This window comes from Eumetopias jubatus, unplaced genomic scaffold (assembly GCF_037043125.1).
Source record: "Eumetopias jubatus isolate StellerSeaLion01/CBP00866 unplaced genomic scaffold, mEumJub1_p1.0 scaffold_15, whole genome shotgun sequence".
In the NCBI taxonomy this organism is placed as follows: Eukaryota; Metazoa; Chordata; class Mammalia; order Carnivora; family Otariidae; genus Eumetopias; species Eumetopias jubatus.
Window position 1 is genome coordinate 11,001,579 of NW_028274821.1, and position 288,358 is coordinate 11,289,936.

General features: G+C 42.6%; 2 protein-coding genes and 1 non-coding gene across 4 annotated transcripts; 2 read left to right on the forward strand and 1 right to left on the reverse strand.

The window, feature by feature from the left end:
* Positions 1 to 26,805: 26,805 nt before the first annotated feature.
* On the forward strand, positions 26,806 to 235,155 carry PGM5 (phosphoglucomutase 5). Of its 2 annotated transcripts, XM_028117393.2 has the most exons (11): positions 26,806 to 27,095; positions 45,717 to 45,879; positions 59,354 to 59,500; positions 62,628 to 62,753; positions 71,744 to 71,934; positions 72,507 to 72,661; positions 151,257 to 151,372; positions 178,382 to 178,517; positions 182,603 to 182,786; positions 197,076 to 197,210; positions 233,659 to 235,155. In XM_028117393.2, the coding sequence occupies exons 1-11, from the start codon at positions 26,835 to 26,837 to the stop codon at positions 233,746 to 233,748; spliced, it is 1,704 nt and encodes a 567-aa protein (XP_027973194.2). In that variant the 5' UTR covers positions 26,806 to 26,834; the 3' UTR covers positions 233,749 to 235,155. The 2 variants fall into 2 exon arrangements, with proteins under 2 accessions (XP_027973194.2, XP_027973195.1); XM_028117394.2 differs by lacking the exons at positions 197,076 to 197,210; positions 233,659 to 235,155 and adding an exon at positions 188,344 to 190,183.
* Positions 110,215 to 110,348, forward strand: LOC114219829 (U4 spliceosomal RNA). The gene has a single exon (XR_015766917.1). It is a non-coding gene; the product is annotated as a U4 spliceosomal RNA (small nuclear RNA).
* Positions 235,156 to 241,150: 5,995 nt separating the features above from the next.
* TMEM252 (transmembrane protein 252) lies at positions 241,151 to 245,504 on the reverse strand. Its single transcript, XM_028117390.2, has 2 exons — positions 245,167 to 245,504; positions 241,151 to 241,388 (listed from the first exon to the last, which is right to left on the reverse strand). The coding sequence occupies exons 1-2, from the start codon at positions 245,502 to 245,504 to the stop codon at positions 241,151 to 241,153; spliced, it is 576 nt and encodes a 191-aa protein (XP_027973191.2).
* Between the last annotated feature and the right edge of the window lie 42,854 nt (positions 245,505 to 288,358).

The window sequence follows — 288,358 nt, forward strand, 5'->3', positions numbered from 1 at the left end:
CAGGTGCCCCTAGAGGAGTAAATTCTTATCTTTCATCGGATAGTTCATTTTTGTTTTAAAAGCTTGGTGGGTTTTCATCCTGGCTGAAACTAGAGTCACTGAAGAGTTCTTAAAAATAATCTGGTGGGAATGCCTAGGTGGCTCAGTCGGTTGGGCATCTGCCTTCAGCTCTGCTCATGATCCCAGGGTCCTGAGATCAAGTCCTGTGTGGGGCTGCCTGCTCAGCGGGAAGTCTGCTTCTCCCTCTACCCTTCCCCCTGCTCGTAATCTCGCTCTCCTTTTCTCTCTCTCTCAAATAAACAAATAAAATCTTTTTAAAAAAAGAAATACTCTGGTGCTGGGCTCCAAGTCAAGCAATACTAAATTGTTTGGATTTTTTAGGTGCCACAAATACTGAAAATCATTTTTTACACAGAACTCATCCTGGTTGGTGTCAATCTCCTTAGAAATCAGAGACTCTGTTTTGATAAGGCAGTGGATGAGTAACTCCTGCTTCTATAACGTTTTGCCTTTTCTCCATGCTACAACCTAGAACTGTAGGGACCTCAATTGAATCAAAATTTATTCAAGTGTATGAGAAGATTTTAAGCTATTTTTTGGTGAAAATCTTGACCCTCCTGGAGGTGCTCTTGAAGCTCACTTCCCAAGTGAGAATAAAAACAGTGGTGGGGCGCCTGGGTGGCTCAGTCATTTAAGCATCCGACTCTTGATTTCGGCTCAGGTCATGATCTCAGGGTCCTGAGATCGAGCCCTGCATCTGGCTCTATGCTGGGTGTGGAGCCTGCTTGAGATTCTGCCTGTCCCTCTCTCCCAGCCCCTCTCCTATTCTCTCTCTCCCTCTCTCTAGACAAACAAAAAGCAGTGACCATCACTTACTGAACAGCTACTGTGTAACACTCATTGAGCTGAACACTTTTACATATAATATTTAATATTCTTTTTTTAAACTCCCGTTCATGTCCATTATCAATGTGATAATTCATGTGGAAGCTTATATAAAGTAAGAGAAAGTTTTTTTACCTTGCTAATTTTTTTTAAAGGTTTTACTTATTTATTTGAGAAAGAGAGAATGAGAGACAGAGAGCACAAGAGGGAAAAGGGTCAGAGGGAGAAGCAGACTCCCTGCTGAGCAGGGAGCCCGATGCGGGACTCCATCCCAGGACCCCAGGATCATGACCTGAGCCAAAGGCAGTCGCTTAACCGACTGAGCCACCCAGGCGCCCTTACCTTGTTATTAAATGTGGATATTTCTTTTCTTTTTTTTTTTTAAAGATTTTATTTATTTATTTGAGAGAGAGAGAATGAGAGATAGAGAGCACGAGACGGAAGAGGGAGAAGCAGACTCCCTGCCGAGCAGGGAGCCCGAGGCGGGACTCGATCCCGGGACTCCGGGATCATGGCCTGAGCCAAAGGCATCGCTTAACCAACTGAGCCACCCAGGCTCCCTGGATATTTATTTTCTTAAGACCCATATATATTTTCTACTTTTAACTTATGCAAGATTTTTTATCGAGGTACACTTGATGTAACATTGTATTATTTTCAGGTGTACAGTGTAATGATTCAATATTTGCATATATTGTGAAATGATCACCACAGTATATCCCGTTAACATCCACCACCATATGTAGTTAACATTTTTTTCTTGTGATAATAACTTTTGATTCTTTATTTTTTATTTTCATTTTTTTAAAGATTTTATTTATTTATTTGACAGAGAGAGACACAGCGAGAGAGGGAACGCAAGCAGGGGGAGCGGGAGAGGGAGAAGCAGCCCCCCCCCCCACCCCCGCTGAGCAGGGAGCCGGATGCGGGGCTCGATCCCAGGACCCTGGGACCATGACCTGAGCCGAAGGCAGTTGCTTAACCGACTAAGCCACCCAGATGCCCCAATTCTTTCTTTTTTAAACTTATTTATTGAGAGAGGGTGAGCGAGATGCGCGCAAACCAGTTGGGGGAGGGGCAGATGGAGAGGGAGCGAGAATCTTAAGCCGACTTCACCCTGAGCGGGGAGCCAACGCTGGGCTTGATCTAATGACCCTGAGATCATGACCTGAGCTGAAACAGAGCTGGCCGCTCAAACTGCCGAACCACCCAGGCGCCCCATAACTTTTGATTCTTTTTTTAAAAATTTTTTTAAAAGATTTTTATTTATTTATTTGACAGAGAGAGACACAGCGAGAGAGGGAACACAAGCAGGGGGAGTGGGAGAGGGAGAAGCAGGCTTCCCGCCGAGCAGAGAGCCCGATGTGGGGCTCCATCCCAGGACCCTGGGATCATGACCTGAGCCGAAGGCAGACGCCTAACGACTGAGCCACCCAGGCGCCCCATAACTTTTGATTCTTGACACAAGCGTGCAAGGCTGGTATTTTTATCACCGTGCAGACTTGGGCTTCAAAACCCTATCCAGAAATTCAAAAAAACTTGCTCTTTTTATTATATCATGCAGCCTAAACTCAGGGCAATTCAACACAATTTGGAGTCCAAACTTTCCTGCCAAAATCTAAGTTCTGATGTTTGCATTTCTGAGCATAATGTTCATGGCTTCCTGTTGATTTAACAGCACTTCGAGAAGCATTTTGGGCCCTCTGACAGCAATCAAACCCTCAGTCACCATGCTCCTGAGAGAGACTATCTGACAGATGAACTTTCCAGGCTTCTAGCTTCCCTAAACACAGTCTATGCTGTGATAGCCTCAGAAGGAATATCTCTGATGAAGTTATTTCAGATATAACTCTAGAAAAGCCTTCACAAGAATAAATGTTACTATTATGCCCTCCACTTGTATTGAGAGTAAGCCCCAAATAATATCACCAGGTGCTCCTCCTGTGGCAAGTACTACAAAGGGCTGAGACAGGAGGCTTGAGGAATAGCTTTTAACAATGTCCAGAGGCAAACAAATATATGAACAAAAGCATGAGGAGCACCTGGATGGCTCAATCGGTTAAACATCTGCCTTCAGCTTGGGTCATGATCTCAGGGTCCTGGGATCGAGCCCAGCATCTGGCTCCCTGCTCAGTGGGGAGCCTGCCTCTCCCTCTGCTGCTCCCCCTGCTTGTGCTCTCTCTTCCTCTCTCTCCATATCAAATAAATAAATAAAAACATTCTCATTGTCTTCAAAGGAAATCCAAACGTCTTTAAAAAAAAAGAAAGCATGATTCCTCAGATTGGGCATGAGAATGATTTTCAAAGGAGGGAAGGATGCTCACATGCTCACTTGAGGCAGAATCCTAAGGAGCAGGAATCAGTAGCTGAGACCCCAGTGGTCACTTCAGACTTTGTGCAAAAGGGAAAGGGGCTTAAGGTGGTGATTTTGTGTGGAGGGTTGGAGGGTTGGAGGGTGGGGGAGTAGTCTTGGAACTATGCATAGCAGGCTCACCATTTTCCCTCCCACCGTGTATTTATTTGGGGTGACTTTGGGAACAGGTCACTGGAGTTTATGAGGGTCTAGAGTTCCTCAGATATCCTGGGGTACCATCACTGTGAGATATGGAGTCAGAAGAAGACAGAGTCACTGATCATGACATCAAGACATTTGGTAGAACAAGTGAAAAGGAAGCTGTGTTGATAACATGTATCTGAACCAGGTTTCTATAATGTTTAAGAACATAGAATTGAAGATATTTTCTGTAATGTTGGTAAGTCCCCTGTTGTAGGGCCCATGTCATAAAGTCCGATTTAACTCATAGTCTCTGGCCGACTAGGACAGTTCCTCTCATCAATTTTCAGCTTCTAAAACTTTGTTGACTTCTCTCTTCTGCTGACAGTTCATCTCCAATTTTCTTTGTCCTTATGAGCTTCGGTCATTAGAAACTCCCCTTCATGGTTTTGGGACAAAGTTGACACAAAGAGTTGTGTTTGGTCTTCCGTGTTTTTCCAGAGGACTTAGGAATCTCTCCTGGTCCTGCTGTGAATCTGGATGTTTGTGTACTTCTCTCTCTCTCAATAGAAATGCCAATGTCACGGGCTTGCATGGGCTTGTGTTCTTGACTTCAGGAAGGTTTGGACCAGGCTGGAGTGGCCGAAAGATGACATGTTCTGAGAGGTGAGTGGCCTCAGTGCATCCCAGGTATGCTCACCAGGACCCTGCCACCTCAGAGACCATCACAAGTGCTATGATGGATGAGCATCTGGTCCCCAAGAAGTCAAGGCAGGAGAGGATATAAAGGAGGGTTCAAGGAGTTTCAAAGTTTGCGTTGGCGAAGGTCCCTGCTACAGAGCACCAGACGGCAGGGGTTGAGGGAAGGGAGGAGACAACACGGAGTGGTGTGGGCACACACAGGGAAATCCAGAGGTCGGCCAGCGTCGGAGTCCAACAGGAGAGGGAGGCTGGAGGCTGGAGGGAGAGAAGTAAAAGAGTGTGTTTTAGGAGGGAGAAGTGTCTTGTTTGGCTTGGGGGGGGATGAGCTAATCTTGCATAATGGGATTAAAGTTTTCTTTTGCTTTTCTCTCTGAGACTTCCATCTTTATCTCTAAAAACAGGGATTAGAAAGAATTTGTCATAGATTTATGAGGATTAAATGGAAAATGCAGGAGTAACGCTTAGAACAGTGCCTGGAACATTATAAACATGTAACACGTGGTACTTATTTTTAATATTTTATTGCTACAGATTTGTGAAGGGCTCATTCCAGAATCTTGAAAATATTGCTTGCTTTTAAAATCTTGGTATATTATATTTATCACTTTATGGGGTACAGTTGATAAATAAATAGGATTTCACATATTTTGAAAGATTGGGCTGGAAACAGGCCCAAAGAAGCATTCTTTTTATCTCTCATGTACATGTGGAAATTATGCATTTAAATTAAGTGCTATTACATGAGCCAAATTCCCTCCTCATGCATGTTGGTGGGAGTTTCCCTTTTGGGAGAATTTGGTTGGGGACTTATTATTTACAAGGAAGAGCAAGAACAAGACATTCTCTGATAAGCAATTTGACTGTTTTTTCATTTTGACCTGTAATCTGTGATCCAAGATTGGGGTAACTTTTTTATTTATTAAAAAAGAAACCCTTTTCTGTAGGCTGGAATGATCTTGTTTAAGCAAGGATAAATCATAGATGATAGAGAGACTTTCCTCTTGGAGTAGTCCATCTCTATGCTTTTTAGTGCACACTTCATAAAAAAAAAAAAAAAAAAGAGCCAAAAAATGGGGGTGGGTTGGGGTATAGTCAGGAAACCAAGGAACAAAATTTTTTTCTTTTTAAAGAAGACACCTGTGATGCCAGCTAGTGAGCGTGGCCACATGGGGCGGAAAGGAATTAGTTGCAGTCCTAAACGAGGGATAAATGCATCTGGTGTCAAATTAACTCCAGCAAACAATCTTGCTTAGTCCAGAAATCTCCAACGCAAAAGCATGCTGATTTCAGCGTGAGGAACGGATGTGTGAAGACCACTTCTCAATAAGCCAAGTGTGATGGGTGCATCTTAGGTGGACGTAAAGCAACATCAGTAGGTCTTAAAAACATGATGTTGAATGCAACGATAAGAAAAAAGACTTTATACGATGCTATTATATCATTTAAAGCCACAAGTGTGCACACAAGAGCCCTACCAATTCCTACAGAGATGCATGCATTTAAGGACATATATCTAGCAGAGAGGTTACCTAAGAGGCAGGGGGGAGGAGTGTGGGGGTCAGAGATAAGAGGGGGAAGAATAAAACAAGAGAGGGGCTTTGCACAGACTGATAATGATAACGTGCCGTGAATTAACTATGATTTTAAAAGAGAGGTCTTGTAGTCGTTGGTCTTCGCCTTGTGGCCCTATCATCGGTCTGATGCAAAGGCAAAGAAATTTTAGGCAAACATGCTCTCCTAGTGGTAATGGGTTCTAGGATTCCTCAGAGCGTTTTGGGATGGCTTCCAGAACATAAAACCAACCAAAGGAACATTGGTTTCAGCCAAGTGTCAGAAGCAGGGCACCACCTGCGTCAGAACTACAGGGGGCGCTCCTCACAGAAGCAGGGGATGGCTGCGACCTGCCCACCTGGGCTGGAACCCTGAGCCCCACTCCTGCTGTTTTAGGGGCTGTCTCCCGGGATATTTTTACGACTTATGTTTGGACCTCGTTCTGGTGGAAAAGTTATTTTACGAAGGATGAAAACAAGCAAGCTGGGAAGTACATCATGGCATTTTAACAGTGAGAGAAATAGGAATATACGAGAGTGTGGATGGAATATTTTAAATATTTTATGACTCAGTCCCCCCCCCCCACTCTTAAGATGCTTGCTTCAGCTGCCTCTTGTCTATTGGCCTAGAAGAGTTCTTGGAATGAGTTTGAGCTTTGATCTTATATGGTCCACCTTGCTAGCAGGGATTCTCAAAATTCAGTCCTTGGAGCAAAAGCACCAGCATGGAACTTGTTAGAAATGCAAATTCTCAGGCCCCATGGGAGCCTCTTAGAACCACGAACTCTGGGGGTAGGGCCAGACCATCTGTGGTTTCGCTAGCCCTCCAGGTGGTCCTGAGTCAGTTAAAGCTCTAGACCAACTGATCTAGACCCCTGTGTCTTAACATTGGCCGTACAGACTTTCCTCATTTGTAACCTGCCAGTTTTTTATAAGCCAAGGAGTTTTTAAAAACTCCCAGGCCAAGGCATAGACACTTACATCGGAATCTCTAAAAGGTAGGGCCCAGACATCAGTATTTTTTGTTTCTCCAGATGATTCTAATATGCTGCCAAGTTAGAGAACCGTTGATCCAGACCAGGGCTTCCCAAACTTCACTGTTCACTTAAATCAACAGAGCTCATGTTATAATACAAGTGCTGATTGAGTAATGGGATGGGGCCTGAGCTTCTGCATTTTTTACAAGTCTCCAGGGCATACTGCTCCTTCTGGATCGCCAACCACACTTGGAGAAACAAGGACATGGGGTTAGTAGGAAAGAGCATTAACTGAGGGTTAGTAGATCCGTGTTAGAGGGTGGAGGGGGAGGGACAGTCTTCTCATTGAGAAGGCACTTTGAGACTGGAAAACAAAGCAGTGACTCCATACAAGATATACAGAGTTTTATTCAGGATAACTTACTGACGGGGGGATCAAGCAAGTGACAACCCAGGGCTAAAGTCTGGACCTCAGTCCACAGATTTTATAGAGTGAGGGGACATGCAGAAGGGTGTCGTAGTGAGATCAAAGGGTTCACATGCACCTAATTGACAGTTAACTTTTCATTAGATCTCGTGGTACCATTTGTGTCAGGAAGAAGAAAGACTGTTATTTTTTACAAATTTACAGAGGGCCAAAGCAAAGCTCCCCCCATCCTAGCCTTGGCGGCTATATCTAAGGTACATATATTAATCACCAAGGGGCCCAGAGCAAGTAGCTGCAAGAGAGGACATGACCAAGATGGCGGGCCAAAGATGGAGTTGGTATCGTCAGCACTCCTATACCTGGCTTCCTGGTCATGGTTTACATTTATCCGGTGGCCATCTTGCTTGGACTGCCACCTCAGTTCTCCGGGCCAACGTCTGTCCTCCTTACTTCCCTCATAGGGGTGTTGAGAACACTGAATGAGTAATGCAGAGTTGTTTCCCAAGTATGGGCATGTATCCCATGAATTTAGAGAGTGTGTGGAGATTTAACATTTTTAATAGTTGTGAGTTTATTATGAGTACTTCACTTAAAGCAAGTGATACTGGCCTTCAATATATAGCAGCTATAAAGCTACCTTTTATTTTTTTAAAAGATTTTATTTATTTATTTATTTGAGAGAGAGAGGACAAGTGGGGTGAGGGTCAGCGGGAGAAGCAGACTCCCTGCTGAGCAAGGAGCCTGATGTGGGACTCCATCATGACCTGAGCTGAAGGCAGACCCGTAATGACTGAGCCACCCAGGCGCCCTAAAGCTACCTTTTAAAAGACATGTTACCTGCACTTAGAAAGTGAGGCCATTTAAATAAATAATCGTAGAGGTCATCAACAGACAAAATTAATGAAGGTAGGATGATACGAAAAAAAGTCTTGCTCACTAACAGCTAGGAAAGCTGCCCTAACACAATAATTCATTCGTGCAACAAATCACAACCAGGGAAAGTCAAAAGTTTCTATTCTGACAAATTCTAATGGATTGGCCCCATTTACCAGACATAAGGAAAGGAGCCAGGCTCTTGTGCCTGGGCTGATTTCTTTTTTTTCTTTTAAAAGATTTTATTTATTTATTTGACAGAGAGAGCGAGAGAGCACAAGCAGGGGGAGCAGGAGGAGAGGGAGAAGCAGACTCCCACTTAGCAGGAGCCCGATGTGGGGCTCAATCCCAAGACCCTGGGGATCATGATCTGAACCGAAGGCAGACACTTAACCATCTGAACCACCCAGATACCCCGACCTGGGCTGATTTCTTGAACTAACTAAACGGTCTTTGTGTAGTTATGTTATAAGGATGCCTTGTGGCAGCCCATTAGGACAGAGCTCAACGAATCTGAAAGTCACTGACTCTGACTCAAAATAAGAATTTCTAAGATTCCTAAGTGAGGAGGCAGGAAGGAATCTAGCAAAATTCAACCATACCCTGTGCCTCAGCCTCTGCCCTGAGCCTGTGTGGGGCTTGTCGACTGATCATTTTCTGTTTTATTGACTCAACCTCCTCTGGGCTTCAGCGTCCTCACCCGTGAAATGACATGATCAGGCAGTCTCAGCGTCCTCACCCGTGAAATGACACAATCGGGCACTCACCAGGTTCTCTGTAGACGTAACATTTTGGTATCTATGATTTTAAATTTGAGGAGGGGTGTCTAATGGGGAATACAGAAGGGAAGAGCTGAGGGCTTATTAAAAGTGTAGTTAGACGCTGAATTGTAAGAATAGCATTTCCTAATAGTGTCTTTGTCCAGTCAAGGTTTATGATCCCACCTGATTATAGCACCTGGATGAGGGGGTGTGTTAAAAATAAAAATGGGATTAAAAAATACTTTATTTGAACTTATTCATAATGCTGATTCTTCCCTTCGATCTGAGGGTGTTAAAGCTGTTGAAAATGTGCCCTGAATTGGGTCTATCCAGGCAAAGTGAAGGCAGAGTCTGTGTGAGATGAATTTAACGTAGCCGATAAAAAAAGTGACACAAGCGCCCCCTCTTTCACCAACATCTGTATAGAAATGGACGAAGGAAAATTCTCCCTTTTTAATCGTAGGGCTTGGGGACTTGAAATGCAGCCATACTGGCTTGCACCTCTCCATTCTGGCTTGCTCAAATACAGAGGCACGGAGAGGACTTTCCAGGCAAGCCTCCCTCGCCTGTAACCTGCCATCTGGAGAGAGGTCTAAGATTTATCTTACTTTAACCAAGAAGGAGCCAAAGGGAGGATGGAAATCTGATGGCTTCGTTGCTCCATGTGGAAAAGAAACAGACTGGGTGAATTTGGGTAGGATCCCCAAGGAGAAAGCGTCTTTGTACTATATTTCTTTTTGACCTGGAAACCCTGAAAGCAAGTCAGTTACAAGCTGGAAGAGGCAGTGCCTCAGGTCTGGATTTGTTTGCGTTTCGGGGAGAGCCTTGATTAGAGAGGAAGAAATGCTTTATTTATATACACCAGATGGAATGCAGGGTTCCCTGCTCTGTCTTTGCAGGCACCAAGAGCCTCTTGATGAAAATCAGTTGGCTCAATTAGGAGTCGTTCCTTGTTCAGCAGAACCTGATATTAACATTTCCTCCGCAGGATTTGCTGGCATCTGTGCATTCCCTTCAAGTGATGACAAACTAATTGCGTTGGCTTCCTGTCACCAGCACAGTCGTCCTGCAGAGACGGGGGCGGGGGTTGGGGTGGGGGAGGTCAGTCTTTCTGATGAGCCACGTCCCCAGCTTGCTTTTCTTTGCTGACACGGACTGGCTCCGTTGCACTGAACGGCTCTTTACTGTAGGTGGTGCTGTTGGACCATCTTCCTCGTGTGCACGTGCCATCCGTACCCTCCGTGCATTCAGAGGCTGATTTGATACCAAAAGGCCTATTCCTTTTGTCTACTAAAATAAACTTTCTTCGTATGATACTCTCCTCCTACTGAGACTCCGTGGGGGCAGCTCTGACTCCTAGTTTGCAATCCTGAGATTTCTCTTAGATGTTATAAAAAGTTAAATGAAGCAGTATGGGTGATGTAGAGGTGCCTTCTGGACCTGGCTTTCTGTTCAAACCTGAGAGGGAAGCGGAGGGTTCTGGGGTCGCCCACCCCGCGGCGGGGCAGCTGGTGATATCAATAGACAGCGTAGGCGAAATGGGGGAGGGGGCCACAAACGGCAGAAAGTGAATGATGGTTTTTATATAAAAGAAGTCAAGGGGCGCCTGGGTGGCTCGTTGTTAAGCGTCGGCCTTCGACTCAGGTCATGGTCCCAGGGTCCTGGGATGGAGCCCCGCATCGGGCTCCCTGCTCGGCGGGAAGCCTGCTTCTCCCTCTCCCACTCCCCCTGCTTGTGTTCCCTCTCTGGCTGTGTCTCTCTCTGTCAAATAAATAAATAAAATCTTAAAAAAAAACAAGAAAAGAAAAGAAGTAAAAAAAAAAAGAAAAAAAACAAAACAAAACACGGGAGGGCGGGGAGGCGGGAAGCCCAGAAAGGTGCAAGGAAAGGAGAAAAGAAGATGTGCTTTGATGATGAACCAGAGAGGCCATTATGGGCTGATTCCGCTTTTTAAGCCATACCATAAAAAAAACCTGTATGTATGCATGTATTTTAGGATAGTTGCATGTATGTGTGTATTACTTTTATAATCAGCGAATGGATTTACTTCCTTTTCTCTCATGGGCTCCTTCCCCCAGTCACCAACCCCTGGCAGTCCTCTTTACCTTCTCCCTCTTCCCAGAACCCCTCAGGATAGCTGAGCTTCATTACCCTGGCTCCAGGAGGGTTCTGCCGGGTAAACATTGAATCTCCAAGTAGCTCACCTTTTAGAGAAAGTAAGTCACGTTTTTAAGCTTTGTAGTCTGCAGTGCTTATCTCATATGAATGTAAGACATTAGACTTACTATTTTTTTCCCACAGAGGAGTGATTTCAGTGGGGGAGGTCATTGATACACTTGTTTTTCCGTCAGCGTCATCAGTCACGGTTCTGTGGCCCTAGTAAGGGGGTGACCACTGGGCTGGCCCCTCCTCCATAACATATCCGTACCATTTTTTTATAGAACGAGAAGTCAGGAGCCTTGGTAGGGGCAGTCTGGCAGGAGAGGGCTGGTATACTTGGTTTCCTCCTGTCACACGTTTGGTGAAATGAATTAGACTTTTAAATCAGGAGATTCAGCGAGATGCGTTAGGTCTGTGCGCAAAAGCAGTGGAGGATTTCCAGCTGGCTGGGGGTATGCTATGGAAATGTCTTGCTAAATCAGGGTCTGGTGGATTGTTGCTCTCCTGGCGGGCTCTGTTTCTTGCAAGCAAGCTGTGGGTTGCATACAGAATGGAGCGAGCAGGGAGCATAAGCATTGTCTTGCCTGTAGGAAGACCTGGGGGTTCAGATGTTTTTCATTAGGAACTGGTTGTGAGCTTTTTCGACTTAAAGGAAAGCTGCACTTTTAGTAGGAAAAGCCTCCTGAACCGTGTCTTCTGTTTTCTGGAGACTCTCCTCAGGGAGGCAGGTTTTAGCATAAAGGGTTGTTAAGGGGGGACTTTGTGCAGCGGAAGCCCTATGGGAGGATGGGAAAGACGGAGAAAGAGGTGGTTATGGACTTCAACACTTTAGTTAGAAGCTGTCAGTTTTACAATAACCAGCCAAGACAAAGGCACTCACTTTGGATGAAAACGTTGCCTTCCCTTGCAACTATAGATAGCTCTGTGCTAAGACTCACGCGGCAACGCATCCCTCCCCCCTCAACTGATGACTGCTTTTTCTGGTTGTACAAACAATATCCAAACTATCAGGCAAGTATTTGTCTCAGAAACAACTATTTTATACCATATTGAGCCAATCACCAGCGCTTTCCAAGGTAAGGCCTGACCTCTCTTTTCCCTCCATCCGTAATTTCTGTTGGAATCAGCTTCGCGTCGATTCTGGGGATGGGCTCTGATGTCACCTGAATGAAGCTCTTACACATCCTTTTTAGACAGAAAACACAATTTGGCCTGTTGTTTCTGAGTTCACATATGGGTTTTCTTGCGTGTGGATACCAGGTACTTGGTTGGATGTTGCTGTATTAAAGGCTGGGTGATAGCAAAAGCTTGAGACACGGGGGCTGGGGGGTGGGGAGCTGCGGCAGGACTGCCCAGGACTCAGGATATAGGCTGGCAGGTGTTATCGCAAGTAATCTAGGCAGACTCAGAACCTTCAGGTTCCCGTGTGGGAGAATTAACCGCTCACAGTTCGGCCTGGCAATGCGTGTCCAAAGAAGAGCCAGATGCATATTGGATGAAGGGACCAAATCAACAGTCATCATCGTATTAAAAACAACTCAGATGGGCTAGTCTTCTGGTGGCCGGTCAGGGGCTGAACCTAGTAAAACAAAGTTAGGGAGGTTCAAGGGAAAGCCCCCCAGGGAGGTTTTCTTTGTCACATCCTCTCTGGCCTTTCAGTTTCTTGTCCCCATTGCTCAAGGATGCCCCCTGCTCGTTCGGTCTGCTTCGGTGCCTTACCTTTAGGAAGAGGGGGCTGGCAGGTTTCCTGGTTGCTGGCACATGTTTAGCCTTCCAAGAGTTCTGTTTTTATTTTAATTAGGGATTTCTTGGATAAGAGCAGACCTAAGATCCTAAGTAAAAAATCTGAAATGGTGAAATTTCATATGACATGGAGAGAGAGTTTTGGGCAACTTAGCTTTCCAAGTGAGCCTGACATGTGAATGACTGCTTCTTCAGTGCCTCACATATGCCTTTAATTTAGGAGATTAATTCTTCTTCCACTTTTTCCAGTATTTGGGACAATATAGGTAGTGGTTAGAATTAAATCAGGGTTGTGCTGTTTACTAGCTCTGTGACCTTGGGCAAGTCACTTAATCTCTCCAAACCTCAATTTGTACAATAGAAGTAATAATGATATCTTTTCAAAGAGCCATTTTTTTTTTAGATTTATTTATTTATTTTAGAGAGAGAGAGAGCGAGAGCACACACACGAGTCGGGGAGGGGCAGAGGGAGAAGGAGAGAGAGAGAATCCTCCAGCAGACTCCATGCTGAGTGTGGAGCCGGACAAGGGGCCCGATCCCAGGACCCTGAGACCATGACCTGAGCTGAATTCAAGAGCCACCTGCCTAGCTGACTGAACCATCCAGGTGCCCCTTTTCAAAGAGTCTTTGAAAGAGTTTTTGTGAGCTTCAAAACACACACACACACACACACACACACACACACACACACACACACACAAGCTCCTTGTTCTTATGTACATAGGATATTCTTGAAATATAATAAAAAATCTGGAAACATTTGGTTGCCTCCAGGGAGTTAAGCAGGGGCAGGGATGGAATTTTGGACCATATGAATGCATAATGCAGATAAAATATTAAAATTAAAACATCCTTAAGTAACTTACCAGGAATTTGGTTTACATAAAGAAATGCCACCTTGCTGGTGGCTCGCTTTTACTCAGTGCAGGCCACTGATGAGCGCTTCTTAGAGCTTACTTCACTTAATCCTCACAAATATTATGTGAGGAAGATGCTCTAGAGGGATTCATGGTTAGGGTATCAAATTAAGGTGGTTTGGCAGCTATCTAATGTATACGTAATAACTTTAAAAAGCATTTGTGTTATACAACATTTCAAACATATGGGAACATAGAAGTATCTTTCTCTAATTATTATTATTATTTTTAAAGATTTTATTTATTTATTTGACAGAGAAAGAGAAAGAGAGTTCACAAGCAGAGGAAGAGGGAGAAGCAGGCTCCTGGCTGAGCAGGGAGCCCGATGCGGGGCTCGATCCCAGGACCCTGGGAGCATGACCTGAGCCGAAGGCAGCCGCTTAACCAACTGAGCCACCCAGGTGCCCCTCTTTCTCTAATTATTTAAAATGTTCATAAGGGGTGGCTATGGAACTTTTCATCCAATTTGGGGTACCTTTGAGAGAGAAGGGGCTGCTGGTGAGGATCATGCTGGTATAACAAAGGTAAACTCAACAGCCCCAGATAAACTGGGTTAGAGGGTCAGTTGGAAATCAAGCATTACCATAACTGTCCACTTGTGCCTCTTCCTGGCCCATGTTACCACTGCCCCCCAAGACAGCCATGATCTTGCCGTAAACGTGCACGCTGTTCACAATCTGTGTGCGGACCCCATGGGTGTGTGTTATAAACTGTACAGAGCATTCCTTTGTATGTTCCTAAATGTTATATAAATGGGATTCTGGGTTATCACTTTTTTAAATCAGTAAGGCATTTTTCCTCCTGTTGCTGGAAAATTAGAGGAACTGGACCAGGGAATAGTGATGTATTAGCTAAGGTTCTTTTGGTTGAAAGCAACAGAAATTAATTCTGGCTAGCTTAAACCATGGGAAGATTTAATGAAGAATATTGAGGCATCTTAAGTATCTATCCCATGACTGGAAAATGGGAGGTTCAGGGCAGCTCCTGGGACATGAGCCCCAGGTAGCTATGGGTTTAATCCTTCCCTCACACGTTATCTACATGGTCAAATCAAAGTGACCCTCAGTTTCTCTATGTCTTGATTCCACTCTTCAAATTCCAGAGACAGTGAGAGAATCCAATTGGGCCAGATATCCCTCCCTGGACCAACCCCCTCTATTTTGTCACGAATGCAGGGTTATGTAGTAAGTTCATAACCACAGAGAGCCCATCCCACGGTACTGGGGCTGTTCCCAGCAGAGGGGAAATTGTGAGCTGGACACCTAAAGAGGAGACAACCATGAGTGAGCAGAGAAAATGTGGAAATGAGAAGGAAAGCTCTGTGTTGATTATTTCTTCTGAAAAGGAACAAAGAGTGTTTCCATTTGGGAATTCCTTCCTGGCATTTCTTGGGAAATTTATATGGATTCCCGAATTCTGGATTCTGAGTAAAATCGGTTGAGAAATCAGGAAAAATGGAAGACGTGTTATCATTCTCCTGGGAGAATTAAAGCTTAGTAGTCCATATAGAGACCTTACTGGTTTGAAGAAATCCACTGACTTCAAGTTGAAACCAAGAGCAGGAAACACTGATGCAAGGAGTCAAAGGTCAAGGTTGACATTTCTGGGCTGAGGACAGGAGCCATAGGAGAGAAGTGTCAGTGGGACTTTCTTGTATCTGTTGCTCTAAGTGGGTGTTCAGGGCCTTGCGGATAGTGAGTCAGTCTTGGGGATAAACATTAATAAGTTTATATGCTAGTACTTTTTACATGCATGGTGTTCTAAGAAACACCAGCTTTTGGAAGCAAAATATGGCCTTAAGTCAACTATTCTGACATTTGCGTCTCTGTGGTGCTCTTAACCTTGCCAGGAGATCTGACTATTACATTATTTGAATTCTACTGAAGAGAACAATTGATGCTTTGTGGGGCTAAAATTTTCAATTAAAGAGTGATAACACTTAACTATGTTGGCATTACTTTCCAATTCCTAAATGATTTTTATTTAGCTTTTATTTTATTCATTTCTTCTGAATGTTTTCTATTATCCTGTGCCTGTATTAGGTAGAGACCATTTTTATGTTACTGGGTTTTATAATCTTGTCACAATCTATTGGTTCATAATAATAATAAGCCATGTACTTGTTATAATATCTTTTTTAAAAAAGACCACAGAAGCTTTTCATATACTCCTATTATAGAAGAGTGATTCTATGCTTATTATTTTTTTATTATGTTATGTTAGTCACCGTACAGCACATCATTAGTTTTTGATGTGGTGATCCACGATTCATTGTTTTCGTATAACACCCAGTGCTCCATGCAGTACGTGCCCTCCTTAATACCCATCACCAGGCTAACCCATCCCCCCACCCCCCTCCCCTCTAGAACCCTCAGTTTGTTTCTCAGAGTCCATCGTCTCTCATGGTTCGTCTCCCCCTCCGATTCCCCCCCTTCATGTTTCCCTTCCTTCTCCTAGTGTCCTCCATGCTGTTCCGTATGTTCCACGAATAAGTGAAACCATCTGATAATTGACTTTCTCTGCTTGACTTATTTCACGTAGCATCATCTCCTCCAGTCCCATCCATGTTGATGTAAAAGTTGGGTATTCATCCTTTCTGATGGCTGAGTAATATTCCATTGTATATATGAACCACATCTTCTTTATCCATTCGTCTATTGAAGGGCATCTTGGCCCTTTCCACAGTTTGGCTATTGCGGGCATTGCTGCTATGAACATTGGGGTGCATGTGGCCCTTCTTTTCACTACATCTGTGTCTTTGGGGTAAATACCCAGGAGTGCAATTGCTGGGTCATAGGGTAGCTCTATTTTTAATTTTTTTGAGGCACCTCCACACTGTTTTCCAAAGTGGCGGTACCAACTCGCATTCCCACCAACAGTGTAAGAGGGTTCCCCTTTCTCCACAACCTCGCCAACATTTGTTGTTTCTTGCCTCATCAATTTTTGCCATTCTAACTGGTGTAAGGTGGTATCTCAGTGTGGTTTTGATTTGAATTTCCCTGATGGCTAAAATGATGATGAACATTTTTTCATGTGTCTGTTAGCTATTTGTATGTCTTCTTTGGAGAAGTGTCTGTTCATGTCTTCTGCCCATTTTTTGACTTATTTATTTTTTGGGTGTTGAGTTTGAGAAGTTCTTTATAAATCTTGGATATCAGCCCTTTGTCTGTAGTGTCACTCGCAAAAATCTTCTCCCATTCTGTGGGTTGCCTCTTTGTTTTGTTAACTGTTTCCTTTGCTGGGCAGAAGCTTTTTATCTTGATGAAGTCCCAAAAGTTCATTTTCGCTTTTGTTTCCCTTGCCCTTGGAGACGTGTCTTGAAAGAAATTGCTGCGGCTGATGTCAAAGAGGTTACTGCCCATGTTCTCCTCTAGGATTTTGATGGATTCCTGTCTCACATTGAGGTCTTTCATCCATTTAGAATTTATCTTTGTGTATGGTGTTAGAGAATGGTCGAGTTTCATCCTTCTTTATATAGCTGTCCAATTTTCCCAGCACCATTTATTGAAGAGACTGTCTTTTTTCTATTGCATATTTTTTCCTGCTTTGTTGAAACTTATTTGACCATAGAGTTGAGGGTCCATATCTGGGCTCTCTATTCTGTTCCATTGGTCTATGTGTCTGTTTTTGTGCCAGTACCATGCTGTCTTGGTGATCACAGCTTTGGAGTATAGCTCGAAATCAGGCAACGTGATGCCCCCCACTTTGTTTTTCTTTTGCAACATTTACTTGGCGATTTGGGGTCTTTTCTGATTCCATACAAATTTTAGGATTGTTTGTTCCAGCACTTTGGAAAATGTCATTGGTGTTTTGATGGGGATGGCATTGAAGGTATAGATTGCTCTGGGCTGCATAGACATTTTAACAATGTCTATTCTTCCGGTCCATGAGCATGGAATGTTTTTCCATCTTTTTGTGTCTTCTTCAATTTCTTTCATGAGTGTTCTGTAGTTCCTAGAGTATAGATCCTTTATCTCTTTGGTTAGGTTTATTCCAAGGTATCTTATGGTTGAGATTATTCCCGGCATATTCTCAGACCATAATGCTTTAAAACTGGAACTCAATCACAAGAAAAAATTTGGAAGAAATTCAAACACTTGGAAGCTAAAGACCACTCTGCTTAAGAATGTTTTGTCAACCAAGAAATCAAAGAAGAACTTAAACAATTCATGGAACCAATGAGAATGAAAACACGTCGGTCCAAAACCTATGGGATACTGCAAAGGCGGTCCTAAGGGGGAAATACATAGCCATCCAAGCCTCACTCAAAAAAATAGAAAAATCCCAAACTCACCAACTAACTCTACACCTTAAAGAACTAGAGAAAAAGCAACAAACTATGCCTAAGCCATGCATTAGAAGAGAAATAATTTAGATTAGAGCAGAGATAAATGAATTAGAAACCAGAAATACAGTAGAGCATATCAACGAAACTAGAAGCTGGTTCTTTGGAAAGAATTAATTAGATCAATAAACCACTGGCCAGACTTACCCAAAAGAAAGGAGAAAGGACCCAAATTAATAAAATTATGAATGGAAGGGATGAGATCACGACAACACCAAGGAAATAGAAACAATTATTAGAAATCATTATCAACAACTATATACTGATACATTAAGCAACCTGGAAGAAATGGATGCATTCCTGGAAGCCTATAAACTACCAAGACTGAAACAGGAAGAAATAAACAACCCGAATAGACCAATAACCAGTAACAAGATTGAAGCAGTGATCAAAAACAAGAGTCCAGGGACTGATGGATTCCCTGGGGAATTCTACCAAACATTCAAAGAAGAAATAATACCTATTCTCCTGAAGCTGTTTCAAAAAATAGAAATAGCTTCCAGACTCAGAGAAAGCTTCCAGACTCATTCTATGAAGCCAGCATGACCTCGATCCCCAAACCAGGCAGAGACCCCATCAAAAAGGAGAATTTCAGACCGATATCCCTGATGAATATAAATGCCAAAATTCTCCACAAAATCCTAGCTAATAGCATCCAACAGTACATTGAAAGGATCATCTACCATGACGAAGTGGGATTTATCCCTGGGATGCAAGGGTGGTTCAACATTCGCAAATCAATCAATGTGATAGAACACATTAATAAGAGGAGAGAGAAGAATCATATGGTCCTCTCAATTGATGCAGAAAAAGCATTTGACAAAATACAGCATTCTTTCCTGATTAAAACTCTTCAGAGTATAGGGATAGCATGAATATTCCTCAATTTCATAAAATCCATCTATGAAAGACCCACAGGGAATATGATTCTCAACGGGGAAAAGCAGAGAACATTTCCCTTAAGATCAGGAACATGTCAAGGATGCCCACTCTCACCACTATTGTTCAACACAGTACTAGAAGTCCTAGCAACAGCAATCAGACAACAAAAAGAAATAAAAGGCATTCAAATTGGCAAAGAAGTCAAACTCTTTCTCTTTGCAGATGACCTGATACTTTATGTAGAAAATCCAAAAGACTCCACTCCCAACTCATACAGCAATTCAGTAATGTGGCAGGATACAAAATCAATGCACAGAAATCAGTTGCTTTCTTATACACTAACAATGTAACTGTAGAAAGAGAAATTAGAGAATTGATTCCATTTACAATAGCACCAAAAACCATATGCTTCTATGCTTATTATTATGGCTACTTCTTTTTCTTTTCTTTTTTTTAAAGATTTATTTATTTATTTGAGAGAGAGCACACATGAGCGTGTGTGCACATGAGCTGGGGGAAGGGGCAGAGGGAGAGGGAGAAAGAGAATCCCAAGCAGACTCCCCTCCCCGCAAAGCATGGAGCCAGACAGATGCTCAGTCTCATAACCCTGAGATCATGACCTGAGCTGAAATCAAGAGTTGGTCACTTAACCGACTGAGCCACCCAGGCATCCTGTGGCTATTTATTTTTCAAAAGTATCTAAGTAAAGTGTTACAGAACTTATGGAATAACATGAATTCTGGAGTCCCTGATAATTCTCAGAAATTCCATTTCCTCATTCTTGAATCCCAATAATTAATATCTGTCAAAAATTTGGATGCAGTGTAAGGGAGTAGAATGCTATGTTGGATACCTGGTAGGGTTCGCGGTGAAGGGTTATTGTTTATCTCTGAGCTATTCTCACCAATGATGTCCCCACATAAGTCACACTCACTGGGGCACTAAGATACACGAAGACAACTGCTATTGGGTACAAACCTCCCTGTTGATTTCAGTCCCTGCTGAAATTTGGAAAAATCAGTTGCATGAGAAATGAGAAGTGACCCTTTCCTGGCTTCCAGGGAAATATTAGAAACAAGAGGGAGAGAAATGCTGAACAATGAAGGTGCCCATGGGCTTCTGGTCGAAGTTGATGGTCATGTTTTAATCCAAGAAACCCTGATCATCGGCATCACTTTGGGGTTAAAACATTGTGTCCAGAAAACCCCAGGTTAGAAGGCAGTTGTTGTGGGCTTGAGTTATTTTTCTCTATGTGCTTGAGTTAATTTTCAAATCAATTGTGCCCTCTGTGGATGTGCTCTGAGGGAATGAACAAAAGACTGGAGGCATCCCATGGGGAAAACTGATCTCCATGGGCATGGCATGTAGAATTGTTGGGGACAGTGGTTCCTGACACATGGGTGAGTGAGACCTGTACAGGGCCTGGGCTGGCCCAGAGGGGCTGACAATGACATCTACATCTGCTTGCAGACCCGAAATGGACTGGCCCTGATGACACAGTATTTCTTTTTCATTCATTCATTCATTCATTCATTCATTCACTTATTTATTGAGAAAGAGAGAGTGCGCACCTGCGTGAGCAGGGGAAAGGGCAGAGGGAGAGAGACAATCTCTCTCTGAGTGCAGAGCCGGACTTGGGGCTCGATCCCAGGACCCTGAGATCATGACCTGAGCTGAAATCAAGAGTCCACTGCTCAACTGACTGAGCCACCCAGGGGCCCCAGTATTTTTTTTAACTGAAGTATAATTCACATACAATGTTATATTGGTTTCAGGTATGTGATCTAATATTCCAACAATTCTGTACATTACTCAGTGTACTTTTATTTTTTTAAGACTTTATTTATTTGAGAGAGAGAGTGAGGGAGAGAGAAAGAGAGAGCACAGGCAGGGGGAGGGGGAGAAGCAGGCTCCCCACTAAGCAGGGAGCCCAACTCAGGGCTTGATCCCAGGATCCCAAGATCATGACCTGAGCCGAAGGCAGACATTCAATTGACTGAGCCACCCAGGGGCCCCTACTCAGTGTACTTTACTCCCCTTTATCTATTTCAACCATCCCTCCCCCCACCTCCCCTCTGGTAACCATCAGTTTGTTCTCTGTATTTAAGAGTCTGTTTCTTGTTTGTTTGTCTCTTTTTTCTTTGTTTTGTTTCTTCCACATATGGTTGAAATCATTCGGTATGTCTTTCTTTGACTAACTTATTTCACTTAGCATTTTACCCTCTAGATCCATCCATGTTGTCATAAATGGTGAGATCTCATTCTTCCTATGGCTGAATAATATTCCCTTGTATGTGTGTGGGTGTGTATGTATATATGCATGTATATGTATCACATCTTTTTTATCCGTTGATCCTGGTTCGTGTCCATATCTTGGCTGTTGTAACACAGTATTTCATATTAGTCATGCAAATTGACCCAGACTTCATGGCTAAAAAAAATCCATTCATAAGGGAGGAATCCTGGCTAGTACGACATACTTGATATTTAACTGTGTGATGTAGGTGGATATAAAATAGCTTGCTAAAAAAGGACTTTACATAGGAATGTTAGGTATTTATTCAGAGATTGGCCATATATTGGGGGAGAGGGGATCCCCTCCTAAAACCCAAAACCCAAGAAAGATGCCATGTAGGCTATGGTTGTAAATGACTAATGCAATGCAATGTTAGTGGAACATGGAAAATACATTTCCTTTATAATAAAGACCTAAGTTGTTACTTTTTGAAGCCTTAAAAACAAAATTCAACTATTAAAAAAGTGTAGAGATACTTTTAGAAAATCTCTTGCCTTTTATGAAATAAAGCATTTTGATAAGATGACTTATAAACTTGTCAGCCATCTGTTCCTGTATATCACTGATGCTTCTAGATACCGTGGGGACCCCTGGAGATGGAATATTCGGTTTTGGCCGACCGGTGGCCGATTATTTTTAGGTAAAAGTGAATTGAGATGCAACCTTTTGCTCTCCCCAAACCACAGTTTTTACAAGTTAGTCAATGAACTTTAAATGCTTTTCAGAGTTGGGGCCAGAGCACACCGTAGTCAGGAGACCACACCTGTAAGAGTTTTCCATCAACTTCTCATGTGGGCCTCAGGGGATTTCTAACAGCACTCCTGTATTCCTGGGCTTCCCGTGGCTACCTCCAAAACCAAACTAGGGAGAACTGAAGAGTCCACGTATTAGGCTGATGGCTCTTTTTGCACAGTTGCTTACAAAACACTTAAGGGTCAGTTAAAATAATTTTTTTTTCATCTTTAATAGGAGTTCACTAATTTGCAAGTGATGGCATGCTGGCTATTGTGATGAAAAGGTTAATTAGCCATAATCTATGGCCGCCGTCAAAGACAATCCTGTCTGATACAAAGATTCAGAATCATCATTATTATAGTAATAGGAATTATGTTAGTACTATTTTAATAATTATTTAATGGTGACATTTAATAATAATAACAATACTTACGTTCCAGGCTCCATGCTAAGCAATCTGCAAGTATTAGCTCTCTGAATATGATGATCAACCATGGGAGATAGGTGACGTTATGTTCATTTTCCAGATGCAGAAACTGAGCTTTAGGGAGGGTAAGCATCTTGTCCAAGGCCACACAGGCAGTCATTGATGAAGGTGGGAAACAGAGTTTTGAAGCCTGACACACAAGAACATAGAGATCAGTGTACAAACGTTTGCAAGATACACATGCAATATGTTCCTTTCCATCACTTGAACATTCACTCAGTGGCCTTCTAGTGAGGGAGGTAGAGAAGCAGCAAGTTCTGTTGGAATTGTGATATGTTATTTCATTTGCTGGGGAACAGAAGGCTTAGTGGAAGGCGGTGTGTTTTAGGAGAAATAAGTAGTTGACTTTCCCCATGACCAGAAACTATTGGGGCGGATTAAAAAGTACATCCAAGATGTCCACCCGGGAGATTTTCTACCTGCTTTTCTGCTTCTTGTTCTGTACTTTTGGTATTTCTTCTGCTCTTAGCGTCAGTGAGTCAACGGCCTGTTTTTAGCACTGCCTGTGTGCACAGACGTGGACCCTGCCTGAACAGGGGTGTGTAATTACCATGGGCCAAATATGCGTGCTAGTCTTTCCTGCCAGCAGTGGGTGAAGAATGGTGGCGTGTGTGTGGGGGGCGGGGGGGGAGGTGTATGGAAGAACAGAACATATAAAATAAAATTATCTATAAATATATTTAATTCATTTTAAGTCTCAAAATCGCTCAAGGGTATTTTTTTTTTTAATTGGGCAATTCAACCTGTTCCCCTTGGCACGTTCTGATAAGTTCATACATGGAAGCCTGAGAGAAATTAATCTTTTAATGCCTCACAAGTGAAAAAGGAAATTATAGAATGATGTAGCTGGAAGGGACCCCAGAGATCTAAAGTGTTTCATGGAATATTCATGTCTTTGATGTGTTAATAGGTGTTTTGCAAAAGACCTTACTTTACATGGTCAGGTAAGATGTGGAAATGCTAGGTTAAAGTTAAATAGGTTTTTCTGTGGAACTTCACGGTCTTTAATATGCTAATGTGCTTTGTGAATCTACAACACTTATTTGACCCTCCCCCCAAATTCTTTTTGTGGGAAATGCAGGTCTGGCTGAGGCAGCTAGTGTAGCCTCTCTCAAGATGGCGGCTGACACCTTTTCGAGAGCAAGGAAGTCCCAAGGGGAAAGAAGGATGGATCAGTTGCTCCTGTTACGTACCAGGAATTCTCAGTGAAATGCCTTTCCCTAGAGGCTCAGAGAAGGCTGAGAGGCACCTCGGCAAAAAGGGCTCCCCTTCATTGTAAGCCACACCGCAGAGAAGTGTGAACACAGCACAAAGGGGTGACCGGCCCCTTAAAATCAGGAAAATGTATTTTATCCCCGCCCTAGCCCCCTGGGGACCCTTGAAGGGGGAAAGGGGGCTGTCACCAGGCTATAGTCACAAAGCTAACCTGAGTCTTTGCCTAGACAAACTGGGCATGTGAGTTTAGGCAGAGAAGCACCAGTTTAAAAACTCTCAGAGCTTTTAGTATGAAAATGTGCATTGTAACGCTCCAAGAATGAGGTAGAGTGTGTAGGATTTTTAAGTTGCTTGACCATGTAGCTCTTGCTTTGTGCGGCATGTGGGAGGCAGTCATGTTCTGAGGAAAGCCCTTTGGGAAACACTGATCTAATCCGACCTTCTCATTTTACCAGTGAGCAAGGACAAGGCATTTCTTCTGTGGGGCCCTCTCAGGTTCCTTTCTCCATCACTGTAACACAGTTATTGGAACTAACTTGACCAATTTTGAGGACAGCTTTGAAGAGGTTTCTTTAGTTCATAAACTCTTTTTTGTACGTTTCAAGGGTAAATTTACTCTATATCTTGAATTAACATTGTCAAAAACCACAGATTCATTCAACCAATGTGTATAGAATATCGCCTCTTCCCAAAGACCCTTTCCACACAGTGGTGGTCTACAAAGATGTAAGTTACTCCTTGAGGGAGAGGACATTAATAATAACAATAAGTATGATATGGATGGCGATACTATGAACGTCTAACATTCATCAAATGCCTGTTTGTCAGACACTATATACCAAGTACTTTAATCCTCCCAACAACCAGTGAGGTGAGGATGATAATGATTCTTATTTCGCAGTGAGGATATCAGGTGAGGAGAGGTTAAGGAATTATTCCAAGGTCACATACAGCTGGAGGAGAGAAGCCTGTGAAGCATTCCTTATCAGCGATGCAAAGTGCTGTATGACTTTAGCGAAAAGAACAACACGTTTTGAAAGACTTGATAGGTGCAAGTGTCACTTACGCGGGGGACAATTATGGTGCTCACCCATCTCTCCTCCCTCTGGGGAACAACACCCGCTTACTTTGGCGTAACTCCAAAGACACTGTGGGGTCTGGCTATGTGGTGGGGCACATTGCCTTGAGCTGGACCAGAGTCTTTGGGGATGTGGGGATGAGAACCAAGGGAAGAGGTTTTCCTCTTGGCTGGTAAAACTGTAAAAGCTTGTCTGAGATGTGCGTGCCTTGTCCTTAGCCCTGTGGAAGGGGCTGGGCTTTGGTAGGAGAAACAAGGTTGGAGGTGGAGAGATGGAAGAGTAGATCTTCTGGTCACCTCTGAGGCTTGGAGGCTGAGTCCTTCTCTTCTTTACTGGAGCAGAGGATTTACTACCTTCTCTTCTGGGAATGATACTGCCCTTCCTTGCAAAAGAAAATGTTATTAGACAGTGATTTAAAAACCCCTGTGCCATAGGGATATACACAGATCCTTAGAAGTGATGAGGTTCTGTCTGTTGGTTGCTACAGGGGAATGGGCTCTTGAGGGTCCAAGGAGAGAGTGGAGGTAAAAACAAAAACAAAAATATATTTTTAAAAAACACAATGACAACCCAACTTTGGTGTTTAAGAGGATAGCTAAAAAGTCCCAACAGGATTCTGTTGGTGGCTTCAGTGGTTTCCCCATCACACTTCAATGGTATTAATAAAAACAAGAGTTCGGACTGACTGCACATGCCATCTCACCCACTCCCTCGATCTCCCAGAAAGCCTCCCTTTTCTCATCTGTAAAATGGGAATGATATGAATGCCATTCCTTCTTCTTTTGTTTTGAGTCTCCAAAGAGAAAACAGATGCAAAGCCTTTTGCCAACTGCAAAACAGCATGTAAGTGTGAGCTCCTATTCACACTCATCTTACTGTGATCAAACACTTTCTAACCCTGCAGCAAGTCAAGTTTGGTCCCAGCCAGTGGAGGGTATTTGGGGGGAGGAGAAGAAGCAAGAGATTTCAGGACAGTCACCTTAGTGGGTGCAAAAATGCTTGGAGGGTGAAAGGTGATAGAAACAAAAAAACAAATAACAGTTGTTTCTTTCCTCTTTGGATTTTATCCTTTTGATGCATTCTCTCTTCACTTCTGTTTTCTATGGAATATTTCTTGGTTTTGGGTTTTAGGTGGACTTTATGCAGACAAGGCAGAACATCCCTAGCCCCTGCAGGATAAGGCGCATGGAAGGGACGCAAAAGAGTTCCTGGTACCCTGTCCTTGTTGAATTTGGGTTTATTCATTCATTAAACAGGGCTTTACACTTCTCCTCTTGAAAATGATTGATCCGGGTAGGAGCTCTGCAGTGTGGACAAATACAGTGTGGGGCCAGCCTGTTTCTAAGCATGAGCTGGGCTAGGGAGGGTGAGAGGAGTAAGAAGAATAAAGAAGTACGCGTCTGTGTTGCTGTTGTTGCAACCACCACAACAAACAGGGGAAGAAAAGTTTCCACGCTGCAGATCTCGCTGCCTTGAGAGAGCCCAGGGAAAAGTGTGGATCGTTGGATGGGTCCTGCTGGATTGAAGGGCCTGACAGTCTGTGATTCCCTGCAACAAATGGTAGTGGTGGGGTGTGTACTCACACACACAGACACACATGCAACGCTCAGCCTCCAATTTCAGCACTGGCAGAAGATAACAATTCTCAGTTCGCCTTTCCAGGGTTATTTTTGGCCGGGGCTGTTCGCTGGTGGCAAAAGTTTCAGCCCCCTCCCAACTCCCTCCCTTGTCCTTGTTCAAAAGAGAAACTTGGGCTTGTTAACGGCTCACTTGCAGGGAGACCCGGAGACAAGGCTGCGGTGGGAGGGAAGAGGGAGTGGGGGTCTGGGAGAGGTCCACAAATCCTGCTCAAGCTCTCACCACCCCACCCTCCGGGCTGTTTTCTAGCAGGGGGTGTGCTCCCGGAGAGAAGCGATCGTTGGGAAAGTCTGGGGCCAGGCGCGCGAGCAGGGTCGCCGGGGTCGGGCTAGCCGGCCCTGGGACACCCCGAGAGTGAGTCCAGCTGGGGCCCAGATCCTGCCGGCGCCTCGCGCCATCCGGCTGGAGAGGGATTTGGACGGGAGCAAACTTTCTGGGAAGGTAGAGGCCGAACTCTGCTGGGCGACGCGGAGAGGGAGGACTGTCGGTGCCGCGGGAGGGCGCAGGGCGCAGGGCGCGGGCCGGCTGCGGAGGGGGCCGGGGCCGGGGCGCGAGGCGGAGCCCGGGCGCGCAGCCAAGCCGGTGGGGGGGCGGGGGGGGGTTAGCCCGGCGGGCTGCAGATTCCCTCGGGCTCCCGGGAGCCGCGGCAGGACCGGCCAGGAGGCGCCATGGAGGGGAGCCCCATCCCGGTGCTGACGGTGCCCACCGTGCCCTACGAGGACCAGCGGCCGGCCGGCGGCGGGGGACTGCGGCGGCCCACCGGCCTCTTCGAGGGCCAGCGCAACTACCTGCCCAACTTCATCCAGAGCGTGCTGTCGTCCATCGACCTGCGTGACCGCCAGGGCTGCACCATGGTGGTGGGCAGCGACGGCAGGTACTTCAGCAGGACGGCCACCGAGATCGTGGTGCAGATGGCCGCGGCCAACGGGGTGAGTGACCTGCCCCGGCCGACCCTCGCCTCCCGCCGCGCCGCCGCAGTGCGCGGGCCCCGCCCTGGCCCCTCCAGCCTGCCGCCCCGCGCCCGACCCCCATCCCCACCCCCACCGCCACCCTGGCCCCTGGCTCTCCCAGGTCCTCTCCTCCCGGGTCCCCGAAAGGCCTTCAAGGTTCCGCCTCCAGGGAACCTGCCACATCGCCCTGAGCCCTCCCCGGCTCTCTGCCCACGTCCCGCACCTGCCCGCGTTCCTTTTGGGCCTTCTCTTCCCCAACCCTTTAAAACTATCTATTCTGACCGCATTCACTACCCTCCCTCCCCCCACTTCTTTCCTAAGCTGCCAACATAGTGGTTACCCCCTTCCTTCTTTTTTCTCCTGTGTCCTATCTGCTGTTCTCTTCTTCCCCCCTAAATTTTGGCTCTGCCAGATTTAACAGTAGTGTTGTCTCAAACACACGCGTGCGTACACACACACACACACACACACACACACACACACACACACACTCCAGTGTGGATCCCTGACATGTTTGGCAAGAGTAGACCCTAAAGATTTTTAATATACGTGGTTCGTTAACCCAGTGGAATTACTTCACTATTAATCTGATTGGGGTAGAGCTGGGGTGGAGATCACTTTGATGGCATACAGCCTGGGCTCTCAGTAGTGTGTGTGTGTGTGTGTGTGTGTGTGTGTGTGTGTGTGTGTGTGTGTGTGTGTATTGGGGGAGGTGTTATCTCTCAATGATCTGAAATGAGACTTGCCATGCCTTTCTTAAAGCAATTCCTGACTTCTCTGCAAGAGGCTCTTTGGCGGTTGACAGCATTTTGTACCTCTTCTCCCTTTCAGTTTTCATCCTCAGTTCCTCTCTCTTCTCCCACGACCTCTGCAGACCTTGGGTTTTTCTCCTTCTCCCTCCTTCCTTTCTGTCCTACAACTAGAAACCCCTTCTGGCATCAACCCGTACCCCTGTGTCCTCCTTCCCAAACCCCACAGCCTCTGTGGACTTCTGCAAGAGGGAGACCTCACTTCAGGGGTCTTTGTGAGAAATGTCTAAAAGAGTCATTTCAGCCTTGTTCATACAGTCAGATCCCCACACATAGTACATTTAAGCGGAATGCCTACAGATGTATAAATGAGTGCGAACATTGAAAAAAAGTGAAACTAAACAACTGTCTGGCTTGTGGATTCCCTTTCTCCTTCCTGAGCCCCTCCTTTTAATTTTCTCCCTTCCTTTCTTTCTTTTTGTTTTTCGGTCTTTGGTGTTGTCCACGCTCCATGTTTGTCTACTCTGATTCCCCTCTCTCAGTGTTTTAGGGGTGGGGAAAGTGGATTTTTTTTCCCTAAATAAAAGAACCCAAAAGCAATTGGGAGAAAAGCGCCGAGGGGTGACATGGGTGGTGGAGCTGGGATTTCCAACCCCAGCAGATGATGCAGCTGGTGATACAGGACTTGTATTTCTCTCTGGCTCCTTACTTGGGATTGATAAAAGTTGGCTTGAATCAGGGAGTTGGAGAAAGGTTGACAAATGGTCTTTTACTCTTGTCTGACAAAGCTGTTCCCGTGGGGTGATGGAGAATAAGGAGCCTTGGGAGAGCTGGGGCAGCCCTCATACTCCTTCCTGGGCCAATTTTTCCAGCGAATGAGAGAAACATCCACTTATTTATTGTGGGTGAGGATATTTTTGAAGCTACAGTTGTCGATTTGCAGGGGCAAGGTATTATTATGCTTTCTTATTTCTTGGCACACGTTCCCATGAAGCCTCTTCAACTTGTTACTTCAATGGGTCTTCTCTGGTAACTACATTTTATTAACTTTAAGGGTGGAGTTTATTTTAGGAGATAGTTAGCATGTTAATAAATGGTTAAAATAGAGCCATGCTTAACCTCACGGTTGTTACAAGGACAGAATGACAAGTCCTAATCCACCCAGAATCACCATCTCTTCAATAATCTGAAAGTATTACTTCTAGAATGGGTGGGTATGGGTGAAGGGAATGGTCAACATTTATCAAAGTTTCAGGCAGCAAGTTTTAACCAGTCTTTTCCTCATTTTGTTCATCTTCTTGAGGGCTTTTTGCTCAAGCAAAGTGAACAATCAGAAGGCTGGCTTTAGGAGAAAAGGGGTTTACCGTGAGCAAAATTGGTCTTGAATGATGGCAAATTAATGGGAATGCACTTGTCTCCTGACTTGGCCCGTAGAGTTACACTCAAGAATGAGGACCTTTGATTCTAAAAACTTTGCCCCTCTTGATTTCCCATTGGGTATTCATAAATGGGCTAGAAAAACAGTAGAAAAATAGAATTTATTTTCTTTGAACTAACTTGAATCTGAGTGGGTAGGCTGCCTCTCTGTATCTGAAAAATCTTGGTTTTGATAGAAAAAGTTAATTTTACTAAGCAGTTTAATATAACAAACTATAGTTGCTCTTTGTTTATATAATTGCTAGAGGAGAAGAGAAGTTTGAAATTTCCAAAATGATGAACTGCACTACTTATGTTTTAGTATATCATAAAGTTTGAAATAGATTCCCAGACATATACCCTGTACAATTTGGGATAAAAAATTTTTTATTGTAAAATTATGAAAATTTCAAACTTTCAGAAAAGTGGAGAGAATAGAGAAATGACATCCATATGCCCATACACTAGGCTGTTAACTTTTTCCTATGTTTGTTTCATCTTTTTTGAGGGCTAAAGTATTTTAAAGTATATTTTAAAAATGACATTTTACACATTTTATCCCTAAATTCAGTAGGGATCTCTAAAAACCAAGAATAACTTTCTTGATAGTTACAATATCATTATCATCCCAAACAAAATAAAAAAGGATTTCTTCATTTATTACCCAGTCCACATTCAGATTTCCTCAGTTATTCTGAAATGTCTTTTGTCGCTGTTTCTTCAAACTAGTTTCTTCTAATCAAGGAATACATATTGCACTAGGTTATATCTTAAATCTCCTTTAACCTAGAAAATATCTCCCTCTTTATTTTTATTCTTTGTTAATGAAATTGACTTATTGAAGAGGCTGGGTCGATTGGTTGTCTTGTAGAATGCCCCCCTCTGCTCCCCATTTCTGAAATTTTCTGATTTTTTTTTAATGGTGTCATTTAACTTTTCATTATATTGCCTGTGTGTGTGTGTGGGGGGGGGTGTAACTAGAAATTGGTTCTAAAGGCTTAATTAGATTCAGGCTCAACAAAATTTTTTTTTTTTTTGCAAGACTATTTTGTAGGCGATGGTGTATATTCATGTTGTATCGTGTCAGGAAACAATCTCTGGATGACCAGTTGTTCATGATACTGAGATGATTATAGGGCTGTTGTGGTGATTGCCTCTGTTTTCCAGGCTTTTCCCCCTCGGCACTGGCCAGTAGCCTGTGGGGCGAGGTTTGTACCATATGAATATCTAGTTCCAGTCAAACTTTACTCAGTTGTTTAGCATCCTGGCTTGAGTAGATTATTTCATTAGCAGTTTCAAAATGATTTTTGAATCCTCTAATCCCATCTACATGCTTCAGCTAGCATTTTTCTAAAAATTGGGTATTTTCCTCACTATTGGGCTCTCCCGTAATATAGTTCCTTCTAGAAAAGCAGAATATATGTTTATTTCTTTCCCTTTTTAAAAAAAGATTTTATTTATTTACTTCAGAGAGAGAGAGAGAATGAGAGATAGAAAGCACGAGAGGGAAGAGGGTCAGGGGGAGAAGCAGACTCCCGGCTGAGCAGGGAGCCCGATGCGGGACTCGATCCCAGGACTCCAGGATCATGACCTGAGCCGAAGGCAGTTGCTTAACCAACTGAGCCACCCAGGCGCCCTATTTCTTTCCCTTTTTAAATTACCAATTTTCAGAGTCAGGATTTGGTGAAATAGCCACTTCCCCTGTTGACACATGAATTTGTTTGGCTTTGCTTTTGCTCTTTTGAGTATCACTGTGGACTCCTGAATTTTTATATAATCCATTTGAATGAATTTGTAAATAAGTGAGAAGACATTTTTACCTGTTTTTGTAATTTTTATATGGCTGTGTGAACTTATTTAAAAAGTCCCCAGAAGTATTTTTATTCTCTTTTAAAGATATAGACTGTGTCATAACATATGGGGCAAAAGAAAAATAACTACTAAGTATGAGAGTAACTAGCATCATTTAAATGAATTGCAAAACTTAGTTTGTTACTAATTTAAACTTAGTTTGTAAGTAAGTGATTTTTTATTATTATGTTAATCACCATATCCTATTTCTTTTTCCATTTGCTTCAGATACTCTTCAGGGGTTTAGATCCTCTAGGTATCAATTTATTTTACTCTCTTAAAGATTTCAAGAGCTAAATGTAAATAATGGCTACATTATGAATAAACACCTTTGCCTTTTTCTCGGTGAATCCGTCTGTGACTAAGGGCATCTCTCTCTTTCTCCTCTTTGTTCTAATCTTTTTTTTTTAAGTCCTAAAATATCTTTAATATTGGACAGATGGCAGCACTATGTCTGACTGAAGATGTTTCTGACTTTCTAAAGTCTTCTGTCTCTGGAGATGACACTATATATCATCACTGTCTGATGGAACTTTTAGAACTTTTTGAGATGATGGAAAGGTTCTGTAATCTATCCTGGCCACTAGCCACATGTGATTATCAAACACTCAAAATGTACCAAGTGTGACTGAAGAACTGAATCTTGTATTTTATTTAATTTTAATTCATTAAAATTTAAGTTTAAATCACTGTAAGTGATTAAAAGCTGTCATACTGGATAGCACAGCTCTATAATTCAGCATTTAAAATGTGGAATTTTTTTTTTTTATGGATCCAGACTGTTACATCCAAAAGCAACTATAAGTTAAATAAACGTAGGTCACCAAACACCGTGAATGCATATTTGGCAAACCCAAACCAGATTTCTTCATGTGATAACCACACTCTCTTTTGACTTGAGACAATGAGGTATGGTAGACAAAGCACTGTATCAGCAGCTGGAAGGCTTGCTTCCTTTTCCTAGCTCTGCCATACGGGCTGCTGAGCAAATGCTTCAGACTCTTGAAATACCTAGAAACCACTTGTTTCCTCATCTATAAATTGGTTATGAGAGCATGGCTGCGTTATCCTGGGAATCAAATGAAAGTGTTATGTAACATCCATAGCTTTAAGAAATGTAAGGGAATATTATTATGGTCAACTGAATATATCTCACAAAATAATGATTTGACTGCATGTATTGAATAAAACAACTTATAACTCCGGTCCAAGTTTTAGCCAAGGGAAAATCCATTTGTTGATTTGCCGCACACTATGCTGGCCATATGATGATCAGCAATGGTAATAATCATATTAGCATACAGTTCAGCTTACGGAATCAGTTCAGCTTACAAGAACTTCTCAATGCCTTGTGAAATCTTTTAGGGGTGGAGGTTGAAGTGCAATGGTATGAAGAAGGCTGGGTCAGCATGGGACTTGGGTGTGCCTTCCAAATGGGTGTTTGTACCAGTCGTATTTGATTCCAGTGGGCCATGCAAAGGTGGTTGTTCCAAAGAACGGGAGTGCATTTGCCCTGACATTTACTAGAGCTCTCTGGGGAACAAAGAAAAGGAGCATGGATTTGGAAGGGAGGCAGAGTGGAATATGGTGGTGTGTGGGATGTAGGGAGGGAGGAAGTAGGCAGCAGGAGGGGGAGCCTGTGTTTCAACATATAAGCCTTCTTTACTGGGATGGATCTGGAATTCTGGGATAAGCTGGCATCAGGTCTTGTCTCCAGAAGGGAAAAAGAACTGGGTGGTGACTGGTCTGTATTTCTACTGGTGTTCACTGCAGAATAGGTGAATGGAATGAGTTACTATGGCCCAGACATTAGGAAGGGCGGGCTTGTAATATACAAGAAAGCCCTAAAGAGCTTGTCATAACTTTCTCTCGCTTCCCTTCCCAAATCCCCATCCCTGAATTGTGGAAATGGGAAATCTATTATATGGGCAATAGCCAATTTTAGGGTGCCCTTGGTTCCATCTATCTCCCTGTTCAGTTAGCTCATTCTTGAATCTTTTAGCCTCAAGTCGTCATTCACTTTTTTTATGGGGAAGGAAAAGGAACGGGAGAGGTTTTAAGAACAGCTGGGCCCTCCCAGTTGCTGGGGTGGGTTATTTTAAGCTTTGTTTAATGTGCCCAGAGACCCAGATGACATTTTTAACTAAGCTGAGTTATTAAATCTTGTGATAAAGCATAATGATGTTTATTGAAAAGACAGACACACATCAGCAACATTATGTGTGAAACTTGCCTGAGGAATTTTCTATAAAACATCTGTTCTCTTTGAGCCCTTCGTGAACTCTGGAAGTTTGATGGTTTCTGTACAGACTTGAGGGATAGAAGTTGGAACCTAATTTTGAGAAAACTAAGCATAGGTATTGACTTTCCTCACCTTACCCTTCATGTTTTGGGCCCTGGCCACTCTTCTGTTAGACAAGAGTAATGTAAACAAATACTGGGGTAAGATTTGGACAGGATTATTTGAGAATAATAGGCAGGGGGGGAAAAGATCTGAATTTCCCAGGGATCTTTAAATTGAAGGTAGAAAACTCAGTGTCCTTTGTTAGACTACAGCTTTGACAGTTAATTGCAAACATTCAAGATTTGGCCAATATGCCTCTAATGTTTATACTTGTGGAGCCAAAGGAAAAAGTTTAGGCCCTTTCATCCGACTTGACTCTCACTAGTTGTGAATAAGAGGATATCTAGAATATACACAAGACATGTTAAAATCCACATTTTCTGAATCTTTCATCTCCTACATTTTTAGTGATGGTCAAATTTTGGAGTGATGCTTGTATTTGTACGAAGAGAAAATTTTCAGGAAATTCAAAGAAATCCTTCTTCTTGGCATCAAATCACAGAAATTGTTCTTTCCCTTTCCAAGTTTCTGGTTATAGGTGTTTTGTAATGTAATATTTAATTATTGCCTTTCTTTTGTTTTCCTCCAATAAGAGTCCTCTTTTGTAGCTAGGGGTATCTAGTTTTATATTTAAGGCTTTCTAATGGAAAGAGAAAAGAAGTTGAAATCAGAAGACCAGAGTTTATAAGAAATGGTTAATATCTACACCATATGAAAAGCTTTTCCAAATCAGTAAAGAATTCAAAAAATTCAAAAGAAATATTGTCAACTACAACAATGAACATATGAAAAGGAGATCGTCCTCATTAATAACTGGAAAAATATAAACAAAAACAATCCATCAATTTGAAAAAAACCGAAAGTACTCAGAGCTGGTATGAATGTCTGAAAATTGTCATGCGAATGGAAGTTAAATCGATAGAACTTTTTGTCCAGGCATTTTAGCTGTGTGTATCAAAATGAATCGAGTACTTGTCTAATAATCCACCAGTCCCTTAATCTGAGAATCTATCCTGTAAATTTTCTAATACAAACGTGGAAATGTCTACATACAAGAATACTTGCCACAGCATTTTGCAAAAGAAAACCTTGGAAACAGGGGCGCCTGGGTGGCTCAGTCCGTTATGCGTCTGCCTTCAGCTCAGGTCATAATCCCAGGGTCCAGGGATCGAGCCCCACATCCGGCTTCCTGCTCGGTGGGGAGCCTCTTCTCCCTTTCCCTCAGCTGCTCCCCCTGCTTGTGCTCTTCTCTCTCTCTCTCTCTCTCTGGCAAATAAATAAATAAGTAAATAAATAAAACCTATTTAAAAAAAAAAAGAAAACCTTGGAAACAGTTTATATGTTCAATAGTAGCAAACAGGTACCTAATGCATGACATGAGCATAACACTGAGGCATTAAAACCCGTAAACAAAGGAGGCGGATCTATACAGTACCTGAAAAAGATATGAATGATAGTTTGTTCAGTAAAACAAAGCAGTTGTAGATTAAGAAGAATATAGTTCCAACTTCTATCCCTCATCTCTATAGAAACTATCAAACTTCCAGAGTTCACAGAGGGCTCAAAGAGAAGAGATGTTTTATAGAAAATTCTTCAGGCAAGTTTCACACATAATGTTGCTGATGTGTGACTGTCTTTTCAATAAACACCATTATGCTTTATCCCAAGACTTAATAAAGCAGCTCAGTTAAAAATGTCACCTGGGTCTCTGGCCACATTAAACAAATCTATAATGTAGGCATAGAAAATAGGGTTGGAAGAACATAACTCTAGTTAACAGTTAACAGTGAATACATCTGTGGTGTGTGTATGGTAGGGGGTATGGGTATGTGGTTGTGTATGGTGGGGAAGGAGAATCCTTTCTCTTTCTACTTCATATACTTCTCTTTATTAAATGCTCATACATGGTGTGTGCATTGCTCTCATGATTAAACACACCAGGAAAAAATAATAAAGAAAAAAGGAGAAGGTCTGGATTTGAATCCCAGTACTACCGTTTGCAACTTGTATGAGTGCAGAGAAGTCAAGTGGCTTTCCAGGGTTGGTCTCCTCATTTATACAAATAGGGAAAGTAAAACCACTTGCCCCCACATCTTCCATGTTTGTTGGGAGGATTATAATCAATTGTTTTATTTATTCTCATAAGACAACTATTACCAAGCTCTTTTCCTCTGATTAGAATAAGAGGACCTGGGCATATGTGCTTTGTAGTCTCAGTAACTTTACTGACCAGAAGGTGCCTGTTGATGTGGTGATCCCAGTTGCTTTGGTAAGGCTTCCTCTTGACGTTTGGCTTTCTTCCATGCTGTGGGCTAAGGCTTGGGTGGTGACTGCTGAAGTCGCCATCCCATCCTCGCTCCTAGTGTGTGTGCATGTCTGTATGCACACACACACACACACACACACACACACACACACACACACACACACTCTCGCTCATGCACACACACCCTGCCACAGTACTTGAGGTGGCAACAGCTGCTCTGGCATAGACTTTAACTCCAAGGACTTTTTTTTGCGGGGTCTGTGCATTATTTCCTGGTATGAATGAGCTGAGTCAATGCCATGCTTTTCCACCTTAAACCTTTCTGAGGCTCCGGTTGCATTCAAGTAGACCCCCCCTCCCCTACTGAAGCCAGATCTTAATCTGCTCATTTCATGAGGATTTTCAAGCCTAATGGACTGGGCCATGTGAGAGATTACTGAGAGGAACAGAGCAAGCAGAGGCTAAGAGACTCCACGCTAATCTGCTGAGTTGTCTGAAAATGCTCAGCTGCCGACGCTAGAGATGCATTAAAGTATTTTGTCAGGATGTTTGTCAGGGTGTCTGTTCCCGCAGCCTTGCCGAATGTTTGGTTCAGAGGCATAATCTTTTTTTGGACAGGATCTCCCAAATGTAAAGTGACAGATGCTAATGTGGAATATAATACAGAAAACCCAGCCCTGCTGTCATAAATAACGGTAAATTGTTTAATCTTGCTGAGTTGTAAATCTATTATTGCCAGAGGTCTTTAGTTCACTGGAACATAGTATGAGGAGTGGGGGCACTTAGCAAATGGGCAGTAATTGTTTCCCAACCAGACAGAAACGGGTCTGATGGAATTTATTTTAAAAGCCACATAAATGCATTTTAATTGATTGTGACAACTACTCAGGAAAAAACACATGGCTATAGACATTGAGTTTTTTTTGGGGGGGCAATATGTAGGCAACGCACACACATATATATTCTATCTATAAAGATGGCAAAGATACTGAGTTTTTTGTTATATATATAGCTTTGTTTTATATATATTTCCTGTCTACCTATGAAGGTGCCAGGTGGAAAGTGTTTTTAAACATTTAGAGGGTTTATCAAGTAGCATATGTATGTATGCATGTGCACAGGATACCCCCCCCCGCCCCCAAATACATATCTTCTTCCCTGGATGTCTTCAACAGGAGAGTAGGCCAGATGTCAGGAATGTTGGAAGACTACATAGAACCAAAGGAGGTGGCTAAGTGTTCCTAAATGACCTATGTTTCTAGGATAATAAATAGAATTGGGCTAGAGTTGGATGGGCCAATAGTAAGACATATAAGTAGAAGAAATCATACTGTTCTAGGCGAGAATGTGTCTTGTAAGAGCAGCTCTCTGCAGTGAGCCCAACAACATGGGTAAGGTAGCAGGTTATAGCATATCCTAGCGGATAGTGCAAGTCAGAGGCACAGATATGAAAATGAAATGATCCAGGTCAAGGTGAGGGTACAGACCTGGTCCTGTCGCTCCTTACCATGGACTTCAGCAGTTTCTCAGTGAGCAGCCTTGGTGGTTAAAGAAGAAAGAAGACATTGCATTTATGTAGGCATGTTACAACTAATTTGCTATTTCATTGTTGCCAAGCTATATTCAGTTTAATTTATTTCATAGCCTGTGTTTAGTACTCAAACATTTTTTAGTTTCACAAGTAAAAACTTCAGGTAAAAGAACACTTTTTAAAAAATTTTATTTTAAAGAGAGAGAGAGAAAGAGAGCATGCATGCATGCAGATGGGGGAGGGAGAGGCAAAAGGGAAGGGAGAGAGAGACTCTCAAGGAGACTGCGCTGAGCTCAGAGCCAGACATGGGGCTCGATCTCAGGACCCTGAGATCACGACCTGAGCCGAAACCAAGAGTCTGATGCTCAACCGACTGTGCCCCCCCAGGTGCCCCAAAAAGCACTTTTATATTGGTCAGTAAATGAGGCTACATTTAAATATTGGAAGACTTTACATGTGCTAAAATCATATTGTGGGAGAGTATTTAGTGACACAGAAACATAGACACCAGGGACGGGCTGGATATATTAAGTGAAAGATGTAGATGACACAAATAATCCCTCTTGTAAAAATACGGAAATATGTAAATGAAAGAGAGAGAGAAACAGAGATACCAAGACACAAAGGGTACACACATAATGTGAACAGTGTTCATTTTTAGATATAGAGATGACTCTTATTTTCTTCTTGCTTATGTGTGCTTCCTAGATGTCCAAAAAAGGAACATGTATGTATGTTTACATATATATTTGTAATCAGAAAACCACTGTAGGTTAGCAAAACAACAACAGATTCATTCAATGACTATGAATTAAGGAATTCATACATAAGAATTAAGAAATGGCTCGAGGAAGAGGAAGGAAGGCAATGGAAGCTCCTGGAGTCTTTATTTGGTGCAAGACACTGAACTGGAGCTTGCTTACGTTACCTCTTCTCACCTCCCATCTTTTAGAATAACAAACCCAAGACACAGGGGGATCTTGCCTGAAGTCACTTAGCCAGTAGGAGGCAAGGGCAGTTTTTATATCCTTGCCCGTTGGACATGAAAATCCCGGTTTATCTCAGGGCACTCAACTCTGCCTTCTTGACCCAGGTAGGTCCAGTCCTCTGCAGGTCTTCAGTTGGGTTAAGCACCTCATAAAATAACAACAAACAGATCCTTTCTTATTTCAGTGAGCCAAGTCCTATACATCAAGGCAAAGATTTCAGTATTTTCCAAGTGCTGAATTACCTAATTACTAGGAGGGACATAAGTTCTAATGTCACCACCCCCATTTTGCACCCAAGGAAAGCTCAGTTGCCTGATCCTCAATGAGATCTCCAGAATTGGTGAGTTGGTGGAGGAATAGAACCTGAGCCAAACTTCTGGGTGCCCATGACTTTTCTGCACCTGTTCAGGTGTTAGGGACCGAATGTCCTAACAATCTGTCTTGGTTTGATTCTGGTAGACTCTCCTCTCTCCTTCCAGCCCCGAAGTGTGTGTGTAAAGACTTCCAGGGGGACAGGAAGCTGAGGATGGGCTCAGTGGCTCCCATCTGGTCTCCATGTAACAAAGCATATAACTGCATCATTATCCATGTGCAAATGGAGAAGTCCCTTGATGTTTGGATAACCACATCCATGTCTTGAGTTTGTTATTTCTCAAAATTCCACTTAGCCATCTCGGGCTTACTCATGTGCAGCCCTGCACAAAGGCTGACACGCCCCTCTGACAGCTGGGACCAAAGCCCTGCCATCATGGCGGCTTGGCTTTGGGCTTGCTTTGTGGGTTTTGGTTTTTGTTTAACTATGAAGACAGGAAACAGGCATCTTTGTGTATATGGCTTTCTGTACACTTTGGAGATGGCCGTGGTTGTGGCTGTGTGGTCCGCACAACACTCTGGGACCCATCAAGGAAGCTTCTGTTTATGGCTCTCTTCGCTCTCTGATTCACTTTGGGAATGACAGGGATATGACACAGTGAGTGGAGGATATTGGGGAATGTCATGCTTACTTTTCCTTGTCTCTCTTTGGGACTCTTTTTAAAAAAATGACTATGTAAAGCTCAAAGGAAATCATAGGAGGGAAGTCATAGTGAAGGGAGTTCACACATGAAAACAATCCTGCGTTCATTAGTGTTACGTTCCTGGGAGAAACTCATTTGGAGTAAAAAATCTGCCTCTACTCTGAGACCCTAGCCTGGGGGTTTCAGCTGCCCATCACTGCTCTCTAGCACTTTGAGCTAATTAGAAACTGAACTCATTGCTAAATCTAATTTAGAAGAATAGTTTGTTAGTGTTCTGAAAGAGGGAGATATGAGAAAGAAAATTATTATTTTTTTAAAAATTTATTTATTTAGAGAGAGAAATTGGGGGGAGGGGCAGAGAGAACGAGAGAACCTCAAACTGAGCGCAGAGCCGGAGGCAGGGGCTCGATCCCACGACCCTGAGATCATGACCTGAGCTGAAATCAAGAGTCAGATGCCTAACTGACTGAGCCACCCAGGTGCCCTGAGAAAGAAAATCATCTTAAAAATTAGCTGTATAGGGTGCCCAGTGTAAAGAAATGGCCGGGCTGGGAGAAAGCTTTCTGAGATAAAATATTCTCTTTTCAGGACACTGGTCCGTGGCATGTGGAGGGCACACTGATTCCCATTCGGGGGTGGAGCAGTAATGATGCAGTCCAGGCGAGGTTGAAGCATCCGTGGGAGGTACCGACATCAGTTTAGGAGACTAGACAGAGAAAGATGATTAAGTAAGGGCACCCTGGGCAATGTGGCTAATTGCACGCTGGGCCCTGCTATATCTTCTCTTGCCCAAGCCTTTGGAAGTCCTGCCTGGGTAGGAACAAGCTCAAGCTGGGTCTGTCTGTGTATCTGTGTGTGTGGGAAAGCATGTGCCTCAGGTAGGTCTGCGGGCACCTGTGTGATAGTGTTCACGTGGCTTCCTGTGGATCCTGGGAGCCATACGTGTGTACCGCCCAGTGTGTGTGTACGTGACAGGGCATTAGGGGCCCCCTCGCGCCTCTTTGCGAGTGGGAACGGAAGGACATGTTGCCCAGGAGCGGGTGCAGCCCACTCTGGTTCCCTTTCCTCCAGCCAAAGCCAGACCGAATGGGGATGGGAGTGGCGATTCCCCCAATGCCCGCTAGGGGAGGGTCGGGGAGGGAGCCGCAGGACGCCTTGATGTGGACCGCCCCCCTACTCCCCATTGTGGTCTGGGTTTCACTCAGGAATAGAAGTCAGACGCTCCCTGCTCCAATGCCCTAAACAAACGCAAGGCTAATTATGTAAGTAGACCATTTTCTTCTTGCAAGGTATCGTCTGCTGCGTTGGCGGAGGTAGTATTTCTAGGACTTCTTTTGGAAAGTGAAATGGTAGCTTAAGGGATAACCTGCTGTCTAAAAGTGAATTTTAGTGGGTGGCTCAGTCAGTTAAGCGTTTGACTCTTGATTTCAGCTCAGGTCATGATCTCAGGGTCGTGAGATCAAACCCTGCACCAGGATCTGTGGCGGAGTGGGGAGTCTGCTTGAGACTCCCTCTCCCTCTGCCCCTCCCCACACTTGCCCACATGCTCTCTCCCTCTCCCTCTCCCTCAAAATAAATAAATAAATAAATAAAATGAATTTTAACTGTTTGAGGAGGGTAGGGCGCCAGGGTGGTTCAGTCAGTTAAGCCTCTGCCTTCAGCTCAGGTCATGATACCAGCGTCCGGGGATCGAGTCCCGCATCAGGCTCTCTGCTCAGTGGGGAGTCTGCTTCTCCCTCTGCCTCTGCCCCTCCCCATGCTTGTGCTCTCTCTCTCTCTCCCTCAAATAAATACATAAAATCTTTTTAAAAAAGTAAGTGTTTGCGGAGGATGATGGTAATGTCGTGCTTAATTTCACAAAGGGTTTTTCTTTATGGGATCTCATCTTAAGATTCTCAGCTTTGCAGATGAAGACAAGAAGCCTTAGAAAAGTGAAGTGATTTGTCCTCCTCTGGGGTGGAGGCAAGATTCACATCTAGATCTTTTAACTTTGAAATTGATTGCTCTTTCTTTAAACAACAGGGCTTCCAAAGGTTATATTTCTTTTATCAGTTGCTAGCAGGCCAGAAGTCTGAAATCCAGCAGGGTCTTATACTTCCTCTGGGGGCTCTAAGGGTAAACCATTCCATGCCTCTTCTAGCTTCTGCTGTGGTGGCTGCCATATTCCTTGGCATTCCCTGGCTTGTGGCCGCTTTACTCTGATCTCTGCCTGTCTTCACAGTGCTTCTTCTTCTGGGTGTATCTTCTTTTCTGTGTGTCCACTTCAGTAAGAACAAAGCTCTTCCCCTTCCACGATGGAAGTGGTCCCAGTGTAGTCAACCTGCAACCGGGTGGTTAGCTGATCACCCCGGGAATGGTGCCATATTAGGGACTCAGTTTTGGTTTCTGTCGGGTGCCCACTGGTGGCTGTAGCCAGGCTGGCGAGAGGAAATCCATGTTGCTGAGTCCGTGTATAACCTCCCTCCTTGCCACCATGATCACTTTTTCCCTGAACCATTGGTCAATGACAGGAGTGGCTACAGGGGAAGGAGGCTGATCAGTATTCACAGACTAGGTCATTCTACCGCTTGATTCTTAAAATCATTCTCTGCTCAAGTCCCCTTTTAGGGAGGATTTGCGGGGGATACAAGTATCTTCATGGTTTTTCATGTCTAACTTTAGAAGAAGCTCTATCACTTGCTCTTGCAGCTCCTCCAGCCCTTATTATTGCCTGAGATGTCCCACAATTAAATTTATGTACAGTGTTCAGCATTACCTCTTTTTAAAGATTTTATTTATTTATTTGACAGAGAGAGACACAGTGAGAGAGGGAACACAGCAAGAGACAGAGTGGGAGAGGGAGAAGCAGGCTTCCCGCTGAGCAGGGAGCCTGATGCGGGGCTCGATCCCAGGACCCTGGGATCATGACCTGAGCCGAAGGCAGATGCTCAATGACTGAGCCACCCAGGTGCCCCTCACATTAACCTTCTTAAACAGAATATATATTACCTTTTCAAACAAGAAATAACTGAAATTTGGTTAAGATAAAAAGTTGGTCTATAATCTCAACTACTTGATAAATAAATTGTATATATTTATTTCTGTATTTTTTCCAAGTCCTAGCCCCAAAGTGAATATAACTTTACATTGTGTGTGTGTGTGTGTGTGTGTGTGTGTGTGTGTGTGTTTAAGTAGGCTCCAGTGGAGCCTAACATGGAGCTTGAACTCACAACCTTGAGATCAAGAGCTGAACTGAAATCAAGAGTCAGCTGCTTAACTGACTGAGCCACCCAGGCGCCCACACCTTCCCCCTTTAACGGTTGTTTCTTTACAAGCAATTCTTAAAAATGGGAGAGACAGAAAAATATGAACAAAGGTTACAAGTAGTTTTTAGATTCATGAACCTACAGACTTACTCCTTGAGGGCAGTGACTAAACCATATTTATTGCTGTATCTGTAGGGTCTTCGACGTTGCCTGTTTCATGGTAATCCTCAATAAGATGAGTTGAATGACTAAATAAATTTTAACAAGAGCATGTGGAACATGATTTATTACGGCTCTGGATAACAATATGAGTATAATTATTGCCCAATGTCTTTCCCATCTTGACAAATGACACCATCATCCCTTAAATTATTAAAGGTAGAAATCTGGGAGTAGATTCTTTTCCTCACTGCCCTTGTATTAGTTGTTCATTGCTGTGCAAGAAATTATGACAAAACTTATGTCCTAACATGGCAACGAATATTTATTTTACTCACAGGAGATAGTTTGTTCTGACTTGGGGACTCTCAGGAAGTCACAGTCACATGTTGGTGGGGGCTTTGTCATATGAACGTTTGGTGCAACTGGAGGATCCATTGCAACATGGCCCACTCACACAGCTGGCAAGTTGCTGCTGGCTGTTCGTAGGAGACCTCAGTTCCTCTCCCTTTGGGTGGCTGCTACGCAGGGCTCCTTGCGTGTCTTCATGACAGAGTGGCTGGTCTCCCTCAGAGTCAACAACCCAAGACAGCAAAGTAGAAGCTACAGTGTCATTTATGGCCTCACCTTGGAAGTCATGCACTCTCAGTTCTACAGTGTTCTACCAATCACCAGTTCTGCCTTATTCACTGTGGGACTTATTCAGAGGGGACTGCATGAAGGCACAAATACCAGAAGGCAAGGATCATTGGGGGCCATCTTGAAGGCTTGCTACCAGAGTTCCTCTCTTTTATATTTCATTCTAACTATGTATTCTTTTCATTCTCCTTCCAAAAAAGAGTTTCAAATAGAATCCCTTCTTTTTATTTCTTCTGCCTCTAGCCTAGTCCAAGACACTGTCCACACTCGGCTCCACTGTGATATTCTTCCATCTGATCTTCCTCTTTTGGCTCTTGTCACTCTAATGCATTTCTCACATAGCAGCCATTCATTCATTTTTTCGGTGAATTCATTCAACTTATTTATTGTGATCTTACTACAGACTAGATTTGTTCTAGGTTCTCAAAATATAACAATGGATAAAACAAAGCCCTTAGAGCTTCTGTATAGCTGGGAAATAAGTAAATGAATAATATGGAAAATATTAGGCGGCAATATGTGTAATAAGGAAGATTAAAACAGGGTAAAGGAAAGAGAGGAAAATAGAAAAATTAGGGATGTGTGGGTGCTATGTTATATTGGTCAGCCAATGGTGCTATCTCTGAGTAGTTGACATTGGGACAGAAACCCAAAGGATAGGAGAAGGAGGCATATGCATATCTGGGTAAGAGTGTCCAAAGCAGAGGAAAGAGCAAATGCAAAGGCCCTGATCATGCTTGATGTGTTTGAGGAACAGTAAACCTACCAATGTGGCTGGAGCAGAGGAGAGAGGGAAGTAGAGGATGTCAGGTAATGGGGGTTAGGTCATGCAGGGCCTTAAAGAATATGATGATGACTTTGGCTTTACTTTGGGTTTGTCATTGACATATTTTGCTGACACGATATGACTTGCTTTCTGAAAAGATCATTTGGACTGCTCATTTCTGTGATCTTTTAAAATGTAAATATCACATCACTTCCACTGCTTAAAGCTCTTCAATGAATTCCCATTGCACTTAGGATAAAAATCCAAGCTCCCTTAGCTATTATTTTATTAACATGTTTATTTTTATTATTAAAATTGACACCCCATTATTCTCTTTCACAGAACCCTGCCGATTTCCTTACCAATACATATCAAACTAGTAAATATTATTATTAGGCTTATCTGTTTATAAACTGTCTCCTCCACTTGAAAATGTGTACTCTGGGGATGTTGTGGGTCTTTCCATACTAAATCATCCCAGGACTGTTTTGTTCTTGGAGCTCTTGTGTTTGCTCTTTGTACATTTTTTCCTGTATTTTCCTCATTTTCATATTTGGCCAGTGACCTACTTCTAGCAATGCTGTAGTTGGTGCCAGAGCAATTTTGGTGTTGAGCTGGATGCTAGCGCTTACCTTGGCTTGTGGGCTACAGCAGTACTTCTCACATTTTAATGGACAAATGAAGTAGCTGGAAGTGGGGAGGGGATCTTGTTAAGGTACTTATTGATTCTTCCTCAGTGGGTCTTGAGTGGACCTTGAGGTTCTGCATTTCTACCAAGCTCATAGGTGATGGCCGTGCTGCTGATTGTTAACAAGGGGATTTGATCACCAAGCTTGGCTGAACGTGGAAATCACCTGTAGAGCTTGAGTATTGGTAATTTTAAGGCTTCATTCAGATTCTGAATTGTCGTAACATTTGAGAACCACTGGATTGGATGACGTTGGTCTCTATTTTAAGACAAAGCATACTGAGTAATACTCGGCAGGGCTATGTGGCTTTCTTTTTTAAAGTCAATTTTGTAGCTCTAGGAAGACTCTGACCACACCCATGGATGACCTCCAGATCTCTGCCTAGCATGACTGGGGAGTTTTTTCTGGTGTCTCCAGCACATGTTGTCAGTGGCAGAAATAAGTCTTGCCTTCGTAAGAGTGGTCGTTCCGAGGGCAGTTAAATACACCCGCTGTATGACGAGTCTATAGTAAGCCAGGTCCCTCCTGTATGAGCTTGTCTTGAGGAAGAGAGAGGAAGGGGGTGAAGCAGAGAAGCACTCCATTTCTTTTTTCTTCTAATTTCTAGCATGTTCACGTGTAGAGTTTCTAAGCCAGTAACAAACTAAGAACGTCTTGTGTAGTTCAAGCTAACCTCTTGGTCATCAAAAGCGGATGTTTCAAACTACTAAATATCAATGAGGCAGATCCAGTTTGCAGCCTCATAATTGACTGCTAGATGTGGGTGCCCCAAAGGTGTTATAAAGACAATGCCAGAGCTCTCCTTCACCCCTTAACCTGAAGCCCACTCAGTTCCTTTTGTCAAGTGATTTACTGTCTATTAACAGAGCCTGGGGCACTTCCCAATGAAATGCCTCTGATCCCCTATAACTGGATTGATTTTTTTCTTTGGCTGATCTAGATTGGACGACTGATTATTGGACAGAATGGCATCTTGTCGACACCTGCTGTTTCCTGCATCATCAGGAAGATCAAGGCAGCTGGTGGAATCATCCTAACAGCCAGCCATTGCCCTGGAGGGCCAGGGGGAGAGTTTGGAGTGAAGTTCAATGTTGCCAATGGAGGTATGTGGCTTAGTATATGCCTTAATCATCCTGATTTCTGTCCTCTTATGTCGTTGTAGTTTTATTTGTTAAAAAAGATTTATTTATGGGGCGCCTGGGTTGCTCAGTCGTTAAGCGTCTGCCTTCGGCTCAGGTCATGATCCCAGAGTCCTGGGATCGAGCCCCGCATCGGGCTCCCTGCGCAGCGGGAAGCCTGCTTCTCCCTCTCCCACTCCCCCTGCTTGTGTTCCCTCTCTCGCTGTCTCTCTCTCTCTCTCTCTCTCTGTCAAAATAAATAAATAAATACATAAATCTTTTTAAAAAAAAGATTTATTTATTTCAGAGAGAGGGAGAGCATGTGTGAGAGTGGGGGGGGTGCAGAGGGAGGAGAGGGAGAGAGAGAATCTCAAGCAGACTCACACTGAGCATGGAGCCTGATGTGGCCCTCGATCTCACAACCCGAGATCAAGACCTGAGCCAAAACCGAGAGTCAGATGCTTAACTGACTGTGCCATCCCATGTGCCCCAGCCATCGTAGTCTTACAATGACCCTCTGATGGTAGACAAGCAAGGTGGAGGGGAAATGGCTCAGAAAGTTCCAGTGAGGGGCTGTATTAGGTTTCCCTAGAGGCACAGAAGAGTAGGCTATATAGAGATTTATTATAAGGAATTGGCTGGGTTCTGGTTCAAGATGGTGACGTAGGAATATCCAGAACTCACCTCCTCTCATGGACACACTGAATCTACAGATATATAGACCAGTTTCCTCTGAAAAAACCCTAAAAACTAGCAGAGCAGCCCCTTTACACAGGGCAAATGAAAGGGAAACTATGTTAAAGTGGGTAGGAGAGGCTGCGACACACCTCACCATAAACCTCACTGCTGGCGAAATAATCCACCACCTGGAAAGAATGCAGAATGCTGAGCTTCTCTCCGAGGAAGGAGGGGTTTTTACTCTACATTGGGTACTCCAGCTTTTAAGACTGACACCTGAGGAGGGGGGCGGAGCAAGATGGCGGAGGAGTAGGAGACCTGGATTTCGTCTGGTCTCAGGAATTCAGCTGGATAGGGATCAAACCATTCTGAACACCTACGAACTCAACGGGAGATCGAAGAGGAGAGTAGCAACAACTCTCTGAACAGAAAAGCGAGCACTTACTGGAAGGTAGGACGTGCGGAGAAGTGAATCCGAGGCGATATTCGGGAGGATAGACGGCGGGGGAGGGGCCTCCGTCGGCCGCTTCTGGCAAGTGCTAGAGCCGCGGAGCACAAAATCGGACCTTTTAGAAGTCGGCTCCGCGGAGGGACGTCGCTGCAGTGGCTAAGCGGGGGGTGGAACCCTCGCGGGACAGTGTGGTCTCAGGACCCTCGGGGTCACAGAAAGACCGGGGGTGCCTGAGTGCGGCAGAGCTCCCAGGGATCGGAGCGGGGAAGCCGGCTGCAGAGACGGAGCCGAGGCGCGGGCTCTCAGCTCGGGGTGGCCATAAACTGTGATCCGCGGCCAGTCGGGCCACTGCGCCTCCAGCAGGGACCCAACAAGCGGCAGAGCCGGGGAGACTCCCCTTCCTCCCCCGGGAGGAGCGGCGCGGGAGCGCACCGCAGGGATCTGCTGGGTTTGGAGACTCCACACGGGGTCGGGAGCCAGAGATAGCAACGCTCGGTCACAGGCCGGGTGAGCACGGAGTGCGGCCGGAGACCGGGGACACGGGAGGGACTGCTTTTCTCTGGGGGCGCACTGAGGAGCAGGGCCCTGAGTTCTTGGCTCCTCGGGGCGGAGATTGGGAGGCTGCCATTTTCACTCTCGCCCTCCAAGTCTGTGCGGAAAGCTTGCAGGGAACAAAAGCTCCCCAGAGCAAACCCGAGCAGCTTGCTTAGCCCTGACCAACAACGGCGCGGCAATTCCGCCTCCGGCAAAGACATTTGGGAACCACGGCAACAGGCCCCTCCCCCAGAAGATCAGCAAGAACGGCCAGCCAAGACCAAGTTTACCGATCAATGAGAACGGCAGAACTCCAGCGCTAGGGGAATAGTGCACATAGAATCCATGGCTTTTTTCCCCATGATTCTTTAGTCTTTCAAAGTTCATTTTTTTAACTCTTTTTTTTTTGAATTTTTCTGTTTCCCTTTTTCAACCAACATCTTATCAATCCCTTTCTTAAAAAACATTTTTATTTTTCATTTCTAGAGTCATAATTTCTATCCCTTTATAGTAATTACCCTTATTTTTGGCATATATATATATAAGTTCTCTCTTTAAAATTTTGAGATGCAGTTTCTTCTAACAGATCAAAATATACCCTAAATCTCTACTGTATGGCTTTGTTCTAGTCTCCTGCCTGATCACATACTCTCTTTTCTTTTTAAATCTTTCTTTTTTCAAACAACTTCTTATCAATTCCTTTTATAAAATTTTTTATAATTTTCATCTTTACAGTCATATTCCATCCCTTCATTGTATTAACCCTTATTTTTGAACATATATAAGTTTTTCTCTCTTTAAAATTTTGGGAGGCACTATCTTCTAACAGACCAAAATATGCCCAAAATCTAGTGTGTGGCGCTGATCTATGCACCAGCCTGATCATATTTGATCATATTCTGTTTTTTTTTCTTTTGTTCTCTTTTGGTTTTTATCTTCTTTTTTCTTTTTCTTCTTTCCTCCCCTTTTCCCCCAGTTTCAGGTCTTTTCTGATTTGTTTAGAGTATATTTTCTGGGGACATTTTTACCCTGTTAGCATTTTGTTCTCTCATTCATCTCTTCTCCTCTGGACAAAATGACAAGATGGAAAAAATCACCTCAACAGAAAGAACAAGAGACAGTACCAACTGCCAGGGACCTACTCAATATGGACGTTAGTACGATGTCGGACCTAGAGTTCAAAATGGTGATTTTAAAGATACTAGCTGGGCTTGAAAAAAGCATGGAAGTTGTTAGACCCTTTCTGGAGAGATAAAAGAGCTAAAATCTAACCAAGTCGAAATCAAAAAGGCTATTAATGAGGTGCAATCAAAAATGGGGGCACTAACTGCTAGGATAAATGAGGCAGAAGAGAGAATAAGTGATATAGAAGACCAAATGATGGAAAATAAAGCCGCTGAGAAAAAGAGAGAGAAACAACTACTGGATCATGAGGGCAGAATTCGAGAGATGAGCAATACCACAAAACGAAACAACATTAGAATAATTGGGATCCCAGAAGAAGAAGAGAGAGAGGGGCAGAAGGTATATTGGAGCAAATTATAGCAGAGAACTTCCCTAATTTGGAGAAGGAAACAGGCATCAAAATCCAGGAGGCACAGAGAACCCCTCTCAAAATCAATAAAAATAGGTCAACACCCAGACATCTAATAGTAAAACTTATGAGTCTCAGAGACAAAGAGAAAATCCTGAAAGCAGCTCGGGAGAAGAGATATGTAACCTACAATGGTAGAAACATTAGATTGGCAAAGACTTATCCACAGAGACCTGGCAGGCCAGAAAGGACTGGCATGATATATTCAGAGCACTAAAGGAGAAAAATCTGCAGCCAAGAATACTATATCCAGCTAGGCTGTCATTGAAAATAGAAGGAGAGATAAAAAGCTTCCAGGACAAACAAAAACTAAAGGAATTTGCAAACACGAAATCAGCCCTCCAAGAAATATTGAAAGGGGTCCTCTAAGCAAAGAGAGAGCCTAAAAGCAACATAGACCAGAAAGGAACACAGACAATATACAGTAACAGGCACCTTACAGGCAATACAATGGCACTAAATTCTATCTTTCAATAGTTACCCTGAATGTAAATGGGCTAAATGCCCCAATCAAAAGACACAGGCCATCAGATTGGATTAAAAAAGAAGACCCATTGATATGCTGCCTGGAAGAGACTCATTTTAGACCCAAAGACACCCCCAGATTGAAAGTGAAGGAGTGGAAAACCAGTTACCATGCTAATGGACACCAAAAGAAAGCTGGGGTGGCAATCCTTAGACAAATTAGATTTTAATCCAAAGACTATAATAAGAGATGAGGAAGGACGCTATGTTCTACTTAAAGGGTCTACCAAACAAGAAGATCTAACAATTGTAAATATGTATGCCCCTAACATGGGAGCAGCCAATTATATAAGCCAATTAATAACAAAATCAAGAAACACATTGACAGCAATACAATAATAGTGGGGGACTTTAACACTCCCCCTCACTGAAATGGACAGATCATCTAAGGAAAAGATCAACATGGAAATACTTTAAATGACACACTGGACCAAATGGACTTTACAGATATATTCAGAACGTTCCATCCCAAAGCAACAGAATACACATTCTTCTCTAGTACCCATGGAACATTCTCCAGAATAGATCACATCCTAGGTCACAAATCAGGTCTCAACCAGTACCAAAAGATTGGGATCATTCCCTGCATATTTTCAGACCACAGTGCTTTGAGACTAGAACTCAATCACAAGAGGAAAGTCAGAAAGAACTCAAATACATGGAGGCTAAAGAGCATCCTACTAAAGAATGAATGGGTCAACCAGGAAATTAAAGAAGAATTAAAAAAATTCATGGAAACCAATGAAAATGAAAACACAGCTGTTCAAAATCTTTGGCATACAGCAAAGGCAGTCCTAAGAGGAAAGTAATATAGCAATACAAGCCTTTCTCAAGAAACAAGAAAGGTCTCAAATACACAACCTAACCCTACACCTAAAGGAGCTGGAGAAAGAAGAGCAAATAAAGCCTAAACCCAGCAGGAGAAGAGAAATAATAAAGATCGGAGCAGAAATCAATGAAATAGAAACCAAAAGAACAGTAGAACAGATCAATGAAACTAGGAGCTGGTTCTTTGAAAGAATTAACAAGATTGATAACCCCCTGGCCAGACTTATCAAAAAGGAAAGAGAAAGGACCCAAATAAACAAAATCATGAATGAAAAGAGGAGAGATCACAACCAACACCAAAGAAATACAAACAATTATAAGAACATATTATAAGCAACTCTATGCCAGCAAATTAGATAACCTGGGAGTAATGGATGCATTCCTAGAGATGTATGAACTTCCAAAACTGAAAAGGGAAGAAATAGAAAACCTGAACAGACCTATAGCCACTAAGGAAATTGAAGCAGTCATCAAAAATCTCCCAACAAACAAAAGCCCATGGCCAGATGGCTTCCCAGGGGAATTCTACCAAACATTTAAAGAATTAATACCTATTTTCCTGAAATTGTTCCAAAAAATAGAAATGGAAGGAAAACTTCCAAGCTCGTTTTATGAGGCTACCATTACCTTGATCCCAAAACCAAAGACCCCATCAAAAAAGAGAATTACAGACCAATATCCTTGATGAACATGGATGCAAAAATTCTCACCAAAATACTAGCCAAGTGGAGCCAACAGTACATTAAAAGGATTATTCACCACGACCAAGTGGGATTTATCCCTGGGCTGCAAGGTTGGTTCAACATCTACAAATCAATCAACGTGATACAATACATTAACAAAAGAAAGAACAAGAGTCATATGATCCTCTCAATAGATGCAGAAAAAGCATTTGACAAAGTACAGCATCCTTTCTTGATCAAAACTCTTCAGAGTATAGGGATAGAGGGTACATACCTCAATATTGTAAAAGCCATCTCTGAAAAACCCACAGCGAATATCATTTTCAATGAGGAAAAACTGAGAGCTTTCCCCCTAAGGTCAGGAACGTGGCAGGGATGTCCACTATCACCACTGCTACTCAACATAGTATTAGACGTCCCAGCCACAGCAATCAGACAACAAAAAGAAATCAAAAGAATCCAAATCGGCAAAGAGGAAGTCAAACTCTCACTGTTTTCAGATGATATGATACTTTATGTGCAAAACCCAAAAGACTCCACCCCAAAACTGCTAGAACTCATACAGGAATTCAGTAAAGTGGCAGGATATAAAATCAGTGCACAGAAATAAGTGGCATTCCTATACACCAACAACAAGACAGAAGAAAGAGAAATTAAGAAGTCGATTCCATTTACAATTTCACCCAAAACCATAAGATACCTAGGAATAAATCTAACCAAAGAGGCAAAGGATCTGTACTCAGAAAACTATAAAATACTCATGAAAGAAATTGAGGAAGACACAAAGAAATGGAAAAAAGTTCCATGCTCATAGATTGGAAGAACAAACATTGTGAAGGTGTCAGTGCTACCTAGAGCAATCTACACATTCTATGCAATCCCCATCAAAATACCATCCACTTTTTTCAAAGAAATGGAACAAATAATCCTAAAATTTGTATGGAACCAGAAAAGACCCCGAATAGCCAGGGGAACGTTGAAAAGAAAAGCAAAGCTGGTGGCATCGCAATTCCGGACTTCCAGCTCTATTACAAAGCTGTCATCATCAAGACAGTATGGTACTGGCACAAAAACAGACACATAGATCAATGGAACAGAATCGAGAGCCCAGAAATGGACCCTCAACTCTATGGTCAACTCATTTTGACAAAGCAGGAAAGAATGTCCAATGGACAAAAGACAGTCTCTTCAACAAATGGTGTTGGAAAAATTGGACAGCCACATACAGAAGAATGAAACTGGACCATTTCCTTACACCATACACAAAAATAGACTCAAAATGTTTGAAAGATCTAAATGTGAGACAGGAGTCCCTCAACATGCTAAAGGAGAACACAGGCAGCAACCTCTTCGACCTCATCAGCTGCAGCAACTTCTTCCTAGAAACATCGCCAAAGCTAAGGGAAGCAAGGGCAAAAATGAACTATTGGGACCTCATCAGGATAAAAAGCTTTTGCACAGCAAAAGAAACAGTCCACAAAACCAAAAGACAATCGACAGAATGGGAGAAGATATTTGCAAATGACATATCAGATAAAGGGCTAGTATCCAAAATCTATAAAGAACTTACCAAACTCAACACCCAAAGAACAAATGATCCAATCAAGAAGTGGGCAGAAGACACGAACAGACATTTTCCCAAAGAAGACATCCAAATGGCCAACAGACACATGAAAAGGTGCTCAACATCGCTCGGCATCAGGGAAATCCAAATTAAAACCTCAATGAGATATCACCTCACACCTGTCAGAATGGCTAAAATGAACAAGTCAGGAAACGACAGATGTTGGCGGGGATGCGGAGAAAGGGGAACCCTCCTATACTGTTGGTGGGAATGCAAGCTGGTGCAACCCCTCTGGAAAATAGTATGGAGGTTCCTCAAAAAGTTGAAAATAGAGCTACCCTACGATCCAGCAATTGCACTCCTGGGTATTTACCCCAAAGATACAAATGTAGGGATCCAAAGGGGTACGTGCACCCCGATGTTTATAGCAGCAATGTCCACAATAGCCAAACTGTGGAAAGAGCGAAGATGTTCATCAACAGATAAAAGAAGATTTGGTATATATATACAGTGGAATATTATGCAGCCATCAAAAGGAATGAGATCTTGCCACTTGTGACGAAGTGTATGGAACTGGAGGGTGTTATGCTGAGCGAAATAAGTCAATCAGAGAAAGACATGTATCATATGACCTCATATGATATGAGGAATTCTTAATCTCAGGAAACAGAATGAGGGTTGCTGGAGCGGTGTGGGGTGGGAGGGATGGGGTGGCTGGGTAATAGACATTGGGGAGGGTATGTGCTATGGCGAGTGCTGTGAATTGTGCAAGACTGTTGAATCACAGATCTGTACCTCTGAAACAAATAATACAATGTATGTTAAAAAAAAAAAAAGGAAGAAGATAGCAGGAGGGGAAGAATGAAGGGGGGGAATCGGAGGGGGAGATGAACCATGAGAGATGATGGACTCTGAAAAACAAACTGAGGGTTCTAGAGGGGAGGGGGGTGGGAGGATGGGTTAGCCTGGTGATGGGTATTAAAGAGGGCACGTTCTGCATGGAGCCCTGGCTGTCATACACAAAGAATGAATCGTGGAACACTGCATCAAAAACTAATGATGTAATGTATGGTGATTAACGTAACAATAAAATATTTTAAAAAGACTGACACCTGAGAGATGAGCCCCCAAAATATCTGGCTTTGAAGACCAGCAGGCTATTGCCCTTGACCCTAAGGTCTGTAGCGAACTGAGGGATAGCTCTTTAAGGGCCTGCACGCAGCCTCACCTGCCCCAGGGCCCAGAGAGGAAGTTGGCTCACTTCCTGTGATTATGGAGGCTTAAAAGGCCCGAGACCTGTAGACCCAGGAGAGCTGATGGCGGAGTTCTGGCCTGAGTTCAAAGGCCTGAGATACAGCAGATCTGATGGTGTAAGTTCCAGTCCGCGTCCAGGTTCAAAGGCAGGAGAGGACTGTGTCTCAGCTGGAAGCCAGGCAGAGAGAGTGAATTCTCCCTCACTCAGCCTCTTATTCTGTCCAGGCTTTCAGTGGCTTGGATGAGGGTACTACACTGGGGACGGCACTCTCCTTTCCTCAGTCTACTGATTCACATACTAATCTCATCCAGAAACAGCCCTATATACACACAGGAATAAGGTTTAACCAAATATCTGGGCATCCAGATAGGCCCAGTCAGGTTGACATATAAAATCAACCATCATAACCCTTGAGGTGACATGACAAGGAAGTGGCCTAATGGGATCTTGAATCCCCTTGGTCTCTTGGTCCTCTGCCCTCCTTAGCACAGTGAAATGGTTGTATAATGGATGCTTATCTGATATGGAAGTACTCTGGGTTTTAAAGTTGGAATGGACCCTCTAAGTCATTTAGATCATTCCTGTCATTTTATAGATGAAGAAATCCCCACGAGGCTGTTATTTGCTCAAGTTCACATGGCTGCTCAAGGCCAGAAAAATGATTTTTTAGCGTAACTTGTAGACGTCTCTCTTTCCTACATTGTTGACCTTCTCTCGCTGAAATGCTTAGAATTATTTCACTATTTCTTATATTAATGTATATACATATATATACACACACACATATTAATGTATATACATTTTTCCATTTTGCACTTTTCTCCCCTAAAGGATTTTAAAGTAAATTACAGCATGAAGATGTTTTACACCTAAATATTTCTGAATACATCTCTTAAAAAGAAAGACATTCCAACATAAATACATTATCACACCTAAGAAAATATGTAACAAAATAACACCAATTCTCTAATACCATCTAAAACCTAATCTATATTCAAGTTTTTCCAGTTGTGTCCAAAATGTTATTTAGAGCTGTTTTACTCAAACCGGGATGCATCCAAGAACTATGCATTGCATTTCGTTGTTAAGTCTCTTAATCTTAGTCTAGGACACTGAGTCTGCATTTATACAAAAGTAGGAGCTGAATTTTAACCAACAACAGTAACCTTTATGAATTATTTTTGGCCTAGGCCAGAATATTCATTATTTCCCTCCTTGCAGCCATTTTGGACATTATCCAAACAAATGAACTTCACTCACATCAAGTGTTTTAAAAAAAAACACCTTATGACGTGTCCTATTCTTCGAGAAGTTTTGCTTCATTAGAAAGCATACCTAGGACCCACATCTAGTCTTGCAGCAACTACTGAGGATTTCAGGAAAAAAAAGAGGCAATATTCAGTTATTCTCTATGCTGTTAACACAGGAAATTGAATGGGCTCAGAAAATGGCAATTCATAGAGAAATGTGTTATAAAAGTTGCCAAGCTGAATGGATTTCAAGTAAGTATTTGGAATTTGTATACGATTTCATATCTTACAAGAACATCTCAGTCTTCTCTATGATATCCTATGAGACATAAAGGGAGAAGATATTATTTAAATACCCATTTTGTAGAATAAATTACAGGAGGAAATGAGACCTATTCAGCCATAGAGGAAGGGGATTGAATTTATCATTTGGCCTTTAACTGCATTGAAAATCCCTCTCTTAACGCTTAATTCTTCTTATTTGCATCGTCTTGGCGTCATTACTGAAGCTAACATTCCTAATGGCAAAGAAAGATTCAGTTGGTTTCTTCCTACTCAAAGTAGAATCAATTTTACCATAATTTCTTTTTCCCGAAGAGGCATTCATCTCTTTTCATTGTGTTCATATAGATACTTTTTTTTTTTAATTAATTAAGAAGCTAAGTGTCTTGGGGCACCAGGGTGGTTCAGTCGGTTGGATATCCAACTCTTGATTTTGGCTCAGCTCATGATCTTGGGATCCTGGCATCGAGCCTGGCATTGAGCCCCTTGCTGGGCTCTGTGCTCAAAGGGGAGTCTTTCTCTCTCTCTCTCTCTCTCTCTCTCCCTCTCCCTCTGCTCCCCCCCCCACTTGCACACGCTCTCTCTTTCTCTCTCAGATAAATGAATAAATCTTTAAAAAAAAAAAGAAAGCTAAGTGTCCACAGAATTAGTAGGCACAGCCAGGGAAATAGAATACATCCGGAACTATGTTGCTTTTAAAGTGCATTTAGAGGACAGGACCATTCTGAGCATGTTTTTAAGTAGAGAGGAAGATGCTAGAGGGGAAATGGAATTCATAATAAAAATACTGGATTTTTTAGAATCTTACAGTGTGCTGGGCACCATACTCAGAACTTTACATACATTATCCTATTTAATCCTCATAACAACCTGATGAAGTCACTGAGGAATAAAATGTTTTAAAAAGCTTGACCAGTGTCACAGAATTAGTAAGGTGTGGCGCTCAATTAGAGCCTAGATTCTGGGAAGAGGGCAGAACTTCTGAAAGAGAAGGCAAGGATGGGGAAGAAAACAACTCTGAGGGGTAAAGAATGAAAGTTAGGGGTGATAGTTGCTATACCTGTTCAAAAAGAAAGTAAGAAGAAAATTGCCTGCTCAGATAATGGGACAAGGAGAGAAAGGACTTGGGATGTATTTTGTAAAAGGTACTCTGGGAAATGTGTTGATGATTCATACATGAGAAGTCAAAAAGCTAAATAGCCTCATTCTTAGGGGGAGTCAATTGGTATAATTTTTGACTACCTCCAGCAATATGTGGGAGTCTGGAAATTGCAGCAGTGGGGGCAGATGATGGTGATGTCTCAGGGTTGGGGAATGACTGTGTAGGTGTGGCATAGCCTCAAGGCGGCTTATACTTGTTACGGGTGTCTGAGCTGACATCGGACTATTAGGATTTGAAATCCAGCCTCTATCTATTACCAGTGATAGGATCTTGGTTAAGGATCTCCATCTCTGGGCGCCTGGGTGGCTCAGTTGGTTAAGCGACTGCCTTTGGCTCAGGTCATGATCCTGGAGTCCCGGGATCAAGTCCCGCATCGGGCTCCCTGCTCAGCAGGGAGTCTGCTTCTCCCTCTGACCCTCTCCCCTCTCATGCTCTCTCTCTATCTCTTTCTCTTTCTCTTTCTCAAATAAATAAATAAAGTCTTAAAAAAAAAAGGATCTCCATCTCTTCAAATTTCAGTTTCCCCATTTGGAAAATGAGGGTAATAATAACTCCTACCTCATCTGCTTTTAGTGAGTGCTGAATTCCATGTAAAGTGTGAAAGGTGGTATATGTAAGTTTCAATAAATGTAGGTTCATGTTATTATGCTAACGAAGGTATGGCTCATATGGTGGACCTTAGGGTCCTGAGAATAGAGACCAGTGAAACTAGAATGGACGGATAGACTGGGATTAATCAAGTGATGATTAATAAGTATCAATATAGGAGAGGGCAGGTTCAGCAGACGTATGGAGTAGGGTAGCTGGCTGATAAGGAATTTGTGGGTTGAGGACACTCAAATTTGGTATTTTTGAAAGGATTTCAAGAGACAATAATACTTAAGATATGACTCTACCAGCCACTGACTAAAATGAAGAGGAAAACTCATTAGAGCGGAAGATGTCAAGGAACTTGGGAGTGGTGGATGGATGCAGAAGTTGTTGATGAACTGTGAGGTTAACAACCGAGTGGTTGAGTGGCATCATAGGAAACAAACTTGCTAGAAGTTGTTTTACTTTTGGAAACCGGTGTACTTTGTCATTAAATCAGGCTTTTTAAAAGTGAGGGACACAGCCAAAGAACACAGTGTGGCACCTAACGGAGCAGGGAGATATTCATGCATTCTCTAGTCGGACAAGCATAAAAAACGCAAAGACTGAACAAGACTATTTACTGTTTTACATTTTGCAGAAGGATAAAAAATGGTGAGGAGTGGAGGAGGAAGGCCATGTTTTTGTTTTTGTTTCTCTGCAGTCTTTTCCTAAAGGACAAGGAAATATGGGTAAAATCTACTAGGCTTCTTTCTGATGCACTAGAATGGGGGTATTTATTTTTAAAACAACTTTCTTCAGATATAATAGATAGACAAAAAAAATCTGCACACAGTTAATGTGTACAATTTGTGTGTTTAGGTGCTGTTCCTTTTTATACATTCAACGAGCATTTCTTGGGAGACAAAAACAGTGCTATGCTTTAAGGCAGCACTGTCTAATAGAAATACATTGTGAGTCAGAGATGATTTTAAACTTTCTGGTAGCCACATCAAAAAGTAAAAAACAAAAGGTGAAATGAACGATGCATTTTTAAACGTAGTATACTGAAAATATTATTTTGGCATGCTGCTGTAAAAGTTAAATGCAATCTATTAGATTTTTTCTATGAACTGTTCAAAATTTGATATGTATTTTACAATCACAGCACGTATCAATTTCACTAGCCATATTTCAGGTGCTCAATAGCTGCATATCATTAGTGGCTACTCTGTTGAACAGTGTAGCTTGAAGGATTGGGATAGAAAATAAATTATTTCTTGATTTCTTTTCAGTTGAAAGTTACAGTAGAGTTGGCGAGTATAATTCATACAAAACCTATCTATTGATATTTCAGATCTTTCAGTGTACTCATTTGATTCCCAGACTTGTTGCAAGAAATCTTAAGTGACTTGCAGTAAGATACAAAAATTAAAAAGAAAATTGGAAGGTGGACCAACTGTTGATTTCGTGTTCATTTAAAGTCTTTCACAGCCTAATTGTCCTCTCGACCTTGTGAGGAAACACATCAGATATTTTTGGCTAACCCTCATTTTAAAATCTTGGAAGTCACTAGAGAGCGTGAGTTAGGGAAAACGGTTAACCCTGGCAAGCTCCTGCCTCAACAAGGGAGCAGACTTGGGAGTAGAAGTCGTATTTTCTTTCTCTAGGTGCACTTGGGAGGCTGCAGTTTAAATCTGGAATCCCTCACTTCTGTCAAGTGCATATCCTGTTGGTGTCTCATATCCTGAAAAAAGCTGATTACATAACCGGGTCTCCCTGGCAGGTGTGAAACTATTTTTAGGGAAGCTGTATCATTGCTCAGAAGTGGATTCAGACAAACAAACATATGGGTTATTAGCCTACATAGAACAGGTGAGGCTGACCAAATTTCCTCCATCATGGATGAATACAACACAAAGAATATGGAGGCTAATTGAATGGTGAACTGTTGTCCATTGTTTGGAGAACAAATGAATCTTTCTTTTGCTTGGTGGTGAAGGAGATAACCTTCCTCTGATTGAAGTTGCAGACACTTTTTTAAAAAAACATATTTTTGGTGGTGTGCTGTTTCCAAATGTAGGTCCTGCACCAGATGTGGTCTCAGACAAAATCTATCAGATCAGCAAAACAATCGAGGAATATGCCATATGCCCTGATCTTCGAATTGACCTATCTCGGCTTGGAAGACAAGAATTTGACCTGGAGAACAAATTCAAGCCATTTAGAGGTAATAGATTATATTTTGAAGAACTGAGAATAACTCCATGGGTGGAGGTGACTCTGCTTTCTGGGATGGGGGGTGGGCACACACTAAAGTGATTGGTTTATCTCTTTGGGGAGTGACTTGATAAGCAGATGTAATATGCTCTCACAGGGAAGTGAGAGCAGCCAAGATACTCAGAACTGGCAGCTTTCAAAAATGACTTCTCAACTCTAGATCACTTTCAACATAGGAAAAACATCATAGCTGACTCCCTTATGGCATTCCAAGAATAGGACGTGAATCGCCAAAACATGTCTTCACTTTTCTAATCAATTACAGTGAAGATGCTGGAATATTTTATGTAGTTAAGGAGGGAACCAACAAGGTAATGGGGTTATTAAAAATTCCCATGGAAGGTAGGCATTTTTTTTTTTCCAAGTCAGGACCATGCTGTTCAACTTGATTCAATGTGCAAAGGATCCCCCATTCCATACCAAGCACTAGGTGAGGAGATTTTATGAAGGAACTCAGTAAGTACCAAATGGATTGAGGCAAAGCACAGAATGAAATTGCCCCAAATATCCCATACTAGAGAGTGACTGAAACTTCTGAAGTACTCAGATTATAACTTTTAATTTTACAGATTAATATTGAACAATATAACATCACTAATATCATGTATATGCATATTATGCCCCCCCCCTTTTATCCTATTGCTTTTTCCTAGAACGTATACAATTAGCCGTAAACCAACTTGTTACTCCTTTAGTGCCCTATATGCTGAAATACAGTCTGTGTTAAGATGTTATCCTTATTTGACAATTAAATTAATTTAGCTAAAAAGATTAAATACCAGGCTTGCAGCCACATGGCATTTGAGGGACAGGCAAGAAAGAGCTTGAAATGGACTGTTGAGGGGTCACACTGTTAAGCCAACACTACTACCTTTTTCGTGAAGGATTCTGAGTCAGTTGCTTGCTTAGCTAAGCAGCAGAAATTAACCGGAAGCCATGTGATACTGGAAACAATGGTGCCTCCTTTTATTAATCTAGCTGGGAGCATGCAAACACATGCACACACAGTGATTTGACAACTGTAAACAGGGGATATATTATATGAAACAAATGGATTTAAATATGCTTGTTTACATATGTTTGGAAAAACTGGACAGTATGATGACTGGGAAAAATGAGGCATTACCATCAGGAAGACGTTATGAATGATTTATTTACTATTGGTATCTTCACAATTTTTATACCTGTCTAAGAGACCCATATCTTTGGTGAGCTCAGATTCAGGCTGTTTCTGCAGCCATATTGCTAATTTGATGAGTTTTCTAAAATGCTGTGGATAACAGGAGGTGGGTAGAAGAATTCCCTGGCTCCCAAGAAGAACTTGGAGATAATCATTTGGGATAATTTATGTGCTGTGTTCTTGCTGTTTTAAATGTTGAGCAAGGCTTGAGTTAATTGGAAATACATCATTCCTTGGCATTTCACCTTAAGGGGTCTAGAGCATGAACTATTTGATGTGAACTTTCAGTTTTCACTGAATTCTACTTGCTTCCTTGTTTTTTTTACATTTCTGTCTACTATGTGTTATCTGCTATGAATCCCAAGTATATTTAGGCAAGTGGTTCAAGAATTAAAGAACCAGAATGAAATTGCCAGAAATATTACCTTATATTGTGGAGTAAGACTTCTAATGTATTCTTTTACTTCATAGATTAATTTTTTTATTGTGGTATAATATACATAACAAAGTTTACTATTTTAGCCATTTTTAGGTATACATTTCATACAGATTAATTCTTAATTTATTGTATAAATTAATACCCCTCTCAGGCCAAAAGATTAAAAATGATTTGTGTTCATCAAAAAATTATTACATTATGTTTGAATGGGCATATATACTACATTGCTTTAAGTGCAAGGAAAAATATTTTTAGATGGGTGTTTGACCAGATGAAGGGATATTTTCATATAACATATTAAAGTTCCATTCATTAGATATTATACCTGGAATTTACTGGTAATTATTAAAGGTGGATTGGTAATATCTTTAGTGCAGGTGTAAGTGTTTTGGAGTTCCAAAGTAGTACAATATTTGAAAAATTTGAAAAACAACACACATATGTTTCAAAATTTAATTATGAACTTAAAAGCAGGGCTTATGGACAACTTTTAGTGCCTAAAGAGGCAAGTATTTACTATTCTAGGAAAACACGTTCTTAGTATTAATTATATGCTGATGGCCAAGTTTGGAAAATGTAATGAATATTTGGCATTGTGTGTATCTGTCAAATAAATGGAAAAGACTAGTTTGGGATTCCCGGTCGCTGGGTGGTACCAGACATTGAAGAATACTTGTGTTTAATGAGGATTTCTAAATATCTGGCATTCACCCTGAAATGGGTACTGGATTGGGCACACAAGAGACTCATACAAACTCAGGAATATATCTTTCATCACCAATTCTAACCCTGGATTTAGTGGGCACAATGGCATTTAGAAAATAAGGGTCACTGCTGAAGTCACTCCTTGATTTGTTTGAAGCCTTCTGAGTCATTCTTGGCCGAGCCCCACAAGAGAGGCACCTGGGTGTGCCAAGAGACCCCCTAGCATGGAGGTGTGTGCCTTCTTTGGAAGGGAGGTGGTAGAAGGAAGGTGGGATAAAAGCGCACAGTTTTATCTTCACTACTTTATTTTGTGGTTGATTCTTCATTTGCAGAGAGGAATGTATAGCTTGTATTATGTCTACCCATTTGTGACTGGGAAAGTTGGTAGGATCTTGAATGTGTCTTAATTTGTGACTTAGCGTACAAGTGGACACTTGGCTTCCTCCATGATGGGTAGGGTTATGATGGAATTGTGATCAGAACTTCATGCCGTGAGGGTGGTGATTTCTTTTTTACACTTCTAAGTGTATTATGTCTACCCATTTGTGACTGGGAAAGTTGGTAGGATCTTGAATGTGTCTTAATTTGTGACTTAGCGTACAAGTGGACACTTGGCTTCCTCCATGATGGGTAGGGTTATGATGGAATTGTGATCAGAACTTCATGCCGTGAGGGTGGTGATTTCTTTTTTACACTTCTAAGTATGCTTTATGGGTATGGTCAATGATGTTTCCATTTGCTTTCCATCCTTAGTGGAGATAGTGGACCCAGTAGATATCTATCTCAACCTCCTTCGGACCATCTTTGACTTCAATGCCATCAAGAGTTTGCTGACAGGGCCTGGCCAACTGAAGATCCGAGTTGATGCGATGCACGGAGGTAAGTTCGTGGTCTTCTCCCAGTTGGTGGACTAGATGTTATGGATGTTAAGGAGACCTCTACCTGTGTTGGGTTTCTGAGATTATTAGGAAGATTGGATTCATAGATATTCATACAATGTGTTTATGTTCAGATATTTGGAACGTTCTGGAAAACTTCAGGGTTTTAATTTCTCTCTTTTTTTTTCTTAGATTAAAAAAATATATCATTTTTTAATTGAAGTGTAGTTGACACGTAATGTTACAGTAGTTTCAGGTGTACAACATAGTGATTTGACAGTTCTGTATGTTATGCTCTGCTCACCACACATGTAGTCTGTCGCCATGCAATGCTATTACAATACCATGGACTATATTCCTTAAGCTGTACCTTTTGTCCCCATGACTTATTCCTTCCATAACTGGAAGCCTGGACCTCCCACTCCCCTTCCTGCATTTTGTGCACCCCCCCATTCCCCTCCCCTGGCACTTTCTCTCTTTTGAAGCAAATGAAGGTAGTGGTGAACAGATGAGTTGGAGACTATGCCTATTCAAGCGTGGAATGGATAGTTAACTGTAGTCATTTAAAAAAAATCTATTTTTGAAAAGATTTTATTTATTTATTTCAGAGAGAGAGTGCATGAGTGGAGGGGAGGGACAAAGGGAGAGAACTCCTCGCTGAGCAGGGAGCCCGACGCGGAGCTCGATCCCAGGACCCTGAGATAATGTGAGCCAAAGACAGACGCTTAACCGACTGAGCCATCAGTGCCCCCCCCACCAAAAAATGCATTTTGATCACTGTACACACATATAGCTTAAACAATCAAGTAGTTCAAAGTTTATTATGAAAAAAATCTAGGCCCAATTCCCCCCAATTTCCTACAGAGGCAACTTTTTTTTTTAACATTTTAAACTTTTTTCTTTAAAGTATTTATCTCTCTATTACTAAATACTATGAATATACTTCTCCTTGTTGAGTTTCAGTTTGGGCATCACTGACTTTATACGATGGAAGATGAGCTGGTAGCTCTCTTTTACCCTCTCCATTCACTCAATCCAAGCACACTTCCCTCAACCAATTATATCATAAGTTTGGTGAGATCAGTATCCAGTGTCTACATTATCAGAACCACTGCTGAGCCATGTAAAATATTATATTTTCTCACAGCACAACTTTTTTATGAATAGTGCCCTATTCCATGTTTCATGAATGTCGTATTTTTAAAATAAGTCAGGTTTACTGAGGTATAATTTATATGCAGTAAAACTGACATCTTTTAGGCATACACTTTGAGGAGGTTTGACAAACCTATATAGTCATGTAATGACTGTGACAATCAAGATATAGAATATTTCCCTCACTTCAGCAAGTTCCCTTGTGGCCCCTTTTTAGTTGTACCCCTCGTCCTAATCGCTAGCTCCTGGTAATCACTCATCTGGTTTTGCCTAGATAATTTTGTTTTTTCCAGAAAGCCATCTAAATGGAGCATAAAATATGTAAAGCCCTTTTCTTCAGGCTTCTTTCACTCACATAAAATTCTAGAGATAGAGTCATGGTGTTGAATGTATCAGTGGTGATTTCTCGTTACTACCGAGTAGTATTCCATTGTAGGGATGTACTATAGTTTGTTTATCTAGTCATCAGTTGATATAATTATGGTTATTTCCAGGTTTTGGTTACTACAAACAAAGTTGCTATAAACATTTGTGAATAAGTCTTTATGGGCTACATGATTTCATTTGTCTTAGATAAATACCTAGGCCTGGGATTGCTGAGTCATAGGACAAGTACATATTTCACTTTATATGAAACTGCCAAGCTTTTGTCCAAAGTGGCTGTACAATTTGCATTGCCAGCAGTGTATGAAGACTTCAGTTTTTCCATGTCCTCATCAACACTTGGTATTGTCAGTCTTTTCAATTTTAGCCATTCTACCATATCTTGTTGGTTGCTATTAAAATATTACTGAGGAGAAGGGAGGAAGATGGTGGAGAAGTAGGGGACCCTAGTTTCGTCTGGTCCCTGGAATTCAGCTAGATAGCTGTCAAATCATTCTGAACACCTATTTTCCCCATTGAGAATGATATTCACTGTGGGGTTTTCACAATATTGAGCTATATTCCCCCCATCCCTACACTGTGAGAGTTTCAATCAAGAAACGATGCTGTACTTTGTCAAATGCTTTTTCTGCATCTATTGAGAGGATCGTATGGTTCTTGTCCTTTCTTTTATTAATGTATCACATTGATTGATTTGCGGATGTTGAACCAGCCTTGCAGCCCAGGGATAAATCCCACTCGGTCGTGGTGAATAATCCTTTTAATGTACTTGGCTCCGCTTGGCTAGTATTTTGGTGAGAATTTTTGCATCCATGTTCATCAGGGATATTGGTCTGTATTCTCCTTTTCGATGGGGTCTTTGTCTGGTTTTGGGATCAAGGTAATGCTGGTCTCATAAAATGAGTTTGGAAGTTTTCTTTCCATTTTGATTTTTTGGAACAGTTTCAGAAGAATAGGTATTAATTCTTCTTTACATGTTTGGTAGAATTCCCCTGGAAAGCCCTCTGGCCCTGGGCTCTTGTTTGTTGGGAGATTTTTGATTATTGCTTCAATTTCCTTGCCGGTTATGGGTCTGTTCAGGTTTTTTATTTCTTCCTGGTTCAGTTTTGGTAGTTTATACTTCTCCAGGAATGCATCCATTTCTTCGAGATTGTCTAATTTGCTGGCATATAGTTGCTCATAATACGTTCTTATAATTGTTTGTATTTCTTTGGTGTTTGCTGTGATCTCTCCTCTTTCATCATTTTATTTATTTGGGTCCTTTATCTTTTCTTTTTGATAAGTCTGGCCAGGGGTTTATCAATCTAGTTAATTCTTTCAAAGAACTAGCTCCTACTTGCTGGTAGGGGCTGACGGAGGCTCCCTCCCGCCGTGGTCTATCTTCCCGTTCTGTTCTACTGTTCTTTTGGTTTCTATTTCATTGGTTTCATTGATTTCTGCTCTGATCTTTATTATTTCTCTTCTCCTGCTGGATTTAGGCTTTATTTGCTGTTCTTTCTCCAGCTCCTTTAGGTGTAGAGTTAGGTTGTGCGTTTGAGACCCTTCTTGTTTCTTGAGAAAGGCTTGTATTGCTATATACTTTCCTCTTAGAACCGCTTTTGCTGCATCCCAAAGGTTTTGAACAGTTGTGTTTTCATTTTCATTGGTTTCCATGAATTTTTTTAATTCTTCTTTAATTTCCTGGTTGACCCATTCATTCTTTAGTAGGATGCTCTTTAACCTCCATGTATTTGAGTTCTTTCCGACTTTCCTCTTGTGATTGAGTTCTAGTTTCAAAGCACTGTGGTCTGAAAATATGCAGGGAATGATCCCAATCTTTTGGTACCAGTTGAGACCTGATTTGTGACCTAGGATGTGATCTATTCTGGAGAATGTTCCATGGGTACTAGAGAGGAATGTGTATTCTGTTGCTTTGGGATGGAATGTTCTGAATATATCTGTGAAGTCCATTTGGTCCAGTGTGTCATTTAAAGTATTTCCGTGTTGATCTTTTCCTTAGATGATCTGTCCATTTCAGTGAGGGGGGGGGTGTTAAAGTCCCCCACTATTATTGTACTGTTGTCGATGTGTTTCTTTGATTTTGTTATTAATTGGCTTATATAATTGGCTGCTCCCATGTTAGGAGCATAGATATTTACAATTGTTAGATCTTCTTGTTGGATAGACCCTTTAAGTAGGATATAGTGTCCTTCTTCATCTCTCATTATAGTCTTTGGTTTAAAATCTAATTTGTCTGGGGTGCCTGGCTGGTTCAGTCATTAAGTATCTGCCTTCGGCTCAGGTCATGATCCCAGGGTCCTGAGATCGAGCCCCGCACTGGGCTCCCTGCTCCGCGGGAGGCCTGCTTCTCCCTCTCCCTCCCCATGCTTCTGTTCCCTCTCTCGCTGTCTCTCTGTCAAATAAATAAAAATTAAAAAAAAAATCTTTAAAATCTAATTTGTCTGATACAAGGATTGCCACCCCAGCTTTCTTTTGGTGTCCATTAGCATGGTAAATCGTTTTCCACCCCCTCACTTTGAATCTGGGTGTGTCTTTGGGTCTAAAATGAGTCTCTTCCAGGCAGCATATCAATGGGTCTTTTCTTTTTTTTATCCGCTCTGATACCCTGTGTCTTTTGATTGGGGCATTTAGCCCATTTACATTCAGGGTAACTATTGAAAGATAGGAATTTAGTGCCATTGTATTGCCTGTAAGGTGACTGTTACTATATATTGTCTCTGTTCATTTCTGGTCTATGTTGCTTATAGGCTCTCTCTTTGCTTAGAGGACCCCTTTCATATTTCTAGTAGGGCTGGCTTCATGTTTGCAAATTCTTTTTGCAAAAAGCCCTGGAAGCTTTTTATCTCTCCTTCTATTTTCATTGATAGCCTAGGTGGATATAGTATTCTTGGCTGCATATTTTTCTCGTTTAGTGCTGTCAATATATCATGCCAGTCCTTTCTGGCCTGCCAGGTCTCTGTGGATAGGTCTGTTGCCAATCCAGTGTTTCTGCCATTGTAGGTTACCGACCTCTTGTCCCGAGCTGCTTTCAGGATTTTCTCTTTGTCTCTGAGACTCGTAAGTTTTACTATTAGATGTTGGGGTGTTGACCTATTTTTATTGATTTTGAGAGGGGCTCTCTGTGCCTCCTGGATTTTGATGCCTGTATCCTTCCCCAGATTAGGGAAGTTCTCTGCTATAATTTGTTCAAATATACCTTCTGCCTCTCTCTCTCTTTCTTCTTCTCCTGGGATCCCAATTATTCTAATGTTGTTTCGTCTTATTGTATCGCTTATCTCTTGAATTCTGCCCTCGTGATCCAGTAGTTGTTTATCTCTCTTTTTCTCAGCTGCTTTATTTTCCATCATTTGGTCTTCTATATCACTTATTCTCTCTTCTGCCTCATTTATCCTAGCAGTTAGAGCCTCCATTTTTGATTGCACCTCATTAATAGCCTTTTTGATTTCGACTTGGATAGATTTTAGTTCTTTTATTTCTCCAGAAAGGGATTCTCTAGTATCTTCCATGTTTTTTTCAAGCCCAGCTAATATCTTTGTAATCGTCATTCTGAACTCTGGTTCTGACATTTTACTAATGTCCGTATTAAGTCCCTGGCAGTCAGTACTGCCTCTTGTTCTTTTTTTTGAGGTGAGTTTTTCCATTTTGTCATTTTGTCCAGAGGAGAATAGATGAATAAGAGAACAAAATGCTAAAAGTGTAACAATGACCCCAGAAAAATATACACTAAACGAATCAGAAGAGACGTGAGAATGGGGGGAAAAGAAAGGGAAGGAAGAAAAAAAAAGAATATGATCAGGCTGGTGAATAGATCAGAGCCACACACTAGATTTTGGGCATATTTTGGTCTGTTAGAAGAAACTGCCTCCCAAAATTTTAAAGAAAGAAAAACATATATGTACTAAAATAAGGGTAAATACGATGAAGGGATGGAATATGACTGTGAAGATGAAAATTATAAAAGATTTTATAAAAGGAATTTATAAGATAAGTTGGTTGAAAAAAGAAAGAAGAAAAACAAGTGAGAGAATGTGATCAGGGAGGAGACTAGAACAGAACCTTACACTAGCGATTTAAGGTATATTTTGGTCTGTTAGAAGAAACTGTATCCCAAAATTTTAAAGACAGAAAAACATATATATACAAGAAATAAGGTTAACTACAATGAAGGGATAGAACATGACTCTAAAAATGAAAATTAAAAAAGATTTTTAAAAAAAGGGATTGATAAGATATTGCTTGAAAAAGGAAAGAAGACAAATTAAAAAAAATAGAAAAAGAAAACATAAAGAAAATTTAAAAAATTAACTTTGAAAGACTAAAAAATCATGGGAAAAAAATCCATGAATTCTGTGTGCAGTATTCCCCTAGCGCTAGAGTTCTGCCGTTCTCCTTGATTGGTAAACTTGGTCTTGGCTGGCTCTTCTTGCTGATCTTCTGGGGGAGGGGCCTGTTGCCGTGGTTCCTAAATGTCTTTGCTGGAGGCGGAATTGCCCCGCCCCTGCTGGGGGCCGGGCTAAGTAATCTCCGGTTGCTTTGGAGGCCAGAGTGAAATGGTGGCCTTCCAATCTCTGCCCCGGAGGAGTCGAGAACTCGGGGCCCCACTTCTTAGTGAGTCCCCAGAGAAAAGCAGTCAATCACTCCCGTCTCCCCGGTCTCCGGCTGCACTCCTTGCTCATCCGGCCTGTGACTGAGCATTTCTATCTCTGGCAACCGACCCCCTATGGAATCTCCAAACCTGGTAGATCCCTGCAGTGCGCTCCTGTGCCGCTCCTCCCAGGGGAGGAAGGAGAGTCTCCCCGGCTCTGCCACTTGTTGGGTCCCTGCTGGAGGAGCAGTGGCCCGACTGTGCTGCAGATCACAGTTTATGGGAACCCCAAGCTGAGAGCCCACTCCTTGGCTCCGTCTCTGCCGCTGGCTTCCCCGCTCCGATACCTGGGAGCTCTGCCGCACTCAGGCACCCCTGGTCTTTCTGTGACCCCGAGGGTCCTGAGACCACCCTGTCCCGCGAGAGTTCCACCCCCCCGCTTAGCTACTGGAACGATATCCCTCAGCGGAGCAGGCTTCTGAAAGTTCCAGTTTTGTGCTCCGCTGCTCTATCACTTGCCGGTAGGGGCTGATGGAGGCTCCCTCCCCCCGCATTCTATCTTCCCAGATATCGCCTCGGATTCACTTCTCTGCATGTCCTACCTTCCAGAAAATGGTCGCTTTTCTATTCAGAGAGTTGCTGCTATTCTTTTCTTCGCTCTCCTATTGAGTTTTTCAGAATGTTCAGAATGGTGTTCAGAATGGTTTGATAACTAGCTGAATTCCTGGGACCAGACGAAACAGGTCTACTCCTCTGCCATCTTGCTCCTCCTCTCCTATCATCTGTATTTTAAGCCAATTCTATATTTAATTGTAAGATTTTTTTTTTTTTTTTTTATGGGGGCACCTGGATGGCTCAGTCGGTTAAGCATCTGCCTTGGGCTCAGGTCATAGTCCCAGGGTCCTGGGATCAATCCCCATATCAGGCTCCCTGCTGTGCAGGGAGCCTGCTTCTCCCTCTCCGTCTGCCCCTCCCCTGGCTCATTCTCTTTCTCTCTTGCTCTCACTCTCAAATAAATAAATAAAATCTTTAAAAAGAATTTGTTCTTTTTTTTTTTAAAGATTTTATTTATTTATTCATGAGAGACAGAAAGAGAGAGAGAGAGGCAGAGGGAGAAGCAGGCTCCCAAGGAGCAGGGAACCCGATGCAGGACTCGATCCCAGGACCCTGGGATCATGACCTGAGCCGAAGGCAGACGCTTAACCATCTGAGCCACCCAGGCGCCCAAGAAAATTGTTTTTTATGGACCTTTACATTTGAAAATATTTAATATCCTATAATTATGCTAACTGCATTATGTAATGAAAAAGTACACTTACAAAAAAATATCGCTGACATATATTTTAAAAGTTTTCTTTTCTCTGTATAGTTTCTGTTTCCTCTAGGTTGCTCTTTACTCTTTTTGTTTTGATCTCATGTTAATTGCATTTTTCAAAAGTTTGGTGATCCTTGGCTCTCTGGCGCATTTAAGAATGAGGCACTAAAAATTTTGTTGGGAGATCTGAGCCCCTGTGTGGAGCTCATCCTCCATGGGCTTTACTCTGAGATCATCTGGTTGGGCTTTTTCTTCTTTCTTATTGGGCTGATCATATTCCCCAGAAAAGGATTTTTCAGGTTCTTGCCCTAGCATCATCTGGCCTAGAGGGAAGACAGTTTCTCTTTCTAAATATTTTGATCAGTATATCTGGTTTTGAGCCTCATTGCCTAGCTTATACTATATGTCTGTCTCTGAATTGATTACTCTGGCTGAGGGTTGGAGGATATTGATTGGGCAGACCTAGGTCACCTTCTCAGTCTTGGGTGAAGTGGGATTTAGCCATAAGAACTAAGATGGGGAAGGGATTTAGTCTCCAAAGGAATCCCAAAATATTGCAACTAGAGGAAGGGGAAATAAGTGCTGGACAGGCAAAATCAAAAGATATTCAGTGTTTGAGGGTTGTGTTGTACTAGTGGAAATTAAATGGAAAACAATGCTTTACCTATATTTCAGCCAACCAGATTACATGCTGGTCCCCAAATCTGCTGTATGTTCTAACTCAGGCTCCATTCCCTTGTTCATAATGTCCTTTCCATTTGGATGGCATCCCCACTCCCCATCTCTATCAAATTTATATTCTCTCTTCACATCCCTCCAGAAATGCTACCTCTTTTGTGAAACTTTACCTGTGGTTGTTTCTTCTCATAAGCCATTGGATCTAATTATTTCATAAATATCCATTGCATAGCACCAGTCTTACCACTGCAATCACCTGTAGATTTGACTCATCCCACTAATGGATTAAGAACCCAGTAATGTAGAAACAGTGTGATTTGCATCCCTTGAATATGATGTTTCTATTCTTAACTTAGGAATTCCATGTTAGGCACTCCGTAAATGTGTTGAACTGGAAAATACCTTTTCTTAGCAATTATTTTGTAAAATATGCTTAGTTTTATATGCTTCCGTGGTTTACAGTGTCCAATTATATACTTGGCAGAGTTAAAATGATTGCAGAGACAAAGAACATTCCTAGAGCCTTTAGTGCTTTTGCCTATATTTAGCCAATTTTTTTAAATACATAAAAGGCAACACACCATGGATCATTATTAAGTAGTTGATTTCTTTCTGGCAACATATTAGAAAAGTTTTGGAGAAAAATTTTATGTAACTGGTTATTGGATACACCTATATGCCCAGCACAGCAATTGGCACATGGTAGGTACTCAGTGAATTTTAATTGAAATAAGTATTACTCTGTGTTGTGTCTTGACAAAGCTTGTAGAATTTTTATCCTCTGCTATTAAATGGTCTTTCTTGTTCTAACCAGAACAGAAGCACTCTCGGGGGTTTCTGCAAAGATTTCATATTGCCACTTATCTCTTTTTAGTCATGGGACCCTATGTGAGAAAAGTCTTGTGTGATGAGCTGGGAGCTCCAGCCAATTCTGCAATAAACTGTGTTCCCTTGGAAGATTTTGGAGGGCAGCATCCTGACCCAAACCTGACATATGCAACAACCCTTCTGGAAGCTATGAAAGGAGGAGAATATGGATTCGGAGCTGCATTTGATGCTGATGGGGTAAGTAGGAAATTTCCCTGCCTGCTGACCCTTTTACCAGCTAATAAGCCAAGCATCGGAATCCAGAGAATTCACGGGGCTGGCTGATACGTATGGGGCATTTGAACCCTAACTGGTTCTGCCTCTGCTCTTCTTTTTAATGGCTCTTCTGTATTGCAATTAAATAGCTTTTACTTTTCTTAGTTCCAGGGTATCATTATGTTATAAAAAGGTTATTTCTTTTAAAAAAATTCATGCAATAAATCTTTATTTATGGTTGGTTTTGTTAAAACTGCCATCTTGAGGAACAAGGTATTTCAGCAATAATTCTTGTATAAGTATATGGAGGGTACTGAAGCTTGAGATAGTCATCCACATTTCAACAGGTGGGACACATTCCTAACTGTGTCAAGGTCCTGGGCCCTACGATACTCAGGAATTTAGAAGAAGGTTTCTCATGCCCCCTTTGGCTTCATTCAAACTGTTTTAGGTTGTTTATAGGATGGTGGTAGAGTAGCTTGTGATGATTATGGGAATGGCGTGCTAGCAGCAGATGCCTCTGTCTGATCATTTTCACCCATTCCTTCTGACAGGACCGTTATATGATTCTAGGCCGAAATGGCTTCTTTGTGAGCCCTTCTGACTCACTGGCCATCATTGCTGCCAACCTCTCTTGCATTCCATATTTCCGTCAGATGGGGGTTCGAGGGTTTGGGAGGAGTATGCCCACCAGCACGGCCCTGGACAGGTAAGCAAGGATGTCACCGTGAAGAACTTCATGGTAGGTTTCTGATGTCAGTGTCCCCTTCATCATTAGCTGTCGCTCATTCTCCCCTGCCTCACTGGGAATTGTGGGAAGTATGGGAACTTAGAGACCTTTATAGTGCACTTGGTAGAGGCATGAAGAATCAGGTGGCCTGAACTTGATCCTTAGTTCTGCTGCTTCTTAGCTGTGGGAACTTGAGAGACATGTGATCTCTGTGCCTCATTTTTTTGCCAGTCTTTTTTATTTTAGCAATTCTAGTGAGTACAAAATATTATTTCCTTTTTTTAAAAATTGAAGTATAAATAACATATAGTTTTATATTAGTTTCAGGTGTACAATATGATTCAACAATTCTATACTTTATTCAGTGCTCATCATGATGAGTGTACTCATGATACCCTTCATCTGTTTCACCCATCCCACCCCCCACTACCTCCCCTCTGGGAACCGTCAGTGTGTTCTCTGTTCTTAAGAGTCTGGCGTTTTGTTTGTGTCTTATTTTTGTTTCTTAAATTCCATATACAAGTGAAATCATATGGTATTTGTTTTTCTTTGATGGACTTATTTCCCTTAGCATTATATCATATTACATTTAATAATTGAGTAATATTCCATTTCTATGTATACCGTTTCTTCTTTGTCCATCATGTATGGGTGGACACTTGGGTTGCTTTCATATCTTGGCTATTATAAATAATGCTGCAATACACATAGGGGTGCGCCTATCTTTTCAAATTAGTGTTTTCATTGTCTTTGAGTAAACACACAATAGTGGAATCACTGGATCATATAGTAATTGTATTTTTAAGTTTTTGAGGGCCTTTTATACTCTTTCCACAGTGGCTGTATCAATTTCCATCCCCATCAACAGTGCATGAGGGTTCCTTTTTCTCCGCATCCTTGCCAACATTTGTTATTTCTTGTCTTCTTTATTCTAGCCATTCTGAGGTATGAAATGATATCTCATGTGGTTTTGATTTGCATTTCCCTGATGATGAGTGATGTTGAGCATTTTTTCATGTGTATGTGTATTGCTGCTATCTGGGTGTTTTCTTTGGAAAAATGTCTATTCAGATCCTCTGCCCACTTTTAATTGGATAATTTGTGTTTTTATGATTGAGTTGAATAAGTTTTTTTTATATATTTTGAATATTAACCCCTTATTGGATATGTCATTTGTAAATATCTGCTCCCGTTCAGTAGGTTGTCTTTTTGTTTTATCAATGGTGTCCTTCACTGTGCAAGAGTTTTTTTTTGCTTTGTTTCTCTTTCCTGAGGAGACATATCTAGGAAGATGTTTCTGTGGCTGACAGCCAAGAAATTACTGCCTGTGTTTTCTTCTAGGAGTTTTATGGTTTCAGGTCTCACATTTAGGTTTTTAATTAATTTTGAGTTTATTTTTGTGCATGGCGTGAGAAAGTGGTCCAATTCCATTCTTTTGAATGTAACTGTCCAGTTTTCCCAACACCATTTATTGAAGAGACTGTCTTTTCCCCATTGTATATTCTTGCCTGCTTTGTCATAGGTTAATTGAGTATATAAGCATGGATTTATTTCTGAGCTCTTTATTGTTCTGTTCCATTGATCTATATGTCTATTTTTTTGCCAGTACCGTTTCCTTACTGATTTTGATTTTCTAACTCTGTGCTGGGCACTGCTGTAAGCACATTCTGTAAACTCGGTAGTCATCATAACTACACTGTGAGCTCATTTTACAGATGAAGGAACTGAGGTACAGGGATGTTAAATAACTTGGTCAAGATCAGGGCCTAGCAAGGGTGGAACTGGGATTCTAACCAAGCCACTCCAGCTCCAGAGTGCATGGTCTTTTTTTTTTTTTTTTGAGCGGGGGTCGGGGGGCAGCAGAGAGAAAGAGGGAGAGCAGGGGTTGGGGCAGAGGGAGAGGGAGAGAGAGAATCTTAAGCAGGCTCCACACTCAGTGCAGAGCCCAACGTGGGGCTCGATCTCACAACCCTGAGATCATGACCTGAGCTGAAATCAAGAGTCAGACGCTTAACCGACTGAGCCACCCAGGCGCCCCCGGAGTGCATGGTCTTAATGACTCTGCAGTACTACTTCACATGGGGTGGTGGGACTGTAAGATCCATAGGAACCCAGAGAGGGGACAGGGGCCTCCGAGGAAGCTGCAGGGCTTACTCTGAGTTTCAGGTGCTGATGTGACACCCTTGGCTGCCCAGGCTTCCAGGTGACAGCTCCCCAGGTGAGGCCTATGTTAGTCATGCCCTCTAACCTCAAGTCCTCCTCCGTGCTTCACGTTGCCCTCGGTCCCATCCTCAGAAGCGAGGAGATGAGGCTGCACAAGGATGAGGAGAGGGACCCACAGCACAGTCACCACCCCAGGAAGTGGAGCCTCAGTGGGAAGAATGAGAAGGCAGGACAAGGGATCCATTCCTCTTCTCCCCTGCCAATGGGATAGTGGGCTGACCACTGGCCAGGCCTCCTCCTGAGGGTGGGGCGCAAATGAGACTCCTTAAGCTGTGGAGCAGGGCATGGGCTCCAGGGCTGTTCTGCTCCAGGCCTCAGTAGAGACGACAAATGAGAAGCAAGACGCTGTCCAGGCAGGAGCCAGAGAAAATGGGGCAGATGTGCCAGGCAGCCAGAATAAAGGGCATGCACTTGTCTGCTGCGTGCCAACTCCCCCCACCCCCGCCACCCCGAGAACCTCTGTTCTCACCCAACAACTCAGGACTCCTAACGGGCTCTTCTGGGCTCCCGAGGCCTGCTCCCCAACCCTTGGCTTCTCTAACTCAGGGTGTTTCTCCTCCAGCCATGTGGGTTCCCCTCCCCACCTCACATAGATTTAATTGGTTTTGATTTTTTTCTTTTAAATGGGAACTTCATCTTTCTCCTAAAGGTTCTCAGAGACTAAGGCTGAAACTGGAGTTGCATTTCAAGCCTCTTACCACTTTTAACAAATAGAGCCCATTCTTTGGCATGCTTACACTCAAATTCACTTGGTATCGATTTGACATTCAGCTGCTTTTGCTGACCTGACTCTCCCTGTAGTGCGAGTAGCATTTGGGTGTTGACCCTTGCTGAGTTGAAGGGACGATGTGGACATGCTCTGATCATTGTGTGGTTCCATATTCTCCAGAGATACCAGTCCCACATTGCTTATATCCTGGGGATCTTTGTATACTTTGACTCTGAGAGCAGTCAGGGTCAAGACCCTGGGGTGTCAGCAGCTTGTTGAGAAGCAGATCTTTTAGAAGAGGGAAATTAAAAGCAAGATCTGATGGGGTGGGGTGGAGAGGCATCTCTTGAACCTCACTCTGAGTCTCCTTGAGTCTTTGGTATCTATTCCAAAGATAGATGGTTTGTAAACCACAAACTATACATACAAACCATGGTAGTTTGTGGTTCCATTTTGATGAGGATGAGGGAAAAAGCCCTATGCATGGTCCTCAAGCCAAAAAGATACTGCGGTCCTTAAAACACAAGTCCCAGATGCACATTTATATCCTGTAAGTCTCCTGCCAAGTAAGCCTTGTGTGCTTTGAAATTTTCGTTTTTCTTTTGGCTTAGGTTTGCATCGTTGTCATAACCGGTGATGTTGAGCTCCTTTTCATAAGCTTATTGTCCATTTGTGTAACTTTTTTGTTATGTATCAGTTCATATACATTTGCTCAATTAAAAAATTAGGTTTTTTTTGTTACTGATTTATAGAAGTTCTTTATATATTCTGGCTAATGTCTTTTGTCAGCTCTATGTATTGCAAGTATTTTCTCCCTGCCTGTTGCTTGCCTTTTCATATTGTTAGTGGTGCCTTTTGATGAGCAGAAGTTTTACATTTTGATGAAGTTTCACTTATTAATATTTTCTTGTATAGTTAGTATATACTTTTTGTCCTCTACAAGAAGTCTCTGCTTGCCCAAAGGTCAGAAAGATGTTTTCCCTATGTTTTCTTCTAGGATTGTTGTAGTTTTAATCTTCACATTTCAGTCTATGATGATTTTGAATTAATTTTTGTGTGTGGTGAAAGGCGGGGGTCAAGGTTTACTTCTCCCCTATATCCAGTAATTCCAACCTTGTTCGTTGAAAAGAATTTTCTTTCCTCTTGGTGCCTTTGTTGACCATATACACCCTCTGTTTGGGTCTATTTCAGGATTCTCTATTTTCTCTCATTGATCTTTTTGCCTGTATACCAATATTATACCAATATTATAGTGTCTTGATTATTAAACCTTTAAGGTAACATTGAAATCAAGTGAATCCCCCAAGTGTTTTTTTTTCTTCTTGGCCAAATTAAGAAAATGATACATCCTAGCTTTTTTTGTATTTCTATATACATTTCAGAATCAACTTGTCAATGTCTACCAGTTGTGACAGTTTTGATTGGGATTGGGTAGAATCTATAGAATAATTTGGGGAGAATTGCATTTTAATAATATTGAGATTTCTAGTTGACAAATATGGTTTATCTCTTCCTTTTAGTTTTCTTTAGTTTCTCTTACATATTTTCTAGTTTAATTTCTCTTATGTATGTTTTGTGGTTTACTGTAGAGGTCTCACACAATTTTTGTTAAATTTATTTCTGATTATTTTCTATGTTTCCAATGCTATTATAAGTGGAATAGTTTTATAAATTTAATTTTCCAGTTGTTTGCTGCTAGCAATTAGAAATACAACTGATTTTTGTATCTTGACCTTGGAATCTTCCACCAGGAAGAATCTTTTGGATGCTCCCCACTTTACTTCTCTCCCTCAGGAGATACTGTGATATCAAGCTCATGCTACAATCCACACTCAGTGCCTAGTGGCACCAAAGAGTAGGGTATATTATTCCACATTTTTTTCCATTTGCTTTTGCTTATATCCTTCCAATAAAAAGGAAGAAAAAAAAAGGATTCAGTAAAACTGTGGAGAAAAAGGCAAAAATGGAGCCATCTGTAGACATTGAGGACTCAGGGTCATACAGGATCCTGATTGCTACGTAGGTTACTTAATATTTATGGGAGCATATTTAATAATACCACCTTTCACTTATTACAGAATTTTATAATTTAGAAAGAACTTGTGTACATTTGATTTCACTTGATCTTTGCATGAATTTAGTGGGTAATTGGGAAGGCATGCCTCTCACCATCTTCAAGATGTTGAACCATGTATCAGAGAGGCTAAGTGACTTGTACAAGGTTACACAGCTAATCAGAAAGTGACCCAGGATTTGAAACTGGGTCTTTAGTGTACAATTCCATCTGCCCAGTAACTACCACTGGATCAAGATGGCCCCTGAGAAACTAGGTGAGAATATTGCCCAACTCTTCTGGGGATAGCCAGCAACCTTCCAAACCCTGGCCAGGAGAGGCAGGTTTCACTCTGACAACAAAAACCATTTGTCCTCTTTTCTCCCGGACATTTCCCGGCAGTTCTTGATTTCACTTTGTCCTCTCCCTCCCAGTAAAACTCTGTTTCAGTAGGAAACCAGAGGCCTTGCTTAGAAATTTCACAAAGGGCCTGTTCTGATATGTAAGTGACCATTTAAAAGGATTATTCATGCTTGCTGGTTGGGATCCAGAATCCTGTGGGGCTCTGACGTGGTGATTTGTTTTGGGTATTTGATCTTTTGGGTAGCTCCCAGGTGGATTCTCATGATGGACACTTTATGAGCTTCTTTCTTCTTAGATAAAAAAAAATACAGCTTCAAAATCTTATCTTGACCCTGGTTTACCTTATAGGTTTTTTTGTTTTTTTTTTTTAAATGAATAAAATCATTGGAATGTGCCTGAAAGTGCCAGGACCCAGAAGAATGACAACTGAGTAGCTGAGACACATTAAATGGTGCACTTGCCTAAACTCTTGGGATTCCAGAATCAGGGGGGGCCTGCACCCTTGAAACTGATGAATTATTCAGGCAAAATGTCATTGTTCATAGATAATCGTTGTTCCCTGAGGGAAGACTTTCAGGGTCTTTAATTTCTACTCTTACAGTGTTACTGAAACAAGGACTCCATTTACCCCAGAATAATGCAGTTTCAGTCTTGAAAATGGCATTCTTTTGGAGTTTTCTCCCTCTGAATGTGTCTGATTTGTAGTTGCAGATGAGTCTGTGAGGCTGAAATCATTTTGGTTCAAATGATTTGAGAAGTAAAGCACATTAAAAGTATATTTGTGGCCCGAGGTCTGTCTCCACTCCATGCAGAAGCATTAAATAATCCTCTGTGTCATCATCCTTCAATAATATTTATGAAGAGCCCATCTGTGCTTGGGAGTGTGCCGAGTGCTGTGCAAAACAAGGCAAACACATGAAGACTTGAGCCCTTCTCATTAGAGTTATTTACAGCCTCACACACCACTAGCAGCATCCTTGAGTACACTGCAATGGATCCAGATCTAGAAAGTATGTTTTGACTGGAAGGGAGGCCATGGAAGGCCCACAACCATAAATGTGGCGGTGAAGGGAATTAATCCTTTTCTACCTTTTCTTGGCTATTTGTGCCACCCCTTTTGTTCACCATGTACTCACTCAAGAATAGTTACTAAGGGTCTTTTGTGTCCTAGACATGGTCCCTTGCCTTGGGGGAACTCAGAGTCTGATGGAGAAGACGAACAATAAGAAGTAAAGAGAAAACATAGATACGAATTTTACCATGTGCTCATAGGAAATGAAGCCTGCTCCTTAGATGGGTTAGCCAGGCAAGGACAGCTAGAGGAGGTTGTGGGTAGGACCAAATATCAGAAATATGCAGCCGGACCTGGCTATGATGCTGGGATTAGAAATAGCCCCCGATACGTGTGAAAATGCTTATTTTTCAGAATATAGTCCACAGCCATTTGTTGCCAATCCCCAGTCTGAAATATGTACTGTAGCTTTATCTTGAATATATTCAGCTGGTTGTTGGAATCCAGACAATGTTAATCCTATAAGTATGCAAGTATCTCCTGATCTACAATGACCTTGGTTTTTACTGCGTCCTTGGATCTGTGTTTTTTTGTCTCTAAGATCAGTCATGATGGACCAGAGTAATGGGAGAGATAGTGATCTGAGCTAATATCTAATTACTTAGTCTCCCATACATTGTTTCTGCTACAGAATGATAGGAATTATTATGCTTCAGTAGATAAATAGGTTCAAGTATATCCTGTATGAAAATTTTACCACTGAGCTCTATATCCAGATTGCTGTCAATAGACAGCTCTGTGTGGGCAACTCAAATTTAATATGTATAAATAGCAACTTTTCCTATTTTCCCTGAAAATTGCTCTATCTGGGTGAACCACCTGTCACCCAAATTATAAACCTTGGAATAATCCTAGACTTCCACTTCTTCCTTATTCCCAAGGTACCATTAATCACTGAGTTTTGTCAGAAAAGCTACTTAAATGTTCCCTGAACCATTCTTTCTTCCCCATGCCTACTTTTACTTTCCTAGTTCAGATTCTCATAGTCTTTTGCTTGAACTATTGCAATAGTCTATTAACCGGTCTCCCTGCCTCCAGACCTCCTCTTTTTCATTCACATTGTGAACCACCCCAAGCAAAAATCCATACTTCTCCCTCCCTTGCTTAAAATCTGTTGGTAGCATCAAATACCTGGACATGAGATATCCATTCCTGGATCTCCAATGAGATCTCATGTCCAGATTCTAAAGCATGCATAATTTTCTGCTTAGGAAAATCTCACTCCTGCCTACACTTTTTACCCTGCCCTGTAGATGTGTTGTGCTGCTTACAGTTCCCCAAGTTCAATGGCCTTTCACACTGCTGGGCCTTTGCACAAGCTGCTGTCTTTCCTTGAAATGTGTTCCCCGTACCCCACCCCATCCCATGTTGTCCTTCCTTATTTTTCAAGGCTAGAGTCAAGCATCGCCTTCTTACTAAGTCCTCTTTTGGTGTTGTGTTCTCTCCACCCCAAAGCACCATGTGGAACTGATTATTCATAGATCACTTTATCACAAATGTCACAGGCATTGAAAACACATACTTGTCTGTTTCCTCATGTCCAGCGAGCCCCATGAAGGGCAAAGTTTTTAACCAGTGCTTGGCACAGAATAGTTCTCATCTCAATAAGCACTTCTTAAATGAATGAGATTTTTTTTCCCTTTTGCATACCTTTCATTTGGAAGAAAAATTAACTAGAACTGCACAGATCTAATCACAGAATTCTCAAAGTTAAGTACTGTGAACTACCAACACACTTTCTTTTGACTTTTGTACAAAGTAGACTTGTCGATAACCATCACCTGGTGGCACGGGAAGGTATATCTGAATGATAAGAAGAAAATAAATGATGTATAATTACATGGTCTTCTTTGACTATAATAAAACTGTGTCTGATTTATGGTTTTCATTTACATTTAGGTAACTTTGTAGTGAGTCAGATTTGTAGTAATGATACAGGGGTATTGATTACAGCTTCATCAAGGTAAGACAAAAGGAAGCAACCCCATAGCAGTTATTTCCTGCTCAATAATTACAAACTCACCACAGCCTGAACTTAAGCTCAGGATTATTTATTCCTTGCTCTAGTGAGTAGGATGAGGAATGGATATTTTTCCTAGGACATTTAGAGAATGCCTCGTATTACTTTCCTGTATGGTTTTTGTGTTCACTTACAGGAAAGGAGGCAAACAAAGATTGAAGCCCATTACTTGGTGTTTCTAAGAGTTGATGTCTGATAAACACATGATAACATGTGTACATTTAGTAGAGGGCATTTATGAATTAATTGGCTAAAGGGAAAGGAACAAATTGTTAACATTTTAAGACTAGAACCTGCAAGAGCTTTGGAGCTGTTGGATAAACCATCTTTTGTTCAGTTTTTCAGAGCCATCTTTGGTTTTTGCTATTAGAGTTGGTCAGAAAAACAATTTTGTATAAGCATTAAGTAATCTGAGTTCCAAAATATGTAGTCATCATCACTTTCCAACGTGAACTGAAAGACAAGCCATTTTTAGAAGTCAGCTCTCTTTTGCCTACTACATTTGCAAGGACTCTTTGCCATTCTTTGGCTTCATCTCTAGAAAGGTATGGTCATTGCCAAGGGTGTCTAGCATCTTATCCTCAGCGCTTCCACTTCTTGGCCCTCTTTGGCCTTTGGCAGGTCACTTTGACCATTGGTGGACCCAGCTAGTACTGAAAGAAGCCCCTCAACACTGCCCTGGGTAATTGGGAACTAAAGACCATTTTAAGGAGGGATTTCTTTCTTTCTTTCTTTTTATTTTTTTAAGATTTTATTTATTTATTAGAGAGAGTGCGAGAGAGCATGAGCAGTAGGAAGGGGCAGAGGGAGAGGGAGAAGCAGTCTCGCTGCTGAGTGTGGAGTCAGACATGGGGCTCAGTTCCAGAATCCTGAGATCATGACATGTGAGCCAAAATCAGGAGTCACATGCTTAACTGACTGAGCCACCCAGGTGCCCCTTGTCCCATTCATTTCTACAAAGAAGCATGAAGTAACTACCTTAATTATGGTGGTAGTTACACATACATCATTATACAAGTATGTATATATGTCAAGACTCTTGGAACTGTGTAATTGATGAATTTTATTTTATGTAAATTTTACTGTGATAAAATTGATAAAAAGAATCAAATCCTATTTATTTAAAAACAAAACAAAGCACCTCTCTTGGGTCTTCCTTTATGTTTGGGGTCAGAAATCAACTCTAGTTCTTAGCATCAAGGCTGGAATTTAATAGACTGGCCAGGTTCAGGTGACTCAGGTGGCCTTTGGAATCTCTGCACTGCTTTTCTCTCTGTGGTGAGCCAGAATATCGATAGACTACCTGAAATTCTTTTCTTCTTTGGAAAAGGCTCAACTTACATTTAGAGTCGGAGGTTCTAATATTTCAAGGTCATTAGTCAAATTTATTGGCATAAAAGATATAAGGAAGATAGGATAACCCAGCTTAATTCTGAGCCATCTGCATTGCCAAGCTGCCAGAGAAATTTGGCACTTAACGATGATTTTAAATGAAGGGGAATAATGATAAATCATCCTAGGCTTGAAGATTCTTTTGGAGGAAAAAGGCGTGTATTTTTTTTTTTGTATGTGCTTTATATTTTGAAATGGATTTTGTAACTCTAACCAAAAAAAATAAAAAGTTTTAAAATGGATTTTAACCCCCAATCTCAAAGGTTAGTGTTAAGGTGGGCCTGTTGGAATACTACTTAAATGGATTGCTAAATATCATCAATCTTACTTTACTCATCAGGCTAACGGAACAATAGTATCTAAGAAAGATGCACCGGGTGAATCAAGAAGCTGCCCAAAAGTTTTGTCAGCTCAGCAAAGAGTAAGAGGATAAATGCATTTTTATTTACAATGCAATCTATTATAGTACCTTGTTCAATTTTTACCAAATCCTCGGAAGTATTTGTCAGGTGCTATTATTGACATTTTATTTATAAGAGAGAGATCATTTTGAAAGGTTAAGCAATTTGCCCAAGGTCACCCATCAAGAAAGAAGCAGTGAAGATGGGTATCAGACTAATTCCAAATCTAATAATTTCTTTACTGATCCTTATTGTTGAGAGCAGGAAGGCGTTCTGATTGTATCTTAAGTGTAAATCATTTGTGCGGGTTGGGGTGTGTGTGTATGGGAACGTATGTTGCCCAAAAAGTGGTAGATGACATCAGACAAGCATAATTCATTTCAACCCCAAGATGTCTTGTAAATTTCAACCTTGAACATCACTACTGTTCAGTAAAGCTCCGAAAGAAGCAATCCCTGGCTTTAACTTAAGACTTCTAGGAAAATGTTGACTGGAGTTCAAGGTAAGGTTTGAATTTTATACCCTTGCCTCGGGATCGGCTTGAAGCAGTAAGATCAGCAGTGGCCACATGAGAAAACACTGATCAGGTTTCAACGGCTTTTCTCTGTTACATTTTCTATAAAGTGGGTTTAGCAGATAGAATTCCTTCTCTCTCAGAGTTTTTCATCTCAGACAGACAACACTGATGACCAGAAACATAAAATATACCGACTAGGTATAATCGGTTCTTTTGGTAAATAATGTGTTAGGAGTTGGGTATAAGATGTCCGTGCATAGGGAAAAAAAAGACAAGAAATCTGGTCAGCCCCTGTCTGTGTGCCCTATACAGGGGAGAGTGGAATCCACATTTGAGTATCCATTCATCTTGCCCCTGCTCAGGTTTCTGCCTGGGGTTTAAATTGTCATTTGGAATTCTAAATTCTTTTAGAGTCCTCGATTGCATCAGTGGTTTATATTCTAGCATGCAGGAAAACTCTTTGATGAGTTGGTGCTTGTATTTAAGAATGCAAGGTCTCTATCTAGGACTCACAGAGAGACTCTATCAGGATCTTTGTGCTGCAAATGAGAGAAAACCAGCCAAAGCTGGGCCTAAGTAATAAAGGGAATGTGTTGGCCCACAGAACTAAAGTAGAGGTGGCCGCAGGTGAACCTCGCCCCAGCAGCTCAAATGATAACGTCCACTTGACCTGGATATTGCTGTCAGCTCTGCCTGAGAAGGCATCACTCTCATCCTCAGGCTCCCTGCCTCTGGCTCTCCAAGCTTTCACTTTGGGGGAGCAAATATCTGCAGGATTTCAGACTTCTCGCTCTTATACAATCTTGTCTATGAGGATGAACGGTTTCTTCTTTCCTTTCCTCTCCTCTCCTCTCCTTTTCCTTTCCTTTCCTCTCCTTTTCCTTTCCTCTCCTTTCCTCTCCTTTTCCTTTCCTTTCCTTTCCTTTCCTTTCCTTTCCTTTCCTTTCCTTTCCTTTCCTTTCCTTTCCTTTCCTTTCCTTTCCTTTCCTTTCCTTTTTCCTTTCCTTTTTCCTTTCCTTTCCTTTCCTTTCCCTTTCCCTTTCCCTTTCCTTTCATCTATGAGACAAAGCTTTTCTAGAAAGAAACAACTGAAAACATCTCCTTGAGTCTTGATTTTGTTTGGGGTCTGTACCATCTTTGACCCATTGACTCACCAGGGCCATGGGGGGGTTAGGATAGGCTGAAAATCTCAAGCCCCTTCCCCCTCATTAGGTGGAGCTGGGAGGACTGTCATTCTTTCCCAAACCAAATGACCAAGAATGGATGCAGTTGTTCTCCAAAGCAAGATCTTTTTTTCTCCTTCCAGAAGGGAGTAGTAACTGCAGCAATTTGGGACCCAGTGGGTGCAGAAGGATGGAAGCTAGGTGAGGGCATTGGGGTGCAGTTCTGGAAGGAGAACTCAGGACCTGGCTAAGAACTCAAGGTGCCCTTCTTGTTACCTCTCATACCCCTGCCAGCCCTCTGCTGCTTACCAATAACTGACAGTGCCATTGGAATTAGAATGGCGGTGCTTGCCTATGATCCTTGTATAATATGGTCATGGATTCATCTTCCTTCTTTCCAATCCTCTCCTCTCTACTCCTTCCTTCTTTCTTTCCTCCCTTCCTTCTTTCCTCCCTCCCGCCCTCCCTCCCTCCCTTCCTTCCTTCCTTCCTTCCCCGTCTTCCTCTTTCCCTTCCTCCCTCCCTCCCTTCCTCCATCTCTCTTGACCTCTCCCTCTTTCCTTCTTTTCTTCCTCTATCCCCTCCCTCTCTCTCTCTTTTTTTTAAAGATTTTATTTATTTATTTGACAGAAAGAGACACAGTGAGAGAGGGAACACAAGCAGGGGGAGTGGGAGAGGGAGAAGCAGGCTTCCCACGGAGCAGGGAGCCCGATGCGGGGCTCGATCCCAGGACCCTGGGATCATGACCTGAGCCGAAGGCAGACGCTTAACGACTGAGCCAACCAGGCACCCCTCCCCTCCCTCTCTCTTTACCTACCTTCCACTTTGCCATTTTTCAGACAACATTTTTTATTACCTGCTGCATGCCAAGCACACTGCTGGGTTCTGGATATAATGGATGGAGTTCATCTTCTCTTCTGCCTCCTTTATTTTTTCTATCAAACTTCATAGTCAACAAACTTTATGTTCTCTGTGTCAAGTATTCTGTTAGATTTAGAGAAATTCATGACTTCAATCTGATGTTAATGATAGATTTGGAGAGTGTTTCAAATCATTGACGATGACATATCCTACAGATTGTCTTCCACAGATTCTACTACCTATATTTAGGAGTAGGAAAGAGAGAGAACATAAGTTAAGGAGTGCAAACATGGATGCCTGCCAGCATACGCAAATGAGCTCATGCACAAAATGAAACATGGTACTTTCTTCATTGGCCTCTACGTTCAGACTTATCCAAGTTTGAATTCTGACTCCTCTACTCTGGATGTGACTTTGGGCTGATTCCCTGATCAGGGTCTCCTCTGTTAAATGGGAGTATAATAGCACCTCTCTCATTAAGGATTAAATGAGGTAATATATGGATAGTGCTTAGAACAGTGCCAGTCTACAGTAAGAGGTCAATGAATGTTAGCTATTATTAACACAATAATGGAGTTTTATAGGTAACAAACTCAAGAATGAACAGTGGATTCTAATGACTAGTCTCCAGTTCTTCTACTAAGGAAGTAGGACTTGATCAGTGGCTACACTTCGATCCCATATCCCCCATGTCGATAATAGTGATTAGGTGGTGTTCCTTTTTGTGGGTACCTCACACTTTTAGAAAACTGCTGTATGAACCTCAAATATCTGTATTTGGTAGGTTTTCAGATTATTTTGTAAGTAATGATTGTTAATTTTCTTAAAGATTTTTATTTTAAGTAATCTCTGCACCCAATGTGGGGCTTGAACTTACAACCCCAATTATCAAGAGTCGCATGCTCCACCAACTGAGCCAGCCAGGTGCCCCAAATGATTGTTAATTTTCTTTAGCTCTTTTTATGTGTATATGGAAACTTTCAGGTAGGTATCCGGTATTAAACCCATTGCTTTTTGATCTTCTGCATTTTGTTAGCATCCTTTATTTCCTCTTTGATTTCTTCATTGACCCATTGGCTATTTAGTGCATGTATTTGTATTTTTTCCTTATGATTGATTTCTAGTTTCATATCATTATGGTCAGAAAAGATGAAGTCATATCTCTGTGATTTCACTTTTCTTAAATTTATTGAGACTTGTTTTGTGGCCTATCATGTGATCTATCCTGGAGAATTTTCCATGTGCCCTTGAAAAAAATGTGTGTTCTATTGTTTTTGGATGGAACGTTCTGTATACATCTGTTAAATCCATCTGGTCTAATGTGTCATTCAAAGACACTGTTTTGTTAATGATTTTCTGCATAGATAATCTATCTGTTGATGTAAATGGGGTGTTAAGGTCTCCTACTATTATTGTCTTACTCTCAATTTCTCCCTTTATGTCTGTTGATATTTGCTTTATGTATTTAGGTGGTCCAACGTTGAGTACATAGATAGTTATTATTGTTATATACTCTTGTTGGATTGACCCTTTTATGATTATGTAGTGTCCTTCTTTGTCTCTTCTGACGGTCTTTGTTTTAAAGTCAGTATTGTCTGACATAAATATTACAAACTTGGCTTTTTTTTTTCCCGCTTCTGTTGGCATGGAATATGCTTTTTTCATCCTTTCACTTTCAGTTTGTGTGTGTCTTCAGGTTTGAAGTGAGCCTCCTGTAGACGCTTATTAACATCCTCTAAAGTTGTTACAAATTGGAAGATCTTTGTTCACTCTGTCAAGTGCTTCTCTGGAACACATATTGAACCCTGGAAGCCTTATTTCTTTAGAAAAATAGTCTTTCTGAGAAAACATAGGGTTTCTTTCTCTTCTTTTAAAATACACTTGTGTCTGTCTGTATCCTGGCCAAAACCATTAAACCTCCATACAAAGCTCAAGCTTTTTTTCTCTACCACTAATTCTGATGGTAGGATTTTGATTCTGTATACACATCCTATTAAAGCATATAATGTGATTTGTGTGCATTTTGTAAGGGCTTGCCCATTTCCTAATCTGTTCAGTAGTTTAACCAAAAGCTAAAAAGGTAAAATAAAAGAAACACCATGACCAAATGAATTGCCCTGTGATATGCCCATGCCTGGGGATGAGAGGACAGAGGAGAGATTCACAAAAATGGCTTTCTTTTTTGTTAATGTGACACCAGCTATTTCCTTTTTAAACAGCATTCAATCTCAATTTATTGTTGTCATTGTCATTTCCTGCTTTTATAGTGACTTTTTAAAAAGTCATAAGCTCCTCTATAACCCTTTTAGCTACAAAGCCAGTAACTGATTCCTCTGGCATACCAGGGAGAGACTTGGGACGTGGAAGGGCAAACCCCAAATGGAATTTGTTTACATGAATCTTACCAAAGCAGGTAGGTGCCAGGGGAAATTTGAGAATGAGAGCTGATTTGGACAAGGCCATTGGATTTGTAGAGGAAACTTCCATCGGAGGACCGCTTTCAGAGACAGAGGCTGTGTTGTGGCTCTGGGTCAGCATGACATTGAGCCTGGGTGGGGCTCACTAGAGAGAGAGAGAGCTCATGGAGGTGCTGTAGGGAAAAAAAAATCAACAACACACAGCAGAAAAAGAGTTGTAAGTGTGTGAGCATCTGGTACATCTGACTTTACCGCTGATTCTCGTCACTCCTCAAAGCCTGGCTTGTCCTGTCTAGAAAGGAAATGGTGAGGGCTGGTATAGAGGCTCTTCCCCACAGAGCTTCCAGGGGCCCACATTCCTTCTGGCTCATTGCTCTGCCTCCCTTTGGGATAGCCCTTGCCCTCATGTTTTAGGACAGTAGAAGTTCCAGCCACCATGTTTGCATGTTAGGCAGCTACTGGAGTAAGGATAAAGAAGAAGGGTGAAGGGAAAGGCAGATACATATACCATATATCTTTCAAAGAGGTTCACAGAAGCAGACAATTAACACTTTTGCTTATATCCTACTGGCCAGAACTTAAATTATATGCCTACCTGGGAGGGAAGCTGGGAAATGGAGTCTTCATTCTGAAGGACCAAGGTGTGCAGCTCAAAATCAAGGGTTTTCTTATCAAAAAAGAGGACGAGAATGGTTATAGAGTGACAACTAGCCGTTCTCTGCCATAGGTTTAGATGATATTTTTTTATTATTTTTTAAAAGATCATTTATGTATTTATTTGAGAGGGAGCACGAGAGCACGAGCTGGGGAGAGGGGCAGAGGGAGAGGGAGAGGAAGAGGCACACTCCTTGTTGAGCAGGGAACCTGTTGCCGGGGTTGATCCCGGGACCCTGGGATCATGACCTGAGCCAAAGGCAGACATTTAACTGATTGAGCCACACAGGTGCCCCATTTAGATGATGTTTTAAACATTCTGTGTAGAATATGGTAGTCTGTGCAGATATAAAATACTGTTTTCTCTAATATTTGACTTGTTAAAATCTTTTTTTGTTATTTCTCTGGACTAAAGAGAATGACATAAACTATGACAATGATGATATTAATGAGGAGGAGGAGAAGAGGATTATCCACCATAGAAAAGTTGTAAGATCTAGCAATTCAGAACCTAGTGAGAAAAGTATTATTTCCCTCATTTTATAAATAAGCAGATGTTGCTCATAGTTGGAGAAACCCACTGACATAACACCAGTCCTTACCTATGGAGTTATGATCTGGCCACAAAAATTTTGAAGGAAGCAAGGTGACTTCTAGTTGCAAGTAACAGAAAACTGAACTCCAAATGACCTAATAGTAGGGGAAAAATGTATCTCATACTTCTTGACATCATTTCAAGAGAGTCTAATTCACTGCCTCAGCAGGGAGCCAGGTTCTGTCATCCTCAGGGTGTGGTCTTTTTTTTTTTTTTTAAGATTTTATTTATTTATTTGACAGGAGAAAGAGAGAGAGAGAGACAGAGACAGAGGGAACGAGCAGGGGGTAGGAACAGAGGGAGAGGGAGAAGCAGACTCCTCCCTGAGTGGGAAGCCCAACGTAGGGCTCAATCCCAAAACCCTGAGATCATGACCTGAGCCAAAGGCAGACGCTTAACTGACTGAGCCACCCAGGCACCCCGAGTGTGGTCTTTATCCTGGTGAGATTTCCTTGTGGAAAGACTACAGCAATTCTATCTATTTGCCTCACATATGATATGGTCCGATGGAAAAAGAGGGACTGCTTTTTTTTTTATTATGTTAATCACTATACATTACATCATTAGTTTTTGATGTAGTGTTCCATGATTCATTGTTTGCATATAACACCCAGTGCTCCATGCAGAACGTGCCCTCTTTAATACCCATCACCCAGGCTAACCCTCCCCTCTAGAACCCTCAGTTTGTTTTTCAGAGTCCATAGTCTCTCATGGTTCGGAGGGACTGCTTTTTATTTATGTGTCTTTTTAAAGTAAGAAAAATGTTTTCCATTTCACCTTCATTGACGATGAATAATAAAGTTACGGTTCTGTTAATGAGGAAATCAGTATGAATGACTTCAGGTAAGTCACTGTCAGTACCTGCTAGTTCATTTATATCATTTGCTCACCATTAAAGAACATTCTAGAATTATGGGTGTTTCCCTGAAGATACCATTGTCTTTGATGTCAGTGAGTTTTCTCACTTACTCATCAGTAAGCATTTATGGAATACCTTCTCTGGGTCAGATAGTGTTATAAGTGAATATAATTTATACTTACCCTAAAAGAAAAATTTATGATTTAGTGAGAAGGACCAATATCCTGAGCAACACTTAACAATACAGTGTGAGGGGCGCCTGGGTGGCTCAGTTGGTTAAGTGACTGCCTTCCGCTCGGGTCATGATCCTGGAGTCCCGGGATCGAGTCCCACATTGGGCTCCCTGCTCAGTGGGGAGTCTGCTTCTCCCTCTGACCCTCTTCCCTCTCGTGCTCTCTGTCTCTCATTCTCTCTCTCTCAAATAAATAAATAAAATCTTTAAAAAAAAATACAGTGTGAGGGATGCAGTTATAGGGGCCATGAGGGTGCTGAGAGGAAAGCATTTACATTGGTCTGGATTGAGATCAGGACTTGTGGCTGTAATAGTATTTTTATTCTCTTAGGTTATAAGTGTTGTTCAGGGGAAACCCTTGAATGAGCTCCTTGAGAACAGCGGCACATTTTATTCTTTACGTCTGTTTTTCTAAGCTGAATATAATGGTTTGACCGCAGTGGTTCACTGTGGTAAGCAGGGATGAGTCAAGTCAGGAAAAGAGAAAATACTCTAGAGAAACTGTCCATTGTGTGCAAGAAAGTGCTCCAGGGTGGTGGAAAAAAGCATGAGTTTTGGATTCATAGAGACCTGAGTTCAAGTGTGAGATCCGCCATTAGTTAGCTGTGCAAATGTAGGGAAGTTATCTAACCTCTCTGTGCTTGTTTTCTCATCTCTTAAATGAAAATTAGAGTACTTAACCTCATCAGGTTGTCATGCAACTGAGATGGGAAAACACGTCAAGCGATCAGCGGAGAATAAGCATTCAATGAATATTAGCTATTTTATTACTTATAACATAGTTTACCTAATTTTTCCCTTCCTCCTCTAAATCTTCAATTTTTTAAAAAAGATTTTATTTATGAGAGAGAGAGGAGGGGGGAGGAGCGGGGGAGAGGGACAAGCAGGCTCCCTGCTGAGCATGGAGCCCATTGTAGGGCTTGATCCCGGGACCCTGAGATCATGACCTGAGCCGAATGAAATCAAGAGTCAGACACTTAATGGACTGAGCCACCCAGGCACCCCTAAGTTTTCAATTTTATGAAGTTGTTTGTTGAAGAAAGTGCTTTCTCTAAGTCAGAACGTCTCTGGCAACTAGAAATGAACCTCACACAGACTATGCTTCATGGCGTCTTGGTTGAGAATCTTAGAGTTCACAGACATTTATAGTCTGATTCTGACAAATATCACATGCTAGTATTTCCTACATTCTGTTTACTCTGTGTTCTCTACTTCCTAAAATAGGAAAGGGTGCACTGTGGAAGCAGTGCCAGATTTTCTTTACAAGTGGCTGGCTGGGTTTTCCTTAATTGATGAGTCACCCCTTGTTGATGGGACCCATTTCCATGGGAATTTCTAGATCTTCTCAGGGCTCACATTCTGGGGTCTCCCCTCAACAAGTGATGTGAGGTATTTTTAAGCCAGGAATGTCGGCTGGTCATGATGGCCACATGTCAGGGATTATATTTCCTCTAACTGGCTTTAGGGACCATTTTCTTAATGGTTTCTTCCTTTTATAAAATGATGTACCATGCATGTTCCATTTATGAGAAGAACATAGTATTCCAGAGCACGTTAAGTTATTTAGGGATAACTGACCTAACAAACGGAACAGTGAGGCTAGGGAGAAATCCAGTTGCATGGAGGCCCCTGGTCTTATGTGTGGCTTGAAGAGATTGAGGATGCTGATATGTTCTTTGGGGAGAGATTTGACAGGAAACATCTGCTTTAATCTGCTCCAACATCAACACGATCAATGTGGTAGGAAGCCTGTTGTTACTGTGTGGGCTCCATTTCTCCAGCCAGAGCTGGGCCTGAGATCAGGGCTGTTTGGACAGGCAGGACAATATGGTCCCATTTGTCAAAACATGGACATAACAGGCAGCATTATTTGAGAGTATCCTGGGGCCATTTCTCTTTTTAGAAGGAATTATTTTCCTTCCAAACCTGGCTCTCTCTTCATTTCTCTCTATCTCTTTTCCTTCATGTTTTCTCTCTCTTGGCACATTTCCATTCTGGATTTCAATTGTGAGTGGTCATTTATCAACCTTAACGCTGCCACCACTTCCACTCCCATGAGTGAGAATGGCTTCCTGTGGAGGATGATCCTCCCCGAGGGTATCAAAATACCTGGGAAACAAGTGTGCAAAGATGCAGACTCTCACCCACTCACGCTCACAAAACCTTAGAGGCCATCACCTACCCTCTAAGGCCTATCTTCCTCCTCTCCCCACCTTCAGAATCACTACCTAGAATTAATTAAAGATGCTGTTACATTAGCATTATAGAATTGGTTTGTAGGGAAACCTGCCTCATTTTTCTTTTCTTTTAAGATTTATTTTATCTGTCTGAGAAAGAGAGAGAGTGTGCATGTGCAGGTGTGCAGAGGGGCAGAGAGAGAGGGAGGGAAATCGCAAGCAGACAAGCAGAAAAGCTGAGCACAGAGCCTGACATGGGGCTCAGTCCACGACCCTGAGATCATGACCTGAGCCACAATCAAGAGTCAGATGCTTAACTGACTAAGCCACCCAGGGGCTCCTCATTTTTCATTATTTGAAAGAGTAAAGTTGGTGTCTGACACTTAAAATTTGCCTCTGGAGAATTCAAGGAATTCAAAGTATACTTACTATATCAGTGCATCTCTGATACTAACCATTCAAAAAATGATTATGCTGCTAATAAAATGTGAAGTGTAGATTCATAGTACTGAGCCCACGTTTTCTCCATGATCATTTTTTAAATTCTACTGCCAGTAAAGTCCTAGGCATCGTGAACGACTGATAAAGGGACATAGGTGTGGATATTCTCAGCAACAACAACAAAACCACAGTCACATTCAGATAAAATCAAGGTCCTTTTATTTATTTATTTTTAAAGATTTTATTTATTTGCGAGAGAGAGAACGAGAGCCAGAGAGCATGAGAGGGAGGAGGGTCAAAGGAAGAAGCAGACTCCCTGCTGAGCAGGGAGCCCGATGTGGGACTCGATCCCGGGACTCCAGGATCATGACCCGAGCCGAAGGCAGTCGCTTAACCAACTGAGCCACCCAGGCACCCCAGGGTCCTTTTATACCCCTTCTGGTATTGCTCAGCCAAAAAATATTGAAAAGGCCATGTATTATATCACTGGAGCCCACTCACACCACCAGTTGAGATAAATCCAGAAGCTTCCAAGTCCTTTTTTGTTGATTCTGGCAGCAGGCCCAAATGAAGGTCAATGAAAAGATCTCTGACTGGTTACTTTCTCCTCTCTCTCGCCTATTTTCTACCTAGTGACCCAAATGTATGTGTATTCCAGATGTTGGCCCCATCCCATGTGGACAGACTCATTTCTTTTCTCTTTTCAGTATCTTCCCTGGTTAGGCTGGTGTCTGCACTGCTCTGTGCCGGGTACTATGTGCAGCATGGAGGGGAGGTCCGCAAGGAAATAAGACACATTCTCTGCCTTAAAGAATCTCAGAGCCTGAGAGGAGGTACAGATGACTAAACTAAAAATTATGGAAATAATAGGTACAAGGCACATTGATGACACAGAGAAGTGAGGAATCGTTTTGCTTAACATTGGAGGATACTGGGGAGAGAAGACTTCAGTGGAGAGGAAGTGTCTGGAGAGTATTTTAAGGCTGAATAGAAGATTTGGAGAGCAGGAGTTTGTCTGGTGGACAGGAAGGAGAATTGGAAGGACATGCCAGACAGTGGACAACAATCAGTAAAAGGGTGTGAGGCATAAATGATCAAGACACATGAGGAGACTGATAAGCGTGGTTTCTGGAGCGTCTGTTGCAGGACTTAGGGAGGTATACAGAAATAAACCAGTGGTAAGGAATGATGCTGGAAATGTAGCCAAAGGCCTGGATAAGGAAAGGCCACCATCTTATGTGCTGGGACCTCGTCCTGTAATGGAGACACAGTTCTCTGGACCTTCTTATGTTCCCTGTGAAGTCTGTCTGGGTTCCTGTCCATGTATTTGCTTTTATTTGGTGGTCATTCAAGACCTAGCACTGTCTAGTATCCAGTTACTCTTCACATGCAAAACCTGGGCCGTGGATGGAAAACCATGGGCCAAATCAAAGGTCTTCAGACCTAGTGACCCAGGCTGAGCTCTGGGAAATGTGGTATGTGCTGACAGCCCTCAGGGAGAGGAACTGAGGTGCTTGTTCCAAGAGGTAGTGCTAAGTGAGACCCCAAATCCAAAGGCTGGCAAGTGGTTATCCAACTGGGTAAAGGCCTTCAGGGGAATTCAGGTAAGAGCTTTAAGATTGGAACTGGGCTCACTTGACCACTGTTGGGGGCATTCAGAGCATGGCCTACAACCTGGAGGAATCCTCTGGGCCATAGGAACGTGGGCCACTGAAGCCATGGCCTTGACCACAGGCAGAGAGGTCACTGTTCGGCTCAGGAGCTGACTTGACTTATACACGACTCACATTCATTTCTCCAGAAAATTTTCTTCATTTCCACCCAGTTGGAATTTATTGCTCCCTCCTTGGTGGTGTAGAGCATTCTATTTATGCTTTTAAGTAATTTTAACCTGCCTTGTTTCATAGTATTTCTGTATATTTCTGCCTCAACTCTTGATTATAAATTTGTTAAGGCAGGGAATATGCTTTTTTCAACTTTCTCTTTATTGTACTTTAAGTAGTATTTTAGGCAGAGAATACATAAATACATAGATGCATTTTTGTTGGATTAAACTTAATTGAATTAATCCTATCCTCTTTCAGAATAGAAATTGTGTTTTCTGGGACCTAGAAACTATTGCAGAAGAAGTCAGTATTGTTGCTAAGATTTTAAAATGACTGGCTGCCTTAGTCCATTCAGGCTGCTATAACAAAATACCACGCACTGGGTGGCTTATGAACAACAGAGATTTATTTCTCACAGTACTGGGGGTTTGGAAGTCTGAGATCAGGGTGCTGGCATGGTCAGGTGAGGGCCCTTTCCCAGAGTGTGGACTTTTCACTGTGTCCTCGCATGGTGAAAGGGGCCAAGGAGCTCACTGGGGTCTCTTTTATGAGAGCACTCATTCCATTCATGAAGGCTCCACCCTCATGACTGTTGCGTCTCCCAAAGGCCCCACTTCCTAATACCATCACTTTGGGCATTGAGGTTTCAGCATATGAACTTGAAGTAGACACAAACATTCAGATCATAGTAGTGGCCAGTGCAGATGTGGGCTGGTGTGCATTGAATGTTGTCTACATCCAAAGTGATTGGAGCTGCTATCAGATCTGAAATAAATTGTCCATGCTTATGGGGAGATGCAGGATCTGAGAATTCCTTCCACAAATACTCTGCCTATCTGATTACTGGTTAGCCAGTGATGCCCTGCCATCACACACGCAAAAAACTGAAATAAGAAGAGAAAATTAAATATCAGGTGAAATGCTTTGAGTCCCAAGGAGTTAGGGATAACTCTACTGGGACTCCTACATGAGTGCCTGATGAGAAATGGTGTGTAAATACCCCAGCTCTCTTGCCCCTCCGTAAGATCCTGAGGCATGTGTTTTCACAGGCTCCCAGTATCCATGGAGGATGAAGTTTCAGTCACCTACAGTGGTAACTGGCTTGAGAACTAGGCCTTTCGTGGCTTTCTCCCCTTCCTTGTCCTACCTCCCTTCTCCCCTACCTGGGCTCCTTCATCTCCCTACGTCTCCCCACAGACCCAACTATGTGCACTTGACTCCTTGTTTCAGGATTCAAGTCTGCTTCTGGGGAACCCAAACTAAGACATCAGGTACATTCTCTTTCTTCTCATTTGGTGTGGATACATTTGAAGGCCCCAACGATTTCCCCTTAACATGCAGATCCAATTATTTGGTAATAAGAAAATTAAGGCACGCAGAGAATCTTTACATGTGTGTCCAAAAATGTGTCCAGCTTTAGGGCGTTATCTTGGGGTCCTCTAAGCAGGAAATCTGAAAGGAGGTGTTTCTAAAAGCTTTCACGATTGTGTGTGATTTCGTTATTTTATGAAATCTGCCATGCCACCCTGTTGGGGCAAGACACTTGATAAGGCTAAGTAAACATCTGCCATGAAGGGAATTTTATCTCAAAAATGCCATTTCCTCCTCAGCTCTGAATGTTGACAGATTTCTTCTGTCCTCGTGGGGTTTAGCAGGTTGGCTGGAAAGCCAGGATCAAATACCAGTGCGAGGTGTGAAGTCCAGGCAAGCTCAGATCCAATGAGGACACCATTCTCTTGCAAAGTTCTTCATTCTGATAAGACAACCACCCCCTTGATGGATACAGGTCTGCTGGGTGTCCTTATACTGTAGGCAACAAAGCTGGATGAAGGAGGTACAATTTTATTAAATTAGGGTTAGGAGAAAGTCCTATGAAATATGCTTTTCCTGGCCCAAATAATGTGAGAAGTAGTGACAGAATTCTGTTTGGAGGTCCCTTGATTGAAAGTGGGTAGTGCTTTTAGCCTTCAGAGGAATCACAAGCTTTCAGATGAGTTGTGCTGAGAAGCACAAGTCCCCAGGGAACTCTTCTTTCTCCCCCAGACCCCTGCCAAACCCAAGGGACCTTAGGAAAGCAATAATGAGAGTCCGAGAACAAGGGAGCCCTGGGGTGTGGGGGGTGGGAGGTGGGGGGTGAAATATTCATGCTGGGTCTCCACTTGGATTAAGTACCCTGGGTGATCCATTTCATGGCACACTGATCCTCTCATTTCCATCATTCATGACAATATCCAAACTAGATGATCAATATCTTTGACCACAAAGTTACATTAGGAAGAGAAATTAATGCTGCAAAAGAGTACCCGTGATACCTAACCAGGCAGGAAGAGGCCAGAAAGCCTATAAATGCTGCTCAATTCTGGGTCAGCACCTACCTTCAAAACCTATTTACCTCACCCTCTTCACTTGAGGCCTTATTCTGTTTCCTGGCTATCAGGAAAGACTTTTCTCCTGGGGGGCTGCCCACGTCTTCCTTGACTTGGTGGCAGGCACCAGACCTTGGAGGAAGCCAAGAAAAGCCTCCTAGCTCTACCTCCGTTGGACCATGTCTCTTGCCTGTAGCTGGCTTCTTGGGTTATTTTAATTTCATGTCTGTGTCATGGAAACCCCTAGCTGGAACTGTTCCCTGCCTGGCGCACACGTCTGATACGATCAGGGAGCAGGCAACTTAATTCTCCTGCCTTCGATCTCTCCTTTTTGCTCTGTTTCTGTCCTGACAAGAGCCAGAGCTGTTCTTGGGGTCCCTGAGGGCCTTTCTGTCCACTTTGTCCTTCTCTCCCTCACATCCCTCTGTTACAGTTTTCTTACACACCCCTGCTTGTAGGATCCCATGTTTTGTCTGCTGGGTTTGACCAAAGGCACCTGAAGCTTGTTTGAACTACAGAGGTCGGACCTGCCTGCCCAGCCCAAGTGCCCCATTTCACTGGGCAAAAGAACTGGAATGCTTTTTTATTTATCTCTGTGAACCCAGAGGAAGGAGTCCCCTGAGGATTTGCCCTGGGGTGGCGGGGGAGGTCTCTGTCGCCCCCCACTCTGCTTGGGCTCAGGCAACGGCATTCTGCGCTCTGTACCCGCCTCTGCCTCTGTGCTCAGCTTCACCGACAAGTGCTGGTATTTTTAGCTTGCAGACCTTCTAGTTCACATCCTGCAGCATTGAGGGTGTGAGAGTGTGAGAGAGGAGCTCTTTGGAAATTAGACCCTGTCACTGATAGCTTGTCCTAGACCGAAAGGAAGACTGGAGAAAGGATGCTTTGTATTCAGCAAAGAAGAAAACTCGGCCCCCTGGTCATGGCTGCAAGCTTCTCTGTTCTCACCTTGCCTCCGATGACTCACTGCTCGTAGGTCACCTGCTCTGTGAGGGGCGGCACCTTCTGTGGCACCTCACGCATCCCGACTGAACCCCAGGAGTAGGTTTGAGCCTGGGGCTGTGGTGGGAGGGGCAGGTCCTCCCCTGTCCCCCCAATACCCTCCCACTGGCACCCCCCTGCACCCTTCCTCTGGCCCCAGAGCCTCTGCGCTGGGGTGTCAGCATGGAAGAGAGGAAGGAGGTGGTGGAAGACAAAGTTCAGAGGGGAAACCAATACTGTGTTGAGGAACCAGGCTTCTGGGAGCTTTAGGGTCGACTGAAAAAAGAGAATACCATGGTAAGGATCAGGTGGCCTGTTTCTCGGTGGTTGTAACCTCTGCTTTTAATACTTTACCAGGTGCCTCCACCCCCAGTGTATGTGTAGAAATAAACTTATGCTTCGGGATTTTGACAGAAAAGTCAAATTTAAAAAGTCTTATGAAATCAATTTGATTTAATATAACATAATCGATCTCAATTCCATAGCTTATTATTTTTGAATTAAGAGGGAGATATAGATACTGTGGTGTGTGCGTTTAGTTGTCTGAGAGAGAAGAAGATGAACAGAAGGTAGGTAATATGTTTTGAGTTTTGTTTTGCGTTTTGTGGGTTTTTTTTTTTAAGTTTTAAAGCTCTGCGGCTGTTGGTAATTTTCAGTAAAAATAGGGAGTACCCATCACTGGACATCGTATAGGCTAAACAGCTGAACACAAATAGGCTTGCTTAATGATTAGCTCCAAGACCTGGTTTTGCTCCTTTTTCTCCCTTTCCACCACCAGCCAGGTGTCTAGAGGGAGAAGGGGATCCTGGTCAGGAAGAGCTGGTGGTGAGTACAGATGCTCCTGGGGAGACCTGGGCGGTTTGAAGCTGAGGCGGAAGAGGCTGTACTTGAGGGGGTGAGCCTAGGGCTGGGGAGCATCCCCCTAGCTCTTCTGCACATCATCCTCTCGCACACTTAGCTTTGCTTAGAAGCATTTCATGGGAACTGGTCTCTGTCACTTCTCTAAATTACCATTTAAGTGTTCCCAGTCCAGGAAGGTCGTCACCCGCATGCGTACCCTCAGAGCCAAGACAGAACATTTTTGTAGTAGAAAGGAGAGAATTTTCAGTGTCACTTCTAGGGCAGGCTTTATGTCTCTTTGGAGATGGCCCTTTCCCCTCGTGTGAGAATTCTGGGAGCACCTGTCATTGTTGAGAAATCCTGTTCATTCTGCTGAGCACTAGCTCTGCTGGAAGATGGTGGCAGTTAGGCCCCGATGCTCCATCCTGAATGACGTGGCCACCTTTGAGCTGCAGTCCCTCTCAAAGACAGTTGCCAAATGCGTGGAAAGTGTCTTGACCCCAGAGTTCAGAGCTGTCAGTGCTAGCAGGCCAAATCAAGTTACCACCAAGCTCTTTATGCAAATGCGCCCCGGGAGGAATCCCAGCTATTTAATAGGAACTGGCTGTCCCCGAGGTGCTGGGGGCAGGCACAGCCCAGCCCTGACGCAGGGACGCCAAGCACTTGGGAACTGTGTGGCTCTCAGCAGCAAACTTCGGAAGTGTGTGCTGTTCCAAATGCAAAGCCAGAGCTACTTTGTTGTTTGGGCTTTTGTGGTTGGGCAAATAGAAATAGGTCACCTTGGAAGAAGAGTCCTCCACTTGTGATCTTGGGCACAAAGGAGGGAAACGGACCCCTTTGAACTCCTGCAGCAGGCCACGAGTTTCATATTATCTCTGAGGAATAAAAAGGGGGGCCCCACTGCCCTTGAGCTGAGTCACTCACAATGCGGGCAAGTTGGTTACATGGTAGTTATTATGAAGTATTTCAGGAATATTATTTAGATCAAATGGAGGGCAAGGGAGGCACTTTGTAAGTTGTCGCGCACTATACACATTATTGCTGGGATGAATTTTTTTTAAATGGGTAACGTGAAGCCATAAAGTTGATCCAGAGCCTGACTATTGCCTGTGATTAATTTAGTATTGCCTTGTTTATTCACCTCTGGCCGGATGTAGCGACTTAAAGCCCAGAGAGAGTACCTTGCACACCTGTGACCTTCAGGCATTCACCAGTAGGCGGGACATAGAGAGTCTGGTCTTGGTGCCTGAAGAGTCCCAGACTTTGGACCTGACTCTGTGATGCATTCATTGGGTGCCTTAATCTTTCTGCACTGCCTCATCTGGAAAACGAGAACTGTACCACATGGATTCCCTCGTGTGGTGGTTGTGAACACGAAAATAAAAATGCACGGATGGTTTTGAATGTTTTGTGAAACAGTACAGTGTTATAAAAGTGTAAGGTGTTATGATGATCCTAAAAGTTCTGAAAGAAGTAATATGAACTTGGGATCCACGCTTTGGCCATCGGTAGCTTCTTCTCTGGAAGACAAGGCTACGGAAAGGTAGATGAACGTGAGGCGATGTGTGTGCGTGCGCATGCTCAGGTGGGCGTGCCAGTGTCCGTGTTGGGGTGCATAGTGTGACAAACATGATGTTAGGTGGGTTATGTTCATTTTCTTTTGCATTTAGATCCCCTCTGCCCTCCTACCCTTGCTCTGCCCTGTGTCTCAGAGAGCATTGCCCCTCAGGTCCCTGTCTACTGCCGGCTCCCTTTCTTACCCCAGAGGTGTGGAGCTCGTTCCAGTCCGATGGCACCAGCATCTGAGCTTCTCTTGTCCCTGAAGCCCTGGAGGTTCTGGCCATTTCCTGATGCTTCAGTTCTCTGGGTGGTCTCACCTCCCCTGTTTGGCTGCTTACTCTTCCGTCTCCTGGGGAACTGATTCTCTATATTAAGCTCCTTCTGTTTGAAATACCTGGAGTGGATCCTGCTTTTTTTTTTTTTTAAGATTTTATTTATTTATTTGAGAGAGAGAGTGAATGAGAGATAGAGAGCACGAGAGGGAAGAGGGTCAGAGGGAGAAGCAGACTCCCTGCTGAGCAGGGAGCCCGATGTGGGACTCGATACCTGGACTCCAGGATCATGACCTGAGCCGAAGGCAATCGCTTAACCAGCTGAGCCACTCAGGCGCCCTGGATCCTGCTTTTTTCCACGGGACTCTGGCTGATACAAGATGTTTACTTCATACATAGATATTAGATGAAGACATGGCTACCAGCAATTTGTAGAGAAGAAAGATGATAGAGAATTTATACGAATGTTGAGCAAATTTATAGGTCTATAAATTTGGTTACTTTATTTTAAAACAGAGTTAACTATATTTTGAATGTACCCTGAATCTGCTTGAGCACTTTTAAAATAAGCGGTTCAGGGGCGCCTGGGTGGCTTAGTCATTAAGCGTCTGCCTTCGGCTCAGGTCATGATCCCAGGGTCCTGGGATCAAGCCCCGCATCGGGCTCCCTGCTCAGTGGGAAGCCTGCTTTTCCCTCTCCCACTCCCCCTGCTTGTGTGGTCTCTCTCACTGTCTTTCTGTCAAATGGATAAAAAAAAAATCTTAAAAAAAATAAAAGATTTACAAAAAAAATAAACAGTTCGAGGGGCGCCTGGGTAGCTCAGCTGGTTAAGCGTCTGACTCTGAATTTTGGCTCAGGTCATGATCTCAGATTTGTGAGATCGAGCCTGGTGTTGAGCTCCGTGTGCAATAGGGGGCCTGCTTCTCTCCCTCTCCCTCTGCTCCTCCCCTTGTTCATGCACGCGCGGTTTCTCTCTCTCTCTCTCTCAGATAAATAAATAAAGCTTTTTAAAAAAAATAAGCAGTTTAGCTAAGTTTGGGGTCTAATATTCTGGAGTAAATTTTTTTAAAGTTTGCTTAACAAAAGTTTTTTCTCCCTAAAACCCTTTTTTAAAACTTAGAGTAACCAACCAGATGTTTTATAGTGTCTGAGTTTGCCAGGTCCTGGCATATAAAATGGGATAAGATTATTATCATCATGCAGTAAACATGAATGAAAAAAACTCAAGCTTGCTTTTACAGAAAGCATATGGAGAGAAGCTGGAATCTAAATCTGGGCTCATTAATATTACATTTACATATGATTAATTCTGAGTTCTCCTATGTGTGTTATCTTATTTGAGTCATTGTTTGTCTTGATAAAATTAAGGGTAGGGTATTATTTTCTAAATTCTCCATCATGGAAAGTCAAGGGTGATTTTAAATGACTGCATTGTATTAGGTAAATAAAGGGTTTTCCAGTTCCAAAAGGCAGTTGTAATCGCATGTTAAGAATTCTTTGGATCTTAGGAAGTTAGTCAAAGGATTGGAGATGTCAGAGTTCCACATTTGCCTTTTTGTCCCTCAGATCTTAACATTTCAGTTACATCTGTGGAAAGACTTCAGAACCTCTGTATTGAGGTTCAGAATGAGTGAGAGTCAAGTGATGAGTTTTAGCTTAGTATACACTATCTTAAGAATGGAAATGAACAACAAAAGTCTGTTGATTAAATGAGCAAACACCAACCTTTTAAATGCTAGTGTGTAAACAAAATTGTTCTTAGCCTTGTATGAAACATTGCACTCTGAGTATAATTTTTTTTGGTGTTTAAAGCAGGTTGTCTAGCATCTGCATCTGCTAAGTACTCAACGGATATGTGTTGAATGAATGAATCATAAATAGAATTAAGACTGGGATGCCTTTGTGCTAAATCACTGAAGAAAATAAAGGCAATAAAACTGAGACCCTAGAGCAGTAGACAGAATTAGCAATGAAGTATAAAGTAGAGAAAGTACAGAGCAAGATTACAGAAGAAAGTCCCCCATTGGTGTCCATTTATAAGCATAAATGAATTAAAATATCTCAGTAAAAGCAAAGGCTCTCAGCATGGAGTTTAAATGGTTAAAAGTAAAAAGTCAGGCAAAGACATATAAAAATTAGGAGCAAAAATAAAAAAGCGAAAATCAAGGTAGGAAAATGTTAAAAAAAGCCACGGAGATAATTTTAATTGATGCTTATAACTCATGAATATTTATGTATCCCATTACAGCATCAAAATATATAAAGAAATGATTCAGTTTTTTTAAAGAAACTCTATAGTAGTGAAGGAACTTGCTGCAATTCTCCTGACTTTTGACAGAGCAAGTAAGAGGAAAAATTCCCAACAGTAAGATAATGATTTGATGATTTGATGAGATTTTAATACAATAATGATTTGATGATTTGATGAGATACGTAATAACATTAACTGACGCCAAAATGTTTGCGTAGGGGGGTTTTAGGCATCATAATCTTTTCGGAGGTAGTCTGGAAGAATTGTCTTGAAACTGCATTTACATAGCAGGGACTCAGTTTATGTTCATGTTTAGTTAAGTTTTGGGGAGAGACTGAAGCAGATTATGGAGTGAGGCTACCGCCCCCCACCTCCTTCCTCTTGGTGGCACTACTGATCCTCAAGATTCTCTCCACGCTTTGGTGCTCCCTCTTTCCCATTTAGGAAAGGAAAAAGAAAAAGGTAAACATGTAGATGAGATAATTAAAGGAAATAAAATAAATTGGCACACTCACAGGAAAATAAGTAGTAGAATAAAAGCGTTCTACAAAGGCAAAAGAGCACACAGTAATCTGAATTTAAAAGGGTGAAAATCCTAGGCTGGCAGAGCTTTTCTGAAGGGAGAAAGCTGGAAGGGGCAGGCCTGAGGAGCTCAGCACAGTCCCAGTTTGTAGCGGGCATAGTCAGGAAGATGAGAGCAGTTTCAGGCAGGCCATTTTTCTCTGTCTCTCCTCTCTGGGAGCTGAGGTCCTTAAAGACCCCTGAGCATTCCCTGAAAAGTAAGAGAGAGCCTGCAATACCACAGCGCAGTTTGAGTGGGAAGTGCGCAGGTGCACATACATCCTTCCTCCTTCCCCTTCTTCTCTCCATGCGTGGGAGGAACAGGGACTGGCTAGGGACCCAGGACAGCCATAGGGACGCAGAATGAGCCTAGATGGGGAAGCCTTGGCTGAATTTCGGGGGGCTGAGTTTTCCTTTCGAACCCATGCAGATGTCATGTCTCTTGACAAAATCAGAAGCGGACACAGTCTGTGGCCCTTTGTCTTCTAACTTCATTCAGAGCTCTTCTCACTCGTGTCCTCCCATGCTCACCCTGCAAGCACTCCTGACTTCATGATGAGCAGGGATGGGGAAGTGTCTGGAAATTTTTCCTATGCAGAGCTGTTGACGAGCCCTGAGGGTTGAGGCTAGAAAAGACTCAGCATTGCATTTCCCACAAAGTGTTTCTCAGAACACTGTTCATGAGAAATAGTAATGGTGTTCCGAAACAAGGCAGAGGGGTTCCATAGACAAAATCAGTTTGAAGAGGGATGAAATAAAGATAGTTTTCCCTTCAAACTTTTCACAGTCTTGAACTGGTTGCTGTGATTCTCTAATTGAGGGCTATAGAATGCAGTCTTTCCCAAAGTTGTTTGAACAAAGAACCCCCAACCCAGGTGTACCTATTAACATCTCTTAGAACACTAGGGTTCCTTGGGAACCAAATCTTAATCTAAGCCATCAAACAGAAAAGCAATGGGTTTATTCTGTATTTAATTTAGAGGGTGCATACCGGTGGAAATTTGAGAGAGAGGAAATTGGATTTAATATAAGAGAATCTTTAACTGTTAATGCTTCTCTGCAAAGGGATTACATGGGCATCCTTGAAAAGGAAGCTCAGAAACCCAGAGAAGCCAGTCTGCTCCCTTGTCGTAGATTTTACAGAAGGGATTTTATATTAGGAGGGAGGTTGAACCTATTTGATTTTAAAGGTCCATTCCAAATCTGATACTATTTCAAGTTACAATCCCTGCTCAGACCTGTCTTCTGATGTCCAAAATTGACTTTCTTCCTCCTTATCTGAAATTAATATAATCATGTGATGAAACACATTTCTAGCAAGGCAAATTTTATATAAGTTCCTAGCTATTCATTTGTTGTTCAATAAAAAAGGGAAGTTTCTTATTCCAAAGAAATAATTAACTTGAGAATTATAATGGATCTTTCCTGAGGATTTTTCTGTGTGCTCTTTCTAATGTAGGTAACCTCAGCCTTGTTTTCTGTCCTTTGGCAGGCAAAAGGACAAGTTTAGTAACAAGTGGGAATTATCAAAACTTCTATAGCAGTGGGAAAAAAGATAACAAGAGAAAGGCAAAAGAGGCATCCCCCTTGATGACATGGTAGAAACACCCAAGTAGCAGAATTGTTTTCAAAAGATGGCCAGCAAGGCTCATGGCCAAAGTGTCCCATGTGGTTGGTGATGAGGTAACAGTCCAATCCACCATGAAAGGGGGAGAGAGGTGAAGTTTAGAGTAATGGAGATTTCATAGTATTATTGCTGGTAATGGGGAGTGGTGGGGGCTTTCGGTTGTTTACCTATGTTGGTGGAAGTAGACATGTCATTTTGCAAATATACATTGCTATTGTATTTCTTAATATGTATAGTGGAAAGAAAAAAATCAAGAGAGAACTCTCAGATAATGTTGGGGTGGGATCAAATACTGTCCTAAGCATGGTCCTATTTTGGAGTTATGATACCTATATTTTAGCAATACCCTTCATCCAGAATATCTCAGTGCTGGACATTCAGGTTAAATGTTTATCTGCTTGGCATGTGGGAAGAAAACCATCTTGAAGTAATTGTGTTTAAAGGTCAAACAGTATGGTAACACCTTACCGATTTTTATTGATTAATAAATTAAAACAAAGTTTTAACTTTCATTGTCAGTAAACCAAGGACACAAAAAGTGACAAGGGATGTCTAAAATGGCTTTCTATAATGGGAATCAAAATGAATTTGCATTGCAAACAGACTAGGATTCACATTTTCTTGATTTTCTGTTTTAGGTAAACGCACACACAATAACACTTGGTTTGCAGCAAAGGTTATTTTTGTTTGCTGTGTAAAACCCTTCTATCCTATTTGAGCTATATTTTTAAAATTAAGATTTACTAGTGAAAGCATTTAAAAATATTTAAAGAAGCATTCTAGGGATTAAAAACTAGGAAAATTTCATCTGCACTAGCCCACAGCTGTTTTCATTCTCCAGAAGCAGAGTAGTACAATGAAAAGAAGGAATTTGAGATTAGGTGTGTTTCTTGGGTTTACATTTTCTACTCTGACCTTGGACAAGTCACTTATTCTCCCGAATCTTCATTCTTCATGCATAAAAAGAAAATGTGCCTTCATTGTCATATTATCATACTTATTTCCCAGGATTTTTGTAAGTATCCCGTAAGAAAATATGTGAAAGAAACTTGTAGCCTTCAGATTCCTTACATATACATACAATTATTTTTAGCTCCTTTCTGATCTTTGTTCATGTATATATGGTTCCAATCACAGTACCTCATTCAGATTTGTGTTCTACTTTTTCCATCTAACATTATGGTTGTGCTATAATTTACTAGCTTTCCCCCTATTGATGGACATTTAAATGGTTTACAGTTGTTCCCTATTACAATAATACACTGAAAAACGTCTTTGTACATTTAGGCGCTTTTTTTTTTTTTTGGACGAATTTCCCTGGGATGAGTTCCAGAGGAAAGATTATGCAGTCAAAGTGAATGAACATTTTTTATCTATCCTGTTTTTGAGCTTTCCCCCTCATCCAAAAACCCCTCCCTTTGGTAACTTTCCTAGAATGTCACAGAGTGCTTAAATGCCTTCTTACAGGCGTCCAGCAGGATTCAGAGTCTGCATTTGGTGGCCATATTTCCATCTTCACGCTCTATCAAAAACACTTGACTATGAAGCCTCCCCTAGACTTCAGGGTCCTCTGGGGAAGGACTGTCCCAATCACCTTTGCACCCTTGTGTGGCCTGTCCTGTCCTAAGATCGCAGTGAGTGTCTTTTTAGTGCAAATAAACTGAACGGAGGGCTAGTACAAGATAGGCTCCTTATAATCACCTGACTCACCAAAGCCTTCATTCATCAAAGAGTTATTAAAAATGCCAGACACTGGTCCTAGAAACTGGAGACAAAGAGGCAGATGCAGCATAGGTGGTCTCATTGCCCTAAGAGCTGGGTCCCCAGTGGGAGTGGAAGACTTTGGTCTTCAATCTGGAGTTAAGGGGTGAAGTTGGCTTGACGCATGTAATGTGATTTCAGGGAGGGCCCTCGCTCTGGTCAAATATTTTAATCATCTGTACTCTAATATCTGTCATTCTATAACCAAGATCATGTAACAGAGGCTGGGATGACAGAAGGGGCCTCCGCTGTGTTGTTGGATAAGCATATCCTGTGTCAAAGAACTCCAGATTGTTTTGTAAGAGCCAGGATGTGAAAACAGAGTTCCTTGACACAGCAGGGGTAGGGAGGGCTTCCAAATCCCCTCTGGAGCAGAAAATCCCTGTTTGATCCTCTTGAGCATCACGAGGCCACCTGCTGTGGCCATGGATGCTGGGGGCCTCAGGCCAATTCAGGGAAGATCAGAGTTTGGGGGTTTTGACTCGTGTATGAATCAATCCATGTCTAAACATTGTGTGTACCCTCCTTGCCTCTTGCTGCACAACTTTGATAAGGGGAGCAGAAATGGAGCAAATAGTTCTGAAAAGTATTCCTTGGCCTCAAACTCTGGGTTGTTTTGCAATCAATTCCTTGGGAGTCTATGTAATTTATTGAAGGCTGACAGAAAGCCAACCTTGGGTCTACTATGAAGCCTCTCGTCGTGTTGGCTAAGCTTGAAGTCTGAGGGCAGAGATTGTCAAGAGAGTGTCAAAGAGGGCAGCTCTGATCCAAAATTCTAAATACCGTTGTTTTCTGTGGAAACCCTCAGAGAACTCTGACAAGTTTTTCAGACCCTGGATTGCCTTATGGTGCCTTATTGAGCAATGACTTGGAGTTTGCTCTATGAGTTAGAACGCTACAGCTTTCCTTTTACAGTGCTTTGTTGAAGAGCTCCCCAAATTTGGCTAAAAAAATTATACATCTTTTTGTGTGCATTGTGGTGCACTTATCTGTATAGTTGAATAAAAATAAATGTACTTGAACCTACCAAGAGATGAAACCCAATTTGTTAACATTTATTAATTGTTCTTATTTAATCATAAAAATATTATCTGCCCAAGATGACCACTTAACCAGTGATCATATTGGGGACTAAGGAGTTTTTCTGTGTTTGAGACAGTGTCAATGATCAGCAAGTTTTAAATGTCAGCCGGGGGATGGATCTAGCTCAGTTGTGCTGCATGGGTTATTGGTCGTAAATTCACATGTGCACGTATAGCTAGAGTTTTGGTAAGTGTTGGATTTATTTTTGGCCACCCATAGCTGGTTTCATTATCCCAAATTTATATTGAGCAAATTCTTTAGAACTTCTCCATTTCAGCTCCTATTTAGAAAGTGCCTGTGTATAGTTTTTACTTTACCTCTGTTGACTGGCTTTTAGGCAGGCATGCTAATTCCCATTTCCCCTGAGCCAAGATCATGTCTTCTGTTTCAACTGCAAGCTAATAACCTGTCAGGAGTATGGAAATATATATCTGGAGTTTGTGATTCTGCACAGAATCAGGATTTCCAAGAGCAGCCTGTGAGAGGAAACTCTGCTCCATGCTTCTCATTTTTAAATGTTGGCTCCTAATGTGCATTCAAATTAACTGCAGGAGACCCCATTTCCTCTGGAAGTTGCTAGCTCTGTCTTTCACGTTCTGCAATCTCATAGGCACATACACCCAATGAAATGTATGGAATGTGTATGAGTATTTGTGTTTTGGAGAGTGCTCCCCATAAAATCATGACCACATTACCGGGGAGGTGACATCCATGGTGTAGTGCTGGGTTCAGATGCCTGTTCTGTTACATACGGGTTGGGTGATCTTGGGCAAATCTAACCTTTCCATCTTTTGCTTTCCTCATCTGCAAAATGAAGATGAAATTGTTTTGGTTTCAGTTCTTCCAGTGGTCCAAGGTATATGGATGGAGTATTTCAGTGTCTGCTCAGTAGTTGTACTATTATAAGGACAGTACCAGCCTTGGAGAAGGTTTTTATGTGAAGTTAATACTCTAAAGCATTTAGAACAGTTCCTTGCACGTAGTAAGCTTCCAATAAGTATTGTTTACCATTATTACCTTAAGGATCTCAAGAAAATATTCTCTGCCTCTGATAAGAGACAGACCTCTATTTAAACTAAATTCATGCCCATTGTGTGAATTTTGTTTTTTCGTCATTTCTAAGCAGTTAAGACAAGCACATATTGAAAACAGCCAACCAACCAGCTAATCAACCAACCAACCAGAATATCAACTCAGAGTCTAAAGTGGTAGAGTGACACTTAACTGTACTTCCCACTAACACAAAATTTATAAAAAACATATCAGAGAGTTAATCCAAACTTCCAGTTGATACCTCCCTTCAAGCAGTATCTGTTGCTCTTATATCCCACAAAAGACAAAACTCACTGCCTGACAATGGTCTTTGTCAGTCTTTTTAAAGTTAAAAGAAACAGATGTATTTTGGAATGAATAGCATACTAGGTGGTGAAAAGTGTCCTCCATGTACAATTTTTCATTGGTTCCTATGAGTTACAGTGTCTTAGATTAAAGAGCATGCATTCTGGTTGTCCCTACATCTGGAGAAGAACAGGCCACAGTTTTTCTTCAGGCCTCTATCCCAGGGTTTAATAGCCGTCATTGTTTAAAATCTTAGAGATAATCTACACTGTTGCAATTTGAGACAATTTCTTTTTATCCTGTTTTCCACACCCATCCTTTGAACGAGAGCCAGGTATGGGACGTGAACCTCACAGTCCTGTTACACAAAGAAGAATACCAGTGATCTAGACTACCACTCAATGTTTTTGTTGCTGGGAGGAGGAACAGTATCTGGGTTGGTTATTGTTAGTTTTATTCTCTTAACAACTTTGGGCTTTCTTTGAAAGGCAAAACCCAATTGAAAAACTTCTGTTGTTATCTTTTTTTTTTTTTTTTAATTAGAGAGAGAGGGAATTAGGGCAGAGGGAGAAGGAGAGAGTGAGAATCTCAAGTAAGCTCCATGCCATTGCAGAGCCTAATGTGGGGCTCGATCTCATGATCCTGAGATCATGACCAAAGTCAAGAGTCAGATGCCTAACTGACTGAGCCACCCAGCTGCCCTAACTTTCTCATTATAAGGGAAATCTCAGATTTGCTTTCCCATACCTAGAAGTGTATGTACTTGGGTTCTCATATCTTGTTACTTTTATGATCAGAAATTAAGATAGCCAGAAAGTTTGAAAACTTTTAGGCAATTGTTCTTTTTTAATCAGACGATTACTTTCTCATTTAATTGTTTATTTGAATTTAAGTTGTCTTTTGAACTTAGAATAATCATCTTTGCACAGAGGCAGTATCACAGCCAATGAGGTTTATCTGAGGCGTGATTATTGCTAATTGAAATTAGAATAAACAACCATAATTTGCATGTATGCATCAAAAATTTAAGCTTTCTCAATATATAGTTTTTAGCAATAAATTTTACACCACGGCTCTTTTTTCCCTCCAGTTTTATAGAGATATAATTGACATGCAACATTGTGTAAGCTTCAGGTACAAATGTGATGATTTGATATCCAAATATTTTAAGAAGTGATGACCACAATAAGGTTAACACATCTGTCACCTCACATACTTACCACTTTTTGTGTGTTTGGTGAGAACTTTTAAGATCTGTTCACTTGGCAACTTTCAACTATAGAGCTACTCTATGACCCAGCAATTGCACTACTGGGTATTTACCCCAAAGATACAGATGTAGTGAAAAGAAGGGCCATATGCACCCCAATGTTCATAGCCACAATGTCCGCAATAGCCCAACTGTGGAAAGAGCCGAGTTGCCCTTCAGCAGATGAATGGATAAAGAAGATGTGGTCCATATATACAATGGAATATTACTCAGCCATCAGAAAGGATGAAGACCCAACTTTTGCATCCACATGGATGGGACTGGAGGAGATTATGCTACGTGAAATAAGTCAAGCAGAGAAAGTCAGTTACCATATGGTTTCACTTATTTGTGGAACATCAGGAACAGCATGGAGGACATGAGGAGAAGGAAGGGAAACATGAAGGGGGGGGAAATCAGAGGGGGAGATGAACCATGAGAGACTCTGGACTCCAGAAAACAAACAGGGTTTTAGAGGGGAGGGGGTTGGGGGATGGGCTAGCTCAGTGATGGGTATTAAGGAGGGCACGTACTGCATGGAGCACTGGGTGTTACATGAAAACCATGAATCGTGGATCACTACATCAAAAACTAATGATGTATGGTGACTAACATAACATAATAAAAAAATCAAATATACAATATAATATCACTAACCATAGTCACCATGCTGTACATTCCATCCTCAGAACGTATAACCGGGATGTTTGTACCCTTTGACCACCTTCCCCCATTCCCTCCCTCTCACGCCTCCCACCCCTGGCAATCACCAATCTATCTCTGTTTCTATGAGTTCAGTTTTTTTAGATCCACATATAAGTGAGATCATACAATATTTATCTTTCTCTGACTTACTTCATTCAGCATAACACCCTCAAATTTCATCCATCTTGTTGCAACTGGCAGGGTTTCCTACTTTTTTATGATTGACTAATATTTGTGTGTGTGTGTGTTTACTTGATCCATTCATCTGTCGTTAGACTCTTATATTGTTCCCAGGTCTTGGCTACTGTAAATGGTGCTGTGGTGAACATAGGAGTGCAGATATCTCAAGATAGTGATTTCATTTCTTTCCGATTAATACCCGGAAGTGGAATTGCTGGATCACATGGTATTTCTATTTTTAATTTTTTGAGGAAACCCCATGCTGTTTTCCATAGTAGTTGTACCAGTTTATATTCCTACCAACAGAGTATGAGCGTTCCCTTTTCTCCACATCCTTACCAACACCTTTTATCTCTGGTCTTTTTGATAACAGCAATTATACCAGATGTGAGATAATATCTCATTGTAGTTTTGATTTGCATTTTCCTGATGATTAGTGGTGTTTATCAAGCAGCTTTTCATGTACCTGTTGGCATTTGTATATCATCTTCGGAAAAATGTCTATTCAGGACCTTTACCCATTTTTTAATGGGGCTGTTTGTTCTTCTCCTATTGAGTTTTATGAGTTCCTTATGTATTTTGGATATTAACACATTATCAGATACATAGTTTGCAAGCATTTTCCTTTGGTTCCCTTTCCATTTTAATTGTGGGTTGTTTTTTTTTGTTGTTTTTTTGCTGTGCAGAAGTGGGTTAATTTGCTATATTCCCATTTGTTTATTTTTGCTTGTGGTTGCTTGTGCTCTTGGTGCCATCGCCCCCCCCCCCAAAAAAAATCATTGCCAAGACCAATATAAAGGGACATTTTCCTTGTGTTTTCTTCTAGGAGTTTTATGGTTTCGAGTCCTCCATTTCAAGTGAATTTTTGTGTTTTAGGATAGGTGTCCAGTTTCATTTTTTTTGCATGTAAATATCTAGTTTTCCCAACACTATTTATTGAAGGGATTGTCTTTTCCCCATTGAGTATTTTTAACTCCCTCGTTGACCATATATTAGTTGACCGTATACACATGGGTTTATTTCTGGGCTCTTCTGTTCCTTTAGTGTATGTGTCTATTTTTATGCCAGTTCCATACTGTTTTGTTTACTATAGCTTTGTAATATAGTTTGAAATCAGGAAATATGATGTGTCTATCTTTGTGGGGGTTTTTTCCCCCTCAAGACTATTTGGCTCTTCAGGGTATTTTGTGGTTCTATAAGAGTTTTATGATTGTGTTTTCTATTCCTTTGAAAAATTCTATTGGAATTTTGACAGAGATTTCATTGAATCAACAGATGGCTTTGGATTGTATGAATATTTTAACAATATTATTCCTTCAGATCATGATCATGGAGTATCTTTCTGTTTATTTGTGTCTTCTCCAATTTTTTTCATCGGTGTTTAACAGTTTTCAGTATACTTAGAGTTTTTACTTGCTTGGTTAAATTTGGTTCTAAGAATTTTATTCTTTTTGATGCTGTTATAAATGGAATTGTTTTTGTTATTTTTGTTAATGTATAGAAACACAACTGATTTTTGTATGTTAATCTTGTAGTTTTACTGAATTCATTGATTAGTTCTAATAGTTTTTTGGATTAATAGTTTTTTTTTTTTTGAGTCTTCAGGGTTTCCTATATATAAGATCATGTTATCTGTAGAGACAATTTTACTTCTTCCTTTTTTATTTGGATGCCTTCTATTTCTTTTTCTTGCCTCATTGCTCTGGCTGGGACTTCCAATACTCTGTTGAAGAGGAGTGCTGAGAGTAGGCACCCTTGTCTTGTTGCCGATCTTAGAGCAGAAGCTTTCAACTGTTCACTGTTGAGTGTGATGGTAGCTGTGGGCTTTTCATATATGATCTTTATTATCTTGAGCTATATTTCTTCTATACCCAATTTGTTAAGAGTTTTTATCATGAAAGAATGTTGAATTTTGCCAAATTCTTTCTCTGCGTTTTTGAGATGGTCATATTATTTTCTTATTTTTTGTTGTGTTATTAGTGTGATGGATCATATTGATTGATTTGCATATATTGAACTTCTTTGCATCCCAAGGATGAATCCCACTTGATCAAGGAGGGGTGTATGATCCTTTCAATATGCTGTTGAATTTGGGTTGCTAACATTTAGTTGAGTATTTTTGTATCTGTATTAATTGGGGGTATTGGTCTGAGGTTTTATTTCTTGTAGTGTCCTTATGCAGCTTTGGCATCAGGACATTGCTTGCCTCATATAATGAATTTGGAATTGTTTCCTTCTCTTTAGTTTTTTTGGAAGAGTTTGAGAAGGATTGGTATTAATTCTTCTTTAAATATTTGGTGGAATTCACCAGTGGGATCATCTGATCCTGGGCTTTCTTTGTTGTGAGGGTTTTGATTACTGAGTCAATCTCCTTACTTGTTGGTCTGTTCACATTTTTTATATCTCCTTGATTTAGTCTCAGTAGGTTGTATGTTCCTAGGAGTTTTTCCATTTCTTCTAAGTTGTCCAATTTGCTGGCATAAAGTTGTTCACAGTAGTCTCTTACGATCCTTTGTATTTCTGTGGTAGCAGTTGTAATGTCTCTTTCTTCATTTCTGATTTTATTGATTTGAGTCCCCTCTCTTGCTTTCTTGGTGAGTCTAGCTAAAGCCTTGTCAGTTTGTTTATCTTTTCAAAGAACTCTTTTTTAAAATTTTATTTTATTATGTTATGTTAGTCACCATAGAATACGTCATTAGTTTTTGATGTAGTGATCCACGATTCACTGTTTTCTTATAACACCCAGTGCTCCATGCAATATGTACCCTCCTTAATACACATCAGTGGGCTAACCCATCCCCCCACCCCCCTCCCCTCTAAAACCCTCAGTTTGTTTCTCAGAGTCCATCATCTCTCACGGTTCATCTCTCCCTCCGATTTCTGCCCCTTCAGTTTTCCCTTCCTTCTCCTAATGTCCTCCCTGCTATTCCTTATGTTCCACAAATAAGTGAAACCAGATGATCATTGACATTCTCTGCTTGACTTATTTCACTTAGCGTCATCTCCTCCAGTCCCATCCATGTTGATGTAAAAGTTGGATATTCATCCTTTCTGATGGCTGAGTAATACTCCATTGTATATATGGACCACATCTTCTTTATCCATTCATCTGTTGAAGGGCATCTTGGCTCTTTCCACAGTTTGGCTATTGCGGACATTGCCGCTATGAACATTGGGGTGCATATGGCCCTTCTTTTCACTACATCTGTGTCTTTCGGGTAAATACCCAGTAGTGCAATTGCTGGGTCATAGGGTAGCTCTATTTTTAATTTTCTGCAGCACCTCCACACTGTTTTCCAAAGTGGCTGTACCAACTTGTATTCCCACCAACAGTGTAAGAGGGTTCCCCTTTCTCCACAACCTCTCCAACATTTGTTGTTTCTTGCCCTGTTAATTTTTGCCATTCTAACTGGTGTAAGGTGGTATCTCATTGTGGTTTTGATTTGAATTTCCCTGATGGCTAATGATGTTGAACATTTTTTCATGTGTCTGTTAGCCATTTGTATTTCTTCTTTGGAGAAGTGTCTGTTCATGTTTTCTGCCCATTTTTGACTTGATTATTTGTTTTTTGGGTGTTGAGTTTGAGATGTTCTTTATAGATCTTGGATACTAGCCCTTTATCTGTAGTGTCATTTGCAAATATCTTCTCCCATTCTGTGGGTTGCCTCTTTGTTTTGTTGACTGATTTCCTTTGCTGTGCAGAAGCTTTTTATCTTGATGAAGACCGAAAGTTCATTTTTGCTTTTGTTTCACTTGCCTTTGGAACTGTATCTTGAAAGAAGTTGCTATGGCCGATGTCAAAGAGGTTACTGCCTATGTTCTCCTCTAGGATTTTGATGGAATCCTGTCTCACATTGAGGTCTTTCATCCACTTTGAGTTTATCTTTGTGTATGGTGTTAGAGAATGGTCGAGTTTCATTCTTCTGCATGTGGCTGTCCAATTTCCCAGCACCATTTATTGAAGAGACTGTCTTTTTTCCATTGCATAATTTTTCCTGCTTTGTCGAAACTTATTTGACCACAGAGTTGAGGGTCCATATCTGGGTTCTCTATTCTGTTCCATTGATCTATACGTCTGTTTTTGTGCCAGTACCAGGCTATCTTGGTGATCACTGCTTTGTAATATAGCTTGACATCAGGCAACATGATGCCCCCAGCTTTGTTTTTCTTTTTCAACATTTCCTTGGTGATTCGGGGTCTTTTCTGATTCCATACAAATTTTAGGATTGTTTGTTCCAGCACTTTGAAAAATGTCATTGGAATTTTGATTGGGATGGCATTGAAGGTATAGACATTCTCTGGGTAGCATAGACATTTTAACAATGTTTATTCTTCCGATCCATGAGCATGGAATGTTTTTCCATCTTTTTGTGTCTTCAATTTCTTTCATGAATGTTCTGTAGTTTGGAGAGTATAGATCCTTTACCTCTTTGGTTAGGTTTATTCTGAGGTATCTTATGGTTTTTGGTGCTATTGTAAATGGAATTGTTTCTCTAATTTCTCTTTCTACAGTTGCATTGTTAGTGTATAAGAAAGCAACTAATTTCTGTGCATTGATTTTGTATCCTGCCACATTACTGAATTGCTGTATAAGTTCTAGTAATTTGGGGGTGGAGTCTTTTGGGTTTTTCACATAAAGTGTCAGGTCATCTGTGAAAAGAGAGAGTTTGACTTCTTCTTTGCCAATTTGTATACTTTTATTTCTTTTTGTTGTCTGATTGCTGTTGCTAGGTCTTCTAGTACTATGTTGAACAATAATGGCGAGATTGGGCATCCTTGACGTGTTCCTGATCTTAAGGGAAAGGCTCTCAGCTTTCTCCCATTGAGGACGATATTCACTGTGGGTTTTTCATAGATGGATTTTATGAACTTGAGCAATGTTCCCTCTATCCCTATACTCTGAAGCGTTTTAATCAGGAAAGGATGCTATATTTTGTGAGATGCTTTTTCTGCATCAATTGAGAGGACCATACGGTTCTCCTCTCTCCTCTTATTAATGTGTTCTATCACATTGATTGATTTGCAAATGTTGAACCACCCTTGCATCCCAGGGATAAATCCCACTTGGTCGTGGTGGATGATCCTGTTAATGTATTGTTGGATCCTATTAGCTAGGATTTTGTTGAGGATTTTGGAATCCATATTCATCAGGGATATTGGTCTGAAATTCTCCTTTTTGATGGGGTCTCTGCCTGGTTTGGGGACTAAGGTAATGCTGGCCTCATCAAATGAGTCTGGAAGCTTTCCTTCTGTTTCTGCTTTTTTTTTTTTTTTTTTTTTTTTTGAAACAGTTTCAGGAGAATAGGTATTATTTCTTCTTTGAATGTTTGGTAGAATTGCCCAGGGAATCCATCAGGACCTGGACTCTTGTTTTTTGGGAGGGTTTTGATCATTGCTTCAATCTCGTTACTGGTTATTGGCCTATTCAGGTTGTCAGTTTCTTCCCGTTTCAGTCTTGGGAGTTTATAGGTTTCCAGGAAGGTATCCATTTCATCCAGGTTACTCAGCTTATTGGCATAGAGTTATTGGCCTATTCAGGCTGTCCATTTCTTCCTGTTTCAGTCTTGGCAGCTTATAGGTTTCCAGGAAGGCCTCCATTTCATCCAGATTGCTCAGTTTATTGGCATATAATTGTTGATGATAATTTCTAATAATTGTTTCTATCTCCTTGGTGTTAGTCATGATTGCTCCCCTTTCATTCATAATTTTATTAATTTGGGTCCTTTCTCTTTTCTTTTGGGTAAGTCTGGCCAGTGGTTTGTCGATCTTATTAATTCTTTCAAAGAACCAGCTTCTAGTTTCGTTGATCTGATCTACTGTGCTTCTGGTTTCTAATTCATTGATCTCTGCTCTAATCTTAATTATTTCTCTTCTAATGCATGGCTTAGGCATCGTTTTTGCTTTTTCTCTAGTTCTTTAAGGTTTAGAGTTAGTTGGTGAGTTTGGGATTTTTCTATTTTTTTGACTGAGGCTTGGATGGCTATGTATTTCCCCCTTAGGACCGCCTTTGCAGTATCCCATAGGTTTTGGACCAATGTGTTTTCATTCTCATTGGTTTCCATGAATTGTTTAAGTTCTTTGATTTCCTGGTTGACCCAAACATTCTTGAGCAGAGTGGTCTTTAGCTTCCAAGTGTTTGAATTTCTTCCAAATTTTTTCTTGTGATTGAGTTCCAGTTTTAAAGCATTATGGTCTGAGAATATGCAGGGAATAATCTCAATCTTTTGGTATCGTTTGAGACCTGATTTGTGACCCAGTATGTGATCTATTCTGGAGAATGTTCTATGTGCGCTCAAGAAGAATGAGTATTCTCTTGTTTTAGGGTGGAATATTCTGTATATATCTATGAGGTCCATCTGGTTCAGTGTGTCATTCAAAGCTCTTGTTTCTTTGTCGATTTTCTGCTTAGATGTTCTGTCTATTGCTGAGAGTGGAGTATTGAGGTCTCCTACAATTAATGTACTGTTATCAATATGACTATTTTGGTTAACAGTTGGCTTATGTAGATGGCTGCTCCCATTTTGGGGACATAGATATTTACAACTGTTAGATCTTCTTGTTGGATAGACCCTTTAAGAATGATATAGTGTCCTTCTGTGTCTCTAACTACAGTCTTTAGTTTAAATCTAATTTGTCTGATATAAGAATTGCTACCCCAGCTTTCTTTTGAGGTCCGTTGGCATGGAAGATGGATCTCCATCCCTTCAGTTTCAGTCTGGATGTATCTTTAGGTTCAAAACGAGTCTCTTGTAGACAGCGTATAGATGGGTCCTGTCTTTTTATCCAATCTGAAACCCTGTGCCGGTTTATAGGAGCATTTAGGCCATTCACGTTGAGAGTGATTATTGAAAGACATGAATTAATTGTCATCATGTTGCCTGTGAAGACCTTGTTTTTATAGATTGTCCGTGTAAATTTCTGTTGTATATCCCTCTTGGGGTCTTTCTCCTTTTATAAGACCCCCCCTTAATATTTCTTGCAGGGCCGGCTTAGTGGTCACATATTCTTTCAGATTCTGCGGGTCTTGGAAACTCTGCATCTCTCCATCCATTCTCAGTGACAGCCTTGCCAGATAAAGTATTCTTGGCTGCATGTTCTTCTCGTTTAGTATCCTGAATATGTCTTGCCAGGCCTTTCTGGCTTGCCAGGTCTCTATGGATAGGTCTGATGTTATTCTGACGTTCCTCCCTCTGTCCGTAAGGAATCTCTTCCCCCTAACTGCCCTTAAGATGGTTTCCTTGAGGGGCGCCTCAGTGGCTCAGTTGTTGGGCATCTGCCTTGGGCTCAGGTCTTGATCCCGGGGTCCTGGGGTCAAGCCCCACATTGGGCTCTCTGCTCCGCAGGAAGCCTGCTTCTCCTCTCCCACTCTCCCTGCTTGTGTTCCCTCTCTCGCTGTGTCTCTCTCTGTCAAATAAATAAATAAATAATCTTAAAAAAATACTTATAAAAAAAAAGATGGTTTCCTTGGTTCCAAGATTTGTGAGTTTTACTATTACATGCCAGGGTGTTGACCTGTTTTCCTTGATCTTGGGAGGGGTCCTCTTTGCCTCTAGGACACAATTGTTTGTTTCATTCCCCAGATTAGGAAAGTTCTCAGCTTCGATTTGCTCAAATATATCTTCTAATCCTCTCTCTCTCTCCACCCCCTCAGGGATTCCAATAATTCTGACATTGGAACGTTTCATGGTGTCACTTATTTCTCTGATTCTATTTTCATGGATTCTGAGTTGTTTTTCCCTGGCCTCCTCTTTTCCCTTTTTTCTCTATTAAATGGTCTTCAAGGTCACGAATTCATCTTCTGTCTTGCTTACCCTAGCTGTTAGATTATCTAGATTAGATTGGATCTCATTGATAGCATTTTTAAGCTCTGCCAATTCTGCTTTCACTTCCACCCTTAGAGACTTTATGTTGCCATTAGTCGATTTCTGCATTCTAGCTATTGTCTTCACAATTGCTAGCCTGAATTCCACCTCCAACATCTTGGTTATACCTGAATACATTTGTAAATCTGTGGCATAAGTCATAGTCTCTGAGTCTTTCCTATTTTGGGGGTTCCTCCTCCTTGTCATTTGTTGAGGGGTTGTTGAGGGAATGTATAGAGTCCAAGTTATTGACTACAACCCAAGCAAGATGCACCTGTTTTCTAGGGACCTCAGGGTTGCTGGCCTCTTGTTCTCTCAGCCTGTCTTCTGGGGGTGGGGCCTCCCGGTCAGGGCACATCTCTGCCCTTTGTGCTTCTGAAACCGCCAGCCACCCCCAGTTCGCACGTGCAACCCTGCCGCTCAGGGTATCTGTCTGCGGGGCTGCCCTAAAGTCCTTTCCCCGCCACTACCGGTCTGCGAGTCTGTGCCCCGTCCCCAGCGTGGGAGGCTGTCACTCACTGGCAGTGTAGGATCCCTACAGCTGGCCTCCCTCCACCTTCCATTTATCCTCTGATATCTGCCCGCGGAATCACGGCTCCCTGCTTCGTACCTCAGAACCAACTACCTGCGATATTCTGTCTGTAGAGATCCAGATCTATCTTCTTATATCTCAGGCTGATTTTGTGGGTGTTCAGAATGGTCTGGTAGATCTCCAGCTCAATTCCGGGGACCAGTTGGAATACGGTCCCCTACTCCTCCACCATCTTTTCCCTCCAAAGAACCAACTCTTAATTTTGTTCATCTTTTCTATTGTTTTCCTATTCTCTATTTTGGTTATTTCTTCTTTAATCTTTATTATTGCCCTCCTTCTGCTAACTTTGGGCTTCATTTGCTCTTCTTTTTCTAGTTCCTTGAGCATAATGTTAAGTTGCTTATTTGAGATCTTTCTTCTTTCTTAGTGTGTGCATTTATAATATAAACTTTCCTCTTAGAAATGCTCTTTTTGCCTCCCATAAGTTTTGTGATGCTTTGTTTCTATTTTTGTTTGTCTCAAGACAGTTTTAAATTTTTCTTTTGATTTATTCTGTGATCTAGTGGTTGTTCGAAAGCATGTTGCTAAATTTTCATGTATTTAAGAATGTTCCAGCTTTCCTTCTTTTACTCATTTATAATTCCATATCACAGTGAAAACTATACTTGATATAATTTCTATCTTCTTAAATTTCTTTGGACTTGTATTGTGGACTAACATGATCTGTCCTGGAAAATGTCCTGTGTTTGCTCTAGAAGACCATATATTCTACTGCTGTTGGGTTGAATGTTCTATATATATCTGTTAGGTCCATTTGGTCTATAGTGTTGTTCAAATCTGCTGTTTTCATATTGATCCTCACCTTGGCTCTTTTAAAAACAATTTTATGAGTATCATACTTGCGTGTTCTAGAATGTATTAGAGCCTGAATAAATTTTGTCCTTATGTGATCAAGTGTCAGAGCAGTGTGACTTCAAAGAAACAATGAAAAGCAAATGAAAAGTGGTTCTATATTTTGCTTGCAGTTCTCAGAACATATTAAAAGGGATCAATATATAGATCCTAGCCATCTTCTCTAAGATTCTTATTACCCTACTACTTTCTCATTGCTGGAGCCCACCTGGAGCTTCTCTTCTCCACTTTCTCTCTTCCACTACTCCCCAGTGCTCCCCACTCTTTTTTCACCTGTTGGTGTCCTACCTCTTTCTTCTTATTCTCCTGATTCTGTGTCACAGGAATGCAGCGATTAAGTTGGCAAGAGAGAAAAAATCTCTTAAGAGGGTGGGCAAAGAGGAGACACTAAGCAGGCAGGGACAATATTATCTTTGCTGGGGAGCAAAGGCCTCAAGTGTTCATAGTGAGTCCAGGAATACTCAATAATAAATTTTGTCTGTGTCTCAAAAGCATTTTTTAAAAAGAACACAAGGATTTAAGGCATCTGTTAATGTTCTTGCTTTACTTAGCTTAGGGTAAGCTTTCCAAAAGAGGCAACCCGTCCATAGTTCTCAAGCCCATGGCATTGGAATGTGAGCTTGGAGAAACTTCAGGTAATACACTTACAATATTCTTCTACAATTATAACAGATATGGGGGGATGGGATGTACAAGGAAGAGTCAAAGTCTATTCTACTTCATAAGGAGGGTAGATTTTCTAGGACGTTGCTGTGGTTTTCCAGAATTTCCCTCTAGGAATAGATAAAGGAGGCAGCTGGTTAGAAAGGAAGTGCTAGGGAGAATGAAAATTGGGTTTGAACCACACTTTATGTAAGATGGAGAGAATATCATTTTCCACATCAAAAAGTGGTGGGGTGGTGATGGCTGCTGGCCATCACTGGAAAGCCAAAGCCTCCCCATCCAGTGTACCTCTGGGAACTCCCATTGCTCATATGTGAGCTGTTGGCAGCCCAGGAACCTCTCTTGCACGCATTGTGCCTCAGGTTATTGGCATTATTGCATGGGTTATTTTATTATTCTTGAGGGGGTCTTTTTGTTGTGATGCTTTTGCTTTTAAAAATCCCTTTCTATATAACCACTATTAACAGTGTTCTGTGGCCTTTCAAACATTACATACACACAGTTTTAATTTGTGTTTTTAAACAAACAAAAAATGAGGTCATACTTGCACTTTGATTTGAAAATGTTTTCTTTTTTCACTTTATAGTTGTCATGAATATACATGTCAGAATATTTAAGTATACTGTATTCTTTTTAACAACTGTTTATCTCATTGGATGATGATAGACTCTTGTGCTCAGTCATTCCCCTATTGTTGGATATATAGGTTACTTCCAACTTTTCACTCTCCACATGATGGTGCAATGAATATCCTGTGAAGTGAGGGAAGTGGAGCAGATGATAATCTCTGAGTTCCATTGGACCATGAACCTTACATTTTACAAATTGATATTGCCTAGTTTCGGAGGATTATTTAGGGCTGTTCCAAACCAATATAAAAATCTGCTTTTCTAAAATTGCCAGCAACAAACTAATTTAAGTTCTCCTGATTGAACTTTGATTAATAAACAAATCCATTAACTCCCCACGGAAGATTCTTTTGAGACATTTAAGCTGTAAATTTTTCTTTTAGGGCTTTTTGAAAGCTGAGAGATACTACTGAACAAACTTCCATTTTGGCTAGATTTTATTTGTCCAGTTCAAATCAGTTTGATGGCAAATCACATCAGATTTTGATGAGTTTATGTGTGCCCTTAAACATTGCCCAGTACTTGGATAGGGCACATTTGACTTGTTGGCCAATGAGCAGATTTGGTTTAATCAAGTTCCAAGTTAGATACAGCACTCATGTGATAGTGATCTTTTATCTAAAGTCTATGTTTTCCTCACTGAACCTTGGAAAAATCAAATACATAAATAAAATGGAGAGGTTGGGAGAGATGTTGGTTTGGTTTCTTTCAACCTTCTGCTTACTGAAGGCTCAGAGCCAAAAGATGGGGAAACATAGAGTAATCGGGATTTTAAGGTTTACTTGCTTAGTTGAATGAGTCTATAGATGTCTGGAACCATCCTCTGTAAAATACAGTATTTACCTGCTCTTACAAGTCCCTTGAGGAAACAATCCTGGTTCAACACAGTAAATATAAAGTGTAAATCTGAAATCTGTTCAAACAAATACAGGTATGTTTTAGAATATGCATCAGCAGATTACTTTTAGGCCTACTATACAAAAGATGATATAAATAATCTGTGTGCTACTTAGCCAAGGTACAAAACCTGGCGTTAGACTTTTGATCCCTCTGTGACGTTGGATCCTAATCAGGGTGAGTACGCATCACAAATAAGTTATTGCTACTTATATGCCAAAGAGTGGTAGTAATTTGATTTTTATAAATGAACTTGAGCCCTAATGGATTAGTCCAAGAATGGACAACCAGCTCAATGTGGCCTATTCACAGACTGGTCATTATCCTTTGAAATAGAGCAAAAAGCTCTTCCCAAACAGGGAATATCAACATTATCAGATTCTTTTTAATAATCTTGAATTTAGTCTTTTGATATGTAAGAATCCTGCTTGAGCAGGAGCAGAAGCTTGTAGGTCCTGAGGTAGAAGGAATCTGGGGGGGGGGGTCATTATGGTCATGAGTGGAGAGAAGTTACAGGAAAGCAAGAGTAATGAGAAAACAGAACCTACAAGGTAAAGTTTAAATGTGCATATCAAATGAAAAATGAGGAAGCCAGTGAGAAGGAGAGGTGACAAGACACATGACAAACCATATACTCTCCTTGGATTCTGAACAACATAGGTTTCTGAAGCCAGGTTGTTCATTGTTTCCCTAGATTTCTTTTAGGCGTTGGCCTCATGGTTGAAATTTTTGTGTTCTCATTCTCAAGTGTATTCTTACTAACTACTTCATCCTGCAAAATCCTACCTTATTATTTGAGATAACTTGAGTTGAGACTTTGTTCCTTGCAACCAGAAAAGCTAAGTTAAAAACTTTCTTTATTAACTGTGAAGAAACCAAGGTTTAAAGTCATAGTCTAGTAACTTAAGGGGCTGGAATTCAGATCTGTACTTATGTGGTTCCAAGGCCCAAACTTTTTAACTCTGTGCCATGCATGATATATTTCCAGACACATTCAGGTGTTTAACTTTGATAGCAATATGCTCTCACCAGTTAAGTAAATCAGTTTGGAACTAAGTGTAAATTAAATGAAATTCATCTGTATTAATGAGTTTCTTCACTAAAGTTAAAATATGGTGTATTATTGATAATAATTAAGAACAGGTTTATATATGAAAATGTTTATAGCATACATTTCACTTCATTAGTCGTTGTCTAATTACTCATCAGGTCACATTACTTTGAAATTAAAGTCAAATGAGACATGTCATATACTCTTCAGTGACTTGCAAATTAAAACTTCTTGGCAACAGAAATTCATCATACTTTTTTGAGATTTTTCTCTTTTACTAATTTCCTCCCCTTGTTTCATTTACTCTTGTTCTAGGAATAATTGTTTGGAGCATAGTGGAGACTGCCCCCCAATAAAGGATATTGTATGTGGGGAAAAGGAAGCTTAACAAGTTCCATGAAATGATATGCCTTAAAAAGGAGGGGTTTTTAGTAATACCTCAGGAAGCCCAGTTCACGGGCAAGTGTATAAGTTGGTGAATATTTCTTTCCAAAAGTTGTCATATTTTACACATGTTGCTATACCACAAGGTTTCCAAACAATGAATAGTTTTGTGACATGTAAGGGATCTCTAGGTATCTCAAGGATAGAGACCAAATTTTTCAAGGGATATGTAAATGAACCCACATCTACACATACATACATATACTATATACGCACAACCAAATTCTAGAAGGGCTACCAGTTTTTCTCTAGACCCAAAAGTAGGAAACTGATGCCCTGCAGTTTTATTTTTTAATTATTTTGCTGACATTTAGAAATTGGGAAATTTTATATAAAAAATGTTAATGTTTTATTGAAAAATTGCCATCTGGCTCTACTGGGCCCACATTCTCCTCTACGAATAATTGTTTGGAGCATAGTGGAGGCTGCCCCCAACAAACTTGGACTCTCCAGCTCACTTTTGTCCCCATCATTCCCTGGTGTCATAGGTCCAACTGACTGCTTAACATACATATTATGTATGTGACCAGTGGAGGCATTTGAATTTGCAGGCTCTGATTAAGAACCCAGAGTTCTTAAACATTGGCCATTATCAGAGTTGATCTAGGGTAGAACCTGAGCAGCTGCAGGTAGTCTTCAGCTGCTTGACTTTATTCTAAGAAATGCCTCTAACTGCAGATGTGCATCTAACATTTCCTGTGGTGCTTCCCCCAAATCTACATTTTGTCTCCCACTTCTCAGCTCCCCAACTGGGAGTAGATCCAGTAGGTCTGGTGTGGAGCCAGGGAATCTGAATGTTTAAAAAACTTCCCCCGTGCTTCCAGTTTTGAATAAGATGGAGTAAGCTCACCCCATCCACCCTGCCTTCTGCTGAATGCAGCTATAAAACCTGGGCAGACACACAGAACAGCTATTTGAGGACTTTGAAAATCAAATAATAGCAGATTGGGGAAGAAGACCAGGACTTAAAGTACCATCAAAGTAGTGATGAGTTTCCCTTTTATGTGTGTCTACTACCCTCCAGCTTGACCTCAGTGCAGTCTGAAACCCAGAAGTCAACAGCAGCATGGATAGAACACCAGGAAAAGTTCTCTAGTTCAGAGAGAGAGTGTGAGGAAATTTCCCATTTTTCTTTTTTTTTTCCCCTTTCTTTTCTCCATCTGTTGTCCTGTAGTTCTCAAGCAGTCCTGGGGTAGCAGTGGCAGTAGGAGTAAGATGGCTAGCAGGAACCCCAAACTTGAAGTAGTTCTGAGAGAGTCGGGAAAAACATCATTGCTTCTCCCCACCCCCCTGTCTTCCCACCACTTGGTTCTCCCTCCTCATAGAAACAGGGGCAGGCATGGGAAGTATGACAGAATAGAGTAAATAAAGCCCCAACTACTTGTTAGAGTACCAGAAAGAACCCCAGGGAAGCTGGAAAGTATCAAAAGAGAGGATAGATTCAGGGGAAATTATTAAAGTTATTTAGGAAGTACTAGGCTCATTCTTTAGCTGCGCATGTGCACATCTGACCCTAAATTGTATACATAGACTTTGAGAACTCAACTGTACTGCAAAGTCTTTGAAAACCAAAATTATGTTGGGTTAATTTACTAAAAAGACATAACAATCCTAAATGTATATGCTCTGAATAACAGAACTTCAAAGTACATGGGACAACAATAAATAGAACAGGAAGGAGAAATAGAGAAATCTAGAATTATAGTTGGAGAGGAGACATCAATAATCTCTCAGAAGTTTATAGAATAGACAAAGACAGATTAGACAGAAAATCAGCAAGGGTATGGAAATACTGACCAACATTATCTATCAACTGGATCTAATTGACATTTATAGAACACTCTAATCATCAGCAGAATATGTATTCTTTTCAAGTGCATGGAACATTTACCAAGGTAAATCAAATCCTGGTCATTAAAACAAACAAAAATAACAAAATGTAAAAGAGTCAAAACCATTCAAAAGTATGTTCCCAGACTATAAAGGGATTAGACAAAAATTGATTACAGAAGAATAACAGAAAAATCTCTAAACACTTGGAAATGAAACAATATGCTTCTAAGTAATCTGTGGGTCAAAAAGAAACTATTGAGGAAAATGGGAAAATATTTTGAACTAAATGAGAATGAAAATACAACTCATAAAAAATTGTGGGATGCAGATAAAGTAGTACTGAGGGGGGGAAATTGTAGCAACAAATGCTTACATTTAAAAAGAAGACAGTTTTTAAATCGTAATCTATGCTTCCACCTTAAGAAACTAGAAAAAAGACAGCAAAATAAATACAAAGCAAGGAGGAAAAAAAAAAGATCACAGCAGAAATCAGTGATATTGAAAACAGTAAAACAATAAGAAAAATCAATAAACCAAGAGCTAGTCATTTGAAAAGATGAATAAAATTGATAATCCAGCAAGACTGACAAAGAGAAAAAGAGAATACACAAATTATAAATATCAGGAAGGAAAATATCACTACCGAGCTTTTAGACATTAAAGGGTTGTTAAGGGAGCACTACAAACTACTCTTCATGAATAAATTCAACAACTTAAATGAAATGACTGATTCCTCAAAAAACACAAATTATCAACACGCACCCAAAATTAAACAGATAATTTGAACATTTTATGGCTGCTAAAGAAATTGAATCTATAGTTTAAAACCTCCCCCAAAATAAACTTCTAAGTGCAGACAGATACACTGGTGAATTTTCCAAATATTAAAATAAATTCATTATCTTTTCCAGAAAACAGAAAAGGGTGAATACTTCCAAACTTATTTTACAAGGCCAGCATTATTCTGACACTAAAACCGGACAAATATGGTGTGAGAAGAGAAAAATATAGATCAATATCCTTCACAAACATATATGTAAAAATCCTTAACAAAATATTAACATAATAAATCCAGCAATATATAAAAAGAAAAATCTGGGTTTATCCTGAGAATGTGAGGCTGGTTTAATATTCACAAATCAATCAAGGCAATCCACTATATTAGCAGTTTAAAGAAGAGAAACCACACACTCATATCAATTGAGACAGAAGATCATTTGACAGAAAGTCAACATCTATTTAAACTAGTTCTTCAATCTAACAAAGGGCATCTACAAAAAACATACAGCTAAAATTATTTTTAATAGTGAAACACTGAGTGCTTTCCCCTTATGATCAGAAACAAGAGAAGTTTGTCTACTCTCACCATTACTATTCAACATTATACTGGGAGTAACAGCCAATATGATAAGGCATGAAAAGGAATTAAAAGGCATATGGAGTTGGAAGGAAGAAATAAGGCCATTTTTATTCACAGATGATATGATTGTCTACATAGAAAATCCTGAGAAATCCCCCCCCAAAATTCCTAAAGCTAATAAAGGAAAATCAGAGGATACAAAGTGAACATTCAAAAGCCAATTGTATTTCTTTTTTTTAAGATATTTTTTAAATTTTATTTTATTATGTTATATTAGTTACCATACAGTATATCACCAGTTTTCAATGCAGTGATCCATGATTCATTGTTTTCGTACAACACCCGGTACTCCATGCAGTATGTGTCCTCCTTAATACCCATCACCAGGCTAACCCATCCCCCCACCCCCTCCCCTCTAAAACCCTCAGTTTGTTTCTCAGAGTCCATAGTCTTTATTTATTTATTTGAAAGAAAGAGAGAGAGAGAGAGAGAGCATGCTCACCATCCAGGGGTCGGGGCAGAGGGAAAGGGAGAAGCAGACTCCCAGCTGAGCAGGGAGCCCAATAAAAGACTTGATCCCAGGACCCTGAGATCATGACCTGAGCCAAAGGCAGACACTTAACCAACTTACCCACCCAGGCGCCCCACCAATTGTATTTCTATATGCCATCAATGTTTAGTTGAAAACTGAAATGAGAGAAAGCAATACTATTTACAGTTGCTCAAAAAAGTGAAAAACTTGGCTATAAACTTAACAAAACATATAGAATCTATATTCTGAAAACTACAAAACATTGTTAAAAAAATAAAATACCCAAATGAAAGGATATACCATGTCCATGGATTGGAAGACTTAATGTAGCAAAATCATTATCTTCTGATTATGATTGATCCATAGATTTAATGCAATTCCAATAAATATTTCCATAAAACTTTGGTAGATATAGACATATCAACTCTAAAATTTATATGGAAAGGCAAAGGAACTAGAACAAGTAAAACAATTTTGAAAAAGAAGATAAAGCTGGAGGAATCACATTTTTTGATTAGAAGAAAGCAATAGGCATTGGCAAAGGGATAGACATATAGATCAATGAAACAGATAGAAAGTCCAGAAAGAGACCTGAATAAATATGGCCAGTTGATTTTTGACCAAAGTGCTAAAGTAATTCATGGGAGAAACAATAATATTTTCAACATATTGGAAGAGTTGGAACTGTTGAAACAATTAGAATGGGATCCAAAGGAGATTTATGGATGTCAGATAAGCACGTGAAAAGATATTCAACATCATTAGCTTTTAGGAGATGCAAACTGAAACCAGAATGAGATATGACTACATAACAATTAGAATGGCTAAAATAAAAAAAATACTGCTAATACCAAGTGATGACAAAGATGTACATCATTTGGAACATCTCATATACTGCCGGGGGGGGGATGCAAAATGAGACATACTGCCACTCTGGAAAACAGTTTGTCAGTTGCTTATTAAATAGATTATTAGCATGTGATTCTGTAATCCCACTCCTATATATTTACCCTAGAGAAAAAAACCTGGACACAGATATTTGTAGCAGTTCTATTCATAATATTGCCCAAACAGGAAGCACCCCAAAGTCCTTCAACAGGTGAAAGAATAAACAAACTGATATATCTGTGCAATGAAATACTACTTGACAATAAAATGGAAAACACACAACAACTTGGATGAATCTCAAGTGATTATTCTGAGTGAAGGGTATCTCACTCAAAATGTCATACACTGTGTGATTCCATTTATACAGTACTCAAAAAGACAAAACTCTAGGGATGAAACCAGAGCAGTGGTTACCAGGGGCTGGGAGTGGGGGACCAGTGTGTCTGTGTGAGAGAGTTTCTGGAGGGTGATGGAAAAGTTTTGTCTCCTGATTGTGAAGCTAGTTTACATGAATTTATACATATATGAAAATTCATAGAACAGAACACACCCAAAAGTCCCATTTTATTGTAGGTTTAAAAAAATTTAAAATATATTTTTAAAGTTTCACCCTTTATGTTAAGGTGCTGTCTGGGCTGTATACTACTCTGGAGCAACTACGCAATGGTGGGCCTCTTAAGCAACAGAGTTCTGGAACTCTCCTCCAAAAAGTTCAAACTTATTTTAAAGAAGCACAATAACTAGTAAGTAACCTGCAGCAGGAGACAGGCAATGGTTTCAAAGCAAGAACAGTAGAGAGTCTGAAATTTTGCACTGCTGCCAAGTCAAACAGAAAACACAAATATTTGTATAGCTTTGTAACAAAAGAGCCATATGTGTTTTGGCAGAAAGACCTCTTAATGGCACTTGGGGCTTTAAAATAACTGAGCCTTGCTCCTATTATGTGGAAATTGTAGACAGATGTACCGCATGTCAGGGACCATAGTGCTGCCCTGGGGAGAGGACATTAAAGATAAAACCCAGACTGACAAGGAGGGGGATCTGTCTACTTGTGCAGATGTGGTGAGCCCAATAACTTCTTGGCACTGGATCTTGAGATCGCGTGCACTATAGAAGTGTCGTTTGGATAACTTGGCAGTTGTGTGTTCATGACTATTTCTGTTTTCAGCTGCACAGATAGTATCTTAAGCCTTTTAGTTTGGGGGTGAGGTGTTTGGGGATCAAAAGCAAAATACTTGGCTTTTTGGAATGAGTGTAGTGGTGGGTATTGATGGAGACTGGGTTTCCAGGAACGTACCCCCACCCATCCCACTGCAAGGTCACACACAAACTCTCTGTTTCCAAAAAGGAGATATTTGACCCCAACTTCCCTTTCTATCAAATTGAATCAGATGTTTACACATTTATGGTTTGGGGTTAAGGAAGCAGAGGTCGAGTAGGGTTCTTGGCATCTAAGTAAAAAGACCCATTTTAGGTTACTGAAAAAGAATGCACTGGAAGGATAAGGGGTAATTCTCAGAATCAAAGGGAAAGCTAGTCTCAAAAATAACAGGAACCTGGGTGGCAGGAATTATATATGGACAATCTCCTCAGACCATTGCCCTCTGGATCAGGGAAGAAACTCCATCCATTGTCCCCATTTTCACTTTAGTCAAGATTCAGCTTGTGCTCAGTCTGTGTTCAATCACATGCTTGCTCTTTGGCCCAGGAAGAGGGGATCACCTTGAGTGACATGCAGTGGAGAAGGGGGCAGTTCTACAAAAGCAAAGTTCTATTTCTTAGAGAAGGGGCTGGCTATTGGACAGGCAGAAACAACAGTTTCCAGATCACCCCTGGAGAATGTGTGGCTAGGTATGGGTGTGGTGCAGGGAGGGGTGGGAAAGGCATTGGGTGTGGTGGCAGAGCCTAGGGACTGACCCAGGACCAGAGGTCCCAGAGGGCTTTGCCATCAGCTGGCATGAGACCCCAGGGCAAGTCAGTTACTCTACCAAGAACTCTGCTTTGTTGATTTAAAGAATGAAGAGGTTGGACTAGCTGTTCCCGAAGATCCCCTTTTGCTACAAATCGTAAGAGAAGTATACTTTGGGATTGTATTTTTTTTAGTTGGGTATAAGATAGTGTTCAATTCAACAGGTTTTTTTTTTTTTTGAGCGTTTATAGCAGTGGTTCTCAAATGTGCGTAGGAATCTTATGGGGTCTGGGCGGGTGGAGATGTCCTTGTTAAAATGCAGATGCCACGGCTCCATCCCCAGAGATTTGGATTCAGTTATGCTAAATGGAGCCAAGAATCTGCATTTCAAAGTGGCCTGGTAATCCTGATGCAAGTGGTCAAGGCTACAGACTTGCTTAGATAAGTTGGTTCTCAGAAAGGGAATTTTCTTAGTGGAAGCTGCAGGTACTTAAAAATGTGTCAAGTCAGGCAATTGGTATGCTTCTAAAAGCCCCCGCTTCAGCCCCGTAGACAGTGTGGAGATGCTGAGGAGACGATGGACTCCAGGGAGGCCAGGGGCTCGCTTGCCCGTGTACTGAGACACAACAGCCCAGGGCTCGTGCATTTTCTCCTCACCCCTGCTCACTCTTTCTGCCTCAAATACGGTCATGTGACAAAGCTGTGGGATAGAGAGACTATGAAGGTACCGTGCGTACCTTCATGGCTTACCTTATTGTGTGAGCTGTATGAGGATCTTAAACAGAACATTCTCGGATGAGGACATGTGCTTGGTATCAGCAGGCTGCGATTCCTAAATTTCTGGTTTTAAGAAGTTGAACCTTTGGGCTACACTTTCACGTTAAATACATCTCATTTGGGGAGTTACGTTGAAGGAAGTGTAGTCCCTTGTTTTCTGGAGTGTTATTTGTACTGGACTTTCTGTCTGGGGGTCTTCGAGTGCTTTTTTTAAAAAAAAATTATTATTTTTAAAATTTAAATTTAATTAGCATATAGTTATTACTAGTTTCAGAGGTAGAGTTTAGTGATTCATCAGTTGCATATAACACCCAGCGCTCATTCCATCACGTGCCCCCCTTAATGCCCATCCCCCAGTTACATTTCCCCACCTACCTCCCCTCCAGCAACATTCAATTTGTTTCCTAGAGTTAAGAGTCTCTTATGGTTTGTCTCCCTCTCTGATTGCTTTTTTTTTTTAAGATTTTATTTATTTATTTATTTGACAGAGAGAGAGAGACAGCGAGAGGGAACACAAGCAGGGGGAGTGGGAGAGGGAGAAGCAGGCTTCCCGCGGAGCAGGGAGCCCGATGCGGGGCTCGATCCCAGGACCCTGGGATCATGACCTGAGCCGAAGGTAGACACTGAACGACTGAGCCACCCAGGCGCCCTCATTTAAATGCTTTTTTAAAATACTTGGTTTCGGGGCGCCTGGGTGGCTAAGTTGGTTAAGCGACTGCCTTCGGCTCAGGTCATGATCCTGGAGTCCCTGGATTGAGTCCCACATCGGGCTCCCTGCTCAGCAGGGTCTGCTTCGCCCTCTGACCCTACCCCTTCTCATGTGCTCTCTCTCTCTCATTCTCTCTCTCTCAAATAAATAAAAAAAAAAATTAAAGTACTTGGTTTCAGTCAAGGTGGAGTTTGTAAATGGTGAAGGATATGTGCTTATATGAGCCTGAATCTTTCTCTACTAGCTTGTACAATGTGCCATTAAAACCTAGAGTGGACACTCACACATTCCTTGGCATTCTGAGGCTGGGTAGAAGAATTTGGTCATTTGAACCAGTATGCACTCCGAAAAGATTCAGAATCCTGACCCAATGATAGTGAATTATAGCAAGGGCAAGCACAGTTTAAATAGTGACATAACTTATACTTGGATATATCTAAGAAACCTACTTGTGTATTAAATGAAAATAGTAAATAGTAACTTAAAAACCAACCATTCTAAGAAGACATTACCATAGTGTTTACCTGTGGACATCAGATGATTTATGATGTACAAAGCACTTTCCCATATGTTCTAACCTGATACACCCTCTGGTCTTTGCTGGTTCCAGGCTTAGGACAGAGATTGGATGGGGAAAACTTGACATATGGCTTCTAACAACGTGGCTAAGGCCTTTGATAGATAGGAGATAGGAACTCATTGTAGCTGACTGGTCCTCTGTCCTATTTCTGTGTTATGTTTCAAATGAAATTGTCCTTTCTTTTCAGATGCTTAATTGGTTGTGTATATGTAGAGTGTGTGTGTGTGTGTGTGTGTGTGTGTGTGTGTGTGTGTGTGTGTTTAGTGGGGAGACAAAGACCAGGCTAGGAGGGGGCAAATGCATGAAGGATAAATTCTACATGCTTTTATTCTTGCTTTACTTTTCTCTTTCTCCGATACTTGGGGGGTGGGGCTCTGCATATTCTTTTGGCTTCAAGACGTATTGATATTTGAGAGAGGAACAAAAGTGTTTATTCTTCAGAGTTAAAAAAAAAAACAAAAACCCTCAGCAAGTATGCATTCTGTTCCACTTGGTCTTGTACGTCTTTTGCCAGTGAGTGAGCTTTATATTTCTCCCCCTGGTGAAACATCCCCACATCTCCTGATCGACATTCCTCCTCTCATGTGCTTCATAAATTAGCAGGGAGGGTGCCATGGTAATACTTGACCATATAAGGGGAAGAGAGGCCCCGCCGCGATGTGGTTTTGCCCGCATGTCAGAACAGTATATACACTCGAGGCCTTTTAAGGGAACGTGGTGCGTGCAGGGAAAACATCCCCAGGCAGCCCATCCATTTTCTTCGCTACTGCAGTCTTGGTGCCTGCAGGCTGTGTGTCACTTGGAAGCATAAATCACAGGGGTTTGCTGGCGCTGAGCTTGAGGGAGGAAGCCTCAGAGGACCATGCTTGCTGCCCTGAGCTGTTGGCATCTTAGTTTTCACTAAAAGCCCGTCTTACAACTTGACCTTCTGACTTGTAGTGAGAACCTCGCCACAAACGCACCTTGGCGTTCACTTGCCCCGCCCCCTCCCGGTTATAAATAGTTATGATGGCTGCAGTGAGGTGACCACGGTCTCCTGAAGATTCCAGATGCATCTCATCTGGCTACAGTGTTCGACTTGGTACCGTGGGCGGTCTCGAGTCCGGAGAGAGCTGGCTTTAAACCACAGGGCTCTCTCTTCCTAGCTCTGAGATCTTGGACAAGTTACATAACCTCTCTGAACCCCCAAAGTCTTCCTCCACAAATGGGGAACATAAATGGAATTAAATTCACTTTAAAGTGGTTAGCACAGTACTTGGCACATAGTAAATGCTTACTAAATGTATAGTTTTGCTCTTTACAGCAAGTATTTCCATGATTCCCGCTGCTCTGATCCTGTACTCTTTATGAACAGATTTTCTTTATAGTCCACACGCATCCAGAAGTACTCTTAGAGGCCCCGAGGAATGTCTTGGCACAATTCATCGTATAGAAAGTGGATTCTGGAATCAGGCAGGTCAGGGCCTGAATCCCTGCCCGACCACTTACCAGTTTACAGCATTTTGGATGAACTGCTTCATTTCGTGGTACCCTGGTTTTGCAGTCCGTAGTCTGGTGATAGTAGTTGTTTAAAACGAGTCATTTGGGTTGCCAGGGGTGGAAATGAATCATGTCCGAGCAAAGACAAACAAAGGGTTTATTGCAAACCTGTAGAGATTCCATGGAAATAACCTGTGGTTCTGAGGGCACCTCAGTGCCCCCGCCAAGTGACATAGTGACTCTTGTGCTCTCTCAGGTCTGGTGCAGCACAGTCTCCCCGGTGGACACCCCCGTCTTGCCTTCAGACCACCCCTGTAGTGGGGCCTCTGGGCTGGAGCACTTTCCCTGGATGGGCAATAAGGACTCGAGCCTCGGGAGGATTATAATAAAGCTGACTTGGGGGTGGGTGGCCGGGAGGTGTCAATGCATCAGTGTGGGGATGCACCCAGCATGGTACCTGGTACTAGGTTGATACCCACCGAATGTAAATTATGCTCCTTCTCTTCTCCCTTCCTCCAGGGTAAATACCCACTCCTAGAGCTAGAGCACCAAAAAGTGGGGAGAGGAAAGAGCACTGCGGTCAGCTCTGGGTTGACATCCAAAGGGAAAGAGACAGCTAAGTTGGGGAAGAGGGAAAAGGAGGGGCTTCGAAGGGCAAAGGGGCTTCTACCTATAGGTACAGAAGATTGTGTCCTCTGGCAACCGCTAATCCTACATCACTCCCTTCTTTGAGTTCCACCTTCTTGAGCTTTATTTCCTGGTAAACACAACAAAAGTCCTGCGTGACAGGTCAAAATGAGTGTGTGCCCTTTGAATGCCTGCCCTTCTGTTCTGGCCAGTCCAGCCTCGGCCTTGTAGCCAAATCATCCAGGCCAAGGGGACCTGGGGGAGACCCTTAGGGACGCCTGTGTGTGACCTTCCTCGAGGCCCCCGCACCTTCAGGCAGAGCCCTGGTCCCACCTACCGGTTTCTACCCAGCACCCAGGGAGCCCCATGGTGATTGCATTAACAAACCTGCGTTAGTTGGGACTTCCCTCTTTTCCTTGGTAAGGTCGGGGGTTCTCGAAGTGTTTTTCTGTTCATAAGCATAGCCCAATGCCAAGTTGAGCTATGAGTCCCCTCTGCCAGGGCTCCCAAGATCATAGCCCTTGCAGCTCACACGCAGCAACTTTCCAGGAGACAATCTGGCCAGTCCGCATGGTTTGCGAGGAGTGGAGTGGTGGCAGGTATTATTACTATTCCAATTTCTAAGATGTGGAAACCCTAGATAAGAAAGAATAAGTGCTGGCCTATGAGGGTCACAGAATTAAAAACGTTAAGAGCTGCGCTTTGAACCCAGGCTTGGCAGAATTCAAAGCCAGTGTGATACTTACAGAGTAAGTAAGAGTCTCCTACAAATAAGAATCACTACTTGCTAGGAGTATAGACACCTGGGCCTTAAGCAAGATCTCTACTTCAAGATACCCTAGCAGGGTGGCCTGGAAATTTGTACCTTTAATAAGTACTCCAGGTGACTGTTAGTATTAAGAAAATGTAGGAAGAACTAGCCTCTTTGGAGAAGCTGAGAACTTCAGCACGAGCAGCCCAGAAAACGTGGAGGGAAACTTGTCCAAGCTTGGGTGCTAGGTTGGGCTTTAAGGACAGTGTCTGGGCACCCTATAGGTGTCGTCTTCCTGCACGTTTATAAACATTCGCATCACACGGAGTCCTTTTGCTACTTCCGTGTGGATTGAAAATGCATATCTGGTTTCATGAGGATAAACCTCCCCCCGCCCACCACAACTGTCCTATTTCATCCAGCTAGACAATCTGTTACAAGTGAATAATCATTTCTTTTTCTGACCCTTGGAACGTTGCCTTGAGATTTTTCAGAGAAACTCAGTTGGCAGCCTCGTGCTAGGTGAGTGTGTTGGGCATATGTGTATCCAGATCTGGTTCTCCAGATGGGCATAATTAACTGCACTGGGTATTGGCAGAGGTAACATGAGCTAGCTGAGAGAATTTGGGTTGGAATGTCCGGAAATAATTTGTAGGACCTTCTGACAATGAGTATGGAACAGGCAGAATGTTGTGGGGGTAGAGTGGAAGACAAGATGAAGCATTGTTCCTGAAACCTTGTTGTTGAGGAAACGAACCATGGGTCTGACGCGTTATAGCACCCTCCCTTCCCCCCAGCACACACACGTGCCCACGTGCCCCGGGGTCATGTCATCCCTCCTTCGCGTTCTCAACCCCGAGCCCCAGGCCTTCAGTCTTTGTGGACTTAAAGTTACAGATCTGAAAACAATTATTAGCTCCCAAATCAAGAAAACTGCCACATCAACATGAGTAACTGCCTAGTTTAATGTGTATGAAATGCAACATATTGTCACCCTGTCATCAAATTCAGTATCCAAGAAACCATTCCAATGCTTGAAAATCATTTGTAGAGTGTATCTTCTCATTTTGAAAGGATTCCTGAGTGTGCATGATCAATGAGAAATGATTGTCAATAGTTAATTAAAGGAGTGACTTGTTGCCTCATCATTCCAAAAACAAAATTAGAAAAATCCTTTCAAGATTCTTTTGGAGCAAAAAGTAGATTTCTATATGAGATGTGGATGTATTTTAATATGTTTGGTATGATATGGGGTGAGGCCTCATACACGCATGTACGCTCCCAGAGTTCCCAACCACCAAATGCTATTGGGCAGGCCATATGGTTGGAGAAAAAGAAAATATGCCATTCAAAGCTGTGTCTTCAACTATTCCAAGACTGTGAAAGGCTTTTAGGTCTACTCTCAGTCACATGATCATTGAGAAGGATCTGATCTACCCCTCTCCCCCACCCGCGCTACACCAGGAATGTGGGTAAGGGACTTAACAGCAGTTGCTTCTAGGATGCCTAAATTCAGGTGAGGTTGATGGACATGCTGCATACAGTTGCACAGGATGTACACTGTGTAAGGATACCACAATCCAAGGGAGCAGTGTTCATATTGAGGATACCTACATTTGAATATAAATTATGACAGTGTTTCAGCAGATGGCATGAAAGTGCTCTTTTCTAAGAAAAGCAGGGTGCTACCACACTTGTGACAGCTGGAAATGATTGGATTTTAAAGAGGGTGTGCTTTTAAGCAAAAAGGCCTTTCTTGGGCTATAGCTCCGGGCTGGCACAGAAGGTGGTGCTCCTACTGCTCCATTCATCTTTGTCATCCCTTCACTGTAGGCTGGGGGATCTTGACCTAAAGAGAATTACTCCTTTCATACAAGATTGTACCCGTGCAATGGTTTCAGTGCCTAGAAGCCATCCTGTCTTCTCCTGACACTACCCTTCCTCTGTGATGAAGTTTTTTCTAAGCCCCCAGTGGCCTTCATACAGAATGGATCCACACACATAAACAATAAATATTCCCTCGACTTGAACTCTGAGAATGGAGACAAGGCAGTTGAGTGCCTTTCTTATTTCCCTGGGGAGTCTCTGCTTTTCCAGTTAATTTCAGGAACTGTGTGTTCTCGCCAACCTATTTTGGTCTCCATTCCCCAGAGACGACTAGGAAGAGGCTCTCTGAGGGAGAGTTCATCTCAGCTATGGCCGGCACTGTATGGGTCACCCTGAACGCAAGCAGCTGCTTTTTTTTCCTCCTGCCTCTTCCCCCACTGGTTCCCTGGGGACTGAACCCCAGGACCAGACAGCTCAGGGGAAGAGCACATGACTCGCTCAGATACCACGGAGCCCTGCTGTCAACCACACCCACTAGTCATGCCCCGCCTGCCCCTCTCTGCTGAGCTCAGAGCTTCTTGCAATCCAGGACCTAGAGGAGGAGTGTCTCTGCTTCCCTGGATGCATTTCCAAGTTCTCGTCTCTCAGGGCTCTTTGGGAAAGGCATCTTGCTGCGAATCCTTGATGTGACTTAAGACTATTTGACATGTTCCTTCTCCCTTGCTCTTCCAGAGTATTCAATGGGAGTAAGTTCCTTTGAAGGCCACCCTTGTGACAGTCTTGTAAGGAATATATTTCTTGGTTCATCTCAGTGTTTTCCAGCAGATGCTAAATGAAACGTCAGCCCCATGCAGTGCTCCTTGTAAATAGGAGAAATGGGTATCCTACTCTCTCTTTGAAGTTTTACAGTGTAATAAGCCTTTAGTTCTGAGAAACCCCACAAAAGGAAAGAGAGGCCAGTTCTACCGTAATCTCCTACCTGTTCACAATAAACTTAGAGTACTGGACTTGGTAAACTAACAGACGCTTGATTAGAAGCAATCAGTCTCTTTTCACCCAGGCCTTTGTATGCCATTCCCTTTGGAAATTCATCTGTCGTAACTTAATCTTATCCTGAGCTTTCAGTGGTCTCATGCACTTGCTTCCATTGGTATTTGAAAGACTTGGTTTTGGAATGTAAATTACATTTTATATCCATCTAAGAGGAGTCTGTGTGCTGGCCTCATGACTCTTCTGAAGGTCATGGCTCCTGCTAGATAGCCTTGTCCACCCAGCTCTGTCTCTGAGTCTCTGGACTCCAGGAATGAATCTGAGGGTGGGGTAATGCTAGCTCTATGTTACTCGACCTGGGGTACTGTGCTGTTCTTTATGTTTCCTTTCTCTGCTGCCCACACCTGTATGAATAGTTCCTGCATTCAGCACTCCTCAAATGACTCAGCGTAAGTGGGTCAACAATTCCTGTTGGGACTCCTCCTGATACAAAGAGTATCAGCACCTAAGTGAATTATGTGTGCAAGGATGGGAGTGGTGCTTCCAGGAGGTGCTAGCAGAACACTAAGTGGGTACGGCGGGAGAATGAGCGGGGAGCCAGAAGCAGCAGCAGTCAAGCTTACAACGCTAGTAGATCTTGCACTGCTTTGGGTGTTTGGGGCTGCCCAAACATCACCCCCCTTTAGTCCTCTCTGAGTAAGGAGTTTGACTGTTATCCCATTTCACAGGTGCAAGAGCTGGGCTTGTTGAGTTTCAGGAAGTTAGCCATGGTCACAGGGCCAAGAAGGGTGGAGCTGGATGGGGACTCAGGCAGTCATAATTCAGAGCCCACCCTCTCATCCCTGCAAGGGTGTTTGGACCCGATCCCACAGGCAGTGCATGCCTGCCTGCCTCTACTGTCCACTCAGCTTTACCTTGTGCCTTGAAATTCATTTCCTGCAAAAGGACATCAACTTTTTCAATAGTTTCTTTCTTCACAACCCTGTCTCATTAAACCAACAAAGTCTTTAAAGACAAGGTAATGTTAGAGCAGAAGTCACATGGCATAGACTTTCCTTACCCTTATTGGCAAAATTAAACTCACTGCTGAGTAAAGGACGGATATCCTGGAAAGATAAGAGCATTCTTGAATACGGGGTACTTGTTAGGTGGGTGACTGCCTATGTTTCCCTTAATGAATGCTTATTTTCCCAAAGCCCATTTAGAAAGAGCTGCCTGATGACTTGTTCTGGCTTCCCAGGAAACAGCAACCTGGCTCATCTATTAGGCCACAGGTCAGAGTTCCCCATGAGATAAAACACCAGAGGAATGACTTGTGTGGTCTGTTGTATTCCAAAACCAGCATGGGCAGCTGCCGCTCACATTCCCAGAGGGAACCCCACCAAATCTAAAGGTCTTTGTGTCTCTGGCAGGCATCTCCTCCCAGAATTTTCAGTGCTTTGGTCTAGAAGGTTCTTTTCCTTCTGTCAAAGAACCAAGAATTAACTCCCTAAAGTAAGCTAAAAATGACAGTCTCTCTTAAGAACCATATGCAGAACTGGAATTCTCTGTAATGTTGATGGATGGGTTAGCAAGAGGAAAGGGAGGGGGGAAATGCTTATACTACACTGAGTATAAGCACCATCTCTTAATTAAAAAGGAAGAAAGGAAGGAAGGGAGGAAGGGAGGGAGGGAGGGAGGGAGGAAGGGAGGAAAGAAGGGAGGGGGGAAGGAGAGAAGGTCAGCTGACTTTGAGTTCTATCCATGCAAGTGGAAAGCCCTGGCTGAGAATCTTGGGAAATGCCCAGGCCAATTAATTATGGCAGGCTACAGCTAGTGTACATGGACTTGCTCTCTGCCTTCAGAGGCATAGCTATGGGACAAGGAAGATCTTCCTAGTTCCTCTGTGCTCTGGTTGCACTGGCAGGTTCTGGATGGTTCTCTGAACCCGATGGTATAGGGGCTCTTCACTTAGTTATTTATTCCCATTAATTCTTCAGAGTTGCAAATGTCTGAAACCTATTATTAGAAGTAGGAATGATATCCCACTAGGTTTTCAATTTGAACTAGTGAGGGAGAAATAGTAATTGGAATACTAGGGATCTAAGATAGTATTCCAAGACAGAAATACACACTTAATTTCTTCCTTGTGTGTGGTTTTTGTTGTTGTTTGTTTGTTTTTACAATCTATGCATTGAGGCCCTTGAATCACAGCCGTTTATTTGCCAGTGTATAAACAAACCACAGTTTGTCACGTCCCCTACTGATGGACCATTAAGTTGCTTCTGGCTTAGCTCTTTCTCTCTCTCATCAACAGTGCTGTAATAGACATCCTTGGACCATGTCTCCTTGTGCACACTTATACCAGTTTCTCTAAAATAGATACCAAGAGGTGGGCTTGCTGGGTCATAGAGTATGATTAATTCCACTAAGATTTCTCAAGTTACCTTGTAAAGTGAGTGTACTAATTTACAATTTTGCCACCAGTGTTTGGGTTTCCATTTTCCTATGACATTCCCACCAACACTTGGTATTATTAGATTTTTTCTTTTTTCTTTTTTTACACGATGAGTATGACTATGTCTGTGTTTAAATTTTAATTTCCCTCCTTTACTTTGTATTTTCATGTTGGCCAATTAATCTTCCTTTCTTGTGAATTGCTTAGGTCAGTTGAGTTTTTCCTATTGGTTTACAGGGCTTCTTTATTTAGGTTGGCTACTAATCCTTCAGTTTTATGTCTTGCAAATATCTTGTCACAGTCTATGGCGTATCTCCTTTTTTTGGTGTTTTTGACTAATAGAAATTTTTACAAATTTTAATGCAATTAAATTTATCAATCTTTTCCTTATATTTAGACCCAACGTGTGGAATATTCTGCTCATTCTTCTTTTCCTTCCCCTTCTCATATTACCTGTGGGTATAGATTGCCAAAACTCTTCTGCCAAATTTAGGCTGAAAAGATATAAATTAATCATTTTAGGGTCAAACTTAGGCTCATAGAACACTGAGGACAAACACCGAGGTCCCTGTGGCACGCTGAAACTGAATCCAGCGTAAAACACCAGAGCAAGGAATAGATGTATGCTTTGGGAAAACTGCTAATGCCTTCCTATTTCAATGTTTATCTCTGCTCATGGCATTATCCACAGAATGGCGATGCAGCATTATACAGATACTAGTTTACCCTGGGCTTTGTTCTCCCTTTGGAATGAGTACCCATTTACAGTCAGTGTGTATTTATTTCATGTCCAAAGCCCAAATGTCCCTTCTCTCCTATTTTACGACATAGGATCAGTAAGATTTGTATAATACGCTCCAGGAAAAGATGTTAATTGAATCCAGAAGAGAAAAGAAAGAAAAGGTTTTAAGAAAGAGAAGAAGTTTTGTTTGCTGAGATACATTATCTCCTGGCCTTGAACTGTCATATCATTTCTTATTACTGTTTGTCTACCGGAGTGAGTTGATTCTCAGTCTTCCAAGTGTATTATATAGGCATTTTTTAAAAGGCTTCAGTAAGGTGTCTACATAACCAAAAATTGAAAGGAAAACAAAAAGACAAGAAGACCATTCACTTTTTGCTGTTGGGGGAGCGATCTTATGGGAATCTGAAGGACCGCTGACAATTGTCTCTTTATCCCTCAGCTTAGCTGGAACTCTTGGGGCTTAAAATTCACCAGCCCTAGCCTTTCAACAATTTTTCTTCTTTGAAAATAATTAGAACCAGAAAGAGTTTACATCAAAGTGCTTAAGCATCAAGATTGTAAACAGACACTTGTTAATTCCCAGACATAGGGTTCCAGATAATTTCCTAGCTTAAGAGAGTAAACCTGTGATTGTTTCAGTTTTACATATTTTTCTCTTAGATCTTTGGTCAATTTCCCAAAGCCAAAATGTTTTTCTTTTAAATGATGTCAAGATCCTCAGAAATATGCCTGCCTTATGTTTCCTAACAAAATTTAAAATCTAATAAAAAAGGATCCTATTTTTCTGCCATAACACTTACCTAAAATGAAAGTGCAGAAGCTTCTAGATAAAGCAGCAAAGACCCAACCTTTGTTTGTTCTACAGTTGGCCAAAATCTAGAAATTTGAGGGGAACGTGAGACATGCAGTTATCTTTTGTTTTTTCCTGTAAATATTCTTTAAATGAAATGTCCATTTCCCTTTGAATTAAGTGAAAAATCCAATACAAAGGACGGTGGTCAAGTGGTAACTCTGTAGGGCATTTTAGAGTTGTTAGAGCCCTTTCTTTTTGTTATATACTATCTTACTTGATCTTTACAACCTCCCTGATAGGACAGGCAAAGAAGGTATTATTTAATATGTAAGTTTTGGGGTCTAGACCAAGCTGAGGTATTACAGGGATCAGGAAAAGCAGCTCTTTGCTCAAGTTTACATATATGGATGAAAAACTTTTGTGATCATCTTATTATGACAGCCTCCCATTTTATATTTATTTTACTTGAAAGTGTGAGTTGCTCCATCCAAAAGATGAGTTTAAAAGTAGACTTGAATGCCTGTGCCTTTAAGCCCTCCTTCCACAGGGGCCTTTAACCAATAGCTCTAAGTGAGAGTTTGAAAGACCAGCAAGCTTGTCACAGATCAGGACAACTCTAAGGCAAGGCTTACCATCTAGGGTCCCAAGAAAGGGTCTGGCTGAAGCTATTCTCTGCACAGTTGTGCCTGAGAGCACACTATTGCTTGGCTTCCTCCCCTTCTCTGTCCTGCTTCCCCAACCCTTACCCATCTCTCCTTGATAAATCTCTAGTAGAGGAATCTTTGTCTCAGGGCCTGCCTCTAGGGAACCCCATCTAAGACACCTAGATTACTAGTACTCATTCCCTAGATCTCAGGTCAAATGTCACTTCTTAGGAATTCCTAACTATCTGAAGTTCTCCTCGCACTCCAACTGCTGAGAGTCTTTCCTTCCCAGAACGTTCCAATAACAATTTTATATGTGTTGGTTAGTCTTGGACCATTAGCCACATATGGCAGGGGCCACGTGTGTTTGACTTACCATTATATCCCCAATGCTTGGCATCATAGCTCAAGAACAATCATTAAAGGTTTACTAAATGAAAAAAAAAAAAGAGTCGACTTTAAGATGGCTATTAGAAAACAAGGCCTAGCTGAATTCTGCCTAATTCATATTTGTGAGTTGAGTAGGCTGCCTTAGAAATGCTTTTAAAGTGCAAACTCACACAAGCCTTTTACCTGAGAGCAACTCCAGCCAGCAGTGCCAGACATCAAAGAAGGGGTCTGGGAGTGAACTCATCGATGCGAAAATACTGAAGGGCTAATTCGAGGGCAGGTTTGTGAAATGTTTGCTAGACATTAACCAGCATATCCAGAATGCTATTAAACTCCATCTTCAGTAGTTTATTTCTTGGGATTATGTAAACATAGCCAATTCAAACGTGTACTTAGTCATAAATACTCCCGGTTTTTTTTTTTTTAAATAAATGTTTGTTGAAGTATAAGGTATATAAAGAAAAGGACAACTCTTAAGTCGCTCAAGGACTTTTCACAAAGGCACATTGCTGTGTAACTAACATCTAGATCAAGTAACAAAACAGCACTCCAGAAGCTCCCTTGTTCTCCATTCCAATTACTACTTCTTCCTTCCCTCCCTCCCCAGAGGCAACCGCTGCCCTGACTTCTGTCACCAATGATTATCACAAATGTTACCACAGTCAAGTTAATTAACACATTCATCACAGCACATAGTTACTTATTTTTTTATGAGAATGCTACTCTTGGCAAATTTCAAGAATACATTATGTATTACTAACTACAGTCACTGTGCTGTACATTAGATCCTCAGAATTTACTCATCTTGACTAGAAGTTTGTGCCCTTTGACCAATGTCCCATTTCCCCCAACCCCCTAGGCTCTGACAACCACCCATCTATTCTCTGTTTCTATGAGTTTGACTTTTTTTGGACTCTGTGTAGAAGGGATACCATAGAGTATTTTTTGTTCTCTGCCTGGCTTATTTCACTTAGCAGATGCCCTCCAGGTTCACCCATGTTGTCACAAACGGCAGGATTTCCTTCTTTTTTATGACTGAATAATATTCATTGTATATATATACCACATCTTCTTTATCCATTCATCTGTTGACGGACATCTAGGCTGTTTCCATATCTTGACTACTGTAAATAATTATGTAATGAACATGGACATGGACATATCTTTTTGAGATCCTGTTTTCATTTCCTTTGGGTATATACACCCAGAAGTCAGATTGCTGGATCATATGGTAGCTATTTTTTAATTTTTTTGAGCAACTTCCATCCTATTTTCAATAGTGGCTGTGCCAATTTATATTCCCATCAATAGTGCACAAGGGTTCCCTTCTTTTTTTTTTTTTTAAAGATTTTATTTATTTATTTGAGAGAGAGAGAGAATGAGAGATAGAAAGCACGAGAGGGAAGAGGGTCAAAGGGAGAAGCAGACTCCCTGCTGAGCAGGAAGCCGGATGTGGGACTCGATCCCGGGACTCCAGGATCATGACCCGAGCCGAAGGCAGTCGCTTAACCAACTGAGCCACCCAGGCGCCCCACAAGGGTTCACTTCTGTCCACATCCTTGCCAGCTCTTATCTATTGTCTTTTTAATAATAGCCATTCTAACAGGTGTGAGGTGATATCTCATTGTGGCTTTCATTTGCATTTCCCTGATGATTAGTAATATTGAACACCTTTTCATATATCTGTTGGCCATTTGTATGCGTTCTTCAGAAAAATGTCTCTTCAGATCCTTCACCCATTTTTTTTTTTTTTATTGGATTGTTTGTTTTCTTGTTATGGAGTTGTAAGAGTTCCTTACATATTTTGGATATTAACCCCTTACTGGATATAAGGTTTGCAAATATTTTCTCCTGTTTCGTGGGTTGTCTTTTCATTTTGTTGGTAGTTTTCTTTGCTATGTAGTAACTTTTTGGTTTATGTTGTCCCACTTGTTTATTTTTGCTTTTGTTGCCTGTGCTTTTAGCATCCTACCCAAAAAATAATTGCCTAGACCAATGTCAGTGATTAGTTTTCTACTTTGAATTATATGTAAATTGAATCATACAGTTTATATTCCTCTGTGCTGACTTCTTTAACTCAATGTTATATTTATGTGATGCATTCATGTCTTTCTGTGTAGTGGTAGCTTGTTCATTTTTTCTCTTCTATGCTACTCCTTTATGTAAATATGTCACGTAAATAAATATGCATAGTCAGTACTGATTTGCATTCCTTTAGCAATACATGAATTCCCTATTTTCACCAGCACTTGTCAATACCACTCTTTTCAGCTAGTCTTGTGGGTGTGTAGTCTTATCTCATTGTGGTTTTAATTTGCAGTAACATAATCTTTACTGATATTGAGCATCTTTTCATATGCTAATTAGTCAATCGAATATCCTCTTTTATAAAGTGCCTGTTTAACACTTTTGCCCAAGACTTTTTAAAAAGGTTATCTGCCTTATCTGCCTTTTTTACTGATGTGTATGAGGTTTTTTGTTTTTTTTTAAGATTTCATTTATTTATTTGACAGAGAGAGAGAGCACAAGCAGGGGGAGTGGCAGGCAGAGGGAGAGGGAGAAGCAGGCTTCCCACCGAGCAGGGAGCCCCATGCTGGGATCATGACCTGAGCCGAAGGCAGACACTTAACCAACTGAGCCACCCAGGCGCCCTATATAAGAGTTTTAAGATATAAACTGCATGTAAGTCTTTTGTTGGATATATGTGATGCAAATATTTACTCTATGCTATTGGGGGCGTTTAAAAATGGGGCTAAGAGTTCGGTGTGTAGAAAACAGAGTCATGAGCCCTGCTTGGCTTTCAAGAAAGTGGACGTTTGAAGATAAATCAAAAGAAGAGGAACCTGGATCTTGTTCTCTTTAAGTCTACTGCAGCTTTGTTGAAGTAGGATTCCAAGAGCAGCTGGGTATGCTTCATGTGCTTGATATAACCAATCATTTTTTATTTGGCTCACATGCTAAAAGAGAGTCATTAACCATTGATATTCCAGTAGAGTATATCACACATAATGTTGTAGTACTTTATAATTAGGTTAATAGATATTTGAATAGCGACTGTGACCGTGCATTGTGCTGGAAGCGCAAAGATGGATATGTCAGACCCCCTTAATTTGGTGAGCTTTTAGGGTATGGTTAGGATGCTTTTGTATCTGTTATCTTGTTTGATCACATGAGGGTAGGGTGATGGCCAGACTGGTAAAACAGAAAAATGTATTCTCTTGCTCTTCACACCTTTGATTTTTAGTTAGTCATTGCCCTAAATCTGTGCGATCTCTATTTCCAAGAAATGCCTTTGTCTCATCCTGATAATCCCACTAATCAACATCTTGTGAAATTCTCTTTCTCAAAATGACGAATTTGAATAAAACACATGGTGGGGCGCCTGGGTGGCTCAGTTGGTAAGCGTCTGACTCTTGATTTTGGCTCAGGTCATGATCTTAGGGTTGTGAGACTGAGCCTCGTGTGGAGCTCAACGCTTAGCACAGAGTCTGCTTGGGATTCTCTCTCTCCCTCTCTCCCTGTCCCTCTCCCCGTTCACACTCTCTCAAATAAGTGAATAAATAATCTTTTAAAGTCAATAAGTAAATAAAACATGCAGAGATGACTTAGTTATATTTTTAGGAAACTACAAGAGAAAAAGACCACAAAATTAGAGATACTTTGCCCCCTGCTATCCAATAACACCCCTTAAATAATAGATATTAGTCAACTGAAATGATACAGAATTTATTAAGGGCAAATCTGACAACGTGCTATATTATCCTAAACATTGAAGAGCTATAAATGTATATAAGATGTAGTTCCTGCCTCAAAGAATTTCTAATGCTGGTGGTGACAGTAGTGTGTATCTGTGTGTGGAAGAAAAGTGTTAAGGATGTGACAACATCAGCAATGACAACGTAAACATAAAGACCTATACCAAGTGAGAGGAAATGTAGCAGGAAGGCTTACTTTGGATTGATTGTAATGATAAGGAAGGGTTATATTGACTAAGATAATGGAGCTGCTTCTATAAGACAATATTCTCAGTCATCAAAAGTTAAAAACAGGTGTTTCTGATTGGTGGTTGATTCTGCTCCAAATGGTAATTTAGAGACGTGGATCCTTCCATACTGTGGGTCTGCCATCTTCAATGTATAGCTCCTGGGTTTGCTCGGCTTGTCCACTGTAAGCTGGCAGAAGGAGAAAGAATATGGAGGATGGGAAAGTTTAATAGCCAGATCTGCAAAGGGTGTATGTCATTTCCACTCAAGTTCCATTGGCTGGAACTCCACCCTGTGGCCACAGCTAACTGGGAGGGAGGTTGGGAAGTATAGTCCAGCTGTGTGTCCAGGAGAAGAGATGGGTTTGTTGGTCACCTAGCAGCCTTTGCCACAGTCTTCACAGTGGCAGGGCATTTAAGATAGGTCTTGAAGCAACATGAAGGATATTGACAGAGATTGGAAAGGATTAATCCAGGTAAAATGGAAAGCATGAAGAAGGACTAAGGAGTAGCCAACAATAGCAAAAATGAAAGAGCAAATTTGAAAAATAAGAGATTGTCCAGTTATTAGGAGTTTGTAGTGACTTTCATGAGAGAAACTGTTGGAAAGATAAGTTGAGGCTGTTTCCAACCCAGAGCCACATTTTTAGAAGTTTAAAAATCACACTGAGCAGTTTGCATCCACCATGGTTCTTTTTGTTTGTTTGTTTGTTTAAAGGTTTACTTATTTGAGACAGAGAGAGAGCACGAGGAGGGAGGGGGCAGAGAGAAAGGGAGAGAGAATCTTAAGCAGACTCCATGCTGGGTGTGGAGCCCGACACAGGGCTCAATCTCAGGACCCTGAGATCACGACCTGAGCTGGAACCAAGAGTCAAAGACTTACCTGACTGCACCACCGAGGTGCCCCTGTTTTTATTTTTTTTAATTACCAGAACTCAACTCCCGCTTGCAGGAAAATTGTGGTCGAGACTGATTTTCTTTCTTTTTCTTCATACTCTGGTCTTTCCTAGGAAGTGAGTTCTTATGTTTGTCTCCAACACATGGTGGCAGCAGTCAAGAAGGGTGATGACCCTCAGCATGAGCAGCTTCATTTTAAGTTTTCAGAAAATCTCCAGGGGTCTCCTGCCAAAAACCAGCCTAGAGCATGATATCTGCTGAATGCAGTGTTGGGGATGGATCCCAGGTTCAGTAGAGGGAGGGCGGGAGGGGAATTCCTTTCTGACTCTAGGGCACAATCAGCTCATGCTCAGGATCCCAGAATTTAATTACCCACATTGTTATCCTAGCTTGTGTAGCTACAACCGTGGCTTAGTTATAGAAGTATCCGGTCCTTTAAAATCCAGCCTCAGCCCTCAGCCTGGTGACCTCCTGACAGTGATTAATTGGGAAGGGTGGGAGCAAGGGAAATCCTTTCTCCTCCCTTCAGATCTGCCAACTTGGCTTTGAACCTACAAGAACGCTTTAGCTAGAAAATATATGTCCCCAGACTTTCTACCCTTTTTCTCACCCTTACATCTACTCCATGTTGCACATTCTATTTGGTAATCATATGCTTTCATATTTGCTACATTAATTTTGACCTAGGCTTTCTATGTGCTGACTCTGGGAAGCTTTTGTGTGAATTATTCCTCCTTCCTTCAGCTTCTGACTATGACATTAATGGCTATGAAAATTTACCTTTGATCTACAATTCGGGGAGGATTTACTTCATTGTTCCTACCAGGCTAGAAGTATGATTGTATATCTTTCTTAGCCCATTAAAACAACAACAACAACAGAACCTTTGATGTAATACCCGAACATCTAAAAAGTGCTTCGTTTCAAAGCAAACTCGAAAGAGATTTAGCACACAATTTTTCAAGATCCTGAACACATCCAGTTATATTTAGATATTATGGAAGGGAAGGTGTTCACTTTCCTGTAGCAAGAGTTTCTAGATATTTTTTTTCTTTAGCTGGCCACAAAACAAACCTAAAGAAATCATTATTACATTGTGTCTTTTGTCCTCTGTGCACCTTTCTTCCTCTTCTTCACCAAGATACCCTCACTGGTTCCTTTCTCTGGCTACCTCCTGCACTTACAGCCTTTGAAAAACTAAATCTTGCTGGTGGCAGACATTTGATGTTTTTGCTTTTTGGTTGCTTGCATGTGGGAAAGCTGAAACTCTTTAGGTCAATGGTACAGTAGCAGATCATTCCCCAACATAATCTGAGTTCTACATATCTCTTAGAACATGTGGGAAGACAACATAATATGGTGGAATGGAACATGAGCAGAAATTAAGCAGACTTGGGTCCAAATTCTAGCTTTGCCTCTCACCTCTGTGAAACCTTAAACAAATCACTTGACCTCTCTGATCCCCTGAGCCTGAATTGTGACAGCACCAATTAGTTTTAGCTGTTCTTGAAGTTTATCTATGTGGAACAATACAGTGTATATTTTCTTGTTCCCAGTTTCTTTTACTTAACATAATGTTTGTGAGATTCATCCAAGTTGTTGCATGTAGCAAGTTTGTTCCATGAAATTTATGGTAGTGCATTATATATCACAAATCATCTGTCCATCCTACTCAATGGACATTTGGTTTGTTCGGTTCTTACGAACTGTGATTCTGTGATCATTTTTGTAAAATCTTGTGTATATATTCTGTTGAGTAATGTCACACACTGGGTTCCCCAGGTAGTAGCCCTGAGAGAGATTTGCTTGCAAGAAGTTTATTCCTTTCTGCCGTCAAGACCAAAGTTGTCTTTAAGATCAGTACCTATGGGGGAGCGCGGAAGGGGACTAGGACCCCAAGAGAGAAGCTGGACTGCAGTGCAGTCTTGGCAAAGGCCTCAGTCAACTTATGGGGAGCTCTAGAGCTGAAATGGTCCCACAGAGTTGTGCCAAACAGGTGCAAGGAGGCTAGACCTTTATACCTATATCCCCATTTACCAGCCATTGGATGTGGATTGACCCAGGAAAGGAAGCATGATTTTGAGAGTGACATCTCTCTTTGGCAGAGAGTGGAGGCCATGTCTGTGAGCTGTTAGCCATCAACATTTCTAGGAGCTGGTAGAATGAGTTTTCCAATCCTAAAAGTCCTTGTGTGTGTGTGTGGGGGGGGCAGTGAAGCAGAGCTGTACACCACAGTGTCCACTACATGTCATTAGTAATTTCTGGGAGTTGAATTGCTGGGTCATAGGATATGTGTATATTCATCTTTAGTAGATATTGTCAAACAATATTCCAATGTGCTTAGACCCAAACTCCCTCTTAATTTAGATTCTGAGATCCCCAAGTGGGATCTTACCGTGAAGATAAAGGAACATTTATAGAAGGGAAACACAAATGTGAGAATATCCTCTACATTAATTCAATATTTTCTATATTATGGGGAAAGCAAAACTGAGAACCACTGGAATAGATTATTTATCATTTTCTACCTTATGGCTTTTAACATCCTGAAAAATGTCAACACTGTCCAGAATGTTCTGAAATCTAGTTATAGAATTAATAAATTCTAAAGACTTACTTCTGTGCTGAGAAAAGAAAGGAGAAGAGATATATGAATTGACTGTTGCCTTGAATTTCATTTTTCAGAGTGGCCAAATCAATGAAGGTCCCTGTATATGAGACCCCAGCGGGATGGAGATTCTTCTCCAATCTGATGGACTCGGGACGGTGCTCTCTGTGTGGAGAAGAGAGCTTTGGCACTGGTAGGTTTTGCTGGGGTGACATCACTGGAGAGGGCGGCTGTGGCTGCAGCCCTGTGTGACCCCAGTTTGGAGACCTGTGACCCCACTGTGAACCAAAGGCTATGTATGGGGAGAGATAATTAGAGGAAAAAAAATCAGAGAAACCTGATGGGATATGTGCAATGATACACTCATATCTTCTGGCCATGTTTTTCTCTCTTTTTTTTTTTAAATCAATTTTGGGATCATATGGTAATTCTATTTTTAATTTTCCGATGAACCTCCACACTGTTGTCCAAAGTGGCTGCACCAGTTTGCATTCCCAGTAGCAGTGCGTTGAGGGTTCCCCCTTTCTCCACATCCTCGCCAACACCTGTTGTTTCTTGTGTTCTTGATTTTAGCCATTCTGACAGGTGTAAGGTGACATCTCATTGTGGTTTTAATTTGCCTTTCCCTGATGATAGTGATGTGAGTATCCTTTCATGTGTCTGTTGGCCATCTGTATGTCTTCTTTGGGAAAATGTCTATTCAGGTCCTCTGCCCATTTTTAAATCAGATTGTTTAGGGTTTTTTGGTCTTGAGTTGCCTAAGTTCTTTACATGTTTTGGATATTAACCCCTTATCAGATACATTATTTGCAAATATCTTCTCCCATTCAGTAGGCTGCCTTTCTCGTTTTGTTGATGGTTGCCTTTCCTGTGCAAAAGCTTTTTATTTTGATGTAGTCTCAATAGCTTATTTTTGCTTTTGTTTCCCTTGCATTAGGAGACATATCTAGAAAAATGTTGCTGTGACCGGTGTCAGAGAAATTACTGCCTGTTTTCTCTTCTAGGATTTTTATGGTTTCAGGTCTCACACTTAGGTCTTTAACCCATTTGGAGTTTACTTTTGTATATGGTGGGTATTTACCCTAAGAAGATGAAAACACTAATTTGAAAAGATATATATGTGCACCTCTATGTTCATTGCAGCATTATTTACAATAGCCAAGATATGGAAGCAACCTAAGTGTCCATTGACAGATGAATGGATGAGGAAGATGCGTGTGTGTGTGTGTGTGTGTGTGTGTGTGTGTGTGTGATGGAATATTAGCCATAAAAAGGATGAGATTGTTCCATTTGCAACAGCATGGATAGACTGAGAGAGCATTATGCCAAGTGAAATGTCAGTCTGAGAAACATAAATACTATATGATTTCATTCATATGTGGAATGTAAAACACAATCGTTTCTTGGCCTTTTGGCTAAGATCAAGTGTGGAATCTAAAAAACAAAACAAATGAATAAAAAAACAAAAAGCAAAATCACCCAGTGTCTATCCATAGATGAATGGGTAAAGAAAATGTGGAATATATATATATATACACACACAGTGGAATATTACTAAGCCATAAAAAGAATGAGATCTTGCCATCTTGCAACATGGATGGACCCAGAGTACTGTATAATTTCACTCAGATGTGGAATTTAAGAATCAAAACAAATGAATAAAGAAAAAAAGAGACAAAAAAACTAGACTCTTAAATACAAAGAAAAAACTGGTGGTTGCCAGAGGGGAAGGGGATGTAGAGGGATGGGCAAAGTAAGTGAAGGGGAGTGGAGGATTCAGGCTTCCAGTTATAGAATGAATAAGTCATGGAAATGAAAGGCACAGCGTAGGAAATATAGTCAGTAGTATTGTGATGGTGTTGTATGGTGATAGATTCTGTCTACCCTTGTGGTGAGCATAGCATAACGTATAGAGAAGTTGAATCACTATGTGTATACCTGAAACTAATGTAGCATTGTGTGTCAACTGTACTCAAATAAAAAATATTTTAAAATTTCCATTTCTTTACAAAATTTTCTATTATGGCAATTCAAAAAATTGTATGAGAGTAGAGAGAATATCATTGAATTCCCACCTGCTTATCGCCTAGTTTCAATCATCGTCAACTCATGGTCAATCTTGCTTTATCTCTACCTTCATCTACGAGGTGAGCTCTCCTCTCCGGTTAGTGTGAAACAATCCCTAGTGTGAATCTTTAAGTATAAAGGCTGTTGAGAAAAAATATGTAATGCCACAGTACTACTATCACATCTAAGATGTTAAAAATTCATTTCTTTTTTTTCAGTATTTTGAAGATGTTACTTCATTGTCTTCTGGCTTGCATACTTTCCAAGAAGGGTGCTTCAGTTCTTGTCTCTGTTGCTCTATGTTTAAACTCTTCCCAACCCCTACCTCTGGCTGCCCTCAATATTTTCTTTTTATGTTTTGTTTTCAATAGTTTAACTATAATATATCTAGGTATTTTTTTTAACCTTGCTTGGGGTTTGAGGGATTCTTGGATCTATTGCTTATTGTCTTTCATTAATTTTAGAAAATTCTCCGTCATGGGGCACCTGGGTGGCTCAGTTGGTTAAGCGACTGCCTTCGGCTCAGGTCATGATCCTGGAGTCCCGGGATCGAGTCCCGCATCGGGCTCCCCGCTCGGCGGGGAGTCTGCTTCTCCCTCTGACCCTCTTCCCTCTCATGCTCTCTATCTCTCATTCTCTCTCTCTCTCAAATAAATAAATAAAATCTTTAAAAAAAAAATTCTCCGTCATTATCTTTTTAAATATTTCTCCTTCCCAATTCTTTCTCTCTTCTTCTGAGATTCTGATTACACATGTGTTAGATGATTTGTGACCATATGTTGTCTCAGAGCTCTTTACACATACTGTTTGGTTTTGCTTTTTTTTTTTTTCTTTTGTGTTTCAGTTTAGGTAGTTTCTATTGTCATTATCTTTTAGTCATTGATTCTTTCCTTAGCTGTGTCCAGTCTTCTGATGAGCCTAGTGAAGGAATTCTTCATCCCTGATATTGTTTTTTATTTCCAGCATTTCTCTCTGACTCTATAATTTTCATCTTGGTGAGAAAATTCCCCATCTGTTTAATATGTTGCTTACCTTTTCCATTAGATCATTTTACATATCAAACATAGTTATTCCAAACTCCCTGTTTGTTATTTCTAATATCTGATTTCTCTCTGAACCCGGTGTCTCTTTATCGAGAAATAAAGCAATGGTTTAGTCTTTCTTGCTTTTTGTGTATCTCATAATTTATCACTGAATACTGGACAGAATGTATATAAGAACAATAGAGACTCAGGTAAACAATATTTGTTTTTTATTTTTTTTCAAGTAAAAAATATTTATACACAGAAATGGGCATACCTCTTCTTTTTTCAGGCCATTACTATGCAAGGTTAAATTAATCTAATCAGGAGTTGAGCTGGGTTTGGATTTTATTGTTTCTATTTTAATTTTTAGTGTTGCATAGGGTTCAAATTCTTCCAGAAGTGGGATATTTTTACTGTGTGCCAAAAGGAAAGATGGGGTGCTGGAGGACATTTTTCAGTGTTTCTGTTTCATTTGCAGCTTTCAACAGTGCCCGCATGTCTGTGATACAAGATAGACCTCTGTTGTCAGGTGCTTGACCCTTCTCTAGTGGCAGCAGATCTCTGCTTAGTATTGGAGTAAGATGCTGGGTCCAAAAAGTTTCCCTACCCTTCCTCCCAAGAGGGTTTTCAGTTCAATCCCTATTCCAGTAACAGTGGATTTTTGCATGGGTTCTTGGGATGAGAAAGTTTGCAACTCATATATCCAAAAGTTTAAGCCTTTTGTTTCCTATTAAAAAAAGGTTTGGAGACCTGGAAGGGCTTCAGGCTTATGTCTCAGCCGCATGCCAACATTATTAGGTCTGCTTCTCTGTCTCCCGTCTTTTTTGTGAGCACCCAGTGAAGGTTTGTGGGAAATAACTTGGAAATGTGTCCCTTGTATCTGGGACTCCTAGCAATTTTAAACCAACATGATAGGCTCTTCTTGGCCTTTAAGCATTTTTGAAACTCTTAAGTGACTTCTTATTTTTCACTTTTATAGAAGCATTCTCTTTTTTCTGTGATCTGCCAAAGGAGAGATGGTTTTGTGTCCTGTTTCTTCTTGAAGGGGCTTGTCACCTTTTGGGAGTCGCTTACTTTATTGCCTTATGACCTCATATTTCTAATGAGTTCAAGAAAAGTTATGATTTTGTAGGTTCCTGGCCTTTTCTTATTAGTGGGGCAGGAGTGACATTCTCTTATAGATATCCACATCCTAAACGGAATGCAGAAGTGGAGCTCCAAAAGTAATTTCTTAATAATTTCTCCTATTCTCACCCTTCCTTAATAGTTTTTTTTTCCGATTGGGATACAACAGATCTTACTTTATAACTGGTTGATACCCCTTTGTTTTTTTGTTAATTTTTTTTCTTTTTTATTATTATGTTAATCACCATACATTACATCGTTAGTTTTTGATGTAGTGTTCCATGATTCATTGTTTGTGCATAACACCCAGTGCTCCACGCAGAATGTGCCCTCCTTAATACCCATCACCAGGCTAACCCATCCCCCCACCCCCCTCCCCTCTAGAACCCTCACTTTGTTTTTCAGAGTCCATCGTTTCTCATGGTTCGTCTCCCCCTCCGACTTACTCCCCTTCATTCTTCCCCTCCTGCTATCTTCTTCTTCTTTTTTTTTTTAACATATATTGCATTATTTGGTTCAGAGGTACAGATCTGTGATTCATCAGTCTTGCACAATTCACAGCGCTCACCATAGCACATACCCTCCCCAATGTCTATCACCCAGCCACCCCATCCCTGCCACCCCCCACCACTCCAGCAACCCTCAGTTTGATTCCTGAGATTAAGAATTCCTCATATCAGTGAGGTCATATGATACATGTCTTTCTCTGATGGACTTATTTCGCTCAGCATAACACCCTCCAGTTCCATCCACATCGTTGCAAATGGCAATATCTCATTCCTTTTGATGGCTGCATAATATTCCATTGTGTATATATACCACATCTCCTTTATCCATTCATCTGTCGATGGACATCTTGGCTCTTTCCACAGTTTGGCTGTTGTGGACATTGCTGCTATAAACATTGGGGTGCACGTACCCCTTCGGATCCCTACATTTGTATCTTTGGGGTGAATACCCAGTAGTGCAATTGCTGGATTGTAGGGTAGCTCTATTTTCAACTGTTTGAGGAACCCCCCACACTGTTTTCCAGAGTGGTTGCACCAGCTTGCATTCCCACCAACAGTGTAGGAGGGTTCCCCTTTCTCCACATCCCCGCCAGCATCTGTCGTTTCCTAACTTGTTAATTTTAGCTATTCTGACTGGTGTGAGGTGGTATCTCATTGAGGTTTTGATTTGGATTTCCCTGATGCCAAGCGATGTTGAGCACCTTTTCATGTGCCTGTTGGCCATTTGAATGTCTTCTTTGGAAAAATGTCTGTTCATGTCTTCTGCCCATTTCTTGATTGGATTATTTGTTCTTTGGGTTTTGAGTTTGATAAATTCTTTTATAGATTTTGGATACTAGCCCTTTATCTGATATGTCATTAGCAAATATTTTCTCCCATTCTGTCGGTTGTCTTTTGGTTTTGTGGACTGTTTCTTTTGCTGTGCAAAAGCTTTTTATCTTGATGAAATCCCAATAGTTCATTTTTGCCCTTGCTTCCCTTGCCTTTGGCGATGTTTCTAGGAAGAAGTTGCTGCGGCTGAGGTCGAAGAGATTGCTACCTGTGTTCTCCTTTAGGATTTTGATGGATGCCTGTCTCACGTTTACGTCTTTCAACCTTTTGGAGTCTATTTTTGTGTGTGGTGTAAGGAAATGGTCCAGTTTCATTCTTCTGCAGGTGGCTGTCCAATTTTCCCAATACCATTTGTTGAAGAGACTGTCTTTTTTCCATTGGACATTCTTTCCTGCTTTGTCAAAGATGAGTTGACCATAGAGTTGAGGGTCCATTTCTGGGCTCTTGATTCTGTTCCATTGATCTACGTGTCTGTTTTTGTGCCAGTACCATACTGCCTTGATGATGACAGCTTTGTAATAGAGCTGGAAGTCCGGAATTGTGATGCCGCCAGCTTTGCTTTTCTTTTTCAATATTCCTCTGGCTATTCCGGGTCTCTTCTGGTTCCATACAAATTTTAGGATTATTTGTTCCATTTCTTTGAAAAAAGTGGATGATATTTTGATGGGGATTGCATTGAATGTGTAGATTGCTCTAGGTAGCATTGACATCTTCACAATGTTTGCTCTTCCAATCCATGAGCAGGGAACGTTTTTCCATTTCTTTGTGTCTTCTTCTATTTCTTTCATGAGTATTTTATAGTTTTCTGAGTACAGATCCTTTGCCTCTTTGGTTAAATTTATTCCTAGGTATCTTACGGTTTTGGGTGCAATTGTAAATGGGATCGACTCCTTGATTTGTCTCTCTTCTGTCTTGTTGTTGGTGTATAGGAATGCCACTGATTTCTGTGCGTTGATTTTATATCCTGCTACTTTACTGAATTCCTGTATGAGTTCTAGCAGTTTTGGGGTGGAGTCTTTTGGGTTTTCCACATAGAGTATCATATCATCTGCAAAGAGTGAGAGTTTGACTTCCTCTTTGCCGATTTGGATGCCTTTGATTTCTTTTTGTTGTCTGATTGCTGTGGCTAGGACTTCTAATACTGTGTTGAATAGCAGTGGTGATAGTGGACATCTCTGCCGCATTCCTGACCTTAGGGGAAAAGCTCTCAGCTTTTCCCTATTGAGAATGATATTCGCTGCAGGTTTTTCATAGATGGCTTTTTTGATATTGAAGTATGTACCCTCTATCCCTATACTCTGAAGAGTTTTGATCAAGGAAGGATGCTGTACTTTGTCAAATGCTTTTTCTGCATCTATTGAGAGGATCGGATGATTTTTGTTCTTTCTTTTGTTAATGTGTTGCATCACGTTGATTCATTTGCAGATGTTGAACCAACCTTGCAGCCCAGGAATAAATCCCACTTGGTCATGGTGAATAATCCTTTTAATGTACTGTTGGATCCTATTGGCTAGTATTTTGGTGAGAATTTTTGCATCCATGTTCATCAAGGATATTGGTCTGTTGTTCTCCTTTCTGATGGGGTCTTTGTCTGGTTTTGGGATCAAGGTAATGGTGGCCTCATAAAACGAGTTTGGAAGTTTTCCTTCCATTTCTAGTTTTTGGAACAGTTTCAGGAGAATAGGTATTAATTCTTCTTTAAATGTTTGGTAGAATTCCCCTGGGAAGCCATCTGGCCCTGGGCTTTTGTTTGTTGGGAGATTTTTGATGACTGCTTCAATTTCCTTAGTGGTTATGGGTCTGTTCAGGTTTTCTATTTCTTCCTGGTTCAAATTCGGTAGTTGATACATCTCTAGGAATGCACCCATTTCTTCCAGGTTATCTAATTTGCTGGCATAGAGTTGCTCATAATATGTTCTTATAATTGTTTGTATTTCTTTGGTGTTGGTTGTGATCTCTCCTCTTTCATTCATGATTTTGTGGATTTGGGTCATTTCTCTTTTTTTTTTTTTTTGATCAGTCTGGCCAGGGGTTTATCAGTCTTGTTAATTCTTTCAAAGAACCAGTTCCTGGTTTCGTTGATCTGTTCTAATGTTCTTTTAGTTTCTATTTCATTGATTTCTGCTCTGATCTTTATTATTTCTCTTCTCCTGCTGGGTTTAGGCTTTATTTGCTGTTTTTTCTCTAGCTCCTTTAGGTGTAGGGTTAGGTTGTGTATTTGAGACCTTTCTTGTTTCCTCAGGAAGGCTTGTATTGCTATATACTTTCCTCTCAGGACTGCCTTTGCTGTATCCCAAAGATTTTGAACAGTTGTGTTTTCATTTTCATTGGTTTCCATAAATTTTTTTAATTCTTCTTTAATTTCCTGGTTGACCCATTCGTTCTTTAGTAGGATGCTCTTTAGCCTCCATGTATTTGAGTTCTTTCCGAGTTTCCTCTTGTGACTGAGTTCTAGTTTCAAAGCACTGTGGTCTGAAAATATGCAGGGAATGATCCCAATCTTTTGGTACCGGTTGAGACCTGATTTGTGACCTAGGATGTGATCAATTCTGGAGAATGTTCCATGGGCACTAGAGAAGAATGTGTATTCCGTTGCTTTGGGATGGAATGTTCTGAATATGTCTGTGTAGTCCATCTGGTCTAGTGTGTCATTTAAAGTCTTTATTTCCTTGTTGATCTTTTGCTTAGATGATCTGTCCATTTCAGTCAGGGGGGTATTAAAGTCCCCCACTATTATTGTATTGTTGTCAATGTTTTTCTTTGCTTTTGTTATTAATTGCCTTATATAATTGGCTGCCCCCATGTTAGGGGCATAGATATTTACAATTGTTAGATCTTCTTGTTGGATAGACCCTTTAAGTAGGATATAGTGTCCTTCTTCATCTCTTGTTACAGTCTTTGTTTTCAAATCTAATTTGTCTGATATAAGAATTGCCACCCCAGCTTTCTTTTGGTGTCCATTAGCATGGTAAATCGTTTTCCACCCCCTCCCTTTCAATCTGGGGGTGTCTTTGGGTCTAAAATGAGTCTCTTGCAGACAGCATATCGATGGGTCTTGTTTTTTAATCCAATCTGATAGCCTGTGTCTTTTGATTGGGGCATTTAGCCCATTTACATTCAGGGTAACTATTGAAAGATATGAATTTAGTGCCATTGTTTTGCTTGTAAGGTGACTGTGACTGTTTATTGTCTGTGTTCCTTTCTGATCTGTGCTGCTTTTAGGCTCTCTGTTTGCTTAGAGGACCCCTTTCAATATTTCTTGGAGGGCTCGTTTTGTGTTTGCAAATTCCTTTAGTTTTTGTTTGTCCTGGAAGCTTTTTATCTCTCCTTCTATTTTCAATGACAGCCTAGGTGGATATAGTATTCTTGGCTGCATATTTTTCTCCTTTAGTGCTCTGAAGATATCATGCCAGTCCTTTCTGGCCTGCCAGGTCTCTGTGGATAGGTCTTTGCCAATCTAATGTTTCTACCATTGTAGGTTACATATCTCTTCTCCCGAGCTGCTTTCAGGATTTTCTCTTTGTCTCATGAGATTCGTAAGTTTTACTGTTAGATGTCAGGGTGTTGACCTATTTTTATTGATTTTGAGAGGGGTTCTCTGTGCCTCCTGGATTTTGATGCCTGTTTCCTTCCCCACATTAGGGAAGTTCTCTGCTATAATTTGTTCCAATATACCTTCTGCCCCTCTCTCTCTTTCTTCTTCTTCTGGGATCCCAATTATTCTAATGTTGTTTCGTCTTATCGTATCGCTTATCTCTCGAATTCTGCCCTCGTGATCCCGTAGTTGTTTCTCTCTCTTTTTCTCAGCCTCTTTATTTTCCATCATTTGGTCTTCTATATCGCTGATTCTCTCTTCTGCCTCATTTATCCTAGCAGTTAGTGCCCCCATTTTTGATTGCACCTCATTAATAGCCTTTTTGATTTCGACTTGGTTAGATTTTAGTTCTTTTATTTCTCCAGGAAGGGTGTCTCTAATAACTTCCACGCTTCTTTCAAGCCCAACTAGTATCTTTAAAGTCATGATTCTGAACTCTAGGTCCGACATCGTACTAAGGTCCATATTGAGTAGGTCCCTGGCAGACGGTACTACCTCTTGTTCTTTTTGCTGAGGTGATATTTTTCGTCTTGTCATTTTGTCCAGAGGAGAAGAGATGAATGAGAGAACAAAATGCTAACAGGTTAACAATGTCCCCAGCAAATGTACTCTATACAAATCAGAAAAGACCTGAAACCAGGGGAAAAGAAAGGGAAAGAAAGAGAAAAAAAGAAAAAAGAAAAAGAAAAAGATAAAAACAAACAAAAACAGAACAAAACAAAACAAAAAGAATATGATCAAATATGATCAGACTAGTGTATAGATCAGCGCCACACACTAGATTTTGGGCGTATTTTGGTCTGTTAGAAGAAAGCGCCTCCTAAAATTTTAAAGGAAGAAAGACTTATATATGTACAAAATAAGGGTTGATACACTAAAGGGATGGAAGATGAGTGTAAAGATGAAAATTGTAAAAGATTTTATAAAAGGAATTGATAAGAAGTTGTTTGAGAAAAGAAAGAAGATTAAAAAACAAAGAAGAAAAGGAAAAAAGAAAAGGAAGAGAATGTGATCAGGCAGGAGACTAGAACAAAGCCAAACACTAGTGATTTGGGTATATTTTGATCTTTTAGAAGAAACTGTATCTCAAAATTTTAAAGAGAGAACAACTTATATATATGCCAAAAATAAGGGTAACTACTATGAAGGGATAAAATATGACTCTAAAAAATGAAAAATAAAAAAAAATTTTTTTTAAAGGGATTGATAAAATGTTGGTTGAAAAAGGGAAAAAGAAAAAATCAAAGAAAAAAACAGTTAAAAAAATCAACTTTGAAAAACTAATGAATCATGGTAAAAAAGTCATGAATTCTATGTGCAGTATTCCCCTAGCGCTGGAGTTCTCCCGTTCTCCTTGATGGGTAAACTTGGTCTTGGCTTGCTGGCTGTTCGTGTTCATCTTCTGGGGGAGGGGCCTGTTGCCGTGGTTTACAAATGTCTTTGCCGGAAGCGGAATTGCCCTGCCCTTGTCGGTCCCGGCTAATCAAGCTGCTCGGGTTTGCTCTCCGATGCTTTTGTTCCCTCCAAGCTCTCGGTACAGCTTTGGAGGACCAGGGTGAAAATGGTGGCCTCCCAATCTCTGCCCGGAGGAGCTGAGAACTTGGGGCCCTGCTCCTCAGTGCACCCCCAGAGAAAAGAAGTCACTCCGTCTCCCTGGTCTCAGGCAGCACTCCGTGCTCATCTGGCCTGTGATCGAGCGTTTCTATCTCTGGCACCTGACCCCGTGTGTAGTCTCCAAACCCAGCAGATCCCTGCGGTGCGCTCCTGCGCCGCTCCTCCCGGGGGAGGAAGGGGAGTCTCCCCGGCTCTGCTGCTTGTTGGGTCCCTGCTGGAGGAGCCGTGTCCCGACTGGGCCGCAGATCACAGTTTATGGCAACCCCGAGCTGAGAGCCCGCGCCTCGGCTCCGTCTCTGCAGCCGGCTTCCCCGCTCCGATCCCTGGGAGCTCTGCCGCACTCAGGCACCCCCGGTCGTTCTGTGACCCCGAGGGTCCTGAGACCACACTGTCCCGCGAGGTTTCCACCTCCCGCTTAGCCACTGGAGCGATGTCCCTCAGCAGAGCCGACTTCTAAAAGGTCCGATTTTGTGCTCCGCGGCTCTAGCACTTGCCAGAAGCGGCCCACGGAGGCCCCTCCCCCGCCGTCTATCCTCCCGAATATCGCCTCGGATTCACTTCTCCGCAGGTCCTACCTTCCAGAAAGTGCTCGCTTTTCTGTTCAGAGTTGCTGCTATTCTTTTCTTCGATCTCCTGTTGAGTTCGTAGGTGTTCAGAATGGTTTGATCCCTATTCAGCTGAATTCCTGAGACCAGAGGAAACCCAGGTCTCCTACTCCTCGGCCATCTTGCTCCGCCCCCTCTGGTTGATACCTCTTAAGTATCTTTTAATCTGCATATCTCCCTTTCACATGTTCTCTTTCTAATTTATTAATTGAAGAAACTGGTTCAAAGCTTTTAACAGCTTTGATTTTAATGTTGATATCCTTATTTTTCTAATTTCTTTGGTGCTTATATAGAGTTCTTTTCTCTCTTTTGCAACCACCTTAGGACATTCTAGTATTAATTATATTTTCTTTTCTGAAAACTCTATAATCTCTTGTGATTTTTAAAAGGTATACAGTCATATAATCTGTGACTAAAAGACTTTGTATGTTTCCTTTTCTATTATTTTTACCCTTTATGTCATATTCTTACTGCATTAGGTACAGTCTTCAGAATTATATTAAATAATAATTGTGATAATTCATGATTTTAATGGAAATGGATTTAACATTTTACCATCTGTTTTGGTGATTGCTTTTTAAATTTTTTTAAAAGATTTTATTTATTTATTTTGGGGGGAGGGGCAAAGGAAAAGGGAGAGAGAGAATCTCAAGCAGACTCTGTGCTGAGTGCAGAGCCCTATGACCCTGAGATCATGACCCGAGCGGAAATCAAGAGTCAGATTATCAACTGACTGAGCCACCCAGGCACCCCGGTGATTGCTTCTTAATGTTGGTAAAATCTCTATCAGGTCTATGTAGATATTTTTTTCCTATTTTCATTTTACTTAGAACCTTGTAGAAACAGCTGCTGGATTTATCAGGTGTCCTTTCAGAATCTAGTGATATATGAATACTTTTTTCTCTTTTATTATGAATGTAATGAAATACCATGATGGATTGGCTGATACCAAACCATCCTTGAATTCCTGAGAATAAGTCCTATTTGGTCATGGTTAAACAGATTGCAGTAAAACCACTTGACCTGATTATAATGACAGCATTTCAGGATATGCTGGGATTCCTGAAGAAATTTTATTCTGGGGAATTTTCTCCTCTTATCTACGCTAGTGGCATTACTGTTAATGGTCTGGGAGTGATGGTGTACGTTTTTGTTTCCTTGGGAAAGGAGAGACCATATCAAGCTCTCTCAAGTGCTACTGTTTAGACTCAAAATGTGTGGCTGGTAGTTGTGCTTAGGTCAGTCCAAGCTGTGATGCCTTCTCTAACAACACAAATCTAGTAACTGGAATCGATACTGGCAAGCCCAGGTTATCCCTCCCTTTGTCTTGTCAGCATTTATTGAGCACTTACAACAAATCATATATTGACAAGCTTTAACTTTGCAGGATAAAATATTACATGCATAAACCATATTATACCCTTAGTAACAAATATTTGCTTACTTCAATTTAATAAACATTTATTCTGTACTTACACAGTACAAGGCACTGTATTGCATGGTATTTAGAATACAAAAGGCTTATGACCATACCCTTAAGAAACTCAAGATCTTTGAGTACATCATTAGAAAGATGCACAGATTAAAAATAGATGACTGTTCTGCAATGCAGAAACCTTAAATTTCTATAAGAGAGGAAGAGAAAAAATGCTGTGGGAGATGAGAAAATGCTTTGGGACTGGAGGTTCAAAGCAGATTTCAGGAGAGGGATGGAAGCTGGGCTGGTTGTTAAAGAATGGGAAGGATTTGTATACATAGAGATGAAAGGACCAGGCCTTGCCAGATGGAGGGAGCAATGCCAAGAAAGAAATAGAGGCTGGAGAGCAGGGGACATGTGTTGCAAGTAGCCCGTTGTTCAGTTTGTCTAAAGCAGTGTTTTCCAAATATGAATCAAGACTCATTTGGTCAGGAAATTAATAAAATGTCATGACAGCTTTTGTAAAAAAAAAAAAAAAATGAATAGACTAGAAACCTCTTAGAATGCATTGCATTTAGTAAAGGTAAATATTAGTCTGAGAAATATGTCTATATAAATACACACATAAATATCTTTGTGTATACTAGGTCTCATTGTAAATTGTGCTTATTGTGGGTCATGGCCAAAAATGTCTGAAAAAGACTGGCTGTCGCAGAAGTCAGCACACTTTTTCTGTAAAGGGTTGGATAGTAAATACTTTGGGTTTTGCAGACCAAGAGGATACGTATTGTCTCTCTCACATTCAGCTCTGCCACTGTTGCACAAATGCAGCCATGGATAATACATCGGTGAATGAGAATGGCTGTTTCAGTAAAAACTTATTTACAAAAATAGACCGAAGTCCGAATTTGGCATGTGGGCCGAAGTTCACTAACCTCTGACATCTAGGGTAGGGCAGAGGAGGGGTTATCAAGAAGCGGTGCCAGAAATACAAGTGAGGAGGGGACAATTCCATGGGCCTGGCTTAGACACGGGTACGTGATTCAACGGGAACTAGGGAACCATGGTCTGCACTGGAGGGAGGTCTGCTAACAGACACCTTTCAGCAAACCTTGCTCTCAGTGATGCTGATTGCAATTTGTAGGCTGGCCTAGGAGGGAACTTTAAAAGTCTCTCACCATTATACTTGTTTATCATGTTCCTTTTAAGGAGCGCAAGGACCCTTTGTCAGGTTCGGGTGACATTTGCCTCAGGAGCCTGATTTGACAGAAGAAGCTCCTGAGCCCGAGAAGGAGTTGAGTGACTCACCCAGAGCCCCAGGGCTTGGAAAAGGCCCCCACTTGAATGACTTTACAGTTAAACTAAAAGCCTGGTCTCCTGCCCTACACTGTGTGCTGTTTTCCACCATGCTGACCAGTCTTTCTGATGAAAGCGATGACTAATTGCATCTTGCAGGCACCCAACAGTAAGGGCCTGTTAAAAGGCCTGAGGAGTGGGACCACTCTGCCTTATAAGGGGAAAGTAGTTTCATTCTGCTCTTACAGGTTTTATTAATGCCAGTTTCTGAGTAGCCCTGAGCTGGGATGTCAGAATTGCCCGGGAAACTTGCTAAAAATACATATATTCTATCCTACTCTTACTTGGAGTCTCTAGAAGGGTGGAGCCTGAGGATCTGCATTTTAAATAAGTGTCCTTATATGATTTTTTGGAAAAGATTTTATTTATTTACTTGACAGAGAGAGACACAGCGAGAGAGGGAACACAAGCAGGGGGAGTGGGAGAGGGAGAAGCAGGCTTCCCGCCGAGCAGGGAGCCCGATGCGGGGCTCGATCCCAGGACCCTGGGATCATGACCTGAGCTGAAGGCAGATGCCTAATGACTGAGCCACCCAGGCACCCCCTTGTATGATTTTTTAAAAAAGATTTATTTATTTATTAGAGAGAAGTATGTGTGTGTGCAAGCAAGTGTGGGAAGGGGCAGAGGGAGAGGGAGAGAGAAGCTTCAGGAGATGCCTCACTGAGCTTGGAGCCCAGTGTGGGGCTTAGTCTCATGACCCTGAGATGGTGACCCAAGCCGAAACCAAGAATCAGACGCTCAACCGCCTGTGCCACCCAGGGCCCCCCTTATGTGATTTTGATGTGCAGTCAGGAGTAAGAAATATTGCTCTAGTGAAAACCAGTATTTTTTTTTTCATCCAGTTTGGTAGAAAGAGTATCCTTGAGGTGCCATGGGGTATGGTCCAGGAAGTCTAGAGGCCCAAAAATGTGAGGCTGATGAGTACCTGCCAAGAAGGACTCTTACCTGCCAGTTACAACAAGCCTCGTGGCCTCTCTGACCCTCAGTTCCAGTCTGTAAAAGTCAGCTGATCATAGGAACCCCCTATCTACCTTGAGATACAGTTTTCAGAAGCAAGTGATCTAAGGGAGGAGAAAGTGGACAGACGGAAAGGTTTTAGATCTACAGCTGGGGAGGTGCTCTGAAAACGTACCCAAGCTTTCTCGAGCGGAGGCCTTTTCCTTTGTCCCTGGGGCATGGAGCTGTGTACCAACTAGGAATGCATCGTTTGGTGCCAAGAAAGCTTGAAAATATGGATCTGACTCAGGCTCAAGAATGTCAAGCTTTTTTTTCCAAGACGAGCAAGATAGATCGTGAGTGGAGGTTTCCCTTGCCAGCTCCTTGAACTCCTAGAACATTCCAAGGTAACAAGCCGGTGATAGGATCAGAGTTCAGGCTTCTCTCCTATGGAAAGGTCCAGGTCCTGGACAATAGGAAACCTGTATTTCTGGCTCTGTCAGAGAGCCAAAGTCCCTTAAGCCAGATCACCTTTTGTGCTGGGACCAGGTATTCACCCACCTGCTGGGAAGAGCCTTGGAAAACTCCTTTACAGAGAGAAAGAAGAACGTTTTATAAATTCTCAGATGTAAAGAGAAGAAAACTGTTCGTCTAAGTGGCATTCTGGCTACTTTTCTAAAGTTCCAAATTTGAAGGAATCTGGACTTGTTCCCATACACAAAAGGGGATACATGAAACAACCAAACCTAAGATCTATAAAACCAAAAATTTTGAAGTTTTGTTTTGTTTTTTGTTTTGGCATCGGTTGATGTTCTTCTGGTTTCCATCATTGACAGCAGTTTTCTAAGAAGTCATACCATTTTGGGAATGTATGAATTGTCACAGCCTAAAGCTTCTTCCTTTACAAGTGACACTGAAGAATTGTTGTGTTTGGGAAAGCCTGCATGAGCTCTAAACTTGAACATCACTTTGAGTATTACTATTACGTTGATCACATATTCTTAAAAAGCTAATGTCAATAGCCATACAAATGTGTTGAATAAAATCAAGCAATATGACAATGTGTATTGTTTCCAAGAAAGTGCTCTCTGTTGAGTTTTTCACAATAATAATAATAATAATCACTTTGAGTGAGACTTAGTATGTGCCACGGCATTGCTAAACCTTCTGTATGCTTCCCTCTCTCTCTGAAGATTTGGAATTGAATCCAGGTCTCCTGGCATCAACATGACTTGTCCATCATTGTCACACCAACTTTTTCCACTGTGAACTTTGGAGTACAGCCTGGTGCTCTTGAAGTAGGCTATTTTTACATCTTCCCAGTTTCTAGCACAAAAGGGAGAAACCTAGCCCATGTTTGCATTCCGTGTCACAAGTAATTTCAAATTTTTGAGATTGGTTAGATCCCTCTTGATCTAGGATCTACTCTAGATCCTTGCTGTGCAGAAATCCTAAATGTCCTGAGAACAGGGGCCATGACTCTTTTGTTCAGCTCTGTTTCTTTGGTATATGGCAGGTCTTGAGTGTTTGCAGGAGTGATGGGAGGATAGAAAGCGATGGTGGAATGGACGGAAGTTAAGGTAGAAAGAGGAAAGAACGGAAGGAAGGCTCGAACGATGGGTGGAAAGTGGACAGATAGAAGGAAAGAAATAAGGAAGAAACAAAGAATTTCCATTTTGGTATTTCTTCTTTGCCTTATTAATGTAGTTATATTTTTGGCAGTTTTGAGTGGATGTATTTCTGGAGATCTGGGCACTTCTGTCCCAAGATTTGGGAGGGTTTAGAAAGACAAAACCATACAAATATAGAGCAGCTGGTAGGGAGAGGGGAGGGATATTATGAATTATAGTAAAATCAGAGTTATAGAAAATTTAAGACTAAGATTTTGATATTTTCAGTCATCATGTAATTATCAGCACAAATTAATAGCTAACAAAGTGCTTCTGGGAAGACTCCTTATCAACACCTGTGTTAAAGAATAGATTTTAAATGTTAAGTACTGTTAACTATTTGCAATTTATCTTATTTACCTGTTTATTTCTTGTGTGTGTGGTTGCTGACAATTACCTGTAAAGAGCCACATGTTCAGTGGCGGGTCAGGTTCTAGCTTCAGTGATCTTTTGTTACGTACTAAGTTCTTACAGCCATCCACACAGACATTCTCTGCCGTATAGTCTTATGGTTAATATTATTGACTTATTCTCTAGTTGCTTTATGAAAGGACATTTTATTTCCCCTAATAGTTATATAATTTATAACATTTTCAAGGCCATGCTTTCTCCTTTGTTTATGCTTCACACATGACCTAGGTACATCCTAACTCAAGACTGGGTTCATAGTATTGCTGTTGATCAAATCTTGCATAGATTTAACCGTCCCTTATTTATACAGTGATTTTACTTAATAGTTTACATTTTTAAAAAGGTAAAATAAAGGAACACTTTAGTCCATTCCCTATTTAGATGATCACAAACTCTACATTTGGCTGTTTCCACGTCAGTTCAGTCTCTAGGGCAGAGAAAGGGGCCCGTGGACATGTGAATTTCAGATTATTGAGGTTCTACCATGTTTCCTTCTCCTGTTCAGGGCCAATTTGTGTAAATCTGTCTGGGTAGCAGATGTGACGTGAGAAGGCTGTGGTGACAGGACCATCAGTGCTGGGAGAGCGGTTTCTCTGCTGGGCTAGTTGGGACAGACCGTGCACACATGTGCAATTCAATCTAAGCTAGGCCAGAGTGCCGAGGCGCCATGATTGACATCCCCAACGGCCTCCTCGTAAAGACTGAAAACCAAAACTCCCTCTGGACCCTGCACAAACTCTCTACTCCTGTGCTGGGACACAGAGCTCCACCTGGAGAGGGAAGAATGTCTCCATCACATAAAATCCTGTTCTTGGGGTCTCCCCGGTTCCAGTCACATTGACCCTTCAATTCATCCCCCAGGCTGTTGAAAAGTGGCGAGGGAGGGTGAATGTGGCGCCTGCGTGTGGAGCAGAAACAAAGGAGTGGGCTTCAGAGGCTGTGTCCACACTTACCAGGGCACTCTGGGACCGAGAATCCTGGGAAATCGCGGTCCGTAGCTAAGGGTTTCTCTGTCCACAGTGTCTACTAAGGGACTTCTAACAAGGGGGCCCATCCCTTGGTGTTTAAGATGCAGTTCCTAAAATGGTGCTTGGAGGCTTCCCCACCTGCTCTCTACTCGTTGCTAGATGACCCCATGAGAACAAAGTGTGATGACTATGGAGTGACAGGTCCTCAGCCTTGTAGTGCAGACCATAAACCCACCGGAATGACTTCCAGTTCAGCTTATGACCTGTCAAGGGGCAGTTCTCAGGGAGTCGTGTTGTTTTCATCAGTGCTGGTGACAAAGAAACAGGACGGGACATATGAGTTAGGAGGTCCTACTGTCCCTTATCTTCCTATGCTGGTGTGCTCACAAGAGAGAGTTGTGTCAGCTGGCTGGCCACCGTATTTTTAATGCTCTCACCTCCTCCAGGGTGGATGGCTTGACTGCCTTGGGGCACGTGTTAATGAAATCATGCTAATACGTCTGATGTATTGAGTACCTCCTCAGTGATAGATACCATGCTTAGGGCCTCCTATACATTATTTCACAGACACTTCTCAACAATGAAGTGAATTAGGGACCATAAGAGCCCCTCATTTTCCAGATAAGGGGAAAATCATTGAGGCTTAGGGAAGAAGGTCAAGCCAGTGGTCTAGGTAACACTGGCAGAGTCAGGATTCAAACCCAGTCTCACTGGCTCCCCAGTACCCTACTGCCCCCGGTTCAGGGCAGGAAGAGGGATCATTTCCTCCCCTGTGGTTATGCTTTTAGATGGGGATGGAGTGTATGCCAGGGGACTTGGGAGAATGGGTGTCATATGAACAACACCAGACCGGGAGTTGACAGATCTGGCTCCAATCTTGACTCCCCCTCTATGTGGTTGGACCACCTTACGTAGATTGCTTCACTTCTCTGGGCCTCAGTTTCCTCATTTATAAGATGAATATTCAGTGGGATGATCTGTAACATTTTTTTCAATGTAACATTCCAGGTGGCTTCTCGCTATCTAGCTACTTTTAGTGAGGAGTGAATCCAGTGAATTAGATCAAGCTACATACTAAAGTTTCACTCAGTCATTGATTTATTCACTCAACGAATATTTACTGCACACCTTCTATGAGCCAGGGCCCGGAGAGAGTGATGAGTAATTTCAGACACAGTCCTTTCCCTCATGGAGCTTATTGGGTGTTGCCATGGTCAGGATATTAGCTAAATGCCCTGCAGGATATTTGTGTCAAACACTGTCATCATGGTCATCGTCATCATCATCATAATCATTATCATCATAAAATTCATTGCCACGTAGTGTTATTCATTGGGATTCATGTTGACCACAGCCCCAGATGAGCTACTTTGGTCAGTTACTGCCTTCCTACCTTTCTTATACACAGGACATTTATATCCTGACCTGCTTATATACAGAATAAATTTGTTCTCCAGTTGATGAAAATTTTAGGGCATTTGTTTTTGAAAAAGCATTTATATTTAAGCATGGAAAAGTGGCGATTTTTCCATGAGCCTTGCTTTTTGGCAAGATTTAAAAAGCTGAACATAAGCGATTTGAGACATGAAAAAACAAAACTCCAAAACCAACCTGTCACAATTCTATAGCATGTTTTCAAATCTCAGAATCACCTGCAATGGGTGTCTCCCAATTTTCCTCTAACTCTGCTATTATAAAAAAGACAAATCCTTGTCTTGAGTGGATGAAAAGAGGACGGGGAGAATTTCCCCACCAACTAGGGGAAACTGCATTTGTAAATGGAAGGATGAATTGATCTGAGAAAAGAAGAAAAGGGAAATCAGCAACTTTTCCTGACCATCTTGTGTGCAAAGGAAGAAGCGCGCATTTGTGACCCACATCTTCAGGAGGGTTGCCTTGGCTCCAGTCACCTGGGGCATTTTCTCTGTCATCCTGCAGCCCCCGAGGACCACTGTGGTTCCTGGGCTTGCTGGTAGTAACGAAGTCCGTCTGTGTCAGAGCCAAACTGCCCAGGTTTGAATCTTGTTTTCACCACTTCGTTGCTGTGTGACCTCATACAAATGGTCTAACCACAGTCTCTTCTTTGTAAAAAGGAGCTATGCTGTTGTGTAAATTGGATAATGGAATACAATGGATGTGTGAGATACTGAGTCTAGTGTCTGGTGCCTTGCTATCATGCCTCTAAGAATGGAATTTATCTCACTTTGTAATCCTCCTCCAAGAGCAAGTGCATATACCTCCTGTCACTTCTGGTTCCGGGAGCGGTGATGCTACCGTATGTGCTGAACATGCACGAATCCTAAAAATCACCAGGGACTGATTGGAGTGAGTGGCCCTTCTTTTTAGATGACCACCCATCCTGGCATGCCGGGGACTGAGAGGTTTTCTGGGGGGTGGGACATTTGCTGCTATAATTGGGAAGGTCACAGGAAAACTGGGACGAGTTGGTTACCCCAAAGTTGGCAAAACCCTCGCAAGTTTTCCAGACAAAAAGGACAGGGAGGAGGCGCCTGGGTGGCTCAGTCATTAAGCGTCTGCCTTCGGCTCAGGTCATGGTCCCAGGGTCCTGGGATCGAGTCCCGCATCGGGCTCCCTGCTCCGTGGGAAGCCTGCTTCTCCCTCTCCCGCTCCCCCTGCTTGTGTTCCCTCTCTCGCTGTGTCTCTCTCTGTCAAATAAATAAATAAAATCTTAAAAAAAAGGCGGGGGGGGGGAGCAGGGAGAGACCATAATCCTGATGCTGGTTCCAGCAAGAGCCACCCACCCGAGCAGGACCTGTGGCATCCACCGAACTAGAGACCAGAGGCCACTTTCATTTAGCACCAAATTTGGACAAAAAGAGGAAGAGGCCTAAGTTGCTACCCCTAAGCAATCGGCCCCTAACATGGACCTATTTTGATTATTCTTCTCCAAAAGCAGTGGTCCTTAACCCGAGCTGCCCATGAGAATCACTTGAGGAACTTCAAAAAAAAAAAAAAATTACTGATGCCCGGGCCCCATTGCCAAAAAATGATCATTTTAGTGGTCAGGAATGAGGCCTGTGCATTGGTATTTGGTATTTTTAATAAGTTCTTTAGGCAATTCTATGCGCAGCCTGGATTGAGAATCATAACCCCTGTTCCAGCTTGGGGCCTGCAAAAGGTGCGCAATAATGTCTAGTTTCCTAATTGACAAGTTCAGATGTTCCTGATCTGAGTCTCAGCTGAGATGACTTGATCTGTTAGGAACTTGTGTCATGTTTTATTGAGTTGATTTGCCCATGCTGGGATTTCCATTCGAAGAAAATCCCTTTGAGACTGAGTACGCTCTTTATTTCCCCCTTTCATGAGGCCACTGTACTTCCTGGTGTACTTCCTAGCTGAAAGTCATATGGTTTTAAAACTTGAGAAAAATCAAAGTTGAATTTGGGTGGAGGGGAAGTTAGGGATATTTCTGATGAGAAAAAAAATTGACCCTCTTTTTTGTACCTATTTTTGCTGGAGTCCTGGTGGGAAAGAGCTGAGTGCCCTCTTTCTGGTATCCGGGTGGGAATGGCAGCTTCTCTAGGCTTTAGGCTGGGCTGGCCTGGATGGAGGAAGACAAGGTGAAGGGTACTTTTGGGCTTTGAGAATATGGCTAAAAGCTCCTGGCAAGGTCCCCAACCAGGTGGCCGGGATACCAGCGGAAGCAAGCTTCAAAAATTGTACTGGTATTATTCAATGCTAAAAAGAAATGAGCTCTCAAGCCATGAAAATTCATGGAGGAACCTTAAATGCATATTACTAAGTGAAAGAAGCCAGACTGCAAAGATTCCATACTGTGTGAGTCCAACTATATGGTGATCTGGAAAAGGCATAACTATGAAGATGGCAAAAATATTAGTAGTTTGCCATGTTTGTCCAAATCATTGACTGTACACAAGAGTGAACCCTAGCATAAACTATGAACTTTGGGTGATAATCATGTTTCAGTGTAGGTTCAACAGTTATAACGAATGTCCCACTCTGCTGGGGACTGTTGATAGTGGGGGAAGTTGTATTTGTGTGAGGACAGGGAGTATAGGGGACTCCCCGTACTTTTCATTCCATTTTGCTGTGAAGCTAAAGGTAGGCTACACGATGAGCTTCCCTAGCCGCCCCCAAGGCCGATGTTGACAGCTCAGCTGCACACTTCCTTCCCCATCCTCAACTTCTGTGAGTTACTAAAACCTTACAGGACATTCCTGATTCTAATCTCAAGATTTGTGAGACCCATGGCGGGGGTTGGGGGAGCATATTCTGTCTCTATGCTTTAAAAAGCTGTTACTCAGAGGAAGAAATGAGAAATGGGATGATTGATAGGTTCAAAGTTTATCACCTGTTCATAAGTGGTAGCGATCCCTGTAATATCCCTAGCTCTTTGGTAAATGGAAATGAATGGCTTCAAATGTGAATTTCTACCCACCACCGAAAATGTCTTATAATGAAAAAAAAAACACATGTTTCTTCTGGAAATAGGGCAGAAGAAGAAGAAAACACCTGTGATTCTACCGTTTCAGAGTTAACTATTGTTAGTGGTTAGGTGGTCCTCCTGTTGTTTACCTGTGCACACATATATAGACATATCTACATATCTTTTGCTATAAAAGTATACTGAATATACTTCCTTGGTAAACTGATTTGTTCCATTTATGAAAACATCTAAACAAGCTTTTGGATGGATTTTCCACAATTATCCTGATGTTTAACGATTAGCATCTATTTTTCCAATTTTCCTCTCTTCTCTTAGCTATTTTAGTAAATGTTGTTATGGCTAAAGGTTAAAAAAAAAATAGAATAGCTGGGTCCAAAGCTGGGTGATACTTTAAGACTATTGATTATTTTTGCCAAATTATGCTATCAAACTGCACACATTTATACTAATACTTACTGGTACTGGTATTCTTCTTCCCCTAACTGACCTTTGCTAATTTGGTAGTCTCCAAATATTATCCCATTTTACAGATTTGACCACAGTGAGACTGAACATTTGTTCCAATGTTTTTAACTGTTAATATGTTTCTCTTGAAAAATTGCTCATTTGTGCCCTTCCGCACAGTTTTCTGTCAGGGTGTTTCTTTCTCATTGACTCAAAATATTTATAAATATGAAGTGTATTAGCCATGTAATATATAATGTGAACAGCTTTCCCCTCTGTTTTTACTGTTTATGGTGGGGTTTCAGAAAACCATTTTATACCTTTGTGTTTTCTGCATTTCTTGTTTAATTTACCTATCACTGATATGGCATTATAGTTCATTTGCTTTAAAGAATTATTAAAAAGAAGGTTGTATCCCCCAAACCCTCTCCAAAGCATACTATGAGCATCCAGGGAAACGTGTGTAAATGCAGCATCATCAGTGTCTCTGTCCCCACCTCAGAAAGCTGTAAAGAGCGCAATTTTACTAGATCATTATGGGCCCTTATGAATTTTGGCAGATGTTTAACTTGTAGGCAAGTATATCCAAAGCCAACTCACAATCTACTGTGAAGTTGGTGACAAAGGGGCGAGATGTGTTTTTTTTAAGTCCTGCTAAAAGAACTATGTCTCTTCTACCACTAAATTATGACATCTTATTTCACAGAGTTAATAGCATCTAATGGTTCTGTCTCCAGGTAATGTAATCCAGCTGGAAATGCAAAGGTATGCGAAGCCCATGTTTTAAAACAAAAGAGTATTTTTCTCTAGCCAGTAAATAAAAGTGATTTTTCAGCTATAAAAGGACATTATCCCATCGGGCAGGGTTTCCTAGACTTGTTTTTTTGGCATTTAGCCATGGAGCCAGCCCAGCATCTTCCAAACTTCTTCCATTTTTGTAGCAGTGTGAAGAGTTCTCTGGATAAGATGAGCGTCACCCCCTGGTGTGATGATTAATGCCTGGGGTCCATTCAACCTAGAGGCAGCGGCAACCAGATGTCTAAAAGTGTCATCAGCAGATCATCAGCATAGAGGAAGACCAAAAACTGATTGTTTTTGCTTTTAAATATCTTCAGTGCTCTCTCAAGGATGTATGTTTCCTTTTTGAGGAAAAGCTTGTAACATTTAACACCATAAATGTAACAAGAGCAAATGGCTCATAGCTTCATTGAAAAGTTGTCAAAAATGTTTAACTTAACTAAAGTATTATTCATCCCATTTCCAAGGTTTAAATAGCTTGGTGATATCGGGTCTCCCTTTTTGATTTTCTATGTATGTTTCGTAGCCCTGAAACTGAAGAGTGTTCTTGTCCATTCTCATTGCTCTATTGCAAGAAGCGATGGTCCAGCCCCTGGTCCCAGTCCCCATTCTTACGATAGGGTTATTGCTAGTGTCAGAGGATAACATTATATGAATAACTGAGAACAATCTGCCTTAAAGTGTGTCTTAAGGAATTAGCACCATGTTGGTGCATTGTGTGAATTACCAATGATAAGATGAACAGCAACAACAGTCACTTGTGACATCCCAGTCAGTGCTCTAAATACCTAGGCATGTGTAATCACTTCACCCTGACAGTAACTCTGTGGGGTGGGAGTCATCATTGTCCCTATGCTGTAGATGAGAACAGCCAGTCACACAAAGAGCCAGCACTTGAACATGAGCAAACTGACTCAAGAGCCTGTCCTCTGGACTTGATTAAATTGGTAGGACAACTCCACAAGATTGGTGACAGTATCCTCATTTTACAGATGAGAAGTCGAGGCCCAGAAAGGTTAATAACTTTGCAACAACTTCTCACACACATGGGAATTAGCAAGAGTTTGGTTTCAAACCCTCATTCCAAAGCCTTCCCATGCTTTTCCCATTACACCATGTTCCTTACGCTGCTACATGTGCCTTGTATTCAGGGCTCTATTCATTTTGGAGAGAGCTTAGAGTTGGCCAATAGACAGGTGCTTAAGTGGGCCTCTGCACTTCCTTCTGGTTCTTTTTTGCTCAGAAACCTACCTGTTCAGCTGGCATTCATCATTCGTGTGAATGCCACGATATGAACTGCTTCTCCTTCTATGGCGTAGCTGTAGGATTAGGCTTCCCAGTTTCCCAGGTTATTCCTGCATCGGGGACCTTGTGGTTGCTGTCCCTTGGCTTGGAAAGCTTTGTCCCCACATCTCAGCGTGGCCGACTCCTTCTCATGTATCAGCTCAGATGTCATCATCTGAAGACCTGTATTCATTTCCTGAGGCTGCCATAACAAATTACCATAAACTGAGTGGCTTAAAACAACAGAAATTTATTCTCTCATAGCCCTGGAGGCCAGAAGTCCAAAATCAAGGTGTTGGCAGGGTCATCCTTCCTCTGAAGGCTCTAGGGGAGAACATTTCCTTGCCTCTTTCAACTTCAGGTGGCTCCGTATGTTCCCTCGCTGGAGGCAGCATAATTCCAATCTCTGTCTCTGTCTTTTTTTTTTTTTATAAATTTTTTTATTATGTTATGTTAGTCACCATACAGCACATCATTAGTTTCTGATGTGTTCCATGATTCATTGTTTGCGTATATCACCCAGTGCTCCATGCAATATGTACCCTCCTTAATACCCATCACTGGGCTCACCCATCCCCCCACCCCCCTCCCCCCAAAACCCTCAGTTTGATTCCCAGAGTCATAGTCTCTCATGGTTCGTCTCTCCCTCCGACTCCCCCCCTTCATGTTTCCCTTCCTTCTCCTAATGTCCTCCATGCTGTTCCTGATGTTCCACAGATAAGTGAAACCACATGGTAATTGTCTTTCTCTGTTTGACTTACTTCACTTAGCATCATCTCCTCCAGTCCCATCCATGTCGATGCACATGGTGAGTATTCATCCTTTCTGATGGCTGAGTAATATTCCATTGTACATATGGACCACATCTTCTTCAGCCATTCATCTGTCGAAGGGCATCTCGGCTCTTTCCACAGTTTGGCTATTGTGGACATTGCTGCTATGAACATTGGGGTGCATGTGGCCCTTCTTTTCACTACATCTGTATCTTCGGGGTAAATACCCAGTAGTGCAATTGCTGGGTCATAGGGTAGCTATATTTTTAACTTTTTGAGGAACCTCGACACTGTTTTCCAAAGCGGCTGCACCAACTTGCATTCCCACCAACAGTGTAAGAGGGTTCCCCTTTCTCCACAACCTCTCCAACATTTGTTGTTTCTTGCCTTGTCAATTTTTGCCATTCTAACTGGTGTAAGGTGGTATCTCAGTGTGGTTTTGATTTGAATTCCCCTGATGGCTAATGATGTTGAACATTTTTTCATGTGTCTATTAGCCATATGTATGTCTTCTTTGGAGAAGTGTCTGTTCATGTCTTCTGCCCATTTTTTGACTTGATTATTTGTTTTTTGGGTGTTGAGTTTGAGAAGTTCCTTACATAACCTGCTCCTTTGTATTTCTCCTCTCTGTGTCTTCTCTTCTCCTTCGGAAAACACTTGTCTTTGGATTTAAGGTCCACCTAGATAACCCAGGATAATCTCATCTCAAGGTCCTTAATTCTATCTGCAAGACTGTTTCCCCAAATAGGGTCACATTCACAGGATCTGGGTGAGCATATCTTTTGGGAAAGCCACCACTAACCCTCCTGTAGATAAACTACACTACACTCTAGGTAATAGAGTTTTTGCTGCTGTCATACTCCGTGACTTTTTTGCATAGCCCTTGTCCTTATTTAATGCTTCTTGTTCTCTCATCTACTTTTCCGTTGCCTGTCTCTACCTACTTGAATTCAAGCTTTATGAATAAAGAGCTGTCTTGTTCCCTGCTGTATCCCTAGCACCTAGACCAGTGCTTGGTCTATTGTATGGATCACCAAATTACTGAATGAATGAATGAATGAATGAATGATGGTGTTGGGCAAATGTGATGTCAACTTGGCTCTTTGGTACTTTCCAGAACTTCCAGGATTGTATTTTATTTTTTTTGATGGTATTTTATGTTATTTGAATTTCAGTTGGATATTTTTTGGAAATGCAAGTATATGATGGGACATGTATTTAATCACGATGGATAAATATATCCAACCATTTCAACATTCAATTGCTAACTGGTCTTCATAGTTCATTTAGCTTTTACTTTTCCCCCAGGAACAATTCCTCAGCAGCATACTTCTTTCTTCCTTAGGCTCCGATCACCTCCGGGAAAAAGATGGCCTCTGGGCTGTCTTGGTCTGGCTTTCCATATTGGCTGCCCGGAAGCAGAGTGTGGAGGAAATCGTCCGAGATCACTGGGCCAAATTTGGCCGCCACTATTATTGCAGGTGAGAAGGGTAGGGACCCTGGGGAACTGCTCTTAAAGAAAAGTGGTGGGCTAGAACCTTAAGAAGGAGGCAAGTTTCAGGACGGTCTGAGGAACACAGGGGCTGGAGCCCCTGATAGGTGTTTGGGGGTCCTGTCAAGGACATCCAGACTGGAAGGCATAAATTTCCCCTCCCCTAGTGACATTCCTCTGTGATCTTTTCATCCATGCCTATGAGGTGGGCAGCCATTCCAAGGGGGACTCTGAACTGCGGAACCTTGAAAGTCCTTTGGTGCCCATGACAGTTTTATCGTCCAATCGGGGGCTCTCCTTGTTAGTTCTCCACCCATAATTATCAAGGGAGGGAGGCAGAGGCAAAGCTGTGACAGGTCGGACTGCTTTCGTAATCCTCTCCTTCCCTCTGTCTTACTTGCCCGCTAACGGTCCAACAATGTCTAAGGTACCCTCTGAAGGGGCCATAGGGTTCAGGAGCCCCACCTTTTGCTAAAGTGTTGTCCCTGTGAAAGGAGATACAGAAGAGGGAACTGTTACCCTGGGAGGGAGGGAGGGCAAAGGTCTGGCTAAGAGCTCAGGGTTGGGGGGGGCGGGTCTATATTACTTTCCTGTTTTTGAAATAAGTGAGGGGGCAGAGTCTTCTGGCTGCCTGGTTGCCTGCTAGATATGTGTACCTAGGTATGATAGGTTTGTGTTCCTGGTACCAAGCCATGGTCTTGGGGGAGCAGTGATAGGCAAGGATGTTAACTGTGGAGAACCTGGGGATGGGGCAAGGGAATCCTTGGGTATCCTCAGAGACTCTCTCTGTTTGGAAAACAGAAATTGTGGCTCCTTTGCTTTGTTTATGAATAGTTAACTACTTTGAGTGTTTAGTTATGTTTTAAGAGTTTAAGGAACAGAAAGAAAGCCTTAGACTTCCCTTATAAGGTGATTGTTTCTTCTCTTAAGAAATCATTTACTTAGATAAATATCAGAGAATAAGAAAGCCCGTGATAGGATTCATTACTGTCAAAAAGATTGCAGTGCTCTGGGAAATGTTGACAGTGCCCTAATAGTCTTTTCTCCAGTTTAGTCAAGAAGGCAGAGGTTGTTAATTGCCTGAAAACCCCACCTCAAGTGATTTCCTTGTGGTTTTTTTTTCTTTTTAAAAGATTTTATTTATTTATTTGACAGACAGAGAGAGACAGCGAGAGAGGGAACATAAGCAGGGGGAGTGGGAGAGGGAGAAGCAAGCTCCCCACTGAGCAGGGAGCCGGATGCAGGGCTTGATCCTAGGACCCTGGGATCATGACCTGAGCTGAAGGCAGATGCTTAACAGACTGAGCCACCCAGGCGCCCCTCAAATGATTCCTTGTATCATAAAATATTCTCAAGGCAAGTGGGCATTTGTTTTACTTACTAGTATTTATTTTTTTTAAAGATTTTATTTATTTATTTGACAGAGAGAGAGAGCACAAGTAGGGGGAGCAGCAGAGGAAGAGGGAGAAGCAGGCTCCCGGCTCAGCAGGGAGCCCGATACGGGGCTGGATCCCAGGACCCTGGGATCATGACCTGAGCCGAAGGCAGACGCTTAACGACTGAGCCACCCAGGCGCCCCTCCTTACTAGTATTTCTAACTAGTGCCAAAATACCCTGATTCTTGTGGGCCTTTTTGGCATACCAGGGAAATAACTGGCACAACAAAACTTTTGTTCACGAAGCTGTTCCAAAAAAGTCCAACCTGATAAAATATGATTGCCAACCTCTGGCTTAGTGAGATCACTTTGAGTTAGGGATGTGTTCCTCATAATTTGTGCAGTGATTATCTAGCTTTCTGCCAGTGTTTTGAAGATGTGATGTTATGATAAATGTATTTATAATATAGTTCATTTTTTTTGTGTGGCCAAGAGCTTACATGATAATTACTTTTTTCATAACAAATACCATATTAGAGAATATAATGCAATGGAGATGTAAATTCTTTAGAACATTGACTTATGTTTCAGATTTCTGTCCAAAGAGATCCCAGAGATAAAGAAAAAGGGACGAGGGTATAAGTAGAATGAAGGGTAAACACTTTTTTTTTTTTTCAGCCTCCAGCAGATGTAGGTTGAGAGATCCTTGTGGAATAAAATGACTTCTAGGCTGTTCTTTTTGGTGGGGAGGAGATAATCACACAGTTTTTTTGTTTTTTTGTTTTTTGTTTTTTTTTGAATTATTTCTGAGCCTGAAGTTGTGTCTGGGAACCCAGATGATTTTCCTTGTGTGAGTGGACCCTAGAAGGTACTCTCCATTGCAAGATTTCCTCCCTTGAAAGTGTGTTGTGGTGGTCAGAGGGGGTAGTTTGTGGTAGCGAAGGGGGGGCCGTTGCAGAGTCTGCTTGTGTATGAAGATGAGCATTTGGGCAGGCTGGTCTGACCACCTCAGCCATAGACCGAATGTGAACTGTCCCCTTAGTGGATTTTCTCAACCTCTGAATCTCTTTCAGTGCCCCTCTGTCCCCTAATAAACCCTCTATCCCATCCTCCTGCCCCTCTCTGCTTGGTTGGGTCTTGATCTTCCCCCAGAATACTATCTTTAAAGAGAATTTAGGCTCAGAACACATGCACTGCTGAGAATGTTCTGAGAGAGTTCCCAGTTGTTTTGTTTCTGAAGCTGGGGAGGGCACATCCATGTAGGAGGGAGAGATTACAAGACAGAGATACAGGGACAAGGGGACCCACTGCTAGAAATGGCATCGTTCCATGTTTTCCATTTTGGCTAATACCCTGATGTTTACTCAAAGTCTTAAAAGATCTTGGGTGAAGAAAAAGTAACAGTGATTCAAGTCTTCCTTCTTTCAGCTGGCTGGGAGCTCACATCTGGTCCCCGTGTCACACAGAGCACAGTGTGAGATCCCACCGGAGCCATTTGGGCACAGCTGCCCCTCGAGGGCTTCCTTCTTAAACAGACCCCCCTGGGTGTGCCATTCAGTTTTGGTCAAGACTACCTGACACTGGGAAAGACTCTACAGTTTCCTTATGGTAGTGACTAAGAATAAACTCAATTAATAGTTTTAAGCAATGGTGTCTGGCATTGGGCCGACTACTTGATATGCATTATGGTATTTAAACCCTGCCACAACAAATGAGATGGGTGTTATTTTTAGTCTTTTTTTTCCTAATCACCTCCCAGCCCCATTGTTACATTTGATGTTCTTGGCTAGGAGGACTTTTTTTTAATGGAACAATTGTGGTATTTCTTCCAAGTTTCCAAGAGAGTTTTATGGTACGTTGAGGTCCCTTCCTCCTCCTCTCTTCACCTCCCTTGATTCCTCTCTCTCCTTCCTTCCTCCCTCCCTTCCCTTCCTCCCATCTTTCATCCCACTGCTTGGTAAACACTTACTAGAAGCAGCAGAGAACAAAACAGATAAGGTCTCTGCCCTCCTGGAGCTTGTGGTTCGTGTGGGCAAAAGCAGATAAGAAATAAGGAAACAAATACACCAAGTCGATGCAGATCGGGATGACGACTACAAGAAAATATCAACAGTGATGTGAGAGAGGGAGAGATAGAGGGAAGTATCTTGAATGGATGGTCGGAGAAGGTCACTTTCTGGAGGTGACACTAAGTTGGAAAAGTGACGGAGGCGAATGTGTCAGGTATTCGAATGGTCGGGGGAAGAATATATCAGGTTGAGGGAACAGACGGCAATGGCAAAGGCCCAAAGGCAGGACAGGGCAAAGTGTCTCTGGGGACTGGAAAGGAAGCCCCTGTGGCTGGAGCACAGGGAACAAGGGCGAGAGTGGGACAAAGTCAAGGGGGTAGATGGGGCCGGATCCCACAGAGCCTTATGGCCTGTGGCTAGAGTCTTGTTCTCAACGTGATGGGCACTTGGGGAGGGATTTAAAAGAAAGGACATGACTTGATGTGATTTTTACAACATCACTTGGGCTCCTGTATAGGGCCTGGGTTATATGGGCCAGGTAGAAGAGCGTGGGGACCAGTTGGGGTGCTTTTCTGTGCCATTCTTCCAGGAAAACAAAACCAGTGATTAGGTGACCTTGAGACGTCCACCCCATTGCTGGCTCTCTGATTAGGTTTGTCTTCACCCTGTGTCCTGCCTTCCCTCGCCAGGTTTGACTATGAGGGGCTAGAGCCCAAGACAACATATTACATCATGAGGGACCTGGAGGCCCTGGTCACGGACAAGTCCTTCATCGGCCAGCAGTTCGCCGTGGGAAACCATGTCTACAGTGTGGCAAAAACAGACTGCTTTGAATATGTGGACCCCGTGGATGGCACGGTGACCAAGAAACAGGTACTTGCTAGGAAATCACCAGAAGGGGCAAAGCCAGGGGCCAAAGTGTCCGACGGCTGGAGAGTTCTGTAGGGCTGCTCTACGCTGAGCGCTTCATTAGACATACGAGAGCCTGCAGCCAGGAGAGAAGAAAGCCCTTGGTGAAGGTTACTTACCTAGTTAATTCACGGCAGAGGGTGCATTTGAACATAGCGCCCTGTCTGTCCAGTATTCTTTCTGCTTGTAACTGACAGGCTAATAACGGCACATAGATAGACACCCAATATTTCCTTCTGAAATGTCTGCAGCCTGAGGGCTCATTGCGGATTCAGAAAAGGTTTCCAGGGCAAGATATTGCTTTTCCTTGGCACCCCTGTCAAGTGCAGGTGTGTTTCCCCTTTTATGACCGTATGTCATTGAGAATGATAGGAGCGTACCCAGATGGGTTTGTAGGGGAAGAAACAGTGGGAAAACTTGTCCCACCAAACCCAAAAGGAAGATTTATGGTGGAGAATGATTACAAAATGTCAGTGACAAAATCAACAACTTCTGTCATGGTCTCATCTGTGCGAATTGTGTAAGAAAAGTCGAAAGCTATTACAAATATTTTTTCTTCTCAATTTTGTGTGTTTATTGGCTGTGGCAAAAACTAACCACTCTAGGAGCACATTTCAACATTTACAGTTCAAATAAGACACTGAGTAATGTTAAGAAAAGTTCTATTCTAAAATCCCCAGATTCTCATCTTCTGGTACACTCTTCAAGAACAGACAACAAAATACATCAGAAGCTGTAGGATTCGGGGGACTAGATGTAATGGTAGTTACTGATCTTTTTATTTTGACTAATATTTCACACATAGTCTTTCTTTGGGGTCCCCGACTTGTAGATGTTCTAAAGCCTGGAGCCCTCCTATTACTTCCTTGGTATTCTCCCTCTGGTCTGCTGAGTTTCATGGTGGTCTTTCATCTCAGTCAGAATGTCATTAGTCTTTCATTCTAGAAGGCCTTCCATGGATGGACAAATTGATGACTGCTTTACTTCGGGAAGGTGTAGGGTAGTGGAGATAAGCGTGGTTAAGAAGTGTGAAGAGCCAGGGGGCGTCTGGGTGGCTCAGTTGGTTAAGCATCTGCCTTTGGCTCAGGTCATGGTCCCAGGGTCCTGGGATTGAGCCCCACATCGGGCTCCTTGCTCAGCAGGGAGTCTGCTTCTCCCTCTGCCTGCCGTCCCCCCTGCTTGTGCTCTCTCTCTCTCTCTCTCTCTCTCTCAAATAATAAATAAATAATGTTTTTTAAAAAAGTTAGAAAAAAAAGAAGTTTGAAGATTCAGAAGCACATCCTCTCCCTGCCCCACTTACCAGTTATTTGACTTCAGGAAAGATGCCTCATTTCCTTGAGCCACAGTTCCTTCCTCATTTGTAGCATGTCTATCTCACAGAGCTGTGTTAGAAAGGCAATGAAATAAAAGACACAAAAGCTCCCAGCGATCCTTCATACACGGAGTACACACTACGTTTTTTGTAGTTGTGTTTTGTTTCCCACGAGGATGCTTTTTTGTAGATGAGATTGAATCCTTTCCAAAATAACACTAGTGAATTTCGGAGATGTGAAGTCAGGAGCTCAGCACGTGGCATCTCAGAGCCTCTATGCCTCAGATGAATCTTTTTCAACTCTGTACCATATTCCTACTTCCATTTTGTAAAGGAACATCAGAACAAACATTTCGTAAATCCAAGGCTCATAAAATCTGTGCTTTCTAAATTATTCTTGGGAGGTTTTTTTCCCCGGTGAGGAAGGCTTGAAAACCATTCCTTGAGAAGATTATCTAGTCAGTGCTGGGTTCTGGACTCTATCTGCTCCTGAGAAGCTTGTCTGTTGAGCTAATTTGTTTTGTTGTTAAATCCACTCATACTCTACCTTGTTTCTTCCCCAATGCACTCACCATTCATATCCTTTTTTCTTGGCTCTTTTAACAGTTCACATCAGGCTAACTCCACAGCTAGATCTCAAGTTCAGACATCTATTTATTCCATGTCCCCTCCCCTGCAACCCTCAATATTGGTTTCCATTTTTACCCTGGAACTTACTATTTTTTCTTTCCATACTCTTTCATATTAGCTCAAATGTGGCCATAAATAGTAAATGCTATCAGGAGCTGCTCTCGGGAGTTTCTTTAGCAACAAAGGAAGATTGTTGTTCATTTTCCCAGATTCTAAGACCCAAGTGACAGTTTATTAGCTGGTGGTCCTGAGCCACCCTGGAGCTTCCCCGCTGCTCTGGGTTTGGCTCACTGAGGGTTTGGGGAGGCAGTTAACACTCAACGGCATCCTCATCGTCAGTGAGTCATGTATGGTTCTTGCAGTTGGTCCTGTTGGCACAGAGGGAGAGTTCCCGCATTGTGGGGCTGTTGATAAACTTCCACCACCGAAGCCCACATCTCAGTGCCCCCTGAGAAGTCAGAAGTCATCAGTACTTGGTTCCAGGGATGGTTGAGTCTGGGCACACTTCATGTGACATTGTTGTAAAGCAAGCACCATCTATCTACTCCTAAAAGACATATTTGAATTTAAATGAACATGTATTATTTTTAAATAGCCATAAAGCACTTTGGCGCATTCATTCAATAGATATTTCAGGAGAGCCTACTAAATGCACAGTAATTGGTTTTTGTCATGGGGCATTGTGGGATTTTTTGTTTGTTTGTTTTAGAGAGGGAGAAGGGGGCCCGAGGGGCAGAGGGGGAGAGAGAATCTTAAGCCCAGCACTGAGCCCAACGTGGGGCTCAATCTCATGACCCTGAAATCATGACCTGAGCTGAAATCATGAGTTGGACATCTGACTGAGCCACCCAGGCGCCCCTGGAGCAGTTTTTTTTAAATATAAATGTATAACAGCTTTATTGAGATATCATTCTCACACCATCCAGTTTACCCATGTCAGGTGTACAATTCAGTGGTTTGTAGTATATTTATACAGTTGTACCATCATTACCACAGTCAGTTGAAGAACATTTTTGTCACCCCCAAAAGCAACTTGTACTTGTGAGCTATAATCTCCATTTCCAACCCTGGCAATCCCTGACCTACCTTCTGTCTCTCTGGATTTGCCTATTCTGGATATTTCACATAAATGGAACCACACACTATGTTGTCTTTTGTGACTGGCTTCTTTCACTAAGCAGAGTGTTTCTAGGGTTCACATATCCGTATTTCATTCTTTCTTATTGGCAAATAATGTCCCATTGTGTGGATAGACCACACTTTGTTTGCCCATTCTTCAGCTGATGGACATTTTTTTTTAAGATGTATTTATTTATCTTAGAGAAAGAGAGTCCACGAGTGGGGGGGTAGAGAGAGAGGGAGAGGGAGAGAAGCAGGCTCCCCACTGAGCATGGAACCCTACACGGGGCTCCATCCCAGGACCCTGAGATCATGACCTGAGCCGAAGCCAAGAGTTGGCCACTTAACCGGCTGAGCCACCCAGGTGCCCCGAGCTGTTTCCACTCTTTGACTATTATGAATAGTGCTGCTGTGACTATTCACATAAAGCTTTTGTGCAAACATAGAGTTTCTGTTATTGTGGCTGTGTAGCTAGGAGTGGAATTGCTAGGTCAAATGGTGACTCTAGGTCTAACCTTCCAAGAAACAGCCGTATGGTCTTCAAAAGCAATTGTACTGCTTTCCATCCCCCCAGCAGTAAATGAGGGCTCCAGTTTCTGCACACTTTTGCCAACCTTTGTTATTATCTGTCTTTTTGGTTAGAGAATACTGCAATTTAAAATAATATACTAAATTATGTATTATTTTAAAATTAAGTTGGAAGAGACTTGACCTATAAGGACAAACAAAGTATGCCTTGCCTAGCAAAACCCAAAGGAAACATTATAATGCAGCATCTCTGTTCGCTGTGGGAAGCGGATTGCTGTGGCTTCTCCAGTGTTGTATTATGTCGGAGTCAAGCAGACATAGATTTGAAGGCTGGCTTTGTCACTGCCTTGATCGGTGACTTTGGGCATATTACTTAATTCCTCTTTTCTCAACTTGTTGGGGCGGGCAGGTGGCATTTGGGTAATAATTATCATATAGGGTTATAGAGAAGGTGGGTTATAGAGAAAGTCCTCTAAAGCCCCAGGCACAGTGGCTGGTATCCGTTTGATGTTCAAGAAATATCAGTTGCTTCCGCCTTGCCAGAGTCCTCAACTTGACTGTGTCTCAGTTTGAGGAAAGGGTGTGAGTGGCGTTCAAGTGTACAGCCTTGAGATCAGCAAGTCTTGGGTTTGAATCAGCTCTGCCATCTCCTTGCTGGGTGATCTTAGGAAGTTACTCAACGTCCCTGTGCCTTTCCTTATCTGTGAAAATAGAAATAATCTTTGTGGCTACGGCATATAGCCCTTGGGAGAATCTGATAATACATATGAAGTCCTGATACATAATAACCACTAATAAATGGTTAACTAAAAGAAGTTATGTTAAAAGAGCATCGTTGGGAAAGAAGGATTTTGATATTTAATGAGCCACATATGATGAGAAAAGCAGGGAACACAACACTGAACAGAATACAACTTTGCAGGGTGTCATGTGAAGACATGGGGAGGCCTCCTCAGTTTCTGAGTCATCTATGAATTGATTCAAAGTCACATTTCTCTGCCTTCCCTAAGTCTGCTCCTCCCTCATCTCCTCCATCCCACTTGGTCCAGAAAGAAAAAGGTTTTTTAAGGCAGCTCAGTCTCCTTTTTGTCCTTGATTTGGGGTTAGAGTCAGGGAAGGGACTGTGGGGAAAAAAGTGGTTTCACATATATCTCTAGAAATAAAGAAATGCTCCTCCATCCAAAATGAAATTAAAATCCTGTTCTAGTGGTAAGTCCTGCCCCCTATCTACTTCACTGCTGTGGAAATGTTCAGCAAAGTCTGTTCTGCCTGTGAGACCCTGTGGGGGTCATTTAAGGAGCAAGAAGGAAACCCCTGAAGGATTAAACCCCTGACTTGAATTCCCAGGGACCCCACTGGCTTCCCGTGGCCTCTCCAGGTCTCATGGAATTTACCATGGCTGCCTCCAAGTGGCTGATGTTTCTATGATGTTGAGTGCCAAGAGGAAAGCTGATGTGTGTCCTCCATTGAGCGGGACTTACGAGGAACTCTGATTTAGAAATAGCAATTTAATGAGGTATGGTTCAACATCTGCAGTTCATCCTTTCTTGTCCCGTAAGGGTATGTCACTGTTTATTTTCAGGTAAAATCTAGTCACATGAATGAATGATGATGGCTTCTTCAAATAGGAGTGGGAAAAATAAACCAGTAGCTCCTACGAGAGCAGGGAGCAGTTTGACCCAGTTGCCAACAAATTCAAGAGATTCCCACCTTATGCCTCGTAAAGAGATGGGAAAGATGAGGGACAGGTGGGTGGCTCCTTAAGGCTTGGCAGGTGGCCCACTCTTTCCTCAAGGATGAGTTCCTTGTACAAACATCAAGATTTCCCATAGTGCCAGGCACTCTCTCTCTTCCTTAACCATCAACAACCCGAGGAATATCATCAGCACCAGATTACCTCTTATCATTATCCTCCCCATCTCCTCCTTGTAGCTGAAATCTCCCGGAGTCCCCACTCAGTGCTTCATGGTTATGAGACTCTTCCAGCTCTTGACAGAAGGAATCCTCCAATCCTGGTGGTGTGAAAAATGGACAATATGACAGATGGTGCCAGCATCAAGTGATGGCATATGGCTACTAGGGTGGGCATCGATCCGGAACCATGACCTGTATTTTGAGAATTACCTTTGAAGAGAGAAACCCTGATACCAGGAGCAAAATTTAAGGAACTGAGTCTCTCCTCATGACTTGTCCCATGCCTGTATTGCTGCTTAACAAGATAAAAAATCATGAACTTCCACCAGTGCTGAAGTCATTTGCCAGTAACAGTTCAGCTGATATTAAAAAACCTGATGTAAATAAAAGCATACCAGTTAGCTGATGTGGAAAACCAAATCCAAATGGATTATGTCAGGCTAACTCTCAGCTTATTAATACCTCTTCAAATTATGCAGCCTGTGTGGAAACATTTTGATGTTGTCCTCAACCTGGAAAAAAGAACCATTTGAAATTAGTTCAGAGAAAAAGCACGCTTTGAAGACTGATTGCAAAGTCAATTCGCTTTTAGAGTTGTTATTTTAATATGCAAGAAGGTGTCTGCGTTTTTTAAGTTCAATATTTAGAAACAATGAAGCAAGTAAATTGGCAATCTTGAAATCACATTTTAGCCTGGCCTTTGGTGCTTTAATATATACCGCAGTGCTACTACCCTTGGTACGCAGAGAGAGAGAAATTTATCATGACCTCGTTTCTGGGGGCATCATATGAAGACAACTGATTGGTGTTAGCTGGAGAATCTAGGGGCCAAGGACTGAGTTCTCTATTTAGAGTTAGCTGGTCAACCTTCAGCTTTCTTCACATTCTAACCAATGAACCAAGGGAGAGACTGTTGTGAACACCTTATCTCTGTACTATGCCACTTGCTGGAGTGTGGCTTGTGCATCTCAAAGTGGAATTAAAAAAATCATCTCAGTCATGCTGATTATCCCACCTATGGAGTTTAGTTGACTCTGAAAGTTAGTACCTACAAATAGTCCTCCTCTGTTGAGCGACAGAAATGTTTAGGTAGTGAGGTGTTGTCATTACATGTATACTGTGATAAAATCTGGGTGAAGAAATCCTTTCTGTGTTGCAAGTTGTGATGTTGAAAAAAAATATCCTCGTGATAAATATATATTCCTTTAGTATTGTATTTAGTACAATACAGTGAATATAGTGGAAGTGTGATTCATTCATGCCTTCATCCGTTCACTGAATATTAACCAAACACCTACTATACGCCAGTCAGCTTGCTGGGCACTGAGGATACACCGGCATACAGAACAGTCTCGCAGGGAAGACAAACTGACGTTAAACTTGTAATCACTATAGGGTTTATTGAACAGTATTACAGAGAAAGAACTTATCTGGGAGGGCATAGCGGGGGGAGCTCGCCTCAAGTAGGGCTCCGAGGAGGTGATAATTAAGCTGTGCCCTGAAGAATGAGTGGGAACTGGCCCAGGGTAAACCATCTTGTCAGACTAAAGGCTTTCTTCAATCTAATGTAGCTAAACCATTGTTTGGCTTTCCAGATAAAGAACTGGGATTTCCTATAGGCAATAGTGTTCTCACTGGGATGTTACAATACTTAGAATTCTCTACTTCGGTGTTCATTCTACAGCATTGCAGTTGTGCTAAGTAAATACAACTGGGCCTTTTGGTAGGACACCTTGAAAACCATGTATTAGGGGCACCTGGGCGGCTCAGTCAGTTAAGCATCCGACTCTTAATTTCGGTTCAGGTCACGATCTCAGGGTCCTGGGATCGAGCCCCGTGTCAGGCTCTGCACTCAGTGGGGAGTCTGTGTGGATTCTCTTTCTCTCTTAAATAAATAAATACATCTTTTTAAAAAAGAAAACCGTGTATTAAAATTTTTTTTAACAATAGTTACTTTTCCTGTGATTTTTGTCTATTTCTCTTCCAGAGACCAAACACATATTCATTGCTTCTTAAGGACATATTGGCTGATTAGGAAATAAGGAGAGGGAGACAGTGTTTCTGATTAGTTAGGAAGTTCTTACTCCTTTGCTTCTGGTTCATTGGAGTTTTGTTATGATGAAGCACCTTCCCCTGCCATAAGTTGATTGCTTTGGGACTATCTTCCAAAATGCTGGTAGTTGAATCCCGCTAAAATGTGTGATAAGAATCTGAGCATTCTGGAATAAATGACATCATAGTTACTTCCTACCAAACTACTAATTCTGTGCGTAGTCAGGAGGTGACCGTCACCAGGAAACGTAAATATTAAAGGAAAAATCCATGGACTATCACAGGAACTGAGGGAGGAAGCTACCCCTTTTGTCTGGGTGAAGTATGTCTGATTCCAAAATATCCCAGAACTGGGCCTGGTGTTGAGTGAACAGGGATCAGCAGCCATTTTGGCCAAAGACAAAGGGAAATGGAACCTGTGCGACCTAGCTCCATTGTTCCAAATTTGATAGTTGGAATCTGGATAATTTTTAAGTCTTCTCTCTCCACGCAGTACTCACATCACCTAATGTGGTTTTTGCTGGGCGGGTGTTTTAAAAGAGCACTTAGGAAGTCATTGGGCCTTGATTTCCCCCAAATAATTATTTGCAATTATTGGTCTCCAAGAGAGCTGGGTTGGTGGTGAACAAGACTAGATGAGAATTTGCTCCCCGCAAGGAGGGCACTTGGGAATGGCTGTGCAGTCAGTGCACTGCACAAAGGCTCCTGGCCTCATGGGGGAGGAGCAGCTGAAGTCCAGGCCAGCCCAGAGGAAAGATACTTTTCTCTAATTTGTTTTCCTGTTTGTCATCTCTATGAGGGCACAGTATGGACTAGCTGCTGCCCTGCTCAACCCCTTTTGAACTCATGCTTGCAGCTAACTCTATGACTTCAACAAAGAAAAATGGGTAATTCTAGTTCATTTTTTTCATGGAGAGAGTGCTCTGTCCAGTCCAAATCTTCTGCTTTAGAGGCTGCATGCTTTCTTCTACAAAATATGGTTCAGATGTTACACAGCAGTATTTTCACCTTGAAACTTTCCAGATAAATCTTTGGGATCTCCCAAGGGAGATAACATGTGAGTTAAGTTTAAGAGTCTCTCTCTTCCATGCCTGTCTTGTCTCCAGGTTCACGTGCCTGGTGTGGCCAACTGACTGTATATGTGACATTGTACTAGCTTTCAGGGCCATGTGCTGTGTTCCCCTGGAACTCATCCTACGTCCGTATTTGACTGGGTCGGATGCTGCCAAATAACTGTTGGTAATGTACAGTTCCTCCTTCCCCGCCTGGCTGCAACATGTCCTATGGTCTCCAAACAAACATCTGGCAGCTCTGTGTGTATTTAGCAACTTGCAGATTTCCCTGCATTGATTTAAAAACACAAGCGTTTAAAAAAAAAAAAAAAACAAACCCAACACTTATTTATCCAACATTTATCAGATACCTGCTCTACGTAAGGCTCTGTGCTTGTTTGGGGGACCATAGAAAACATATGAGATATTGTTCAAATATGTCACGAGAAGCAATGTGTGACTCTCAGCAGTGTCATATGGTTCAACCTAAAAGTATAAGCCTGGGGTCAGAAGACCTAAAGTTCTGGCTCCTCTCTTGACCAGTTTTTAACTTCCCCTTTCTTTCCAGTGAAGGGAGGAAGTAGCCTGGATGACTCTGAGGTCCTTCCTTCAGGACCCTAATGTCTAAATAGATCAACTTAGAACGGACATTTTATGGTCCAAGAAGCCAGTTCAGTGGGAGGGATGGAGAAGATAAATGGTAACAGATCCATGAGTTTAGTAGTGATTTCAGAGAACATGGCATAGTCCTTAAAATAAAATTAATCTTAATTCTGCCTAATTTAAAAATAAATGTGCCATAAACCATCACCATTCAAGCTTTATTTGGCAATCTTCTGCAAAATCTGGAAGGCTGGATGACTAAGAGCATAGTACCATTTTCATTAAAAGCTTAACATAAGAATGGTATTTATAGACTGATTTATAATTTTCAAAGCACTCTTCACATATATTCTCTGATCTGATGCTCACAACAACCCAGGGAGCCAGGCTGTATTGTTTTTCATCCCTTTTTAGGAAACTAAGGCTTACAGAGCTTAAAGTGACTTGCTCAAGACCACCAGCTGATAAGCTGAGACAGAATTCCACCCTTTTATCATTTCCAAACTGACTCTCCACGGGCAGCAAATCAGAGAGGGGCAAATGTGGGGAGAAAAGCAAAAGCTCTAGTGATACATGGAAGCACATCGGAGGATTTGGGGGTGGAGAAACCTGCAAGAAAGCATGGCCCTTTAACAGTGCTGGGACAAGGCTAGGGTGGGCAAAACCCGCCTCTTGTCGCTGAGGCATACAACTGCAGGCGCTCAATGGGAAGAAAATGCTAGGCTGGCACTGACAGTGCCCCTTTGATACCCCGCTCCATAATTAACATGATCTTAGCATGGAAGACAGCATCTCTTCCCCTTCTTTGAGCTTGTGGCTGTTATGTTATCCTGGACGTTCTGGCCTCTGTTGTTGCTATAACTACAGAGGTGGCATGGATTCCTTCACTGTTGCTTTAGGAATCCCCGAAGAGATTGTGCTAAAAGTTCTTAGTGTCAGCTGGCTCAAAGGAGATTCTTGTAATGGTTCTGCTGTTGGCAAGGCATTAGGAGGAGGCTTTCAGGACACAGCCGCAAGGTGTTTTATTAGCACTTCCTCACCATGTTGCGGTCCTCCTGAGATTCCAATCCAATGGGAGTATACGGGTGAAACCTGAGATCTTAAAGGGATCTTCCTTAAGACTGACGTGTACTATAGTCAGGCACTTGATCCGTGAGGCAGGTGACCCAGACAAAAGTGGCTACTACTGGGCTGTCCTCATCTGGCTACACTGTAGGATCACCTGGAGAGCTTTGGCAATCCCGGTGCCCAAGTCATAACCTATTCAAATTAAATTACACTGTCTGGGGTAAGAGCCAGATAGCAATATTTTTGAAAGAACCCAGCCGATTCCAGTGTGCAGCAAATTTTGCAACCCGTGGGCTTATGATTTGTCTAACATCACACAAGTGGGGACAGGAACCTATCATGGTTCAGCTCCATTGTTTTTAGCCGAAACGGACGCTTGCCTTAAAAATGGAGGATGAGTAGATACAGCATCACTCACGACTACCCTTCAAGGTAAATATGTTTACCCCAGTTCACTGATGGAGAACCTAAGTGTTTTCATTTGTCCTGTGAGCCCTCCTTAAACGTGGAAAGAGGCACTCCTGTGGTGCTCACTCCAGGTGTCAAACATGCAGTGACATTCACTGAAGTGTTTGCAAAGGGCCTACTGTGTGCCAGCTGTGGGAATAAATGGTGAACAAGGGACATAAGGCTTTGCCCTACCAGAGCTTATAAGCCTTATGAAGGACACAAAGACCCATTTCAGCAATTCCAACACTTTAGGGTTAAGGCTGAGATGGGAACTTGTTTTATTCATCTTTAGCTGGGCCTTGTTTCTTTAGGAGGATTTGTGACAGCAAAAACATGCATAATGAAGTTGTTAGGATATAAATAAGAAACAGAAATCAAAACTGGGGAAAAACATAAATAAGAGTAGAGAGTCAAGAACAGAAGAAAAATTCATAGTTATGCAAGTCATAAGGATCCGCTTGGGCTGAACCTCAAATTTGGCATTAAGTGTTCTGGCAGCCATATTGAAAAGGGAACTATGGTTAGTTATTATTGTTAGAGAGACAAAAAAATACCAGTTCCTCAGGGAAGGAGAGGCTTTCTAACACTTGGCTCTTAAGGAAATGTCTCATGTGGAATTTTATACAGTCTCCAAGAATATTCCTAGAGTGACTGCAAAAGTGGGTTTTATAAGGCAGTACCCTGTAGACCCTGCAAGGAAAGGGAGGACATGAAACAAAAATGCGATTTAATAAACCCATTTTTGTCATGAGTAGTCAGTCAGAAGTAAGTTGATTCAGGTCACATATACGTCCATATAAATCTATGGCTAGAATACCTGGGGAAGTGCATGGATTCGACACCCTTCATAATTTTTCTTTCTTGGGATTTTGATAAGGCACATAGATAAAATATTTTTCTGGGGTAGAGCTGAAGACTAAGTATTCCATGTTGTGGATAATGTAAGGGTTTATACCAGGGGATAGCAAACATTTTCTGTAAAAGATAGTAAATATTTTAGCTGCTGTGGGCCAGATAGTGTCTGTCATATAGATTCAACTCTGCAGTTATAACACAAAAGCAGCCCTAGAGAATACATAAGGCAACAGGGCTGGCTGTGTTCCCATGAAACCTGATTTATACAAATAGCTGGCAGGTCAAATTTGGCTGACAAACTATATTGCCAACCCCTGGGTTAATCTGAATATTTAAAAAAGCAAAATGTATGATTGGTATGCTTTTGTTGGAATTACAGAACGTTTAGAAACTTGGCAAGTCTTGCTCCGTGGTGACTCTGGCCTTGTAACTTAATTGAAAGTAGGTGATGATGCATGCTGGAGCAAAAATGGCTCGTGTTCAGGGTGCACATTCATTAAGTTCATTGAAAGAACATGCAGACACCAAAGCAAGCCAGTACATCTTTGCACACCATAGTGACACTCAATGGACAGGGAACTAGGGTTAATGCAGCACAGAACTGGGCTGGGTCTAGAACTTTTGTCCTGTCATGTGGAGGAGAACTGTGGTATTTCTCACTTGGAGGTCTCACAAAGCAACAGGGGTTCTCTGGTAAGATGTCCTGGCTGGTTCCTTAGAAAAGAGAGAGGTTGGACCATCAGCAGTATCTCATGCATGCCTTTATCATCTTTTCAAGCGCAAAATTTACTCCAGGCTACCAGATGTAGATTCTAACCAGCTTTCTAGAAGTACAGCCAAAAATATGGTGACCCACAAGGGGAAAAAAAAATAACATAATTTCACTGTAAAAAAGCTTAGTTGTGAGTTGATAATACATGTTGACGGTTTGTTATGGCCTGAGTTCCTGAATGCCTCCCACTGGCTGCATACGAATCTGGGGCTATTAATTATTGGTTAATCACATTCATGGTGTAATGGAAGCTATAGGAAAGGGTTGAGTTTGGGTGGTCATTGGAAGGGGTGGCCTCAAGTGCTTTGGAATCTACAAGAATAGGTGGCTTAGGGCTTCGGCCTTAAATATTGCTTTAACCAACTTTTGCATAACCCATAGTCGTGAGTGACCAATTACCTACTCATATGTCCCATATATGGTGACTAGGGGAATGCAACTTATAAAGAAATAACCAGCTTTAGAAGAGTTTGTAAAAACATGACCGTGGATGCAGTTATGAAACCTTTGGAGCCTCGTTGTCTGAACATAATTTGGTCTAGGATACTTACTGGGTAGTAGGGAATTGGGGCATACACTCCCTTCGGAATGTCCTAAGTATTCACTCCTCCAGCAGCAGAAGGTTCTTATTAGGAAAACGGTTGCTGCTCCTTGTAATATGGTTGCAGTGACTAGTCCAGGCTTAGGGAGAGCAAGGACTGTGTCTTTCTCTTCATATCCTCAGGGCTTAGCCCAGGACTTGATCCCCAGGGGCTATTCTAAAATATTTGCCCAGCGAATGAATCCTGGTTAGTATCATCATATTTGCAAAACTAGTATCAGAGAGAGATGAGTTTTGTTACACAAATCGTGGCCGACATTGAATCGCTCCAAAAGAGACTAAGGCTGTTGTTTTGGGGTTGGAACAAAATATGCCTACAAAACTTAAAAAGCAGAAAACCATTCAGATGGAATATAGTGGCCCCCACCCCACCCCAGCAGATATGGGGGTGAGGTAAGGGATTGGCAGTCAGATTTATATGGCAGGTATATTTTTAATCATGGCTTATTCTTAACAACCATGATTTAAGGCCAGACGAGTTCTAAGGGCAAATTTCTTAGGGAAAATGTCTGATGTCAAAGTTGCCTGGGACTTCTCCTTTTTCAGAAATAATAAGTGACCAGACTAATTATTTTGTTTCCTCTACTTCTTTCCTCTGGCCCTTGCCAATATGCTTATTTATACCAAGGGCTTTATCAGTTGTCTTAAGAAAACAAATTTCCTTCAACAAGCGTTACAATATAATCTTACGGTCCTATTTTTCAAATATCCCTGCCACTAATGAAAACAGATGCACAGAGAACGGAGGCCTTCTGAGCCAAAAACCCATTAATACTTGTGCAGCTCTGCCCCCCACCACCCTGGCGGCCAGGCGGGAGAGTAAGAAGGAAGGACAGAGCTAAGGGGATGGGGTTGTACGCAGGAAGCCCAGAGCCCAGCTGAGGCTCCAGACCTGAGCATGTCATTGTAGGCTTTGGTTGCTACAAGGGAATGTGGGCACAAGGAAAGAATCAAGAGAGATGAACTTAAAGCAGAGCCTAGTATCACGTGGGGGTAAGCTTAACACAGGCAGTTTGCTTTACTGTAATAGAGAAATTGCCTACTCCCACGGCATCCGGCAGGTTTCTAAGGGACAAACTTTGGACCCAGGGACATTTATTAAGTATCATCCCCTCCTTGTCCCTCCACCTCTCTCTGGCTCCCACATCTCCTGACCAAAGGAACTTGAGCATCTGTTCATAGTTTTGCCCTGAAGTCTCCCCCAACATTAACCACACGTGGGTATTAATTGTTACTACCTGTGTATCCCTTTATTCACTGATCCATTCTGATCCATTCTGGGTGTTCTTGGTCTCAGGGCCTGAGGATCATTTTCTCAGATGCATCACGGCTCATCTTCCGGCTCAGTTCCTCCAGCGGTGTGCGGGCCACCGTCAGACTGTATGCTGAGAGCTACGAGAGGGACCCCAGTGGTCATGACCAGGAGCCCCAGGTACCCTCAGCACTGTGTGTCTCATCGTTCCTGGAAAATTTAGGGAGCCCTTGTGGGCCTTTAGTGGGGGTGATTTTACTTTCTGGAATCACAGTTCCATATTGATAGATGCAGCTGAAGGACGAGTTTACGGTAACTGCAGACAAAATTTCACTCACTCATGACAGTGTTTGGAACAGAAAATTTGGGCTCTAGCCTCTATGATGAGTTTAGACCAGCATTTCCCAAGTGAATTGCCTTTCTTGATTGTTCTACAGTTTGTTGAATTGGGGCGACCTCAAGAAAAAGCACCTTGTATAGATAGAGAAATGTTTAGTTAGAGTCAAGCTGGTCCAACTCCTCAGAGCCTTGACTCTGCGCATGTAAATAATGAATCTCCAGGTGTTTGGCAAACTCTGGGTTGGACCGTGACCTTGAGGTGCAAGTGTAGATGCTACGCAGGCCCCCCTGTCTGAGATTGCTGCAGAGCCCAGTCTCTCTTAAGAAGAGGGGCGAGGGCTGGTCTGCATTTAAAGTTAAGGGAGGCTAAGCTAGATCAGCCAAGGCCGGGCCACCCTGTGTTTGGCAAAGCCCCTTCATGTTGTCAACAATAGGGCTAATTAAGAACTCAGAAAAAATTACAAATAGCTTAACCGTAGGCATCCTCACTCTTACATTCATTAAAGCTGCAGGCAACATTAATTAATAGCAGAAAGGACCCACCATAATGTCGGATACTTTCAGCTACACTGCGGGCTGTCCCTTGCCCACCTTGGTCTTTACTTCATCCTGGGTTTTGAAGCAGAGTTCTTGATGAGGTGATTCCTTGAGATGAACTAGTGGCTCCATCTGCAGAGCTGCCTTTGTGGAGAAGTAGAGAAGCAAAGAAAAACTTACTGCCTCTCATTTTAGAGTTACTCCAAATTTCCAGTGATAATTTGCCAAAGTTATGCCCTAGAATGAGACCCAGAAAGGGTTTTCTTTCTTTCTTAGTGGTTTAGTGTTTTTCTTAAAATGGTATCTTTCTTTGGAGAGTCTCAAAGAACTTGATAAATATGGTGCCATGGATCCTTATAGCTGATGATGGAACCAGAAGATCTGTTTGGGGTCACATCATCTCAGATGGGGAAGTAGAGGTCTGGGAGGCTGGGAGCTAAGAACATGAAGCTAATATAAGGTCCTTGGCCCTTTCCGGTCAGGATCACAGGCTTTCCATGCAAGGATGGGCCACGCCCTGCCAACATAATTTGTCAGTGAGTACATTTCACCCAAGATAGTACCAAATCATGCAAGAATTGGAGGCTTACCCTCTCTTTCCATATGAAACCTTTCTACTTTTCATGTTGGGATAGGAGATTAAAGCAAGGTCCTAAAACTCCAGAGCTACATACAGGGTGAGGAATGATATTCCTGGCTTTACCAACTCTGACTCACTCTGACTCGAGGCTATTTTTTCTCAACATTCTTTTCCCTATTTGCACAGGGTAAGTAGTTATGATAAGTAGTAATGATACTTGCTTATTTGTATTTACCTTCCACACTGACTGCAGGAGTGTGACATCTGGGCCTTTAGACATGTGTGAAAACAATCCTGTGCACAAGCGAGTCTCTCTCTGAAGTGTTCCATAACAGCCAAGTGGTGCCACTTTTTTTTTTTCAGAGCTTCCTTTGAAGCTGAAAACCTCCATAGGCCTGCTGCTAGAAGGTTGTGTGTGAAGTATTGCTTCAGTCTGTGGGTACAGAAAACATAAGTAATGCTTGTTTCAGTGGCCAGTACTGTTTATCTTCCATCCTGTTGGTTCAAAGAGTTTGCCATTTTGAATGGTTGAGGAATCCTTTTGTTGATCATGTTCTTCTGATCAATAATCTGCCTTCCCTTTTTAACTATGAGCGAGGGTCTTGCCCAACCTGGCTAGGTGGGCCTCACTGTGTTTAGCTCAGGATCCAGCTCAAAATTTTACATTAAGCTAGAATTCCTTATTAAAATCCCTTATATCATTGACTCACCAACTGAAGCCCTATTGCATAATACATGTAAGTCAAGGTATAATTTAGAATAAGGTTTGAAAAGACATCTACACCCCTAAGGAAGAGGAAGAAGACTCTCAGTAGACTCACCTGTCTCAACACTGCTGAATCTCACCTAGGCACTTAAGTTTGACTGTTCGGGGCCTCCCTACAGCATTGCCTCCCAGGACCCCAGCTTCTGCCTTTGAAGAGCTCTGGAAGGAAAAGCCTTTGGTCAACTGTTAAGCCTTTGATCTCTATCAAAGATACAACATGCTACTGGGAGGTTATTACTGATCTGTGGCCTGATGGGGAAAGACCAGCTGTGTTGCTTCCTCAACTGCAGAGACCTCTTCCTCCTTTCTAGCTTGTTCCAATTTGCAGCCCAGAAAACAGAACAAATACCCATCCCCCGCCCAGACACCCAGTAAAGTACCTCTTGAATGTGTAGAGAATCCACTGATAAACTTGTCTAATTCAACCGGTATTCGTGTTTTACCTGCCTTAACTCAATACCCACCTACATTCCAGTCAATAGCATAAGGACTAGAGAGTTCTCTTCAACTGGCTTCTCAGCATCTGGCTATTGTACTTTGCATGAAGAGTTTCTTGTCCATACATCTTTTTTAAAGTTTTTATTTAAGTTCCAGTTAACATGCAGTGTTATATTAGTTTCAATACACTGTATACAATATAGTGATTTAACAAATCCATGCATCACCTGGGGCTCATCACAAGTGCCCTCCTTCATCCCCATCACCTATTTCCCCCATCCCCCCACCCACCTGCCCTCTGGTAACCACCAGTTTGTTCTTTATAGTTAAGAGTCTGTTTCTTGATTTGCTCCTTTCTTTCCTTTTTTTTTGTCCCTTTGCTGCTTTGTTTTGCTTCTTAAATTCTACATATAAATGAAATCATGTAGTATTTGTCTCTCTTTGACTGACTTATTTCATTTAGCATGATACTCTCTAGCTCCATATATGTCATTGCAAATGGCAAGATTTCATTCTTTTTTATGGCTGAGTAATATTCCTCTGTGTCTCTGTGTGTGTGTGTGTGTGTGTGTGTGTGTGTGTGTGTGTGTGTGTATACCACAACTTCTTTATCCATTTATCAATCAGTGGACACTTTGGTCCAGACATTTTAAACACATGGGAACAGAACATGTTTTAAATATTAATACTGTGGTTGCCTCATAAAAGTGTTTGTAACCATCCTGGGGATGCAGCTAGGAAAATCTGTGGTATAGTCTCTGTGCGGAAAAGTCCCTGCTCCTGCCTATAGATTTATTTGGGTCCATTTTTACAACAGTTATTATGGTATTTGTTTTAAATGATGTAAAATAATTTAATTACATCAAAAAATATTTTTAAAGAATTCTGTCCATCTACCTCTAGGAATGGGTGGTGAGGGGAGGAAGAAGATGAGGGGCTCTGGAGAGAGGAGAAGGTGCTTGCCTTGCCCTTGCTCTGTGTTCTTGGTTAATCAGGAAGGAAAGCCTTCAAGACCCGTTTTTGGAAGATCACATAGTTTTGAAAATACAAGATTACTTTAAATTTACTGGCACTCAGTAGACCTTCAACAAGCCCTCAAACCAGCTGGTAATAATTTTGGAAAAAGGGATGAGCCAAAAGGATTTAAGTTCACAGGTGACCAGAAACAGTCCCATTGTTTTTTCACTTTGTTTCCCACCAAGCTTATTAGCAGGACTGCTCAATTAACTTTTTATTTACCTTCTCTCCTTTTCCCTTTGAACCTGAGGGTGGAGTAGCTCCTGAACAATAAAAGATCCAAAAGGAAAAGGAAGAAGTTGTGTTAAGGGCTGGATAATCACATCCTGATAATGAGCTTGTGGCTAATCAACAGTTGGCTTTGCTACTTTAATTGCAGAGTAAAACCGCACCCTCTCCCACCCCAAGTTTTGGAAGGAGACCAGTTTTCCCCGACCCTCCTTACAGTTGAGGGAATTTATGTATTTCTGATAGTCTGTATATAGACTACTTTAAGGACCAATTATCTAAGCACCAGGAGTCATATAGGGAATTCATCTGTCCAACCAAGAGCTGGCGGCCATTTTGCTCTACGTGTTCTTATTATGACTTTATAATCTAGAAATATTAAGTACAGAGCCATTTTGTGTTACATTGGGAGAATATAATTTTTCACCTAAACCAGGATACATCTGAGAGTGAAAGGGGGCACTAATAACAATTATGTTGAGACTGCCCCCCAATAAAGCAGAACTTGGGTTACTCTAGTTACATACCTTCATGCTACCCTAAATCTGACCATCTCTTCAGAGATGGGCTTCTGAGGGCACTAGCAGCATAAGCCTAGCAGTTACAGAGGGAACGTGCCAGGAACGAGGAGTTGGATCCGTGGTTCCAACCCAGGCTACACACCAGGACCATTTGGGGGCTTTGGTAAAGGTATCTGGGCCTGGGTCTCGCTCCCAGAGATTCTACCTTAATTGTTCTAGGGTGGGGACTGCATTTTTGAACAGTTTCCCAGATGGTTCAAATTAGGTGAGTGCTCCCAAACTTTAGCGTTTATTTAAATCACCTGGGGATCTTGCTAAAAATGCAGATTCTGACTCGGTCTGATGAAGGCCAGAGAGTCTGCATTTCTCACAAACTCCCAGGCAATATTGTGTTGCTGGTCCAGCAGCCACACTTTAAATAGCAAAGAGTTAGATGAACTGCTAAGCCTTAAAGACAAGTCATTGAATTCTTTAACTTTGTAAGCAATGCAGCACCTGTTTTTGGTGCCCTTATGTGCATGGGCCACCATCCTCTGGATTTCTCTCTCCGGTATCCCACCCAACTTGACTTAGGCAAAAGTGACCTCCTGTCAGCCTCCCCCTGTTCCTCCTCCCTCCAGAAGACCCCTGCTTCTTTCAGCGTCTTCAACTCAGGAAGTGGCAGGTTCAGCCAAAAACCTAGGAATCCTCCTTGACTCTTTTTTTTTACCTTTATATCATATCCCATCTCCAACAGCAGACCCTACCAACGTGACCCTCAAAGCACAACCAGAGTCTGGCCCCACCTTGCCACCTCTACCATTTCTATCCAGGGCCAACCTAGTATTCTGGCCTCTAGATTATTGCATTGGTCTTCTACCTGGTCTCCCTCCTTCCACCCTTGCCCACTCTCCACCCATACCTTAGTCTTAGCACAGCAACCAGAATGATTTAAAAAAAAAAAAAAAGTTAGATCCCCTCATTGCGCCGCTAAAATCCTTTAGTGGCACCCCATCTCACTCACAGAAGAGCCAGAACCCTTACCGTGGTATCAGGCCCCCTCCTGGAAATGGTCCCCTTCTCCCTCTGACTGCATCTCCTATGTCTTGTCCTATTTCTGCGCTCCAGCTGTTGTTCTGTGCATGTGCCAAGAATACTCTGCCTCAGGACACTTACAACGGCTGTCTCCCCTGCCTGGAATGCCTTTCCCGCCAATAACTTCACGGCTAGCCCTCCCCCTTCTCAATGAGGCCTCGCCTGGCCACCCTACGTAAAATCACTGACACTCAAGTACCGCTGATCTTTGTCGCCCTGCTTTACTTTTCCTCCATAGCACTTACCCCCATCTCACATACATATTTACTTGTTTTATTGTGTCTCTCCCAGGGGAATGTAAACACCAGGCGGCTAGGACTTTGTCAGTATTCTTCACTGTATCCCCAGTGCATACAATACTACCTGGCAGATGGTACATGCCCAACAGAATTTTGCCAAACCAATGAAATATTCGGTGCTGATTACTTTGGAATATCTCAGACTGATGATATCACATGAGAGACTGAAATATTCTGTACTCAGTATGAACCTTGGTGCTGTCCTCGGTTTTCTCCTATGCTTGAAAGTTTGAATAAAATCAGTTGTCATTTTTAAGGTTCCCTACAATGTGCCAGGCACCATTCTCGATACTTTAGGTCCATCCATTATTGTATTAATCGTTCCAGCGGGGCCCCCCCAGAGTGGAATTATCATCCTGCTTTGGCGGGTGAGTAAACTGATGCAGGGAGCCATTAATACTCAGGGAGCAGGTAATTTCTGGATTGGAGAGTCAAACTAGGTCTTAATAAAACCTGCTAATCCTTGAGGTCCAAGGGAGGGAGAATTTCCTCTTACCTGTGCATGAACCCAAGGCTGCGCCTGGAGCCTTAGTTCAGTGTTTTCTTATTGAGATACATATATATTTTATTTTTTTCCCACACCAACCAATTCCCTCATTCTTAGACACCACTGGGTACCCAACAATTAAATTCACTTCTGACACTAACTACCTGGAGTTAGCCCAGGCCCCACAGATTAAGGGCTCAATCCCACAAGACTGCCCCCACTTAAGATACCAGTGGAAAATGGCGTGCCCAGTTTCCCCACATTTCTGCCCATTAGAATACAAATTCAGGGGTTCCTGTGATCTTCTCCTCAGGTTTGGTAATTTGCTAGAATGACTCACAGAACCCGGGAAAGCACTTTATTTACTATTGGTGGCTTATTATAAAAGACACAACTTAAGAATGGCCAAACGGAAGAGAATCATAGAGCAAAGTATGGAGGGAAGGGTGCTCCGAGCTCCCATGGCTTCTCCTGGCAGGCCACCCTTCCAGCACCTGGAGGTCTTCACCAACTCAGAAGCTCTCTGAACCCTGTTAAGGAGTTTTCTATAGAGGTTTCATTACATAGATATGATTGATTAAATCACTGGGCACTGGTGATGGAACTCAACCTCCAGCCCTTCTCCCTTCCTGGGAGGCGGGGATTTCCAGCCCTCTAGTCCCCTGGTTGGTTCCTCAGGCTACAGCCCTCATTTTGAAGCCATCTTGGGGTCCACAAGAGTCATCCCCTCAGCATAAACTCAGGTGTGTTTGAAAGGGGCAAATTAACAAATCCACTCCTATCACTTAGGAAGCTCAAAGGATTTGGGGAGCTCTGTGCCTGGAACCAGAGAGAAAGACAAAATATATGTTGTTGTTGTTGTTGTTGTTTTTAGACCACACTTATGGATGTGGATACATGTGAGTGCTTTGAAAACAACCAGGTTTCTCTCCCTTAATTTGAATTGACAATGAATAGGTTTTAAAAAATTACTTAAAAAATAATGTTCTACATACATGTTAGGACTTATACTCAACAGGGGTCTAAAGTGAGTGGTTAAAAACTAGGAGAATAAAATTAGAAACTGAAATAATATGCGTGATGCTGAAGAGCTAGAAACAATGGAGTTCAGAAATGACATATAAATGGATACTCAGGTATTCAATTTCATGACGAGATGAAAATGTATACATGTGTGTATATGTATATGCATGGATGCTTATGTATGTACGTGTGTGTGTATGTTTGTAAATGTATGTACATATATACACACATGTTTAGATGCACACACATGATTTTGGATTCATCATATATATCAAAAACATGTTATTTAAAAAGAAAATCTGCACAGAGATTTATTCGTAGCCGTACATGAAGAAAAAGATGAAATATTTCATTTTCTGTTTCGCCTCAGAGTTTAGTCTGTGCTTGCTGTAATTTGAAAATACGGAGGAGGGTGCAGTGATGTAGAGAGAGTTTAGAAAAGAAACACGTGGTTAAAGGGTTGGGATATACACTCTCTGGCCAAGTTAAAGAGCTGGCTTATTTTGCTTGTAAGAGAGGCATGACCTGGAGGTCCTCAGGAATTTAAAGAATAATATGATGCAGAGAAAGATGACCAGCTGTTCTCCATAACTAAGGAATATGTAATTTGGTGAAATAAACTCAAGCTGAACTGGAAGGGATTCAGACTGACTGTTAGAACAATTTCTCAACTGTGAGGGCACCTGCCCAGTGAAGATGGCTGGTCTGTGCTTTTCTACAAGTCTCTAGGACCGCAGAGATTCAAATAATTTTTAAATATAGGCAGGCGTGGAAAGGATCGCACAAGGCAATGTCTCAACATTTTCTAGAACCTTAAAATTGGGGTTTTGTGATAATTATTTAAAAAAAAGGAAAGAAGAAAAAAGTTCTGGTCAGGTGGGTTAGATTTCCCTCTAGTGGCATAGAAAGGAATTTAGTACAGCTGTGTGTTGACAAATCAGCGTCCCTTGGAACTGAATGAAACTTGAGAAAGAAGCCAAGATGTATGGGTTTTCTTTATTTCTACTCACTTAGGTGAATAGCCTCCTAAAATGTGTGGGCGAAACAGTCCTTCTTTTTCTCCCTTAGACATTGCAATCTGGACTCATGCTCTGCTATTACTATGGGTTGTTTTCCTTGGAACTGAGAACTGGGGGTGATCATCTGCTGGTGTGTGAAAAACTCCCTTGGACTGGGAGTTTGGCAGGTGTTTCGCAGGGGCTAGTGTCTGTCACGGTACAGGGATGATTAGGGCTTTGATGACAATGGGCCTTTCCCTGCCTCTGCTGGGATCAGAACTCCCTTCACGGTCCTGAGTGGGTGTTCTAGCATGTGTGGGAAAGTGTGTGCCCTGATGAAAGCTGACTGCTGCTGTAAACCACTCATGTTGAGCCCACAGACAGAGTCTAGCTCAAATCCCCCTTTTTGGGAGGAAGCACAAAAGAGACCCTTATTCCAAATCTTTGAAGGCTATCTGACATTGTCAATTTATCCCAAGAACCTGGTGGCCTTAAGAAGCAGAAGAACTGAAAGTCGTGCCTTAATCCTGGCTTTGAGTCAATTTTAAATGAAGGTTTAGAGATCCAAAGCTCTGGAAAAAAAAATATTTCCCCCTCCCTATTTCCCTATACATAATTCCCCATACATAATTCAAAAATAGAACAATAATATCTCCCCATACGTGATTCAAAAATAAAATTAACTTTGAAAGTAAATGTAAGGAAATTAACAAAATTTGGGTTTTTTTTTTTTTTTTTTTTTTTTTTGGCCTTATGATGCTGTTTATTTTGGTGTCTCTGCTTTGCTGTGTCCAAAGCACATGCCTAACCAACTACTGGTTAACCTGGCACTGTTTATGTCCACAAATCACAGAGTCTTGCAGGATCTTGTTTACTCAGCCTGAAAAGGGAGCATGAATGAATTTGCCTTGGTCACACAAGTACACAGGGTCACTGGCCATAACTCCTCTCACCAGATGAATGGGTTTGACAACTGTGGCTAGCACAATCTGGCTTTCCCAGCATCCTCTTTGTTCCAGCCTAGATACATAGCACAACCAAGTTTCTGTGCCCTTCAGCAAAAAGCTACCCAAAGTTCATCGGCTGGTGGTGATTCAGGCTTTCTTTGAAGAGGTGCCCTTCTTTGGTGGATAGTAAATCATTTGCTTTGCTCATAAATAAAAGTGTATCTTGGTAAATGAATACTGGTGGTGGTGAAGGTGGAGATTGCCCGTAACCTTCAGGAGAAGGCTCTGGACTAGACCATGCACTCAAGCAGCATCAGGAGGAGGCATTGCCTGGGCTCACCGCCGTGGTCACGCATTTTTCTTGGGGAACATATGATGGATGATGTGGGTGGTTGAGGGGAGGAGTGTGCCTGTTTTAGCTCTCCTGTCTGCTCTTAGATGATTTTAAGTTGACATCCTAATCCCCAAAAGAGAAAGCCCTTTGAAGATGCACGTGAGGGAGTTCCCCCTTCCTTTGTTTTTGCCTCCCAGGAAAGGTAGGCCATATGACCAACTCCAGAAGGGCAGCATTTCCATACCAGAATGCTTAGGTCTTAAGCATGAGAGAAAACAATGAAGGGTTTTATGAAATTCTTGCTTTATGGGTTTTTGTTTGTTTGTTTTTGCTTTGGGTTTTATTTCTAAGCATTTTGGTTCATAGAAATCATCATGTGAGGTACTGTTTGTAGGTTGGGGCCTGTGTATTCTAGACTTAATGATAGGGGTGTGGGAGGTAATGAGGCTATGAGAGTGTTTTAGTATACGGGTTTTATTATTATTCAGGTATGGTGAGGCCAACAGATCAGATGACAATTGCCATTGAAAGGATAGCTCGTTAGTCACCCTTCTCAAGAGGAGCGGCACAGCACTCCATGCAGGGCCACAGGGGGAAACACCGTGGTCAGTTATGAGGCAGAAGGAGTAGGGGGAAATGTGGGCTAAGAGCTTTCATTGTGGTTTCCATAGAAAGGAAGAGACCAGGCAGTGTAAGGAGGCTTAGGATTGGCTAGTTTGAAGATTTTCAGCAGGCTCTGGGGAAGGTGGGTGTCCCTGGTTGTCTGATACCTGGCCCATGGGTGATGAGGGCTGGTAGAGAGTGGCCCAGAATGTGAGAGCCCTGTCGGGAGATGATTGGAGATAGGACTTTGGATCACTTGGTCTGCATATGAAAGGTGTGTAACGAGGGCACCCATTTGCTATCTCTAGCAATTAGCTAACCCTGGAAGGGGCAGTCCCTTGCAGTATCAGCAAGGCCCCAAGATGTCAAAGCATCACAGTAAAAGACTTGCATAATATGGAGAGGAAAAGAGAAAAACACACTTTTTCAAGTGGATAAAATTGCTTGGGGGTACCAAGATTTTGGCCCAATGGCCCATTGTTCAAAGGTTGGGCTTTGGAATCATGCATCCTTGGTCTTGAGCCCTACATGTGCCATTTTCCAGTATTGTGATCTTGGGTAACTTAACTTCTGTAAGTTTCAGTTACTTTTCAGTGATAGGGGGATCAAAATACTTTTTATTTTATAGGATTGTTGTGATTATTAAATGAGATCATTCATACAAAGTGTTTTGGACAATGCCTGGCACATACAAAATGCTTATTAGTAAATGTTAGTTACTATTATCATTGTTCTTGCCATTATTTTTATTACTAGCAGTGTTGACTAGTTTTCTGATCACGTGAGGATCAAAGAGTCTCAGACTAATTAGTAACCTGTTTTATAATGGAATTAACTTGTCCTGTCTTTTCCCATTAAATTCTCTGAAGGCCACCTGGATCTGTGGGAGATGATGTCTTAAGAGAAATGGCAGCTTCTAAAGATCTTGGTCTTACAGGAGGGTGCCCGGGCCCTTGTGATGTGGTGTGTTAGATATGCTGTACTGTCTAGAAAGGTTCAAAAATGAAGTTGAGATTCTCTACCTGTCTTTCTGTTCCCCCCTCTCACTCCTCCCATCCTTTAGAATCCCTACACTGACGGGGCTTATGGAACAAATTTGCTGCCCTCCTGGCTTGAAGCAAGAAGTACTGAGTTGGGGTTGTTCAATAATCCTATTTTATCCAAGATGGTGTACAATTGGTTGGTTATTCCCAGCTCATTTGCCAGAGAGAAATGATTTTTTTTATTATGTTCAATTAGCCAACATATAGTATAGAGAGAAATGATTTAAAGAGAAGAGCAGGTGTGAGGCAAACGTGTAGGCTCATTGGAGAGAAGATTCTGGAATCTCTGTTGCTGGTTATGAGGTGCTTGCCGGCTTCAAAGTATTCAATGCAAAAAACGAGTCCCATGGAAGAGGTATAAACAAGCTTTTCCTATAAAGGGCCAGATAGTAAATACTTTGAAATTTTGCTGGCTGTATTAGTTTGCTAGGGCTGACATTACAAAGTATCACAGACTGGGTGGCTGAAGCGGTAGAAATTGACTGTCTCCCAGGTCTGGAGGCTAGAAGTCCAAGAGCAAGGCATTAACAGGGCTGATTCCTTCTAAGGGCTTCGAGGGAAAGATCTGTGCTTGACCTTTCTTGGTTTGTGGATGGCCTTCTTCTCTCTCTGTCTCTTCACATCATCTTCCCTCTATGTATGTGTGTGTCCAGATTTTTCCTTCTTAGAAGGACACCAGTCATATTGGATTAGGACCCACCCCAATGACCTCATTTTAACCTGATTGTCTCTGTAGAGACCCTATCTCCAAAGAAGGTCACTTTCTCAGGGATTGGGGGTCAGAACTCCAACATAGGAATTTCGGGAGGGGGACCCAACTCAACCCATCACATTAGTCCTATGGTCTGTGTTGTGACTTCTCAACTGCCATCGAAGCAGAAAAGCAGCCATAGACACTGCATAAATCATTTAGTAAATTTATTTATAGATATCGAATTTTAATGGCATATAAATTTCATGTGTCACAAAATATTCTGATTTTTTTTCAACCATTTAAAAATGTAAAAACCATTCTTGCCCATAGGCTGTATAAAATCCAGGTGGTGAGCTGGACAAGGACTATAGTATGCTGAACCTGGTCTTATAGATTTTTAAACATGATGCATGATTTCTGATTTCTTTCACCGAAGCGTACATCAAAGTGAGTTTGGCCAAACAATACATTTCATAAAAGGTAAAATGACATTTGTAGTCCTGTGTGTGTGTGTTTATATATGGATAAAAATTATCAAGTTTTCAGAAAAAGTATCAAATATCTCTGGAAATCCCCAAACTTGACGTTCAGAGATTGAACTCCCTGGCTTTTGGTTGCAATGAAACATGAGAGGAAAGTGTCTTAGAGCAAGTTTGTATTCATGAAATTCAATTCCTTTTGTAGGTTTTTTATTTATATTTTTCGAAGAAAGTTTCTTCTTCCTATTTAAAGCAGTTGCTTGCAGATAATTTTCAGATGAGCAGCACTATATTTTGGAAGAAAAAGGAAAAATATTAAGGAAGAATTTGTGGCTAAGTGGGATGAAAAAAGAAAAGCATGAGGGAGAGCTCTGGAGAATACTTGGAATGTCTGAGAAGCATTTCTGCAGGTGCGGGAAGCTACCGGAACCTTGACATTGTACTGTGGAGCTGAATGGGGCTTCCAGGAGTTGGTAGGAGGCGCTCTTGCACTTCAGATGCTTTATCCTTGATCCTCAAACCCATTCACTAAAGAAGCCCCGAGTCCCCCGTAGGAAGCAACAAGTCTATTGTTACTTTTTGTCCTTTGTTTGCTGGTAGTTACATCCTCAGAAATTACATTTAGGACGTCCAGTGTGGTGTACGACAAACCCTAAGATGCTTGGATGATTTACTAAGGTTTTCCAGCTGCACATTTTATTTTTTTAAATAAAAATTTTATTTTATTTATTTGAGTGAGCGAGAGCGAGCGAGAGCGAGAGAGAGTTGGGGGAAAGGCAGAGGGAGAGAGAGAGAGAGAAGCAGGCTCCCTGCTTAGCAGGGAGCCTGATGCGGGGCTTGATCCCAGGACCCCGGGATCACGACCTGAGCCGAAGGCATATGCTTAACTGACTGAGCTACCCAGGCGCCCCTCCCCCCGAGCTGTGCATTTTTTTATACTTTGTTTAGCCATGTGGGCATTTTGATATTGGTGAATCAAGCCCCTGACCTAGACTTACAGTCACATGATATGTTTCATTCCGATATTGCTCAGAATTTGCAATCATCATCCTTTTAATGAATAAGGTTTGATAAAAAGCTTAAAAGCAGCTGTAATTTAGAATGTTTCTATCAGCATTTTAAACTCTTGCTACCCGAAGGACCGGCAGCATCAGCATCACCATTACCTGGTTGCTTCTTAAAATGCAGACTCTCTGCACCTCTCCCACCCTTGCCAGACCTGCTGAATCTGATTCTGCATTTTACCAAGCTTCCCAGGTAATCCATGTGCACAGTCAAGTTTTAGAAGTCCTGCTATGATGACCTTCATGATCCTTACTTCCACCTCTGCTAGAGCAGAAAAATCCCTCGAATGCCAAACCACTAGGAAGCAGGGTGACTGGCCCCTGCTCTTCCCTCCTCCTTCTAGAAAGTTACAAAAAGTATAGAATCTAACTCAGACAAATATCCCAAGCCCTTTGAAGACCTGTTTCTGCTTCTCAGATAATTGACAAAAGGCGAAACAAGAAAATCAGTTTCACGTTGCATCTCCATAGAAACCCTGCCTTGGTATCAACTCCGCAGTGTTAGACTGTGGTTTCTTTGCACGGTTATACCAGGGAAACTGAGCGATTCAAAATAACCCAGGGATGAAGTAAGTAAAGTTCTAATTTGATTTTACTGAGATAGGGAGACATGCTAAAAAGTGTGGGTAGACAGTCTAGCACTATTTCAATTACTAGGTAAAGGTCAGTAATGTACTTAAAATAGTGGAGGGTTATATGGCAGCTAAGTCTTACAGGCAAAGTCCAAAAGAACATGTTCTTGTGTCAAAAGTGGAAGAAATGCTCAGTCACTGCACTCATAACATGTATATGAACTGTCCATAAATTCCACTGATAAGTCTTTATATCACGAAGAAGAATCTCTCTTCAAGTAGAGGGTCATTTCTCTCTTTTTAGTGCCTGGTGTGAATGACTTTTCTGCTGTCCTGCCTCCATCCTGCAACTCAGGCAGCCCCATAGAAATGTTCTTTCCACTTTGCTCCTGCCGTTCACGCTTCGTGTAACAGTCCTTGCTAACTAGCAGCTTCGGAAACTGATACACCCTTAAGGGATGTGTTCCAAGCACAGTGACGTCTGTTCCTTCTGCTTTCAGCATTATGTTGTCCAACTGCAACCTGATTGCGTTCCCTCCGGCTGGAGAGATGGGGCTGTGGTGCAAACACCGGGGAAGGCGAGGTTTCCTGGGGCTGGGCCTGTCTCCCTGATGCAGAGAGCTGTTACTTCTGACGGGAGTGACTTGGGGTGCCTTTCGTTCAAAGAGCTAGGATGCTTCTGCTGTTCTTAATCCTTTTTTTTTTTAATCTGATCTTCCATCAGGAAAGATAATATGAATTTCATTTTATGGGCAAGGAAGTAGAAGCCCAAAGGGAATATTGTCTGTCTTCCAAAGGTCAACCTGTTGGGACTGGGTGCTGGTCCACCCACCTTGCTCTTCTAGCAAGCCAGGCTTCCTGCTTCAAGAATAATAATAATAGTGTTCATTACATGTATCCCATGTATCCTGTACACCGGCTAGGTAGAAAGCTACACATTTTGTGTCTGTGATGTCTTATTCTCATCCCAATCCAATGTGATAGGTACTCATCCATCCACGTCTTACAAACGAGAGAACTGTATCCCTGACAATTTGAATAACCTATTTCTAAGTACTGTGGCTGGTATTTGAACCTAGACTCTGACCCCAAAGACCATGGTCTTTTTTTTTCTTTCTTCTTTTTTTTTAATTTTTTATTGTTATGTTAATCACCATACAGTACATCATTAGTTTTTGATGTAGTGTTCCATGATTCATTGTTTGTGCGTAACACCCAGTGCTCTACGCAGAACGTGCCCTCTTTAATGCCCATCCCCAGGCCAACCCATCCCCCCACCCCCCTCCCCTCTAGAACCCTCAGTTTGTTTTTCAGAGTCCATCGCCCAAAGACCATGGTCTTAACTGTCCAGAACTTTGGGGCTGCACACCCACCTGTGTAAAAGAAAGCAGAGGAACCAGGGTGCCCATCCCTGGTCTGGCACACCGTCGATGTGCGCCACCCCACCCCCACCCCCAGCGCATCCTCTGAGAGTTCTCAGGTGCAGTCCTTGAGTCTCACAGTTCTGGAGTAGCGGGAAGTCTAGTCTCTCTTTCAGACGCCCTACCCCGTATATGTCCTCAAGTCCTTTCCAAAGGGCTAGTCCTCTCTTAGAAGGCTGTACCTGTACCTTCTAGAAGCTAGGGAACACCACAACGCTGACTGAAACCAGTTCTATCCAGTGGGCTGTGCCATGGCAGCTGGGGGAAATGCAGAGACTTTCACTTTTCCCAGGAGAAGCCATATCACCACCCCAGGTTGGGCCCTTGGGGGGCATGGGTGGGCCTGGAGGTAGGGGTGGGGCTGGGCTTCCACCATCTAGCTTCCTGGGCCTCAGCAGCGCCTCAGCAGGGAGAGGACAAGAACCCATCCTCTGCGGGCTCCCTCAGCCAGGAGTTCTTCCTGCCCAGGTGGGCCTGGGGTCTCAGTGGCTCTGTTCTGTGGCTTCCTTCACGTGGCTGCCCTGCCAGGCTCTGGTATAGCCCCCAGGGGGCTGGCTTGAGAGGAGACCATTCCTGGATTCTAGTCCTGCATCTTCATCCTGGTCAGCGCAGTCCATGCTGAGAATTTGAATAACCTAGTCTTGGGGGGTGGTGTGAGGGAGGGGATCTCCGTCCCTTCGGTCCCCAGAAGTCTCCTGGACTTCTTGCACAAATCTGCCAACCTTCCCTCGCCATCTTCAAGCTCCTCACCATGAGAACCTCTATTTCAGAAAAAAAGAAAATTGTAATTAGGATGTCCTAGATTCCTGGATATGTGACTGTGCAGGTAAGATGTATACTCATTAATATCAAAATAATTTCACTGCTTCTGCTCCGTGATTGATTGTTCCGTGGTAGCAGATTCAGATGCCGCCAAGACAAGCGGCACATCTTCGATTCGGGCTAGTTTTAAGGCAACAGAGCACAGTAGGAACTCTGTGGGGACACTGCTCTCTCCAGGTATTGCCTTATTAATATAGGAGTCCAGGGTGGCCAGATTTTCTGGATTTTTAGAAATCTGGGTTTTCACATGAAATTTGATTTTTTTTTAAAGATTTTATTTATTTATTAGACGCAGAGAGAGCACAAGCAGGGGGGTGGGGTGGGAAGAGCAGGCAGAGGGAGAGGGAGAAGCGGGCCCCCTGCAAGGAGCCGGACGCAAGGCGCAATCCCAGGACCCCAGGATCACAACTTGAGCTAAAAGCAGATGCTTAACCTACTGAGCCACCCAGGTGCCCCCAAATTTGATTTATTTTACTTTATTTTATTTAAAGTCAATTAATTGGCATATGGTGTATTATTAGTTTCAGAAGTAGAGTTCAGTGATTCATCAGTCTTACGTAACACACAGTGCTCATTACATCACGTGCTGTCTTTAATGCCCATCACCCACTTACCGCATCCCCCCGTCTCCTCCCCTCCAGCAACCCTCAGTTTGTTCCCTATGGTTAAGAGTCTCATGGTTTGTCCCTCTGATTTCGTCTTGTTTTATTTTTCGCTCCCTCTCTTTATGCTCCTCTGTTTTGTTTCTTAAATTCCACATATGATGATTGTCTTTCTCTGATTGACTTACTTTGCTTAGCATAATACCCTCCAGTTCCATCCATGTCAGTCCAAATGGCAAGATTTCATTCTTTTTGTTGGCTGAGTAATATTCCATTGTATGTATGTATGTGTGTGTGTATGTGGATATGTATATATCACATCTTCTTTATCCATTTATCTGTTGATGGACATCTTGGCTCTTTCCAGTTTGGCTATTGTGGACATTGCTCCTATAAACATTGGGGTGCAGGTGCCCTTTTGGATCACTACATTTGTATCTTTGGGGTAAATACCTAGTAATGCAATTGCTGGGTCATACGGTAGCTCTATTTTCAACTGTTTGAGGAACCTCCACACTGTTTTCCAGAGTGGCTGCACCAGCTTGCATTCCCACCAACAGTGAGGAGGGTTCCCCTTTCTCCGCATCCCCGCCACCATTTGCCGTTTCCTGACTTGTTCATTTTAGCCATTCTGACTGGTTTCACTCATATGTGGAATATAAGGAATAGTGCAGAGGACCATAGGGGAAGGGGGAGAAAACTGAATGGGAAGAAATCAGAGAGGGAGACAAACCATGAGAGACTCTGGACTCCAGGAAACAAACAGAAGGTTACAGAAGGGAGAGGGGGAAGGGGTATTATTCTTGAAGTAGGGGGGGAAGGGGTAACTAGGTGATGGGTATTAAGGCGGGCATGCGATGTGATGAGCACTGGGTGTTATATGCAACTAATGAATTGTTGAACACTACATCAAAAACTAATGATGTACTATATGTTGACTAATTGAACATAATAAAAAAAATTATAAAATACTGCTAGTACCGCCCCCAAAAAAGATAAAAAGCTTCTTCACAACAAAGGAAACAGTCAACAAAACTAAAAGGCAACCTACAGAATGGGAGAAGATATTTGCAAATGACATATCAGATAAAGGGCTGGTATCCAAGATCTATAAAGAACTTCTCAAACTCAACACCCAGAGAACAAATAATCCAGTCAAGAAATGGGCAGAAGACATGAACAAACGTTTCTCCAAAGAAGACATAACAAACGGCCAACAGACACATGAAAAAATGCTCCACATCACTTGGCATCAGGGAAATACAAATCAAAACCATACTGAGATACCACCTCACATCAAAATTTGATTTTTAAATACTGGCAGGAAAATGAATACAAAAAAAGCAAAGCCCTGTGTGAAGGACTCCTAGTAATTGTTGGCTAGGTGATTCAATCCAGCGCTCCCTCTGGGGGGGAAAAAAAAAGAGGCTGAAAGAAATACATACAAGCATTTTGGGAAAAGCATCAGTGACCAATGACATAATAAGTTGGTAAGTCAAATAGGGAAAAGGTTGGAGCTTAGGGAAATGAGCCAGAGCATTTTCTATGCTAAGGTATTTGCCTGTCAAGGAGAGGTGCTAGGAGAAGCTGCTATTGGCTAATTACATAAGGTGTGGGTGACAGGCCTCAGGTCCACGTGGAAACCTGGTCTATTACCATCTGTCCCTGCCACACAAAGGACTAATGGGGGGGGCAGCTAAGAGGCACACTCGTGTGGCAGATTGATGTGGCTGAAGGAAAAATGGTTAGAGTTAAGAACTCACCCAAGGCAGAGATCCTGGCACGCTGACCCCTGTTCTCCATTGTAAACTCAAAGGGAATCATCCCAAAAGTATCTAGTACAGACTGCAGTCCAGAGCGCTCTAAATCCACAACTCTGAACAACAAGCTCCCTCTGAAGATGGAGGAAGCTATTCTAAGTCTCAAGTTATTTCTGTAAGCAATTTTTCAAACAAAATGGCCAGACCACTATGAAAGATGACAAGGCACTTGAAGAGACAAAGCGATGTGCACCAGAATCAATAGAAAATACAGAATAGAGGGTAAGCCACATGAAGGATGCAGTGAGGTGTAACAGAGTTTAACTGGAGTCTCAAAAGGAGAGGAGGGACTGGCATATTGGTGAAACTGGAAGATATTATAGCTGAAGATTTCCAGAACCAAAAGAAATCAACCCACTGGTTCTAGAAGCCCAAGCAGGATAAATAAATGTAAATCCACATCTAGACACATCAGACTAAAACTGCAGAAAATCAAAGACAGCCAAAAAATAAATAAAAGTCAAAGGTACCGTTGTCTGACAACTAATTTTTCAACAGCAATATTGAAAATCAGAAGACGAAAAGAACTGACAGTCGAGAAATGATCTTTCTAAACTGAGAGCAAAATAAAGACACTTAGGCAACAAAAACTGAGCAAAGAGGCTGCTCTCAGACCCACACAAAAAACAAGTTCTCAAGGACATCCTTCAGTTGGGAGGAATGAAAAGCAAACAAAGGCTGAAAAGAAGGGTCGATTTGTATAAACACTGGCTGTATAAAACATGAATAAAAATGCCTTCCAGTGCTGAAAATATTTAGCATGTTCTAGTACTGAGAAGTGGAATACACAGCCACAAATAGCCGTAAGCATCACGAGAGGAATCCTGGTTCAGGTGTGCTAAGATGCTTACGGAGCTGGGAGGAAAGTAAAGGCATAGATCATTATTTGACCTTAAAAAGTCAGGGATTCGTCTTGCAATTTCTAGGTAACCATCACAAAAAATATACAAGAAGAGGGTTTAGCTTCCAACCTAAGAAAGGAAAACACAGAGAACACAACTTAAAAAAAAAAAAAAAAGGCCAAGAGAAGAAAGAAAAACAGGTGGGTCAAAAAGCATGTAAGATGGGTAAGATTAAACACAAATATATTCATGCTTCCTTTAAATGCAGGTGAAATAAATGCCCTAGGGAAAAGACAGAGTCTAGATTTTTTAAAAAGACAAAAGCGCATTACAAGAGACACATCTTAAAAAAAAAAAATAGAAAATTTGAAAGTTCAAAGATACATGCAAATAAACAGCTCTTTCTGCCCACGGGTTCTGTCCCCATGCTTTAATAAAAGGTATATACACATAATAACCAAAAATCTAGCTTTGTTTCAGATAAAGGTTGAAAGTATTGCTAAAGATTAAGAGGAACTCTTTATAATGATCAAAGGTTTAATGCCCCCAGTTAGACCTAACAATCTTAAAACTGCAAAGCAAAAAATTGACAAAACCCTAAGAAAAAATAGAGAAATCTTCAATCACCCTGGAATATTTTAACACCCCTCTTAGCAATTACTGGAACAAGTAGATACAAAAATTAAACTATAGAATATTTGGACAACAGTATTAACATGCCTGACTCAATGGGCATATGTAGATAGTACACCAAAAAGCACCAACATATAAATTCTTTGCATGCCACAGGAACGCATCTAAAAATTAACTATATGCTGGGGAATGAAGTAATCCAGAGTACTACCACAAAGGCAATTAAGAAGAGAAAGTAGTAACAGAATGGATAGGGAAAAGCATTTGGCAACATGCATTTTTATATCATCTATTCACGATAAAAGTTTTGCCGCTAGGAATCCAGAGAGAGTCCTTTAACTGCAGAACAATCTTGGAGGTATGCTACGCGTGCTGAATTTGACGAATTCATTTAGAGTTCAGATAGGCTGGGCCTCCAGAACTACAAGCATCAACTCTACATATAATTTGTGTGTGTAACTTTTATGTGCTTCCTGGTGATGGCTATGTTCCATAGTTCTTAAAAAGGCAATTTTCTTTTTTTTTTTTTTTAAGTATTTTATTTATTTGGGGAAGAGAGCACACAAGCCGGTGGGGGCTGGTGCCGGGGGGGGGGGCGGCGGGGAGAGGGGAGAAGCAGGAAACCCACTGAGCAGGGATCCTGATGCGGGGCTCGATCCCAGAACCCTGGGATCATGACCTGAGCCAAAGGCAAAGTTGCTTAACCAACTGAGCCACCCAGGTGCCCCAAAAAGGCAGTTTTCAAATAGTGCACCTGGAACAGAGAAACTTTTAAGGCATGAAGACAAATTGTGTTTAAACTTTTTTGAAAGTGAGAAGGTCAGGGGCACCTGGGCGGCTCAGTCATTAAGCGCCTGCCTTCGGCTCAGGTCATGATCCCAGGGTCCTGGGATCAAGCCCCGCATCAGGCTCCCTGCTCCGCGGGAAGCCTGCTTCTCCCTCTCCCACTCCCCCTGCTTGTGTTTCCTCTCTCGCCGTGTCTCTCTCTGTCAAATAAATAAATAAAATCTTAAAAAAAAAAAAAAGTGAGAAGCTCAGTCTAGGGTACTGAGATACCCCACACCTTTGCAATTAAAATCAAGGCACTGACTGGGTTTGGAGCTTAGCTCTGCCCCTTGTCTGCTGTGTGACTTTGAGCAAGTTATGTAACATCCCTGAGCCTCCGTTTCCTCATCTGTAAAAGGGGGATCATACCACTTACCTCATAGGCCTTTAAGAAGATTAACTCAAAACATGAATTAGAGTAGTGGTCCACACATAGTGGGTACTCAGGCTCAGCTATTAAAGATTGTTCGGGGCACCTGGGTGGCTCGGTTATTAAGCATCTGACTCGATCTCAGCGCAGGTCTTGATCTCAGGGTCAAGTTCAGGCCCCATGTGGGGCTCCAGGCGGGGTAGGGAGACTACTTAAAAAAAATTGCTAAAGAAGAATCAAAACTTTAGAACCCAAGGCACAAACTATGGATGAAGGCAAAAGGAAGCATTTCTTCTTCCCAAGATTTTGGCAAAGCCAGTGAATCAATTCTCCGTCTGGCTGTGGAGCCAACTCTGTTGCCTTTGACCTAAACCCAGCCGGGAAACATAACATTTTCTGGCTTCCAAGATTGCTGAGGCAAGAGCAGGCCTGAATTTGATGTTCGTAATTGGAAGCTGTGTATTTAGCAAGCAAAGCCTCGTGGCCGCCTTCGGTGACAGAGCCCTGAATGCAGGGCTGGGGATGCTGCCGAGGGCCATGTTGTATCTCATTTCATGTTTATGACAACCGTGTGAATCAGGAATTATTATTAGCCTCCCAACTTCAAGATGAGGCACAGAGAGATGAAGAACCTTGTCTAGTAAGGTGTCAGAGCTGGAATTAAACGCAAGCCTGACTGATTCATGCATTCAACACACCAACTATGTGCTCTCCCATTTCACTTACGCCTGAGCTGCCTTTCCCCACCTAATGAATAGTCAAGCAATGGATCAGCCCAAAGCACTATTGAGACTGCTTGCCTTTTACTCTGGCCGGCTGTTATTGCTTAACAAATCACCTCCAAACTTAGCAGCACACTACAACCATCTCCGCATGCACATGGTCCCTATGGGTCAGGAATTTGGACGTGATGGAGCGGGGTGGCTTACCCCTGCTCCATGATGTCTGGGGTCTTCCATGGGAAGACTGGAAGGTTTGAGAGGGACTCAAATGGCTGGGACCTGGAATCTTCTGGAGGCCTCTTCACTTTTTGGCCATGGGAGAGTCAGACTTCTTACACATAGCATTGCTCAGGGCAATATGGGGAAGCTGCAGAACCTTCTGTGACCCAGGCTCAGAAGTCACATACCAGCACGTCTGCAACTCTATTGGTTGAGCAGGCCTGCCAGGTTTCAAGGGAAGAGGGACAAGAGGGAAATTCTTCCCACCTCTTAATGGGAAGAATTTCACAGGATTTGAAGCCATGTTTTAAAATTGCTACCTCGGAATCTTATCCTTCTAACTGGCTTCAGAATATCAGATATAATAAAAAAGCTGGCCCCACACCGAAAAGCAAAAGATGGCTCAGCAGCATAGAGTTTCCAAGGCATATTCTTTTTTTTCCTACCTTCTGATTTGGAAATTGTTTTAGTTTTTTTGTTTGTTTTTTTAAGATTTTATTTATTTGACAGACAATAGCGAGAGAAGGAACACAAGCAGGGGGAGTGGGAGAGGGAGAAGCAGGCTTCCCGCGGAGCAGGGAGCCCGATGTGGGGCTCGATCCCAGGACCCTGGGGATCATGACCTGAGCCAAAGGCAGATGCTTAAAGACTGAGCCACCCAGGCACCCCTGGAAATTGTTTTTGAAATGCTTTCATTTTAGGGAATAGTGTTTTTATTCCCACCAGAATGGGCTGGATAATGTCATGGTAACCAACAATTCCAAAATCTCAGTGTCTTAAAACCACCAGTGAAAACTAAGGTTTATTTCTTACTCACATTATATATTCACCACACCTTGGGTGGTGCTCTCCTCCATGTTGCTTGTCGTCTAGGGTCCGGGCATCTGGAACTTTGCTGGTTATTGTAATCAGAAGAGCTTTGACTGAAAACGACCACATCTCCTCCACTAGTTTTTTATTATTATTATGTTAATCACCATACATCACATCATTAGTTTTTGATGTAGTGTTCCATGATTCACTGTTTGCGTATAATACCCACTACTCCATGCAGAACGTGCCCTATTTAATACCCATCACCAGGCTAACCCATCCTCCCATGCCCCTCCCCTCTAGAACCCTCTGTTTGCTTCTCAGAGTCCATAGTCTCTCATGGTTCGTCTCCCCCTCCGATTTACCCCCCCCTTCATTCTTCCCCTCCTGCTATCTTCTTCTTGTTTTTCTCTTTAAATTTTTTATTGTTGTGTTAATCACCATACATCACATCATTAGTTTTTGATGTAGTGTTCCATGATTCACTGTTTGCGTATAATACCCACTGCTCCATGCAGAACGTGCCCTCTTTAATACCCATCACCAGGCTAACCCATCCTCCCACCCCCCTCCCCTCTAGAACCCTCCGTTTGTTTTCCAGAGTCCATCATCTCTCATGGTTCGTCTCCCCCTCCGATTTCCCCCCCTTCATTCTTCCCCTCCTGCTATCTTCTTTTTTTTCTTCTTCACATATATTGCATTATTTGTTTCAGAGGTACAGATCTGTGATTCAACAGTCTTGCACAATTCACAGCGCTCACCATAGCACATACCCTCCCCCATGTCTATCACCCAGCCACCCCATCCCTCCCACCCCCCACCACTCCAGCAACCCTCAGTTTGTTTCCTGAGATAAAGAATTCCTTCTATCAGTGAGGTCATATGATACATGTCTTTCTCTGATGGACTTATTTCGCTCAGCATAACACCCTCCAGTTCCATCCACGTCATTGCAAATGGCAAGATCTCATTCCTTTTGATGGCTGCATAATATTCCATTGTGTATATATACCACTTCTTCTTTATCCATTCATCTGTCGATGGACATCTTGGCTCTTTCCACCGTTTGGCTATTGTGGTCATTGCTGCTATAAACATTGGGGTGCACGTACCCCTTCGGATCCCTACATTTGTATCTTTGGGGTAAATACCCAGCAGTGCAATTGCTGGATCGGATGGTAGCTCTATTTTCAACTGTTTGAGGAACCTCCATACCGTTTTCCAGAGTGGCTGCACCAGCCTGCATTCCCACCGACAGCGTAGGAGGGTTCCCCTTTCTCCGCATCCCCACCAGCATCTGTCGTTTCCTGACTTGTTCATTTTAGCCATTCTGACTGGTGTGAGGTGATATCTCACTGAGGTTCTGATTTGGATTTCCCTGATGCCGAGTGATGTTGAGCACTTTTTCATGTGTCTGTTGGCCATTTGGATGTCTTCTTTGGAAAAATGTCTGTTCATGTCTTCTGCCCATTTCTTGATTGGATCATTTGTTCTTTGAGTGTTGAGTTTAAGAAGTTCTTTATAGATTTTGGATACTAGCCCTTTATCTGATATATCATTTGCAAATATCTTCTCCCTTCCTGTCGGTTGTCTTTTGGTTTTGTGGACTGTTTCTTTTGCTGTGCAAAAGCTTTTTATCTTGATGAGGTCCCAATAGTTCATTTCTGCCCTTGCTTCCCTTGCCTTTGGCGATGTTTCTAGGAAGAAGTTGCTGTGGCTGAGGTCGAAGAGGTTGCTGCCTGTGTTCTCCTTTAGGATTTGGATGGACTCCTGTCTCACGTTTAGGTCTTTCAAACATTTTGAGTCTATTTTTTGCGTGTGGTGTAAGGAAATGGTCCAGTTTCATTCTTCTGCATGTGGCTGTCCAATTTTCCCAACACCATTTGTTGAAGAGACTGTCTTTTTTCCATTGGACATTCTTTCTTGCTTTGTCAAAGATGAGTTGACCATAGAGTTGAGGGTCTATTTCTGGGCTCTCGATTCTGTTCCATTGATCTATGTGTCTGTTTTTGTGCCACTACCATACTGTCTTGATGATGACAGCTTTGTAATAGAGCTGGAAGTCCAGAATTGCGATGCCGCCAGCTTTACTTTTCTTTTTCAACGTTCCTCTGGCTATTCGGGGTCTTTTCTGGTTCCATACACATTTTAGGATTATTTGTTCCATTTCTTTGAAAAAAATGGATGGTATTTTGATGGGGATTGCATTGAATGTGTAGATTGCTCTAGTAGCATTGACATCTTCACAATATTTGTTCTTCTGATCCAGGAGCATGGAATGTTTTTCCATTTCTTTGTGTCTTCCTCAATTTCTTTCATGAGGATTTTATAGTTTTCTGAGTACATCTCCTCCACCTTTAACCCAGTGGCTGGAAATTGTTAAAAGAAGGCCGTAGAAGGACCTGGAAATTCAACCTGTGTCAGGGAGGAGAGGAACGCCAGGTACCAGTGTGTGCTCTAATGGGTACCAAAGTGACTGACTAATGCCATTAAAGAAATGGAGCTTACAGTTGTTATTGTGAACAGTTTTTCTGAGCCTAGATCTATGAGGGCTTTGGAACCAAATATCTGTTAACTAATCTTTTTGAAGCATACAAATGTGAACTAGTTTGGGGGTGCCTGGGTGGCTCAGCCGGTTAAGTGTCTGCCTTTGGCTCAGGTCATGATCCCGGGGTCCTGGGATCGGGCCCCATGTTGGGTTCCCTGCTCGGTGGGGAGCTTCTCCCTCTCCCTCTGCCTGCCGCTCCCCCTGCTCATTCTCTATCTCTCTCTGTCAAATAAATAAATAAAATCTTTAAAAAAAAAAATGTGAGCTAGTTTGGATGAATGTGAACCAGTATGTGAATGTGTTCAGATTCTCTTACACAAACCAAATGTAAAAGTCCAGTGAACACCACACATCTGGGGAGATGTGGGGAGGTCGGGGGGGGGGGGCTCCCAGATGGCTGGGGTTTCATGATCCTGAAGTGCCCCTTGAGGAAAAACCCATGACTGCCTGTATCTAGGAATCACTGGTCTTTAGGGATACCCCCCATTGTCTTGGTATAGGTTCCATATGGGGCCCTGGGTTGTGTAGCCATAAAGCCCAGATGCCCTTCCAGGGTGAAGAGGGTATAAGATATGGCTTGAGCACATCTTGAAGCCCCGTTGGGACCTTTCTGGTAATATACCCATAGATCTCTTCTCCGTGTGAAGACACACTCAGGAGCAAAAGGCATGCTCAGAAGCAGCACTGTGGATGTGTGTCACCCTCACACCCACACACCTCCCACCCATCACATGACTTAGAGCACCCAGCTTCCTGTGACAGGGCATGCACGCCATGGTGAACCCTGGAGTCAGAAATTCAAATGGCAGGCAAATAACTCACCAGTGTGCATAGGACAGCCAGGCATAAAACAGAGGGAATTGTTGGTTAGAACTGGCGTGCCATCTAAAGGTGTTCAGTTCATATTAAAATATATGTATATATTTACACACACACACACACACACACATTTTGGGCTAGCAAAAATAAGAGATGGCAGAGGAGATTGGGTGGCCATGGACTGCCACCTTGTATACCCCAGCATAGCCTTGTGAGTGGCATGGCCGGTGCTCCGGGGTTAGCTCCATTCAGTTCCTGGTTTGGAGGTTGACAGCAATACTTACCCACTCCTGCCCCCACTGTGTGCCATGCCTGTTCTGAGTGTTTCCTGTTCATTAGCTCATTTCATCTTCACAGCTGCCCTATGGGTCAGGGTCCCCTTTTTTGTGCACACAGCACGAAGGCTCATGGAGGGTAGGTGCCTTACAAGCTCGCACAGCACGCAAGGAGTAGGGCCCGGCACTGGGCTTCAGAGCCCGTACTTGTAATCACTCTTCTGGACCGCTCCTTCTAGAATAAGTAGCGTGACCCTTTTTAAGTGTGGTCTTCAGACCTGGGTATGCATCAGAATCACTTTGGGAGCTTGTCAGGGCTCTACACTCCCTGACTGGTCCCCAGATGCACCAAGAGGGCATCACCATGATGGGAGCCCAGAGTAGCATCCATGATGCTTCTCCCCTTGTCCTTAGGTAACAGTCTTCTGACCAACCTTTGGGGAATTTCTTTTGAAGCTTTTAACCCATTTCTCAGGCGCAAGGCTTCCTGGCATCCAAATGCAGAAAGCCAGGCTGAACCTCATTATTGTTCCAGCCCTAGGAACCGTGTTTTTAAGAAGTAACTTATGACCTGGACTATGGCTTTTGGAAGTGGTTGGAACAGAGGGACAAAGAAGAGGTAAATGCTTTCAAGGAGAGTCCTTTGAGCAACACCAACTGGACAGTGGTCCTTTGTTTTGTTTTGTTTTTAGCCCCTGCTTTCCATCATGCGGTTGTATTTCTGCTAACAATTCCGGAGTGGCGGTGGCGGGGTGGGCAACCGTACTTTCCCTCTGAATTGGCAAGTGTGTTCCACATCAAGGAAACCCTTGAAGTCTGTTGTGAAGGTGCTGAACGAAGAGAAACGTGGAAGACACAGTATGGGTGTCTGAGGAGGGTGGGCAGAAATTGTAGCGATCTGAACCAACTAATCGTTTCCCAGCCTGTCACAATGTCTTTGATGGCAGAAAGGAGGCTCGAAAGGGAGAGGAGAGAAAAGAGAGGGAGAGAAAGAGTGGCCAGGGGGCAGTTCTCTGAAACGTAAGCTGTCACATCTTGCATGTCGGTCTGTGTTTGCAGCACAGGATGAAGGCGGGGTGCTGAGACTCTGCCTGATGCCTGTCATCGGTGCCAGTGGTTTGGCTCTGCCCCTCCCACCATCTCTGCAGATACCTCTGAGTCTGGAGCCAAATGGAGCTCACATTTGAACAGATAGGAAAATCAGCTTCGTGACTCTTCTGTTGTATTTTGGATTTGCAGTCTAGGGGCTGCATTTCACCTCTTACCGCAGTCGCAAGAGTGGGGAGGGTGGTGGGGAAGGGGGCCAGGTCTGCCTGGTCAGTGTGGTTTCTAGTAGACTTGTCACTGCCAATCCAAAGGGCTTGTGTAGTTTCCACTTTGATTGAACTTCTTTGGGAGTGTTTCGTCAGCTGATGTCTTGGGATGACTCTCTGCCCCTCAGAGGAGAGCTTTTGTGGACGCCAGGCTTCTGATAGTGACAAGATCGATGGTTCCTTCAGTGTTGGGCTCAAAATTCAGACTTACGTGGTCATTTTTCACAGTGTCCATTTTGGCTAATTTTAGTTCTATTGTAGACCAAGACAGGTAGACGTGTTGCATGAAAAAGGAATTAAAGTCAGGGCCATGGTTGTATGGATTGTAATAAAGAGCAGAATGTTGCAGTGTTTAGCATTTCCACTTAATTTTTATTTATTTTTTTTAAATTTATTTTTATTTGTTTAAATTCAATTTAACATATAGTGTATCATTTGTTTCTGGGGTAGAGGTCCGTGATTCATCAGTTGCATACAACACCCGGGGCTCATCACTTCAATGCCCTCCTTAATGCCCATCACCCTTAATTTTTATCCGGAAAAACATTTCATTTTGTTTTCAGTAATAATTCCTGTTCTAGATGTTTCCCAAATGGGTTTAAAATAGCCAGTCATTCTTCTTATCTAAAATCGGGGTTATTGTAGCCAGGGTGGCATCTAGCCTCTAGGGCACCCTTGTGCAAACTGTAAAAAGTGTCCAGGATGATGAGGCTGGTGGATGGCATCTTAGTGGGAAGACAAAGGCGCCCCTTCCTCCGGGAAGATGCCGCCCCTCGCCATCTTCTGAGATGGGCTTGGGATGGGTTTCCACCCCCACTTACCCCTATGGGCAGGAGCCCTTCTAAAGTGGGCTTGGGGATCACAGATCCCTGTCCTCGACTCTCTCTGTCACACTGTGTGAGTGTTCAGGATTTAAAAGGCACTATCATCAGAAGCTGTCTCCAGTGCTCAGATATATTGGAAACAAAGTCAGAGGATGACTCCAAGTTTATAATCCTAACAGGTACTAATTACTCCACAACTCCTGGGATACAAGAAATGTCACACTGCTCTGGTGTACAGATCAGACGGTCTCTAACTTGGTCACCCCAGCCTGAGTTGTCAGGAAGCTCCGTAGTGGCCATCTGGGGCTTCGTCCCTTTTCCGCAACATCAAAGACCGTGCAGAAGGGACAGAGGCCTGGAGAGGGTGCTTGCCACCCTGGGGAGAATGCGGGTTTCCTCTGCTGCTCTGTGACACCACGTCTGTGTGTTGTCCCCGCCATCTGTGTGGGGCATTGCTCTGAGCAGGGGCATGGGCTCTTTAACCCCGTGGTCCTTGCCACTGCCCACAGGCCCCCCTCCCTCCTCGGCATTGCTGATCCAAGGGGGCTCAGGTGCCCACCATTTCCCAAACACCGAGTCTTTTTCCTTTCCTGTATTCCTGGGTTTGACAACTTTCCTTTGCTCTCAGCTCTGGATGATGAAGCCTTCACCCCAGCCCTTGATCCACGTTAATACTTAGTGTTAATTCGAATGCCCCAAGAACCTAGTAACCCTTCCCAAGTGGAGAGGGGTTCCTGGCCTAAGAGACACAAACCTGGCCTCTCCCTTGGGTTGAGGAACAGGTAGGTGGGGGAATTGATGGACAGTTTCATCTCTTCCTGCTGGATCTTCCTGATGAAGGGGGTACAAACACAGGGTAGTTTCTCGGTAATCACCCACCGCCTTAAACACTGGGCAACTCACCTGATTACCTAATTTCCCAAACCCGCCATTTCCTTTAGCAACTCTTATGGGCAAGACACATATTGTAGGGGAAACCGACATACGTAAGAAAACTCTGCCTTCTAGCCACTTAGAGTTTAGTGGGAAGTGTGCAGAGGAATGGGGGGGGGCGGGGAACAACTCTACAAATTCCTCTAAGTGAAGATAAAAAGCAATCAGCAGAGAAGCAAGGGAACGTCGGGAGAATGGAGGGAGCCTAGCTGGGTGGGGTGGGGTTGTCGGAAGATCTCAGGAAGGAGGCCTCGAGGGCTGGGTGAGATTGCAACCAGGTTCTAAACTGACAGAACGACCATGTGGAAGTGGAGACGAGAGGCGGGTGGGCTGCCTCAGGCTGGGAGGGGGCGTGTCACAGTTTCAGGGGTGCAGCGGCGTGAGACAAGGGGGCAGGCAGCAGACTGAGGAGGGCTCGTGGCAAGGAAGGGCAGCGTCATTTCCTGTGGCTGCTGTCACCGTCCCCCTCCCCCCAGATTGGGGGGCTTCAAACAATAGAAATGGATCTCTCCTGGCTCAGGGGGTACCATTCTGAAATCGTGGGGTCTGCAGGCTGGCAATCCCTCTGGAGGCTCTGGGAGAGAACGCTTCTTGCTTCTTCCACCTTCCGGCAGCTGCTGACGCTGTCGGACGTGTGGCTGCGTCACTCGCACCTCTGGCTCCATGTCCACCAGCTCCTCTGTGCGTGTGTGTGTGCGATCTCCCTCTGACTCTCTCTCATGAGGGCAGCCATGATTGCATTTAGGGCCCAGCTGGATAATCCCGGAAAATCTCATCTCGAGGTGTTTGACTTTATCACATCTGCAAAGAACCTTCCCCCCTCCCCCAAAGAAGATCACATTTACAGACTCTAGGGACTTGGACCTGACATATTGGGGGCTATTATTCTGCCCACCGGAGGGAGTGAGACCCAGCCATCAAGAGCCTGACAGCCACGCCAAGAGGGACTGAGAGTAGCCTTCGAGCGATCTTCCGGGACTTGGGAGGGATCTTCCGGGACTTGGGAGGGATCATCCGGGACTTGGGAGGGATCATCCGGGACTTGGGAGGGATCTTCCGGGACTTGGGAGGGATCTTCCGGGACTTGGGAGGGATCATCCGGGACTTGGGAGGGATCATCTGGTACTTTTACGTGAGGGCGTCATGAGTGAGTCTGGTCCGAAAAGCTCAGTGTAGTGAGGCTAAGAACAGGTAGGGGATGCGGGCGACTGTGTTAAGGAGGGAGCAATGGGACGAAGAGCAGTGGGTGGATGGGGAGCCGCGGTGGAAATATGATCGATGGGTTTGAATGTGAGGAGAGAGAGACTCACCAAAGAGCACTTCCGGCCCAGCTGTTGGAGACATTAGTGGGGTATGCTGGTGCGGCCCTGAGCTGAGTTGATGAGGAAATTAATTTGGGTTCGCAAGAAGTTTTGTTTTTATAAGGAAGGAAGCTTTTTCTCACTGGTGGTAAAAAGCTGAGCCATGTTGGTACCTCAAAATGATCCAAGAAAAACATAATTTGGGTGAATTTATTGGATTAATGTAATTTTGTCTTCATTCATTTTAAAATTTTGATTTGTTTTAGGGCACACAGAGACCAAGGTTAGCTCAAGAAATCCAAGGTCCTAGAGACCAGACCTCGAGCAGAGTTATAGACTCAGCCCCCTAGGCAGGAGTGAATGGACCTTTACTTGAGAGATTATTGGGATTCACACCATTCTTTTCTCTCCACCAACTCTTCATTATTTCCCTCTGCTCTCTGGTTTCTTTCTGCTTTCTTGTAACTTTTTGTCATCTTTCTCAGAGTCCCTGTTTTCGTACAACCCCTGGATTACCATGGCGCCTTATACCCTCATGGTTAATCAATTATAACCTCGTGGTTAATTTAGCTCCCACTGCTAACTGGCTCATTCTTTCATTACCTATCAGTTTAACCCCTGAGGGAAAGAATCCAATCAGCTCGTTTAAGTTTTGTCCCTGGCCATCTGGCAGGCCTCTGATGGCTGCCTAAAGGTCAGGGACCCACTCCTGGTCCAGTCAGCTGTGGCCAGGGGATGGAATTGTGTGATGCAAGCAAGAAAACTGAGCCTTGGGCTGGAGCAAAGAACTTAGACAGGTAGAGGAATCAGCACGCCTTAGAGTAGTGGTTTGCAAAGTGTGGTCCCTGGATCCCCAACATCAGCATCACCTGCACCTTGTTAGAAACGCACATTCTTGGGCCCTACCTCGGACCTCCTGGATCAGGGGCTCAGGGAGGGGATCAGCAGTCTGCGCTTTGACAGACCGTCCCGGTGATTCTGATGCATGCTGAAGTTCGAGAACCACTGCCTGAAACTAAGCAAACAGCATATAGACTAAAACCAAATGTTGGAATAAAATCATGAGAGGAGGTCAGGCCGCTCAGTGGGGGTGTTGATGCAAGCTACCCCTAAGAATGAGGAGAAAGTGGCATTTGTTATAAATTCCTATTTTCTTGGCACTAGGTCTGTGTCTTCTGCTGGTGAGTGATCTGCCTTCTCTTGGGTGGTATTATCTGCCCCGAATAAGGACCTAGGATAAGTACTATTATCCCGCGACCTCCTCCCTGCACCCACAATTCCTGACCATCCGAATGCTCCCTCCTCCTCAAGGCCAGCCCGGCGCTGGGTTTCCTCCACAAATTCTGACAAATCTGGCTTAATAAATGATGGTGTTTCCAGTTAGGTTTTGTTTTTCTCCAAAAAATCAGTTAACTATTTGCTTTGAGTCTTGTGACATTCAGATCATTTACACCTCTCCTGTCCATTGCTGGTCAGGGGAAGTTCGTTTGGTTAGGGTTTGTTTTTATGGCCCTAATTTGCATGCACATGGATCAGAACCACCACCACAGCAACATAAAGTAAGAGGAGATGGGAGAAAGAGGGAAAGGAAAAACCCTCTCTGTGCTTCCAGGGAACACGAATAGGTTAAAACCTAATACAGGACCGGACCTAGGGTGAGGTTAGCTAGATGCAAAATTTAAAGAGGCACCAAAACACCTCAGCAATCAAATGAAGTATTGCAATGCAATATTTTTAAAAATCAAAATCGGTGCAGTTAAAACCTGTAATAAACAAAGCATCCAAATTTTAAGTCAAGACAGGCTCCTAATCCCTCTTTAGTCTGGTAGGCTTATTACCTGGAGATGGCAACAGATACCCTCCCGACTCTCCGAGATGGAGGAAGGACGTTGGAGCCCGAGTGAGAGCGCTGTTGGATGGATACGCTGCCAACTCAGTTTGCCACAAGAGGGGCACTCACTGTTCCTTACTCTTGAGCATAGAAAAGCTGTGTCAGGCACTTCCTAGAAAGAAGATGCTACGTTCCTAATTCATTAAAGTCTCCATTAGTTTATTCTCTTTATTCACAAAGAATGGTCTTGGAATGTCGGATACATTCATCTAACCAGCACTGCTCTCCTGTTCTCGGTCGGTGCAGATGGCTGGTCAGTCCTGTCTGACCCCTCATCTGAGGTGGGACTTGGCTGGTGCAGTAGGTGACGGTCCCACTGTCCCCTCATCTCTCCCCTTCACTCCTTTTATCCACTCTGTTTTCCCTCTCATTCCTTGTATTCTGCATTGTGGGATGGGAAGAGCAGTAGAGGAGGTGTTACTGTGTTCTTAGCTCAGCCACCAAACGGACATGGGCCCCGGGGCCCCTCAGGGCTCCTGTCTGTGCTTCGGTTTCCTCGTCTGTGACAAGAGAATCTCAAAACTAGATCATCCCGTGTTCCTCTCTGCTTCTCGAGCTCTGTGCTTCCAGTTCTACCTCAGATATCTCACAGCCACAGGCTTCTCGTTGTTAACTCCTCGTCTCACTCCCGATTCTGAGGGCCTTTCCAGTTGTCTCAGGATAATTCATCTCCCCTTGCTCCTTTCCATGATGGATGGTGGATGATAGGAGAGGAGAGTCTGGGATTCCCATGTATCAAAGCTGTGATTTCTAAAGAAAAACAGGACCGCAAAAATCCTGACACTGTTTTGTGTTGTCATTATCTCTCTTGAATAGATTCCCATTCATATTTCATCAGTAATGTTCACCTTTAATTTCTTTATACTGAGCGGGAACTTAAAGACACTTGGGAAGCAATCTGAGGAAAGAATTTTCTAGACATTTTTTTTTTATTCCTCTCCAATACTTCACTGTATCTCACTCATACTAATTTCACAGGAGTAGCTAAGTGCCATTACCTAATTCTTTCCAGAACATTCCACTTAATTTTCATAGAAAGAACCCTTCCTGTGTATACTCATATCTCACTGGTTTACATGTAGTCTAAGTGCCTATTCAGAAGAGCTCGTGTGTTACGTAGTGAGGAACAAATTTAGCTGACTCCTGATAAGCACATAACTCAGCTGCTGGAGGCAGTAGGTAAGCATATCAGAAAGAGACAGACTGGTTCACAGACAGCTCCTGTGCTATGGACATCAATCAGGATGTTTCACAGAAGAAATGGAAAGCAGAGCTGTATCTTCCGAGTTCGGTGGAAATCCATTACGAGAACTCGGGCAGGGTTTACGGTACTGGTTAAAACTGTGCTTCCCTTCCCTCTTGCCAATAGCCACCGTCACTTAAAGATGTAGAGTTGAAAGTCTTTGATCTTGAAATTCACAATGACGTGAAACAAAACATGTCTTAATTTTTCAGTTCTTAAGTTTAAATTCAATTTCACTGCATTTTCTTAAATAGATGGGATAAAGTTTATCTTTATTTGCCCTCCAGGACCTCAGTTAAAGTGATTGAGTTTTCACTTCATTCTTGTTCTCTGTCCTTATTTAACCTCCTTTATAAGTGTTAATGAAGAGTTATGTAGCCCAAAAAACCTGGGGGTGTGAGGAGAGGGAAGAGAAGACAGGAAAGGCAACGAAAGCTAATAATCTGATTTCCGTACAAAATGGATGCTTGGCTCCTCAAGGATCCAGATGCCCCTATATGGGCATCACGTGGAATATGACCTCGCAGAATGTGCCAGTAGGAAATTTTTCTGGGCACCAGGAGTGTTATTAAAAGAACATAAAACCTTCTGTTTCTGTATGCCATGTTCATGGATACGGAAGGAGAGGGAAGTGCAGTTGGCTTGTGCACTTGTGATGAAATGGCTCAAGATTCTCATCTCCCTTCTAGCTTCCAAGATTATATTTGAGCTTCTCTGTCTGGTTATCTTCACAGAGTACGATGATTTCACCCATTTAGCCATAAGTGTGTTAAACTCCTGGACTTACCTCTAGAACAATCTTTCCAGAGCACAGCTCTGATAATGTCACCCCTTAACTCAGACAACTCCAGCATGTCCCCTTGCCTAACGAATTGAATCCTCATGCCTTGCCCTGGCGTTTTCATCCCTCCAAACAAGGCTTGCTCACTTGTTACTCAGGACTGCCATGTGTATACACTCCATTCAGGACACACGGCCCTGTGCTTGGTCCTCAGACCCTGGGCCTCTGCTTGTGCTCTTGTTGTCTGCTTAGAATGCATGCATTCCCTTCATCCCCTGTACCTGTTAGGCTTAGGGGAGGGTTGCAAGTAGCAGAATCCCCCTCTCCCTTCTCAAAAATGACAGGTTTTATTTTTCTCAACGTGGTATCTTGGTTTCTTCCCTTCTGCTAGTATTTCCTAAACTTCTCTTCCATGAGTATCCCTGTATTAGGATTTGTCCTTTCAATGGACTTACATTGTTTTCACTTGAATCTGTTTGTTTATTATAGAAAGTTCGCATCTATGTGAAAAAAAAAAAAACCAGTATCCCTTTATAAATAAAATTGAATTCACAAAAGTGAATTCACTAAGATATACGGTGATATTACCTTCCATCTAGGTTACCCTTGCCTGAGGCATGCTCTGTTTGGGTTCATGTATTAAAGATTGGCAGCCAACAGAGTTTCTCCTCGATGAAATTCGAGGAGAATTCGAAGAATTCCATCGAATTCCGTCGATGAATTCGATGGAATTCTTCCATCCTCTTGGATGGAAGAAGAATGGAAAACGGGGTGACTTTCTCACTGTTTTGTAGGTAATGTCATGTCCACGCACCATCTAAAACAATCTCCCGTATCGTCTGTGTGTATGAGTATGTTTTCCACACTTTGGAAAACAGTGCCTCACTCCTGTGAAATGATTAGCAGCTAGAGGGCAAGAAATGATTCTCCTCTCCATGTCCTTTGCCTTTCTGAGAATCTACTCCTTAGGCTTCTAAACCCCCCTCCTTCTGAGGGACACGGAGGTACCTCATGAGCCACCGTGTTATTTGATGGGAAGAAAGGAGTAGATATTTCTGCAGCACTAGCCCATGGATTGGTCTGTCTTCTATGAAACATCAAGATAGTAGGTTCTGCAGGCCTCTGGTCTTAGGCTGGAGAATGAGTGTGTTCCCTCAAGTTCTCATGCGTGTACGTGTCTGGGCAGGGTGTACATGCTGTAGGGAGAGAGTAGGAGAGGAAGACTGGGGGGTTTTCTGAACTTCCTTAATTCACAAAGCTCTGAAATGCCCCGGTGCTCTAGGAGTTGAGTTGGTGGGTTCCTGTCTGAGATCGGTGTTTTGGGGGAGCTGGACAAAACTCTGGAGACCATCTCCTCCCCTGGAGCCCCCCCTCACCGCGCCCTACCCACTCTACTCTCCTCTTATGGATGAGGAACCAGGGTTTAGGGAACAGGTTTCCAGCCAGTGGGAACTCTGTCTTTAAGCGGCAAATTGGAGTTGAATCCAGATGCTGTGACAGAAACCAATCACAGTGGCCCTCCTGTGACTGACATGAGTTGTTCACAGACTTTTCCCCTCCTTTTCCAGGCCGTGCTGAGTCCTCTTATAGCCATCGCGCTGAAAATATCCCAGATTCATGAGAGAACCGGCCGGAGGGGCCCCACAGTCATCACCTGAATGGAGGAAAGATCAGTCACCAGGGCCAAAAGAGAGCGCTTGGCGGGAGACACTTCACCCACACCTTCTTGCTACCTGTTTGTGCCTTTTATGACTTTGAAACTCACACACACACACACACACACACACGATAATTTGCTGGCGGGTGGGGGAGGGGTGGTGGGAAGAGAAAAAAATCTGTTTTGTTTGGGTTTGGGTCCGTTCTTCCAAATGCAACAGTGTCTTCAGTTGTCTGTTAAAGCTGCACTATCATTTGGTATCTATATTTTATCACACAAAGGACCCTCACCTTTTGAGAAAGAGTAAGTGGGCCGGGAAGGTGTCCATCATGGTGTTAGGTGAGGAAAGGTTCTGAACTCACGCACAGAGCGCACTGCCAGAATTAGGCTCCCCGCATGCCACGGGTGCCGCTGGGCAGACCTAGGAAGACTCTCCTTGGCGTGGTGGAGGCCTTAGCTTTCCATCCGGGGTCAAGTCTCCCAGGGGGAACGGTGTGGGACTCCTCATGGCCTCTGGCCACCGGATGGCCCACTCCCTCCCTCCCATCCCCTGCCGAGTCCCCGTGCCACCTTCTCTGACATTTTCGGAAGCATTCTCCAGATCACCACGGCACACTTTCAACGAAACACATCCAAGGGTGCTTACCTCTCTTGTTTTGTAAATAATACTATTCTAGCTCTTAAGCCGGCTGCATTCCTTCAAATTCAGCCATTCATTGTGCAGGTAGAAAGCCATTTCTTGGCAGGACGCTGCAGATGAATGCTTAACATTTCACCGGCCCTCCCTTGACGACATCCCGTAGCGTGATATAGGGGTTTATATTCATTCCTCCTGGGAAGACAAAATACCACCATGTCTGCTATGTCTCTTTCTCTCCACTCCCTTATCTCCCAGTAAGGGCCTGTTTTAAAGCAGTCATTGAGACCCAGTTCAGATCTTACAGTGGCTCTAGAAGGAGACCATGAAATGCTAGCAAAGTAGAGAACAGAGTGCTTGCTGGAAGAAGACCTTATTGGTGGTCTTTAAGGACCTGATGAGATAGGGGTGGGGGAGGGCGGCACCCCTGCCGGAAACCAGAAGGTCACAGCCGGCTCGCTGTGCCCAGGAGAAGGATACTGCAGCTCTAGCAGCCTCTGTCTGCACCCAGCTGGGACACTCGGTGCGTGGGACCTGTTTGCGTGTGTTTTGCTTCCTTGGGAACGACCCTCTCACTCACCCTGTCATTAGCACCGATGACGTGGTGCTCTTTGGCCGTGAAGCAAGGGGGTTTTGCTGTAGTCAAGATGAGCGCAAGCAGGGAGACGTTCCTGGGAAGGGATTTGTGGCCACTTTCTATCTCTGCTTCTGTCAGAAACTTGCTCCGACATGTAGTAGCCAATAAAAAAGAAATTCCTGATTTCAACCTGACACATGGATTGTGGATTTTTGCGTGTCTGTCTTGCCATGGGTGGTCACATTTTGATAAGTCTGTCTTTCAGAACACTGGCAAGGGCTGGCTTTCGTTGTTAGGACCTGGGAATTTATTACGTAAGTGGGACCAGAAAAGGCAGATGGCTCAAAACTGCCTTTGGGAGCCAGCAGAGACAAAATTGGCAACTGGTCTTTCATCGTAAGTATCTTCGTTTCATAATCACAGAGGGTGGCTTCGAGCAGAGATTCTAAAGTCATGGAATTTATCAACCATGCATGTCATTTGCCTTAAAGCTTTACGTGGGGTCCGTGGTGGCCGTCCGTTTACTACTCGGCTCTGTGTGGGTCCGTGCAGTTGGATGCGTTCTAAAGCTTAGCTCCAGGTCAGAAAATAGGTGTTTTTTTCTCAAGTTGCTGAACTTTGAATCATCTCCAGTTTCAAAGTTCAAATGTAAGGTAATCCACATTTTAAAAATCTATTTTTTTTATTTCCAGCCTGTGTGCCCAGCCGCCCAAGTATTCATTCATTCATTCATTCAACAAACACTGGTTGAACGACTACTCTCTGCAGAGTCCTGTTTGTGATGCAGCGAGGAGATACACAAAACAGGATTCCTGCTCCCAGGAGTTTGGAATGTGGACACAGGAGGCTAGGACATATGTACACGAAGAAGCGGGAGGACATGAATGTTCTAGTAGAGGCGCCAGCAATGTGCTATGGGAACACGCAGAGGGATTAGCTCTGAGATGGCAGGACACTAAGCACTTGAGGGGTTTCCCGAAGAGTGGAGTTTCCTGAGACTTGTAATTACGTATGTGATTTCACGAGGCGTCCACGTAGCCAGAGCAAAGACAGAGTTGCGAGGTAGGATGGCTGGAGGGGAGGCTTGCGCTGGGTCTCGGGAGAGAATGGCGCGGATGAGCGCGAGTGCAGGAGGCACAGAGGTAGAAATAGCAGGTGGAGCACACGTTTGGGCCCAGCTACGGAAAGAAGCAGCTGCATGACCACCGATTTTTACAGAGCTTTTTCTTAGCTAGGTTGCCAAGGGGAGATCCTGTGGTGGCTCTGGGACACAGCCTTTCTCTCGGGAACCTGCTCAGATTCACATTGCCAAGGTATTATTTCTGCTTTACGTAAAATCCGAGCTTCTCTGGCTGAGCTATGCCTGCTAGTCCTCTTGTCTTCTCCTTGGGAGAGGTGGAAGGCAGGAAGTCACTCTTCTGCACGTAATGGTCTTTATGTCTTAAAGATGAAGCTCCAGCCACCAGCCTTTCTTAAGAGTAAATGACTGGAGAGGTCCGAGACTTTTGTGGGGACCACAGAAGACAGTCCTAGAGGAGAGGGTGGATGGAGTGTGGCAACTGCCGGGCCGCTCTTGTGATGGGCTAATATCGAGGGATTCACTCGCGACACCGTGTGCCCCCAGGACAATGACGAGCAACAGTGTCTACAATGCAGCGGTTCCCAACCAGAGCAGTGTTTGGAAATGTGTGTATATGTGCCACGGAGGCATTTCAGGGGACGGGACCATGGATTCTAAATATCCTACCGGGGGTCCACCAGTCCCTTAGAACAAAAAATTGTTTTGCCTCATTCATGATTCTTGGGTTCATTAGCTGACCTTGAACATGGCAGGCAGCCATCATTAACATGAGATGTTTAAAACGGAGGGTTCCAGAGGGGAGGAGGGTGGGGGGATGGGTTAGCCCGGTGATGGGTATTAAAGAGGGCACGCTCTGCGTGGAGCACTGGGTGTTATGCACAAACAATGAATCGTGGAACACTACATCAAGAACTAATGATGTATGGTGATTAACATAACAAAAAATTTTTTAAAATTTAAAAAAAATGAGATGTTTATCCAGTATTCCTGATCCAAGGTGCAGCCTCTGTGAATCCACAGGATTCACAGAACAAATAGTTTTTTATGGCACCTCGGGCTGACCAGGCTTGGACATGACCTGAAGCCTTTTTTTTTTTTTTTTAAGATTTTATTTATTTGACAGAGAGAGACACAGCGAGAGAGGGAACACAAGCAGGGGGAGTGGGAGAGGGAGTAGCAGGCTTCCCGCGGAGCAGGGGGCCCGATGCGGGGCTCGATCCCAGGACCCAGGGATCATGACCTGAGCCAAAGGCAGAGGCTTAACGACGACTGAGCCACCCAGGCGCCCCTTCCTGAAGGCTTTCTACACGGGAAGCCTCAGATCGATGACCAGTCCCACGGCGGCACAGTGGGCTGACGCTTGGCTGTGCCGATCCAGTGTTCTCTGCAGGTAATATAGACATCCCCGGGGAAAATGGTGTGCTGACTTCTGATTGGCCAGCTGTGGGTCCGTGTAAGGCATGGGATTTACTTTGGCAGTGATAGCCATCAGCCATGGCAGGTGTGGGGAATTTGAAAAGCACCTGCGGGAGAGGGGAGTGCCCAACAGGTGACTCCATTTTATTGCTTGATCATGCATCGGGTAGTCTTGAAACACGTGGACACTGACATCCCAGACACCTGCCTTGATGAGGTTTCCCTCCCGGAGTGGAGAAGGGCCTGAGAAATCGTGCACCTTTCGAAATGATGTAACTGCCAGTAAACCAGTGTTTAGCCCTTCAACAGTTACAGACAGCAAGAGATGATCAGAGGCAGCAGAGCTTAGTGGATGCCTGTCCCACTCCCACCAGCTGGAGCCCTTATCGGTGGAAATGGCTCATGCAGTTCACGGCCCACTTGGTATGTGAATCAGCCTAACCTGTCATGGAAAATTATAGAATATGATGAAGGTATGCATTATAAATCCATGTCTTTATCATTTTTTTCGTGACTTTTAGCACCTAGTAGGTGCCCTGCAATATGGGCAAGCTGGGGAGATACCTCACCGAAGACTCTGTGTTTAAGTAGAATCTTGAGGAATGGGTAGAATTGCCAGTAAAAGTACTTGCGCGTTTTGGAGTGGAGAGGTCAAAAATACACACGCTACATCTCAGATACGCAAAAGATGCAGCATAATGTATTCTGTAACTGACCTTGTCATGCTCACCTTCTGGGGGATGGCGGGAGTACTTAGAGCCACCACTCAGAGGAAGGTTGTAAGATGAAAATAGTGGAGGAGCCATCACCTCCGAGAATTTCCCATCGTCGTTGACAGGTGAGCCTACCATTCCCGTGTGAGAGAAGGGAATGAGCAAAGACTGTAGTGAGTATTTGCCTCTTCGTTCTCTCACAGTCTCCGTGCCCTCCTTGCCATTCAGGGAATTGTGGTTCTCCATCCATCACCTCTAACTGTATGTACCATAAACTTAAAGAGGGAGACTGGATACAATGTCTGCCTCCTTGAGTAAGTACCATAGGAGTGGCCAGTGAATTCTTATTAAGCACAACAGAACGCTTTTGTTCTGCCTTGCCCAGCGGGTTTTAATTGCTGGGCCTCTCAAAGGTAGGATTTGTTTGGAGTAACACCCATGTCCTTGATGGTGGCTTCAGAGTACATCTATTTTCAAAAAAGCAATAAATGTCTATTAGTAGTACTTCTTTTCAGAAAGCACCTGGCTTATCTTCTGAAATCAATAGTTGATGTTCAGTAATGTTTGGGTTTTCAAAAAGATGAACTCATCTGGATGGTTTGTTAGTTCTGCATGGAGAATCAATCTTTGACTACGTTCCCCTATTGATTTCTTTTTTCTGATACAAAACAGAGATGAAAGAGAGGGAAGTTTAAGTACAAAATTTACTGCAGTAAAGAGATCAAAACAATTTTCTTATGTAAACCAAAAATAACATGTTTCATATGACTACCAGAAGTTGGAAAAATCCATTTATGACAAATGCAAACTCTGGATGAAAGCCTAGTGACAGAGTTGGTTAAGGCCCATGGATGTGTTCAGACCCCAGAGAAAATTTCAGGGTAACAGTCTCAGTAGAGGGATAGAAAGAGATAAATTGCATTGCTAAGAAATGCGATGTCTAATAAATTGCAATGCAATAAATTGCATTGCTAAGAAATGGTCACCTTCCCATTGGACAGCCATGAGTGACCTTCATATCCAGTTATGCCCTTGAGGTCAAGGATTCAAATCCCAGATGCCCAAATGCATGTTTCATGTAAAAGACCCAGGATTTCCTTTCATGTGGCTTCCTGCGTATTTGTCAGGACATGCTTCATCTGTGCACTTGGCAAAAATGGGAAGAGGAGGCCATGGAGGCCCCAATCCATCTTGACAGCCCTTGAAAGCTCTTCATCCTCACCACCACTATTCAAATGGGCACATTCAGTGCCCATTCACTGAGGGCTGCCTGTCACCAGTAGGAGCCACTATTCATCATCGATGGAATGATCAGAGAGAAGGAAACTGCACAAAGAGGTAGGGGCCAAGCTCCTAGGCAGAAAACATGGAGGGCGTATTTACATGTTAAAAGAGAACCCTATTATATGTCAACTACAATGAAAAAATTTTAAGTCTTTTTTAAGTTAAAAAATATAAAAGAGAATGCTAGAGCAAGCTCTCTGGCTTCCCCAAGGGTTGTAAGGTATTGTACCAATCCTGGGGCTCCACTTCCTGATGGGGCCCACTTTCTGAATCTGGAGAGAAGTCCAGACTGCTCCGTGGGAGAAGGGAGCTAAGACAGGGCTAACCTAGCACAAATGTTTGAAGTAAATACACTCACGCCCCTCTACTGGAAACAACTGTACGCTATTGGCAAAGTTTCTCAATGCCTTCAAAGTCTCAGTTTATGCATCTGTAAAATGGGACTAACCATTGCACTTACTTCTGAAGGGTATAATGAGGGCTAAACAAAAAGCACAAAAAAGTTCACAGCACAGAACCTGTCATATAAAAGACATTCCCTAATTGTTAGATAACGATCGTAGCATAAATTCCTCACTTGATTGAGGAAGAAACTGAGGCCCAGACAGAAGAAGATTCTTGTCCAAGCTCTAAAACATCAGGCTGCCTCTCTTCCCACTGCCCTGCCACCCAACATGTCCTCGTGTGTTAAAACATGTAATAAAATATAATACAGCTGAGGACGAATCCGTGGTTTTTAAAATAAATGTCCCAAGTCTAAAAATGCATATGGGTCTGTATCTTGAGACCCCCAAGAATTTTCGGTTAAGGATCAAAGTACTACAATATAGTCTCTTTTCTTTCAGATTCTAGAGATTTGCGGGGGGTGGGGGGGATTTGTTGAAATACACACGGATATTTTAATGCCTTTGAATATTTACGTCAAAATCTATGTTAATACAACTTATGACTAGTACAGTTTTCCCCTCTGTATTCTGTCTTATGAATTTTAAGTGTTATGTCTGTCCCACTCGAGTCTCCAAGAAACCTTGTCATCTCTGCTGTACAACCATCCTGTTTTTAAGATATTCATTGAAAATTTTGTGTTCGAGCCATTTTGAAAGGAAATATTGTAGTTGTTTTCCACGTAGAAGTAAAATACACATAATTAAAATTAAGTAGTATGAAGTAACATTCATGGCTTCCAAGAGCACACCTCCCACAATGCGAATTACGGTGCCACTCTGGTAATACGGTGAATGGAGAGAACTGTGACACCAGCCAACCAAAGCCGCAGATTAAACCACAATGACCCTTTGTTTCCAGCCTGCTTTCCTTTTGCGATTGTTGGGTGATGCAGTGCCTGAAGGTGGCTGGCTGCCCCACGAGCAGCACCTATTCCTTCCCCCTGCGGGCTGAGAGTGAGAGCCAAAAGCCTCTTGGAGCAGAGCTCTAAAAGCAGTCCCAAAGCCCACCTGGGCTGGGATTAGTGCGAATCCTTTGAAATGTTGCCGGCTGCCGACCACACCCTTCTGGAGCCCTTTCAGGCCAAGCACATCGGTGGAACTGCACGGCAGTCATCCCCAGCATCTCCTCGGCAGGCACTCCTGGGGGTCCCAGAAGACACTTTCCCTGCCATAGTCCAGTGGCCACGTTTATTATCAGCAGCTGTAGCCCATGAAGGTGCATCCTGAGCACGAGGGCGTGTCCCCTGCTTCAGCATCCCCGGCTCTGCCCCTCAGCATCTTGCAATGGTGTGGCTGCCAGCACCCCACCTGCCACAGACTCGTCATAGGAAGGTGGGGCCTCAGGGTGGGCATCCGTTGCATCCTCAAATTCAAGGCCCATCTCTGTGTACAGAGGTGGAGGTACATCCAAGGCGTCTCCCTCTGCAGGACAAGGTTGCTTCTCAGCATCAAGACTCTCTTCATACGCAGGAGGGTAGAAATCTGGCCTGGGGATCAAAATGCCACAAACATACATGTGTTATTTAAGTGGTTAATGCCAAAGAGGCATATGCCTGCCTCTCTCAAATCACACTGTGTGAAGTGAAACTGTTAAGAAACATTGATTTTGAAACAGATGTACTTCTTCCCTGGCATCACCAGTTTAAAAAAATGTGCCGCTCTTCCAGCAAAACCCTCCTTATCAGCCATCGGATGTGTGCCTCTATAGTCCTGTTTTTCCCAGTGGGTTATTCCAAGCTATTTCCTCTCTCTCCCTCATGGGAACCAGGGACTTTTAGTGTGAGATCATCACCAGGGTGAGGGATGTGGGGGGGCCTCGGCTGTTCAACTTCCCTACACCGAGTTAGTCCATCCATGACCTTGTCCCCATTCACATACACCTCATTCATGCTCACTGTTGCAAATCCTCCTAGCCAACAAAATAATGAGTGAAAACCAATGTATAAACTTGTCAAATCGCTGTTAAACACCTGAACCCAATGTAACATTGTGTGTCAACTACAGTCTAATAAAACTTTTTATTTATTTATTTTTTTTAAGATTTTATTTATTTATTTGAGAGAGAGAATGAGATAGAGAGCACGAGAGGGGGGAAGGTCAGAGGGAGAAGCAGATTCCCCGCTGAGCGGAGAGCCTGATGTGGGACTCGATCCTGGGACTCCAGGATCATGACCTGAACTGAAGGCAGTCGCTTAACCAACTGAGCCACCCAGGCGCTCTAATAAAACTTTTTAAAAACCCAGCTCTGTCTCCTCAACTGTATCTGATGCTTCTTTCTTTCTTCTCACTCTTTCAAGTCTCAGTGACTAGTTTCCAAAAAAAACATGCTCATTTCTCAAACCATTTCAATTGACAACTTCATGTAGATCTCACTGGCAGCCCTTTCCATGCCAAAAGGTCAGTGGCAAAAGGAGCCATTCATGCCAAAGGTGATGTATTCATTGGTCATCTTGCCCAATGTTGCTAATTACTAAATCCTTCTGGCTTCTCTACCATGAATGGGACCGGGGGTGGTATGAGGTGAGGAAGAGTGAAGGCGAGCTTGATTGAGTTGTGTATTTATAGAGCGAATCCCTCTGTGCCCACGGGGAGTGTTTATGGTGTGTAACCACAACAGAACAGAGCCCGCCACTTGTAGCCACAGCTCCATTCCAAATATTACCAGGCGCAAAGCCAGATAGCTGAAGGAGTGGTCTACTGTACGGCATAAATCTCAGCCTTCACTCAGAATAGCCAAGGCAGTGTCACAGGGCACACTTGTAAAGACACTGAAGACAGAAAGGTGAGCTGTTTCCCTGGAGTGATTTGAAAGGCTCCAGGATGACGGCCACCTGCCCCCAAATCCCATCCGGCTCTTCCAGTCCCATCTGCCCCCCGACCGGTTCACATTCCCAGGGCTCTGAGGTCCACCACTGCACACTTGTTTGCTCTGACACCTCAATATGGGTCCCCATTTTGAATGCATATGCTTCTGAGAAATGCAACTTTTTCTTGACTGACTTCCTGGCCATTCTGGGTAGGTTGGGCATCTCTTAGATGCAATAGGAAGAGACAGTTCAATGGGGTGTCACGATAGCCATATCACAGATCCCTTTGAAATAGCACGGCGTGGTGTGATGTTAGTAAATTTAAGCTGCCTCCTGTAGGCAATGAGTTACTTTTCTTTTTGAAAAGATTTTATTTATTTATTTGACAGAGAGCACAAGCAGGGGGAGCGGCAGGCAGAGGGAAAGGAAGAAGCAGACTTCCCCACTGAGCAAGGAGCCTGACAGAGGGGTCAATCCCAGGACCCTGGGATCATGACCTGAGCCAAAGGCAGATGCTTAACCGACTGAACCACCCAGGCGTCCCTGCAATCAGTTACTCTTATCAGGAATTCACACTCTGGAGGCAACCATCTAACATTTATACAAGAAAAAACAAATCATCACTCAAGAAGCACCATCCGTGATCACTTTAGTTATCTTAATCTTTTATCAAACCCAGAGACCTTGCCAGCTAGTATAATAAACATTGGAAATGGGGTTTGGTTATTGTAATTAGCATCTTATTAATTAGCATAATAATGTCAAAAATCAACCTTCATGGGTAAAATTTTTTATATTCAAGATACGTGGAGTACCTAAGATATTTTAGATGTAGAGGGCAGAAGAATTTATGGAGTCTTACAGCCTGTGTCTTGAGGATGATGCCTGAAGTTTTATCCCTAAATGGTCCTGTGTTCAGCCAAGAATTAGGAGCGTTTGGTCGTCTGATACTGACCATAACGTGAACTGAATTTTGTTTTATTGTAGTGAAATATATGTAACATTAGATTTACCACTGTGTATAGATCAGTGTACAGATCAGTGGCATTCGGTACCTTATCCCTCTCCAGAACTTTTCCATCATCCCAAACTGAAACTCTGTACTCAGTAAACAATGAGTCCCCGTTCCCTCCTCCCTGCTGACCCCGATAACCACTGTTCACTTTCTGGCTATGAATTAATTTCACTGCTCTGGATATCTCATGTAAGTGGAATCGTACAGTATTTGTCTTTTTGTGAATGGCTTCTTTTACTTAGTATAATGTCTTCAGGGTTCATCCATGCTCTAGCACGTGTCAGAACGTCCTTCTTTTTGTGGCCGGATAATATTCCATTGTACGGATAGACCACGCTTTGTTTATCCATCCGTCCACTGGCGGACATTCGGGTTGTCTCCATCTTTTGGCTATCATGAAGAATACTGCTATGAACACTGGTGTACGACTATCTGTTCAAGTTCCCACTTTTAATTCTTTTGTCTGCATACCCAGAAGTAGAATTGCTGGATCGAATAGTAATTATTCTGTATTTAACCTCCATGCCATTTCCCATAAAATGATTACTGCATTTTACATTCCCACCAGCAGTGCACAAGGTTTTGGACTTTTTTTTTAAGATTTTATTTATTTATTTCAGACAGAGAGAGAGCCAGAGAGAGCACAAGCGGTGGGGGAGGGGGGGGAGGATGGCAGAGGGAGAAGCAGACTCCCAGCTGAGCAGGGAGCCCGATGCAGAGCTCGATCCCATGACCCCAAGATCATGACCAAAGGCAGATGCTTAACCAACTGAGCCACCTGGTCTCCCCTAGGTTTCAGATTTTTGTATATTCTTGCTGACACTTGTTGTTTTCTGTGTGTTTTTATAAGTAAGAGCCATCATAATGGGTATGAGGTGGTAAGGTTAACCGAATTACCACTGGAATGTTAACTGCCTTGCCTTGAATAAATCTGTCATGCAAGGTGTGATCAGAACACCTAGAAAGACGGTAAGCTGGGACCTCACTGAGTTCATGAAGAGGTTGCAGGACTCATTCAATGCCTGTTTGTTCATACAATGCCATTTGTATGGCAGAATTTGGTCTGGAACTTCCTTTCCTTATAACCTGGTAGCCGGATTATGGGCAATAACTCACCACAATCTGCCTCTAAAGACAGCTTCCATGATACAAAAAAAGAACCTAAGAGTTGGGCCTCTTCTATTGGCTTAGGTAGGTTTTCAGTGGGGGGGAGAAGTGGTTTTTCAGATCTAAATACCCTCTACTTCATGGTTTTCCCCAGAGGCAACACCATTCTTCCTAAGGACTAAGCCCAGAGTAATATCCCAACAGGAAAACTTCAGTTCGAGACATACAGCCCTGCAGGACATGGGTATTTCTCCACAGTGGGATTAAGTTCATTCTGCTTTTCCAGAATCTGGCCCCATTGCAGCCTTCCTGATCCTCTGGCTTCCCCGTACATACCTGTCAACTGTGGCCAGGGGAAGTGCCCCATGAGAAAGGTGTCTTCTGAGCACATGGGTGAACACCCCTTTGCTTTCCCTTGCCTGGCGGTAGGTGCTCCAGAAAATTCCGCTCAGAAGGATCACAAACCCCAGTGGCAGAAGCATATAGGCCAGGATCAGTTTCCCTCGACAGTTGAATATCGATCCTGAGGAAATGAAGAAGGCCCCCAGGCAGATCATCAGGAAGCCCATCAGGAGAGCAAGGGCACAGAGAACGAGACTAGTTCTGTTCTGCATCCCTGCTCCTTTGGAACTCTTCCACTCCCCTGCTTCCTCGCTCAGAGAGAATGCTGTCATTAGCCAGCTCGACGCTTTATATGCTCTGGGACCAACTGGCCTTTGGACAATTAAGTGAAGCAGGCACTTAGAAGCTATTCATTAACCATTGGAAGTTACCGTAATATCCTTGGAGGATTAACCTAAAAACACAGCATTGTGTAATGCAGGAAGGAATGGCTTCTCATTGCGGGCTTGCTCTTCTGAGCTGGGTGAGACCCTTAGCCAACCCCAGTTATTTGAGGGAGGGTCTCTCATCCTTTGATTAAAAGGGCACTCATCTCTTAATCCCCATGGTGGGTAATTCCCCACTAATGCTAGAGAAATTAGTGTTTCTTTATGAACTAGCTATCTTCTTTGTGGTTTGGCAAGGGATCCTTTCCTGATTTCTTCTTTCTCTGTACGAAAGACATTTTTAAAGCTCCTAACAAGTTCATCTTGCTTCTCTTAGTGGAACTCTATTGCCTTCACCCAATGTTACTGAAAAAGTTCCGAGAGAAAAGCTCATGGGGTGAACTCTCTGATTCCTTCTCTGTTGATAAGGAAATGAGCATCCACAGGAGGAGGAAAGAGAATTCTGTAGAGAAGGACTGTAAGAGAGTTTCGGGAATTTGGGGTGGGGATTTCTGGGATGTTTGCAAAAGACAACGAATGATCTGGGGGCACCTGGGTGGCTCAGTCGGTGAAGCGTCTGCCTTGGGCTCAGGTCATGATCCCAGGGTCCTGGGATGGAACCCTGTGTTGGGCTCTGTTTTCAGGAGGGACTCTGTTTCTCCCTCTGCCCCTTCCCCCAGCTCGTGCTCGCTCGTGCTCACTCTCTCTCTCTTAAATAAATAAAAATCTTAAAAAAAAAAAAAAAGTGATGATCTGGTGACTTCTCTGGATCCTGGTTTTGTATCTTTTCCGTTGTTGGGCCCAGATGTTGAGATCCTAGCGTCATTTCTGGTTAACACATAGGTGTTCGATAAAAATTTTTGCCTATTGCTCAACTGCTGGCAACCATTCTTGGCTTACCTTTCCTGCTCTCACGAAAAGCATGGGTATTTAATGAAAGAGCGTTCCCTAAAATGTGTAGCATGTTTCCACCTCCAAGCAAAACAAATCAACACATATGTGAGAAACACCACCTAGTCAATCCCCACCCTCCCTCACACACACCTTGGAGTTGCATGAGGCACACTAGCATATTAAAAGCTCTGACAAGTCCTACAAATCTCTCCCCCTCAGAAAACACATCTGAAGTGAAATTTGTTTTGGTAGCTGCCGCTAGAAAAATGCTCCCTGCCCTCTTCCCTGCACCATCTGCTTCTCTGCAGCATTGCCCCAGAAAAGTCTTTACAGAACCACCTTCTGTTTCCTGTCTGGAATTTGTTTCCTTCATCTTGACTGTCTTTGGTTATAGACACCCTATTCCAGATCGGGTTCATGCCCTGATTCCTTCCCTTTTTTTATGTGATGTTTTGGCATGTCCCTGCCGAAATTCTCCTGCCCACAGGGACTCTGGGTCACTTTTGTGCAGAGAGATTATCTTCAGTCCCTCTTTGCCACTCCTCTACCCCACTACTCCATTGCTATTATTCCGTTTACTTTCCCGACGGAAAAAGGAATTCTTTGTGCGGTGCCCTGGTGGTGCCAGGTACCCCCTTTGGCCTTATCCCCACCATCTTGTTAGCTCTATCTTCATGTTATGGGCTAAGAGAGAGAGAAAGACACTAGATCAAAAATGATATAAGGCACTTCCCTATTTCGCCTTCTAACCTCTACCTTTATTAGCTTCAATACTTACCCTGATCCACTTTCATCTTGTCTTGATATTATCCTTGCAATCTGAAAACAACCCTTTCTCCCTCCTTTTCCAATTGGTCTTGAGATTTTCAGATTTCTAAGATGGCCCCTGATGATCGCTGCCTTCTGGTATCCGTGTCCCCTGGAATGCAGGCTGGACATATTGAGAGTAGGCTAGATATAGTTACTTGATCCTAACCAATAGAATATGGTGAAATGTCACTTCTGCGATTAGGTTGCAAAAGATTGTAGCTTTGTCTCACTAGCAGACTCTTCCTATTGTCCTCATGGCTCATACCCTTTGAAGAAGGAAGCTGTCATATTAGAGAGGCCCATATGACAAGGAACTAAGGGCAGCTTGTGGCCAACAGTCAGTGAAGAACTGAGGACCTTAGCCCATCAGCCAGTGAGGAACTGCTTCCTGCCAATGATCATGGGAACTTGAAATCAAATCCTTGCCCAGTTGAGCCTTGAGATGACTATACCCGAAGCGATAGCTTGCTTGAGAGACCTCGAAGTCAAGGACCCAGCTATGTCATGCCCAGATTCCTGTCCCACAGAAATTGTGAGATGATGGGTGTGCGTTGTTTTAAGTTGCTATGTTCTGTGGCAGTTTGTTAGGCAGCAATAGATAACCCAAACAGCTCCTTGGGACTTGGAAACCAAAGGGGACAGTTGGGGTTAAGCGTTTGCGTAGTATCTGGCATATAGAACTCATCCAGTGAAGGTCAGCTATAGTCATGCTCACCATTACTGTTATTGTCATTAATGCTGTAATTCCAAATAGCTGAGAAAGACCCAGGATTTCCAACTGAGAGGTCTGCACTAGGAGTTGGGTCCCAAGAGCAGGTAAGTGGAGGAGGAGAGTAAGGAGGGTAGCACTCTTGATGAGGACTGCCCACCCATAGGGTTGGGCTTCTTTGTTTTAAACCAAAACCGAAAGATGAACCAGACTGGGCGTTATGATAGGTCGAGCCTAGTTCTTGTGAGCACACAAGTACTTGAGCAAGCAAGTATCTCTGTACTTTCCCTCCTCCGGTGCCAGCGAAGGGTAACCAGTGCCCTACAGTTTGTCAGATGGGTGCTCCCCCTCCAATACCCTTTATGGAGGTCATTACCTGTCATTCCAGAGCAGTGCATTTTTTTTTTAAATTGGTGGTGGTTTTTTGTTTGTTTTGGTGAGAAATTGGGTAGGAAAGAGCAAGATCCAGGAGCTAGCAGGAGGATGAAAAGACTTAGTTACTTTATATAAAATACAGAGCAAGATCCTGGGCTCAGAATAGTTAAGGAGTTTATCTGGGGTGAGGTGGGGCATCAAAGAGAAAGTGCAGGAGGATCTGTAGTTTACGAAGAAAGTAGATGAGAAAGGGAAAAAAATCAATATGGAAATATGAAATATGGCTGGAAACCACGTGTCTCCTTCATGACGGTTGAGACATCCTTGTGGAAGATTAATGTTGAAGTTATGTTTGCCTGTTTGTGTTATTATTAAATATATAAATTATTAAATAATTATATATATTTTTACTCTGACTCTGCCTCAGTCCTGAAGCACATCATTACTGCTCTCTGAGCATGATTCCCCTTTAATGCCTCAAAAAATAGCACAAACATTGAGGGAAAGTACCCTGGTCTTCATCAGTCTGGAAGGGGCAGAACCCCAAGCAGAAGGCCAGTTGTAATGACAGAAGAGAAGAGCAGGCCACATCCTCAGGGTTGGGGAGAAATGAAAAGAATTCAGTAAAGAGCCAGTCCCACACCAAAACATCACCTTAAAGAGTCCGTTTCAGGAGACCTTTGAGCCTTTGGCTGGGCTTCCTTATGTTCTGCCTTACCTTCTAGGTCCGCCTCGACCCTCAGGCCAATGTTCCTGTTCCTGTCCACCTCACCACTCCCAGGGCTGAGTGTGAGAATGAGGGGCCAATAACAGTGACTTCATTTAAAAGGTGGAGAAACTGAGAAAGAGGTTTCTGAGCCACCTACGTTCATACAGACAGCTCAGGACTGAGAGGAAAAAGAATGTCCCGGAAAAGTACGGACAGAGGCCCACCTTCGATAGAGAAATATTCTGGGACCCAATGGAAGTCAAGCCATCGTCCTCCTGCCCCAATGCCCCATCAAGAGATCCATCTAGGGGCGCCTGGGTGGCTCAGATGGTTCAGAGATCCATCTAGGAAATGTCTTGCTTTTAAACCAGTTTATTTATTCCTTATTATAATTCTTAAAAATTCACCCATCAGCAAAAGTGCCTGACTTGGCAATAGGCAGTAATATGTTATTTGGTTGACAGCCAAACTGTCTTAAAACATAATCATTCTTTCAACACTGTTCCTCTGAGCGTGACTGACCCATGAGCGCTCCTGAACATTGAGTGCAGCCGAGTTCCAAGCACTGTTTTGCCTGAAACCTCCTCCTCCTTTCAGACTGCCCTGTGTAATGCGTAAATGCCTTGGAGGTTCTAACTGCACTCCAGCCTTTGTTCACTGGACACATGGGCCAGTGCCCTTCTCTTGAAAACAGAAAAATCGTATTGCTTTGGATGAGAAGCCAGTGGGGACTTTGGAAGGAAGCTAATGGTGTGTAGAAGCTGTTGCATAGGAGGGGTCAAGAGCTGAGGGAGAGAGGCCAGATTCCAGAAGGTCACTTTGGTTTAGGAAGTGAGGCCTTGTGGGAGGTGGGGAAGGTGAGCATGTGTGTAACCAACCATGTCACCCTGGTCTACTTTCATGGTGGTGATTACTGAGTGATTTCTGGATTAGCCTTTCACACGTGTGGGTTCACTGAGCACTGGTCACTTCCTTCTTGTTTTCTTTGCTTTTGAACCTTTCCCCCCACCTCTCTTTTTCTCCTCACTCACTCAGGAAGATTTACATGAAGACATTTTTAGGTTGGCAGAGAATAAACAACTTCTCAGAAAATGTGTGGCACCATGCGGTAAAGTGATATTAGACCAGCACATGAGGATCATACTCACTGTGAAATGAACCTAGTGAGTCTCTAGGAAAGAGAACACCAAGCAAGGCCAGGACTGGTGAGGGCTGTGAGGTACTCACTTAAAGTACAAAATTTATGGGGTGCCAAAACACTTAGTAATCAAGATAAATCATATTTTTGAACAATGTTTTTAAACAATCAAATTGACAAACCATGGCTCATGAGCTGGCCACCTGTTTCTGCAAGTGAAGTTTCAGTGAGGAAATTGAGTCATGTCCAAAGACCAAGCAAGAAAACAAACTCCATTCTAGAAAGAGTTCAGCTTCCAACTTAATCCACAGATCAGCCAGAAAAGATTTAATTTCCTTGCAGATCTGTGGAAAACTGAAAAGAGACCATAGCCACTTTGGATCAGAGCAGAAGCTTAATAAGGCAGGGCAGAATTGGATGACCTGCTTTTATACCACTTGGCATGATGGTCAATGACTTGTAAATATGATATGGGTTCTGGGTCCCACCTCATGAAAGTCTCTTTAATATTGAACTTCTCTTGAAAACAATGACAACCCAGCAGCAATGAACATCCTCAGATTATTGTCTCTATCTACTATCCCACCAAAAACCCCAAACATCTTTGTAGAAGTTACTGGTTCTAGGGCTCGGGCAGAAGACCCAGGAGATGTAATGTTGAACGGGAAAGCAAGGAAGTAAACGAACACTCCAGAAGTTATGCCTAAGAGGCGTAGGAGCCACCTTGAAGGGGTCTCTGCGAGCTCAGGGTTTCTGATCCTCTGCACTATTCACATTTCGAGCCAAATAATCCTGTGCAGTAGGACTCCTCCTGTGCATGTGCAGTGTTTAATAGCAACCCTGGCCTCTGTCTACCCACTAGATACCTAGTCATGGAAATCAATAATGTCTACAGGCATTGCTAAATGTCTCCTAGGGATCAAAATGGCCCTCGGTTGAGGAACACTGCACCAGCCCAAGATGAGACGATCTGAGCACCAAAATTTCAGAAACTGAAATAAATGGCAACAAATAAAATACACAAAAATCCACAAGTTCATTATATCTCTTCAGCACTAAACAACAGTCAGCTCTGATTTTTTTTGGCCTGTCCTTCTATCTATTCCCTTTGTTCCCTCCTTTATCAACTCTTTAGATGGATGTGGGAGCTTTTGGAAATTTCTTTATCTCTGCACTGCCTTCTGGAAGAGCCCCTTAGCCAAATGTTCCAGCTCATTAGTTTAATATTCATCTGTGCCCATTTGGTTATTCAGCTCAATCTTTAAGGAATGGTGATTATATTTTTCATAATCTAGAAGTCTGAGTGTTTCTTTCACGCGGCTGCTTCTCTGTTTTAGGGCTGCAGTAATCATCCCAGCGAATGAAAGTTCTCATGATAGGAGCCAACTTTAAGGGTGTGTTGAGTAGAATCTTGCAGGTGTGCAGGTAGATGATCTTGGTTTGGGAGGTTTCTCTGCCCAGCATGTGAGATCTGGGAACCTCTCATTTCAGAAGCATCTCATGCTGTCTTTTTCTTGTCAGCTCTTCACACCCTGATTCCTTTTGTCGTATGTGTAGGGTTATCAAGTTCTGCTCTACTTCTCTGTCCAGAGTCAGCCTTTCTGATAGGACAGGCCCAGGTTCAATGTCTAAAGCAGGAATGAGGCTTTAACATGGAAGCAAACACCACTGTTTCCAGACGTTCAGCATATGAGGGACATGGGCAGATCATGACAGGCCCAGGAGTTCGTAATGCAATCTTTTAATTTATTGACCAGATAATGATTGACAGGGTCCCTCCCTACACTGTACCAGTTAACACTGAGCTTGAAGTTCCTCTAGTTAGTGTACAAATAGCTCTTACCTTTGCAGTATCCTTTTTATGACTTTTTTTAAAGCTTTTATTGCTTTGTCCATCCAATTCTCTCTGTTGTGTTTTCCAAGAAATTGTCAAATTTTCTGGTCTTCTATTGTAAGTTTTCTTGTTTGGCATTCCAGTGGAATTCAGGGAGGGAGGAAAAGTAGACAGGTGTGCTCAGTCTGCCAATCTGATCCCAAGTTTTTTCTGAGTGTATAAGGACATGAGTGGATATTATTTACAAAATTAGGATCAGACTATCTATGTAATTTTGTATTTTACTATTTTCACTAGAACAACATATGTTCTTGGAAACATTATTTTTCATGATTGCACATTTTTGTTTTGTTTTTTAAAGACTATTTAGAGAGAGCACGTGTGTGTGTGAGTGGGGAGAGGGGCAGAGAAAGAAAGAGAGAGAGAATCTCAAGCACACTCTGCGCTGAGTGTGGAGCCTGATGCAGGGCTCGATCCCACAACCCTGAGATCATGACCTGAGCCAAAATCAAGCAGTGGGTGTTTAACCAACTGAGCCACCCAGTCACCCCGTCATGATTGCATGTTTTGAATGAGCCTTCATAGTTCATCAGGCTGGCCTATAATTACTAATTTTCTTTATTTCTTCAGCACTGAATAATAAGGTCATTAAGGACAGAGAAAAATGTCATCCTAAAGACTAACTGAAATATCTACCATGTAGTAGCTCTATAAGTGCTCCTAACTCAATCTGATTTTTTTTTTCTTTCAACTGAATAGGTCAAAACCAAGGCAGAGACTTGGGATAGGAGATGAAGGACACAGGAAAGAAGGTTAGTTTGGAAGCAGAGAAGACTAATAGAGGCATTCTTGTCTTCTGACTTGATTTCCCCCTCTCATACTTTTTGGTGCTAGTGCAGAAGTGGATCCTAGTGGGAAATATGGATGTTCAGCTTTTCCTTCCTCTTATCAAAGCCCTAGAAATAGGAACCTATCTTTGGAATACCGTGTTTCTTTCAGAACATATCAAAATATGTATAAAGTATTTCGGAGGGGATGTGTTTCTACATTACAGGTGTAACAAGTCTAAAGATGATGTGCATCTCTCCAAGTTGCTATTTACTGTCCCAGAAGGATGAGTCATTCTCTGTTTACACTGAGGGACTGAAGTTATGTCTGTTCGCAGCCAGGAGTGTAATCAAGTTGTGAAAATGCCATGACGGTAACTGTAAGTTCTCAGGGGATTGTGACATGCAGAGTATTAGAAACCTTTATTTAAGTGTATTGGGATGAAGAGTTCAGTACACTTGAGCGAGTGTTGGAAATCAAGACAAAAAGGCAAAAGGCAACACTGTGTTCACAGAAAAGGTTTATCATTGACCCAGGATAATTTTTCAAATTTTATAAATATAACTGAGATTGTCACAAGCAGATGAGTCCCCTTTTCTATCCACAAAAACTGAAAAACAAATCCAGGGTCTTATTATTTTCTTTTTCTTTTTTTTTTCAATATATCTATTTATTTAACATGAGTCACCAGTGTCTAGTACAGAGACTAGAAAAATGAATAATTCATTAAAAACAGTCCTATTTTTCAATGAGAAACTGAGATTTAGTCTTAAATTACTATCTCAACACAAAGAGTAGCCTCCCACACTTTTCAAAAAAAATCAATAAGGACCCAAATTTGTTTATTTCTTGAAGGATGAGCGACAGGAGGATGGAGGGACATCTTGCCACTGGTCCGTAGGAAGGGAATAACTTGGTTTAAATTGAAATACGTATGGTTTCTCACATTTCCCACTTTTCACGTGGCTGGATGTGAAAAACATACCTAAAACAATTGTAATTGTAATGTATTGAGTTCCACCATGTGCCAGGTACCATTCGTTTATTATCTTTAATTCTCACAACAACCTTGCAAGATAAATATAAGCTCCCACTGGGACTGGAGGAGGCTGATTCTGCGGAGGACCAGCGGCCAAGGTCATTTAGAGCCAGTCGGCAAACCGACAGCTAGCCGGCTCTATATCCTACACTCTTCATCTTACCTTCCGATGCCTCTCTTGACAACTGACTTTAAGGCTGGCAATTTTACTTGGTTAGGTTACAACTGATAAAATTATGAACTGCTGTTTCTTCTAATTATAGACTTGCGGTATTTATTGGTCACCTACCATTTTTAAGTGTATCACTCAGCATGGGCTAGACTTTGCTTCATAGCAAACAGCCATAGATGTCAGTGAGTTTAAATAACAAAAATTTATTTCTTGTTCACTTAACATGTCCATCATGGGTCAGCTGGGGCTCTGCTCTAAGTTGACATTATCCCAGCAGAGGGAGGAGCTATTCTCCAAAACACTCACAGTCACAGCGGCCAAGAGAAAAGACAATGCTGAAGGGTCTTGCATTGGTGATTAGAATTTTGGCCCAAGGGGTCACACACTGCTTTACATACAACTCAGTGGTGACAATGAACTACGTGTCTCTAACCAACCATAGGGGTCCAAGAAGGGCAAACCTACTAGGCCCACCCAGAAGACTCTACTAGTCAGAAATAGTTGGTGAGCAGCACTAACTGTATCAACAGGTTTGCAGCTAGGTGCTGAGGGGAACACAATAAGACATGGTCTTTGCTCTTAGAAAGCTTACTGTTGAGGCAGGGGGAAAAAAAAGCTACCTTAATGCAAAGAAGAGTAAGTGCCAACCTAGTAGAAGCATCGTGTGAGAGGAATATAGAGGAAAGAGTTCGTTTTTAATTGATTTAATTCCATTGTTAATTTTAAGTGGCAAGAAGCCTTTGCAGGGAAGAATACAGATGAGCTTTAAAAGCTTGAAGGGTTTCAAAGCACCGAAGGATATTTTAGAGAGAAAGCTATTCCAACTAAGGGAACTGCGTGAAAGGGGTTGGCACGTTCATGCAAAGATGGGTATAGTGGTGGGAAAGGAGAGGCAGGTGGGGGAGATGAGCAGTGAAATCAAGGACAGAAAAAGCCACTTGGAGGCAGATCGGGGAAGCGTCTGCGCCACATAAGGAAACTGTGCCTTTATACTGAGGTTGCTATATTTAATCAGAACTATCTCAGAGACTCTCAGATGAATCGGTGTTGTCTCAAATGAATTGCCATCTTGACATATTCACCATTCTTAGAAGGGTATGTTCTCATGCCACTTAGAGTAAAATAATAACACTGTCAGAGCAGAGCGCCTGGTATGTAACAGGTGATCAGTAAAGTTGGAGGAATGAATGAGGAGGAAGCAATTTGAGAAAGGCCTTATGCATTAATCCTTTGACAGTCAAATTCTGAGTATCCCACCAATTTTTTTTTTTTAAGTAGGCTCCACACCCAGCGTGGAGCCCATCGTGGGGCTTGAACTCACAACCCTGAGATCAAGACCTGAGCTGAGATCAAGAGTTGGAAGCTCAACCTAAGGAGCCACACAGGTGCCCCAACACCTATTTTTTTTTTTTAAACAAAGAATGAAAATGCCTGAAGAGAGCTGCTCGTTTGAAGCCTCAGTGAAGTGTCATCCAATTCTATATGCTTAATGCCTTCTCTGTCTTCCTTTCTTCACCTAAGGTACGTCAATTCTTTTAACATTTTCTTTTAGGTTCAGTGCTCCAATTCTTTAACTAAATTTGTCTTTTCTCTGCAATTTTTTCTAGACCCTCTGTGTGTCTCAGGATCTCAGAGCCTCCAATTCTGGACAAAGTTACTAAATGGAGCTTGCCCCGACCCTTCAGATCTGCTAGGACCTCGGGGAGAGGGTTACCCACACTGCTTGTAGGTAGGAGTTCTCATCTCGAGTCTACAATCCTATAGAGTCAGTTTTAAAAGGAACTATAGTAGGAAACAAACAAAATTTAAAAAACAAACAGAACCCACCAATCCTGCCTAGGGCTGTTCAAGAATATAGAACTTTCCAGCAGCCGAGGGACGTTGTCAGCCCTGGGCTAGGATTTTATACCTTATGGGAACAGAACAGGGTGATCTGAAGGAATAATATTGATGGCTTGAGTAGGTCAGAGCTGGGAGCTCGCTGTGTTTATCCTAAAACACTGCTCTGCTTCCTTATGCAGAAAATTAAAAAGAGGATCTGTTGGGTCAATTAAGCAAAACCTTGCAAAGCATGTGTCTGGGATTCGTGACCTAAGAATAAGTGGTAGAAGGAATGGACAGAGAGCAAGACAACAGGATGCAATCTGGTAGATACTGTGAGTCCTACTGCTGTCTCAGCCGGTACTTCTCAAACTGCCGGTCCATGCGAGTCACCTGAGAATCTCGAGAACGTGGAGATTCCGATTCAGCGGGTCTGGGGTGGGGCTTGCAATTCCGAAGCTCTAAAAGCTCCCAGGTGATGCCAGTGTTGCTGGTCCCTCCCTGAACCACACTTGAACTAGCAAGCAGTCTGGGTAACTGCTTCACCTAGCTTCTTCCTTGGTAGAGCCCTAAAGATCAGGTGTTTACCCACGCTGTGTTCAGGGAGAGTAATCCCTCTGCAGCCTCACGGGATGAGCATGAATTTGTTAATCAGCCTCAGCCCATCATGGTAATTTTACCCCCTAAGCCAGTGATTGGCTTGAGGCGAGTCATGTGAACCATCCTGGTCAACGAGATAAAAGGGAAGCCTGGGCGTGGGGGAGAAGAGGAGGAAATGTTTCTTGCTCTGGTAAAGCAACCTAAGGTGGAAATTTGTCCCTTCCCAGCTCTGGGGGGTACCTGCTGAGGATGGGATTCTGGGAGCTGCTGTATTCCTCTTGTAAGTGTAACGGGGGATTTCCCTGGCCCTTTCCACCTACCTCTCTGTTGGATCCTCTCTTTTTTCTAGGCACCACCTACTCTAGTTGGGCCTTGAACAGTAGAATCTAGCCAGGCTCTATTTTGGATCGTCTTGTCTTCTCATCAGGCATTCTCCTAATGAGAATTTTCAAACTGTAGGGTAGCAACTCACTGTCAGGTCATTAAATCAACCCAGAAGGCTCTGACCTGCACTGGGAGAAAGAACAGAGTATCACGGAACATCACACGTGGCAGAGGTAAGAATTAGGGTAATTTTTGTTTGTGTGATAGAAAATGTATCTCTTAATCTAGGTCTTCATCAGAAAGTTTGAGAGCCACAGGTCCTTGTGCTCTGATATATTGCTATGATTCTCAAATTTCTCTACCTCTGTTTCTATTTGCATATCTTTACCGGTTCTAAACCTTTACCTTCCCCCGCCTACTCCACATGTGCACTCAGAAAGCTCAGCAGTCCACAGTCTCTATGGTCACCCACCATCCACTCCAAACCTCCTCCCCCGTCCTTGCTTCTTGCATCAGGAAAGGGCACTACCATCCACCCTGCCACCCAGGCAAACTGAACCTTGGGAGTCATTCTTGGCCCTTCACACCCAACATATTCTGTCTCCAAATTTTGTTTATTTCACTCCTATGTCTCTTTCAAAAGGTATCTTTCAAGTATGGTTCCTGCTTTCCCATTAGTGCTAGGGTTTTGATCCAAAACACTGTCCTCTCCCTACCTAACTCAACCTTTCCGTAGCTCCTCTCAGCCCTTTCCACTTTCCAATCTGTTTTCATGCTGGAGCCAGAGGGACCTATTAACCATGTCACTTCTCTGTTAAATTGAAGGGTGAAGCTACCAATCAGTAATCTGGCAGGTCAGGAACTCCGTAACTGCTTCCTGAGCCATCTCCCCTGCGTGGTCCTCCGGCTTCCCATCCGGGGCTGCCCTCAACCTTTCCTACGTACAGTATTGCATCGTATCTGGGCCCCCGGAAATGCTTTTCCTTTCAGGAACTCTCTTCCATCATCTCTTAATGCATCAAACCTCCCTGATTTGTTGAAGTCTCAGAAGGCTGTTAATTCCTTAGTCCTTCTTTGGCTTCTGGATAAGAATAAGGTTCTTCCAGCGTAAAGAGCAGCATAACTGGAATTGTTTACCTGTTCTCAGGTTCTAAGGTCTTTCTCCGCCTAAGACTATAAGCTTCATCAAGGCAAGGCCCACATCTGCTTTTTCTCTTTGCCCTGGAACCACAGCACCAAACCCAGTAGCTGGTATATGGCAATAGTTTGTTTTTTAAATAGAAATTAGATAAAAGAGGTGTTCGAGAAGACATTTCTTTGATTAATTACGAGGACCGCTTGTGATGGTCCAATTTTTTTTTTTTTTTTTTTTTAAGAACAACCGATTCCCCGCAAGTGGGATATTGCCAGCTGAAATACTCTGGAAGGTTTGGAACTGTTTAATATTCCAAATAAGGGCTGGCAGCCCCAGTCCAAGGTCCTGTGTCTCACAGAAGCACACATATTCATAGAGAGTCTGATTTTTGCCACCTATCTGACAGTAAGACCCTGGCTAATCAGATTGCTACAGTGGTTCACCCTCAAGTTGACCTATCTGTGTATTATTCAGAACTCACGTTCCGAGATGTGACTTTGTGACGCCTGAAATACTGTGATTCTCTCTCGTTTACACTGCCACTTGTCCCTTTTCTGTCCCTTCTGCTCCCCCGTCAGTGCCAGGCCTGCTAACAAGTCAGGCCCCTGATTTCTGATAGCGAGGCTCTGCTTACTTTATTCGTTATGGCCTCCAACCCAGGGTACCTCAGAGTGTCCCCAGGGGATGCTACCCTAATCACCTTGGCCTTTCTTTGAAGTTGAGAATTAAAATGAGTTTTCTCCAGTTGCTCTTAAGTAATCTAGTTAAATATTACAGCGTGGTTGACCCCTGCCTCCCCGCATCTCCCCTTTGACGTGATTCGGACTTGTGCTGACTGGCCTGCTGACCAGACAAACGTGGTCGAGCTGCAGAAGGAGGTAGCAGGAAAAGAAAGGGACATGTTATACTTTAATTAAAAAAAAAAAAAAAGCAATTGCATGTGCCCCAAAGCCTTGGGACAGGCCATGGCGGTTCCCGTACTGCATCCTGCAGACACGACCAAGGCCGGACCTCCCGCAGGGCCCATCTTCTCTTGTGCTCCAACCAGCGCAGTAGCCAGACTATGGACTCCAGCCCGTGCCGGTGAGGAGGTGCACGGCCAGTTCTCTTTCCTAATGAGGCTGTGAGGGTGTCAGGAAGGGGTGAAGTCTGGCGTCCCTTCACTCCCCACACCATGAGCTGAGACTCAGTCAGCATCTCCAACCCTTGAGGCCCCAGCCGGGCTTCACAGGGGGAAGCACAGGTCACCGTGCTACTGTTCCGCGCAGCTGGTCAGAGGTCCATGCAGAACCAGCCCTCGGTCCTGCATGAGGCTCTGGGGAGGCCTCTGCTCGTGGAGCAAGTTCAAGTTGTAGTCAAATCAAGTCCCCAGCTGTGTTTCCCTTGCTCTGTCCATGTAAGCTTTGGGGAGACAGAAAAGCCTGAGTGGGCTGCTGTGTCCTCTCAGCTTCGGGGAATGATCCCTGCCGTGGTTCTTGGAGGGGGTGGGAGGGGTGAGGGTAACTCCAGGGAAGTCCTCTTGCTCTTTTTTTTTTTTTTTTTAAAGATTTTGTCAGAGCGCACACAAGTGGGGGCGGGGCGGCAGGCAGAGGGAGAAGCAGGCTCCCCCTGAACAAGGAGCCCTATGTGGGACTCAATCCCAGGACCCTGAGATCATGACCTGAGCTGAAGGCAGATGCTCAACCCACTGAGCCATCCAGGCAACCCTTCAATTAAAAAAAAAAAAAAATTTTTTTTATTTTTTAAAGTAATCTCTACACCCAGTGGTTTTAGTATCCACTGATGATTCGTGCCTGCATCAAGTATTCCATTAGGGGCTTCATAATGTGATTTTTTTTTTTTTTTAAGATTTTACTTATTTGAGAGAGAGCATGCAGGAGGAGCAGAGAGAGAGGGAGAAGCAGGCTACTCATGGAGCAGGGAGCCCGATGCGGGGCTCGATCCCAGGACCCTGGGATCATGACTTGAGTTGAAGGTAGACGCTTAACTGACTGAGCCGCCCAGGCGCCCTGGAAGTCCTTTTGCTCTTAAAACCACTTTGCTTCTGGGTACTATTTACTTTATTTCCACTTAATATTTCACGTACTCTCCCACTTACTCACCCTCTCTTTGCTTGGCCCTTATTCCTCTCCTCTCTTGTTCTAGTCAAATGCTTTTTGGTGAAATAAAGTGTTTCTCTGTCTTCACATGCTTCCTGAATGAGGGCCGTGCTCTATATATCAAACCAGAGCAGCCTTGGCTTATTTACGTCGGGGCCCCTGGGAACAGACACGCAGATGGAAAAGCTGCACAGAGCAGGCTTCTAAGGAGTACCCTGGAAGGAAGCGCAGAAGGTGTCCTCAGGCAGGGGAGAAGCTGACCCACAAGGGGGCTGCCACCCAGAGGTCTCAGCCAAGCCTGCAGGGAGCTCTGGAGCTGGCCGGCCCTCCAGAGGAGTCCCACACGGAGGCCAGGGGCCAGGCTTCGGGAAGGGGATTATTCCCACATCAGGTAGATTGCTTTAGTGGAGGGGGCTCCTGGGGGCTGGGAGCCGCAGGGAGCTGCCCATAGGTGGCTTTCCCAGCAGCTGCAGGGGGGTGCCCCAGCTCCGCCTCAGGGGCTACCCCTGTGTCTGCTACAAGGCTCCATCTGGTCTTCAGACACACGTCCTGATTTTTCCCCACAAAAAGTTGGGGGGACTCAAAGTTGGGATTTAATAAGGGGGATTCATGAGACAGTTGGTGAGGCTGACAGGAGAAAAAGGGATGTGTAGGTAGTAACTGCAGGAAGGAGCCCCCACTCCTGGAGCTGGAGGAAGGAGGGACCCAATGGGGGGTTATCAAAATCCGGAGGCTGGAAGAAGGGGGTCTGTGGAACAGGGGTCCCCTGAGAAAGCAAGCCCCAGCAGCCGTGGGTACTTTTGCAGGTGCAGCCAGGCTGAGTCTGGAGCGCGGAGGAGAGCCGGGGTCCACAACCAGCTGTAGCTGCTGGGGTGAAGGCGGCAGTTGCAGCAAGGCCGGTGGTTCCAACAAGCCCGTTGGAGGCCTCGAGACCCTTGCGCCCACCTCCTGCCCTCCCCGGCGCCCTCTGGTGCCCCCTACTGGCAGAACCTGACAGGAAGGCCGCGGACAAAGACCACCCGCCCAGCCCCACTCTGCAGAAAGCAGAAGGGTAGATAAGATCTTACTAACAGGCACATCTGGCAATTTGCTGTCCATGGTCGGGCACAGTACCCACCAAGGAGATGCACCTCAACCACCTTTTTGAAAAGGGCCAGGTGCCCTCAGTGAGCCCGATCCCCACTAGCCAGTGTCTTGTTCCTTTACCTTCCCAGCCAGGTCCTGGTGGACCTTTGCCTGCTACCCTTGTATGAAAATACTACTCTCCACGCCCACCCCACCCCACCCCCCATCACAAAGATCCAGACCCTTTTTTGAGAAGGGATCCCAAAATGAGCATGAGCATGAGATTTAATGTTGAAAACTTTTATTGTCTCCAGTACCGCCTCCTGCTAATTTTTGTCCTGGGACTAAATTTCTCCTCTGTCTCCCTGCCCGGGCCACCGGCACCCTCACCCGGCCCCTCTCGATGAGAGAGGTGTGATGCCTTCCCATTCCTGATTTTTTTTTTTTTTTTCTGGAACTTATATGCACCACTCCGCCCTGGGTTTTTAACCTGTTGCTCCAGGCTCCTGTTTCGTTCCCCTCATCCTCATTTACCTACGAGGAGGGGCCTGAGAAGGCCGGGCCTTTTTCCACCCCAGGCAGCCCAGAAAGTTCTGTCTTTAGGGAATCAAGGGAATTTTGATTCTCTTGAGACAGAGCAAAGCCCTAAGTGGATCTATTCTCTTTGGTATGGATTTTTTGTGGGGGAGAATGGATGTAATCAGGGTTTGGCAAAAAAAGGTCACATTTTTCTGGCCTTTAAGAAAGGTTACAACTGTTACCGCAAATTAGTGGATCACACTGAAGCCAATACTTGCTTTGGAAGTTAAGATCCTGGAGCCCAGCTTGGGGAACTAAGGGTTATAGGGCTTGAGTTGTCTTGCAACTTTGAGGGGCCTGGTGTGGCTGGTTCAGGAGGAGACTGAGGGCACCGGGTGAGAAGAGCACAGCGTGGCCGGAGGGGCCTGGGTCTGGCTGCCTGTCACTGCTTATGGGCCTTGGGCAGGTTCCTGCAACCCTGAGGCTCGGAGTCCTGACCTGAGACCTGATGTGGGGAATGGATCCTGTGATCTCTCTTACTTTCCTACAGTTTTCAGATATTCCGATTTGAAGTTTCCTTCTCTCCTTACCCCCGACTTAGGACCCCCCAGCGGATGAGCAGATTCCTCATGTCCTCAGCCCTCCAGCCATCACCTGTCGTGGCTGAATGTGATTTGTCACCTCACCCCCCAGCCTGCCCCGCCTCGGCTGAAGCAAGAACACGAGAGAGAGCCTCTGTGTGTGCCTACATCCAGCACAGAACTAAGGTATGTTAAGACATGACTTTTCTCTGCTCCCAAGAAGCGACCGTTGACCATAATGATTTGAGTACCTACTGTGTGCTGGGCTTCCTGTATGTTATGTCTAAATCTCCGAGGCTTTTCTCATTTTGAGCTACAAAACTGAGGCTCAGGGCGCTTGGATGACCCAGGGCAAGGAAGGGACAAAATGGGTTTTGGAATCCAGAGTGCATCATAAGAAAAGTACGTTTAATAAGAAAATTACGTTTAATCTGTACTTCTGAAACAAATAATGCAATATATGTTAAGAAAAAAAAGATAGGAGGGGAAGAATGAAGGGGAGTAAGTCGGAGGGGGAGACGAACCATGAGAGACAATGGACTCTGAAAAACAAACTGAGGGTTCTAGAGGGGAGGGGGGTGGGGGGATGGGTTAGCCTGGTGATGGGTATTGAAGAGGGCACATTCTGCGTGGAGCACCGGGTGTTATGCACAAACAATGAATCATGGAACACTACATCAAAAACCAATGATGTAATGTATGGTGATGAACATAACAATAAAAATTATTTAAAAAAGAAAAAAAAAGAAAATTACGTTTAAACGTCTTTCATTCATCAGGATTATGTTGAGGAGAAGGTCTCACTGTGGTATTAGTGCTTATTTTAAGTTTTATTTTTTCTTCTTTGTTTTGTCTTTATATTTTGGTTTTGACGTATTTTTTAACACCTTTGTAACACCTTCTCTTCCCTCCCCACTTCCTCTTAACAAACAGAGCAAATCTTTGACTTTGGCAGGCAAGAGAATCAAGCTAGAAGTTAATGACATTGTTTTGCATGTGTTGTATACATCTTCAGAGTTACCTCCTACTTATGGCAAGTTATGCTGATTTCCCATTTACAGTTAGAGACATGGTTTCCTTTCGAAATAAACTCAAGTTAAAAAACTGCATCGGGGCGCTTGGGTAGCTCCGTCGGTTAAGTGTCTGACTCTGATCTTGATCTCAGAGTCTTGAGTTCAAGCCCCACGTTGGGCTCCACACTGGACTTGGAGGCCACTTAAAACAAAAACAACAAAAACTTGCATCAAGTTAAAAATAGAAATACCTAATAATGAGGTGGTACTTGGTTATAACAAATAACATGAGGGCATGACCTTACATAACCTTTCTGAACATCTAGACGGTGTCTTTGTGATGCATCTGCATGACATTTAGAGCAGATTGCCGTTTGCTTCCTGTGGGTCTCTGGAGGAAAGGTGCGCTGGGCAAGTCATGACAACCAGGGGCATCTAACTTTGAAATACACATTTATTGGTAAAAGCTGTGCCTAGTTTCCCACTGTTTTGTAAAATCGCAGAGTTTGGGGGAAATTTTACTGTGGTCTATGGTGATTAGTATGCAATTTCGCTTCTTTAATATTCAAATTGTGTTTATTACTATAAGGAGCTTACAGCCTTTGAAGTACTTTATTTTTATCATGCAAACCCTGCTGTCTCCTCCCCCACACACCCACAGGACACAGAGAGTGGCAGTCAGATGTTGGAGCCTTTACCAAGTACAAAGCTTATTACGAAAAGTCCAGGGACTTGTAGAGGACGTATCTTACTCTCGTGGGGCATAATTATGATGTGGTAAAGCTTTGGTGTCTTCTGAAACACCCAAACGTCTGGCAATACAAAGTGGAATCTATGTGTAGAGGTGAACCTTTTAAAAGAGCTCATGGGACCGATTTTGGTGTTATCATGGAGTTTCAGGAGGAATTAACTTTCAACAAGCCGCCATGTAATTTTGGAGGTTAATGGCTGGTGTGGGGTGTTTGGTCGCAGGAGACTGAAATGAAGCTTTACCTGGGCTCTCAAGTGTGAACATTTGGGAGTCAAAGCAACTATTAGGTCTTCAGCATAGAAAGTAAAGGAGCATGCTCCATGATACTTAAGGTTACAAGCATACCAAAAAGACAAGTATATACAGAGACAGCTTAGTATTGCTCTTAGGGAATAATTGGCAACAGTAGAATTATGGAGGACAGCATGGTCTCCTGACCAGCATAGTCAGCATTCTCCAGGAAGACAGACCGTCAGGGCCCACCCCAGAACTAATGATTCTGGAACTCAGGGGAGAGGTGCCAGCGAGGTCCCACATAAGGTCCAGCTTGTGTTTTAACAAGCTTTTCAGGTGATTCTGATGCATACTGTAAGGTCGGTTTGCATTTTACACATTACATCTGTCTAAAAACACTTCTGCCATATGCTGACCATAGACACATAAGTAAACACAGAATGAGCATTAGCTCCTGTTTCCTTCTTCCCTTTGTACGCCGAAGAAAATAAGTACAATCCTCTTCTAGACTAAAGGAGGACAACTTTGCCATCCTGACTCCATTCTCTAGGGCAACCACGGTGTTCTAGAGCCCAGGGCTTGACTCAGAATAAAGAATAAGAACGTTGTGATTGTTATTTTAGCAGCTCAAGATGAAGGATCTGACACAGAAGAGGATTTCCGTGGAAAATGGTGGTCATGATGCTCCCCTAGACAGCTCACAACTAGGCCCTGGGATGTGAAAGGGAGGACACGCTGGAAGGCAAGCAGAGTGTGTCTATGTGTTAGTGATGGGGATGAGGCGGGGGGTGGGGGGGGTCCCCTTGCTTTGACAAGGGTGTTGCAAAGAGGTCAGGGCTGAGCGTCTACGCAGTTTACCCATGGTTTTAACCCTTCATGACTCTGCAACCCCTTCATTGGATGAAGCTCTTTCTGTCTCTTCTCAACTCTGGGTCTCAATAAAATAAGAGAAAAGATACCGTGGTGAGTTTAGCCTAGTCCCACAAAGGAAAGGGAGCCTGCCTTTCTTCCTCACCCTTGTGTCTCCAGGCCTAGAATACTGCCTACCTCATAGGTGATAAATATTTGAAAGTATCAGTGAGGCTGGTGGTAGAGTGTATTAGAAAGGTGAAAGGGCAGGAAAGAGCCAGAAGCTGACCCTCCCTGTACAGTATCTTGGTCAATCCGAGGAAATCTGGGTAAGTGTGAAAGTTTGGCCATCAGGAGTTGGGCAGAACTGAACTTACACGGGATCAAGGGAAGAAAATGAGGTAAGAACAGTCGGGGAGTCCATAAATTATATATGAGCTATATGAACTACGAGTCAAGAGTACTAAGTCCCAGTTATGTGCCAGGTACTACTCCAAGATACACTTGTGATTTTGCAGCAAACAGACAAAAATCCCTGTAATATGGCTCCAGAGGGAATATTAATAATAGCTACTTAATGATTTAATAATACCAGTTGGGGCACCTGGGTGGCTCAGTTGGTTGAGGATCCGGCTCTCTGCTCCGGTCTTGATTTTAGGATTATAAGTTCAAGCCCTGCGTTGGGTTCCATGCTGGGCATGAAACCTACAAAAAAACAATAAAATTAAAAATAGTTAATGATTGCTTACCGTCTGCCAGGAAGTGTCAGCTCTCTCAGACTTCACCGCCTGAGGATGAGGAAATAGTTTGTGTGCTTCTATTCTTACACCAGATCTCACTTTTCCCAGGGTCATTCTTTAGACCTTGGCTTTGGGGGGCACAAGCCTTGGGAGTGAGTAGAGTCAGAACTAAAGGTCTGGGATATTGCATTTCAACGTGACTACTAATGTGTAGGCGAGTCACCTCCCCACTGAGCGCTGGTTACCGGAAGGCTGAACAACATGGCTGCATTTAAAGGAATAATAGATTTCAGTGCCGTGTTTATATGAAAAATTAGTTGTAAAAAATAGCTTTAAAAGAAGGAACATCAAATGTTTTTATTTCGTGGTGTGGTGTCAGGAGAACATTAACAGTGAAATGTGCTATAGATTCTCTCAAAAATGACTTTTTAAAAAATAGTACTGCTCAATTGATATGAATTTGGTTGAAAATTCCAGCCAGATGGTGATTACTAAAACAAACAAAAAACCTTGCAGTTAAACAGACATACACATTCTTGTGTAACAGTTTCCATAAAGAAGTTAGATGTATACATACAAAGAGATATTCCACCCAAAAGTGCCCATACCCCAACAGTTCTCCTAAATACCAAGTCTTTCAGAAATTTTCAACTTTAGCCAGGGGCTCTTACTGTTGTTCATACCTTCTACACCTAGAGTTTGCTTTGCTAAACTAACTTCATTTATTTAGTCATAAAGCTGGCAGAGGATTCTGAAATATCTGCACTGTCCTGGGTGCTGGAGCCACAGAAGCAAATAGGACACAGGACAGTTAATCATCCAGCGGGAAGACAGATCCTGGACAAGTACATCTCAAGCATTCAGAGTTGATCCAGAAAATAAGACCGGATTTTCCGCTCACCTTAGGCAAAGGTCTGCCTGGAGTACTCGGGTCTTGCATCTGGATTGACCCCTCCCTCCAGTGGCTGGGAGTTGAAGCATCCTTTCCATTCAAAACTATGAGCCCCATTCCAACCGCAGGGATGTGGGACAGCTCTAAAGCCTGACAAGGCAATCCCCTTAGGGTCTGATTTGGAGGTTGTCATGAGAAGTACAGTCACAATTGTGGATGGGCTCCCATCAGCCACACCATGCCCCACTCAGCTCCTATTCAGTGAGCTCTTTCCCACCCAGGAGTCCCAAAATCTTGGAGTCCAGTCTCACTTGGAGTCACCTTGAACCAGAAGTTGGGGTCAGAGAGGTCCAGGTGTTGTAGGAGTCAGAATTCCCTGCTCTATCAAGGACTGTTTCAGCTATACTACAGTTGAGGAAGAATTGGAGCATTCCTCAGGGAACTTCATTCTATTTATAACATTGCTTCTATGGGAAAAAGTGTTCCAAGCAACAATCAATTTAAAATAGAATTCTGAGATCACAGCCTTTCCATTGCTGGAGGACTGCTGGCAACTGTTTCTTCACATGTAGAGATTACATTGAAGTTTTAAAAAAATTGCATCTAGAATAAACAAATAGAACAAGGAAAAAGCAGACGTCGTTTCTTGCATTTTTTGGTGAGTTTTTAAATCGAGTGATTTTTTTTTTTTAAGGAATGATGTTTATTTCAAAAGGTAACATTGATTATTTACTGTTCACTGGCCACTGAACCAAAGTCTGTATGTGTATAATTTCATGTAATCTTCACGATAATCCTCTGAGCTGTATAATAAAGTGAGCCCACTTATGATGCTTAGCTGCTGACAGCCTTCAAGCCCCACCCTTCTGCCCCACATCTTGACAGGCTTGAAAAGAAAGCTCGGGTGTTCCCTCCTTTTGCACTGGTTGGAAGTTGAAATCATGTAAACTCCATTTGCAAGGGGAAATTCTCCCCTTAGACTCCAAACCCGGTGTCCTTTCCCTGCTCCCCTAAACCATTCCTGTACCTGCTTGGCTACCCACCTAACGCTCCCCAGAATGCCTCAGAAATTCTGTGACTTATAAGAGCCTCATGGAATCCGTGTGGCATCATCAGTCTCAACATCCAAACCACATTTTGGGTGAGGGGTCCATCTCACCCCCAGGAAGGGACCACAGCGGGTGGATACAGCATTCTCTGTTCTGCAGATGAGAACATTGAGCCTCGGAGATGAAATTGCTTGCCAGAGGTTATAGAACCAGATAATTGGGTCTTAACCAGTCTACTCTTGTCCTACTTCAGGTCAGATAAGTTTTACCTTTTGAAAATTAGTGTACAGGGGCACGTGGGTGGCTTAAGCATCTAACTCTTGGTTTCCGCTCAGGTCATGATCTCAGGGTCCCGGGATCGAGCCCCACATTGGGCTCTGGCAATCGGCAGGGAGTCTGCTTGAGGATTCTCTCCCTGTCCCTCTGTCTCTCAAATAAAGAAATACATCTTAAAAAAAAAAAATTAGTGTACAGAGTTGCATTAAGGGCTCATACCTCTTGATAATATTTAACACCTACCTGTCTCAAGCCCTTTTTATGCATTAACTCATAGTGTCCTCTTACCCCCTCTGGGAGCTAAACATCATTGTTTTTGTTTTTGTTTATTATGTTAGTCACCATACAGTACCTCATTAGTTTTTGATGTGGTGTTCCCTGATTCATTGTTTTCGTATAACACCCAGTGCTCCATGTAATACACGCCTTCCTTAATACCCATCACCGGGCTAACCCATCCCCCCACCCCCCTCCCCTCTAGAACCCTCAGTTTGTTTCTCGGAGTCCATCGTCTGTCACGGTTCGTCTCCTCCCCCGATTCAACCCCCCTTCATTTTTCCCTTCCTTCTCCTTATGTTCTCCATTCTATTCCTTATGTTCCACAAATAAGTGAAACCATCTGATAATTGACTTTCTCTGCTTGACTTATTTCACTTAGCATCATCTCCTCCAGTCCCATCCATGTTGATGTAAAAGTTGGGTATTCATCCTTTCTGGTGGCTGAGTACTATGCCGTTGTATATATGGACCACATCTTCTTTATCCATTTGTCTGTTGAGGGCATCTCGGCTAAATACCATTGTTATTTCCATTTTTGCAGATGAGGAAACTGAGTAACGGCACACTTCACTAACTTAGGCAAAATCAACCAACTAAGAGATGGCAGTGCTTGGACTTGAACCCAGGCTTTGTGGCTCTGAACCGGTATTCTTAGCCACAGGGCTAGGATGCCTCTTACATGATGTACAAATAAAAAAGCTGATGATGAACCCAGGGTTCATTCTTGGGTTGTATTCTTGCGACTGCTTAAGTGGACAACTCTTGTTTAAAGGAAACCCTATAGTAATGACACATTCACTGGTTTCATTAGTGCTCTTATATTATCCATACGTACTCTCTCAGTACTATAAACTTCTGGAAGGAAAGCCAATAATTTGTTGTCTCTGACTTCCCTCTCCCCTGCCCAATAACCAGGAGATTGCTTTTTAGACAAAGGGATCTCGACCAATGGCATTTAAATCGCGTACAATCAGTGGGTGTTGCAGACCGAGTCCCTTTGGTTTCACCTCCAGCCTCCATACTGTTCTACGCGTCATTACAAATAGGCCAAGACTCTTCAGCTATTGCCATGGAAACTCTCTAGAATCCTTGTTCTCTGCCTTGTGCCATCTGTCTGACTAAATGTATAGCAACAAAAATAATCTATAACTTCTCATAGGAAGGAGCCCCAAATTCACCAGGAAAGTATGTATTTTTAAACCATCTGCTTCCCCTCTAGGCATTCCGGCAACTTCTCTCTGCAGCTAATAAGTTGTATGAAATTTTTCACGGCTGTTTCACCCTACATGGCTACTAGCTCTAGAAACCCAGTTATTTGGAAGGGTAGGAAAAACTATGAATCAAAGAAAATCAGCACAGATTACAACACTAAGGGTTGGCACAGATGTACAAATTACTTCAGTCTCTGTACTGGAGGCAAGGTTTTGCGAATTTTAAATCTTGGCCTTGACCTCATCTCCCTCAAAAGCCTTGACCTAATAGCTAGTAAAATTTGCCCATGAACAAAGCTAGCTAATAATGCAGGGCTGTCAGGAGATAAAGGAGCCTCTGAAGGACTTTGAGGAATAAAACTTCACATAACTTGTCAAATATGGTCACTCCTCTGAGGAAATAGATCAAAGCTAGAGGGTGAAGTGTGTGAGTTGGAAGATATTTCATTCAATTTGATGGTTTTCAGTCTGTGCTCCAAGGAACCCTGAATTCCCTCTGATTTCCCTCTGGAGCTGCCAGAGGAAAAAGGTGAGTGCAGTCATCCCTAGACTCATCTACCCAACTTTCCCAGAACACCTCTATATGTATTTGGTTTTCACCGGAGGATTCTCATGAAATTGATTTTAACAAATAGTCTGAGAAACTCCTGGTATAGTCCAGCTTTTTCATTTTAGACTTGATGTCATAGAAAGCCAGAAGGGTACGTGATTTGCTAAGGCCTCAGAGATACTCAGGTTTAGCCAAGAGTAGAACAGTTCTTGGAGTCCCCAGTCTAATCCTCTCTCGTTGGTCTTTTTGGCTGGAAATAGAATGTTAATACACATCTGCCACTCAAAGATAGAGTTCTGAAATCTTTTCTCAATCCCCATCCTGAAATTCATTCTCTTGTTGACTAACTTCTTGCTTCTCTGATTTTATTTTCATCTGGCCAATCGCATTGGCTGCCTAGTACATATTTTTCCAACAACGTCCTCCTTGCTCTTCAGGTAGTTAAATAGTGTTTATTTCCTGAAAATTCCCAGTGCACTATGTCCTGGGAGAAATAAAGCCTGCAGAAGCCTATCAGCAAGGTTCTAGGTATTGACATCTCCAAGAAATGGTACTCCACTTCAAAGAAAACACTTTTTATTGTTAGAGTGGGAAAATTCTAAAATCTCTCTTTGACAGAAGTTAAATAGCTAAATTTGTCAGGCCTCCCAGGAGAAAAAAATAATAATAAAGGAGAAAAGCCTATGTTGTCTTTGTTAAATGGAACAGGCTCCAGATGATAGCATTGGTACTGGAAGAGACCATGGAGATGATTTCTCCTTCAGGAGAATCTATGGTTTCCAGTATCCTCCATCATTATCTTCTTCTTCTTCTTTCTTCTTTCTTCTGCAGCAAGGCTGCCATTTCTTGAGCACTTACTGTGGACCCAGCAACTGTGCTAAGCTCCTTACCAGCACTGCCATTTAATCTCCATGATCTCTCTGGGTATTATTATTCCCCCGTTCTTCAGGTATGGAAATTAAGGTTCACAATGGTTGAATCAGTGCCCCAGTGTTGCACAGCTACATGGGACATCAGTCACTCTGTATGGTGTGGATGGTGACTCCCAGCCTCACGGAGCTGGTAAATGGCTGATTCAGGAATCGCACCAGGACTGTCAGGCTCCAAAGCCCAAGTTCTAATTGCTTATGCAAACATTTGCTTCAGAAATCCATATGTGTCCTCAGACTCTGTGAGTCTTGTATTGATAGTTGTTGATAATTTGTTGATAATTATGAGTCAAGAAGGAAGTAAGTTGCCTATTAATTAGTGGGTGTGGCTCAAACCCAAGACAAGTTCCCAAGGAAACTTTATTCATTATGGATTTCTTTTTCCAGATATCAAATAGTTTTAGTTTCATGGTATAGGTTTTTTTTTTTTATTTTTAGTTTGAAGCAATTTCAAACTTTGAGGAAAGTTGCATTAAGAGTGAAGAATTCCCAAGCACCTGTTAGCAGATTCAGCAATGATTCACATTTCCACATGTGCTTCTCTGGTTTGTGCTCGCTCTCTCTCTCTCTCTCTCTCTCTCTCTCTCTCTCTCTCTCTCTGCATCACATATATACCATATATAATTATACATGTATACATTCTAGTTGTTCTTCAGGTGTGGTCCCTGGGAACCAAAATCACCTGAGTACTAGTTAGAAATGCAAATTTCTGGACCTTACCCCAGCATTGCTAAACCAGAAATCCTGGGGTGGTAAGTTTAATGGCCCTCCAGGGGATTCTGAAGTTCACCCAAGTTTGAGAACCACTGTCCTGTGGAAGAACATTTGGTGGGGAATTGTTCCAAGCACTTGCCCTTTTTCTCATAAAAGGAGAGAAGTTGGGAAAAGTTGGGAGGTGTAGCTTAGTTTTTCTAGGGTTGACCACGGCATAAAAAAAACAAAACAAAACATTGTTGAGTGTTTCTCCAGCCCCTTGAATTGATTCATATGAAGGGACTCTATCGGCTAATAGAAGTTCTAGGACTTACTGTTCTCATAAAGATTCAAATAGGACTTTCCAAATTATTGCCTGGAATGGATTCATTTCTGTGTACTTAATCCCTCTGAAACTCTTCTAACTTTCCTGCTCATACTCATACAAAAGAGATCTTACAGAAATACAAATATAATCATTATAGAGAGGCTTAATGATTATATAAATGATGCTCACCCAAGTGGTTTATTATAATTTTTGAGGATAGGAGTTTGAGTTGAATCTCCCCTTTCTAGAACGCAGTTTAATAAGGCTGACAAACTTTGAAGTGACATGAAATCATCAACCATGTAAAATTCACATTTCTCCCTGTAAATAAGTGATTCAGGGTTTACAACCTGCAGAGTGAATATCCCCAGCTTCAAATTGTGTGTGTGTGTGTGTGTGTGTGTGTGTGTGTGTGTGTGTGTATTTGCAAGTGGAGCCTTGGTCTTACAATAGGTTAACATGGTTACCAACATTTATTTCTGTACTCAGGGTCAGTTACCAGCCATCATAAGACCATGACTGTGTATATAGAGCAAGGGATAAACTTCCATAGAAGGAACCCTGGAAAACATATCTTTGGGCTATTAAAGTCTGAGTATATCTCTGTGAAATAGTCCTTTTAGGGAGGTTTCTTCTCAGTTAATATGACATTAAGTCGTAATAAATAGCTGAACATATAAAGCCTAGATGATCCATTTATTTCAAACAGAAGTCCATAAAGAAGAAGAAGCGAGAAGGCAGAATTGGGGGCAGTTTCTCAGAGTGTTTTAAAATGAAATCTGACCTGTATTTAGAATTTGTGTGTAGGGAGGGAGAAGGAGGTTTAATATTCATTTCCTGGGATTTACAAGCTATGGAATTTGGATGGTGTTTGTGTATGTTTATTCTAAAACTTCAAAGAGCTCTATCTCACCACATCTCAGCAAAGATGAGAGAACAAATGAACAAAGGACACAACCTAATATATTTTGACATTTTTATTCCTCCCCCACAGGCAAGGTAATCTTTTTGGAAACTGACCATTCTCAAAAATCCCCTTATAATTTTGGTGCTATGTCTCCTCCTCCAACAATCCTAGCCATCGGTTATAGTTAAAGTCTTGCAACCCCCTCCTCGTACTAACCCCCCCCACACACACAGCTCTCTCCCCTTAGAATTGACTTTGATATTTGGCAACTCCTTTCTCCCTAACTTCAGGTCCCAAATCCAGCATATGAAGTCCTGTCACACATATTTTATGATAATATCCCAGAAATATCCCATTTCTGATAAATGATCCATGAGAATTTATCAATATAGCTTCTATGGCAGTCTAATCCCAAGAGCTCTGAACTTGGGATCCAGAAACCTGAATTTGAGTTTGTGCTTGGCTACTAATTAGTTTGTAACCTTGGATCAGTACTAAAACTCACTGTTCTCTTTTGCAAAATAAGGAGGTTGGAGTAGGTGACCTAGAAAATACTCTTGACCATTCAGCTTCTATGATACCTTTTTTCCTGGTTTTATTGAGATATAGTTGACATATAACACTGCATAAATCTAAGGTGGACAGTATAATGACTTACCTGTATTGTGACGTGGTGCTTACAATAAGTTTTGCTAACATCTATCATCTCATATAGATATAAAGAAAAAAAATGTTTTCTTGTGATAAGAACTCTTAGGATCTACTCTTTCAACAACTTTCAAATATACTCAATTGAAGTCTGAGCTGTAAGTCATCATGTTGTGCATTACATCCTTAGGATTTACTTATCTTATAACTGGAAGTTGGTGCTTTTTGACCAACTTCCTCCGATTCCCCTCCCCCACCGTCTGCCTCCAGGAACCACAAGTTTGAGCTGCTTTTCTATGAATTTGGTTTCTTCCTTTTTTTCCTTAAGATTCAACATATAAGTGTGATCAGACAGTATTTGTCTTTCTCTGACTTATTTCACGTACCATATGCCCTCAAGGTCATTCATGTTTTTGCAAGCAGCAGGAATTCTTTTTTATGGCTGAATAATATTCCTTTTTGTATATATACCACAACTTCTTTATCCATTTATGGTTGATGGACACTTAGGTGGTTTCCCTGATGTGGTTATTGTATGAGCATGGGGGTGCAGAAATCTCTTGGACATAGTGTTTTCATTTCCTTTGGATATATTCCCAGAAGTGGGATTGTCGGACCATGTAATAGTTTTAATTTTTTTGAAGAACCTCCGTACTGTTTTCCAAGTGGCTGTATAGGTTTACATTCCCACCGACAGTGTCCAAGGGTTCCCTTGTCTCCACGTCCTCACCACTAATTGTTATCTCTTGGCTTTTTGATGGTGGTCATTCTAACAGGTGTTAGATGATACCTCATTGTGACTTTGATTTGCATTTCTCTAATGATTACTGATGCAGAGCACCTTTTCATGTACCTGTTTGGCCATTCATATATCTTCTTGGGAAAAATGTCTATTCAGGTCCTTTGCCCATTTTTTAGATTGGATTATTTGGGGGGTTTTTGTTGCTGAGTTCTAGGAGTTCTTTGTATATTTTGTATGTTAACCCCTGATTGGATATATGGTTAGCACATATTTTTTCCCATTCCATAGGTTGCTTTCCACTTTGTTGATCATTCCTTTTGCTGTGCAGAAGCTGTTAATTTGATCTGGTCCCACTTGTTTATTTTTTATTTTGTTGGTGTGTCTTACGAGTTATATCCAAAAAAGTCATTGCCAAGACCGTATCAAGGAACTTCCTTCCTTTGTTCTATTTAGGAGTTTTGTGGTTTCCAGTCTTGTCTTGCACTTAAACCTTTAATCCATTTCAAGTTAATTTTTGTGAGTGGTGTGAGATAGGGGCGTAGTTCCATTCTTTAGCATGTGAATATCCCATTTTCCCAGCACCATTTATTATAAGAGACTGTCTTTTCCTCATTGAGTATCCTTGGCTCCCTTGTCAAATATTAGTTGAATGTCTATGCATGGATTTATTTCTGGGCTCTTGATTCTCTTCTGTTAGTCTCCATTTTTATGCCAGTACCACATATTGTTTTGATTACTGTAGCTGTGTAACATAGCTTGAAGTCAGCAAGTGTGATGCTTCCTGCTTTGTTCTTTTTTCTCAGGATTGCTTTAGCTATTTGGGGTCTTCTGTAATTCAATATAAATTTTAGAATCTTTTTTAACTTCTGTAATAAATGGAACTAAAATCTTGATAGGGATTGCATTGAAGCTATAGATAGCTTTGGGTAATGTAGTCATTTTAACTACTCTTCCAATACATTAATATGAGATATCTTTTCGTTTACTTATGTCTTCTTAGATTTCTTTCATTGCTATCTTGTAGTTTTCAGGTGTAGAGATCTTTCACCTCCTTGATTAAATCTATTCCTAAGTATTTAACTGTTTTTGATGCTATTGTAAATGATATAATTTTCTTTATTTTTCAGATAATTCATTGTTATTGTGTAGAGATGATACTGATTTTTGTATATTTTATATTCTGCAACTTTGCTGACTTTGTTGATTAGGTCTAACAGTTTTTTGGTAGAGTCCTTAGGTATGTGGATGTGTGTGTATATATATATATTCATGTCATCTCTTAATAGAGACCATTTTACTTCTTTTTAAGTCCTGAATGCCTTTTATTTCTAGCCTGTTGCTCTAGCTGAAACTTTTAGTCCTATGTTAAATAGGAGTGTGAAAGTAGGCACCTGTGTCTTGTTTTTGATCTTAGAGGAAAAGCTTTCAACCTTTCACCATAGAGAATGATGTTAGCTATGAGCTTGTCATATATGGCCTTTATTATTTTGAGCTACATCCCTTCTGTACCTAATTTGTTGAGAGTTTTTATCATGGACAGATGTTAAATTTTGTCAAATTCATTTTCTGCATCTATTGAGATGATTATATAATTATTTTCTTTTATTCTATGAATGTGATGTAGCAGATACATTTGTGTATGTTGAACCATCCTTACATCCCACGGATAAATCCCACTATATCACAGTAAATGATCCTTGTATTGTGTGGCTATATTTGATTTGCTAGTTTTTTATTGAGAATTTTTGTATCTACATCATCAGAGATATTGGCCTACAGTTGTCTTTTCTTGGAGTGACCTTTCCTGGCTTTGGTATCAGGGTAGTGCTAGCCTCATAAAATGAATTTGAAAGTGTTCCCTCCTCTTCTATTTTTGGGGGGAGAATATGATAAGTATTGACATTAATTCTTCTTTAAATGTCTTACTAAATTTACATGTGAAACCATTTCATCCAGAGCTTTTCTTTGGTGGTAGATTTTTGATGACTGATTCAATCTCTGCACTAGTAATTGTTCTGTTCAGATTTCCTATGTCTTCCTGATTCAGTCTTGGTAAGTTGTATGTCTCAGGATACTTATTCACATTATGTCCCAAGAGCTGTAAATATAAATTTAAGAAATAATATAATAAATAGCACTTGAAAAGGAAACTAACATTTTAAAAACTCAATGTACCAGAAAGTGTGCCAAGTGTATTTCTGTGGATCATCTAATGTTATCTTTACAACAACTGTGCAAGATATTTTGGTTTTATTTCCATTTTATAGAGGGAAGAGTGAATTTCAGAGCAGGTAAGTAATTTCTTATTATTACATGGGCTTAAAGTGCCAAATCTATCATTTAAACTGCTTGGGTTTTAGACCAAAGAGGTTTGAGTCTCTATTTATAATTTATTAACAGAATAAGACTTCCACCAGTTATCATATGTGACTTCGTCTGTGGATATATATTTTTGGGTACACATGTTACTTACTGATTAGAAAGCAGAGCCAGACTCCACAACCATTTTAGAGAGTGAAAAATTTGACACGGAAGAAATAGGTAACTCACTTCAGGATAAATGTTCTGGTATAGAATCCAAAGGGAAGGGATTTTTCATAAGGCTCTTCTGGAGTTTTAGAAGTTAAAGATCCCACAGTGGGAAAGATAGAAGTTACAGAGCTGTACACAGCCTTCTAGGGAGAATGAGAGAAATGTACACTCTGTATTAAGCTTTTTTAAAATTCAAGTAGTTATTTAATAAGTTGCAAATATTTTTTATTTTGTTATTGTTATGTTAATCACCATACATTACATCATTAGTTTTTGATGTAGTGTTCCATGATTCATTGTTTGTGCATAACACCCAGGGCTCCACGCAGAACGTGCCCTCTTTAATACCCATCACCAGGCTAACCCATCCCCCCACCCCCCTCCCCTCTAGAACCCTCAGTTTGTTTTTCAGAGTCCATCGTCTCTCATGGTTCATCTCCCCCTCCAATTTACCCCCTTTCGTTCTTCCCCTCCTGCTATCTTCTTCTTTTTTTTTTTCTTAACATATATTGCATTATTTATTTCAGAGGTACAGGTCTGTGATTCAACAGTCTTGCACAATTCACAGCGCTCACCATAGCACATACCCTCCCCAATGTCTGTCACCCAGCCACCCCATCCCTCCCACCCCCCACCACTCCAGCAACCCTCAGTTTGTTTCCTGAGATTAAGAATTCCTCATATCAGTGAGGTCATATGATACATGTCTTTCTCTGATTGACTTATTTCACTCAGCATAATACCCTCCAGTTCCATCCACGTCGTTGCAAATGGCAAGATCTCATTCCTTTTGATGGCTGCATAATATTCCATTGTGTATATACACCACATCTTCTTTATCCATTCATCTGTCGATGGACATCTTGGCTCTTTCCACCGTTTGGCTATTGTGGACATTGCTGCTATAAACATCGGGGTGCACGTATCCCTTTGGATCCCTACCTTTGTATCTTTGGGGTAAATACCCAGTAGTGCAATTGCTGGATCGTAGGGTAGCTCTAATTTCAACTGTTTGAGGAACCTCCATACTGTTTTCCAGAGGGGCTGCACCAGCTCGCATTCCCACCAACAGTGGAGGAGGGTTCCCCTTTCTCCACATCCCCGCCAACATCTGTCGTTCCCTGACTTGTTAATTTTAGCCATTCTGACTGGTGTGAGGTGGTATCTCATTGAGGTTTGCAAATATTTATTTTGTATCCTATAAGAGATGCTCCTCGAGGAATGTGAGGATGGCATCACCTTCCCCAGAGTCCTAACAGCCATGCAGAAGCACCAATCCTCATGGTTCGGGATATTTACTCCCTAAGCAGTGCATGGCAAGCCTGACTTGTTCCTTTATGAAAATGTACCATTCACTTAAAGAAAGTGAAATTCTTGTGCAAATCTCTGCCAATAGAAGGTGTCACCCAAAAAAGACAGTGTCAAAGTAAATGTTTCTAACCGAACAATACTGGTCAGTAAAACTTACCTGCCCATGTCCCCTAGACCCCTGATCTTTGCCAAGAGATGGGATTTCCTTTTGTTTAATCAAGTAAACAAGCCCACGCTATTGAATGAACCAGTCAGTGCTCTGTGTCTGTGAGTGAGAAATATCTTGGGTAAAATGTCCAAATCTAATGACTCATAGGTATTTAATGTATGATTGCTGAATTATCACTGTTTTCCGAAATTTGAAGAATAATGGCGGCTATTGCCAACAGGTTTCGGGTTCTGTAACAAAGCAGTGGGGGAGATATTTGGGGGCATTTCGGACTTTGTTTTACCATGATTCTTATTAGGGCCAAGTCTCTGTTAATTCTACCTCCAACAGTCAAATGCTATCTAAAATCAATGTTAACTTTAGGTTCTTTGGGTTCTTGTTTTTGGCATAAGCGGCCAGAAGAAACCCTTGGAAAATTGTGTTTTGAAATGTTTCTTGTCTAATTGTGCTTTTGTACACACAGTTGGACAAAATGTCTGGTTCCCTTAGGGAAAGACCCATTCACATAAACAAAGATAGTCACGCTGCTTTTTTCATTTTTGCCTTTATTTCCTTCTTTCATGCATCTGTGTAGTGACTCATGGAGCACAACACTTACTGGATGCCGGAGAGTACAAAATGAGAGAAACATAGTATCTGTCCTCAGGAAGTGCATATTTGGCTGGGTGAGACAGATGGATAAATAAATAATTTCTAAAATACGCGATGGAGAAACGTATTTGAGGGGAACAAAGACGATTCCGAGAAAATGAGGCATGGACCCAAGCGAGGGGGGACAGACCGGTGAGGGCAGTGGTGTTGCTCAGATGAGCCAGGCAAAGACTGGGAAGAGGAGGAAGGAACAGAGAATATTCTCCTGGGGACTGAGCTCCTATCTGGAGACCCTCAGTTTTCTATCTGATGTGGGCCAGAGAGAATCTATGGGAGAAGGAAGGGGAGGACCACCGCGGAACCTGGAGGTCGATGTAACGTCCAAGCTTGAGAGAGAGACGGAAGTGTTTGGTGGAGGGCCAAACCCCTAGTCAGGTAATAAACGGGTCAGGGATTGGGGTTGAGTGACCAGAGATAGGAAGACAGAATTAAAATGCCTTCTCCTTTTTTTTTTTTTTAATCTTGATTGTTAATGATGAGCTGGGATGAGAATGGCTTTTATCCTTTCATTACAGCAGTTGGTGGATCGAGTATTCAATTGTGGATCTTTTTTTTTTTTTTTTTAAGCTCAAGTCAATTATGTGGTTATCTGGCTACATTTGAAATTTTGGAGGATTGAAATTTGCCATTTTCTTCCATTTAGCGTCCCAACTCCCTCCCCCAAGAGGGCACTCTGAATCACCCACACAGTCTAAGATAGCAGTGGTAGGAACGTTCTCATGGACTCTGCATGTGCAAATACGGGGTATAGTGAAATGTATCTTTTAGGGTTACCTTGTCTGTCAGTTTATACCCTAGAGCAGAGATGAAAAGAGGTTTCAGGTACCAACTCTGACCTGTAGACTAGCAGGCTTTCCAGAAAGCTCCACTGTGCAGGCTTCTCAGGCTGTATCCAGACCTAGCAAAGATGAATGCCCTGATTGAGAAGCTGTGCATGTTGATTATGGACCCTGACACCACCTCTAGCTTTGCCCCAAGGTAGTCGTATGACCTTGAACAAGTAATTTCACCTTCCTGGGCCCCAGTTTCATCACATCTCAAAAATGGAAGCTGAGTTATTCTCCGTCCCAGGCTGACATTCAGATTTTAAGATGCAGAGAGTACTTTTTGCTATGGAAGATGCAGAGAGTACTTTTTCTATTACAGATTCATTTCTGAGTTACATCTTGTACAGTCCAGTAAAAAAAAGGGGGGGGGAGGACCCTGGATATACCATTTTAAGAAGAAGTAACTCACTTAAGCCTTAAGCTGATAGTACATTCTATTTTGATAAAGTGGCATTAATAATTTGACAGTAATACCCAGTTCATTATGACCATGTTTGGGCTTTTAAGGTCTGATTGGGGGTTGTAGCTGGCCCAGGACCTTAGCTGCCACTTAGCCAGGCTTCTCCTCCTTCTCCTCTTTCCTTATATGTCATTTCTTCTGGCTCTAATCCTTTGTTTGCTCTACTTAACCACCACGTCCCCCGGAGTCACGAGGGGGCTGGAGCCCTGCCTTGCTGGAGGTCAAGGTCTAATTCTTATCATTTGGGTTTGGTGGTAGATAGAACTGTTGGAAGGTGGGTAGTTCGATGAGGCAAAAGGTTACAAAGACATGTTTAGATGGAGTTCTCAAAGCAGTGTCTGAGATTGGCACCGGCCGGGTCCCAGGAAATGAGCCAGGTTTGGAGAAGTCTGAAGGAAATACATGGGTTACCACCAGCAGCACCCCTGGAAGTATCTTCTCCAAATGGGGCCTCCCACAAAGTGTACTTGAGGGCCCTTCCTGTAGGCTTGTTTCTCCGGGCTGCCTCTATTTCTTCGGGTTCCAGAGAGCAGCGGCGAGCGGCCTGGTGGTCCTCAACCCCTCTGAACAGTAGACTCTTTAGGGAAGCTTTTGAAAAATACTGATGCCCAGTCCCTACTCTCAGGTTCTGGATTAATCGGTCCAGGGGAACATTGCGAACTCATTTATGGGTATATTTGAAACTCCTTGGGTGATGCAAATGTACAACTAAGGGTGAGACTCACTCCTCTAGGACCTCAACCTTACGTACGTACTTTAAAAGCTGTGCACGAAAGAAAGCCTGGTCTGCATCCCAGTGTATACACTGGCGGCCCATGGTCAGAATTTGGACTGCAGATGTATTTTGTTTGGCCAACACAGTGTTAAAACAGAAAGCAAGCAAGCAAATAAACCAAAGGCCCTGAATTTGAATGCCTTTTCAGGAGGCCTGATGCTCAGCAGGGCTTTATGATTTTTGTTACCTGCATGACTTTTGTAGGTATTTGGTTAGACAGCTTCTGGTCTGCTGAGGCCAGTATATACACAGCCAGTTGTTTCCCTCTCATACTGAAGGAGAGTAGTGGGAATGATGGTGGTGGGGTGGGGAGTGAAGAGGGTGTGTAGGGGTGAGGAGGTTGTGGAGGAGGGGGAGGGTGGCAAGAAGATAATCAGAAACTTGCAGACAATCTACCTACAAATTTTGACTCCCACTTCCCCTGAGTTCCTATCTTATTGCCATATTTTTGTGACTAGAGTTGGGCTCCAGCCCCAACTACATGACAGGCTACCACCAAGGAGAAGGAGTTCTCGTAGAATGGATCAATTTTAAGGACATTCATAGGGCCAGGGTGCTGGGGGATGATGGAAGGGAGAAGCTCACTCCATTGAACCCTGGTTGGTACACCGAGTTGGGTCTGAGCAAGGCTTTCAAAAATGTCATTGCTTCTGGCTTCCTCCAGCAGCCTTTGTGGGCAATGAGAAATAGTCCCCAAGGTCCAGTGCAGGGACTTTGCTTCCTTGCAAAAAATCAGAAGGTGTGGGTGGACTCCAGCGCGGCTGGTTTTCCTACCCGCTGCGGTATTGCTTCCTTGCAAAAAATCAGAAGGTGTGGGTGGACTCCAGCGCGGGTGGTTTTCCTACCCACTGCCTTATTTCTCAACATGTATAAAATCTCTTTCTGGAAAACTACTAACACCCTGTATCACAAACTCTCAGTACAGAGAATGGTACTAATTCATTTTTAACCCTTCGTTTCCACCACAGATGCTTGCTTTCATTTTCCTGGGAGCAGGGGTTCCGTGGTGTAGCCCGCCGCCCCTGCTCGAGCGGTGCCCTCCTGGGTGAAGAGCAGTGACGGCGTGGGAGGCAATGAGTGGTTGATGGGCCCCGGGTCATTTTCAGTTCTATTCTTTATACTTACAGGTGGGGCCACAAAATATCAAAATTCCCTTGGCAATAACACATTACCACTAGTGGTTAAAGCTCAGGAGTAATAATAACGTGGATTGGCTGTCCATTTTCAAACTGCAAAAGCCAGCTCAAGTTTGTGGTCAGCACTTCTATCTCTGCTTCCTTTAAAGGGTGTTGCAAGAGTGAGCTCAGTTCTTGTCTTAATCTTGTAAATGGGTACGCACCTGTCCACGTTGAAAGAACGCATGACACAGACACCTCCTGTTCAAATATGGTGGAAAGCAAATGGCCTGGGTTTCCTGCTGGACCTTCAGGCACCGTGGCACCGCATGCTTCCAGAGCCCCTATCCTGTACCCTCAGCTATTGGGAACTTAGCTGAGAATCAGGATGTACTATTGTCTGTTTTCTTGTTTGTTTTCAGGCTCTGAAACACAGAAGACTTGAGTAACAAGGGACTTATTTGGGGGATGGTAGGTATAGCAATATATGCCCGGTCTTCTGGACTAGATGACACAGGAGCCATATGTCCCCTCCCTCCAAGTCACATATTCCTGCCACCGTACCACCGTGTTGGGGCTCCTTCAACAGGGACATAAGAAAGAAGAGCATCTTTATTTGAACATAACTACCTCACTATAGGCAAACATTAAATTTCTACTAAATAACTTGAGACATTTCAACTACAATAAAGATCATGAATGGGGAATCATTTCGGTTTTAATCTTTATTTCTTCCTGTGGGAGAGCACGTCATGATGTCTCTCTCTGTTCATGAGCAGCGAGGACAGAGCCGCCCTATTATTTTGGGTTTGGGGGTTTTCCTATGTCCATCTGTTCTCTTCCTCATCATGCAAGAGATTTATTGCCGTCAAAACTATCTCATAAAATTATTGCCATAAAGATTATTTTTATTGCTGCTGCTGATGTGCCTGTTCCTCACAGATATTTGTATTGATCTTTCTCTCTCCATGGTGTACTGACATCACCGTTTCATGCTGCCCTTTGTATGGACTTCCATGGCCCTGTTTTCTCTTTGGTCATCTGCTTAATTAGCGATGGGCCCCGGGTCATCTTAGACCCCATCCTGTCCGTTTGTATGCTAGGTTCATGATGTCACTGGTCACACCTTTTTCTCGTCCCACTTGCCATGCACTGGTTATTCCAGTACTTTCTGACCCTGGCACGGGACTCTGTCCTGCTGTCTCAGTCGTGAGAAGGTCTGTTGCCCTAACCCCACTGTCCTGGATAAAGTTAAATAGCTCTTCCCCTGAGCGATATTTCTTTACAAAATCTAATCCACAGAACACTAGGTAATTGAAACGTGAATACATATAATTAAAAAATGATGCTCTGTGTGTCTGTACAGAGGGACTTTTGGGGGCCTTCACTCGTTCACTGATTGACTTATTTGCTACCTATTTAATGAGAACTCTAGGGGACACCACTGATACCCTTCTCTGATCCCCACACATCCTTGGCTCTGTGTGCCATCCCCCCGCCTTTGTGTGCTTTGCTGCCTGTTGTTCCCAGTGTTGCCCTTCCTCTGAGCTTTGACCATGACCATTTTGACAGCTTTGACCATGCTGACATTACCTTGCCCATCTAGAGCGCTGAAACGCCTGGCAGTTTATTACCCACCATCCCCTCTCTGACCTCTGCTACCCAGGGACTTACTGGGCTGTGGGAGGGAAGATTGAACATACCAACTTCCTTGCCTCAAGAAGAAACAAACTCTGTGGAGCAGTTGATGCTCCCGTGATCCCCCAGTGGACCCAGTGGAGACTGGGACTTTCTCTGGGCATGGCTTCTTTTTCTGTTCCCTCTGGCCTCCATACTCTCTTGGCAATTTCTCCCAGGAATTGGTTCTTAATAAATCGCCGGCATTTACATTTTTGTTTCAAGGTCTGCTTCTAAGAAAACCCCATCTAAGACACGTGTGTGTGTGTGTGTGTGTGCGTGCGCGCGCATGTGCACACGCACACGCTAGGCACTATGATTAATTTCTAGTGGAAAAGGGAAGAGTGGGGGTCAGGATGAGCTAATAAGCTTTTCAGTGCTTATGGTGTGTCATTGTAAAAAATGATTTGAATATAGGAAGCCAGTTTTATGGATCGCCTGATGACAACTCATGGAACAATGGTGGCTTGTGGGATGTGGTTTGAGAAACACTAGAGTAAATAAGACTGCTCTAGCTAGCATCCACGACCTTCATCTTGAATCGCTGGTCTTAGAGCCTTTCCAAGTATGACACCCACGCTTCTCACCTTGTTATTTGTAGCCTAGATTATAGACCCACCTTGCCTCTCCTCACGGTGGTCTTTGCTCCCACTTGGACTCTGGTTCCCATTCTCCTCCAGGTGTGCTGCTCTAGGTAATATCTGTGTACTTCCCTTTTTCACCATTTGGGAAACCTTTTCCTGTGAAACCACCACCCTGAGCAGCTTCCAGACCTCCCCACCAGCAGGGGGCAGTGTTTCACATCCAGGGAGCAGGATCCAGGCACCCTCCCAAAAACGCAAAAATGAAACCAGGGCTGCTTCCAAAGCTCCCACCTCATGTGATCAGCTGCCCACCCCAAGAAAAGTCCTGTAACTTTCTTCTAACTCTTTCCTCCCCACTGGGTACGGATTACAAGGTGCTAAAAGGCATGCAGGTGTTGAGAGAGATATTTTGCAAAGAGGGGAATAGTTCAGGTGTTTGGAAACCATTTAATTGCTGGCATAAAGCAGAATTTTAACAAGCTATGTTACCTCATTTCTGATTACACAGCAGATGAGAAAGAAGATGCGTGAGCCGTGGTGTTAGGGATGGGCAGCGAAATAGTGAGCCAACAGGTATAATGGGAATAGAAAGAACTCAGGAAAGATGCAGGATGCAGGCACAACCACCAGCTCTGTCGTGGAGAAAAAGTAGAACTGTACTCAGATCCCAGCCACTGCCCGGCACTTTATTGCTCTTATTTGTGGGCACGGAGCTGATTTTTACAGGGAAAAATCAGAGTCCCAGAGAAAATGGTTAATGTAGGTCATTGTACTCTGTTTAAGAAGGCAGCAAAGAGTGTAATGCACTTTTTTAAAAGGTGTATATTCCTGGTTAAATAGTAATAGTTAACATTTGCTAACTAGTATGATCGCAGGGCTATGCTAATATAATTTTCATATTCTCCTTTAATTGTCAAAATAACTCTACAAAGTCGGAACTGTGATCCTCCTCATTTTACAGGAGAGGAAAGTAAGATTTGAAAGGTTAAGCCTGGTGTCCGTCTGCCATACAGTTGGCATGTGGCACAACCAGCCCTGGGACCGGGTCTGTCTGATCAGAGCCCACATCTGTAATCACTGTCTTCTGTCTGCAGAACCTCACAAATGGGTTAGTGGCTCAGGGGTACCACCATCAGCTCTGTGGAGCATTCCCTCTATCCACAGACCACGTCTGAAAACGGGGCAACATTGTGTTTCTTAAAATCAGCTAGTTTCAAAATAATGTTCCTAAGTAACAGGATAAATAGAACAATAACAAAAGGTACATCAAAAAGATCTACAATTCAATCATCCCAAAAGAATGAAATAATTCGATTATGCGCATAAGCGATCTCTGGGGGGGGGGGATAAACCCCACAAACTCAGGCGCGCCTGACTTAGTTTTTATCAGTCCTTCGGATCGCGTGTGTCTTTGCCAGTCTTCTAGATACTTCCCCGCAGCCTCAGTCTCTGCCTCCTGCCCTCCACAAGAGAGCACTGGGTTTCCCAGGACAGGTCACACACAACCAGCTCCCGGGAATGACACGATTCGACACAACATGACCACTAGAGGGAAGCAAGGAGGCCCCTATGCTTCATTTTTCTGGAGGATTCAAATCTGTTTATAAAGCCATCATTTTAAAGATGCTTTCATCCAAGTGACATACTTTATCGTGCGTGGTTGGTGCCAAAGAAAACTGTGCTCTGCAGACCATCAGGACACATCATTTCCATCTCACTAGGCCTAGTCTGATAGCAGCAGGTAACTTTGCTGGAGGCCCCAGGTATAGCTTACCTGATAGAAAAGGCACTTTCTTCTGCTTGGTCCATTCATAACATTTTGCAGGATATATTAAATCCATTAAAGTTTGCCCCAGTTCAGAAACTCATGTTGATCACCAACAACTGCAAAATATCTGATACTTTTCATTTCTTTTTTTTTTTTTTTAATGTTTTATTTATTTATTCATGAGAGTCAGAGAGAGAGGCAGAGGCAGAGGGAGAAGCAGGCTCCCTGCAGGGAGCCCGATGTGGGGCTCGATCCCAGGACCCTGGGATCATGACCTGAGCCGAAGGCAGACGCTTAACCATCTGAGCCACCCAGGTGCCCCAATACTTCTCATTTCTGTTTCGAGGGAGTTGTGTTAACCCGGAGTAGAGGCAAAAGGAGGGGTCAAGTATGGACAGAAGTCGCCCACATGCTCCCCAGATGAGTCACCTGTGTTCTGAAGGAACTGTACTGACTAATAGCACCACCTAAAGACTCTTTTGGGAAGACTGCAGAATGTTCCATTAGGGTGTGCTTTGAAAAGAGCTCTGTACTTATAATGACAATAATGATTACTCTGGGATTTATTTTTCAAGTACCCTCTTTGTACATGTGGCTAAGAACACATCGCTTGAATGGATACACTTAAGGTTTTTATACAAATAGCAGTGGGGGATTGGAGAAGGTTCAAGATGTTCTTCAACATGGAATAATAAACAGCCATTTTAAATGATGCCCAGGAGTATATGTATTGATAGGGAAAGATAGTCACAATATATTAGGTTTTCTCAAGTAGGATCTGAATCAGTATGGGTCCATTTATGTAATATGTCGTTATATACATACATTGAAAAAGTCTGGATGATGTATTGATCATCGCTGTACGGTTGATTTAGAAGTGATATTTCCTTTATGTTTTTCCTCCTTTTTGCTTGTCTGTGTTCACATTTTTCTGCCTGGCCATGTATTATATGTATCACTTTTTTTAAAGTTTACCAGAATACATTATATCGTTTGTATTTCCAGGGTTTGTCTGATCTTTTTACACAGGATATCCTCATAATATAATTGTCATCCCTCTTAATCATCTACTTCTCATCCTTATCCTAAATCCGCAAGACTGAATTAAGAACTGGCCAGGCGGAATGGCTGCTCTCTCGTACTGTTATACTTGCTCTCTCTTGCTTCCAGAATGTGATCCTGTGCCTCTGAAATATCCCTGCTCAAGACTCTGGCTCCTCAACACCACCCCAGTCACCTTGCCTTTCCTGTCTTCCTGTACTTCCCAAGCTCTCTTCGTAGACTTCACTCTTTCCAGTTTCTCCTTTTCCCTGATGTGGGGGGCGGGGAGGGCAGGCCTTTGTCTAGTGTACCCCACGACCTGCTCTTCCTTCTCCTTCTGGTCTCATCTGTCAAAATCATCTTGGTGCTTCCATGCCCCTTTCAAGTGCCTCTTCCCTCAGAGCTGGGAGCTCTCCCGTGTTTGGGGCGATGGGGGGATGGTGAAGCCGGGTGGTACGCTTGTGGTCCCCTGCTTTCCCCGGGATGCCAGGGTCCTTCTCATGAACCGTAACCATGTCTGCAAGCCACCACCAACCCCCACCACACTGCACTCATACCACGGGCATTTATAAGGTAAAGTGACCTATTTTGACCAAAGACAGACACAACAAACAAAAGTTAGACTCAACATGTTCCATCACAATTCCAAGATGGTTGAGGGGCGCCTGGGTGGCTCAGTCATTAAGCGTCTGCCTTCGGCTCGGGTCATGATCCCGGGGTCCTGGGATCGAGCCCTGCGTCAGGCTCCCTGCTCCGCAGGAAGCCTGCTTCTCCTTCTACCAGTCCCACTGTCTCTGTTCCCTCTCTCGCTGTGTCTCTGTCAAATAAATAAAATCTTAAAAACAATTCCAAGATGGTGGAGGAGTGAGAACCTTAATAGTATATCCGAGCATACCTTTCCTTCTAGAATCATAGGCAAGGCTTACCCAGAAATGGCTCTTGGCTCCTGACACCACTGCTGATGTAGGACAGCAGGACAAGGTGTTCTGGACCATGACCCCTGCCTGGAGCCCCCTAACTTAATTCCATTCCAACTCCTATCCATCCTTCAAGGCCAGCTAAGGTGTCCCTCCCCTGGGGGTTCTTCTGGACCATTCGCACCCCCAGA

What these genes read in the sequence shown, in the direction of transcription:
- PGM5 (XM_028117393.2), top strand. Translation starts at nt 26,835, where the DNA reads ATGGAGGGGAGCCCCATCCCGGTGCTGACGGTGCCCACCGTGCCCTAC. An exon ending in GGCCGCCACTATTATTGCAG is followed by an intron (nt 178,518 to 182,602) that starts GTGAGAAGGGTA and finishes TTCCCTCGCCAG; the next exon opens with GTTTGACTATGAGGGGCTAG. An exon ending in GCACGGTGACCAAGAAACAG is followed by an intron (nt 182,787 to 197,075) that starts GTACTTGCTAGG and finishes TCTTGGTCTCAG; the next exon opens with GGCCTGAGGATCATTTTCTC.
- TMEM252 (XM_028117390.2), bottom strand. Translation starts at nt 245,504, where the DNA reads ATGACAGCATTCTCTCTGAGCGAGGAAGCAGGGGAGTGGAAGAGTTCC. An exon ending in CCCCTGGCCACAGTTGACAG is followed by an intron (nt 241,389 to 245,166) that starts GTATGTACGGGG and finishes TTTGATCCCCAG; the next exon opens with GCCAGATTTCTACCCTCCTG.